Source organism: Staurois parvus, unplaced genomic scaffold, assembly GCF_062004578.1.
Source record: "Staurois parvus isolate SC_StPar_1 unplaced genomic scaffold, SC_StPar_1.0 ptg000418l, whole genome shotgun sequence".
Taxonomy (NCBI): Eukaryota; Metazoa; Chordata; class Amphibia; order Anura; family Ranidae; genus Staurois; species Staurois parvus.
In genome coordinates this window covers 648,484-936,841 of record NW_028318214.1, presented here as the reverse complement: position 1 = coordinate 936,841, position 288,358 = coordinate 648,484, and the positions used below count along the sequence as shown (strand labels likewise).

The 288,358-nt window shown below is 43.5% G+C and overlaps 3 protein-coding genes across 5 annotated transcripts; 1 reads left to right on the top strand and 2 right to left on the bottom strand.

Moving 5' to 3' along the window:
* The first annotated feature begins 36,655 nt into the window (after positions 1 to 36,655).
* On the top strand, positions 36,656 to 58,096 carry BET1 (Bet1 golgi vesicular membrane trafficking protein). Its single transcript, XM_089687133.1, has 3 exons — positions 36,656 to 36,876; positions 49,607 to 49,663; positions 57,895 to 58,096. The coding sequence occupies exons 1-3, from the start codon at positions 36,754 to 36,756 to the stop codon at positions 58,048 to 58,050; spliced, it is 336 nt and encodes a 111-aa protein (XP_089543259.1). The 5' UTR covers positions 36,656 to 36,753; the 3' UTR covers positions 58,051 to 58,096.
* A 32,234-nt stretch (positions 58,097 to 90,330) lies between these two features.
* Positions 90,331 to 237,450, bottom strand: LOC149454738 (putative acyl-CoA dehydrogenase 6). 2 transcript variants are annotated; one of them, XM_089687131.1, is made up of 10 exons: positions 237,370 to 237,450; positions 237,030 to 237,225; positions 216,037 to 216,157; positions 157,735 to 157,864; positions 144,846 to 144,952; positions 126,840 to 127,007; positions 118,193 to 118,366; positions 102,966 to 103,127; positions 99,081 to 99,231; positions 90,331 to 90,489 (listed from the first exon to the last, which is right to left on the bottom strand). In XM_089687131.1, exons 2-10 carry the CDS (start codon positions 237,192 to 237,194, stop codon positions 90,396 to 90,398), a joined length of 1,272 nt encoding a protein of 423 aa, XP_089543257.1. In that variant the 5' UTR covers positions 237,195 to 237,225; positions 237,370 to 237,450; the 3' UTR covers positions 90,331 to 90,395. The 2 variants fall into 2 exon arrangements, with proteins under 2 accessions (XP_089543257.1, XP_089543258.1); XM_089687132.1 differs by having other exon boundaries at positions 237,374 to 237,447.
* Positions 237,451 to 263,842: 26,392 nt separating this feature from the next.
* GNGT1 (G protein subunit gamma transducin 1) lies at positions 263,843 to 283,775 on the bottom strand. Of its 2 annotated transcripts, XM_089687129.1 has the most exons (3): positions 283,433 to 283,775; positions 283,229 to 283,327; positions 263,843 to 264,261 (listed from the first exon to the last, which is right to left on the bottom strand). In XM_089687129.1, the coding sequence occupies exons 2-3, from the start codon at positions 283,322 to 283,324 to the stop codon at positions 264,136 to 264,138; spliced, it is 222 nt and encodes a 73-aa protein (XP_089543255.1). In that variant the 5' UTR covers positions 283,325 to 283,327; positions 283,433 to 283,775; the 3' UTR covers positions 263,843 to 264,135. The 2 variants fall into 2 exon arrangements, with proteins under 2 accessions (XP_089543255.1, XP_089543254.1); XM_089687128.1 differs by lacking the exon at positions 283,433 to 283,775 and having other exon boundaries at positions 283,229 to 283,384.
* Positions 283,776 to 288,358: the final 4,583 nt, after the last annotated feature.

Below are 288,358 nucleotides of genomic sequence, written 5' to 3'. Positions count from 1 at the left end.
CATCATTTATATTCAGGATAAAATACAGTATACCGGGCATCAGGAAATTAAATAAATTTATCCCCCCCCCCCCTCCGCAAGCCACGAATTAATTAGAGCAGACTGGTGTTTTTATTAAACAAGTCCAATTTCTAGGGATGTTTTACCTTGTGGTTGTATGAATATTTCATGACTGCGTTTTTCCTAATTAAAAAGAGGTTATAAATTGGTCCTAAAAGATCCATGATGTGGAGATGTTTAATGTCTCGTTTTAGTACAGTGTACTATTTTTTATTAAAGAACAAAAAAGCACTTGAAACTGCCCATCTATTCTAATGGCATTACATTACTTGAGGGTTACCCAGAGTGACCCTGTCAGGTCTCTGAAGAATTCACGTCAGTAACTGAAATAGGAATGGGAATATACCTGTACTTCTCAGGAGGCCCACGTCTCCTACCCAGGGCTGCTGTTAGAAACCATGGGGCCCCATACCGCCAACCTGAGAGGGCTCCACCCCTCAAAAAAAAGTCCTTTAATAGAAAGAAAGCCAAAAAAAATAGTTCCATTTATGTAACCCATCGTCAGTCACGGCATCCAGTGCTGTCCTGGCGACACCAACTCGCCAAAAAAAAAAAAAAAACCTGACACCCGCCGAGCACTCACCGCAATATAACAGGTCTGACGGTTGGTCAGATGTTATCAATTGGGTAGAGCTAGCGGTGACATCGGTGGTGACTAGCTTTGCCAAGTTATGCTGTGATTGGCCAAAGCACTGCACCTAACCTGTGGTCAGGTGCATTGCTTTAGCCAATCATGGCTCTCACAATGCACTCTGAGAGCGCAGTGTATTGTGGGGTGCTTGGCGGGCAAATAGCCCCCCCAAACGCCCTTACCTTTCCTGTGTTCGGCAAACACACGAACGGGTGATGTTCGAGTTGAACTTACATTCGACTCAACCATCAAGCCCATCCCTACTGGTGACCCATCTGCTGATATAAAGATCTATATAGACGAATCAGGACCTTCTTCCTTCTGCTGGTGTCCCCTCTAGTGATATAAAGATCTATATAGAGGAATCGGGACCTCCTTCCTCCTGCTGGTGACCCCTCTAGTGATATAAAGATCTATGCAGAGGAATCGTGACCTCCTTCCTCCTGCTGGTGATCCCTCTAGTGATATAAAGATCTATACAGAGGAATCAGGACCTCCTTCCTCCTGCTGGTGACCCGTCTAGTGATATAAAGATCTATATAGAGGAATCCGGACCTCCTGCCTCCTGCTGGTGACCCCTCTGGTGATACAAAGATCTATACAGAGAAATCAGGACCTCCTTCCTCCTGCTGGTGACCCCTCTGGTGATACAAAGATCTATACAGAGAAATCAGGACCTCCTTCCTCCTGCTGGTGACCCCTCTAGTGATATAAAGATCTATATAGAGGAATCAGGACCTCCTTCCTCCTGCTGGTGATCCCTCTCGTGATATAAAGATCTATACAGAGGAATCAGTACCTTCTTCCTCCTGCTGGTGACCCCTTTAGTGGTATAAAGATCTATACAGAGGAATCAGGATCTCCTTCCTCCTGCTGGTGACCCCTCTAGTGATATAAAGATCTATATAGGAGAATAAGGACCACCTTTCTCCTGCTGGTGTCCCCTCTAGTGATATAAAGATCTATATAGAGGAATCAGGACCTCCTTCCTCCTTCTGGTGATCCCTCTAGTGATATAAAGATCTATATTGAGCAATCTGACCTCCTTTCTCCTTCTGGTGATCCCTACTGTACTGTCACTGGACAGCTTTTAGACACATAAATCTAAGGGCTACATCTCTATTTCCTTTTCTTGCAGATAGATGCCTCCCTGCATAATTGTTTTTAGGCCCGATTGAGCTGCCATCATACTGTGATGTCCTTGGCCAATTTTCACCTATCTCTATCTGAGGTCTGTAACTAATTGTTTCTTAGAAGATGGCTACCCGTTCTTCATGTCTTCTTGTTTATGACTGCTGTTGCTGCTGCAAAACTATGGCGTCAATGGCCGATTTTTACCCACCCAAACCCAGGGCCTGGACTTATGATTTGTTTTTTATTTTTCTTTAACAACAATTTGAAATTATGAGTTGTGGGACATGTGGGGTGATTGTGGGAGATGTTTTTGGAGCAAATATTTTTTAAGTTTTTAATGAAAATTTTAGTTTCTTTACAAACTGTGATAAAATGCAGCTCATAAATGAAAGGTCCAGAAACAATGACTGCTGAACTGTAGCCCCAATTAAAAATAGGACCCTGTTATTATACAATAAAACCCCTCATAATAGACAATCACCAACCTGCCAGCTCACCAAAGAAAAATTCACTAAGTGACTGCTGCCCTTCAATTCCCTTTAAACTGACATAAGTTACAAAAAAGGTAAAGACCCAATTTCACAGGCAAAAAAATTAGTGTGTAACTGCTTGAGACGTTAGCAATCAATAAACTGTTGTTGACAGATAGTAGTTGTAAAGGACCGTTGGGTTCAAAGAACATGGGAGTGGGGGCACAAAGAGGAGCATGCAGTGTCACTGATCATAAATGTCATAAATGTTGGACAGCACAGTGGCTAAATGGTTAGCACTTCCGCCTGGCAGTACTAGGGTCGTTGGTTCAAATCCCAACCATGGCACCACCTGCCTGGAGTTTGCATGCTCTCCCTGTTCCTGTGAGGGTTTCCTCCAGATACTCTGGTTTCCTCCCACACTCCAAAGACAAGCTGGTAGGTTAATTGGCTCCTGTCTAAATTGGCCCTAGTATGTGTATGTATGAATGTGAGTTAGGGACCTTAGATTGTATGCCCCTTGAGGGTTAGGGACTGATGTGAATGTACAATATATATGTAAAGTGCTGTGTAAATTGACAGAGCTATATAAGTACCTGAAATAAATAAATGTCCCAGTTCATTAAAATGCAATTCCACTTTTGTTGTGGAAAAAACAACATCCTCCTTACCAATTGCAAGGATTTTAACAAACTCATCCATTTTCTACTATTTGTTCCACCAGACTGATTGCAGACTGATTCTGAATGGGGGGGTCGGGTTCATTACAAACACCTGGTGCACTCTCAGTGTTCTGAGAAGAAAAGCAGCAGGGTCTGCATCTGTTTAAAAGTATTGAAACCCAACTGAGGTGGTCACATCAAAGCCGATTTTGAAATCGTGCAACTTACAGTGAAGTCGCACGATTTCAAAATCAAGTGACCTGACGATTTCAGTTGGGATTTGCAAGACATCTGACACATGTTTATGCAAATCGCACCAAAAGCAGTGCATGTGCTACTTTAGAATTCGGTGCGGCTTGATCAAGTTGGAGCCGCACCGAAATGACCGCTGTAATTGTGGACAATAGGGTTCAACTTGACATGTGATTTGCAAGTCGCCTGGCATGCAAATCGCACCCAATGTGACCGGGGGCTTAGGGAGTCTCCCACCAAAACCAAACTTCTTACTGCAGGGAGTGCCACTATAGGAAGATAAGATACAAAGATACAAATTTGACTAGTATCTTAAGAGGAACTCCACTGCCCCTAAGCAACACATACCAAAAACACTAAATGTAATTCATTTTTTTTTTGTTTTTAAACGATCGACGTTTATTCAAAGAGGCATATCATAGAACATCAATGAACTACGAAACAGCTTTGCATGGTAAGAAGTCATGTAGTACATGGTGACAAAAAATGGGTTCTGGAAAATTCCGATTAAATTAATGGTCTACATGAGATATTCACATATTGGGATGGTTACATGTTGCAAATATAAACATCAAATCTGACAAGAGAAGAATCTGACAAGTGCATGAACAGAAGGATGAAACTGAATAGAGAAAGAGAGAAAACAGCAATCGTAAGAACAGATCCATTGCCACAAGCAGTGCCAAATTTCCACCAGCATGATACGCACCTAATTAATTTTTAATATTCCAAGCAAACTCCCCCATCCATCCATGTCTCCATGCTTTATTTTGCTGAGAAATCACTTTGACAAACACCTCCTAGCATTTCTGGTCATGGCCATCTTAAGTAAGGGCAGATTAATTTACTTCCTGGAATCTGCAATCCATCAGCCTTAGCTGATAAAGTCCTCCTTCACTCCTGAAGACTCCTGGGATGTATGACATCTTTTGCCTAGGCATGGAAACCAGGAAGTAACTGAAAAAAAATGTAAGAAAAAAAAAAAGTATAATATACTTTCCTATCTATTTACTAATGGTAGCAGCATAAGGATTTAAAATAGTCAGTGTTGACTTAGGGAGTGAAGTTCTGCTTTAATGTAGACTTTTGGAACAATCAGTGAGCCAATCACACAAGCAGTAAATTACATTCCTTGGGGTGTTCCATATATCAATGAAGTATAGAACACCTCCAGGCTGCCATATTGCATTTAATTTTACAGAAAAATACAGTGGCTGCGGATTGAAAAGGAAAGGCAAATGTTATTAACATTACATTACAATGTCTTGTCTATCAATTCTATATGCTACAATATTTAATTTTTTTATTTGCTATTGTAGCCAAGTGCTTGGCTAGTTAGAGCGATTTAGGACACTTTGCGCTTTATTTGTCCCCACCAGACTTCAAATGATTGTAAAGTCTATTTTTAAAAAAAATAACAAACATGTTATACTTACCTGCTTTGTGCAAACAAATTGCACAGAGGTGTCCGGATCCTCTTCTGGGGTCCCCTGATGGTGCTCTTGGCTCCTCCTGTTTGCCGCCATAGCATGATGATTTCTATGGTGGCACACTTGCAGGCTAGATCCCAAGCCACGCTGCCTGCATCCATAGACACAGACAGCGTGGCTTGGCCCTGCCCAGCACTCCCCCATCACAGGATTTGACTGACAGCAGCCAGAGCCAATGGTTTCCACTGCAAAGCCTGTGAGAGCAGGGAGAGCTGCTATAGACATGCTCAGTGCTGGATCCAGTGTTAAGGAGTAAAAGGAGGGTGAGGGGTCAAAACAGGTACTAGAACATTTTTTACATTAATTCTGGAAATACGTTAAAGTAAAAAATGTTCAGGCTTTAGGACCACTTTCAGGCTGAATGGATCGGCCCTGCCTCGCCTCCGTCCAAGAGGGGGAGCTGACAAGCAGCAAGAGCTCAAGAGACTTGAATGCTGGCCGCATTGGACTGTGGAAGTTGGAGTTCAGAAGAAGAATCATACTGTGGAAGTATATGGACCATTGGACTACAGTTACCAGGGATAGACAGTTATAATTTTGTATTTTCTCAGGTTGCTGACGGGGTGACTTCTTCTTGCTGCGAGAAGGACCAGGGTGAGCACATCTCGGTGTGTGCCCATCTCACAATGCGACTCATCTGACAGGCTTCAATCTGAGCTAGAGAGTGGAAGGGGGACCCTACAGTGTGCTGAGAATTGAAGTCACACTGGGTGAATATAGAAGCAGACCAATCTCTGGACACTGAAACTAAAGCAGTTTTATTACTGGGGCTGGTGAGAGGACATTACTGCCATTGAGTTGCTGCTGCTAGAGACTGAGCACATAGGGCCTGGACATCTGACTAGCAGCCTTTACCACTGCATGAAGACTTTACTGGGATTTATGTGCACCACCTTAAGGACTGGGCCCCAATACTAGCTGGCTGAAGAACAAAGGACTGTCTTCTTAGATACAGCAGCTGCTCTACAAGGGTATCGCTTTCTACCCATAGAAAGGGGTATCTCTGCAGGAAGGTCTGTGTCTTAGCATAGTCATTCATATAGAGTGTAGTCTAAACAGTGTAGCATATGGATCACAGAAAAATTATTACAGCACTGATTACTATTGCTGTTAAAGCTTCCTGTGCTATTGTTTAATGCTGACTTGCAGATTCATAGGTATAGAATAATCTGACCATATAAATCCTTATCCTAATTTGCTACAATATTTTGCTGCAAATTAAAGTTCAACCTAAATAAAAATTTCATGGTGCTATGCAGTTAGAGCTGACCAATCAGAGGTTGCGGAAGAGTTTTCCAAATAGTGATTCACTATACAAGGGGACAGGAGTCTATGAGACACTACAGAAGTATTGTACCTCTTCTTATCTGCAGGTACAATGACTCAATAAGCCCGGGTTCACATACAGTATATGCGGTGCAGTATATTGCATGTGATTTGCACAGACACTGCACCACATTCCTGTGCGAATCACATGTGATTTGTGCGCAGTGCGATTGGAGCCATACATTTTGTATGGCTCTAATTGTGCCGCACCCGCACCAAAAACATGCAGAACCCTTTTTTTGGTCCGCACTATAATCGGATCGCATGGGTATTCACACCTATGTGATCCGATTCTGCACATCACACCGCATTTTGCGGAACGCTTTTGTGGTGTTGTTAACTTAACATACACACCCGCAGCGGTTCACATGAATGGGGTGCGATTCTGATGCGGTGTGGAATTCGCACTGAAAACGCTGCGAATTCCGCACCGCATCAGTGTGAACCTTGGCTCAGTGTATGAAGAAACTCTCTACTCCCTTCATCTTTTCCTAAAATATCTATCTTGGGATTACTGGACTAGTATTCTCACATTAATGGAACTCCAGCAAAGAGCCTACAGGAGGTTCAAACCCTTATCCACCAAAATAATTTTGCCTAGATTGATTTCCACTTTAATATGGTTGCAGAAAGGACATTCGTAGAGTACCGGCATGAATACTTGCCCTGCTTAAACTATATTCTAGTCACACAGACATGGTCATTCATTAAATCCAAACGTAACAGACTAATGATTGCCACCCAGCTGTGCGCCAACCAAATACTCCTCTGTGGATGCTTCATTGGTATAATCAGACCCGGTAAATTGCGGCGTGAGATACACGAGCATGATAAATAGGCCCACTTAAGTGCTGAGAAATAATGAATATTTCTTCTTGGATGATACCGTAAGAGGCCGTTTAATATTTCAAATACCTTCTAAACATGTCATCAAGGATAATACCATAACATTAAAGGGAAGAACATATCATTGCCTTATACATTCTCAGCTAAGCCTTCTCTTTTTACACTCGTTTTCATTTTATGACTTTTAATTCTACTCTTAAAAACATGCTACTTTTTTAATGGTTTACATTTTTTTAAACGTAATCAGCTTTAAGGCCCCATGTACACGGGATACTTCTGAACGATGGAAACTGACTGCTGGAAAACGTAGGTTAAAAGAAAATGTCTGTTTAGCCAAGTTTGCATAATGCCTTTATACGCGTTTAGAAACTTTTTTTAAAGATAAGCACAGGAGAACCTCCCGCGTGCCCAGAATGCACTGAAAAGTGCTAAATTATTAACTATTTTAGACTGTTTCAGAGAGTAGAAGCAGAGACAACAGTATGTGTTGAGATTAGCTTAGGTGTGAGTTGCTCATTAACATTTATTTTATTTCCAAGGGTGGGAAAGGTGTCTGGTGGAGTGAGTCATTCAGGTCACCTGGCAGGGGGTCTTCCTGAGTAATTTGAGGGTTGAATGGTCATTAACATATCTTTTGTTTCCAAGGGTGGGAGAGGTCTGAGGTGTGAATTGGTTATTACAATGTGTGACAAGCTTGGTAGGAACATCCTGTGTTCAGTGTTTTGTCCATCTGAGTACCTGGAAAACACTTTGCATGCATTTTTCATGATGAAAAAAGGCTCTGGACAGCATTGGGAACTGGAAGTTAAAAAAAAAAATTCAAACGCAAACACCTATAAACACGTTTAGCCGCGTTTACAAACGTTTTGCGTTTGAAACGCTGAAAATCAACTGCTGAACGCAAGTTTTCTGGATTAAAAAAACAACTGTAAACTCAAATGCCTGTAAACAACATAGTGTACATGGACACATAGGAAAACATTAGGGAGAGTTCAGGGGCTGCTGAAAAAAAATGCTGAACAGCTCCTAAACCTGCGTTTATCAGATGCAGTGTACATGAGTCCATATGATAACATTTTCTTAGCTGCCTCACGGCGAACAGTATCTTGATCATCTTTTTCAATTTCAAGATACTTCTTATTAAAAGAAAACTTTTTTTTTAACTGAGAAACAAATTTACTTTTCAACAGCATAACATATTTACTCCTCCTGTAGTGGGCAGAGGTTGGATCGTCTATTTTTTGAAGTCTACAATGCAGTCACGTACACGAAGATGGGCTGTTTGTATTGTACGACTTGTGTGGGCCAATGCCTAAGGCAGCAGGGTGAGATGGAATAGTAAGAAGCCTCAAAGTCTTACAAATCCTGATGTTTTCCTCTTGAGCTTCTTCTTGGATTTGGCAGTTACCCAAGACAGTCCATGCATGTGCAGACACACCACAGGTCTCTGCCAGTGTGACTGGGCATGCGCAAGATCTCGCAAATTGCCTCCTGGCATGTGTGACACAGCCATGGCCAGATACTGTATGTCATCCTCACTTATGTGAGGATGTAAAGTAAAGCTGGAATGTTTTTTTTTTTAAAGGTATTTGCTTTTTTTTTTAAATCTAGAATTTTGTAAGGAGGAGGCAGGAGGATTTTATTTCAACGGTTGAAGATCTGCTTTCAGTACACCCGTGACCACTCGAAATAAAATCAGTTTTGGGTGGTCTGCTCCTTTAAACATTTTTGTTTTAAGCAGCAATCCACCACTGATTTTTTTATCTCCTTGCAGCTGGCGCCAAGCTGGCATCAGAACCTAGGAGGGGTGGTGATGTTACACCTTCCATTGATAGTGCCCCGGCCTAAAAATTGATTACTAGACCCAAACAAACTGAATTGGAGGTCACATACTTCCCCATATCTTGAAGCACCATGTATTTATACCCCCTGAAGTAGAGGTAGAAATGACTTAGAGATGCTTTGGAGCAAGAACCTCCTTCCAAACTATGGCCTGCAAGCCACATTCGGCCCACTAAGAGATTTTATCTAGCCCCCAGCTACTGTTAGTGGTGTATCCTCTAAGAATTCAGATCAGTTCTCTGCTTTTAACTCCCAAGTCCCACTGATTATCCTGATGTAAAGGGGGCTCTGATGGCGACCTTGATGAATGGGGGGGAAACTCTAATGGGGACCCAGATGTAAGGGGAGAGTTTGATGGGGACCCGGATGTAATGGGAGGAAACTCTAACAGGGACCCTGATGTAATGGGGGAGACCCAGATGTAAGGGGAGAGTCTGATGGGGACCCTGATGTAATGGGAGGAAACTCTAATAGGGACCCTGATGTAACAGGGGGGATCCTAATGTAAGGGGAGACTCCAAACACCCTTTGTTTACATTATCTTTTCTATGAGACAGGGAACAGGGAGGGACCCTGATGTAAGGGGAAACTAGAACACCCTTTCTTTACGTATTCTGGTCTATAAGACTCTGATGGGGACCCTGATGTAAGGGGGGTGGATCTACTGGGGACCCTAATGCAATGGGGAGAACTCTAATAGGGACCCCGATGTAACAGAGGGGATCCTAATGTAAGGGGAGACTCCGAACACCCTTTGTTTACGTAATCTTTTCTATGAGACAGGGAGGACCCTGATGTAAGGGGAGACTAGAACACCCTTTCTTTACGTATTGTTGTCTATAAGACTCTGATGGGGACCCTGATGTAAGGGGGGGATCTACTGGGGACCCTAATGCAATGGGGAGAAATCTGACGGGGACTCTTATGTAATGGGGGAACTCTGATGGGGACCCTGATGTAAGGGGGGCTCTGATGGGGACCCTGATGTAAGGGGTGAAACTATAATGGGAACCCTGATGTAACGGGGGGGACCCTAATGTAAGGGGAGAGTCTGATGGGGCCCCTGATGTAATGGGAGGAAACTCTAATAGGGACCCTGATATAACGGGGGATCCTAATGTAAGGGGAGACTCCAAACACCCTTTGTTTACATAATCTTTTCTATGAGACAGGAAGGGACCCTGATGTAAAGGGAGACTAGAACACCCTTTCTTTACGTATTTTTTTCTATAAGACTCTGATGGGGACCCTGATGTAAGGGGGGGGCACTGGGGACCCTAATGCAATGGGGAGGGGGGACTCTGATGGGGACTCTGATGTAATGGGGGAACTCTGATGGGGACCCTGATGTAACAAGGGGAACTCTGATGGGGATCCAGATGTAACAGGGGGAACTCTGATGGGGACTCTGATGTAAGGGGAGACTCTGCTGGGGACCTTGATTTAAGGGGACACCCTTATGAAAGAAGGGAACTTTGCAGGGGACCCTGATGTAAGGAGGGACTCTGATGTGATGTTATTTATTTGAATTTATGTATTAATTTATAAAACAGATATTTTTTTTCAGCCCTGAATATTTGTAAGATATATACGATGTGGTCCTTGTACTGGAAAGTTTAGAGACCCCTGCTTCAGATGTAAGGGGAGACTGATGGGGACCCTAATGTAAGGGGGGAAGCTCAGATGGGGATCCCGATGTAAGGGGAGATTCTGATGGGGACCCTCATGTAAGGAGTGAACTATGATGGGGGCCCTGATTTAGAGGGAAAATTCGAAGGGAACCCTGATATAAGGAGGGAACTTTTATGAGGATGCTGATTTAAGGGGAAACGCTGATGGGGACCCTGATGTAAGGGGGGAAGCTCTGATGGGGATCCCGATGTAAGGGGAGATTCTGATGGGGACACTCATATAAGGGGTGAACTATGATGGGGGCCCTGATTTACAGGGAAAATTTGAAGGGAACCCTGATATAAGGAGGGAACTTTTATGAGGATGCTGATTTAAGGGGAAACGCTGATGGGGACCCTGATGTAAGGGGGAACTCTACTGGGGATCCTGTGGTGGGGCGGGGGGAACTCTAGTTGGGACCCTGATGCAAGGGAGGACTCTGATGGGGACATTGATGTAAGAAGGGAACTCTGATGAAGATCCTGATTTAAGGGGAGATTCTAATATGGACCCTAATGTAAGGAAGGGGGAACTCTGATGGGGACCTGGATGTAAGGGGGGCTTTGATGTGAAGTTTATTTTTTTATGTGTTTATTTATTCATTTATAAAATGGGTATTTTTCTTCAGCCCCGAATGTTTGTAAGCTATATGATGTGGCCCTCATACTGAAAAATTTGGAGACTCCTGCTTTAGAAACATAACATAGTCTGCAAAGCTAGAGAGAACATTGAATATTCATTCTTTATTTTACATTTTATGTTAAAAAAAAATAAGGGCTCCTCTGTAAACTTTGTAGAAGAATCTGTGCAAATAAACTGTTTTCCTCTGCGCACAAAAATCAGCCATCTGCATAATAATATTTAGGGTACACGCAAACCAACAGCAGCTGTGCTCCACTGTCATCACGATTACTATATTTTATATGTGAATTTATTAGCATACTTTATTTGTTTTTCCTGTAAAGTTCTCCCGCAGTTGAAGTGAAGAGTGTCTGAAGAAGCTTGTATTAAAATTCTCAAGCTGAATAATAATGATGATATATGACAAGAAAATAAAGCACAATTACCGCCTGCTAAAGGAGTTCAGAGTAACAGGGAAATTTGTATTCATGAGCAGAGAAGCAAATTCATTGACTTTGCTAAAAAGGACATTAGAGCACACTATGCTGATAAAGTCAAAGCGCCACTCTAGAAAAAGATTTTTTAAAAATGTGTCTCCCATTAGGTATTTTAAAAAAAGTATTCCTGAATAATGCCCAATTGTTGAGGTTGAGCAGAGCATCCTTTAACTTAATAGAATGAGGACATCCTGTGAGTGCAGAGCATCATGGACCCACCCCCGAGGGATCATTGCTACTGCATCCTGTACTCACATTTATTGATGCGGTTAACAGCACTGTCTGAATGTGCTCAGTCGTTCAGGTTGAGCAGAACATCCTTTAACTTAATAGAATAAGATCATCGTGTGAGTGCAGAGCATCATGGACCCACCCCCGAGGGATCATTGCCATTGCATCCTGTACTCACATTTATTGATGCAGGTAGCAGCACTGTCTGAATGTGCTCAGTCGTTCAGGTTGAGCAGAGCATCATTTAACTTAATAGAATGAGGACATCCTGTGAGTGCAGAGCATCGCGGACCCACCCCCGAGGGATCATTGCCACTACATCCTGTACTCACATTTATTGAAAAAAATCACAAACTTTCTTTGAAGTTCTGGACAGAATGGTGAGGAGTTGGAACTCCTGTTATACTTTTATTGCTGTCTGTGGCCCCACCGTGGAGATTCACCCACGCTATTTGCCCCGTGACCATTGCCGCCTGGACAGGAGGTGAAGGTAAATCCAAAATTGTACATTTCTCATCAGAATATAAGAGGAGGGGACATTCCCAATTGTAACACCTGGTCTTGTGACAACTAAAGCAGGCCATAGATTTGGAGAAAACCGGCCGTTTTTATTTTATAAAATCATAAAATCAATCGTTCAGTCGGCCGACGTTACTACCATTGTAAAAAAAAAGTCGGCTGGTTTTCGTCCTGTCTACGGCCAGCAATTAATATAATAGCGGTGTCCCTGCATAGAGCCCCGCTATTATATTTGACAGAAGAAATAGATTATACATAAGAAGAAGAAGCAGAAACAACATTGTATCTATTTGTACTTGAATAGAAACATCTGTATCCAAAATGGATACAAATAGATACAATGTTGCAACTTTTTCTTCTACTTCTTCTTCTTCTGCAAAATCTATTTCTTCTTCTCCTGCAAAATCTATTTCTTCTTCTGCAAAATCTATTTCTTCTTCTTCTTGATATTCTATTTCTTCATATTAAATTTATTTGAAAATCTGTAAAAAGAACGGCCGATTTGACCATAATTACTGTGAAAATCGGCCGAACGACCAAATCGTCCGACGGTTTTCCAGCAGGGTGAATGCAGGGTCTGGGGGACCAGATATAGTGAATGCAGGGTCCGGGGAGACCAGATATAGTGAATGCAGGGTCCGGGGAGACCAGATATAGTGAATGCTGGGTCCGGGGAGACCAGATATAGTGAATGCAGGGTCCGGGGAGACCAGATATAGTGAATGCGGGGTCCAGGGAGACCAGATATAGTGAATGCGGGGTCCGGGGAGACCAGATATAGTGAATGCAGGGTCCGGGGAGACCAGATATAGTGAATGCGGGGTCCGGGGAGACCGGATATAGTGAATGCAGGGTCCAGGGAGACCAGATATAGTGAATTCAGAGTCCAGGGAGACCGGATATAGTGAATGCATGGTCTGTGGAGACCAGATATAGTGAATGCAGGGTACGGGGAGACCAGATATAGTGAATGCAGGGTCCGGGGAGACCAGATATAGTGAATGCAGGGTCCGGGGAGACCATATATAGTGAATGCAGGGTCCGGGGAGACCATATATAGTGAATGCAGGGTCCGGGGAGACCAGATATAGTGAATGCATGGTCTGTGGAGACCAGATATAGTGAATGCAGGGTACGGGGAGACCAGATATAGTGAATGCAGGGTCCGGGGAGACCAGATATAGTGAATGCAGGGTCCGGGGAGACCATATATAGTGAATGTAGGGTCCGGGGAGACCATATATAGTGAATGCAGGGTCCGGGGAGACCGGATATAGTCAATGCAGGGTCCGGGGAGACCGGATATAGTGAATGCAGGGTCCGGGGAGACCGGATATAGTGAATGCAGGGTCCGGGGAGACCAGATAAAGTGAATGCACGGTCCGGGGAGACCAGATATAGTGAATGCAGGGTCTGGGGAGACCAGATATAGTGAATGCAGGATCCGAGGAGACCGGATATAGTGAATGCACGGTCCGGGGAGACTGGATATAGTGAATGTAGGGTCCGGGGAGACCAGATATAGTGAATTCAGAGTCTGGGGAGAGAAGATATAGTGAATGCAGGGTCCAGGGAGACCGGATATAGTGAATGTAGGGTCCAGGGAGACCAGATATAGTGAATGCAGGGTCCAGGGAGAGCGAATATAGTGAATGCAGGGTCTGGGGGACCAGATATAGTGAATGCAGGGTCCGGGTAGACCACATATAGTAAATGCAGGGTCCGGGGAGACCAGATATAGTGAATGCAGGGTCTGAAGAGATTGGATATAGTGAATGCAGGGTTCGGGGAGACCAGATATAGTGAATGCAGGGTCTGGGGAGACCAGATATAGTGAATGCAGGGTCTGGGGAGACCAGATGTAGTGAATGCAGGGTCCGGGGAGAGCAGATATAGTGAATGCAGGGTCCGGGGAGAGCAGATATAGTGAATGCTGGGTCCGGGGAGACCAGATATAGTGAATGCAGGGTCCGGGGAGACCAGATATAGTGAATGCAGGGTCCTGGGTTTATTAACACTAGCGTGCATGGAGCCTAAGAGGGAAGAGGATTTCTTTCACTTCTTGTACACAGAAAATAAAGGTTAATATTTTTTTTATTTAAATCACCCTCTTTTTTTTACCAAAACAAAATAATACGTCGTGTGTTACCTTTTAGATACACCTAATTCATAAGTTCCAAAAAATACAATATCATTTTAGGGTGAAGTTCAGATTTACGTTTATTGACGCTGGCTTCAAACACACCACAATATAAGAGAAAATCAATCTGAGGAAAAGTCAACATGCTTAGCCTTTGCAGGGTTTAATTTGCTCTTTGATGAGATGGATTATTAGAGATAAGATGGGACACTTGCATAAATATCCCCGATGATCCAGGCAGATTAGATACACCAGCTGTGATTCCCCTCCACACTCCTTGGGCTTACACCGATGTTCATGAAGACCTTCCTCCACCACAAAGCAATTCTGCAAGCTTCCACTTATTTAGCTATCCACCCCAAGGAGAAAACGATTGCCTTTTGTTTTATCACAAAATCCTATCAAAGGCATCTTCTGTATATCATGTAGTAAGTATTTAATTGGAAAACAAAGGTTGTAAATCTAAAAACAAATTTAAAGTGGTTGTAAACCGTTCCTGAAGTCACTGACCTCAGGTAATACACAGAGAAACAAATTCTCCTACATAAGTTGTTTAACTGCAGTCTTCTCCAAATTTTATAATTCTTGTCTGAAAGTTCTGAAAAAAGGGGGCGGAGAGTTGAAGTTACACACTGCAGAGCTCAGTGAGGAGAGCTGTGAGAGCTGATTGGAGGGAAGGGACACACACCCCCTTCACACAGCTCACAGGAACAGAGCTTAGGCTGGCAATCTGAAGGAGGTCCCGCCCCTATCACCATTTTTCTCTTGGTGTCAGAAAAACTTGTCTAAAGTGACTCATGCTGATAGCAGAAGAAGGAAGCAGCAGACAGAAATGACACTTAGTGCTTTTAATTGAGATAAGTACACACTATAGAGGGCTATGCTTTGTTCCTATTTCATGCTTGAGGTTTACAACCACTTTAAGATACATTAAAAGTACAGTTACCATTTAAAGCTTCATTTAGGTGTGTGGTTGGGGGACAGCAAAAATATGCAATTGGGCCATGTTTTTGTTGCCCGCCAACTACCGTCGCTTAAGCTGCAACAGGCAGTGGGCAGGGGTGTTTATGTGCATGCCCCGGTTGTGATGCTTTACATGTTTACCCAACATGTAGTGATCGACAAGAGTGCTGAATGCTGGACACCCAAGCAAATGAGGAAACACAGCAAATGCCCCTCAACCATGGGGAATGCGGTGTGTCTGTTGGCAGTGAGGTGGCATCACATTGCTTCCTCGTGGCCTGGCTGAAGCATGATACAAATGCACATTAGACATCAGAGGTAAGGGAGATTTAGAAACACATCAAAAATGTACCCTTAAAGGAACTTCAGCCCATTATTGTGGTCCTGAACCCCTCTCCTGTGCCGCTGTCTTTGGATATCTCACACGTGCACAGATGTGCTGTGGGTCTCTACTTTTTTTAAAATATATTCTTCAGATTTTTTTTAACATATAAAAAAGTAATTTTAATAAATATTTTTACATATATTTGTAAATGCATTACAAAAATATAGATTTGTATTTTTAAAGATATACAGTATATTTTAATTGTATTTTTAAAAATATCTTTCATATATTTTGTAATAAAAATGCATTTCAACATACAGTGTATATATATATATATATATATATATTTATTGAAATATATTGAATATGGCCTAAATTGTAGCATTTCAAATATATGTCAATATATTTGGGAAAAATATTTTTAAAATACATTTCAAATTTATTTTTCTTGCATGTGGGTACCGCACTTGCAGCAGAGCTGCGCACACACTGAATTCCCCAGCACATATCAGTGACAATGTCTCTGCGGAGAAATTATGTGGAGATCCCAGGAGACAGCATACGTGGGTGGGGTGGGGGGGGCCTTATATCATTCTCAACTACTGTAGGTGAGAAAGCAGAAAGTTCCCAGCTGCAGCACCAAAAACGTAAGAAGACTTTCCAAGAAGGAGGAAGGAACCACTTCCCCTACCGCGCTATAGCTGAAGGACAGCTACAGCGCAGTCGTCCAGTTCTGTGAGGGTGTCATATGATGTCCTCCCAGAATGCACCCCCTGGCGCTGTCTATGACCGCTGTGTCCTTTGGATCTTTGGACACAGCTGATCATATGGTAAAAGGTCAATCACAGGGGCCTTTTACCCTGTGATCAGCTGTGTCCAATCACAGCTGACCACCATGTAAATACACTTGCAGGTTATCGGCAATACTTCCCTCACGCTGTCACAGAGTACTGCCGATAATTGGCAACTGTCAAAGGAGACATCTGCACAGATAATCAGTGCCCTGATTATCAGTGCAGCCCCAAAAGTGCCCAATGGTGCTGCCAAACAGTGCTGCCCAGCAGTTCCCAACAGTGCTGCCCAGCAGTGCTGCTAATCTGTGCCCATCAGTGCCGTCAGTCAGTGCCACCTATCAGTGCCACAAATCAGTGCTGCCAGTCAGTGCCCTTCAGTGATACCTTGTAGTGCCCATCAGTGCCCATCATTTCCCCATATCCGTGCCCATCAGTGCCGCATATCAGTGCAGCATCATCAGTGCCTCCTCATCAATGCCCACCAATGCTGCCTCATCAGTGCAGCCTATCAGTGCCCATCAGTGCAGCCTCATAAATGCACATCAGTGAAGGAGAAAAATTACCTGTTTGCAAAATGTTATAATAGAAACAAAGAAAACTTTTTTTTTCAAAATGTGTGTTTGTTTTTCATTTTTAGTGCAAAAAAATTAAAACCCCTAGTAGTGATTAAATACCACCAAAAGAAAGCTCTATTTATGTGAAAAAGATGATAAAAATGTCATATGGGTACAGTGTTGCATGACCGCGCAATTGTCATTCAAAGTGCGACAGCGTTGAAAGCTGAAAATTGGTCTGGGCAGGAAGGGGGTAAAAGTGCCCAGTGGGCAATCGGTTAAAGAAGGTGGTGGAGCTAGGAGCAAAATCTGTCCACTTTAAAAAAAAAATAAAAAATTAATAATAAAATGGCCGCAGCAAATATTTATAATTTGTCAAAAAAAAAAACACTGGAAAGTTGACGGCATAAAAAAGAAAGTTTTACAAAATAAAGACCCACCGCCGAGCGGTCCCATTATGTTGGTAATTCTGGGGATGTGCCTCTGAAAACCTCGAAAATTACATCATGTCAAGCTCGACGTAAAAGGCAGATGAAAGCGAGGAATAACAAAAGCCTCTTACTCAGCCGGCTCCTTCCACAAATCCCGAGATCTGAAAGCACGCCGCTCTTCATCGCCATAAACACATTACATGGACATTTTAACTTCCCGCGTTTTAGAACACAAATCTCGCCACAAGCTGGGAAAGATGAAAGGCGGATAAAATTTTCAGACTCTTAATTTCTGCTTTTAGCCGCTGCTAAATTCATTTCATTTTCATGATTTATGAGAGGCGCTGATACATGGTATAAATATTTATGAATGACAGGTAATGCAGGGAAGCACAGAACGCTGGAAACAGATGGAGACAGAATACAGAGGAACAGCAGGCACAATTTAAAGAGGAATTTCAGGTATGGATATTTTATACATAGTTACATTGGTCCACTTGGATCAATGTAACTATGTATGTACCATAGCTGACTAACCCCCCTGGAAGCTGGAAATTACTGCTTGTAAGGGGATTTGTGATTGGCTGACGGTTGGCGCCAATTAACCCAATAGCCTGCCCTTCTTCTTCTTGAATAGGACAGGGACCCACCTGCTGGTAGTTGTTAGTCACTGCCATATTGTGCCCAGCTCCTTGCCAGAATCTTTCCCTTGACATTCCCGGCCATTATCCTTTATATTCACAAGAAGGGAACGTCCACACAAATGTTCTAGTTTCCATATTTTACTGATGTTCTTCAAAGATGGCAGTGACAAATCATATCACACAGACAATACTATCCAGGGTCACTTGGCATGACTCACCAATCACATATAGTGGATGTACCGTAGCAGTTGATATGTGAAAGCAGCACATCATTCTTATGCCATCTTCCCTTTACCAGGTCTCAGAGGGCTCTGACTTGTCATTAGGCTCTTTGCATCCAGCTCACAGCTTTTGTTGTTCCAGAGACAGGACTGCTGTGACTGCTGCTCTAGTTTCTGTACACTTCTCCTAAGTCCTCAAGGGGGACAGCACTCACTGCAGAGAACACTTGGCCTGGCTTAAAAGGACTTTTGCAAACATCTTTAAACCTTCACCAACCACCAACCATCAATAGCACCACTATCAACCCATCTCCACATGCCAGGGTGCTAGGGGTAACCCTGGATTCTGAACTATCCTTTCAGGCCCACATCCAATCCGTGGCCAAATCATGCCGCCTCAACCTACGCAACATCTCCAGAATACGCCCCTTTTTAACCAATGACACCAAAAAGCTCCTAATTCACTCCCTGGTTATCTCTCACCTCGACTACTGCAACTCCCTCCTCATTGGATGACCTTTACATAGGCTACCCCCCCCTCCAGTCCATCATGAATACTGCTGCCAGGCTCATCCACCTTACCAACTGTTCAGTGTCTGCTACCCCTCTCTGCCAATCCCTCCACTGGCTTCCACTCGCCCAACGAATAAAATTCAGAAAACTAACAACTTACAAAGCCTTCCACAACTCTCCCCCCAACTACATCACCAACCTGGTCTCGAAGTATCAACCAAACCGCTCTATTTGATCCTCCCAAGACCTTCTGCTCTCTAGTTCCCATGTCATCTCCTCCTATGCTCACCTCCAGGACTTCTCCTGAGCGTCTCCTATCCTATGGAACTCCCCACCCCCAATCTGTCCGGCTATCTCCTAATCTATCCACCTTCAGACGATCCCTGAAAACCCTTCTCTTTAAAGAAGTCTATCCTGCTTCTACCTAGTAAACCGCCATTTATTTTTTCCATCAGCTCATCCCCCCACAGATATTACCTTTTGTATCACTCAACCCTTCCTCCTAGATTGTAAGCTCTGTTTCCTTTTATACCAAATTGTATTGTAACTGTAATGTCTACCTAAATTTTGTAAAGCGCTGTGCAAACTGTTGGCACCATATAAATCCTGTATAATAATAATAAAGAGACAGTAGACTACAGCCGACTCTTCTAGGTGTAGGACTATCTCACGCTGTCCTGCCCTATGCAGGGTCTTAGCTGTGCTGACCACATCCGCACAGGTGTAAGGTGGTTGGCTCCCCTGCCCCATCTGCACAAGAGCTCCTCTCATCCTGCCTTTTATATGGGCAATGACTATACCCGTGACATCACTACAGGAAGGCTTTGTCATAGGGACCTAACCCCCAATTACACAATTCCCTGTTATCACATACTATTTTGGAACAGAGCCACCTAGTGGGTGACTAGCTAACTGCACCTGCTTACACGCTATCTCCAGTGCTTGCACTTGCTTCCCAGTCCAGTCCTATAAACCAAGGGTCTCCAAACTTTCTAAACAAAGGGCCAGTTTACTGTCCTTCAGACTTTAGGGGGCCGGACTGTGGCCAGTGGAAGTAGAAATTGTCCTGGTATCAGTGGGAGTAAACAATAATTCTTTGGTATTAGGAGGAGGAAAAGCACCCTGTCGTTGGTGTCATTGGGAGGAATAGTGTCCTATGCTTGGTAATAGTGGAAGCAATAGCAGCTCCATCGTTGTTGTCAGTGGGAACAATAGTGCCCCATCATTGGTGTCAGTGGGAGGAATAGTGCCCTATCATTGGTATCAGTGGGAGGAATAGTGCCTCATCATTGGTGTCAGTGGGAGGATTAGGTCCCCATCATTGGTATCAGGGGGAGGAATTGTGTCCTATCATTGTTGTCAGTGGGAGCAATACTGTCCCATCATTGGTGTCAGTGGGAGGAATTGTGCCCCATCATTGGTGTCAGTGGGAGGATTAGGCCCCATCATTGGTATCAGGGGGAGGAATTGTGTGCTATCATTGGTGTCCGTGGGAGGAATACTGTCCCATCATTGTGTCAGTGGAAGGAAAAGTGCCCCATCTAGCAATACACACCAAAATGAGCATGTGCAAAATGCTTCAGTCTGTCTTATCAGGAGATAACGGGGCACTGGAAAAAGGGGAGGAACAGAGAAGACAGGATCAAATGGCAATGCAGAGGATTAACCCCTTAGGTTCCACAGCGAGTGTAACAAGCATGCTTTACTGCATATGCAGACTGATGTTACTGTTGTGGGTTTAGTAACACTTTAAGGTCAAGACCTAAGCAGCAAGCTTAATCAGGCTATCAGGCAAGCAAAAGCAAAAACACTGAGGTGTATCATAATAGCAAAGGAGGACCTATATATCCTCCCAGCAGCCAGCATCAGGTAGAGACTTATTACTGAGATCTGCTGGCTGCTGGGAGACACCCACTGTAATTTTCCTGAAAATTTCCATTAAACTGCTGTGTAAATATCGTGCGACGTAAAAAATGGCAACACCCACCATTTTATTCTCCAGGACCTCTGCTAAAATATATAGGAGGAAACCCAGTCTTTGTTAATATCCATGGGTTCCAGACGTCAGGTAGTCATTGTCAGTAAAGGATTCTCAACAAAATATTAAAAATGAATATTTTATTTATGATTATATTCATTTGTCCAATTACTTTTGGTCCCTTGAAAAGGGGGGGGGTTAGCTACTCTTAAGAGCTGTAATTCCTAAATCCTTCCTCCAATTTAGATGTACATACCCTCAAAGTAAACCTGAGTATGCACTTTCAGCCCATATCCATTATATAACTAGAGCTTGAATAGAATATGTTTTGGTAAATACCTGAAAAAAATTAAAATTGTGCCTGTGCCCAAATATATTTGGACCTAACAGTGTGTATGTGTGTGTATATATATATATATATATATATATATATATGTATATATATCTGGTCTCCCAGGACCCTGCATTCACTATATCTGGTCTCCCCAGACCCTGCATTCACTATATCCGCTCTCCCCGGACCCTGCATTCACTATATCTGGTCTCCCCGGACCCTGCATTCACTATATCCGGTCTCCCTGCACCCTGCATTCACTATATCCGGTCTCCCCGGACCCTGCATTCACTATATCCGGTCTCCCCGGACCCTGCATTCACTATATCCGGTCTCCCCAGACCCTGCATTCACTATATCCGGTCTCCCCGGACCCTTCATTCACTATATCCGCTCTCCCCGGACCCTGCATTCACTATATCTGGTCTCCCCGGACCCTGCATTCACTATATCTGGTCTCCCCGGACCTTGCATTCACTATATCTGGTCCCCCCGCACCCTGCATTCACTATATCCGGTCTTCCCGGACCCTGCATTCACTATATCTGGTCTCCCCGGACCTTGCATGCACTATATCCGGTCTCCCTGCACCCTGCATTCACTATATCCGGTCTCCCCGGACCCTGCATTCACTATATCCGGTTTCCCCGGACCCTGCATTCACTATATCTGGTCTCCCCAGACCTTGCATGCACTATATCTGGTCTCCCCGGACCCTTCATTCACTATATCCGCTCTCCCCGGACCCTGCATTCACTATATCTGGTCTCCCCGAACCTTGCATTCACTATATCCGGTCCCCCCGCACCCTGCATTCACTATATCCGGTCTCCCCGGACCCTGCATTCACTATATCTGGTCTCCCCAGACCTTGCATGCACTATATCTGGTCTCCCCGGACCCTGCATTCACTATATCTGGTCTCCCCGGACCCTGCATTCACTATATCTGGTCTCCCCAGACCCTGCATTCACTATATCTGGTCTCCCAGATCCTGCATTCACTATATCTGGTCTCCCAGATCCTGCATTCACTATATCTGGTCTCCCAGATCCTGCATTCACTTTATATGGTCTAATACATACAATGTTTGGAGGTTCTGAGTGATATTCTAGCAAACGATGTGGATTTTTACACGTCATGGCATCATTTACATTAGTTTGCCACTTTATTATTTGACTATTACGGCGGAGTCCTTCCAAGCTGTTCTACAGATCACGCCGCACTTCCACGCCGCAACACAGACACAATAAAATACAACTTTCCTGAGGATGTCTCCATACTTTTACATAGAAAAAAAATAACCACCTCCTTTTTGTCTGATCCATCACGGAGCTGTCGGAGATTGAGGTCACCAAGGTGATCCGTATAAAAAAGTAATAATGTCTGAGAAGAGGCCAGCGGGAGAGCCGCTATAATTAATAAAACAGACGTTGGACAAGTGAGATTGAATCCTAATGCAAACCAAGACCCCATGGCACAAAATCATCGTCTTCAACCCGCTTTCCATAATCTTCATGCAAATACCAAAATCACTTATTTTAGAGTTTGCCTCCACGCTTGTGTTTCAAAGCCACGGGTCAAAGGTCCTCTGGAAAGGTCTGAAATCCTGTGGCGTTTGGGCCTCATTCTCACGGGGAATGTCATATCTGCCATTATAGGAAATTTCTAAATTCATATATGAATTTTTTTTAAAGCCCAACTACCCTTGCAATGGGACCCCCACACTAGAAGGCTCATTATGTCTAGGGGTCCCGGAATAAGGAGTAATACTAAGGCTGGCCATACATTAAACAATTTTCTTGAGATTTTTGCTTTAGATTTACCAAAAACCATATAATATGAAGTCAAACCTAAACAACACTTTCAGTTGTATCCAATTAGGCAGGCCCTTGCACTACATAGTTGAAGGTAAATCTAAAGGAAATTGGGCAGAGATTGGACAGAAAATTGTATAGTGTATGACCAGCCTTACCTTTTTCCGCCCTCCAGTGGTGCGATCCATCCCACGCAGTTTACTTTCTAAGCCAGGGGTCTCAAATTGGCAGCCCTCCATCTGTTGCAAAACTTCAAATCCCATGAGGCATTGCAAGGCTGATAGTTACAAGCATGACTCTCAAAGGCAGAGGCATGATGGGACTTGTAGTTTTCGAAACAGCTGGAGGGCCGCCGGTTTGACACCCCTGATCTAAGCCACTCGTGGCCGTGGTCGCACTCCTGCCTCCTCAACATACAATAGATAGTTAATAGTCCTGCATTGCATGTGATAGCACAGCGAGACCACCACAGACCACCACTTTGGGGGGATATTGCTGGGGCTGACCATAGCGGTATTAAACCTCCAGCCAAAAATGTAATATATTGCTGCTTATCAACCATTAGATGTGGTGGCTGCATTGGTTTTAGCTTTTTTTCCCTCTGTTTTCACCTTTGATCTGGCCAATAACACACCTCCTTTATTAGAGTGCCCCCACTCTGGATGAAGGAGCACAGGGGGCACCTTTGGACAGCAGCATTGTCAGTCTGGGGGTAGAGGAGTGTTATATGTACTAGCAGATTTAAATACATTAACAAATTGAAGCTGAACTCCAACTAATACTTTATAAGCAGTTACAAAAAACTGTTTTGCTTCCTTTTGAGAAAAATGTTTGACATAAATAAAAGCTGTCCATTGTATGTACCTCCCCACATGGAAGAAAAATATATTTGAAATATATTTTTAAAATTTTCTTCCCAAATATATTGACATATATTTGAAATGCTTTAAGAATACAAACCTATATTTTTGGAATGCATTTACAAATATATGTCAAAATATATGTTAAAATGACTTTTTTATATTATAAAAAAAAATCAGAAGAATTTATTTAAAAAATAAATAAATAAATAAAACCATTAAATACCACCAAAGGAAAGCTCCATTTGTGTGAAAGAAATGATAAAAATGTCATATGGGTACAGTGTTGTATAACCGCGCAATTGTCATTCAAAGTGCGTCAGCACTGAAAGCTGAAAATTGGACTGGCAGGAAGGGGGTATACAGTGAGGAACAGAAGTATTTGAACACCCTGCGATTTTGCAAGTTCTCCCACTTAGAAATCATGGAGGGGTCTGAAATTCACATTGTAGGTGCATTCCCACTCTGAGAGACAGAATTAAAAAAAAAATTCAGGAAATCACATTGTATGATTTGTAAAGAATGTATTTGTCTTGCACTGCTGAACATAAGTATTTGAAAACCTGAGAAAATCAGTGTTAATATTTGGTACAGAAGCCTTTGATTGCAATTACAGAGGTCAGACGTTTCCTGTAGTTCTTGACCAGGTTTGCACACACTGCAACAGGGATTTTGGCCCACTCCTCCACACAGATCTCCTCTAGATCCGTCAGGTTTCGGGGCTGTTGCTGAGCAACACGGAGTTTCAGCTCCCTCCAAAGATGTTCTATTGGATTTAGGTCTGGAGACTGGCTAGGCCACTCCAGAACCTTGATATGCTTCTTACGGAGCCACTCCTTGGTTCTCCTGGCTGTGTGCTTTGGGTCGTTGTCATGTTGGAAGACCCAGCCACGACCCATCTTCAATGCTCTGACTGAGGGAAGGAGGTTGTTGCTCAAAATCGCACAATAAATAGCCCCATTCATCCTCTCCTTAATACAGTGCAGTCGTCCTGTCCCCTTCGCAGAAAAGCACCCCCAAAGCATGATGTTACTACCTCCATGCTTCACAGTAGGAATGGTGCTCTTGGGATGCAACTCATCTTTCTTTTTCCTCCAAACACGACGAGTGGTTTAGACCAAAAAGTTCTACTTTGGTCTCATGTGACCACATGACTTTCTCCCATGCCTCCTCTGGATCATCCAGATGGTCATTGGCAAACTTCAGACGGGCCTGGACATGTGATGACTTGAGCAGGGGAACCTTCCGTGCAATGCATGATTTGAAACCATGACGGCGTAGTGTTCTACCGACAGTGACCTTTGAAACTGTGGTCCCAGCTCTCTTCATGTCATTGACCAGCTCCTCCCTTGTAGTTCTGGGCTGATTCCTCACCTTTCTTATCATCAGTGATACCCCACGAGGTGAGATCTTACATGGAGCCCCAGTCCGAGGGAGACTGACAGTCGTCTTTCGCCTCTTCCATTTTCTAACAATTGCTCCAACAGTTGATCTATTTTCACCAAGCTGCTTGGCAATTGCCCCGTAGCCCTTTCCAGCCTTGTGGAGGTCCACAATTTTGTCTCTGGTGTCTTTGGTCTTGCCCATGGTAGTAGTTGGCATCTGACTCACTGTGGGGTGGACAGGTGTCTTTAATCTCCTCGGCGGTATGGAAATATGTAAATTTTTATTGTAGGCTGTAATTTTTAGGAATAACTCACTGAAATCTGTACGAACAAGAGTCTAGTAAACATCCCGGGTATGATAAAACTTGAAACACGAAATCATAAATTATAATTTAATAAATAATCATAAAAAATAATAATATAATAATAATAAATTTAATTCAATAATATAATCAAACCAAAAACACTGAAATTTGAAATACAGAGGCAAATTCGCACATCGCTGAGCAAAGTCGCAAAATCGTTTTCAGTGTCTGATGACGAATTTCCCCCACGAATCATTATCACTCAATTCTGCAAGTGGTTCTGATTTACTATCGCTGTTCTAAAACCGCTTTTGACGTAAAGGGACGCTTTTTGGACGCCATGGACTTTTCTAAGTTTCCAGGCAGAAAGAACAGTCAAAATGCAGGCAGGGCGCAGGACAAAGCAGTAGGGACAAAATATATGTGAAATGCATTAAAACAGCAATGACAGCAAAAATGACATTTTTTAAAAATTTCATATTTGCCAACGTCACAGGGACCGGAACACAGAAGCCGGATGCCGGCATCGGCTGGAGGAGATGGCCGGGGACGCTGAAGGGGACACATAGCGGGAGCGAAGGACAAGGTAAGTGCTGCAGGGAATCCCTGAGCAACGCCGCATGGTAAGCCCGAGTGTAGCTCGGGGTTACCGCTCTTGGTACTCAAATTTTACCCCGAGCTACAGCTCAGGAGGTTAAAGAGGAGGTTAAAGAGCTCAGACAGGTGCTACTAAGTTAGATGAATAGATGAATGAGTGGAGTAGAGGTGGACTTTTTAAAGGCACAGTAACAGGTCTTTGAGAGCCAGAATTCTTGCTGTTTCTTAGGTGTTCAAATACTTATGTTCAGCAGTGCAAGACAAATACATTCTTTAAAAATCATACAATGTGATTTCCTGATTTTTTTTTTTAATTCTGTCTCTCAGAGTGGGAATGCACCTACAATGTGAATTTCAGACCCCTCCATGATTTCTAAGTGGGAGAACTTGCAAAATCGCAGGGTGTTGAAATACTTCTGTTCCTCATTGTAAGTGCCCGGTATTGAAGTGGTTAATACCGCTTTAAGATCTTTCTGATGTGAATTTGCTATGGTGGAGTATAAAGTGACCCAGAGACATATGATAATAGCTACCAAATTTGTCCTTTTTCGGCTGCTGTCACATATCTCTGTGATCATTAGAGAAGAAAAAAATGAATCCTGTCACTTATATACCTATGGGGCCTATAGGATCATTAGGGCTGTCAGGGATTTTTCACAAGTCTGACCCCTGGTTCACATATCTGCTACCATGCGGTCTGCATTTTGCATGGGCAAGAGAGCCCATTCATTTGAATGGACTCCCTTCCCCGGGACTCGCAGGGAAGAAGTCCCTGCACTTCTTCGGAAAACACAACTTTGGTTCTCAGTGCGGTTGCGATTTCCAGTGTGGGCGGTGTGCCATTAGAATTAACAGCACCCAGTATTGCAATGATTAATTTCTGTACATTAATATCCCTGCAGATTCTCTTTGCTGTCAGCATTTTCTTTTGGGGGCTTTTTTGTTAAAAGATATAAAATATTCATGCAAAGCAGTTCAGTCAGGTACATTCTGGGATTGCCCATGGCTATAGAGCTCATCACTAATGGAAATCCTTCACCCCAAGATTTTCACTCCTGAATAGCAAATTCAATTGCTTACTGACTTCACTGCACACTGTGAGCTTCTCACAATGTGCATTAGAATCTGCAGTAAATCAGAGCTCAACTCATTTCTTGGCTGGAGAACATCCAGCATCATCTAGATTCTTTCCTCCCTGTATCCGTAGTGAAAAAACAAGTTTTTCCTTTAGAGATACTTTAAAGTGGTTGTAAACCTCAAATATGTAATATGAACAAAGCATATCCCTCTATAGTGTGTACTTGTCTTAATCCAGAGTACTAAGGCCCCTGTCGCACTGGGTGCAACTTGGCATGCAATCTGCATGCCATGCAACTTGCAAATCGCATGCCAAGTCACACCCAATTGTCCGCAATTACAACGGTCATATCGGTGCGGTTTTGACTTGGTCAAGGCGCACCGATTTCTATAGTAGTACATGCACTACTTTTGGTGCGATTTGCATAGATATCTATGTCAGATGTCTTGCAAATCGCACCTCAGTTTGGCATGACATTTGACACTGTATGTCGCACAATTTCAAAGTCAGGATCAGTGTGACCTCGGTTTAGGTGCGATTTCTGTCTGCTGCTTCATTCCTCTGCTATCAGCATGAGTCATTTCTGACAGGTTTCCTGACACCAAAAGAAAAATGGTGACAGGGGAGGGACCGCCAGCAGATTGACATTCTCAGCTCTGTTCTTGTGTGCTCTGTGAGGGTGTGTCTATTCCCTCCAATCATCTGTCAGAGCTCTCCTCACTGAGCTCTGCTGAGTGTACCTTCAGCTCTCCGCCCCTTTTTTCTGAACTCTCAGACAAACTGTCAGGAATGGATTCACCACTGGTGGTGGGACTCAACTGCCGTGTGGGCTGCAGTACCAGGGCTGGCCAGTGGGTGCTCTCAGCAGCCAGAAGCTCACTCCTGCAATCAAGCCATCACCTGAGGCTGATTGCAGGAGGTGTATTTAAGGAATGGCCAGGCCTGCAGTCAGTGCCTTGGTGTATTGTTCCCATGAGCCCCTGTACCTGCATCCTGTCTGCTTCCTGCCTTATCCTGACTCTGCTTGAACTCTGCCTGTACCGACCTCAGCTACTCCTGACCAATCTTCTGCCTACTCCTTGTACCCTGTCTGCCCATTAGCTACCGACCCGGCCCGCCTGACTACGATATATATATATATCAGTTTAGGTTTGGGTTTGTTTCACCTTGTTGTATGTATTTGTGTTAGCTTTGGGTTTGGTTTGTTGCACTGCGTTTATGTTTGTGTTGTCCTTAATAAATTATCTTGTTTACATGCTATACCTGAAGTCTGTGTTTCCCTGTGTCGGTCCACACACCTCTGGTCATTCCCGGAGCCCTGACACAAACCTTAAAAATTCTGCACTTAGAATGGATGTAGAGAAGAGAAGACTGCAGATAAACAGGTACACCGTATGTAGGAGGATTTGTTTCATCTCTGTGTATCACCTGAGACCAGTTACTTCACTGGGTACATGTAAGGGTTTACAACCACTTTAAAGAAATGTAGGTTAGATAAAAACTAGAGAGATCTGCACACTTAAAAGCGATTCATTTTCTGGTTGGACGAGGTGGAGCCTTTTAATCATTGAGAAAAAACCAAACAGATCTCTGACTGGATGAGGTGGAGAGGTGGGGCGGTGATGTCATGATCTCCGTCTCTTCCAATCAGAGAATGCCTTGTATTCATTGAGAAAAATTCTCTGAATGGCGCCCATGCCAAGGAAGCTACCCCCTGTTATTACTATATAGCAGGGCAGCCACTAAGCACAGTATCCAGAAGACAGTGAGGATCACTGTAGTAGCATTGCCTACTACGGTGCTTCTGCTCTGCGACTGGGAATCGGCCAGGTATGAAATATGTACACTTACATTGAGCCAAGCTGGACCAATGTAACTAGGCAAAAAAATCCACAACTGGAGTTCAGCTTTAATTCCTTATAGGCAGCTGCGTGGGCCGGGATTCACGTGAAGCTGCTGCTTTTGTCATGCATGGGAGAAGCACAAGTCAATTTTAAGCACGTATAATTATATATGTATTAGTGTTGGAGGTGCCCTATTAACAACCAACGATTACAGACAAGAAAAAAGAAACTGTGAGGAAAAAAAAAAGAGGTAAATAATAATAACATTCTTTATGTCTTATAATGTGTTAAAGTGTAACTCCAGGAATTATCTTTACTGCCAAGTGCATTGGGCCAGCTTGGCATGATGTACACTTGTGCTCAAAGGTTTGCATCCCCCTGGCAGAAATGGTGAAATTTTGGCATTGATATTGAAAAGATGACTGATCATGCCAAAAAAGTCTCATAATTTAAGGATCGTGATCATATGAAGCCATTTATTATCACATAGTAGTTTGGCTCCTCTCTCAATCACAATAACAGAAATCACCCAAATGTCCTGGATCAAAGGTTTCCATCCCCTGGAATGTTTGGCCTTGGTACAGACACACAAGGTGACACACACGGGTTACAATGGTAATTAAAGGATAATTTCCCACATCTGTGATTTTTTTAAATTGCAATTAGTGTCTGTGTATAAATAGTCAATGCGTTTGTTAGCTCTCACACGGATGCACTGAGCAGGCTGGACACTGAGCCATGGGGAGCAGAAAAGAACTGACAAAAGACCTGCATAATAAGGTAATGGAACTTTTTAAAGATGGACAAGAATAGAAAAATATATTGAAAGCATTACATATGCCAGTCAGTACTGTTCAATGACTTATTAAGAAGTGGAAAATTTGGGGATCCCTTGATATCAAGCCAAGGTCAGGTAGACCAAGAAAAATTGCAGCAGTGAGAAGAACTGTTCGGGACACGAAGAAGAACTCACAGGCAACCTCAGGAGAAATACAGGCTGCTCTGGAAAAAGATGGTGTCGTTGTTTCAAGGAGCACAATACAACAATACTTGAACAAAAATGAGCTGCACGGTCGAGTTGCCAGAAAGAAACCTTTACTGCGCCGATGCCAAGGTCAGGTAGACCAAGAAAAATTGCAGCAACAACAGTCAAAAGAACTGTTCGGGACACGAAGAAGAACTCACAGGCAACCTCAGGAGAATACAGGCTGCTCTGGAAAAAGATGGTGTCGTTGTTTCAAGGAGCACAATACAACATTACTTGAACAAAAATGAGCTGCACGGTCGAGTTGCCAGAAAGAAACCTTTACTGCGCCGATGCCACAAAAAAAGCCCGGTTACATAATGCCTGACAACACCTTGACACACCTCACTGGGCTTTTCTGTGGCATTGGCAAATGCAAGGGAGCCAAGCAACTATGTGATAATAAATGCCTTCATATGATCACTATGTTTTTGAAATGATCAGTCATATTTTCAATATCAATGCCAAAATGTCACCGTTTCTGCCAGGGGATGTGAACTTTTGAGCATAGCTGTAATTAGCCACATCTTATATTTGGAGGGCCGCTGGGAATCTGGAAATCGCTGTAGTAATCAGCCACGATCCTCTAGGTTCTGTGTGAGTGGCTTCCCCAGTGCATACCGACCACACAGGTGGTGCTTGCCCAGTACTGCCACCGTTCATAGAAAGCCTTGTACTTTTTTCAATGAATACAAGATGTTCTCTGATTGGACAAAGGAAGATCCTAATGTCATCCACCCCTCCTCTCCATCTCATTCAATCAGAGAATGCCCTGTAATAAAACAAATACAAGGTGTGCTCTGATTGGATGAGGGTAGATTGTGACATCATCTGCCCCTCTTCTCCACCTCATTCAATCAGAGAATGCTGTGTATTGAAAAAAATACAAAGCCTTATCTGAATGGTGGACACACTGACCATGCGATTAAAAGGCTACTGCAACTATTCCCTACTGGTTATGATGTTCGACATGGATGAAATATATTGGCAGCACACTGAGCAGCTTATGTCAAAGTGCAAAGTTCTTTATTCTTTTATAAACACTTAGAGTAGAAATGTTTCAGGATCATGCAGGGACCTTTCCTCAGGCATTTGGCCCCAAAATGTTGCTTTCCTATGTGACCATACAAGATTAACCTCCCTGGCGATATGATTCTTTCCGATTTTTTGTGCTGAAAGCGGTACATTATTTTGCATGGAAATATGTAGTTTTTTATTGTAGGCTGTAATTTTTAGGAATAACTCACTGAAATCTGTCCGAACAAGAGTCTATTAAACATTCCTGATATGATAAAATTTGAAACACGAAATCATAAATTATAATTTAATAAATAATCATAAAAAATAATAATATAATAATAATAAATTTAATTCAATAATATAATCAAACCAAAAACACTGAAATTTGAAATACAGAGGCAAATTCACACATCGCTGAGCAAAGTCGCAGAATTGTTTTCAGTGTCTGATGACGAATTTCCCCCACGAATCATTATCACTCAATTCTGCAAGTGGTTCTGATTTACTATCGCTGTTCTCTAGCCGGTCTAAAACCGCTTTTGACGTAAAGCGACGCTTTTTGGACGCCATGGACTTTTCTCAGTTTCCAGGCAGAAAGAACATTCAAAATGCAGGCAGGGCGCCGGACAAAGCACTCGGGACAAAATATATGTGAAATGCATTGAAACAGCAATGACAGCAAAAATGAAATTTTTTTAAAATTTCAAATTTCCCGCCGTACGTTCCGACGTCACAGGGACCGGAACACAGAAGCCGGATGCCGGCATCGGCCGGAGGAGCTGGCCGGGGACGCTGCAGGGGACACATCGCGGGAGCGAAGGACGAGGTAAGTGCTGCAGGGACCCCCAGAGCAGCGCCGCATGGTAAGCCCGAGTGTAGCTCGGGGTTACCGCTTTTGGTATAGAAATTTTACCCCGAGCTACACTCGGGAATACCGCTAAGGAGGTTAAAGAGCTTTGCACTTTGAAACATGCTTGTTGTGCTTGTGCTCGTGACATATTTAATCTCTAAAAGACGCTGAGCGAGTGACTCCCCGTGTTCTATGTGTAGAGTGGAAGCCAATCACAAAGAATCTGGAAGATGACAACTATCACTGTATGTAGCACTAACTGCTAAAGGGATCGTCAGCTTCTGCAGCAACCCTCTGGATGTCAGATATTATTACATCGTGCCAAGCTGGACCAACACACATTGGCAATAAAGACAATTCTTGGACATCTGCGATAATTATGTTCATTATTTGTACTTTAAATTTGCACCAGTTGTTGATTTTTATTTGTTCTGTAATTTTTTCTCAGGTATATCTATTCTACCTAGCTTATGAATTAACATATGAGGTAGACATACTGACTATAGAAGGAGAGGTTTTATGGTGTTCATATGGCAAGGGATTAATCCCCCATAGTGTTACCTGTTTAACCACTTTCCCACCACCCTATAGCAGAAATACTGCTATAGGGTGGCATGGCTGCACAAAATCACGTATATATACGTGATTTTGCATTTCCGGGTACAGGGCGTGTGAGCACCCTGCCCTCACCGCCATTGGCGGCTTCAGCTGTCAATCACCGGGTCCAAGCCGGTGATTCCCCACCGGCACCCTGCGATCGCCAAGTGTCACTGATGGGGGAGAGGTCGGTATGTAAACAAAACAGATCTCTCCCTTGTCAGCTTCTGCAAACTGTTTTGTATGGCTCTGCTATGCAGAGCCACACAAAGCAGCGTGCTTACACAGTGAAACACAGCACACAGTTAACCCTTTGATCACCCCACATGTTAACCCCTTCCTGCTCAGTGTCATTAGTACAGTGTCAGTGCTTTTTATTAGCACTGATCACTGTATTGGTGTCACTGGGGATATCAGTTAAACCAAGACTTCAGGCTGTAATTGACTGCAAAGGATTTGTAACCAAGTATTAAAAAGTGAAAGTTTGATTTATGATTATTATTCTGTCCCATTACTTTTGGTCCCTTAACAAGTGTGAGGCACATATTCAAACTGTTGCAATTCCTACACTGTTCACCTGATTTGGATGTAAATACCCTCAAATTAAAGCTGACAGTCTGCAGATAAAGCACATCTTGTTCGTTTCATTTCAAATCCACTGTGGTGGTGTATAGAGCCAAAAATGTTAGAATTGTGTTGATGTCCCAATATTTATGGACCTGACTGTATATTATTATTATTATTATACAGTATTTATAAAGCGCCAATAGTTCGTTCAGCGCTGTACATTACAAAGGGGGACAGAACATGTGACAGAACAATACCAATACAATGCAAAACATGAGGGGATCGAGGGCCCTGCTCTTTCAAGCTTACAATCTAGGAGATATATATATATATAAAAAGCCCGGTATCTATACCGCCATTTGTAAACGCTATACCTTTCCCGAAAACCAATTAATTTATACGTATTGGGATTTTTTTTAGCAAACACATGAAGCAGAATATATTTTGGCCTAAATTTATGACGAAATTTGATTCTTTATATTTTTTTACTGGACATGTTTAATAGCAAAACATCAAAAATATTGTTTTTTTCTCAAAATTGTCGGTCTTTTTTTGTTTATAGCGCAAAAAATAAAAAATGCACAGGCGATCAAATACCACCGAAAGAAAGCTCTATTTGTGGGAAAAAAAGGACGTAAATTTAATTTGGGTGCAGCGTTGCATGACCGCGCAGTTGTCAGTTAAAGTAACGCAGTGCACTACCCCTAAAAATGGCCTGGTCAGGAAGGGGGGGAAATCCTCTGGAGGGCAAGTGGTTAAAGAACTACCGGCTTTATTATTTCATATAGTGATTGGTCTCAGTCTTGGGAGTGAAATGCATCAGCGGGTTCGGGGGGGGGGGATCCTTTATCCGAATCAATAAAGTAGAATTACAGAATTGTGTAACTGGTTGGCAATTTTTTTAAGTTAGTTGTGGAATTTTGGATTTTCTCTTGTTAGCGCCATGAACTGAATAAGAGAAATCAATCCATTCCCTCGTCCACGTTAAACATGGTGGATGGAGGAATCTCCTTTGCTGGGATTGGGTAATGTATTCTTCAGCTGGTGACCCGCAGCTGCTGATAGGTCAGTAATACAGACAAGCAGGATACTGAATCCACCATTGAATGGATATAAATCTCTGTAGACGGGTGGACCGCCAATGAGGAAACCATCTGAGGCAGTACTAGACGAGGGGCAGCACTGATGAGACAGTGTCCATAATGAATACTCTGTCCCCACTGCAGCTCAGTACCATCACCCTCTATACACAGGGTCGCATTACTGAGCTTGTTGCTAAGACTTGGTGCCGACTGCACCATAACAACCAATGATGCTGTGTGGCACAACTGTCTGTATGTTAACACCCAGCAATGCTGTGCAGCCCAGCTGTCTGCATTCTAGCTACCTACAATGCTGTGTGACCCAGCTGCCTGCATCCTAGCAACCTGCAATGCTGTGTGACCTAGCTGCTTGCATCCTAGCAACCAACAATGATGTGTGGCCTAGCCACCTGCATCCTAGCAACCAATAATGCTGTGCATCCCAGTCACCCGCATCCTTAGCAGCCATGGATGCTGTGCGGTCTACCACCTGGCATCCTAGCAACCAATGATGCCGTGAGTCCCAACTACCTTCATCTTAGCAACCAACGATGTTGTGGGGCCCAGCCACCTGCATCCCAGCAACCAGTGGTGCTGTGCAGTCCACCTGCCTACATCCTAGCAACCAGCAATGCTGTACAGCCCAATTCCCTGTATCCTAGCAACCAATGGTGATGTGCTCCCCACCTGCCTGCATCCTAGCAACCAATGATGCTGTGCAGCCCACCCACTTTCATCTTAGCAACAATGATTCAGTGTAACTTAGCAGCCTGCGTCCTAGGAACCAATGATGCTGTACAGCTCAACCACCTTTATCTTGTGAACCAAAAATGCTGTGCTGTCCAGCTGCCTGCATGCTAATTTGTTATGAACAGAACTGTCTCAAAGCCTAGAAAGCCTCCAGAAAATGAACAATGCCGAGGACAATGTGGTGTATAATTCATAAGAAACAGTCCAAACAAGAACCTACTTTGTGGAATCAAAGACCCAATATACTTTAATATACCAAAACTATATTGTCAGACCATTACCATTGATTATAACAAAATAAACAAAATTAGGTTCTTGTTTGGGCTGTTTTTCTGCTTGCATACTAGCAACCAGTGATGCTGTGCACCCCAGCTGCCTAGCAACCAATGATGCTGTCTGGTCCACCTGTCCAGGTGCCTGCATCCTAGCAACCAACAATGGTGTACAATCCAGCTGCCTGCATCCTAGCAACCAATGATGCTGTGCACCCCAACTGCCTTGAACCTGCTTCCTAGCAACCAATGGTGCTGTGTGACCCAACTGCATGCATTCTAGCAGCCAATAGCAACCAACAATACTATACAACCCAGTTGCCTGCATCCTAGCCACCAAGGATGCTGTGTGGCCCGGCTGCCTGCATCCTAGTAACCAGCGATGCTGTGTCGGCCCAAGGTGACTGCATCCTAGCAACCAATGATGCTGTACAATTAGCTGCTTGCATCCTAGCAACCAAGGATGTAGTGCACCCCAGCTGCATTGATCCTAGCAACCAATGATGCCGTCTGGTCCTTCTACCTGCATCCTAGCATCCAATGGTGCTGTGTGGCTCAGATGCCTGCATTCTAGCAACCAAGGATGCTGCGTGGCCTGGCTGCCTGCTTCCTAGCAACCAACAATGCTGTACAACCTAGCTGCCTTTATCCTAGACCCCAGCTATGCTGTACAATCCAGCTGCCTGCGTTCTAGCAGCCAATGATGCTGTGCACCTAAGCTGCCTAGATTCTAACAACCAATGATGCTGTTTGGCCCAGCTGCCTACAATCTAGTAACCAAAGATGCTGTACACCCAGCTGCCTGCATCCAAGCAACTAATGATGTTGTGTGGCCCAGCTGTCTGCATCTTAGCAACCAGCATTGTTGTGTGGCCCAGCTGCCTGCATCTTAGCAACCAGCATTGTTGTGTGGCCCAGCTGCCAGCATCTTAGCAACACATGATGCGCTGCTGTCCAACTGACAGCAACTGGGCCAACAGAGCCATTAGTTGCTGTGCCATTGTCCCAGCAACCAAATAGGGTCTGGCAGCAATATGGCCACAAGGGGTGGCTATAATCAGATGGAATCCAGCAGATATAGCAGGATCCCCAGAAACATGAAAGAAACCAGTATGACCTCCGGCGGGCGTCTGTTACTGTGGCAACCCAGCCACATTCCAACAAACAAGTTTCTTCTCTGGAGATACATGGGTGGACCGCCCGCTGGAGGTCATACTGGAGGGGAAACGAGTTCTGACCACAACCAAGAATTTCTCTCACTTTGGCGGGATTTCCTCTCACTTCCTGTTGTGACTGTGGGACAGGAAATGAGGGGAAATTTCCCCCAGTGGGACACAAATGTAAATGTCAGCTGATGAGCCCGGTGTGAACAGTGTGTGATTGGTGGACTGCTGTGGCCGCCCCTCACCCGTAGTACAGCTCCCAGTCAGTGACATGAGGAGAACGCGGAGTGCAGAGTCTGGTCTCCTCCCGCTCTCCGTACTCTGTCCCGCCCCCTCCTCCGCCGGCCGCACAGTACACGTCGTCAGTGTGTGTTGGATGTGTGAGCTGTCAGCATGGACCGAGGAGGGATGAAGCACCGGGAGGGTCGCCCGGAGATGAGCGGCTACAGCGTTTATGAGGAGGAGAACGACAGACTGACCGAGAGCCTCCGCCTCAAAGCGAACGCCCTGAAGTCAGTAAGTGTGACTCCCACGGGCCGCCGTACACCTGAGTGGGCGACAGAGGGGGTCTGGACTACATCTCCCGGCATGCACTGCACACTGCCACAGGCCTGGAGAGGCGGCCAGGCATGCTGGGAAATGGAGTCCTCCCATAGAGACAGTGATTGTGTTCCAGCTGTGTTCTGCTACATAGTGTGCCTGGGGCTGGGCACCTTCTCATAGACTGGCCATGGAAGTGTCTCTGGGTTCACAGCAGAACTGAAGGCAAAAACGTTTTTTTTTTAATTTTGGACAATGTTATAAAGGTTTATTACCTGTCAGGTTTTGCCATCTGTGTCCCTTTGGCGGAGATTTCCCTTCACTTCCTGTCCCATAGCCACAACAGGAAGTGAGAGGAAATCCCTGAAAAGCGAGAGAATCCCAGAACGAGTGTCCCCAATGTAAGATTGTCCTTCTCTTCCTGTTCTGATGACACCCCAGACCTTTTACACAGTAAAATAGGCGGTTGAGTTGTGGATTTACCAGATGCCCAGTCACAAGCTAAAGTAGAATGACAGGCAAAACTTTGGGGGAGATTCCCCTTCATATATATGATAGACCAACAAAAAGCGGCACATAATTGTGAAGTGAAAGGAAATAACGGGAAATTGAATGATAGATACTTAAGTAGGCCATACATGGGTCGAATTCTGAATGATTTTTCAATCAAAAACCTAGTTTGTTCTATAATCCGATGGTGCCACCAATGATTTTCAAAAATCGGTCGTTTTTCATGAATTTTCCTGCATGCCCAATAAACGAGATGGAGAGGAACCGCGAAAATGGTCCGACGCTATTACCCCACTAACAGAGCGAAAATTGGCTGATTTATTCTTAGGTCTAATTTTTGAACGAAAAATCGTTTGAAAATCGAACCATGTATGGCCGGCCTTACCGTAATTTTCCTTTCCTGACGGGCTCCATGTCAGCACAGCTGGGTTAGGCCCCCCCGTGCTTCCAGGACCTAACTCATAAATTGGAGCCCACCTGCAGCCTCAGTGTTCTGTAACTAGTCCTACCAAGCTGGCTGGGAATTGTGCTGACATGGAGCAGTCAGGAAAGGAAAATGACGGTATCTGTCATTCAATTTTCCATTTTCCTGACAGCTCCATGTCAGCACAGCTGGGAACTAACTAGCCATACAGGGGAGGCATCCTGCTACACACCAGGGGCGGACTGACCATTTGGAAACTCAGGCACTGCCTGAGGGCCCGGGGTCAGTAGGGGGCCCCATGAGATGCCCCTGGTACCTTTTTCATAGGCTTTTTTGAGTTTGGGCAAGGACACAGGGGCCCCATGATCCCCTTTTGCCCGGGGGCCCCATGAGTTGTCAGTCCGCCCCTGCTATACACTCCTCATTTCTGGCTAAAAAGCAGAAGCCAGGATGCCTCTGCCAAACTCAGCTGTCATTAAGACTTCAATACAGTAATGAGCCATGAATGTATGTATTGACCCCCACGTAGCGGCCTTGCTGGCTGCCATCTTTCCTTCACTCATCTCTATGCCCAGCGCTGGGATTGATGGTTTCTCCATTAACCTCCCTGGCGGTATTCCCGAGTGTAGCTCGGGGTAAAATGTCAGTGCCGAAAGCGGTAACCCCGAGCTACACTCGGGCTTACCATGCGGCGCTGCATAGGGATTCCCTGCAGCACTTACCTTGTCCTTCGCTCCCGCGATGTGTCCTCTGCAGCGTCCCCGGCCATCTCCTCCAGCCAATGTTGACATCCGGCTTCTGTGTTCCGGTCCCTGTGACGTCGGGACGTACGGGCGCCGCCGGCGGATGGAAATCTGAAAATTTAAAAAAAGTAATTTTTTTTTCCAAACAAATTTTACATAGTAAAACATTGCTGTTTCAAACCATTTCACATACATTTTGTCCCGAGTGCTTTGTCCGGCGCCCTGCCTGCATTTTTACTGTTCTTTCTGCCTGGAAACTGAGAAACGTCCATGGCGTCCAAAAAAGCGCCCCTTTAGGTCAAAAGTGATTTTAGACCGGCTAGAGAACAGCGATAGTAAATCAGAACCACTTGCAGAATTGAGTGATAATGATTGGTGGGGGAAATTCCTCATCAGACACTGAAAACGATTCTGCGACTGAGCTCAGCGATGTGCGAACTTGGCGCTATATTTCACATTTCAGTGTTTTCGGTTTGATTATATTATTGAATTAAATGTATTATTATTATATTATTATTTTTTATGATTACTTATTAAATTATAATTTATGATTTCGTGTTTTCAAATTTTATCCTACCCGGGATGTTTACTAGACTCTTGTTCTGACAGATTTCAGTGAGTTATTCCTAAAAATTACAGCCTACAATAAAAAAACTACGTATTTCCATGCAAAATAATGGTACCGCTTTCAGCACCAAAAATCTGAAATAATCATACCGCCAGGGAGGTTAAGGCTGAGAACTACCGAGTGGTGGCCGGTGGCAGCTGCGTTTTTTCAACACCTGTGCTTTTTTTCATTTCGGCCAACCGTTTACACTAGCTTTGTTAGCAGGCATTAGACAGGCATTTGGGAAGTGTTTTTAATGCTCCTCAATACCTATGAAAATTCTACACTTGGCAGCACACAGTGCTGTTCACACTGAAGCGTTAGTGTCATGTCCTGGCAAAATTGACACCTCGTGTCCAGTCAGGAGGAGTTGAAGCTTCCCTTGCCTGCCAGGCGGGTGGCTGTGGAGCATTAATACCATTAAACTTCATTATAGGCATTTGTGGTGCGGATTTAACGCTTGGCAAATGCCTCAAAAAATGCTTCCCAAACACCTGTCTAATGCCTGTCAAACGCTATAGGGGAGTTAGAAATTTAGTCAAGTGTGAATGAGCCCTAATATTCTGCAATGTACACAAACCATCCAAGGGAGTTGTTGATGTCATGAAGACCTTCTCTCTCTTTTTTTTTTTTTTTTCTTTTTGAGAAACTGAAGAGCACAAAGAAATATTAAAGGGATGTCCTATATTCCAACAGGCGATGCTGGCTACTGTAGTCATCCACAGGTGACTCCTCCACAGGTGACTCCTCCACAGGTGACTCCTCCACAGGTGACTCCTCCACAGGCGACTCCTCTTCCTTCTCTGGAAATGCTGGTCCTTTGAGGGGGTTGGCATAATGGCACAATAGTGAGGCAAACATGAGAACCCACCAATGGGTTAATGCCATGTGTGAACAGACAAAGTATTACTATGTACACCTGATATGCAGAGTACTAACTCTGGAGGAGCTCAGGGTATGCACAGTGGCTGCAGGGAGCAAAGCACAACAATACCCAGCAATGCAGCATTCATTTGGATACAAAGAATTTTTAAATTTAGCTCACCCAACCTCCACCATCCGACTGTAAACACTGGCACTGCCGAGGTGAGCGCTGCCCACTTCACATGGAGCCAGTGGACCCCAGACAAGGCTGTTAGCCATGATAAAAGCCGCCATTTGTATTCAGTCCCCCGGAGTCAATACTTTGTAGGACTCCGTTTCACTGCAATTCCAGCTGCAAGTCTTTTTGGGGATGTCTCTTTGCACATCTAGAGAGGGACATTTGTGCCCATTCTTCTTTGCAGAAGCGCTCAAGCTCTGTCAGAGTGGATGGAGAGCGTCTGTGAACAGCAATTTTCAAGTCTTGCCACAGATTCTCAATTGGATTTCGGTCTGGACTGTGACTGGGCCATTCTAACACATGAATATGCTTTGATCTAAACCATTCCATTGTAGCTCTGGCTGTATGTTTAGGGTCATTGTCGTGCTGGAAGGTGAACCTCCGCCTCAGTGAAGTCTTTTGCAGACTCTCAACAGATTTTCTTCTAAGATTGCCCTGTATTTGGCTCCATCCATCTTCCCGTCAACTCTGACCAGCTTCCCTGTCCCTGCTGAAGAAAAGCATCCACACAACATGATGCTGCCACCACCATGTTTCACGGTGGGGATGGTGTGTTCAGGGTGATGCGCAGTGTTAATTTTCTGCCACACATAGCATTTTGTTTTTACGCCAAAAAGTTTAATTTTGGTCTCATCTGACCAGAGCACCTTCTTCCACATGTTTTCTGTGTCCCCCACATGGCTTCTCGCAAACTGCAAATGGGACTTCTTATGGCTTTCTTTCAACAATGTCTTTCTTCTTGCCACTCTTCCATAAAGGCCAGATTTGTGGAGCGCACGACTAATAGTTGTCCTGAGGACAGATTCTCCTACCTGAGTTGTGGATCTCTGCGGCTCCTCTAGAGTTATCATGGGCCTCTTGGCTGCTTCTCTGATGAATGCTCTCCTTGTCCGGCCTGTCAGTTTAGGTGGACGGCCATGTCTTGGTAGGTTTTCTGTTGTGCCATACTCTTTCCATTTTTGGATGATTGAACAGTGCTCCGTGAAATGTTCAAAGCTTGGGATATTTATAACCTACCCCTGTTTTAAACTTCTCCACAACTTTATCCATGACCTGTCTGGTGTGTTCCTTTGCCTTCATGATGCTATTTGTCCATAATGTTCTCTAACAAGCCTCTGAGGACTTCACAGAACAGCTGTATTTATCCTGACATTAAATTACACACAGGTGGACTCTATTTACTAATTAGGTGACTTCTGAAGGCAGTTGGTTCCACTAGATTTTAGTTAGGGGTATCAGAGTAAAGGGGGCTGAATACAAATGCATGCCACACTTTTCAGATATTTATTTGTAAAAGTTTGAAATCCATTTATTCTTTTCCTTCCACTTCACAATTATGCGCCACTTTGTGTTGGTCTATTACATAAAATCCCAATAAAATACATTTATGATTTTGGTAGTAACATGACAAAGTGTGGAACATTACAAGGGGTATGAATACTTTTTCAAGGCACTGTGTACTCTAATACTGACCCCAGTACACCATAAAACAAATACTGACCACATGAATTCCCTCCTTGTAAGCACTCCACAGGGTAAAACTCATCCAATCAATGGCGGATGTATCAAATTTAGGCTGAATGGCACATAAATGAATTAAGGTAAAGTAGAACTTTCCCCAGAGCTAAAGGAAACTTTGTTTCATTTAGCTGGGGGAAAGTGACAGCTAATTCTGTGAGCTATAGTGAAGAAAAAAGCCGGTAATTATATTTAAAAACTTGCACTGGCATATAGTGAGGGAGGGAGCCTCTCTGTATACACTGCTCCTCTCCTGCCTTTCTCCACCGCCCCCCCACCTCTGCAGTACACACAGTCCTTTGTATAGGCTAAATTTTTCCTATCGGCATATTTTCGGCTGATATGTTTCGGTGGCTGAAATTTCGGTGCATCCCTTTTTGTTTTCTTATTCCGGGTCACGATCCTGCGCAATGTCATTTTTGTCTCTTTCGGTCAGCTGACCATGTTGACCGTTCTTATGAGACGACTTTTTCCCAGAAACTGTATATGCCGTCATAACCTTTATTACTGTACCTCATGACACGGCAAAAAAATTGGCCACTTCAGGCACCAGCTAACTGGCACCAACAATTTGCTCGCTCATTAATCTCTGACATGACTTCGTATTACTAGCAGCGCACACAGTGAATGAGGAAAGCGATGCTTCCCACCTGTTAGCTAGGTGTCTCATCACACAGCGGAAGCAAAAGAATGTTACGTCACATCTGCTTTTAACGTGAAACATGTCATCACTTTTACACCTGCAAATCATGTAGTGTTTCCATATTTCTGTCCAACACCTGTCCATAACTCTCAAAATTGCATCTCACCATCCTGCCTTGTTGCTAGGAGGCTGCTAAGAGACTCCTAGCTGTTACTGCTCACATCCTCCATCACAGGAGAGAGCTTCCAGACACCTGAGCTCAGAGCTATTGTATTAGGGGAGAGGGAGAACATGTGAGGAGGTCTGACTCACAAACGGAGCTCACTCCTGTGATGGTGGAGGTGAATAGCAACAGCTGGGTGTGTCTTAGCAACTTCCTAGCAACAAGGCAGGATGGTGAGATTCAACCTCTGGGAGTATTCCAGTCAGGCTTCAGGGGGGTACGCAAACAGCCTACACCTATGGCAAGGGCATTATTCACCTGTGGTCAATGCTGTTTGAATTTATCTACCCACATAAGCAGTTTTTATCAAAGGTGAACTAACTCTTTAAAGTAGAACTGAAGGCATTTTTTTGCTCAGCTTGAATAGAGTAAAGGAGGGTTATAACCTCTGACAGTTTTTTTTTTTTTTTTTTTTTTTTTTTGCCATTTGGGAGATTTCCCTTCACGTCCTGTCCCACAGCTACAACAGGAAGTGAGAGAAAACTCCTCTAAAGTGAGGAAATCCCAGGTTGTCGCCAGAACCAGTGTCTGCATTGGAATATTTTCCACTTATTACTGTTCTGGTGACAACCCAAAGTTTGGGATTTTCTTTCACTTTCACGCTCAGTAATGGTAAACAGCACAAATAGAGAGGGTGAATCCCAAAGAAAATCCCACATTTTTGGTTGTCACCAGAACAGGAATAGAGGAGAAATCTTCTGACGGGGACACTAGTTCTGGTGATATGTTTTTAGGGTAAAAAAAAAAGCAGAAGAAAAATGTATGCGTTTAAATCCAATGGACCTCTTCACACCAGTACGCTGTGCGTTTTTAAAAGTCCTGCATGCTGCATTTTTGGTGCATGTTTACAAAATGTACCAAAAATGCACCTCCTCCATGATGAGAATGGAAAATGCATCAAAAGCACACCTGCGGTGCATTTGTGGTGCATGTTTTGGGCCATGTGTCCAATTTTCACAGATGCAAGATTGGAGTCATGAGTCCAGAAAATGAACATGCATTTTTACCGCGTTTTTTCAACTGAGCAGTGTCCAAGGGCCCTCATTTTGGAGGGATCTCTTCGCGCTTCCTGTTTTTGGCTATTGGACAAGAAGTGAAGGGAAATCTCACCAATGGGACACAAATGGCAAAAAAAAATAAAATACTGATGGGGTATAACCTTCCTTTATAGGAACAAAAAAGTTTTGTCTATACTTCTGCTTTAAGGTGGTATTCTTTACAATCGGCTTCCAGTCCCTATGTCATAAAACACCTTTCCAATTATAAATTCTTTTGGATATTATATGATCTTTCACACACACAGATTACTGTGCAAATGCATTGAAATAGATTGTACAGTGATATAGTATCATCTGCAGGCAGTATAAACTGAGGTTAGACATGCTGAGGGGGTCAGTGCCCAAGGTGCGGGTTATCCCCAGCGATGGATGGAAGTAAGCGGCCATACATGGTTAGTGTGTCTCAATCACTCACAACAATGCCTGTGATTGTGTGCAGCGGATATCACTGGCACAGCTTTGGTCATGTTTGTGAACTTCGGTCTCTGAATCAATATTGACAACTCACCTTTACTTTTCCTACACAGATCAGCTGAGCTTAGTATAAAGAGTGAGTATAGCCAGGAGTGGATATGAGTGCGTGTCACACTTTGTATTACTCCAGTAATATATATGGCATTAAAAAGAATTCCAGGCATGGACATTTTATACATAGTTATATTGGTTCAGCTTGGTCCTGTATAACTACTGTATGTATATACAGTGCCTTGAAAAAGAATTCATATCCCTTGAAATCACAAAAAACAAACAAAAGAAAGCGCCAATCAATAATATCAATCCTATAAAGCAGCAAACCTCTAACCCAAGTATTGGTGTAAAATAAAAAATCAAAAAATAGGAATGCGCTAAATTATATCAAGAATTCATATATCGTGCAAAAAAGTCCAAACACCATAAAATCAATGTATAAAAAAATCCCCAGTGAACCAATCCATAAATTATTATTAGTGTAAAAACACCCCAACGAAATTTCTTCTTAAAACATATAAATACACCGTGCTCAATCCACCACCAGATGAATGGAATAAACTCACCAGAGCTCAATGATGATCAAATTATAAATCAGCACAAGCGTATTTGCTCTGGGAGCGATGAGAGAATCCAAAGAAGCAACACTCTGTAGTTTGAAATCGTCCAGATACCAGGAGCAATACTCTGCAGCCACTCTGAAGTATGGCCAGGACCCTATATATATTGATCATCCTCCAAATATATGGCAATATCACTCAGAAATAAAGGAAAGGCATGATGGTGCAGTAAATAAAAATAAATATCTGAAAAGTGTGACATGCATTTGTATTCAGCCCTCTACTCTGATACCTCCTAACTAAAATCTAGTGGAACCAATTGCCTTCAAAAGTCACCTAATTGGTAAATAGAGTCAACCTGTGTGTAATTTAATCTCAGTATAAATACAGCTGTTCTGTGAAGCCCTCAGAGGTTTGTTAGAGAACATTAGTAAACAAACAGCGTAACAAAGGCCAAGGAAAACACTAGACAGGTCAGGGATAAAGGTGTGGAGACGTTTTAAAGCAGGGTTAGGTTCTACAAAATATCCTAAGCTTTTAACATCTCACAGAGCACTGTTCAATCCATCATCCAAAAATGAAAAGAGTATGGCACAACTGCAAACCTACAAAGGCATGGCTGTCCATCTAAACTGACAGGCCGGGCAAGGAGAGCATTAATCATAGAAGAGGCCCATGGGAACTCTGGAGGAGCTGCAGAGATCCACAGCTCAGGTAGGAGAATCTGTCCACAGGACAACTATTAGTCGTGCGCTCCACAAATCTGGCCATTATGGAAGAGTGGCCAGAAGAAAGACATTGTTGAAAGAAAGCCATAAGAAGTCCCATTTGCAGTTTGCGAGAAGCCATGTGGGGGACACAGCAAACGTGTGGAAGAAGGTGCTCTGGTCAGATGAGACCAAAATTGAACTTTTTGGCCTAAAAGCAAAACGCTGTGTGGCGGAAAACTAACACTGCACATCACCCTGAACACACCATCCCCACCGTGAAACATGGTGGTGGCGGCATCATGTTGTGGAGATGCTTTTCTTCAGCAGGGACAGGGAAGCTGGTCAGAGTTGATGGGGCGAGGGATTGAATCAAATACAGGGAAATCTTATTGGAAAACCTGTTAGAGTCTGCAAAAGCCTTGAGACTGGAATGGAGGTTCACCTTCCAGCAGGACAACGACCCGAAACATCCAGCCAGAGCTACAATGGAATGGTTTAGATCAAAGCATATTCATGTGTTTGAATGGCCCAGTCAAAGTCCAGACCTAAATCCAATGGAGAATCTGTGGCAAGACTTGAAAATTGCTGTTCACAGACGTTCTCCATCCAATATGACAGAGTTTGAGATATTCTGCAAAGAAGAATGGGCAGAAATGTCCCTCCCTAGATGTGCAAAGCTGGGAGAGACATTCCCAAAAAGACTTGCAGCTGGAATTGCAGTGAAAGGGGGTCCTACAAAGTATTGACTCCGGGGGGGACTGAATACAAATGCTGCCACACTTTTCACAGATTTATCTGTAAAAAATTTTGAAAACCATTTTATCTTTTTCCTTCCAGTTTACAATTATGTGCCTCATAGTGTTGGTCTATCACATCCAATCCCAATAAAATACATTTACGGTTTTGGTTGACAAAATGTGGGATGAATACTTTTTCAAGGCATTGTACTATACCTGGCTGATGCCCCAGGAAGCTGGAAATCGCTGTATAGCCCAGGGTTTCATGGAACCTTGGGGTCCTCCAGAGGTTGCTAGGGGTTCCTTGAGCAACGAGCGTTTTCTGCCTCTCAGATAAGTTACCAACGACTCCAATGATCTTTTTACCTATCTGTAAGGGGGTAATTCTTGCAAATAACCACAAGTGTCAGGAGCATTCTTCCCACTGACCATCACACTAATTTATCATGAGTTGTAGATATACCGGTAGTAATTTTTAGCAAGGGTTCCCTTACAGAAGGGTTCCTCTGTGAAGAAAAGACTGAGAGAGGCTGGTATAGACACCGCTAGCTTCCGGTTCCTACGACAGATAGCTGCCCTACTGTATTCTGAACACAGGAGTTCGGCTCTCAGCACTGGCACTATTTAGAGAATGCTTTGCATTTTCTGAATGAATGCAAGCATTCTGATTGGGTGAGGTGGAGAGTGTGATGTCACCACCCCACCTCTCCACCTCATCCAGTCAGAGAACACTGTGCATTCATTGAGTTAATGCAAAGCATTTTCTAACTGGCACCCCTTCCGAGGAGCCAACCCCCATGTGTTCAGTATACAGTAGGGCAGCCACTCAGCATGGGACCCGAAATCTACTGGAGATGACTGGAGTAGCGGTGTATGTGAAATGTGTAGCACAATCAACAATGTGTTTATGTTGTTATGTGGGGGCAGGCTCAGTTTTGTTGAGGGGAGGGTTTAAGTGCTTGGGTGTAACTTTATTATTTAAAGTGATAAACCTTCCATTATTTATTATTAAAATAATAAACATAATAAACTTGCCTGCTCTGTGCAGTGCTTTTGCACAGAGTAGCCTCTTCTCTGGTCCCCGGCAGGCGCTCCTGGCCCAGCTCCTCCCACCACTATGGAAAGCCGCTTTTTCCATGGGGGCACTCATGCAGAATCTGCAGCATCACTCCGGAGCCTCCCTATCTGTGTCTATTGACACAGACAGCAGGGCTTGGCCCCGCCCCCCGCTCTCCCTCATCACTGGATTTGATTGGCAGGATCTGCTATCAATCTGCCCAGTGAGGAGGGGGAGAGCTGCTGCACAGCACGGGATCAACATCGGGCTCAGGTAGGTATAAGCTTGGGAGGGGGGAGTCTGTGACACAAAAGGTCTTTTATCTTAATGCATTAAGGTAAAAAAAAAACCTTGAAGCTTTAGAACTACTTTAATATCTTTATTGAGACCTGATATCTCACCTAGGGGAGAATGTCACCAGGACACCGAGGATCACCAATATGGGTCCAAACGTTTTAATGAACGAGCACATAGTTACAGCAAGACAACGTTTTGGAGTCTCTAGGGACCCCATAGGTTCATGTCACATGACTGATGAAGGGGTCCTATGAGACTCCGAAATGTTGTGATCATTCATTAAAACTTTTGGACCCATATTGGTGATCCTCAGTGTGCTGGTGACATTCTCCCTTGCTGATTCTGTTCGGTTCCAGCCGACGGTCGCTTCAGCACCCACTTATACACACAGCCATTTTTAACGCAGGAACGTGTGCGTTTGGATTGTACACTTGCATTCTGATATTCTAAATGGAAGAACTTCCTGCGCTAAGAATGGGGCCCTATTCACCAAGCTGCTGACACAAACCTCCTTACCAAAATGAGTGAATACACATAAATTTAAAGTGCAGCGCTATCCCTAAACTTACTAAATAAATATAAAGTGCAACCTAACTGTTCAAAGTGTAACAGTGCTCTAAATAATACCACAAGGTACTAAACCTATGTGCAAAATGTGCAATTACAAAAATGTGCAACCCGTGTTCTCCCAAATGGGAATAAAGTGCAATTAGTGACAATCGCTAACAGAAAATCACTGCAAACATCTGTTGTAAGAAAATAAGTCCATAAGGAAAATTAAAGTGTCCAAATACAACATAAGGAACTTTCAATCTTCATGCATGTGATCACGTGTCCACACTGTGTGAATCCAAACAATAGCTGTAGTGGCCCCTCACCTCTTTGCCAAGACCCCACAGGGTCAGCTTGCTTTAAACCAGGACACCATTGTGGTGACTCACCAGGTCCTCCCCCGCCTCTTACACTCTATCAGCAGTCTCCTCCTCGGTTCATATATAGACAAAAAACTCACATAGTATAATCCTGTTTATTCTTCAGAAATAAATATATAATAAAATTGCCCACTCACATTTCAATTCTTCTCATCACAAGCCTTCAATACCCAATGCTATGAATCTCCTGCATGGGTATTTAGATACAGGGATTTCAAGTATGGCCGGAAATGACGTCACCGTGCTCCCAGAATCCTCCTCGCATTCCGACGCGTTGCGTCCCGGTAACACGTGACTTCCTCAGGGTTTATTTAGTAAATTTAGGGATAGCGCTGCACTTTATATTTATTTGCATTCTGATATCTCATCTGTCCCCCCCATTGAAACGAATGCTCCCTAGATACCATAGTCAGAAAAAATGACCGATAAACCCAGAAATGCTGTAATACATGTCAGTTCCAGGTTCTAACCTTCCCTCTACCCAGCAGCATTTGCCATGCTAGTCCTGGGACAACTGTACAGCTGCTGGATCGATGCCACCTGACAGTCGGCTTGTCAGATTTACATACATACATTTTTCACTTTCAAAATTTTTGTTATTGAAAAAGGGTTAATAGTATTGTATAGAGAGTACATATTGATTTACTTACACAGTGTTTGTAAACTCCCCGCCCCTCACCGCTTCTGCCAACATATGCCATACATCAGTGGCAGCAAAAGAGTTAAACATGCTGCAAGTACAGATAATGATTGTTGATTTGTCAGAAGTATAGTGTGCTCCTGATTTCTCTGTGACGTGACAACATAGCTTTTAATTCCTAAGCATGTGGTGTCAACCTTGCCTACTTATTTTCTGCTGGATTACAAAGATCTCCGACACTGCCTCATCTCCTCCCCTGTCTTCCCCTCCATATATCCTCCTTGTGTACAGGCAGAGAGCGCAGGAAGTGATCAGATCACAGGTTTTCTGGCAAAATTCCCAGTTATTTTTGCATCTATAAAATAGATATAACAAAATAACCTCAATGGTATAATTAGACCAAAATGGAGCAGACATAAAGAGTTCATTGTTGTAGGTTACTTACTCTTTAACTCGTTTTTCTTTTTTTTTCTTTAGCTTTCCATTGATATTGGTACAGAAGTGAAATACCACAATAAAGTACTGGGAGAGATGGTGAGTATTCGGTACCAGATCTATATTGAGGCCTGCACCACTCTCCCCACTCCATCCGTTGTATGATGAAAGCTTAGATATCATGGGTGGCTATATGGAATTATGTTCTTTTTTTAGTAGGCATACAATAACACATCAGGAGTTCTGACAGGAGTGTGAACACTACGATAATCGTAAAATGGAACTAAACTGCACTAATAAAAAAATTTGAGCAGGAAGTTTTTTATTTAACCCATTCACGACGAGCGTATGCAAATATTCAGCATCTCGGCGGTTGGGCCTTGACATCGAGTGGCAGCATATTTGCGTACTGCTTGCAAACAAACATGCTGAGAGCGCACGCCCTGCATTCTCCCAGCACATGTATCAGTGTTCCACTGTAAGGTCCAGACCTCTTGTTCCGATCGGGACCTTTTCTGATCATGTGACTGCCATGACAGCCAATCACGGTGGTCACATGACCCTAAACGCCTCCCAGCCTTAGAAACCCCTTAAAGGGCTGCGAGGTGCAGGCACAAAGGGGTTAAACATGCACAAACAATCACACCTACGTGTATACTAAAACAATGTATATCTTATAATGATGTAAATATTGTTCAAAAGTCATAAAGTGCTGTATAAAACCCTAAATTGCCTAAAACTGCTAATAAAAATTTGTAAAGTGCAACAAAGCATTCAGAAAGTGCCAATGCCTCATATAAAGTGCAGGTTAAAAGTTGTGCTCCCACAAAAGAATAGTGACATATATCGCATATAGAGCAACAAAGGAGTCCATGAAAAAAGGTTTCCAACCACAAAGGGGAAGAAAAAAGAAAAGAATGGTCTTTTATCAGGTGCTGGTCACAGGACCACCTTTCAACTCCCAAACTTTGAATGTGACACCCCCCCCACTCCTCAGGCATGGCAGGCTTACCAGACAAATTGCAACCCTCAGCAAAATAGTGGTTGTTGAGATCTGGTTTATCTCAGGTAGGTATGAACACTCTCTGGTATCTCCAATTCTTTAACCCCTCAAGAGAATTGGGGCAGGAAAGTGCAGCACTCCTCCACACCTCACTGGGACTGGCAACTCGCCCACGGATCGGGTCGGTGGAATCGATCATGCATCATGTGCCGGTACACCTCGGCTGATAGCTGGTCTGTCTGTTGAATCAGCCCGGTGAGGTAATGAATCTCTTTATTGCAGAAGAGACCTATGTGTCTCTTCTGCTATAACAAACATTCACCTGCCTGTTCACCGTCTTCTCCTGAATACACATTAAGCTGCCCATGAATAGCCGACTCCCATGAACATGTGGAAGATGATGTCATTTTCCAGCTGTTCAATCAAGAGGCTGAAAACCCGGCAACTGGACATAGCCGAAGGGGAGATAGCAGCTGGTGAGGGATTTAATCGCCACTTCATTGGAATGAGAAGGGTATTTCTGTGAGTTTACTTCCCTTTTAATGCAAAGCTATTTCAGGCTTTAAAAAGTTAAAAGACAACGTGAAGTGAAACAAAGTTTAATAGCTCCAGTTATTTTTTTTTATTTGCCAAAGTCAGAGTTGCATGAGTAGCTAATGCATTTCAGGGGTTCTTCAGTCCCCCTTCATCAGGGCTTGTAGTTGTAGAACAAGGCGAGGGAGTACTGTGAAATCGTTATAAAGAATCTGTTAGTGTGTAGGAAGGCTTATTTAGGGTGCAGGTCTGACTCCATGCTTGGCTCCCTCAATGAGCTTTTTTTTTTTAATCATTTCATGTGGATCCAGTGTACCACCTAGTCTTTTATACTGCTACTACAAGCCCTAATGAAGGGGGGCTGGGGACATCCTGAAACTGGTTGGCTGTTGTAGTGACTCCATCTTTGCGCAATAAACATTGATGTGTTACTAAACCCACAACAGTACAATCAGTTGGTATATGCAGTAAAGCATGCTTGTTATACTCACTGTGGAACCTAAGGGGTTAATCATCTTCATTGTGTAAAAACACAGTTTGATCCTGTCTTCTCTGATCCTCCCCTTTTTCCAGTGTCCCCCTCTTATCTCCTGATAAGACATATTATTATTATACAGGAGTTATATAGTGCCAACAGTTTGCTCAGCGCTTTACAATATAAAGGGAGACAATACAGTTCAATACAAGAGGGTTAGGAGGGCCCTGCTCCTTGGAGCTTACAACCTGAGACATATCATGTGGAGTCACTCTGCACATGCTCAGTTTGGTGTGTATTGCTAGAGAGGTGCACGTGATCATCACAGGGCCAATCAGCACTGTCCAGACAGAGGTCAGGGGTCCTGCATCATCCTAGAGCAGAATGAAAACTCCTCCTACAAGCTTTAACATGTTCTGTGCTGGACACTGATAGAAGTCACAAGACAGCTATATACTGCTGATGAGAAAAGGTATTTAGCAGTTTATATTTACTACAATAATTGCATTTCCATGTTCTGTGTACTGTGGGAGACCAGATACAGTGAATTCAGGATCCGAGGAGAGCAGATATAGTGAATGCAGGGTCCGAGGAGAGCAGATATAGTGACTGCAGGGTCCGGGGAGACCGGATGTAGTGACTGCAGGGTCCGGGGAGACCGGATGTAGTGACTGCAGGGTCCGGGGAGACCGGATGTAGTGACTGCAGGGTCCGGGGAGACCGGATATAGTGACTGCGGGGTCCGGGGAGACCGGATATAGTGACTGCGGGGTCCGGGGAGACCGGATATAGTGACTGCGGGGTCCGGGGAGACCGGATATAGTGACTGCGGGGTCCGGGGAGACCGGATATAGTGACTGCGGGGTCCGGGGAGACCAGATATAGTGACTGCGGGGTCCGGGGAGACCAGATATAGTGACTGCGGGGTCCGGGGAGAGCAGATATAGTGAATGCGGGGTCCGGGGAGAGCAGATATAGTGAATGCGGGGTCCGGGGAGACCAGATATAGTGAATGCAGGGTCCGAGGAGACCGGATATAGTGAATGCAGGATCCGGGGAGACCATATATAGTGAATGCAGGGTCCAGGGAGACCAGATATAGTGACTGCGGGGTCCGGGGAGAGCAGATATAGTGAATGCGGGGTCCGGGGAGAGCAGATATAGTGAATGCAGGGTCCGGGGAGAGCAGATATAGTGAATGCGGGGTCCGGGGAGACCAGATATAGTGAATGCAGGGTCCGAGGAGACCGGATATAGTGAATGCAGGGTCCGAGGAGACCGGATATAGTGAATGCAGGGTCCGAGGAGACCGGATATAGTGAATGCAGGGTCCGAGGAGACCGGATATAGTGAATGCAGGATCCGGGGAGACCGGATATAGTGAATGCAGGGTCTGGGGAGAGCGGATATAGTGAATGCAGGGTCCGGGGAGAGCGGATATAGTGACTGCAGGGTCTGGGGTTTAGTAACACTTTAATTGGACCTGTTAAATTCAGTTGGAATTCTCCAGAGCTTTTTTAGTCAGAATATAGGTGCAGGTATTCCCTGCCATCCAGGGCAGAGTAACAATGCAGCATGTGCACCAAATGGTGGATGTGGCTAAATTGCACCAACAGATGGAGGCTCCTAATGGGGGAATTGGTAAATACAACCTGAACCTACTCGCGGTATCCATGGCACACGTGTACAGTACCCCCCCATCCTAGTACAGAGCTCTCCTTCAACTCCCCCTCTTTCCTACACAGTGCGAGAGTGGGGCTGCTGCAGAAGAGCAGTTAGACCTCAGATCTGAGAGTGAAATCCTCAGTATCAGCGGGGAGCCATAGTTACATGAGGATCCGCTGCCACCAAACTGGGGCAACTTTTTATATAACTTGCATCCCCTCCTCTGATGTGATAGGGTAGAAGCAGGGAAAAGCTACCAGGTGAGAACGGGGCCAGTGTCTGAGGTGACAGTTTGGAGTACCACTGTGTTCTGACTGGCAAAAAAGCCCCTCACTGCTTTATCATCCTTTTTTTTTTTTTTTTTTTTTTGCATCACTATTAAAAGGGACCTCTGTTGGTTTCTTCTGTTTTCCAGAGAGCTGACCCCACTACATAGTTAGTCTGGCTGAAATAAGACAAAAGTCCAATCCAGTTCAACCACCAAAAAAAGTTATAATCCTATACCCACAGTTGATCCAGAGGAAGGCAAAAAACCCAGCAAAGCATCCAATTTGCTCCTGCTGTGATAACAATTCCTTCCTGATCCCCTGAGAGGCAATCAGATATTCCCTGGATCAACTTTACCTATAAATGTTATATCCAGTTATATTCTGTGTATCTAAGAAACAATCCAGGACTCTTGAGGGAGTCTATTCCACATTTTCACAGCTCTCACTGTGAAGAAACCTTTCCGTGTTTTGAAGATTACATTTCTTTTCCTCCAGACGTAAAGAGCGCCCCCTTGTCCTCTGTGATTACCTCAGGGGGGATAACTCTACACCGAGCTCATTATATGAACCACTGATGTATTTATACATGGAGATCATATCCCCCCTTATGTATTATACATGGTGATCATATCCCCCCTTATGTATTATACATGGAGATCATATCCCCCTTATGTATTATACATGGTGATCATATCCCCCTTATATATTATACATGGAGATCATATCCCCCTTATGTATTATACATGGAGATCATATCCCCCCTTATGTATTATACATGGAGATCATATCCCCCCTTATGTATTATACATGGTGATCATATCCCCCGTATGTATTATACATGGAGATCATATCCCCCTTATGTATTATACATGGAGATCATATCCCCCCTTATGTATTATACATGGAGATCATATCCCCCCTTATGTATTATACATGGAGATCATATCCCCCCTTATATATTATACATGGAGATCATATCCCCCCTTATGTATTATACATGGAGATCATATCCCCCCTTAATCTCCTCTTCTCAAGAGAGAATACATTCAGTTTCTCTAATCTTTCCTCATAGCTGAGCTCCTCCATGCCTCTTATCAGTTTGGTTGCCCTTCTCTGTACTTTCTCCAGTTCCCCAATGTTCTTTTTGTGAATTGGTGTTCAAAACTGAACTGCATATTCCAGATGAGGTCTTACTAATGATTTGTATCGGGGGAAATGATATCTCTCTCTCTGGAGTTTATACCTCTCCTAATACAAGAGAGGATTTTGCTCGCTTTAGAAGCCGCAGCTTGGCATTGCATGCTGTTATTAAGCTTGTGATCTACCAGAACCCCCAGATCCTTCTCCACCATTGATTCCCCCAGTTGTACCCCCCCTAGTATGTATGATGCATCCATATTCTTAGCCCCCAAGTGCAGAACCTTACATTTATCAACATTAAACCTCATTTGCCACATAGTTGCCCAATTAAACAATGCATTGAGGTCGGCTTGCAAGTTGGAGACATCCTGTAAGGACGTTATTCCACGGCACAGCTTGGTGTCATCTGCAAAGACTGAAATGGGATTTATAATCTCAGACCCTATATTGTTTATAAATATATTAAAAAGTAAGGGTCCCAACACTGAACCTTGGGGTACACCACTGACACCCCTAGACCATTCAGAGTATGAATCATTAACCACTACTCTCTGAATACCATCTTTTAGCCAGTTTTCTATCCATTTCACATACAGATTTTTTCAAACCTGTAGACTTTACCTTACACATTAGCCTTGTGTGGGGAACTGTGTCAAACGCTTTTGCAAAATCAAAGTATACCACGTCCATCGCCACTCCCTCTGTCCACGTGTACCACGTCCATCGCCACTTCCTCTGTCCACGTGTACCACGTCCACCGCCACTTCCTCTGTCCACGTGTACCACGTCCACCGCCACCCCCTCTCTCCACGTGTACCACGTCCACCGCCACCCCTCTGCCCAAGTATACCACGTCCACCGCCACCCCTTTGTCCAAGGTTTTGCTCACCTCCTCATAAAAAGAAATCAGATTTGTTTGACAACTTCTGTCTTTCATGATTCCATGCTGTCTGTTGCTTAAAATATTTTTTTCCAGCAAGAACTCATCTTTGTGGTCTCTTATTAAACTCTCCAGTATCTTCCCAACTATAGAAGTTAAACTAACAGGTCTGTAATTACTTAAGATTTTGACCTCTCCAATCCAGTGGTACTATGCCAGTCATTAGAGAGTCCCTAAATATTTGAAACAATGGCTTTTAAATAACAGAACTCGGTTCTTTAAGGGCCCGTGGGTGTATGCCATCCAGTCAAGGTGCTTTATTCACCTTTATACTGTCTAAATATTTTTGGATCGTATCAATTATGAGCCAATGTGGATCATCTGGAGCTGTGTCAATACCATCTCCATTATGGACAAGAGCTCCCCCATGCTCCTTTGTATACACAGAGCTGAAGAAGGGATTTGATAAATTTGCCTTCTCTTTGTCCCCAGTCACCCACTCTAGATTATTTTGTAAAGGGCCTACATGCTCAGACCGGACCTTTTTGCTATTAATATATTTGTAGAATTTTTGGGGGTTGGTCCTGCTATCTTTTGCAATCTGTCCTTCATTTTCAATTTTTGCGGCCTTTATTTCCTTTTTACATATTCTGTTATATTCTTTGTAATGTTTAAGCGATGATAGCGTTCCTTCATTTTTATATTTAATAAAGGCTCTTTTCTTATTATCTATAGCTTTTTTAACTTTGGCCATAAGCCACATATGTTTGATTTTTAGCTTTTTAAACTTGGTGCCCATGGAACTATATATTTTGCAGTCTGTTCATATACAGTCTTTTTGAAGAACTTCCATTTCTGTGTTGTGTTCAATATTCCCTCCCAGTCTAAGTCTTGAAGAGCAGCTCTCAGCCTTGGAAAATTAGCTCTCTTAAAGTTGAGCGTTTTTATTTTCCCGTATGTGCTCGCTGTTTACAGCTAACAATAAATGAAATCATGTTATGGTTACTGCTACCCAGATGTTCTTTTATATGGACATTTGTAATAAGCTCTGCATGGTTTGAGATTACCAGGTCCAGCAGAGCATCATTCCTAGTAGGGGCTTCTATGAACTGTACCATAAAATTGTGCTGTAGTAGGTTTAAAATTTTTTGCCCTTTAACTGTTCCTGCAGTACCATTACTCCAGTCAATTTCCGGGTAGTTAATATCCCCCATTATTATTACTGTTTCAGCCCTTTCGATCTGTGCAAGGAGCTGAGTATCATTAACATTAACACTGGGAGGCCTATAACAAACTCCAATGATTACCTTTGTACTACACACCCCCATGAGCAGTTCCACCCATAATACTTCAGCCTCATCACACTCTCCATCAACTAGGTCCTCTTTCACACTTTCTCTGAGATCATTTCCTATTTACTCTGTCTCTACATGCCTGCAAATTATTCTTTACACTAGTGTCCAGTCCTCCATCAACACTTCACACTTGGGCTTTAAATAGTATATGTAGCAGAACAAAAGGGAGCAAATTAGAGTTGATTGTCAGGCTTTATATGAATAGCAACTTAAAACATTGAAGGCAAAGCACAGAAGAACAGGTACTTTCAGTGTTTACTTACAATATTTATTATTTTTCCATTTTTTTTTTTTTTTACTTGCAGTGTGCTTTTAATGTTGCTAGTGTTCCTGGAATAGCCAATTCCCTAGCACAGCCCTCTCCCTGCTTGCTTGACATATCTCTTTCTCCTTTTTGGGAGTGTTGAATTTCTGTCTGTGCTGGCCCAGCTCCTTCCCCACACGTTTTTATTTTTGGGGGGGGGAGCTGTAGAGAGAGGAGTGAAAGGAAAGACTATAGTGTACCCCTTAAGTCTCCTTGGGCTGTTGATAACACATCTAAGGGGACAGTGCTCAGCAGCAGTCACTGGGCTTTTGAGGCTTTTACAGGTAAATAGCATGCATAAAGTACATTCATTGCATATATAATTATATGGGGAGGTTGTTGTGGAAATGAATGGTCTGTCAGCATGGTCTCTTTTAAATAGACATATTTTAGATATGATGCTGCCTTATTTCACACAAGTGGGTCATAAAGTATGAAAACCATAGGTTCATTTTGATAGCCAGGCAACTGACATTTTTAGAAGGAGGTTGGCAATGGCAGTCGTTCTTAGTTAGGGGCACACATGTCCTCTGAGCCTTCCAGAAGCCTCCTGTGAACTGATCATTTCTGAGCATGCTTTAGATACATACCAGCCATTGAGGATGTTCTCTGGGGCACTGCAGGAAGCATCTGTGATTTTAGGGGTTCTATGTGGTCCAGTCTTTAGCAGGCTGACTGATTCCTCTTTTTAATGTTTATTTCCAGGATTCGGACTTTGACTCCACAGGCGGTATCCTGGGCTCCACGATGGGCCGACTGAAAACCCTCTCCAGAGGCAGCCAGACCAAACTTCTTTGCTACATGATGCTTTTTGCTTTTTTTGTCTTCTTTGTCATTTATTGGTTTGTGAAGCTTAGGTGATAATTTTGTATATATTTTTTAATTAAATATTGTGCCACTGTTGTAAGTCTTTGATTATTTTTTTTTCATAGCCTATATAATTTAATTTTCTGGCCCACCTTTGATAAGGCAGGGCTGTGATCTTGTTCCTTTAAGCCTGCACAGGCTCTTAAGTATATGCACTGAAGACTCTACAGTTCTTTTTGGGGTTTTTTTTGCGTTATGATGTTAAATACGTACAAATGGTGGAATTTGGCTTTAAAGATCCCCTTTGAATATGCAAGGTGACACGGTGGGATTTACTAAAATTGGAACACTCAGAATCTGGTGCGGCTGTGCATGGTAGCCAATCGGCTTCTACCTAAGTTTCAAGTGGCTACCTGTTTTATGCTGCTTTTTGTTTTTTTGTGCTGCTTTTTTTGTTTTTTTGCTGCCTCTCCAGTCAGCAACTGCTGAGATAAAATCTCATTCTATACATTGCTTTAAAGAAACTCTGGGGGAGATTTACTAAAACTGGTGCACTCAGAATCTGGTAGCAAATCCCCTTCTAACTTCAGGTTGTTCAATTAAGCTTTGACATTAAAACTTGGAAGCTGATTGGTGCACCAGATTTTGCACTCTCAGTTTTAGTAAATCAAACCCAAAGTAACTTCTAAAGACCACCCTGCGACCACATGGTACATACTTCTTTCTCTTTGTAGCCACCACTAAAATACCCAATTTGGAGCCTAGAGGGATTAGTGATGTCACCCCCTTCATCATGTGACAGTGCTCAATTGGCTGGTAGCCCCAAGCAGTGCATCTTAGTTGGGGGTCACATGTTCCACCATTACTGGAAATGTAAACTATTTTGCAGTGGTGGCCACCTAGAAAGGAATAGGGTCGGGGCAGTGCTAAGAGAGGAGTTTAAAGTGGACGGGTAAACGAAGGGGCACAGGCTAGGATCTGTTGATAGTCCACCACACTTGCTGCCTCCCCTTTGCAAGAGCCCACTTTACCCTGGTAGCTAAAGGGTCCCACACTAATAGGGCTTTGATGGAAGTCGCATGAAAGCATGGATGGTTGAGAATACCTTGCTGGGGGGAGCTATCAGGAGGCACTGTCGCTCTCCTAAAAACCTACAAAGGGCCATGCTCTGCTAGATCTGTATTTGCTAGACTGTCTGTTTTTTTTAACGGGAACTTGCCATGGTAAAAAAATAAGAAGCACTATTGCAGATCTCTTTTTAATGTCATCTTTATCCTTGCATAATTAACCAATAAATGACTAAATTGGAACAGGCTGTGTAGCTAACACAGAATCCTGTCTGAGTTTTAAATCCACTGCTTTACAGTAGATATATACTATATTGCCAAAAGTATTGGTCAGCCTGCCTTGACACACACATGAACTTCCCATTCTTGGTCCGTAGGGTTCAATATTGAGTTGGCCCCGCCCTTTTGCAGCTATAACAGCTTCATTTCTTCTGGGAAGGCTGTCCACAAGGTTTAGGAGGGTGTCTATGGGAAGGTTTGACCATTCTTCCAGAAGCACATTTGTGAGGTCAGGCACTGATGTCGGACGAGAAGGCCTGGATCGCAGTCTCTGTTCTAATTCATCCCAAAGGTGTTCTGTTGGGTTGAGGTCAGGACTCTGTGCAGGCCAGTCAAGTTCCTCCACCCCAAACTTGTTCATCCAGGTCTTTATGGACCTTGCTTTGTGCACTGGTGTGCAGTCATGTTGGAACAGGAAGGGGCCATCCCCAAACTGTTCCCATAAATCTGGGACCATGAAATTGGCCAACATGTCTTGGTATGCTGACACCTTAAGAGTTCCTTTCATTATAACTTAAGGGGCCAACCCCAACCCCACACCATAATTCCCCCTCCACCAAACTTTACACTTGGCACAATGCAGTCAGGCAAGTAGCGTTGTCCTAGCAACCACCAGACCCAGACACGTCCATCACATTGCCAGACAGAGAAGCGTGATTCATCATTTCAGAGAACATATCTCCACTGCTCTAGAGTCCAGTGGCAGCATGCTTTACACCACTGCATCCGACGCTTTGCATTGCACTTGGTGATGTAAGGCTTGGATGCAGCTTCTCGGCCATGGAAACCCATTCCATGAAGCTCTCTGCACTGTTGTTGTGATAATCTGAATGCCACATGAAGTTTGGAGGTCTTTAGTTATTGACTCTGCAGACAGTTGGCGACTTCTGCGCACTGTGTGCTTCATCATGTGCTGACCCCGCTGTAATTTTTCGTGGCTGAGTTGTTGTTCCCAGTTGCTTCCACTTTGTTATAATCCCACTAACAGTTGAGCGTGGAATATTTAGTAGCCAGGAAATGTCACGGATGGACTTATTGCACAGGTGGCAACCTATCACGGTACCACGCTTGGAGTCACTGAGCTCCTGACAGCGACCCATTCTTTCACCAATGTTTGTAGAAGCAGTCTGCATGCCTAGGGGATGATTTTATACACCTGTGGCCATGGAGGTGATTGGAGCACCTGAATCCAATGATTTGGAGAGGGGTGCCTCAGTACTTTTTTCAATATATTGTATCTCACTAATGGCTATTGCAGGCCATAGATGGGTCGAAAATCGGCCGATTTCTCGGCCGAAAATAAAATCGGCCGATTTTCGGATCGTTAGTGGGCTAATTGTTCGGCCGTTTTTCGGCAGATTTTTTTTATCGTAAAGTTGGAAAAAATCGGCCGATTTTGCCGATCGGACGATTTTCGCGGCAATAAAAAAAATCTGCGCATGAGCAGTGACCTGCAAGAGGAAGACAAAAAGAAGAATTCCAGTCTGGCAAAAAGTGTCCCTGCAGAGAGCTCCGCTATTTCTTTGACAGTTCTTTGACATTTATAGCGGTTGCAACAATGTATCTATTTGTTTCCGAATAAAAACATCTGTATCCGAAATGGATACAAATAGATACATTGTTGCAACCACTATAAATGTCAAAGAACTGTCAAAGAAATAGCGGAGCTCTCTGCAGGGACACTTTTTGCCGGCTGTAGACGGGCTGAAAATTTGGCCTTTTTTTTTTTTTTTTTACCGTTCCTGGTAACGTCGGCCGCTTGAACGACCGATTTTTCTTTTTTTTTAAAGAAAAATCGTCCGGTTTTCTCCCCATCTACTTAGCCACAAGTTATATTTATAGTTTAAAGCTGGCCATAGATGGGTAACATTTTGAATGAAAATACTTAGGAAAAGAATGTTCTAAGAAAGTTTTTTTTGTTTTTTTTAATCATTTGTTGGGTCAAATCGACATTCCATTTAGAGCACAGTGATGGGAAAATTTGAAGGAACAGGATAGAAATGTTTTCTCAAAGGAATGAATTTCTAACAGTGCATGCGGTTTTCATAAAGTAAAATATTTTTTTTTCCCAAATGAAACGTTAAAAGTAAATAGTCTTTAGAACAACAAATTTACGTTCTGAGAATATTCATACAAATTTTCATAAGACTTTTCCTAAGAATTTTCGTTTTGAAATTTTATCCATCTACGTCCAGCTTTAGAACATCCCCTGCTGTCAGGTGGAGTCATCAAGACTGCAGATCGCAGTAACATCATTCCCTGGTTTGTACTTTATCTCCTTAAAGCTTTATTTGGTTAAGAAGCATATTTATTGCAAAGCAGGAAACTGGGAAATGTTGCTTTGTGTGACAAAGGGGTATCAGCTGGAATTCAGCAGGACTTTGATGGCTCTTTGATGGAGAGGTCTGTAGGAGTGGTACAGTTATTGGAGCTGAACGGAAGAGATCCTCATTGGGTCTTCCTTACCATAAATCTATAGGAAGCGGATGATGATGATGGAAGTGGCACTTCTGCCTGAAGGTTAATGATCCAAGGAAAATATGGAGGAGTCGTCTGTAAATCATTTTCTAATTATAGGAGGATATGAAGGATCAGAAGTGTTGTGATGAAGAAGCTCTGTCTCCGGACTATATAAGATGTGATATTTTTTTTTTTTTTTCTCCAAGAAAATATATTTCAAAGATATAAAATATGTTTTGTTGTGGCAAAGCATTGCAGACATTAAACTTTTTATGGTTTTAGTCTGATTATATTTTATTGATTGTAGATTATACCCAGGAAGCTTTTGTTGGGAGTTCTCTCACCTGCTTCCTTCCTCTTATACAATCACAGAAAGTTTGTTTATGTTTCCGAAAGTAATGGCTTTTTTTTTCATTTTTAATTCGCATACAGCCTGCATTTAGTTTTGCATAGGTAGGGTTGAAGTGTTACTAAACCCACAACAGTACAATCAGTCTGTAGATGCAGTAAAGCATGCTTGTTATACTCACTGTGGAACCTAAGGGGTTAATCCTCTGCATTGTGCAAAAAGGCTGTTTGAGCTGAACTTCTCTGATTCTCTTCTTCCAGTGTCCCCCTCAACTCATGATAAGACATATGTGGAGACACTGCACATGCTCAGTTTAGTGTGTATTACTAGAGACATTTTTGTTTTCTTTGGAGAGTACATGTGATCAGCACAGGACCAATCAGCACTATCCACACAGAGGTGAGAGGTTCTGCATCCTAGTGCAGAAAGAAAACTCCTCTTACAAGCTATAACCAGTCACAAGACTGCTCTAACTGATGATCAGAAAAGGTATTTATCAGTTTATATTTACTAAAATATTTGCATTTCCATATTCTGCGTACTGTGGGAGACCGGATATAGTGAATGCAGGGTCCGGGGAGACCAGATATAGTGAATGCAGGGTCCGGGGAGACCAGATATAGTGAATGCAGGGTCCGGGGAGACCAGATATAGTGAATGCAGGGTCCGGGGAGACCAGATATAGTGAATGCAGGGTCCGGGGAGACCAGATATAGTGAATGCAGGGTTCGGGGAGACCGAATATAGTGAATGCAGGGTCGGGGAGACCAGATATAGTGAATGCAGGGTCTGGGGAGACCGAATATAGTGAATGCAGGGTCCGGGGAGACCAGATATAGTGAATGCAGGGTTCGGGGAGACCGAATATAGTGAATGCAGGGTCCCGGGGAGACCAGATATAGTGAATGCAGGGTCCCGGGGAGACCAGATATAGTGAATGCAGGGTCCGGGGTTTAGTAACACTTTAAGTTCCTCTTAAAAAAGTAAGTACAGATATGTATTGGTGGTGCCACTGCAGATCCGGACAAAAATCCACCCACACAGAAGAATGTGGACCCACAGGCAGGTGCCTTTAATTCTAATGGCAAGCCGCCCACACTGGAAATCACAATCGCACTGGGAACCGAGGTTCCCGTGCGGGCTGCAGTTTCCAAAGAAGTGCAGGGACTTCTTCCCTGCGTGTCCCGGGCAGAGTCCATTCAAATGAATGGGCTCTCGTGCCCGCGCAAAACGCGGCCCGCATGATCGCATATATGTGAACCAGGGGTCAGGGAGGGTTCTAATTAGTGTTTTTTTTTTTTTGTTTCCCATCTGTGTCCCATTGGAGAGATTTCCTTTCACTTCCTGTCCCATAACCGAAGTTAGAAGAAAAACATCCAAAGTGATGGAATCCTGGGTTGTTACAAGGACTGGTGTCTTCACTGGAAGATTTCCCCTCTATTACCGTTGTGGTGTCAAACCAAAATTTGGAATTTTCTTTTGCTTTCACTTTCGATGATAATGGTAAACAGGACACAGAGGGTGACAACTAACGGGGGCACAGCTAGCTATAATACATAAGTGTTCTAATCCCTGTCCTCTCTACGCAAAAGTAAAAAAATAAAAGCTTTTCTATTCATTTCGTGCTTTATAATTTGTTTGTGACTTTGTTGTAGTTTCTGTCCTGGAGATCCTGCCAGTAATAGCATTCTTGTTGCAGCCACTGCCTTGCAATTAGCAGCAGCGTTGTCAGCCCCCCCCCCCCCCCCCCCCCCCATGAACTTTCAGTTGGCCTTGGGCTGCAAGCTGACATTTCTGCTGCTAATCTTGGGGCAACGGCTTGGCGTAGAAATACAGTTTAATACAGGATGATGATTGTGTGGACTGGACACACCACGGGCAGTGTTTGTAGTAACCATGTTGTTCAAAATTGAGCCATTACATTTTATTTGTAATTTTCTTCTCTGTTTTAAAACCAGAGATCCAGCGGCTTTGATTCCCCTGCCAGAACACATCTATAGTTTAAGTCTGGGTTCACATTGATGTGGTGCGGAATTTGCATTGGTTGCTGTGGCAGTTCTGCACTGCATCACAATCGCACCCCGTTCATGTGAACCGCTGCGGGTGTGTATGTTAACAACACCCCGAAATCGGTTTGCAAAATGCGGTGCGATCAGCAGAATCGGATCCCATAGCTGTGAATACCCATGTGATCCTATTCTAGTGCGGACCAATTAAAGGGTCTTGCACCTTTTTAGTGCAGATGTGGTGCGATTTGAGCCATACAAAATGTATGGCTCAAATCATACCGCACAAGATTCACCTGTGATTTGCACAGGTATGCGGTGCGGTTCCTGTGCAAATCACATGCGATATGCTGCACCGCAGACATGTGAGCCCAGGCTCAGAGGTGCCTTGAGTCAACGAGGGTCTGGGTCTTCAAAGGACCGGTTATCTCCTGCTAGCAATCAACTCCTACAGTTTATCACTTTCCAGAGAGGATTGGAAGTGACCTATCGTAAAACTATGACAAAGTCCTTCAGTTCTGTCACTCATGGTTTGTAGGGCAATTGAAGTACTAGGATCACAGCGTGCCATAAAATGTCTACCCAGAAAGCAGTCAAGCCTGGAGCGACCTCTCCCAAATTGACAACTTAACAAAATCCACACACAATTCATAAACTCAAACAGGACCAAGACACATGAATAGTAAGTATATATGTGAATGGGGGATATCATACCAAACAAATCAAGGTCATACATGAATAAGCCAGTACATACAGAGGGTGTGATAGCAGTTTCCTACCTCCTGGGGGACAGAACCATCAGAAATACTCTTGTGTTTGACAACCCTGGACATGAAATATAATGCAGAACAATAATTACCAATTCCCAGAATGAAACCTGTACATAGTGGAAGGTATTAGTATAAAACTGTGTAAGGTAGGGCCACGATACAGTCATAAGCACAGTGACACCCCCATGGCCACTCCTCAATTGGTCAGATGGTCTCTGACAATACCCCCTTGATACCAGAGAAAGAGACTGCTCCAAAGTTGACAGCTCTTGTTTTAACATCATCCAAGGAACACCGAACCAGACTTGGGAGAGCTGCTGTGCGGTTTTTGCTTGAACAATTGGACTCTGCTAAAACCAAGGGATTTTCAAGTATTCTTCATTTTCAACTCCTTTTTAATTCTCTGGTGCTTTATTGTCTCTTTGTTTCCTTGTAACACCTGTTTTAATTGCTTAATTAACCCAGTGAAAATTGCTCTCAGACTGCTGCTACCTAGATTGTGGTCCCGCAAGCTGGAAAATCTTTAGGCAGGGTGCAGCTGAGAGTTGCATTGTTACATAAGTGACAGCATGGTGTGAGATTGACCAGTCCTTTGTCACGATTTGATGAGAAGGGCAGGGTTGGGCACTGTGTTCATCACACAGGATGCACCCATGGCACATGATTCACATAGTACTGGGAATAAACTAAAACAAAACCAACCTGCGCCACAAGAACTATGTGAAAACTTTGTAAGTGAATGCTGCTGTACCTTGATAAGAATCAAAAAGATTGATAAAAAATAAAAAAATCAGTGAAACAATAAAACAGCGCAAAACATAAAATAAATAAAAAATAATTATACACAAATCATAATAAATTCTGTGGTTATAAAATAAATGATTTCTATATCGTAAGCACTTGTTAATTGATTCAGGTGAGTTTAATTACAAATTACAGGAGCATCACAAACTTGGAATGCAATCATTTCTTACAGTTTTGAGAAGGTGCCAATAATTTTGTCCGGTCCATATTTTGGGTTTTGTGTGGAATGTGTCAGATTTGGCTTTTTGTTTTTCCACTTTTTTGTGTCATGAATACAAACAAAAGAAATAAACATGAAAATGCCAAAAAATTGTAATTGTATCAATTTTCTGTGCAAAGTGGTGCATTATCTGACAGAAATGCAGGGGTGCCATTATTTTTAGCCATAACTATATTCTATATGAGCAAAATATTTGGACACCCCACCAAATGATTGAGTTTAAGTGTTCCCAGTAAAGGGTACTGTTACAAAACATACAAATAGGCACTTCCAACTGTGTGACAGCAGTTTTGAGAAGACCAGCATGACTGTGACCCTGGACATAAAGCCAGCTCCATAAAGACATACTTTGGTGTGAAGGAACTTGTGTGGTCTGCACAGAGCTCTGATGCCAACCCTACTGAACTCATTTGAGCGAATAGGAACAGCTTTTTGTAGCCTTTTTAACAAGGAGGAATGCGTATAATAACTTTCAAGTCTCAAGGAACCCCTAACAATAGTTACTATGTACAGTTGCAAGAAAAAGTATGTGAACCCCTTGGGATTACGTGGAGTTTTGCATGAATTGGGCATAAAATATGCTCTGAACGTCATCTAAGTTACAACAATAGAAGAACACAGTCTGCTGAACATAATACTACACAACCATTAGATGTTGCCATGGTTTAATTGCACATAACATGTAAACATTCACAGTGCAGGGAGGAAAAAGTATGTGAACCTTTGGACTTAATAACTGGTTGACCCTCCTTTGGCAGCAATAACCTCAACCAAACGTTTCCTGTAGTTGCAGATCAGACCTGCACAACGATCTGGAGTCATTTTGGACCACTCCTCTTCACAAAACTGTTTCAGTGTAGCAATATTCTTGGGATGTCTGGTGTGAATCGCTCTCTTAAGGTCATGCCACAGCATTTCAATCGGGTTGAGGTCAGGACTCTGACTGGACCACTCCAGAAGGCGTATTCTGTGCTGTTGCAGCCATTGTTTCGTTGAATTACTTGTATGCTTTGGGTCATTGTCCTGTTGCATCACCCATCCTCTGCGGAGCTTCAGTTGGCGGACAGATGGTCGTACGTTTTCCTGCAAAATGTCTTGATAAACTCTGGAATTAATTTTCCCATCAATGACAACAATCCATCCAGGCCCTGAGGCAGCAAAGCAGCCCCAAACCATGATGCTCCCTCCGCCATGTTTTACAGTGGGGATGAGGTTTTGATGTTGGTGTGCTGCGCCTTTTTTTCTTCACACATAGTGTTGTGTGTTCTTCCCAAACAACTCAATCTTGGTTTCATCTGTCCACAGTATATTTTGCCAGTAGTGCTGTGGAACATCCAGGTGCTCTTTTGCAAACTTCAAACGTGCTGCAATATTCTTTTTGGACAGCAATGGCTTCCTCCGTGGTGTCCTCCCATGTACTCCATTCTTGTTTAATGTTTTCCTTATTGTAGATGTGTCAACAAAAATGTTAGCATGTGCCAGAGATTTCTGTAGGTCTTTAGCTGACACTCTGGGATTCTTCTATACCTCATGCAGCATTCTGCGCTGTGCTCTTGCAGTCATTTTTACAGGACGACCACGCCTAGGGAGAGTAGCAACAGTGCTAAACTTTCTCCATTTGTAGACAGTCTGTCTTACTGTGGACACATGAACATCAAGGCTTTTGGAGATACTTTTGTAACCCTTTCCAGCTTCATGCAAGTCAACAATTCTTGATGGTAGGTCTTCTGAGAGCTCTTTTCTGCGAGGCATGGTTCACATCAGACAGTGCTGATTGAAACCAGTAAACCCAAAACAGGTGTGTGTTTTTTAAGGGCAGGACAGCTGTCAGCGACACATCCAATATCATCACACTGATTGGAGTCAAGGTTGGCTCACTCCTGGCTCCAATTAGCTCTGGGAGAAGTCATTAAGCTAGGGCCTCACATACTTTTTCCTCCCTGCACTGTGAATGTTTACATGTTATGTGCAATTAAACCATGGCAACATCTAATGTTTGTGTAGTATTATGTTCAGCAGACTGTGTTCTTCTATTGTTGTGACTTAGATGACGTTCAGAGCACATTTTATGCCCAATTCATGCAAAACTCCACGTAATCCCAAGGGGTTCACATATGTTTTCTTGCAACTGTATATCAACAACTAATGGTACATACATTGAGAAGAATATCTCTTATGTTGGTGGTCAGTGGGAGGAATGTCCCCCATACTAATAGCTAAAAAGACCATTGGTGTTATTGGTTACATATCGGAGAGATAGAAATTGCTCATTAATCAATGAACCCCTAGAAACCTTTGGCAGAACCCTAGGGTTCCATGAAACCCTGATTGTGAAAGGCTGAATTAGAATGCTGAGCCAGGTCTCCTTGCTCAACATCAAAACCTCACAAATGCTCCTTTGGCTGAATGGACCCAAATTCCAACAGGCACACTCCAAAATCTGCTGCAAAGTCTTCCCAGAGAAATGCAGGCTGCTAAGGGCGGTGACAGCTCCATATTAATTCTAAAGATTTTGTAATTAGAATTTGAAAGCTCTATAAATATGATGGTGAAGTGTCCTCCAATTTCTAGTCAGGTGTTACACTGGAGAACATTTTCACTCACCCGTCTTCAACACATTTCATTTTGCACTTGCAACTAAACACTTACTGAAGGTTGTGCTGTATAGAATAAGGATTTTAGGGTTGCTGATGCTGAATTAAGCAGATGGGAGGATCTACAAAACTGATTTTTATTTGTTATTCTCATTTTTATTTTCTTTCCAAAGGAGCCTTTATGGAAAAAAGAGTTATTGCAAAAGAACACAAAAGTTAATTTAAAATTTTGAGATATGGTCCCCTCACCATTGTAATGTTTACGTATAGCAGGATCCCGTTGTCTAATGGTAGTTTTATGATGCCAGGCAGAATGCCCAGACCACAGCAGAACGTGATTTCAAGTTGCCTAAATCTATATGTGAGTAAATATTTTTCAGCATCAATTTTCAGTTGCAGGGAAGGAGCTCAGCAGGAGTTTCACTTTGGAAGCAATTATATTAGAAAGTTGTAATTAATAGAAACATTATGCTTTTCTTGTGTATAAACCCATTAAATGAAATAATAGGTTTGGTCGTATCAGTTCCGCAGGGCCTGAATGTATTATGCAGTCTGGGATACCCTGCTGGGAAAAGACGTAGAATGTGCCCAAAACCGCTACGCCAAATTAGAGATTTGAGGGTCTTTTTCTAAAGACTGTCACAATAATTGCTTTCCATTTAGCTGTGCTTTGCTCGTATGTTGCTGCTAAATTTAACTAATTTCTTTTTCTTCAAATACAAAAGTGGAAATGCGATGTCAAAAATTGTTGAAAAGTATGCATAATAACACAACATTTAAACAGTAATAATAATGAAACATGACAGATCCAAAAATGAACATTCCTTCAGCTTCTCTCTACTAAAAAATAATAGATGCTGACAAGTAGCCTGGTGTGAATTATCTGCTAAAATGTCAATGACAAAACAGTCAGGAAGTCTTTGTAAACTGGAAAGGTCAGTCTTAAAAAGAGTTTTAGCTTTTTTTTCCTTTACATTAGCGCTGTTTTCAAAATTTGGACAGTGGTGGTTGTAGTAGTTGGTCATGTTGACCATTATGGAATGAGTGCAGTTGAATGTGACTGATATCTGCTAGCTATACCATGACCTGGATAAATGAGAACCTTCACAGATATGCAGGGGCGGACTGACAACTCATGGGGCCCCCGGGAAATAGGGGATCATGGGGCCTCTGTGTCCTTGCCCAAACTCAAAAAAGCCTATGAAAAAGGTACCAGGGGCATCTCATGGGGCCCCCTACTGACCCCGGGCCCTCGGGCAGTGCCTGAGTTTCCAAATGGTCAGTCCGCCCCTGCAGACATGGTGATAGCTTTGGATTGCATTTCATAAATTTGGGAGTCCTGGGCTGAATCAGAATTCTACAGTTTTGGCAGCTGTTTCCCAAATGGCTCATGCTGACCTTGCCTTGTATCTGCTACAACTATTTCTGGGCACATTATCTTTACTGTTAGTGCCATCTAGGGACATCGTAGTAGCATCATGGGCCCCTGGGCAATGTAATACGCTGGGGCCTCTACCAGCCTGCCCCAATTTATGCATCTACTCTCAAGAATTATTTATTTATTACAGGGAGCTATATAGTGCCGTCAATTTAAGCAGCACTTTACACACACACAATATATATATATATATATATATATATATATATGTGTGTGTATATTTTCTAAAATTCAAATGAAATAAATAGTTGATAGAATTACACATTTATTAGTACTTTCAATAAAATCAATTTTAAACAATAAGAAATCATGCCATAAATCAGAGACTAATCAACACTAATATCCAGACAATCTAAAAAGTCAGTAGAGGACAGGGTGTCAGAAGGGCAGAGTACAAAGGTCAGCGGGGCAAAGTAGGAGGGCAAGAGGGCACAGTATGGGGGGAAGGCAGGAAGTACAGTACAGGCGGGCTTAGGAGGGTACAGTATAGGGTGCTTACTAGGGTGTATAATACAAAGATGGTATCCTCATACAGAGCAGCACAGGGAAGCTGCTTTCACAGATCTTAGCTGTTCTGTCACTCTATCAGTGGTCTAAATCTACAATCAGAATGACATCTCCTCCTCTACCTTCCCCCCACAGTTTACAGGGCTTTACAGGGGTTAATAGAGAACCCCTGAAGCGGAGCATCATACTACTACTGTTGCTTGTGTGCAGGATGTGTACTGCTTCAGTCACTGGAGATGAATAGGAAAGTAGGGCCACCCACGCAAGTAGGGGCAGTAATAAGATGCTCCACCTTGAGGGATTTTTTTCCATAACCCCTTCAAAACGCTGGAAGAGTGCTGAAAACTGCGGTGGAGGGGGGGGGGGGGTTTGGTGTCAGAACTGCCGGGACCTGGTATAGTTTTTTTAAAGAGCTTTCAGGGCTGTTGCTTGGACACCGCTTAGGACAGGGTGTTCTATGCAAATAGAGAAAGGGAACACTTCAATGTTTGGTGGGTGAAACCAGGGGGACACACAAGCATTGCAGTGGCACAGGGGTGGAACTACAGTATACAATGGAGATGCAGACAAGTGTTGGATGCTGAAGATGCTACAGTTCCATGTAACTCCACAAGAGAGTGATGACCAGAGTGATAGATGGTAGAACTGGTTAGTATTAATGTTCTTTTGGAGGTTGCTTTTTTTCATTCGTATTTTTTCAAAGTCACTTTTAAGGGATAGGTTCCTACATGTTAAACCCGAGTTTAGAGTATAACATGTAGCATGCTATGCAGCAGCCCCCATCACTCTCTGAGTTCCCCCCTGTGACAGCAGGCGGTGGTTCTTCTCCCCTTCAGTCGCTGCACATTTAAAATCATCAGAGATCTGTGAAGGAAGAAACTTCAAGTCCCGTCTGCAACAACAGCGTCTTGTAGTTCTCAAAGCTAATCATCCACGGAGGTAAATGTAGTCGTAGAGAGGATGTAGTGTGTTTGTTCACCTTTTCATTTTTTTGTGAAAAGGTGACTTTACAGTGCCTTGAAAATGTACCAGTGTCCACCTGTGTGTAATTTAATCTCCATATAAATACAGCTGTTCTGTGAAGCCCTCAGAGGTTTGTTAGAGAACGTTAGTGAACAAATAGCATCATGAAGGCCAAGGAACACACAAGACAGGTTAGGGATAAAGTTGTGGAGAAGTTTAAAGCAGGGTTAGGTTTTAAAAAAAATCCCACGCTTTGAACATCTCACGGAGCACTGTTCAATCCATCACCCGAAAATGGAAAGAGTATGGCACAACTGCAAACCTACCAAGACATGGCTGTCCACCTAAACTGAGAGGCCGGGCAAGGAGAGCATTAATTAGAGAAGCAGCCAAGAGGCCCATGGGAACTCTGGAGGAGTTGCAAAGATCCACAGCTCAGGTGGGAGAATCTGTCCATAGGAAAACTATTGGTCGTGCACTCCACAAATCTGGTCTTTATGGAAAAGTAGCAAGAAGAAAGCCATTGTTGAAAGAAAGCCATAAGAAGTCCCGTTTGCAGTTTGTGAGAAGCCATGTGGGGGACACAGTAAACATGTGGAAGAAGGGGCTCTGGTCAGAGGAGACCAAAATTGAACTTTTTGGCCTAAAAGCAAAACGCTATGTGTGGCGTAAGGGAAGTTGGTCAGAGATGATGGGAAGATCGATGGAACCAAATACAAATATTAGAAGAAAACCTGTTAGAGTCTGCAAAAGACTTGAGACTGGGACAGAGGTTCACCTTCCAGCAGGACAACGACCCGAAACATCCAGCCAGAGCTACAATGGAATGGTTTAGATCAAAGCATATTCATGTGTTAGAATGGCCCAGTCACAGTCCAGACCTAAATCCAATTGAGAATCTGTGGCAAGACTTGAAAATTGCTGTTCACAGACGCTCTCCATCCAATCTGACAGAGCTTGAGTTATTGTGCAAAGAAGAATGGGCAGAAATGTCCCTCTCTAGATGTGCAAAGCTGGTAGAGACATCCCCAAAAATGACTTGCAACTGAAATTGCAGTGAAAGATGGTCCTACAAAGTATCGACTCTGGGGGTTGAATACAAATGCACACCACACTTTTCACGTATGTATTAGTAAAAAAATTTGAAAACCATTTATCATTTTCCTTCCACTTCACAATTATGTGCCATTTTGTGTTGGTCTATCACATAAAATCCCAATAAATACATTTACATTTTTGGTTGTAACATGACAAAATGTGGAAAATTTCAAGGGGTATGAATACTTTTTCAAGGCACTGTACAGTTTAAATCTGAACTCCAGAAAAAATTTAGAGCTAGAGCTCTTCTCTCTCTAATACTCTGTGTTGTGGGTGGCCCCTGGGGATCCTCACTTTAACTGCAGGACTGCTGGTCCTGCATTGTATATAATGTCGTTGAAGAGCCTGTAACCGTTGAAAGAGAAACCAAAGAGAACCAATTTAGGGAACCAATCGTGTAACTGGGAGGAAGTCTGTGGGAGGCAGGAATAAGGGAATTATAGTTGCTTTTCATATCCCCCCCTAGACGACTCAAGCATTTAACCCTTGCAGTGTGGAGAAAGTGCCATGCAAGGATAATTTTTTTAGTTTTCTAAGCATTCAGAGTTTAGAGGGACTCTTTTACAGCCCTGAGGCTGGATGGGGTCAGAGCACCCAGGCGGGTGATGTTACTGCCCCATGTGACAGTGTTTGGGATTGGCAGTTAGTAAGTTGAGACCTAACACTATTACAAGAGGGAGGTCATATGCTTTCCTATTCCTGGAAGCCCCAGCAATGGACCAAGCTCATCAACAGAACAGGGAGGTACGAAGACGTGTGGGTCAGTATACCTTGTGGAGGGGGGGGGGGGAATTAGGAGATACTGCCATCTTGCCCCAAATGAGTAAAGAGACAGTGGGGGTTATTTACTAAAACTGGACCACGAATAATCTGGTGCAACTCTGCATAGAAACCATCAGCTCTCAGGTTTTATTAGCCAAGCTTGATTGAACAAGCTGAAGTCAGAAGCTGGTTCACTACTAGATTCTGAGTGCTCCAGTTTTAGTAAATCTCCCCCAGTGTCTCTTTAAAGCAATGCATAGGATGAGATTTTATCTCAGCAGTTGCTGACTGGAGAGGTAGTGACTGCAGCGAAAAACAGGTAGCCACTTGAAACTTAGGTCCCCGTTATTTTCACCCCTTCTTGTCCTAGTAGGCATTTGAATACTTTGTACCTCTTAGATTGTAAGCTCCAAGGAGCAGGGCCCTCCTTTCCCTCTTGTGTTGAACTGTATTGTTGCTGTATTGTCTCCCGTTATATTGTAAAGTGCTGAGCAAACTGTTGGCGCTATATAAATCCTGTATAATAATAATAACTAGAGAAGCTACAATTTCTGGGGAAGTTGTGTGAAGTGTTCTTGCCTCCACCAGTAGTCTACAACTGGAGTGGGGGGAGTAACTGGGTGGAGTGGCTTGAGTAACTGTGAAAAGGTTTTGTCAGCTCCCACTCTAGTTTTGAACATTCCGCCATTCATTCCTATGGGATCATTTTCACCACAAAACCGCCGATATTTCATGAACCATTCAGTGAAACATTCCACAAAGTAAAAGCACACCAATCGAGAACAATCTGCACGTTTCAGTATATTACTGTCTATGTAGTGTAAAAACTGTGGGAGGAGTTAGGGTTGTAAATTTGGCTATAATAATAGGAATATATACAAATGCTAGAGAGCGTTTGGATGATCCAGAAGAGGATTGGGAGAATGTCATATGGTCAGATGAAACCAAAATAGAACTGTTTGGTAGAAACACAACTTGTCGTGTTTGGAGGAGAGAGAATGCTGAGTTGCATCCAAAGAACACCATACCTACTGTGAAGCATGGGGGTGGCAACATCATGCTTTGGGGCTGTTTCTCCGCAAAGGGACCAGGACAACTGATCTATGTACAGGACAGAATGAATGGGGCCATGTATCGTGAGATTTTGAGTGCAAACCTCCTTCCATCAGCAAGGGCATTGAAGATGAAACGTGGCTGGGTCTTCCAACATGACAATGATCCCAAACATACCGCCTGGGCAACGAAGGAGTGGCTTCGTAAGAAGCATTTCAAGGTCTTGGAGTGGCCTAGCCAGTCTCCAGATCTCAACCCCATAGAAAACCTTTGGAGGGAGTTGAAAGTCCGTGTTGCTCAGCGACAGCCCCAAAACATCACTGCTCTAGAGGAGATCTGCATGGAGGAATGGGCCAACATACCAGCAACAGTGTGTGCCAACCTTGTGAAGACTTACAGGAAACGTTTGACCTCTGTCATTGCCAACAAAGGATATATAACAAAGTATTGAGATGAACTTTTGATATTGACCAAATACTTATTTTCCACCATAATTTGCAAATAAATTCTTTCCAAATCAGCCAATGTGATTGTCTGGATTTGTTTTCTCTGTTTGTCTCTCATAGTTGAGGTCTACCTATGATGCCAATTACAGGCCTCTCTCATCTTTTTAAGTGGGAGAACTTGCACAATTGGAGGCTGACTAAATACTTTTTTGCCCCACTGTATGTGAGATAACAGTAAGTGGTCTTGCCATGCAAGAACACTTAATAATACTTTCACAGATGTGCCAAAGGCATGCACACACAGTATGTATCTGTAGCTCAGGTAGTTGCAGCATCTGTGTACATGCACAAGGAACAGCCACCAGTATGCAGAGTTGCTGAAGGTCTAAGCCGGCTCCCGAAGGCCTGCGGCACATCTGTGTATGGTCGAAATCCTGCAATGAGCATGTGTCTGTCAGTAAAATTGCCTGCTAGGATGTGCGATGTCGACATCCAAGAGGCAGTGGGATGCTATGTAATTCTTGCCTAGTGAAGAAGGAAGGAAAGAGGTCAGAAATCTAAGTCCCCGGTCACACCAGTGTGACTTGTCATGTGATTTGAGTTTCAAATCGCATGACAAGTCGCACCCTATTGTCCGCAATGGAAGCAGTCAAATTGTCCGACTGTTGGAGTTGCACCGATATTGAAAGTAGCTCATGCACTACTATTTGAAACTTCAGGTGCTACTTGCATAGGCATCTGTGCATGAAGTCGCACAGATGCATGAGTTGCACCTGAAGTCACACTGACATCCGATTGGGCGAATTGAAGTGAAGTTGCACAATTTCAAAGTCAGACCCGGTGTGACTGAAGACTAATTGTGGGAGGAGGGGTAGAAGCCAGATGGAAATAGATTGTTTTATTGGGTGAAGGTCTACAAATCTGTCGTAATAAGACATGGAAAGCAGGTAAAAATATGAATGTTCCTTAAAAAAATAAACATAAAATAATAAAACGTTGTGTAAAGATGTCTCTGTATTTGTTACATGTTATCAACAGCTAAAATCCTACCATTGTAAACTAAAACAGAAACATTCTGAGACTTTGTTGTCCCAAGTTCTTGTAAGATGCAGGATGGCGAAGTATTTGTATTATTCCTGAAGCAAAGCCAGCAATATTTTGTAGACAGAAGAAATAAGTGCGGCTTCAGTGTCACCAGTAAGCACACCCCAGTGTATGCTAGAGCAAAGCTTTCCACCGCAATAACTCTGATATAATGGTAACTGGCGTCCGCCTGGACAGCCTAACACCATGAACCCTATTTATTGTTAAACATGCTCTTTCTCTCTTTTATGATGTGTAAATATAGCGAGAGATTTAGACGGAGGTGAAATCTCTGTTTCAATTTAATGGATTCTGGGGGAGATTGTTGTGCAGAGGTCCAAAGCTGCTGAACTGTGGGACTGAGAATATATCTTAGCAAAAATTGAATACCAACAGAAAAGGCAGCAAGAGTATGGCATATATATATATATATATATACACACACATACATACACATACATACATACACAGTCAGGTCCATAAATATTGGGACATCGACACAATTCTAACATTTTTGGCTCTATACACCACCACAATGGATTTGAAATGAAACAAACAAGATGTGCTTTAACTGCAGACTGTCAGCTTTAATTTGAGGGTATTTACATCCAAATCAGGTGAACGGTGTAGGAATTACAATAGTTTGCATATGTGCCTCCCACTTGTTAAGGGACCAAAAGTAATGGGACATTTGGCTTCTCAGCTGTCCCATGGCCAGGTGTGTGTTATTCCCTCATTATCCCAATTACAATGAGCAGATGAAATGTCCAGAGTTCATTTCAAGTGTGCTATTAGCATTTGGAATCTGTTGCTGTCAACTCTCAAGATGAGATCCAAAGAGCTGTCACTATCAGTGAAGCAAGCAATCATTAGGCTGAAAAAAACAAAACAAACTCATCAGAGAGATAGCAAAAACATTAGGCGTGGCCAAAACAACTGTTTGGAACATTCTTATAAAGAAGGAACGCATCGGTGAGCTCAGCAACACCAAAAGACCTGGAAGACCACGGAAAACAACTGTGGTGGATGACCGAAGAATTCTTTCCCTGGTGAAGAAAACACCCTTCACAACAGTTGGCCAGATCAAGAACACTCTCCAGGAGGTAGGTGTATGTGTGTCAAAGTCAACAATCAAGAGAAGACTCCACCAGAGTCAATACAGAGGGTTCACCACAAGATGTAAACCATTGGTGAGCCTCAAAAACAGGAAGGCCAGATTAGAGTTTGCCAAATGACATCTAAAAAAGCCTTCACAGTTCTGGAACAACATCCTATGGACAGATGAGACCGAGATCAACTTGTACCAGAGTGATGGGAAGAGAAGAGTATGGAGAAGGAAAGGAACTGCTCATGATCCTAAGCATACCACCTCATCAGTGAAGCATGGTGGTGGTAGTGTCATGGCGTGGGCATGTATGGCTGCCAATGGAATTGGTTCTCTTGTATTTATTGATGATGTGACTGCTGACAAAAGCAGCAGGATGAATTCTGAAGTGTTTCGGGCAATATTATCTGCTCATATTCAGCCAAATGCTTCAGAACTCATTGGACGCTTCACAGTGCAGATGGACAATGACCCAAAGCATACTGCAAAAGCAACCAAAGAGATTTTTAAAGGGAAAGAAGTGGAATGTTATGCAATGGCCAAGTCAATCACCTGACCTGAATCCGATTGAGCATGCATTTCACTTGCTGAAGACAAAACTGAAGGGAAAATGCCCCAAGAACAAGCAGGAACTGAAGACAGTTGCAGTAGAGGCCTGGCAGAGCATCACCAGGGATGAAATCCAGCATCTGGTGATGTCTATGCATTCCAGACTTCAGGCTGTAATTGACTGCAAAGGATTTGCAACCAAGTATTAAAAAGTGAAAGTCTGATTTATGATTATTATTCTGTCCCATTACTTTTGGTCCCTTAACAAGTGGGAGGCACATATGCAAACTGTTGTAATTCCTACACCATTCACCTGATTTGGATGTAAATACCCTCAAATTAAAGCTGACAGTCTGCAGTTAAAGCACATCTTGTTTGTTTCATTTCAAATCCATTGTGGTGTATAGAGGCAAAAATGTTAGAATTGTGTCGATGTCCCAATATTTATGGACCTGACTGTATGTATATATATATATATATATATATATGTTTTTTTTAATTTTATAATTGTGTTATTGCTGGCTACACACTGGCTTCTTACATTTGTCAAGGACTCCCATAGTGAGACATTGAGCTGAATTTACAGTAATCTTAAGACCATCACAAAGCCAAGTCATGGTGTTTAAGTGAGAGGTTTGGGTTTAAAAAAACAAATTTCCATACTCACCTAGGTGGATGCAGCATGGATATGTCCCTGCCGCCTCTAAGGTCACAGACCGCTGATCACTCAGTTCTCAGTATTCAGTCTGCAGAGAGCTGGCAGTCACCGTCTCTCTGCTCTGCCCCTCCAGCACCCACTGGAGCAAATGGCTGTGGAGGGGGTGGGAGCGGCTGGCTCAGGCTCACTCAGGGGCTGAGCCAGCGGCCTGTCCAGGCATCTGGGTGGATCTTGACTTTAAACTAACATTAAACTTTCCTTTTTTTATTATTAATATAATCAACATGGTATACGTACATAATCTATGCAATGGAATTGTACAGAGCAGCCCTGATCCTCCTCTTCTAGGGTCCCCCGCCGGTGCTCCAGGCCCCTCCTCTTTGGCAGGTGCCCCAATAGAATGTGGCTCCCGAGCCTTCCTGTCTGCGTCTATTAACACAGATCGGGTGGCTTGGCCCCACCACATTTGATTGGCAGTGGGAGCCAATGGCTCCCGCTGCTATCAGTCTGCCCAATGAGGAGGGAGACAGCGGTGAGAGACACTGCTCTCATGCACATCACTGGATCGGATCGGGCTCAGTTAGGCATAAGGGGGATTCTGCAGCACAGAAGGTTTTTTTTACTTTAATGCATAGAATGCATCAAGGCAAAAACCCTTAAGGCTTTAGGACCACTTTAAAGAGCTTTCCAGAGCTTGGATCAGCATCTGGTTGGATTCTGACTTTAAATAGCTTTCTAGAGCCTGGGCTGGCTGAAAAGGGATCAGAGGAGTACAGAATGAAGTGCACTCCTGTGATCCACAGGGGAAGTAGAGCCAAAATAGCTTTGGACAAACCTCTCCTTTAAATACAGTATGGCCTCCAGCCTTCCTTTCAGTCTTGTATGGTTGTACAGGTTCCTCTATTGTACTAATATTGCTTACTCTGATTTCACTGCACACTGTGAACTTCTCTCAGCTGAAAGTCAGTTACCAATGCTGTATATCCACTTCAAAGCCTGAAACTAGCCTAAAACCCTCAGCTTATCTCCTAATGCAACATTCCACCTATTCCACCACTAAACCTCAGTGAAGGTTCTGATTTATCCTGGTCATGGTATAGTTTCTAATAGGTAGCCACATTCAACTTGGCCTGTAATATTGAAGACATTTTGTAGTTTCTCCAAGCTACTTCTTCAGTAATGAAAAAGATACCCCGCTATGTCTATCCATTCAGAACCTAACTAAGCCTATCCCTGTACCCAGTCCCAAGCCTATTCTATTTACCCTTTGAAAGGAAAGAAACCTATACTTACTTAAAGGGCCGTGGAAAAGGGGGTACCGCAAGTCCTCCTGTACAGGGCCCAGGCAGCTGGGTGATATGGACGTGAGCTAGGAAGGTAATCAGCACAGTGGGGGGCAATTACTGGAATGGATACCCTGTGTGGCTCTTTCTGCAGCATCTGAAAGCTGGATTCTTTTCTCTCTCCGGCTGGTTTTCAGCTGCCGAAGAGAAAGGGATACAGGAGATTGGTTTAAGTAATTGCCCCCCCTGCCGACCACCCTCCCTGGGCACATATGATTCACCCAGCTGCCTGGACCCCCACAGTGCCGGCTTCCCTTCTCTCCTTCCCACTGGCAGCTGCAAGCACACAATAGGATCCTACAAGTTGGAGATTGGGGGAAGGGTCCGACAAATATGTCACATTAACCAGCCCCTTCTTTTCCTGAATGAACACAATGAGTGATCAGTACTGATGATTGATCAGTACTGATCACTCCTTGTGTCCATTCATAACTGAAGCATAGTAAACAGGTGTTTTTTTTTTTTTTGAGGACCCTGTCAGGTTGGCTGTGTGGGGCCCCGTGGTTTCAAACAGCAGCCCTGCTTACTTATTCAGACGTTGCTCTGTTCTGGTCACATAATCGGGTCCCATCACCAGTTTCAGTGTAGAGTAACAACCGACAATGGCAGCCCCATAGTAAGCCTATGTGTAACGTCTCTGCCCAGGCTCTGCTGTTGTTGGTGATCTCTCCTCTACTGGACATCATCTACTGACCAGACCGGAGCGACTTCAGAATAGGTAAGTATAGGCATATTTCCTTTTACAACGTAAACAGAATAGGCTTAGAATGGGATGTGAGTAGATTTAAGTTTAGTTTTGACTGGAATTACAGTCACCATGAAATGTGTGAAGGCAAATATTGATTGGCCAAGAACAGAAAAGCAGTTGTGAAAACCATGGTCACTCCTTGTTCTAGTTTCATAAACCCATCCTTGGTGTCAGAATTACAGTATGTAACTAAAACAGGGTGGATTTTTTTGAGGGCCGGCATGACCCAAAACCAGTGGTCTTCTGTGTGTGAAACAGCCCAAGAATTTGAGATTTCTCCTGTGAAGATTCGTCTACAGAAGTTTCTCGACCTTTGACTGCTTCCTTCTCTTCCTCATCATGTTCCTCTGATGACTCATCCTCCCACAAAAATGGAGGAAGTAAAGGAAAGTGCGCACATTTGCTTCCCGGGCATTCTAAGCCAGTAAGAACCCTCAGGAGCTGACCTTGCAAACCAGAAACAGCTGCAGAAAATGTCTTCTTTGGCACAAAGGAAGAAAATAATTGTGACCATGAGACAGTGAGAATACCAGATAAGGCCAGGGATTCAGAGCTAATCTGACCCTTTAGGGAGCCATTCCAGGGAGAACTGGGAATCAGGAGCGCACTCCATTGGAAGTCCTTCAGAGAGACACCTATAGGTGCATCAATGTCCATTCACCTGAAGGTGGCAGCATAACCCAAATAGTCATGAATATGAAGTCCCATGTCCTGTGATGTACAAATAACAAATTGCTATTTCTACCCCTAAATTTCATGCAGCAAAACTAATCTATGCTGTAATATTTAAAGAACAAATATGCATTGTGCTGGAAAAGTAGCTGCACTGCCTCTATGTGGAATGCTGCTAATCCTTCTGTAGTGCCCATGGGAAATATTTACATTTTGTTTATTGTCATAGAGATGTGTCTGAATCAAATACAGCTGAAAAAGGAATGTTTGCATAGACAAGCCGTGTCTGTACATTTGCATGGCAACAAGTAAACCATGAAATGTTTCCCATCAGACACAATGGAGACTTCACGGGAACACAACAGCTAGGAAATGCTATTGAAGTTTGAATTAATTCTCAGCTCTGTGTTAAAAATCACTTATGTCAGAAGAGGGAAATATAGAGGAATACTGTAGCCTTACAGCACTGGAGTCCAGAATTCAGTCCCCAGTGGGAACTCTTTCTGCATGGAGTTTGTTTTTCCTGTTCTGGCTCCTGATCCTCCTGCCACAGTCCAAAAATATGCTGTTTATTTGCTTCTGAATAAGTTGGAGCGAATGTGTGAGCATAGAGCCATCAGCAGGAGTGCAGGGAGGGCACAAAATAGGTTGCTTCAGCACAGAATGAGTGAATGGTTTAGGGTAATAAGGGGTCAATTCACTAAGAGTTACAGTGCCTTGAAAAGTATTCATACCCCTTGAAATTTTCCACATTTTGTCATGTTACAATCAAATATGTAAATGTATTTTATTGGGATTTTATGTGATAGACCAACACAGAGTGTCACATAATTGTGAAGTGGAAGGAAAATGATAAATGGTTTTCAAATTTTTTTTTTAGAAATAAATATGTGAAAAGTGTTGCGTGCATTTGTTTTCAGCCCCCATTACTCTGATACCCCTAACTAAAATCTAGTGGAACCAATTGCCTTCAGAATTCACCTAATTAGTAAATAAAGTCCACCTGTGTGTAATTTAATCTCAGTATAAATACAGCTGTTCTGTGAAGCCCTCAGAGGTTTGTTAGACAACATTAGTAAACAAACAGCATCATGAAGGCCACGGAACACACCAGACAGGTCAGGAATAAAGTTGTGGAGACATCTAAAGCAGGTTAGAAAAAATATCCCAAGCTTTGAACATCTCACAGAGCACTGTTCAATCCATCATCCAAAAATGGAAAGAGTATGGTAGAACTGCAAACCTACCAAGACATGGCCGTCCACCTAAACAGGCCGGGCAAGGAGAGCATTAATCAGAGAAGCAGCCAAGAGGCCCATGGTAACTCTGGAGGAGCTGCAGAGATCCACAGCTCAGGTGGGAAAATCTGTCCACAGGGCAACTGTTAGGAGTGAGAGGAGAGAGAGAGACCAAAACAAAGATGTTCCCTTCTCAAAATTTTCAAAAAGTTGACACTGCTGTAGTATAATGACGTCATGTACAGATCCAAGGAAACCAGTCACCACATTAGAGATCAACAGTTGGGCGTCACACACAACCTGAATGTTCATAGAATGACACCCATTTCTAAGCTGGTAGATGTGCTCCTTGTGACTGGGTGGAAATAGGGTAACATGCGTACAATTGATTGCACCCATTACCTTTGGGATTGATGCGATGTTGTAGAATCCTCCTTTAATTTGTTTCCACTCCTGCCATGATGAGGACCTGTAGATGTAGGTTGGTGCAATGTGATGGAAGCCCTGTAGCACTCTTCCAAGGATTCCTGAAAAGGATGCCTGCGACATTCCAACCACATCACTGGCAACCATCTGGTAGGATGCCGTTCTGAGAAAATGCAGCACAGCTAGCAATTTGGTCATGCCAGGTATTGCATGTTTCCACTGGGTGGTGGACTCTACAGTAGGAGAATGAGTTCCTTGCTCAGAAAGAACTTTCACAGTGCTTCAACCTTCATAAAGTCATCCATCAGTGTGCGCTCCAGAAAATGCCTTGCAGCCATGATGACCACTCTTTTCCAACTGTTAATACACCTTCTCAGCCGGAGCAACTGCAGGAGATTTCATTCAAACACCTCCATACCTGATTTATTTTCACTTTCTCCAAAACCCCTCAGAGAATCAGGAAATACTGCATGTGATACCGCCGCCAAAATCCTGATGATAAATATCACAAATTTTTTTACTTTGTGGTCTGTTCATAAATTGGACTTTTTTTTGCGGTATTTACCTACAAATTTTTCATTTTGCGCTAAATGTCGCAGATAATGCAATACTTTATGCAAATGAGTCACATGATCGTGTTATCGCATGCAGTAACCTTTAGTGAATTGACCCCTAAATCATTTGTTCATTAGGAGTGCTGCGTTAAGGCAACTTGTTCATTTTGAATGAGCTGTCAATGCACCCCAGTACACAAGTAACTGCACCTGCATGGCATGTGTAGGCCGGGTATGTTACCAGTTACTGTATGTGAACATAGAGATGCCATACTAAATGCAGATTATTACCGCAGGGGAGTGTAGGGCCAGCTTTAGATAAGACATGGAAGGGTTATATTTTGCATCTATGTCCCATTGGGTAGAGTTTGATTCAAGAGTATCGAAACTCCAAAACAAAAATGCAATATATTGCAGCTTAGCAGTCTACCAGCCAATCTTTTTTGTTCTTGGGTTCTGTTTTCCTTTTTATTTCTTGTCCTGTAGACGCAGCAGGGGATGAGAGGAAATCTCTCCAAAGTGAAGAGCTGTCACAGAAACAGGTGTCACCATTGAAGGATGTTCCCTCATCTCCTGCTCTGGTGACAACTAACCATTAATGGGGATGTTCCAAGTCCTCAACAACCTCAGAACTGGAGTCAACACAAAGACAACACAAAAAACTGTAAGCAGCAATTCTCTACTGTGACCATGAAGTATAGGGACACCGCACACCGCCAGCTCAGAGTGTAGTTCTATGTGGAAACAGCCTCAGTCCCTCCTAGTCCATGCCAAAAAAGCGTTTCACCATTGAACCTCTACGATTAAGCCTTGGGGCCAGAGCAAAACATGCCAGTGGGCTTGGCCTAGACGGAGCTAAGTCTTAGGCCATTTTCACATGGGTCAATATGCTAAGTTGGCAGTGTGCAATGGTCACATTGCTTTCTGGATTAAGCATCTAAGATGTCTGCACCGTTTTTAACAGTGGATCACCAGAGCGCTAATATTAGATAAGGCACTTAGAGCAGTGCTGCAAGTGGTCATAATGGGTTGCTGTGATCCTCTACTGTGAATTGCAGAAACCATTGGAGAGGATGGAAAATCAGGATGTGTAATAGGCATCCTTGACATCCACAGAGACCAGGAAGTTCCTCTGCAGTCAACAGCCAGGCCAACTCCAATCCACAATTTCTTTACTTTCATGAACTCGTTGAGCCCTTGAGATCCTCAGTAGGCCAGACATCTCCGTCTGGCTTGGGGACCAGCAGGACAAATATCTTTTCAGCTGGAATAAAGACAACTACAAAAACTGACAGATGTTCTCACCTCACCTCTCCATACAGTACTAAAAAAAACTTTTGTATACAGTTTAAAGCAGAAATCTGGGGAAAACGTTTTTTTGACCCATGCAGTGGAGCTGTGCCGGTACTGCACAGGTCAAATGCTTGTTTTGTTCTAATGGAGAGGAACCCGAAGATATATTCACCTGACCCGTTGATCTTTCCCGTATAAGATCGGTCCCATTGGCTCTTGACGCCCCCCGCCATGAGGTCCGGGGGTCTTGGATGTAGATAGAATGGATATAGATAAATAGGATCAGCAGTCAGGTGCGTATGAGCTTAATCCTCATCGGAGAAAAAACAAGCAGCCAATCCATGCAGTGGGGGCACAGCCCCGAATTGTTTTAACCTTTAAGTCCTGCTTTAATGTTCTTTAATGTATAACCTCCTGCAGACTTTGTAGAAACTGCAAAAATGAATGCTATAGATTAGTGAGAAGGTGAATTTATTCTTTACCACAAATAAAACACTTTCATCGAGTAACTGAAATTTAAGGCAAGATTTCCGTACATTTAAAATAGCAGCATTTTAGTTAGCACAAAATTCAAGCAGGACATAAGAACACAAACAATACAATTTAGTAGGTGCGCTCCTCTTCCATGTTCCCATCCGGCGGATTCTTCATTTTCTTACTTCTATAACAATTATGTGATTATTATCAAGGAGAGTAAAGCAGAATGCCAGGCTCTTAAAATGGAACTCCAGTCATTTTTATTTCAGTTTTGGAATGAGTATGGAAAAATTCTGACCTTTTATTGATGCTTCTGTTGCTGCTTGATGATTGATTTCCCCTTATATCCTGTTCTAGGGACAGTGATCACCAGGACAGGTGAATGGAAAGCTCTGCAGTAAGTCGGCAAGGCTGGACCAAGGGTAGGTGGAAAAGGCTGGTGCAAGGACAGGACCTGCAACCTATGCTACTGAAATAGTTCACAGCTCATGGGTGGGGGTGCACTTTGAAAGCCTTTTCTCCTTGGGTGCTAACAGGGGCCATATTTTGCAATATAAGCACTTAATTTCTAATAGGATGTCCTAAACACGAGATTGCAAAAAGTATTGGGACGCCTGCCTTTTCTTAATCAAACATGCAGCAGTTGCTGCGGTACAGAACCCATGTGTGACTCTACATGCGCCCGGGCGTTTGTTATTTTTTGTTTGTTCTGTCTTTTTTGTCTATTCATGTTTTTCAGTTGTTGTATTCATGCCTGTTGTTACTTGGAATTCACGTTGCTGGTAGTTTTAACCAATATTAACTAATAAAATTTTTTTAGTACATTTTGAGCTTAGTACTGTTTTTGTGGCATTCCAACCCATTAAATATTTGTCACCAATGATCTATGAACATTGCAAGGATTTATCAAACATTTTTTGCAGATTCCTACCTTTTGTTATTCTGAAGAAGTAGATGTTTGTTTGTCTGTGTCTGGGGAGGGGCAGTGACGTCACCACGTACCGGACTGACATTACGGCGAGTACTGACAGAGTGGGATCACACTCTTGAGAGGCTGAGCATCACCGCAGCTCGCGGTTTCATTTCTATATGCGTGTTGTTTATTAATACAATGTGAGTGCATAATGGGAGCACATTAAACAGTGTTTGGTATACCTTGGATAAGGCACCATATCTTTTTATCTTCTTTTTTCTATGGGTCATAAGAGGAGATATTGAGCATTGAAGTGAGAGAGGCTCTAGGAGGGAGAAAACCTCATATCTACATAGACTCAGAAGATAGTCCGTAGGTTCCCATCTACATCAATATAAGCAACTTGAAAAGGAGAGTATATCACCAATATCTTCTTCCTGCTGAATCCTAAAAACTTTTTTGCACATTTTTCTTTTTTTGCACATTTTTGCTGCTGAACTTTCTGAATTGATATATTTTTTAATTATCTTTATTATTTTTATTCATTTATATCTCACTAATATATATACAATTTATTGTTTGCTTTGTATCATTGGCACATTGGATTATATGAATGTTCACAATTTTTTTCATTATTTTTAATTATTTATATTTAGTATATTTTTACACTGGCACAGTGAATTTTATTAATTTATTTTCAATGAAATAATCACATTGTACAAATATCATAATTGGATTTAATTACATATTATTTTATTTTCATTTTTAAGCTTTATTAAGCACTAGGATAATATAATAAAATTAATTTAGGTAATCCAGGTAAACAGCTGATAAGATGATAGCATCACAGCATATATGAATTAATGGTATCGCTATGGTATCATATAATATATAGCATTGGCAAGGTAATATTAGAGTGCGGATAATTATTTATTGATTTTATAGAATTCACATCTTATGAGAGTGAGAAAAATTCCAGCGATCTAATATATAGATTTCTAACTCCAGTGGCTTACAAGTTCATCCTAACAATATTTGTCTGTGTCCATGTTCAGAGTGAATCTGTATGGGAGTGACTGATTAATTATCAATCAGCTGCTGCACCTGCAAGGCTCTAATGAGGAAAATTGCAGGGTCTGTGTACCTGTAGACGTGTGTTCCCATAGGGAGTATTTTACCAAAAAAAGGCATTTTTGTTGCAGGGGATGACAAAAATCTGACCTGTATCTTAGTGCAGACTTTGGGAAAAATCAGTGAGCCAATCACACAAGCAGGAAATGACATTTTCAGGGGGCGTTCTTTACACACTCTATGTACAGAACACCTCCAGGTAGCCATATTGGCCAAAGCATTGGCCAATGATAGAGCGCAGTGCATTGTAGGGTGCGAACAGCCTGAAAAACGCCCTTACAGTTCATGTGTTAGCCAAACACACTGATGGCCGATGTTCGAGTTGAACTTACGTTTGACTCGACATCAAGCCCAACACTAACATGCTGTACAGACATTTTGGATACATCCATGTGACTGAGAACCTAAAATCACAATCAAAAACATAGAACTTTAAAGAAACCAAAAATTCTAAGATATATTATTTGTATACAAATGAACAAACACAAGACAGTACTTTAAAAATATAAATTTTTTTAGAAACTAATATGATCATATTTTACAATATTGTGTGACATTAAAGTTCTCAGTTCAAAAAAATGTAAAGAACGCAGGTAGTGTGCGACAAGGGTGTTACGTCTGTGCCACTTTACGCAAGTATTGGCGCATAGCTGAACACAGCTGCCTTCACCCTGTAATGTACATGGGTGGTTGTATGCAGCACCAGGGGCTCCCGGGCCCTAAAATACACCCAATTGTTTATGCTGCATGGGTGAATGTGTCCATGTGCATGATCACTTATACTATATACACACACATGTATTCCAGCTTAAAACACTCCAAATGTCTTCAAATCAGCTGATAGGCTTCTATACTGTAGCATATCTACTTAAAGCAGTTCTTCACTCTGCACAAAAAAAAAGTTAATCAAAATTGAAGTGTCACTAAACCCACAGCATAAAACACTATAAGTAAATGCTGTATTACATGCTGTTCAAACCCCCTCAGTCACCATGGGATACACTTTCTGTATTCTGCAAAAAAAAAAACTGGTTGATCCTGATGCTCTTTATCTCCACCTTCTGGTCATGTCCCCAATTCAGCTAGGGATTTTGCAGCTCTAGTGGCAACTCTGCACATGCTCAATTAAAAATAAAAAGTGTAGTGCTAATAATACTAACAATTACGTGTTACAATGCACAAACTCTATATACATCCCCTACATATATATAACCAAGGTGATAAATCAATACATAAATAATAAAATAGTTGTGTCATACGTGAATTCCCTCACGGGGAATATTTAGTGAAAAAAGTGACAAACACACTCCTATTTGCACATTGTGAAACAATATGTATACTGGTGCACAAAATTAGTGAACAAATAATTCAAAAAGTCCAAAATGATATAATAATAGTAATACGATAATTTGTGATGATCCTCACACTTCACTCTTCATGCAAGAATATATAATGTGCCTTGCATGAAGAGTGAAGTGTGAGGATCACCACTACTACTATTATTATATCATTTTGAATTATTTGTTCACCAATTTTGTACACCAGTATACATATTGTTTCACAATGTGCAAATAGGAGTGTGTTTGTCACTTTTTTCACTAAATATTCCCCGTGAGGGAATTCACGTATGACACAACTATTTTATTATTTATGTATTGATTTATCACCTTGGTTATATATATGTAGGGGATGTATATAGAGTTTGTGCATTGTAACACGTAATTGTTAGTATTATTAGCGCTACACTATTTATTTTTAATTGATCATTCACTTACTTGGGTATAAGTTTGGTGTCGGCAGCTTTTGAAGGATAGGATTCCATTTAAGCGCAGGAGGTTGTTTTTGGAATTTTCTGCATATGCTCAGTTTTCAGTGAGTTTCTATGCTGAGCATTTCCTTCCTATTATATCTGAGCAGCCCATGTGACTATAGAGTAACACATGTGGATGTATACACAGTGGTAAATGACAGCTCACTCCTCCCTCCTCCTCCATGCTCACTAACCAGCTAAACACAATGGGGCGGGATATCACATCTTGACTGATGGAGAAATCACCTCTGTTATTCTAAGACACAGGCCGGAGGGGTGTAACACAGCCTGTGACAGGCAGAAATCTACCCACACCATGTTATTTCCACTAAATAATAAATGTTTGATTTCAAATATATATTTATATGATGATTTAAAACAGTTTATTGATATTATTTATTTATATTTACTCAGTATTTTTATTTTGAACATCAGCAGAGGACTAGAATCACCTTCTGCGTATGTTTTCCTGCAGACAGGCTGGGAGGGATCTGGGTCATGTGACAGCTGTATATTGATTAGGAAAAAGGTACTTCGATTTTTTTTTTTGTTATTACAATAGTTACAGTGCCATCATCCACATACAGAAATAGAAGGGATAATGTAAATTAAACAGTCTGTGTTTAGTATCACTTTACAAGTCAGCAGCTACAAATCCTGTAGCTGCTGACTTTTAATAAAAGGACACCCTGTCCTAATTGTGGGCAGCTGGCTATTCTGCCTGCGGCTTCACATACGGCTGCCCACTGCATATGCGTTGCGCTTTGCGAATTGCTCCACAGTCCTCTGGGACTTGACATGAAGACTTTGGGGGGGGGGGGGGGGGGTGGAGAGAGAACTTTAGTTTGGATCGCCTAGGTGATGATATTGCACAGAGCAACTCCAAATCTCCTCTTATGGGGTCCCCCACCAGCACTCCTCTTCGACAAGTTTCCCCACAGGAAGTCACTTCCTATGGGGCACTCGTGTGAGCTCACTCCTGAACCCCGCTGCCTGTGTCTATACACACAGACAGTGGGACTCAGCTCTTCCCCCTTGGAACCACCAAGCCTTTCCCCAACAGACAGATAGGGGGCAGTAAGAGACTCTTGTGTGTTAATATACATCTGAATTATTTGTACCTTTTAAGTACTGTATATAATTTTTGGATCTACAGTATATATAATTAAAAATACATATCTCAATGGCTACAGGAACAGAGTCAGGAGTAATGGCCGAGATATGTCATTGAGGGTCTGACTCAGCCCACTAAGTTCCCTCCTTAAATAAAATATCACTTTTGTGAACTGAATCTTTAAAATAAATGTCATGTAAAAGAGAACCTCCCATTGATATCCATAATATTTTTTTTCAGAAAAAACGCTGATGTCACTGGTTAAATTGTACTAGTAATAACCAATTACGAAGCATACAGACTACACTGAAGTGGTATTTCCTGCAGAGGACGTTGCCTAGTACAGTACACGGTAGGCACTAAAAAAATATAGTGTACAAGTAGGTTAAGGCTTTTGCAGCATCTACATTCAGAGTTTTGATTTTTTTTTTGTTATTCCTGGAATTCTGCTTTTGATCCCAAAGTGACCTTATTTTCTGCTGGGAAGGGTCCCCATAAATTTGCAGATAATTGACAGCATGACTTCATCCGCACCAGCGCCAATGGAGAGTAGACGGGAATCTCTGCAAAAAGGAAGGATGAGATTCAGCAATGAAGACATGGGGTTGTTGGAATATTATAACTCTGGACAAAATTGAAAAGTGCGGTCAGAAAAGACAGTTAGGATTATCTATACACAATAGTAAGCTCATAAATTAAAGAAAAACTATAAGGTCCATTTACATTTCCACTCTCCATTGTGGTAATGAATGTATCATGTGTTGCCATTCATTTTGAATTGCACCCAACACACTAAGACAACACACCTGCTTTGTAGTATGCACAGTAATGAAGGTCAATAGAGGAAAAGGGTCATGTGTAATTTTAAGCAGGTTAGGATGCAGAGAAATCCAAACCAAATCAATATTTGGTGTGACCTCCCTTTGCCTTCAAAACAGCATCAATTCTTCTAGGTAGACTTGTACACAGTTTTTGAAGGAACTCTACAGGTAGGTTGTTCCAAACATCTTGGAGAACTAAGCAAAGATGTTATGTAGATGTCTCAGGTCCTTCAGTCTCTTCATGTATTCCAAGACAGACTCCATGATGTTAAGATCAGGGTTCTGTGGGGGCCAAACCATCACTTCCAGGACTCCTTGTTCTTCTTTACACTGAAGACACTGTAGTTCCTAATTAACTTAATGGCTGTATGTTTGGGGTCATTGTCCTGCTGCAGATTAAATTTGGGGCTAATCACACGCCTCCCTGATGGTATGGATGGATAACCTCCAATATGCTTCACTGTTACCTACAGACACTCATTATTGTCATTATTGCATCGCTCTCCAGCCCTCTGGCCAACAAACAGCCTCCTGCTACAGCCAAATAATTCAGATTTTTACTCACCAGTCCAGAGCACCTGCTGCAATTATTCTGCACCCCTGTTCCTATGTTTCTGTGCTTTTGAGTCGCTAAGCCTTGTTTCCACGTCGGAGGTATGACTTTTGCACTAAGTCCTTGGCCGACCACTGCATCTACTGTTCTCAATGTTACCCATTTCTTTGTGCTTCTCCAAAAAAACTTGAACAGCACATCTTGAAATCACAATCTGCTTGAAAATCTTTGCCTGGGAGAGATCGTGCTGATTCAGTATAAGTACCTTGTGTCTTGTTGCTGTGCTCAGTCTTTGTCATGGTGTATGACCTGTGTTATGAAACTTCCACTATCTCACCTTAGTAGCAGAGTTTGTCTGTTCCTCACCTAGCTTTAAGCCACCTACACAGCTGTTTCTGTTTCAGTTAATGACTTTGTTTCAACCTACATATGAAATTGATGATCATTAGCACCTGCTTGTATAACTGGTTAATCGTACATGCATTTCAACTGTGTATTTAGTCATTTGCTTGGAGGTCCAATTCTACAAAATCCCTGACTTTGTGCAAGTGCAAGAATTGATGTTGGTTTGAAGCCAAAGGGTAGTCACACAGAATATTGTTTTGAGTTGGATTTTTCTTCTTTTGTTTGCTTACTTTGCAGTTTGAACATAAATGAGCGGGTACATTTGGACACAAGCGGGTACATTTGGACACATGAGCGGGTACATTTGGACACAGTCTGCTAGATAGAGTGATAACTACACTCACCGTGCATTTTATTAGGTACACCAGTTCAACTGCTTGGTAACACAAATTGCTAATCAGCCAATCACATGGCAGCAACTCAATGCATTTAGGAATGTAGACGTGATGAAGACAACTTGCTGAAGTTAAAACCGAGCATCAGAATGGAGAAGAAATGGGATTTAAGTGACTTTGAACAGGACATGGTTGTTGGTGCCAGATGGGCTGGTCTGAGTATTTAAAAAACTGCTGATCTACTGGAATTTTCACGCACAACCATCTCTAGGGTTTACAGAGAATGGTCCAAAAAATAGAAAATATTAAGTGAGCGGCAGTTGTGTGGACAAAAATCCCTTGTTGATGTCAGAGGAGAATGGGCAGACTGGCTGCTGCGACAGTTAAATGGCAGGGCCAAAATTTTGAAAGCATGGATCCATCCTGCCTTGTATCAATGGTTCAGGCTGGTGGTGGTGGTGTCATGGTGTGGTGGATCCATCCTGCCTTGTATCAATGGTTCAGGCTGGTGGTGGTGTGTAATGGTGTGGGGAAGATTTTCTTGGCACTAGCAAGGTGTACCTAATAAAGTGACCGGCAATTGTATACCAAAGTAATCAGGTTCTATACTACTAAACTGGGATCAATAGAAATGAACAAATTCATCCATTAACAGTGCAAATAAATGTTAACTGTAAAGTAGACAGAAATACTACAACTTGTTTAAAGTTCAGTTTAAGGAATTGTAAAAAAGACAAAACCTCAGCGCCCAGGACTCTCCTATTAAACACACAATTCCCCGTGAGATGCTGCTGTACACAGGTGCAAAAACCAAAAAAAACTTATATCAATAAAAACCAGCGCAAACCCACATAATCAATTGCATTACTCAACTTATTAAACAAACTTAAAGACTGTGACAAAAAAAAAACCACTTTTGTGTTAGTAGAAATTAAATTATAAAATATACAAAAATAAATATATAAATATAAAAAATTAAAATTCATAAGTCCAGTGACAAAAAAATCCCAAAAACTTAAGTAGACAGTCCCGTGACAAAATAAATCAAATAATAATTAAATTATAATTTTCATTGGATTCTTCCGTGCCTTTGATCCCTTCACCATCCACCAGTGCAAAAACCAACATTAACCGTACTCACCAGATATTAGTGAGTCACATGCCTTTCAGGAATATTAAGGGCTCCTGGACCCCCTTTACTATTTATGAGACCTCCAAATGCTGCACCCAGACATAAGAGGAAGCAGCATTTGGAGGTCTCATAAATAGTAAAGGGGGTCCAGGAGCCCTTAATATTCCTGAAAGGCGTGTGACTCACTAATATCTGGTGAGTGCGGTTAATGTTGGTTTTTGCACTGGTGGATGGTGAAGGGATCAAAGGCACGGAAGAATCCAATGAAAATTATAATTTAATTATTATTTGATTTATTTTGTCACGGGACTGTCTACTTAAGTTTTTGGGATTTTTTTGTCACTGGACTTATGAATTTTAATTTTTTATATTTATATATTTATTTTTATATATTTTATAATTTAATTTCTACTAACACAAAAGTGTTTTTTTTTTTGTCACAGTCTTTAAGTTTGTTTAATAAGTTGAGTAATGCAATTGATTATGTGGGTTAGCGCTGGTTTTTATTGATAACAGTTTAAGGAATTGGCTGCGGTATGGAGCAGCGTCTCCTAAAAGGTAACTCTTCAACTAAGTAAAAGGGGCTAAAGGTCTTTGCGCAGCAACTGTTAAGGGGCAGTCCTTAATCCTGATTCTTCAGCCGGTTAAATGTTGGGGCCCAATAACTGTTGGCCTGCTTAAAGACAGTCAGCAAGGCCAGCAGGCAGCAATAGAGTTATAAATACATATATAAAATATATTATATTACATTTGTGAACTCTGTAATGTATTAGTGGTATAAAGTTTTGTGAATGGTACTAATTAGCCACAAGTGTTTGGACTAACAGTATGTGCATGTGTATCCTCACACCTTGTGACTTCCATTCAGTAAACAAGCTCATTCTTGAGTGGAATGCATTGGCAGATGGAGGTTCGGGTAGACTGTGTTTGCGCTAGATGGATTATTAAATGTCTAATGATGGCTCCTATTTTGAAGTGCAGCGTCTTTCCCTTGATTGATTAGCTTGAAGCATGCGGAGGACTGTTGGAACAGCCAGCCCTTACAATTAGGAATGTGTGGGCAGGAGATCTGCAGTGCACTGGATTATTTCATATTACCCTGGCCATGTGATGTCATCTCCTCCTTCCAACCATTCCACTCTAGTATCATCTAGGAAGCCGAGGTATCACCTGCCTGTCTGTGCAGAGTAAATCACAAGACTTACAAACCATTGGCAGATAGGAACAAATTGCTAAATACGCACTTCAACTGTGTATTTAGTAATTTTCTTGGAGGTCAACTTCAAACCTTGGAAAATAGGGAATTCAAATGAACTTTTTGATTTCAGCTAAAACAAATCCTAGAAATTGCTCCATATTTTCAGTAAGATGTGACTAATTCAAAGTCACCATGAAGTGAACCCACTCTATTGCTGCAATGTTCGTTTTACTCTCAAGTTGTGAAAGAAATGAGAAATAAAATACTATGTACAGGAAAAAAGCTAATAAAACCATTCAATATCTGGAGTTTACTAAGCACTAAAAATAATATTTTCTTTGATGAAACTTTGTATCCCGTTATTGTTGGAAATGGTGAATATTATGTCACAGCAAGCTGCTGGAAGTTCCGTATCCTTTTCATAGAACAAAAATAAGTACAATTCCAGTCATTTCTAGTCTATTTCCCTGCTTTCTGCATGAGCGGAGGGGAGTATAAAATGAAAATAAATCTGTAAGACAACATTAGCAAGTACCACCAGGCACCGTCTATATGAAGAATGTGAAATGTATCAAGTCCAGAATATTTTGCATTGTATAGTATGTTAGTATGTGAAACCTCAGACCAGATAACCAGGAGAGCGCAAGAAGCGATTACACAATTGGCAACAAACGGTGAAAATATTTATTTAACCCCTTCATATCCCCTCCTGAAAGTCCTTTAACTGGGTGCTTACACTGGAAGGCGGAACAGACCTCCCAATCACATGATCACTGTGATTGGCTGTCACAAGTCACATGATTAGTAGCTTGTCCTGCCACCAGGAGCTGACAGCTTTCATTGCGGTCACGGTCATTGTGCTGGAAGCATGCAGTGAGCGCACTCTCAGCACAGAAACCTTGCCCACCATGGATGCCTGTGTGCTCCTTTCTGCTGCACATATGTGTTATGTGTTTGGCAAGAAGATAAAGGACAAACTGTATCAGTACTTTAAGGCCCCCTCCAACCCTCTAGGTGCAGTTTGATGCTTACAGTATCTCTGTCCCTGTTCCAGAGATCTTCACTGCACTACCCTGTTCAGTCTTTCTCATAGCGTCTCTAACTGAAAAATACCATGCAGTCAGGCCAGGCTGCACAACACGGTCATCCAGAGCAGTGTGATTACTGCACAGCACAGTCATCCAGAGCAGTGTGATTACTGCACAGCACAGTCATCCAGAGCAGTGTGATTACTGCACAGCACGGTCATCCAGAGCAATGTGATTACAGTGAAACACACAGACACCGCTCCCTAGTAAAACACTCCCTGCACACAGTTAACCCTTTGACCGCCCCTCATGTTAACCCCTTTCTGCTCAGTGCCATTAGTACAGTGTCACTGCTTTTTTTTTTTTAGCACTGATCACTGTATTGGTGTCACTGGGGATGTCAGTGACACCAAGTCAGTTCCCCCCAGTGTCGGAATGCCAGTCGCAGTCCCACTATAAGTCGCTGATCGCCGCCATTAACAGTAAAAATAAAAAGTATATCCCAGTATATATACTGCCATTTGTAAATGCTATACATTTCATGTAAACCAATTCATTTACACGTATTGGGATTTTTTTTTTAGCAAAGACATGGAGCAGAATACATTCTGGCCTAAATTTATGACGAAATTTGATTTTTTACATTTTTTAATGGACATGTTTAATAGCAAAAAGTCAAAAATATTGTTTTTTCTCAAAATTGTCGGTCTTTTTTTTTTGTTATAGTGCAAAAAATAAAAACCGCACAGGCGATCAAAAAGGACATAAATTTCATTTGGATGCAGTGTTGCATGACTGCACAATTGTCAGTTGAGAAACTCAATTGACAATTTTGAGAAAAAACAATATTTTTGACTTTTTGCTATTAAACATGTCCATTAAAAAATTTTAAAAAATCAAATTTCGGCATAAATTTAGGCCAGAATGTATTCTGCTCCATGTCTTTGCTAAAAAAAAATCCCAATACGTGTAAATTAATTAAAGTAACGCAGCACCGTAACGCAAAAAACGGCCTGGTCAGGAAGGGGGGGGGGGGGGGGGTTAAATCCTCTGGAAGGCAAGTGGTTAAGCTTGCTAACGAGCAGCTCTGTATTTAAATCTGGTCCATAGGAAGCGCAATCTTGGTTATTGTTATGACTCGGCTATCAATCTTACTACTTGAGCCTTTACTACAATGTGAGTGTTTTACATTGCTTCCAAATAAATACTGTACCACACTGCACTTAGAGGCGCTTTTTTCCTCCTTGTTTCACACAGAGCTTGCTACAGCTAGAAAAGCTTGCCCAGTGCTATATGGACTCATTTATGACATTGGACTTTTTATTGTTCATTTATTGTTCATCTTGTGCCCCTTGCTAATAGGATTTGGGGATCTGTATGCGCTGATTTCCTCTGCTTTTAGTGCTTTTGTGTTATTGTTAGTGGCTACATAACAGACTGCAAGAGATAGGCAGCAATGAGTTTCAACAAATGATAGAAGGTAAAAACAAGTATTTTATAAATGGCAACTGTTTCAATTATTCCTGAAAAATATAGTTTCTGGACTGAATTAGCATTGTGGATGCTGTGCATGCTTACAGTGATATTAAATGTTTTTGGGTTTTTTTTTTTTCAATAACAAACATGTTATACTTACCTGCTCTATGTAATGGTTTTGCACAGAGCGGCCCCAATCCTGCTCTTCTTGGGTCCCCACGTTGGTGCTCCTGGTCCCTCCCCCCTGCTGATTGCACCCCAGAACATAAAGCCAAAAAATAACCAAATATCAGGAGCGCCGACGGGGGACCCAAGAAGAGGAAAACCGGGGCTGCTCTGTGCAAAACCATTGCACAGAGCAGGTAAGGCTCGGTTCACAGTGCCGCGACTTGGGATCTGACTTGTGAGACCCCAAGTTGCATGACATGTGAAATCCCCTGTTAGTCAATGACAGCTGTCTTAACCACTTCCAGTCTGGACACTTTTACCCCCTTCCTGACCAGGGCAATTTTCAGCTTTTAGTGCTATCACACTTTGAATGACAATTGCGCGGTCATGCAACACTGTACCCAAATGAATTTTTTACCATTTTTTTGAGATAGATAAAGCTTTATTTTGGTGGTATTTATTCACCACTGGGATTTGTATTTTTTTTGCTATGTAAATGAAATGTCCAAAAATTTTGAAAAAAAGTGTTTTTTTTATAAAATTTTGCAAATAAATAATATTTCATCATAAATCTTAGCCAAAATTTATTCCGTTATCTTTTTAGTAAAAAAAAAAAATCCAAATTAGTTTATAAGCAAAAATTATAATTTTTAAACATTTTTTTTTACATTTTTATTTTATTTTTTTATATTATTTTTTATTTTTATTTATTTTTTTTACATACTGTCACCCTAGCAGTACAGTGTCACCATGGTGACACTGTACTACTTGTGAGGGGTGATGAAGATTTTTTTTTTTTTTTTTACACTGATTGCTTTTACACCCATATAGGATGTAAAAGCAATCATTTCTCTTTCTCTCTGTGTGCATTCTTGCACTCATTGAGAAGAACTGAGTGAGCTGTGATTGGTCACAGCTTGTCACATGGTACAAGGCTTTTGTGAATAGCCTTGTACCATGTGACCTCTGTGATCATTCACAGATTTCACACGTAGTAAGCAATGATGTCAGAAGTGACATCTTGCTTACTACTTTGCATGTGATCACTGATTGGCCAATCAGTGATCACATGATCGGGACCTCGTACAGAGGTCCCGTCTGACGATCGGTGTTTCACTGTGTCCGGAGGACACAGCGGGCACCGGATCGCGGTGCTGCGCGCTCCCAGGGAGCGCGCACAAGCAGGGTGCGGGGAGGCCGTTTATAGACGGCCACCCGACCCTGCAGTGCCACCGTCCGACCGTTTATATACAACGGCCGGTCGGGAAGTGGTTAATTAGCACTACTGAAGTCGCTCTGACTTTAGAAAATGTTCCTGTACTACTTCAAGGCGACTTCTCTCCGACTTGTGCCCATAGACTTTAATGGAAGTCGCCTCCAAGTCGGATCCTCATCTATATTGATGTGATTTGGATCCGACATTACAGAAAGATTACCCAGGCATTCCCTGTAAGTTGCTTCAAAGTCGCTGCAAAGTAGTACTCAAGTTGCCTGGCAAAGTAACACTGCAAGTCGCAGTAGTGTGAATCAAGAAAGTGACATGTTTGTTTTTTGTTTTTTTTAAATAAAATTTATACCGTTACAAACACTTTGTATCCGAGCACAAATCCTTTCATTTCAATATATTCTTCAATAGCCAAAAAGGGATCAGTTTTGTGTGCACTGAATAACTTTGTAAACTCAGATATGTTTGATAAAACTGTAAAGTGCTGTACACAGCTTGTGCAGCAAGCGGAGCTGTGAGAGGAGGCCAGGAGTCACCAGCCACTACAGAAAACTACAGGAAGGGGCGGAGACAAGACCAGTCACCCTGCAGAAGAGGAGAGAGCAGCAGTGACCGGTCTTTATTACAGGAAGTTCCTGGATGGTAAAGCCTCACACTGGATTACTGCACAGATCATGAAGAAATGCACAAAGCACGCCAAGATTCAAAAAAGGACACACATGACCAATGTATTTACACAATATCTGCTTATCCCGGAGTTCAGCTTTAAACACAAACAGGACAAAGATAGAGACTTAGTAACGTCTGACTTACCGATAAAACCTGCTTACAGACACCTCATTGGTGAAGCCCATTCCCCCCCAGAACTGTAGGCAGCTGTCACTTAGCTCTCTTGCTAGGCGTCCAGCCTTTAGCTTGGCCATAGATGCAAATTTGGTGACGTCATTCCCGTCGATATACAATGCTGAGGACAAACAAATAACAGGTCAGATGAGAAAAGTCATCACAAATCACACAACCCATTCACCTCATGCACGTTTTTTGAGCTACAGGAGTTTTCAGAATCAAAAACATGTGAAAAAGCCGTGTTTTTGCATGCACGTTAATGCACATTTCCCCATCTGTTATTAACCACTTGCCCTTTAGAGGATTTACCCCCCTTCCTGACCAGGCCATTTTTTTGTGATATGACGTTGCTGACAATTCGTAGTCATGCAACGCTTTACATAAATGAAATTTATGTCATTTTGTTTCCACAAATAGAGCTTTTTTTGGTGGTATTTGATCACCTCTGCATTTTATATTTTTTGTACTATAAACAAAAAAAACTGACAATTTTGAAAAAAAAACGATATTTTTGACTTTTTGCTATAAAAGATATACAGTAAAAAAATTTAAAAAATTTAATTTTGTCATAAATTTTGGCCAACATGTATTCTGCTACATGTCTTTGCTACAAAAAAAATCCCAATATGTGTAAATTAATTATTTGGAATTATAATAAGTGCTACAAAATCCAACAGTGTGCAGCTGACAGTCCAACCCCCCCCAGGTATAAAAGTCTTGTATACAAAACTGCGCACAACTATCCTTCACAGATCTTCATATATTCTCACCAGAATCTCCTTAGTAAAAAAGCTTTGTATATCATATGATCTCACTCTCTCCTTTGATCTTCTAATCGACTGCTTCCAATCTCCAAAACAAAAAATAAAGTGTAGTCAGAGGCGTCCCTAGGGTTGGTGTCACCCGGTATGGTAACACTTGGTGACACCCCCTCCGACGATCCCCGCAGAATGGATCGGATCTGCGGATTGAGCATAATGGATCAGACTCCGATCCATTATGCTCAATCCGCAGATCTGATGCATCCTGCGGGGATCGTCGGCTTTCTTTACAACTTACATTTTCTTGGAGCGGGTCCGGTGTCACCCCGTATAGGTTGTATGCCGACAATACCCGCAGGATCGACGGCATGCAATCTATACAGGGTGACACCGGACCCGCTCCAAGAAAAGGTAAGTTGTAAAGAAAGCCGACGATCCCCGCAGGATGGATCGGATCCATCCTGCGGGGATCGTCGGCTTGGTTTTCAACTTACCTTTTTGCTTTACAACTTACCTTTTTGTCACCCCGTGCAGTCGGTGTCACCCGGTGCAGACCGCACCCCCCGCACCTGCCTCGGGACGCCTCTGAGTGCAGTAATTCTTACATAAAGTGTACTACATAATGCACCCGTGCAAAGTTATACACACTATGAAAACAGTGGCCACCACTAGTCCCACTAAATGCTCTTACCCTCATAGGGTGAAAATGTGCATTCACTCTCCTTTGCTATAAGTAACATCCAGCTCTGAATGTGACCATACTTCATCCACCACCAGTGTGCAAAATAAATCCACGTGATTGATCCCTTCATCTGCAGGAATGCAGCTTACCCTGCATATCTTGTTGATTGCATTTCAATACTCAATGTGCTCTGAAATCTGTTTTCTCCTCCCCGACTCTTCATATACTCTCAGTGACCATAAGAAAGTAAAAATATACACCCATATTGCAGGCCAAAAATCGTTCGAAAATCGACCCATATATGGCCGGCCTTAGTAATAGTACATAGTAAGGCTATTTAAAGGTGAACTCTCGGGAAAATTAAAAATAACCCTTGCAATGGGGCTTCCATTGCATTGTTTCTGTGTAGAGTAAAAAAAAAGCAGCTTCACCTATCTTATCCCTCACACTCCAGGCACCCAGCATTCTCCTCTTCCCAACGTTGCGGGTTGTGGGCGGGCCCTTGGTATCCTCACTTACCAATATTATTATTTATTATTATTATACAGGATTTATAGAGCGCCAACAGCTTACATAGCGCTTTATAACATAAGGCAGACAGTACAATTACAATACAGATGAATACAGGAGGGATCAGGAGGCCTTGCTCGTCAGAGCTTACAATCTAAGAGGGAGGGTCTATCAATACAAAAGGTAATAACTGTGGGGGATGGGCTGATGAAGAAAATACATGTACAGTTGCTAAGTAGGGGCAGGATAGGCCTCTCTGAAGAGATGCGTTTTTAGGGATCGTTTAAAAGTGGATAGAGTAGGAGATAGTCGGACACATTGGGAAGGGAGTTCCAGAGGACGGGAGCAGCTCTGGAGAAGTCCTGGAAGTGAGCATGTGAGGAGGTGACAAGGGAGCTAAAGTGCAGGAGGTCTTGGGAGCAACAAAGAGAGCGATTTGGTTGATATTTTGAGACCAGGTTAGTGATGTAACTGGAAGCTGAGTTGTGGATGACTTTATAAGCTATTGTTAGTATCTTGAATTTAAATCATCTGCTGAGTGGAAACCAATGGAGGGATCGGCAGAGAGGGGCAGCAGAGACTGAATGGCTGGTAAGGTGGATGACTATGGCAGCAGCATTCATGATGGATTAGAGGGGGGATAACCTATGTAAAGGTAAGCCAGTGAGGAGGGAGTTGCAGTAGTCAAGGCAGATGACCAGCGAGTGAGTTAGAAGCTTTGTGATATCATTGGGTAGGAAGGGGTTTATCTCGGAGATGTTACGGAAGTTGAGGCGGCAAGCTCTGGACAGTGATTGGATATGGGGCCGAAAGGATAGTTCCGAATTCTGGATTACACCTAGCACCCTGGCATGCGGGGACGGGTTGATGGTTGAGCCATTGATTTTGACAGAGAAGTCAGGGAAAGGGGCACAGAGGGGAGGAAGTATTATGAGTTTGGTTTTGGATAGATTGATTTTCAGGAAGTGATGTGACATCCAGGCTGATATGTCAATGCATGTGGGTTGGTGCAGAATGGTGTGGCGGCAGTAAAGACACAGAGTTGAGTTGCAGATAAACTAGAACTTGTACTGCAGAAAATGCCAACTACAAACAACCCCAGCGAGAGAAAGCGTAAAACTCACAGTTCAGTTATTGGCAGAGATGCATCGACAGCATCTGTCTTCAGAGGGCGGAATGTGGCCTGGCCGGTCTGGTCCCAAACGGGAGGCTACAGTATAGAATTGTGAATCCATAACCTCACTTCCCCTGACAGGTGAATGCTCTTTTCCTATTCTAACCATTTTTCAAAATGTGCGCCAAAACCTAGGGGCAGGGACATATAAAGACACTGCTGACCTAAAGATGGCTGTCAGAGGTCACTTGGATGCAGCGTAGCCAACCGCAATGCTATCTCTAGGAACCCAGAAACCATAGAGAAACCGAGTATCTCCTGACTTCCTCTCCAGGCTGTGATACTGCTCTGGTAGGGCACCACCTACAGTGGAGAAAGCAGACTGCACTTGCCTACATTCAGGACTGCCAGACCTGCACTGTATGTGATGATCTCAGTTTCTGACCTATGGAACTCCTAAGAGAAGCGTCCTTAGGGGATGGGTTGCTCGGGGAGGAGGACGCCAGTAGTAGCGAGGTATAAAGCAAGTTAAACATCATTTTAAGGTACCCAAGACAAAAATGAACATTTAACACTTGTATGGGGAGCCCCACTGCAATGATAGTTTTGAGTTTCACTTTAAGGTTGGTTTAAAAAAGTTTTAGACCAATCAAGGTTCTAAAGCAGTCCCGGGTGCAACTGGGCAACCAACATAGTGCAGAAGATCCACAAGAACTGATCAGGTGGAGGTGCAAAGGGCTGGAGTTGTATAAAATCTGAAGGTAACTCTTTTGACACAAACTCACCAACTGTGCGGTGCAGCAGAGACCGGAGAAGCTCCACCTCGGTGCTCAGCTCAGCCAACTTGTAGTGGACAATCTGGTTGTTGAGCAGAGGCTGGTTGAAGATTTTCCTCTGCCTGGTGAAGTCAATCGTTTCTTGGATGATGCTTTCCATGGGTGTGAGAACTGATAATATACAGAAAACATGAATTGTTATAAATTAAATAAAAATTGACTTTCCACATGCAAAAAAAAAATAATAAAATGATGCTGCTTTATCATTACAGGGTCAGTCCACTAGAAATAGATTATTTAATTTCTAGAAAATGCTGTTCTGAGTTTCTGGGTCTGCACCCCTGCTGTGTCCATTATGAGGGGCACTCACCATCCCTATGCTGAGTTCCTGGGTCTGCACACCTTCTGCAACTAGTAGAAGGGGCTCCCATCAACCCTGCTGGATTTTTTAATGTATTGTCATGTAGTACTACCTCTGTAGGGGCTGCTGATATTAACTGGTTCTTCCTCAAAAGTACAGTGGCTGCTTGTCCCCACAAGCAACAGTCTATTTGCTCTGGCTCGAATAAACTGTCTAGGGCACATGTGTCAAACACAAGGCCTGCGGGCTGAATCCGGCCCGTCTGGCAATTTCATGTGCCCCTTGCACTTCTCTTACAGCTGCGGCACCCCTCTCATCTCTGCCCCCATCTTGTCTCAGTCAGGAGCAGAGAGGAGAACAGAACTCCTCCGCCAGATCCTGCACTTCTTCATGCAGCTGTGGAGAGGCTCTTCTCTGTCTAACCCCCCCACCCATCCATCTTAGCAGTAGAGAGGAAAACATAATTCCTCCTACAGATCCTGCGCCTCTCTGTGCAGCCACAGCACCACCTCATCTCTGTTTCCTCTGGTCTCTGCATTCAGCAGACTCTGGCAGCCCTCCTCTGGTCCCCCTCCAGAACCTGCATTTTCTGCTTCCTAGCTCTGCCCCCCCTTCTTCCTGGCAGCAGCACAAGGTAAGGGAGGGTAGGGGGCTCTTGACACCTGATGTAAGGGGGGGGGGGGGGTGCTCTGGACACTGGTTTATATTTATTATGAAAAGAATACAATACTATGCCAGTTGGAAAGGAGGGTCGCACAACGGTCTTATCATCCACAAGAAACTTTATTGGAGACTCCTCACACAGTACACCATGGCAGAACCATCTTCTGTCTCAGCAGTCTCCAGTAAAGCTTCTTATGGATGATACCAGCGGCGTGTGACCCTTTTCAGACTTGCATCATCTGCTACGGGAGTGTGAGTGGGCTCCTTGCTGGTCTGCAATTGCCCTTCACAGCTTAAGTCTTAAGTTATTACTAAAACCAGCAATAATTGAATGCAGAGCCAATCGTTTAATATGATAAAGAGAGCATACTTTTATATAGTCCTACAGATACAACCAGCACTTCGAGGACAACCATAATGATGATGTAGCCCGCGGAGAATTTGAGCTCGACACCCCTGGTCTAGGGGATGTCTTTTTAAGGTTTATTGCTTGAAGAACAGGGGAGGGGAACTTTGCCATGGGATACTCATTGGGATACTCCAAAACACTTTACACCTAGTAGTTGGAGGACAATCTTCTCAAATTAACTGAATGTTGGCCAGTCTAAGGCCTCACAGTTGAAGACCGTGCAGCATGTCTTTTTGGCATCTGATTACCTTGTGCCAATGCACACCCAGTGTAGCCGCAAATACACTACCTAGTCACAGGGATCAGTCTAAGGTCACTACTCACAAGTCCGCAGGACAGCTGCCACCTTCCAGCTTCTTTCAGACATGGTCCAGTGAGTGAGACAGCGCTTCTCAGGACATGATTCCTTGTAATTTCAGGCCCTCAGTTCTGGCACTGCTGATGCCTCTAGAGCAGATGTAGTCCATGGGCTTCCTAACAGCAGCAGCGCCTCTGTTTCTGGAACCCCCCTGGGGAGAAGGAACCCCAATCTCCAGTGTCTCAGACTATTTATCTCCATTCCAGCCCCCTACTGGACACTACTCTCCAGGGATTGGCTGGAACCTGATAAATATTCAGGCTGGCTGTTTTGAGTCTCCTGCTCTAAGCCTTCTTTCAGAGGTAGGGGAAAGCAATCAACTCTCAGCCTGTAAGACCCCGAACAAGCCAAAACAAACAATCTCTGCTCCCTTGATTACCAAGAACTAAATTTACCTAACATCCTATGAGATGAGGGTGCAACATACATCATGTAGACTGTAACAGGAGGAGCTAGGACACACAAATCTGGGTGAGGACACCTCCAACTCCTAGGTGTCCAGGAACAGGGATGGGAATTAAAGGATAAGTTTACCTTTTAACCAAAAATAATAAATGCACGTTTTTCTTTTGTAGGTAAAAAAATGTGCATTTATTATTTTTGGTTGCAGGAGTCTGCAAAGCATTGCACCAGCAGATCACTGGTGCAATGCAGATCTTCTGCAGATCTGTCAGTATATCTGCTTGCCCGTACAGGATGTACGGACAAGCAGATATACTGACAGGAAGATTCAATGAACTACCACTCCACAGCGCCATGGTAGTTCATTGAGAACTACAAGCTGACAGCTGCTAAGGCTGTTGGGACTTGTAGTTCATTCATTCACAGAACACTATGAATGAATGACGCGGCCGCGTGACAGCTAGTACAATCTACTCCCCATGCTTCTGTCACCCTTCTGTCTGGAGGGCAGACAGTGGGAAAGGGTTGCAGAATCTGGATTATGTAACATGTTCCCAATGGAGAACGTATCTTTTAAAGCAGAGAATATTGTATGTGCTAGTCTGGGGTCAGTTTAGGTAACTGTTAGTGGGCCATTTCAAATGTTTGTAATACTGCAAAATACATTATTTTCCGTTGTCTGGCGCAAAAGGAAAAGATTATGGAAGTCTGTAGTTTGTAAAAATAAAAATGACTTGTAGCACAGATTGTCCCGGAAGATAATGGTGGACTGACTTTCATCACTGTCTCTGCTTGTATCAATAAACATGTCAGGAAAATGAGCCATTCATTTATCTGAATGTGTGGATGTTTTTCTGACACACAACCAAAACATTTGCAGAGAGTCTTACAATACGATGGTAATATACTGCGTATCTGATGAGGGGGCACAATACTTGGTGCAAATATTATCGAATTTCTCCTGACTTCCTCTCCAGGCTGTAATACCACTCTGGTTAGGCGCCACCTACAGTGGAGAAAGCAGACTGCATCTGCCTACATGCAGGACTGCTGGACCCGCTTTTTATGTGATGATCTCTGTGTCTGACCTATGAAAAGGGGCCTGGCGTGGTGTTGGACAGTGCCATCATCCCTAACTTTACTGAAAATTGAAGCAAACCCTCTAAACTTTTAAAAGCACAAATTGTATACATATGTATATAAAGCCAATAGAAATCTTTATTATACAAAACCAATAAAATCACATGTTGAGTGGTCAGCAGTTGTAAATTATACAAATAGCACCATTTCTCATTCAAACTTTACAAAAGTAGCTTGCCCTTCCACTTTTGTAAAGTTTTAAAAGTCCCATTTTTAGAGGGTTTGCTGCAATTTTCAGCGTCGGTCCTATGGAGCACCGAAGAGAAGTGGCCTGAGGAGGATGGATTGCTCAGGGAGGAGTAAGCCAGTAGCAGCAAGGGATCAAGTAAGTAAAACAGCATTCTAAGGTACCCAAGACAAAAAAGGGCCATTAACCCTTGCAGTATGGGTAGCCCCACTGTAAGGGTAGTTTTGAATTCTCCCCAGAGTTTAGCTTAAAGGTTGGTTTTATTTATTTATTTCAGGTACTAATATAGTGCTGTCAATTTACATAGTGCTTTACATATATATTGTACATTCACATCAGTCCCTAACCCTCAAGGGCCGTACAATCTAAGGTCCCTAACTCACATTCATACATACACATACTAGGGCCAATTTAGACAGGATCCAAATCACCTACCAGCATGTCTTTGGAGTGTGAGAGGAAACCGGAGTGAGAAACCGGAGTGTGGGAGGAAACCCATGCAGGCCCAGGGAGAACATGCAAACTCCAGGCAGGTGGTGCTGTGGTTAGGATTCGAACCAACGACCCTAGTACTGCCAGGTGGAAGTGCTAACCATTTAGCCACTGTGCTGCCCACAGTTTTAAAAAGTTTTAGACCATTCAGGGTTCTAAAGCGGCCCTGGGTGCAATTGGGCGACTAACAGTGTAGAAGACTCACAAGAACTGATCAGAGGGAGGTGCTGTGGGATGGAATTGTATACATTCTAAAGGTAACTCACCAACTGTGTGGTGCAGCAGAGATTGGAGAAGCTCCACCTCGGTGCTCAGCTCAGCCATTTAATTAGGCACATCTATCTATAGTGGTGCATATAGCCAGCAAGAATACTCATTGTCACTAGACAATGCTGGATTTCTAATAAAGTGCTAAAGACTTGCTACTAGCTACCAAACGCTAAAAATACAAGTGCTGAATTACTCACCTATGACCAGGATCAAGTCCCTCTGGTAACAAACAACCTGCTTCTTCCTCACCATTACCATCTTCCAGCAATTGTTGAAGGTCCCCCATCCCTCTATCACAATTATACAGATATACAGTACATTTTAAAAAACGCACATTTTATTATTTCAGAGATTTTTGTGCAGCACTTAAGTATTTCTAGCCTAGGAGAGGATGAGGTTCATGTCAACCTGCCCCCACCACGGATTCTTTGTGTGTGCAGATGTGCCACAGGACTTCGGGTCCAGCTGAGTCCTGCTGCACACATGGGTTTCCCCAGTACATTTGCAAACATGGCTATTATGGAAGACTTGAAACTTTGCAGTCTTTGTGCATGTGTAAAAAGCCAAAGGGCTCTGTCAGGACCCGAAGGCCAAGTAAAACCCTTTGGCATATTTGTGCACTCGCCATAATGGTAGTGTGTGGGTGGAGCTACTAAAAAGGGGACTGAAATTGCTCTTTAAGTTGTACCAACAAATCCTTCCAAATGTCATTATACTACTGTAGCACCCTCCTAGTTTGGCTAGGGGGAGCTAGATCCCAATGATTGATGTTTAGGGGGTTGATTTACTAAAACTGGAGAGTGCAAAATCTGGTGCAGCTCTGCACAGAAATCAATCAGCTTCTAACTTCAGCTTGTTCAATTAAGCTTTGGCATTAAAACGTGGAAGCCGATTGGTTTCTATGAAGAGATGCACCAGATTTTGTGCTCTCGGGTTTTAGTAGATCAACTCCCTAATGTTACAGACATGGGTTCGATCAGACTGAAGGATGACACCCAGGCCTGACTGGTGGGATTGGGTGCTAGGGGGGGTTATTACCCAGGCTCTGGCCTCTGAATAAGTCTCGGGCTGGACTGGCATTCTCCTAGAGTGGTTGCTCAGACCAGAGCCCAACTACCCTTCTAGACCCCTACAACCACGTAACCATGTTGCCAAATCAGGGCCCAAGTTCACACAAAATGTCCATGAAAAAAACACCATTTAATCCACTTATGGATTCACCATCATAAATTTCAAGTATTTCATTTAAGCTCTACTTTCATCCTCCCATATGCTCTTTACACAGCAGCACTCAGACTAGGAGAGGGAGGGTTAGCACTGTCAACCAGTCTGTGTCTAGTGAATTGTACAGCGCTGACCACATACCACATTTAAAGCTTCCTGATACGAGGGGGGAGGAACAGTGTGATGGTCTCATCAGAATTCTGCTGCTTCATTGTCCAGTCCTAGACTGGCCTCTATTGCTCTACTGCAATGTAGTCAGCAGAGAGGTCTAAGGGGTGTGCTGTCAGGAAGAGGTATCTGGATCACAAGACTGTCAGCACACACTCAGACTTTACCTTTGGCAAGTTAAGCAAGCCATAGATGAATCGAAAATCCGCTGGTTCAGCAAAGACCAGCCAAGATTTGTACAATCAATGGGCAGGATGGTTGTACAGAAGTTGATCCATTGATTGACTTCAGTACAACCAGCCTGACGGATTTTTTTTACATGCGAGCACTGCTGGTGGCTATAGCCACTAGCAATAATCACTGTGTTTTGCCAGCAGGGAAGGCTCCCCACTGGGAGAATACAATAGCTCCGTGGAAGGGATTCCTCCACCAACACTGACTGTGTTGATGGTGGAATTGAGCAATTTTCCTTTGCTGCAGGAAAGAACCATCTATGGCTTACCGAAGACTGTTCATATCTATTTGGTTCCATTATGCACGATATTTATCTGTTTGCCTGAGGTTCAACTTTAACAATGTAAAGCTAAATTCCCAAGGCTAAAGTAGAAAAACAGCAAGGCACCAATATTGCTGCTAAAGGGGACTAAGCCTAATTTATTTAAAGCTTAACAGTTGCCTTACCAGGAATACAGAAGCAAAACCTTCTTTTCCCTCAGAAGCAAATCCCTGTTGTGCAGGATTACTTCTATGTCCTGCAAATCACTTTGTGGCTGCTCCAGATGTAAGTACTTTGGGTCTTCATAGACCCCAGTGCTTCTCCTACTCTACGAAAAAGCCCACGTTCTGGGTGAAACACGTCAGTAGAGACAGAGGAGGTCCCAGGTAGGGCTTCATGTTTGTTCAGAACAATAAAGCTACTTCACATTGGATGTTAATGAAGCGCCACCAGTGTTTCTTTGGATTCCTTCCCACAGGGGCCACGTTTTCTGTGAATGGTCAGCATTATTTGATAAACAGGCATCTGCAACTCAATATAAACATGTGCATTTCTGTTCTAAGATTAAAAAAGTGTATGATAAATAAAAAGCTGCTGACAAAGGTTAACAGATCCAAGGAACTCAAATAGTGCAGTCCTGATCAAATCAATAATTAATACAAATGAACAGAAAAGTGGTAATCAAAGTCCAACATCAACTGATACTGCTCAAATGTACTAAAAGTCCACAAAGCTGCAAAAAATGCTTTCAGAAATCAGAGGGAAAAACACCAACTAATCCAACAGAGCTGGAGGAAGAAACACCTCAGAAATCCGGTGATAACAGTGAGTTAGAGCTCATAAGAAGCTGTTAGGCTTTCAAACTAATGAAAAGCCAGCAGCGCTTTAGGGGTTAACCCCCAACAGGTCCATGGTAGATGAAATGACAGTGCTCAGACCCTTGGTTCAGCTCCAACTTCACTTTCAGGCAATAGGGGCATACATGTCGATAATGCATTCCTTCCAGCTGGTGGCCGCTAAGAGTGGTGATGGTACCTAACGTGACGTCACCACGCTTAGCTGCTGTCGGTCAGAAGGAATGCATTATCAACATTGTGATTGCTGCAGCTTTGAGACCGATGATGCCTGCCTACTTTTAACTGAATGTCAGTGCAATATTTTCATCTTAAATAATTATTTTGTATAAGGATATACTGCACTATGAGTTTTTATATTTTATACGTTCCTATAGCCTGAAAGTGAAGTTGGAGCAGAACGGAGGGTCAGAGCACTGCCATATCATATACCACAGACCTTTGTGAGGTTAACCCCTAAAGCGCTGCTGGCTTTCCATTAGAAAGCCTAACAGCTTATTACCAGATTTCTGAGGTGTTTCTCCCTCCGGCTCTGTTGGATTAGTGGCTGATTTCTGGAAGCACTTTTTGCACCTTTGTGGACTTTTAGTACATTTGAGCACGATTATCAATTTAAGCTGCAACTCAATACATGAAATATGCAGACCTGGTCAAGAAATTGAGTTGTTGCTTTAACAAGTATTACAATAGAAAACTTGTGTGATCTAAGTAACCTTTATTGTGAAATGATTGTTGTGGCAGAAACTGCTGACCTCTGGGGATTTTCACACATTAGCATCTCTAAAGTCTGCAGAGAATGTGCAAAACATCCAGTGAGAGGCAGTTCTGTGGGTGAAAATATCTGGTCAACAACAGAGCTAAAAATAGTCACATTCCTCTAAAGCTGAACTCCAGACTGTGTTCAATAATATACCATTAAATGTGTGTTTTGTCTTTTTTTTTAATGCAAGCAGTTTAACCATGTGCCGGCCAATGACATAGCTATATGACATTGGGTATGAGTGGTTATACCGAGGCAGCTGCAGCCATAAAGCCATTTTTTTTTTGAGCCAGGGATGCTGAAAAAATTAAAAGAGATCTGAGCAGCTAATTAGACGCTGTATCACTTTTACATGCAATAGAAGGGGGTAGTTCCCTCCCGCCACCTTCCCGAGCTCCCCTGTTCCACTGGGGAGCCCAGGACTGAAGCCCGCTGATCATAGAGATGACCGAGGACTGGAATATCCGGATCATCTCTATGGTCTGAAAAAACTGGAAGCGATGAGTATTTTCTCCCTTCCGGTCTCGGTCTAATGTAAACAGACCATTACTGGCCTGTGAAAGCAACAGATCAAATGGATCTCGGTTTCATCTGATGCTTTGAAGGGCAGAGGAGAGATATTGGGTCTAGTAGACCTCAGATCTCTCCAAAAGGAGGACCTTTCACTGCTCCAGCTATCACAGGGGATGTTGTTCATCCCTTGCGATAGCCATAACCGTGATTTAAAAATAACAGATTGTACGAATAAAAAAAACAACTGAATAAAATTTAAAAAAGTACCCCCTGTGCTGGCGTGCAAAAGTGAACACATATGTAGGTGTTCGCACCACACGTGGGATATCACCACAAATGTTATAGTGAGAGCAATAATTCTAGCACCACAACTCCTGTGTTACTCTAAATTGGTGACCTGTAAAGGCGTTTAAAGAATTGCCTAAGGAGATTTTTTAAGTACCATCATTTGTTGCCATTCCATGAGTGTGCACAATTTTAAAGCGTGACATGTTAGGTATCTATTTACTTAGCTTAATATCATCTTTTATATTTTACCAAAGATTTGAGCATTATATTGTGTGTTTGTGCATTAAAATATATTTTTTCTAAAAAAATTGGGTTTGAAAAACCAGGCCTCTGTTTAAAAAAAAAATAAATATATATATATGTATAATGTGTGAGGAATGTCAGAACTGTACTGGGGTTCAAGTGGTTAAGCACCTGGAGGATTTCAGTCTCTTACAGTCCCCTGTACAGCAGAACTCAAACTGGGGAAGGAGACACAGCAAAAGGAGCCAGTCAGCTATCCTGCAATGGTCATATACCAACAGAGAACATGCCGATAAAAGGAAAGAGAAAACAATCCTTCCCTGACATTCAAAAAGCTGCTCGTATGCCACCCCATCAGTGTTTTGTTTATCTACAGGTATGCCATTTTTTTGCCTCTAATACCGCTTCGCTGACTCTTGAGAAACCTACCCCTTTTGAGCATATCTGCATCCAAGGCACATACCAACGGGGCATAATATCTGCTACGTATAAATTGCTTTTAGAAGCCTGCTCTTTTTCTATTGATACTCGCCTTTATATGCGTAAATGGTCCAGTTTCCTTCAATGCGATATTGGCTAGGATCAGTGGAATAGGATTTAGGAGGCCGCCTCTAAATCTTCTTTTTGTGTAGTGTATAAAGAAAATACTTATAATATCCTGATGTTTTGGTAAAGGACTCCTGAGTTTCTCCATGCATGTAACCCAAATGTTTCTTCTGTTTGCTGGCATTGTGGAATAGAAACTGGCACTCTTTTCCAAATTTAATGGGATTGCCGGTCCTTTGCGCCCTTTTGGAGGGAGGCCCTTACCCTATTGCGGTTACTTTTGCAGGCTCCTGTTCCTTTTGAACCCATTTACTTTCTGCTGGGTCTACCTTTTTCGGGTCTCTCTAAATGTGCACAGAAACTTTCCACCCACATTTTAACGGCAGCCAGGAAAATCATTCCCATGCTTTGGCTCTCTTCTATATCCCCCACGTTACCAGAACTGATGAAGGTCATAGCAGAGATTAGGAAGAAGGAGTACTTAACTGCTTTACACTCTGCCACTGTCCCTGCGTTTGAGGCAGTTTGGATCCATGGGACACCAATAACACAGATTTGTCTGCTCAGATTGTTTGTGATTGATTGCCATTTCAGTGTTCTGTATCGACATTGTATGTACTTATGCACCTCTCATCGATGAGCTTGTTTTTCGGCTTTCCCTCTCTTCTTTTATTTTACGTTTGCGACTGCTTGTTGTAATATGTTTGAAAATCAATAAAAAGTTAATTACAAAAAAAAAGAAAGAAGAAGTTACAGGGAGATGAGCTCATCAGTCAGCTGCTTCTCCTTTTACTGTCCAGTCACAAGCTAGGGAGGAACAAGACCTGAATGTGTTACTTAATTGTTGCAGTGAAAAATCAGGTCACCTGTCATGCCAGACTACTGTGTGGCAGATCTAGGACTGGATGGACTGAAACACAAATTATTTGGCAGGAATAACTGCTCAATTTTGTTTTTCATCTGTGCATTTATTTCTATGTGCAGTTTTAAGCAGGCCATCACCTTTACTGATGTCATCGGGAGCTGGCCGTCCCTTCTAGTTTCTTTCATCCAGCCCTGTGATGGTGCTGCACACTGTGTTCTAAATTGCCTTGAAGCCTCTAGGGATGCATGACTGGGGGAAATTTCCCCAATGGTGCCCAGATAGCAAAAAAAAAAAAAATGCAGGGTTGTTAAAATGATACTAAACTCTGGATTAAACATTATTATATTCCAAAATGTATTCTGAACTCAAAAAAGTATATCCTCTTGCTTTCAGCATCTTCCAAATATCTTTTTTTTTGCTGCCGTAATCTGACTTCCTTTTTGAAGGTGTCTACATTCATTTCCCTTGGTCCCACTATATGTGTGAACATAGCCACCCTTTCTTGCTCGAGATGGACTATGGGATTTGTAGTGAGCATAGAGCAGTACACACGACCATAACCATAGCTTCCAACTGACCCTGATTTCGAGGGACTGTACCACAATTCAGAGCAAATTGCCTCTGTCCCTCTTTCTTCCTCATTTGTCCCTCATTTTGGTCTGATCTATGTAGTTGTATATAAAATAAACGATCTATCAAAAATTGTTTTACAGCGCTACGCCTTTCATCCAATTTCTAAATTGCTGCATTTGTAAACTCCAAAAGCCAGTATAACGGTCTAGAAATGGTAAAAAAAAAAAACACTTGTGGGTTTATTCAATTATTTTTTGTACAATTCTCCTCTAATGGGGGGGGGGGGGGGGGGGGAGGCAGGGTGTGTGTCTTATAACTAAATACTTTTGCTAATAGGTGTCCCTCATTCCCATCTTGAGAGGTATGCTATAACTAACATGCACTGCATGGCATGCAGATTATTTTTGAAGAACATTGTTTGGCATCACTTTAACCACTCCCTACTCTATCCAAAACAAAAAAAAATGGCTATAACACACACTTTAATTCCTGAAGAGTTAAAAGATACAAAGTTACAGGGTTCATCAAATGTGTGCCTGTTCATGATCCGGTAATGTCTAGCAATTCAACAAATAAGTAACAGTCATCCGTGGGCGAGTCTGTCTGTGTCCCTGTCCTAGGGAACACAAAATTCGGGAATGTGTGAACTGTGCCACCTCCAGTAAGAACTGAACTGTATGTCTGTATCATCATAAATGGGGGGGGGGGGGGATAAAACAAACATGAGACAAGGTTCTCACAGGACGTGGTGTAATAGCCGGCTCGGTCTCTGACGTTCTGTGGCCTTTACGCCTGCTATATTTTGAATTTTTCCTACTTAATCAGCCAGATATTCCCTGGCCGCTGACAGCTCAATCACCAACGTCATTCCTCGTAACACTAAAGCCCTATTTATAGTCCACCTGGGACTGGAAGTGGCTTACTGATTCCCTTTCGCTATTTAAAAATAAGATGTGATGATGTTAATAGGAAGATATAAAAATAATAATAAAGTGAACCTGTTCTTTTTAAACTTTTAAAAAGTCTTGTCTAAAAGCAGATACCACAAGATCCTTTCTAATACCCTCATTAGCAAGAATTGTGGTGCCCAGCTCCGATTTATGTTCATTTTTTCTTCCTTGAACCTGATTTTATGGTTAAGTATAAAGAATTATTATTATTATTTTAATACAGGATTTATATAGCACCAACAGTTTGCTCAGCGCTTTACAAAATGAAGGTAGACATGACAGTTACAATACAATCTGATACAAGAGGAAACAGAGGGCCCGGCTCGTAGGAGCTTACAATCTAGGAATAAATAAGCCAAAGTTAGATTAGATTTTTTTGGTCACAAAAACATAAAATATTACATATATTTTGTATTCATACTTTCACTAAGCAGACAGAGCTTTAGGTTCAGTTTAGTCTATCCTTATTAATGTTGTTGAAAAAATCTGTAGACAGATCTCAATAGCTCAAACCTAAATGTAAACACACAGCTGAAGTGACTCCTACCTTCTTGTTAAAGTTGTTGTAAACCTTTGACATGAAATATGAACAAAGCATATCCTTCTATAGTGTGTATTTGTCTCAATTATAAACACTAAGTGTCATTTCTGTCTGCTGCTTCATTCCTCTGTTATCAGCATGAGTCACTCCTGAAACCAAAAAAAAAAAATGGTGACAGGGAAGGGAGCTCCAGCAGATTGACAACCTCAGATCTGTTCCTATGAGCTGCGTGTGTTGGGGGGGGTCTTTTCCCTCCAATCAACTCTCAGAGCTTTCCTAACTAATCTCTGCGGAGTGTAACTTCAGCTTCCCAACCTTCTTTTTCCTGATCTCTCAGACAAGCTTAAAAAAAATTCAGCACTTTGAACGGATATAGAGAAGGGAATACTGCAGATAAACAGGTACAACTTATGTAGGAGGATTTGTTTTATCTATGTGTATCAAATGAGGCCAGTCACTTGGGTATATGGAAGGGTTTACGGCTAATTTAATACAAAGTTTAAAGTGTCACGAACACTGATGGCGACCTCTAGTGGCCCACTGGCCGGAGTCCCCCAGGGCACGGAGTCTAAGCCCAGGTCTGCTGGTTCACCAGAGCCCCTGATGGTGAGGATGGACTTGAAGCAGACCAGGACCAGGTCATGACCCCTGAGTGACACCAACTGTGGTAAAGGCAACAGCCAATGGCGTGTAACGGGTAGGAGCCAGATGTGAAGAGGTGTGACGTGGTCAGGCAAGCCGGGTAGGTAACAGCGAGGCAGACGGTACAGATCGGTAGACAAAGAGTAATCGGGTCACAAGCCGGGTTCGGTAACAGCAGGTCAGACAAAAGGAGCAGGCAGAGGATGGTCAGGGCGAGCCAAAGGTCAGGGCAGGAGAAGACAGCGGTATCAGGTCCAGGCAGGGTCAGCAACAAGGCAATCAGCATACAAGAAGAGCAGGAACACAGGAACAGGGAGAAGACCATCAGGCAACTTGTGTCTGTGCAGGGCTGGTTTAAGTAGCCCGCCCAGCGCTGACAGGTGCGCCTGGGTCCTAGTGCCTGCCCAGCGCCGTCATAGGTGACAGGCGCACCTGGGTCCTATTGCCCGCCTGCCTGCATGTCTTGTTGGACACCTACACATGTGCAGACTCATGCGTCGCGGTGGTCCCTGACAGTCAGTTCACCATTCAGAAAAAATAAAAAGGTGAACTAAAACCGTACACCCTCCCCACTCCCTGGTCCTTGCTGTACTTACCTCCGGTGATGCTGATCTGTCAGTGCTCACACAGCTAGTTAAGCAGTCCACACATTTGAATTTCCCATTCTTCTCTTTCTTCTCTGTGCAGCACTTCCAGGACAGAAAAAGTGCATGCGCTGACCAATCAGAATTGCTCTGGCCTGTCTCAGAAGTGCTGCACAGAGAAGAAGGAGAAGAGCGGGAATTTAAAATCCCTGGACTGCTGGACAGGCTGTGTGGGCACAGACCACTCAGCTTCCCCAGAGGTAAGTACAACAGGACCGGGGGGGGGGGGGGGGGTGAACCAACACTTTAAATCAGAGATAGAGAAATTAAATAGTTTATGCTCAACTTACTTTTCAGCAAACCTATTATGCTTTGTATAAGCAGTGGCTTCACTGCAGAGCACATACATGACCCCTATTAAGTCAGACACAGCTCTCCAATCAGTAGGGAGGAACACAATTCTTTGCTGATTGTAATTATAGGTCTGCAGAGAGACCATTATTTCTACAAAGAAATTAGGGTCCTTCTCTACAGCATGCTGGTAGGCGAAGGCTTTTCTACTCAGGCTGTGGCTGCTTTCTAAAGAAGACAAACTGTAAGCCTTTGCACGCCTTTTGCTTTAATGCATCTGGCATGTATTTAGCCATTTTAAACAAAAATTAATTTGTGCTTTACAACAAGTCCTCATTGACCTTGTAGCAGCAACCACTGTAGAGTAACCCTTCCTCAATGTTCGCAGTGAAAGATTTTTTTTTTGTTCACTTCCTCTACGTTGTACATAGCTCAGCTCTTCCCTCCCAGTAGTGAGTTGACAGCCTGCCAGCCTTTGAATCTCTATTGCAAATACAGAGCGAATGTACAGAAAGAGCAGAGAGCAGAGTGCTGAGACCAGATCTAATTGCCTTCAGTGCTACTATTGTAAATTTTAAGGATGAATGAGGGATAAATGAGGATTAATGAAAGCTTGTTTTAAAAATATGAAAATAAATGAATGTCTGTAGCCTGGTAACAGTCCTAATTTAAATATGTGTTTGTGAAAAAAAAAAGATTTTTACAGAAATAGTAAAAAGTAGATGAAAAACCTTCAAAACATTAAAGTGGTCGTAAACCCTATATATATACCCAGGTAAGCAACTGGCCTGAGGTGCTACACAGATGAAACAAATCCTCTTACATACGTTGTACCTGTATATCTGCGGTCTTCTCTTCTCTACATCTGTTCAAAGGGCTGAATTTATACAGTTTGTCTGAGATTTCAGAAAAAAAGGGGGCGAAGAGCAGAAATTACACACTACAGAGCTCAGTGAAGAGAGCTCTGACAGCTGATTGGAGGGAAGAGACACACTCCTCTCCAAACAGCTCACAGGAACAGAGCTGAGGCTGTCAATCTGCTGGAGCTCCCTCCCCTGTCACCATTTTCTCTTGGTGTCGGGAAAACTTGTTAGAAGTTATAGATACTGATAGCAGATTATCGAAGCAGGAGGCAGAAATGTCACTTAGTTCTCTTAATTGAGACAAGTACACACTATGGAGGGATATACTTTGTAAATTTTTCATGTCTGAGGTTTACAACCATTTTAAATAAAATGCATTGTAAACCAGATTAGTCTACCATAACAATAAATAAACTTTCATAAAATGCATATAAATGTACTTCCACAACAAAAAAGCACTAGAGACTCATTTGACAGAATAAAGGAGACTTACCGTTTGCAACTCCCCACATTCGTTCCTCTTGAAACTGCAACATCTGATAGATGAATCCCATTCCTTCCTCCCCTATTAAATTTTTACTGGGTACTCGGACATCTTCAAAGAATATTTGAGCCGTGTCTGATGACTTCATTCCCATTTTGTCAATTTTCTTGGTAACATGGACACCTAAGAAAAAAATACAAAGCAATATGGATTAAAGAGGATTTCCAGGAAGAAAATTAATTCAAACTATTATAATGAACAATTGACTTATATATGCACCTAGTCTTTGGCTCTAGCAATATGATTTATAAACTCTAAAAAGGGTAACTACATGTTCTCAGATTACACATTTTATAAAGACTCAAACATGCCTGAGATCTGCCTAACCTTTAGCTGAACCATGAGATTGCTAACTCCAAGTCAATAAAAATAGGATATTTAACATCAGTTGATGGCATCACTGCCCTCCCACCCCCTAAAAAAATCATATTTTTCAGTTGCAACCAACATAAATGCATAAATGATTTTTGTCTGTCACCCTTGCTTTCTTGCAGTGGTCAATATAATCCCGCTGCCAGCCTGTTTTGAAATAAATTACAGCTAGTGTGGTCAGGGTGATAACAGTTTAAAATAAAGAAGAATTACAAAGCAGTTATACCTAGCTTAACAAAGTGAAAAGTGGATGAGACCAGGAGGATGCAGCAAAATGAAAAGTGGATAAAGGAATGCAGACAACAAATATAAACTGGACAAAGCCAAGAGGATGCAACAAAGTGAAAAGTGAATGAGGACAAGAGGATGCAACAAAGTGAAAAGTGGATGAAGCCAAGAGGATGCAACAAAGTGAAAAGTGGATGAGGACAAGAAGATGCAACAAAGTGAAAAGTGGATGAAGCCAAGAGGATGCAACAAATGAAAAGTGGATGAAGCCAAGAGGATTCAACAAAGTGAAAAGTGGATGAAGCCAAGAGGATGCAACAAAGTGAAAAGTGGGTGAGGACAAGAGGATGTAACAAAGTGAAAAGCGGATGAAGCCAAGAGGATGCAACAAAGTGAAAAGTGGCTGAAGCCAAGAGGATGCAACAAAGTGAAAAGTGGATGAAGCCAAGAGGATGCAACAAAGTGAAAAGTGGATGAAGCCAAGAGGATGCAACAAATGAAAAGTGGATGAAGCCAAGAGGATGCAACAAATGAAAAGTGGATGAAGACAAGAGGATGCAACAAAGTGAAAAGTGGATGAAGCCAAGAGGATGCAACAAATGAAAAGTGGATGAAGCCAAGAGGATTCAACAAAGTGAAAAGTGGATGAAGCCAAGAGGATGCAACAAAGAGAAAATTGGGTGAGGACAAGAGGATGTAACAAAGTGAAAAGCGGATGAAGCCAAGAGGATGCAACAAAGTGAAAAGTGAATGAAGCCAAGAGGATGCAACAAAGTGAAAAGTGGATGAAGCCAATAGGATGCAACAAAGTGAAAAGTGGCTGAAGCCAAGAGGATGCAACAAAGTGAAAAGTGGATGAAGCCAAGAGGATGCAACAAAGTGAAAAGTGGATGAAGCCAAGAGGATGCAACAAATGAAAAGTGGATGAAGCCAAGAGGATGCAACAAATGAAAAGTGGATGAAGCCAAGAGGATGCAACAAATGAAAAGTGGATGAAGACAAGAGGATGCAACAAAGTGAAAAGTGGATGAAGCCAAGAGGATGCAACAAAGTGAAAAGTGGATGAAGCCAAGAGGATGCAACAAAGTGAAAAGTGGATGAAGCCAAGAGGATGCAACAAAGTGAAAAGTGGATGAAGCCAAGAGGATGCAACAAATGAAAAGTGGATGAAGCCAAGAGGATGCAACAAATGAAAAGTGGATGAAGCCAAGAGGATGCAACAAATGAAAAGTGGATGAAGACAAGAGGATGCAACAAAGTGAAAAGTGGATGAAGCCAAGAGGATGCAACAAAGTGAAAAGTGGATGAAGCCAAGAGGATGCAACAAAGTGAAAAGTGGATGAGGACAAGAGGATGCAACAAAGTGAAAAGTGGATGAAGCCAAGAGGATGCAACAAATGAAAAGTGGATGAAGCCAAGAGGATGCAACAAATGAAAAGTGGATGAAGCCAAGAGGATGCAACAAATGAAAAGTGGATGAAGACAAGAGGATGCAACAAAGTGAAAAGTGGATGAAGCCAAGAGGATGCAACAAAGTGAAAAGTGGATGAAGCCAAGAGGATGCAACAAAGTGAAAAGTGGATGAGGACAAGAGGATGCAACAAAGTGAAAAGTGGATGAAGCCAAGAGGATGCAACAAAGTGAAAAGTGGATGAAGCCAAGAGGATGCAACAAAGTGAAAAGTGGATGAGGACAAGAGGATGCAACAAAGTGAAAAGTGGATGAAGCCAAGAGGATGCAACAAAGTGAAAAGTGGATGAAGCCAAGAGGATGCAACAAAGTGAAAAGTGGATGAAGCCAAGAGGATGCAACAAAGTGAAAAGTGGATGAGGCCAAGAGGATGCCAAAAAGTGAATAGTGGATGAGACCAAAAGGAGGCAACAAAGTGAATAGTGGGTGATGCCAAGAAGATGCAACAAAGTGCAAAGTGGATGAACCCAAGAGGATACAACAAAGTGAAAAGCGGATGAGGCCAGGGGAATGCAAGAAAGTAAAAAGCTGATGAGGCCAGAAGGAAGCAACAAGATTAAAAGTTTATGAAGCTAAGAGGAGACAGCAAAATGAAAACAGGATAAGGATAGAAGGAGGAACTAAAGTGAAATGCAACAAAATAAAAAGTGGTTGAGCCCAGAAGCATGCAAAAAACTAAAAAGTATATGAAGAAAATGAAAAGTGGATGAGGCCAGAAGGACGCAACTTTGTGAAAAGTGGATGAAGTGAGAAAGTCGTAACAAAATGAAGATAGATGAAAGAGGATGAAAGAACAGCAAGAGGTTTGGTCAAAGCAAACACATTTCCTATAGTTTTCAAATGATCTGTTTAAGTTTCCAGAAGTAGAATTTCTTAAAAGTGTTATTTCAGTTTATGAATATCATATGGACACATATTCAAATTAGCTGATCACCTTGGAAGATTATACAGCAGTTTGCTTGAGCCCACAGTGTGTATGAACACTACCACTCATGTAGGCAGTGACACATTGAGGAGCAGTGGCCTCACACAGGTCCTGATTTTGTAAACTCTTCCATGTAATTATGGCTGTTAACGCCATTGTAAAACAAAAAAAGCAAGTATTTGTTCAGAGAAATAGTTGCTCTTTGTCTAAATGTACACATAATGATTGAATCAGAGCAATCACACTTTGTAATTCAAAGTGTTTGATTCACCTGAATATTTGCAAACAGATCCTTAGAGAATTGCGAAGTTCTGAAATTGAGGCAATCTATATTTATATATTGTCAGTTTGGACTAAACACTTGCCACCATTCAGATAATGGAAAAAATATGTGCATTATGCCCTGTTTATGAATTAATTAATCTATCACTACTAAGTAGTATTGTACAGTTAGGTCCATATACTGTATATTTGGACACAGGCACAATTTTACTTTTTTCAGGTATTTACCAAAACATATTCAAGCTATAGTTATATAATGGATATGGGCTGAAAGTGCACACTCAAGTTTAATTTGAAGGTATGTACATCCAGGTTTAGGAATTACAGCTCTTAAGAGTAGCCATCCCCCCGTTTTCAAGGGACTAAAAGTAATTGGACAAATGAATATAATCATAAATAAAATGTTGTTTTTTAATATTTATGGACCTAACTGTATATAATATGCATAGCACAGTTACAGCTAGAAGATGCGAGTACGGTGAAGTCACCTTAGACAATTAGTCATATATCTTGGGGCAGGTAAGACAATACATTTTCTGTCTAGCTACTAAAAGTGAATCACCAGCTTAGCATAATACACTTTCCTTGAATGTTGCTATGGCCAGACTCAGCGTACAGGAGAAGAATAAAATGAGACAATGAGAGCTTCCCCTCTGGCAGTAAACGTGTACTCCGGGCAAGGTCACCAACTCAAGAGATGTACCGCACACACAAAAGTGACTTCATTGATAGACAAGTCTGCATTGTAACAGTGTCTACTGCCCATCTAGCCGGGTTCCCACACTTGGCCTTAAGACAAAAATAGTCTGCAGGAAATATTTTATCGTCAGTATGATTTTATAGTAAGTACAAGTCTTCACAGCAAGAGTGACTACCGTATATACTCGAGTATAAGCCGACCCGAATATAAGCCGAGGTACCTAATTTTACCACAAAAAACTGGGAAAAACTATTGACTTGAGTATAAGCCGAGGGTATCAGTGGGAGGAATAGTGCCCCATCATTGGTGTCAGTGGGAGGAATAGTGCCCCATCATTGGTGTCAGTGGGAGGAATAGTGCCCCATCATTGGTGTCAGTGGGAGGAATAGTGCCCCATCATTGGTGTCAGTGGGAGGAATAGTGCCCCATCATTGGTGTCAGTGGGAGGAATAGTGCCCCATCATTGGTATCACTGGGAGGATTAGTGCCCCATCGTTAGTGTCAGTGGGAGGAATAGTGCCCCATCATTAGTATCAGTGGGAGGAATAGTGCCCCATCATTGGTGTCAGTGGGAGGAATAGTGTCCCATCATTGGTATCAGTGGGAGGAATAGTGCCCCATCATTGGTATCAGTGGGAGGAATAGTGCCCCATCATTAGTATCAGTGGGAGGAATAGTGCCCCATCATTGGTGTCAGTGGGAGGAATAGTGCCCCATCGTTGGTGTCAGTGGGAGGAATAATGCCCCATCATTAGTATCAGTGACACCAATGATGCGGCACTATTCCTCCCACTGACACCAATGACACTTGCTGACCCCTGTTGCAGTATGGTGCTGCTGTAGCCAGCATATGTGGTTGCAGCAGCACCTCTGCACTGCACACTTACCGGCTTTTCCCTCACTCGATTTTCGCGGGTCCGCTCGGCTCCGCCTCCTCGCCTGTGATTGGCCGCCTGTGTACCTTTCCTGAGCTACAGTTCTGGCGGCCAATCACCGGGGAGGAGGCAGAGCCGAGCGGCAGGAGTGAGGGAGTGGCCGGAGTGACGGAAGGAGCAGCTCTTCCTGGATGGATCATCGTGGGAGCCAGGTAAGAGACGGCAGCCCTCTGCCCACCCCTGTACGCGCCCCCCTTGACGGAGCCTCGCGCCCCCCCTGGGGGGCGCACCCCACTATTTGAGAAGCACTGGCTTTAGAAGCAGCGCCCCCTGCTAGACATCTGCAGACGTTGACTCGAGTATAAGCCGAGGGGGCCGTTTTTCAGCACAAAAAATGTGCTGAAAAATTCGGCTTATACTCGAGTATATACGGTAAGCTGTAGAACAATGACATTTCCCATGGCAAACTCCATAACTAGCTTTAAAAATGTTTTTTTTTTTTACAGGAAAGTGTATCAGAAGCTACAATTAGAGGAAAATGTAGAGGAACTGATTCATGCCACTTAAGAAGTTGAGTCTAATCAAAGCAGGATATTTAAAACAAGAAGCTATTGAAATTTCTAAATATAAGTAACACTTTCCCCTGTTGTACTTGTATGTGTAGGCTCTGTCTTGAATCCATCGTGACTTTCTGAGCCGGGGCCATCCCCCTCTGCTATACTATAAGGATTTATGCACAAATTAACAATAGAATCATGAGCTCTACCATTCTCCCTTACTTGCTGGTGTCAGCAGTCATGCAGTAGATAGAAATGTCACACATTAACCCAACTCCACACCATCACCCCCTGCCCATCCTACTAAAAAAAAACCCTTAACACAATACTTAGAAAGAATATGTACACCCAGCATTTAATATTCCTGCCTGCTGTACCATGTACTTGTATGAAAAAGTATCCTGTTCTCTTTGAATTGAATTGCTTCCTTTGTGTGAAATCCCTGGTGTTCCTGCCAGTCCCTCTGCTTTCAGATTAAAACAGACCACACTAAGCATGACAGCACAGCATGGTCAGTTCTCTTGCTGTGCTGCTCTTCTCCAATGATCAGACATTTGCTAACCCCCCCCCCCTTCGCACAGCCATTCACTGGAAAGACCAGTGTGCTGCTCTTCCTCCTCCCCCAGCTCTCTGTGCAGATAGGAAAAATGTGATCGCTTAAAAAAAAAAAAAAAAAAAAAAAGGAAAAGAAGGTATTTATAACGTTTTTATCCACACACAAATGTTTGACGTTTCATTTCTATTTTAAACTGAATGGGTTGTTTTACAAGGTGAGGATTACATACACTTTAACCACAGCACACTCTAGTGCTGCACTCTAGGTCCTTTTATTCCAGGATATTTGATGCCCAGCATCACTCCACCCACTTCCTGTTATCCTGAGGTGTCATGGACACACCTTTTAGGATGTGTCATCAATAAGCTCTGGGCCCATAGGGGAATGATGCAGAGAAGTAGCCATGTTAGGCAAAAAGCGTTCTACCTAACCTGGAAATGGGCTTTAGGGTGACATATGCCCGATTCTCATGCTAAAGGATCAAACTCAAAGTAAAGCTATATACAATTTGTTCATAAGTTTGATGACACAAACACATTTAAGACTTTTCATTTTTTAATTTTAAGAATATTCTTTTAAGAATATTTGAAAGAATTTTAACTTTAATTTAAAAAGGTAATTTAAACCTTTTAAAACATTTTACAAATTTGAAAAATAAGCATTTAAAAATGTAAATTTAAGATAAAAATTTAAGAATTTTAATTATAACTTTTAAGAATACTCATGTCTCTAATAAAGGTTTTGTTCACTACATATAAAGTGATACCGTTCCGTCCTAAGAAAGTAGATATAATCCATAACATGCGTCAAGAAGAAGTGGAGAGACGCTCCGCCATTGACCATGACCTTTACTTACTTTGTAGTAACATTTCTTGAACGAAAAACTGGTTATCTTCTCTTACATGCAAGTATTTGTTATAAAACTAAGTGGTATTTTAGAATCCAACTATCCATCAGCATTTATTTGTAGATCAATAAACTATTTGTACTTTCAAGCTATGGCATTCATAGATATCTGTAAAGTCTGCATTAGTATTTTTTTTTTTGGCTATCTATTCAGGTAATTAATAAGCCCAACCATGACAGGTCATTAGGCCAAGATACCCCTGGGAGATACAGACATAGTAGGAGGAAAGACTGATGGCAATTACCAACTAGCTATTCCTTTCCTTCTTTCCGAGTCCGAATTCTTAAGCCGAAAGAACAACTCGAATATTCTGGGCCAACAGCTCTGTCAGTCCTCTGCCTGCTGCAATTGATACACTAGAATATGAGAGTCTTCATGAATAAACGTCAGTGTGGAATTGCTCACTTCAGTTTCTCAGTTTTGCATTTCTCAACAGCCAGTGAATCTTATATGAAACTTCAGTTGAAGAGGGCAGAAATTACTTTATTGCTGGATCAATGGCCTATTCACACTCTGTGTTGTACTGCATGAAAATGTCTTTCATGTACAGTTCCCATTATTTACCATGGGCCTAATTCACAGTTATGTGCTGCAGATTGGTGGTTTCTTTAAAGGAAATAGGACATGTAGCATTTTGGTGCATTTGCATGCATTATACAGGCCTACTGAAATGAATGAACAAAAATATACAGTACGTATAATGTATTTGTGTGTCTTTTAAAGTGATTCTGTCACTATTTAAAACAGGAAAAGCAAGCACTCAAGAGAGAACTGAACTCTGGAAGCTGAACCCCAAAAATGTGCGGCAGAGGGTACAGGACTAGTCACCAGTATTGCCTGTGGTCTTCCTGCAGCTGATTTTTTCCCTGCTATTGACTTACCATACTTTGTTCTGCACTGTGTCTGTGTGTGGAGGCACAATCATGGTAGAGGCTGGGCTTTGCTTTCTCATGTCAAAACCTCCAGCAAGGAGAACAATGAGCAGAACAGCAGTGACATCTCCAAACCTCACTTCAAGTCTCCTGAGACTATCAGAGGCAGCAATGCCTTACATCTCACACTGAAGATATACAAGTATGAAGCTGTAGGTAACAAACTGCCTGGGTATTCTCGCATGCCAGGAAGTTCTATGCTATTTTTCAGTTCAAGACAAAATGGTGCATTTTAGGTGAACTAACACCCTGCACCCTTCCTCCCCCTGGTTCCCACTGCACTTACCTCCCTGGGTGATTCAGTTTCACCATCCATACAGCTCAGTGCAGCAGTCTTGGGGTTTGAAAACTGTGCTGTTCTTCCCTTTCTTTCCCTAGGGATGTCAGGACAGATCAAAGTGGTCCTGATTGGTTGGTGCCTACAGGTGACCACGCTGTCTAATCCAAACCAATCTTACCCACCCGGCAACCCTATGGAAAAAAGAGGAAGAACAGCACGGTTTTCAAACCCCAAAACTGCTGCTTCGGGTTTCATGGACAGTGAAACTGAATCTCCCATGAAAAATAAGTGACACAGGGACCAGGGATGGGGGCTAGGGGTGGATGCGGGAGGGGGCAGGGTGTTAGTTCATTTTTTCTTAAAGGTGAACCTAGACTTTAAAGTCATGGACAGCTCCTAGAAAAGAGCAATTTGCTCTCTGGACCTGAACTGAGTTGTGTGCAGCACTCCTAAGTCCTGCCTGCTGTGTCCTGGGAGTGCAGTGATAAGTAGATAGGTTCAAGTTAACTTACCAGGTGTCTTCATAGGCAGACAAATAAGTGACTTATTTTTGTGTGAAGGACCAGTGCTGGTGTTGGTGAGGAGGCACATCCAGTCGGCTTGGCATCCATTTGTTATCCACATTTTGCTGCCGTTAATAACGTAATCATCACCCTTTTTCACTGCCGTGGTCTTAATACCTGGAATAGGGAGAACAGAACAGTTAGCAAGGTTTCCTACCTCTTTATAGGCTTGTGTTTATATCGATCATCAAATTACATTTATTGGAAGCTGTTTATAGTTTCTTTTCAATAGATTTTTATTAATTCTTCCAAAAAGGAAATACAAATGTACAAATAACACTGTTCAACAAATTTTTATTTTTTGCCAGTTTTGGAAACAAAAGGATCCATTTCTTAATGAATTTCACATTCTGAGTTCAAATATAACAATGAAATTTGTCAATTGGCTCTAGTTTTTCTGTAAACGGAAAGTTTTCTACTATAGGCGTAATGACTACATAATGCACAATAATTATATAGATAGATGTCTTTCCACAAATATAAAGCAAGTGATATTGACTACATAACAAAGCCTAAATGGCATAATATATTGCATAGGATTACCAAGAAAAATTATAGCCATAAGCTAAGTTGAATCATTTTAATACTTAGGATTCTCACTAGTTTTGTCTTCAGTTTGTGTCGGTTTTGCTTCTCTTGGCTTTTCTCTTGTATTCGAGGAAAGGGCTATCTCTTACAACTGTCCAGCAATAGTCAGCAAGCATTGATGGGCTTCATTTACCTTGATATCTTCTTTCCATAGCTGCAATGTCTTGATGGAAGCGCTCTCCGTGTTCATCACTCACTGCTCCACAGTTTGGTGGGAAAAAATCCAGATGCGAATGTAGAAAATGAATTTTTAGAGACATGTTGCAACCCAGATTTCTGTAAGTCTGGATGAGTTTTTCTACCACTTTCTTGTAGTCTGGTGTTTTATTGTTTCCAAGAAAATTTGATGTCACTGATACAAATGCTGTCCAGGCAGCCTTTTCCTTTCCACGCAACAGAGAAAGAAACTCATCATCATGAATAAGTTTACGAATCTGTGGCCCAACAAAGACTCCTTCATTTATTTTTGCAGCACTAAGTGCTGGAAATTTGCTAATCAGGTACTTGAAACCTGCTTTATTCTTGTCCATTGCCTTAACAAAGTTTTTCATTAATCCCAACTTGATGTGTAATGGAGGTAATAAGATCTTATTGCTGTCTACAAGTGCTGGATAGTTAACATTTTTTTCTCCAGGCTGCAATGACTGGCGTAATGGCCAGTCTCTTTTGGCATAGTGCATTTCTCTCGCACGACTGTCCCACTCACAGAGGAAGCAGCAGTACTTAGTATATCCACCTTGAAGTCCAAGTAGGATAGCAATCACCTTCAGGTCACCACAAATCGACCATTGATGTTCATCATAGTTGATGCACCTTAAAAGCTCTTTCAAGTTTTCATACGTTTCTTTCATTGAAACTCCGTAAGCAACTGGAACTGACGGCAGCTGATTGCCATTATGGAGCAAAACAGGTTTAAGACTCGCCTTTGAAGCATCAATGAACAGCCTCCACTCATCGGGATCATAGCATACGCCGATGGCTGAGATTAAACCATGAACATTGTTACATACAGCAATATCACCTTCCTGGACGAAGAATGGGATCAGATCTTTCTGACGATGACGGTAGAAAGACGTACGAACATCACTTGCTAGGAGATTCCACTGTTGTAGTCTTGACCCCAAAAGCTCTGCCTTGTTCTTCGGAAGATCCAGGTCTCTGATAAGATCGCTCAATTCCACTTGTGTAATGAGGTGGGGTTCAGTGGGTGTGGATGGAAGAAAGTCTGGGTCATGTGAGGTTGACGGTTGATGACTACACGCTTCAGGTTCTTCCTCACTTGACTCAACCACAAAGGATTCTGGTGCTTTAGGAATTGGTAGCCCCTCTCCATGAGGAACTGGACGTATTGCCGATGGAATATTTGGATAGTGCACAGATAACTTTTTCTTCTTATTTAGCCCTTTTGTTGGAGGCACCATACAAAAGTAACAATTACTAACATGATCTGTTGGCTCTCTCCAAATCATTGGCACAGCGAAAGGCATAGATGCCTTTTTTCCATTCAACCATTGCTCCAGTGCCGTCCCACAAGAATTGCAGCATATATGTGGTGCCCAGCTCTTGTCCTGGTCTCCTATCTTGCAGCCAAAATACAAGTTGTAGGCTTTCTTAATCATTCCTGTTATCCTCCTTTTTTGTGAGATAAAAGTTATTTCACCGCAGATATAGCAGAAATTATCTGCTTTATTCACACAAGTTCGAGGCATTACTGAGTAGCCTATATAAGCATAAAACGAAATGTAAAGACGCTGTCGAACTACAATCAGCTACAGATACTGCAGCTTTTATGCAGTGAAGTGATGCAATTAAAGGCTAATATTGCATCATCTCATTTTCGTTTTCAGCACCCCAAAATTATGTAAGATTAGCTAATTTTATGCCCAAAACTTTTTACCTGTTGAACAGTGAACTAGTAAGTTCATTAGTAAGTTCATTAGTGAATTAGTAAGTGAACATACAGGGGTTAGACAAAAAAAATGGAAACACTACATAATATGCAGGTGTGGAAGTGGCAACATATATATATGACTGCAAAGTTTTGCTCCCATCTAAGACACACAAAACAATCATTTTATAGACTAGTCTCCTGCTATTTGCTGTTTTAATACAGAAACCGTCTTTGTTATCTTGACCTGTATTATAATTGTATTGTAATAGTCAGCACTGTTGTCATTTTATAGAAAACTTTTTCATTTTATAGTTATAATTTAGCATGATAGGATGAGCTCCAGAGGTTATGTTTGGCATGAGTGGAGAATAATTGGTTGGAGGTTGTAGAATGGTTGGCAGCCATTGTGTTGGCTGGATAGCTGAGAGTGTAATAAAACATCTTAATTACATCCTCTCCTGCCAAGCAAAGACCTCAAATATGTCAGCAAAAAGAGCAGAACTATAGTGTATGGAAAACTATAGTCAAAAAATTTCCTTTAACCACTTGCCCTCCAGAAGATTTACCCCCCTCCCTGACCAGGCCATTTTTTGCGATACGGCGCTGCATTACTTTAACTGACAATTGCGTGTTCATGTAACACTGTATATAAATTATATTTATGTTCTTTTTTCCCACAAAAAGTAACAATTTTGAAATAAAAAACAAAAACAATATTTTTGACTTTTTGCTATAAAACATGTCCAGTAAAATTTTTTTAAAAATCACATTTCTTCCTAAATTTAGGCCAAAATGTTGTCTGCTACATGTCTTCGCTAAAAACAAAATCCCAATATATGTAAATTAATTAGTTTACATGAAAGTTATAGCATCTACAAATGGTGGTATATATACTGGAATTTTAATTTTTTTTTATACTAGTAATGACGGTGATCAGCGACTTATAGTGGGATTGCCGTGGGCATTCTGACACTGGGGCGGAACTGACTGCCACTGATATCCCAATGACACTTATACAGTGATCAGTGCTAATAAAAAGCACTGACACTGTACTAATGACACTGGGCAGGAAGGGGTTAACATCTGGGGTGATCAAAGGGTTAACAGTGTGCTGTTTTATATGATGTGCTGTGTGTGTTTTACTAGGGGGACATGCTGCTGTGTATTTCTCTGCACAGCAAATCGCTGGTGCCATGCAGGTCTCTTGCAGACCTGTCAGTATATCTGCTTGCCCATACAAGATGTACAGGAAGCATGGGCAAGCAGATATACTGACAGGAAGAATCAATGAACTACCATGGTGCTCCATAGTGCCGTGGTACTTCATTGAGAACTACAAGCCAACAGCCGCAAAGGCTGTCAGGACTTGTAGCTCATTCATTCACAGAACACCATGAATGAATGTTATGGCCGGGTGGCCGAAGCCCCGCATGGCTGCCTTTTTAAAAAAATTGTGACAGCTAGTGGGGAGGAGAAGATCCCTTGCTAACTGTCACAATGGGGAGTACGGAGGAGCAGGGGGGTTGGTCCATTCGTAACATGTTACACCCTGAATATGGGTGTAACATGTTAAAAAAGGTGAACTATCCTTTAAGCCAGTGGTTCTCAACCTTCCTAATGCCGTGACCCTTTAATACAGTTCCTCATGTTGTGGTGACCCCCAACCAGTAATTATAATTCATGAGTGTCGTTTTACCTCCAATACTGCTGCTTTCAACACAGTAGCTGCTTTTAACAGAGTAGCTGCTTTCAACACAGCAGCTGCTTTCTACACAGTAGCTGCTCTTTACACATCGGAAATATGTGTTTTCTGATGGTCTTAGGGGACCCCTGTGAAAGGGTCGTTCGACCCCCAAAGGGGTCGCGATCCACAGGTTGAGAACCACTGCTTTAAGCTAAAAAACACTGAGGGTTTTAATATTACTTTGAATAGAATCCTCCCCTTTATAATATTGTCCATCTCCTTTCCCTCAATTTGGGTAGAACGTGCATACACAAGATATGAACTGCAGTACCTAGGTCCATCATAACACTTAATGTAAAAGTGTAAGAAAGCGACCGCTGACCCGTCAGCAGCTGTGGACTCAAGGTAACCAACAAAACCCTAATGAAATCAGTAAATAAAATAGTGCAGCGCTAAATTGATGATTCAAATTATAACCACAGGTGGAATAAATAAGCAATAAAATTTGAGCATACTTATGAGTATTAATACATATAGATATAGAAACATATGATGAGTGTCAATCCTGAACAATATAAAATAACATTGGGCAAAGCAACCCGTAATGGTGACTAAATAGTGCCCTTAAAGTCCCCAAAGCTTCAAACGGTGCTTGTGCTAGCAGAAGAAATGCGCACTCACCGGACGCGCAATAGTAATGTGCGTTTAAATATATTATCCTGATGTCATCAAGGTAATCATCTGGACCAGTAGGTAGAAACAACGGCTCCCACTCAGGGTGGATGGGTCCTGGGTGTTAGGAATGGACTGGCCAGCAATGGTGGGACTCACCTGCCTTTTGATCTGCAGTACCAGGGCTGGCCAGCGGGTGCTCCCAGCAATCAAAGACTCAACCTTTCAGCCAGCTAACACCTGGAACTGATGATACTGGGGTATTTAAGGGATGGCCAGACTTGCAGACTCTGCCTTGGTGTTGTGTTTCTCTTGGCCCTGTATCCTGTTCCTGCTCTCTGTTCCTGTCTGATTCTCTGCTACCTGTCCTGATCCCTGGCTTGTGACCCTGACCATCTCTCTGCTTGACCCTCTGTACTACGCTGCTTGCTACCTGCTGAACCTGGCCTGTGACCCCGACCATTCTCTGCTTGCTCCCCCTGTACCTACCTGCCCTATTGATATTGACCCGGCCTGCCTGACGACGCTTGCTTGTATATACTGTTATCTGTGGGTGGTTGGTTTGGTTTGGTTGCACTGTGTTATGTTTTAGTATTGCACTGCGTTTATGTTTGTATTGTTAGTGTTAATAAATTGTATTGTTTATCACATATCTGAAGTCTGCGTTTCCCTGCATCAGTCACACACCTCTGGTCATACCTGGGAGCCCTGACATTACACCAAGGCCAATCCTGACCAGAAGTGGCTGCACAGGGAAGCCATCTTGGCTTGTTGATGGGAAGGATGGATCTGGATGAGGTTGAATATTTATATCTGCTAGTGTTTGATGACAGGGAGTATGCTTATCAGACTCTGAAGGAGTATACCCGGGATGAACTGCTAGAATGTATACGGCTCGCTCATGTTCTAGTAGATCAGGGCATAGAGTTCTCTGAGGTGCAGCCTTTGATTGAAGTTTGTGCTGAATTGGTTTCATCTGGTTCCCCCGAATGCAGGGATGAATTTTTGCCACCATTTAGTGCAGACCAGGTAGAGTCCCTGGTGTGGTTATTTGAGGATGATGTGGGTTACTTTCTGGAGCGTTATTCCACATGTTCACCACAGGTACTAAGAGACTGTATAAACGCAGTGCAGTCATTGACCAGACAGGCTTTGTGTAAGCTCAGCTTTGTTCAACCCATACTGCAGACATGGACAGATTTGTTGCACCCAGCCTCAGTCAGCTTACAAAGACCCAGTCCTGCTTCTAATCTATTTCCTCAAAACTCTATTCCTGCATTCCCAACAGCTCCTCCTGCCCTGCTATCTACCGCATGTCAGTACCCTGTTCCCACTCGCTGCACCTATCCTGCCTTTAACCCTGTAAAAAAGCCCTCTGTAGCAACCGCTCCCTCTCCTGTTCCATCCTCCAGTTCTTCTCTGTCTCCAGCTGCTCCATTCGTTTGCAGACCTGCGTTTACTTGCAGTGCTCCAGTAGTTAAAACCAGAAAAAAGCGAAAATTCTTTCCAACCAATACCATCCTGCCAGTATCCAAACCGGTGAGCCTGCCTTCCGTGGTTCAGCCTGAAGCCTCTCTTCAGCCTGATGCCGGTACGCAGCCTGATGCCTCTCTTCAGCCTGATGCCTGTACGCAGCCTGATGCCTCTCTTCAGCCTGATGCCTCTACTCGGCCTGAAGCCTCTACTCGGCCTGATGCCTCTACTCGGCCTGAAGCCTCTACTCGGCCTGATGCCTCTACTCGGCCTGATGCCTCTACTCGGCCTGAAGCCTCTACTCGGCCTGATGCCTCTACTCGGCCTGAAGCCTCTACTCGGCCTGAAGCCTCTACTCGGCCTGAAGCCTCTACTCGGCCTGAAGCCTCTACTTGGCCTGATGCCTCTACCCAGCATGATGAACTGATCCAGCCTGACGATCCTATTAGGCCAGTTGACTCGATGCCCGCTGTTGATCCAGATGATCCGGTACCTGATCCGGTGCCCGCTGTCGAGCCAAATGACCTGATGCCTGGTGACCCAGTGCCCGCTGTCATACCTGGTGACCCGATGCCCGCTGTCGAGCCAGACAATCCGGTACCTGATGACCCGGTGCTCACGGTCGTGCCTGTTGACTCGGAGCCCACTGCCTTGCCAGATGACGCGGTGCCCGCTGTCAAGCCAAATGACCTGATGCCTGGTGACCCAGTGCCCGCTGTCCAGCCAGACGATCCAATGTCTGACCCAGTGCCCGCGGTCATACCAGTTGACTCGGAGCCCACTGCCTTGCCAGATGACGCGGTGCCCGCTGTCGAGCCAGACAATCCGGTACCTGATGACCCGGTGCTCACTGTCGTGCCTGTTGACTCGGAGCCCACTGCCTTGCCAGATGACGCGGTGCCCGCTGTCAAGCCAAATGACCTGATGCCTGGTGACCCAGTGCCCGCTGTCCAGCCAGACGATCCAATGTCTGACCCAGTGCCCGCGGTCATACCAGTTGACTCGGAGCCCACTGCCTTGCCAGATGACGCGGTGCCCGCTGTCGAGCCAAATGACCTGATGCCTGGTGACCCGATGACCGCTGTCCAGCCAGACGATCCAATGTCTGACCCAGTGCCAGCGGTCATCCCAGTTGACTCGGAGCCCACGGTTGTGCCTGGTGATCCGGCGCCCGCCGCTCCGCCTGAGGGCCCAAGACCTGTCGCTCCATCTGGGGGTCCGGCGCCCGCCGCTCCGCCTGAGGGTCCGAGACCTGTCGCTCCGCCTGGGGCTCCGGCGCCCGCCGCTCCGCCTGAGGGCCCGAGACCTGTCGCTCCATCTGGGGGTCCGAGACCTGTCGCTCCATCCGGGGGTCCGGCGCCCGCCGCTCCGCCTGAGGGTCCGAGACCTGTCGCTCCGCCTGGGGCTCCGGCGCCCGCCGCTCCGCTTGAGGGCCCGAGACCTGTCGCTCCTCCTGGGGGTCCGGCGCCCGCCGCTCCGCCTGAGGGCCCGAGACCTGTCGCTCCGCCTGGGGGTCCGGCGCCCGCCGCTCCGCCTGAGGGCCCGAGACCTGTCGCTCCACCTGGGGGTCCGGCGCCCGCCGCTCCGCCTGAGGGCCCGAGACCTGTCGCTCCATCTGGGGGTCCGGCGCCCGCCGCTCCGCCTGAGGGCCCGAGACCTGTCGCTCCGCCTGGGGGTCCGGCGCCCGCCGCTCCGCCTGAGGGCCCGAGACCTGTCGCTCCGCCTGGGGGTCCGGCGCCCGCCGCTCCGCCTGAGGGCCCGAGACCTGTCGCTCCGCCTGGGGGTCCGGCGCCCGCCGCCCCGCCTGGGGGCACGATGCCCGTCGCCCCGCCTGGGGGCACGATCCCTGTCGCCCCGCCTGGGGGCACGATCCCTGTCACCCCGCCTGGGGGCACGATGCCTGTCGCCCCGCCTGGGGGCACGATGCCTGTCGCCCCGATGCCTGTCGCCCCGCCTGGGGGCACGATGCCTGTCGCCCCGCCTGGGGGCACGATGCCTGTCGCCCCGCCTGGGGGCACGGTGCCTGTCGCCCCGCCTGGGGGCACGGTGCCTGTCGCCCCGCCTGGGGGCACGGTGCCTGTCGCCCCGCCCGGGGGCCCGGTGCCTGCTGCTCCGCCCGGGGGCCCGGTGCCTGCTGCTCCGCCCGGGGGCCCGGTGCCTGCTGCTCCGCCCGGGGGCCCGGTGCCTGCTGCTCCGCCCGGGGGCCCGGTGCCTGCTGCTCCGCCCGGGGGCCCGGTGCCTGCTGCTCCGCCCGGGGGCCCGATGCATGTCGCCCCGCCCGGGGGCCCGGTGCCTGCTGCTCCGCCCGGGGGCCCGGTGCCTGCTGCTCCGCCCGGGGGCCCGGTGCCTGCTGCTCCGCCCGGGGGCCCGGTGCCTGCTGCTCCGCCCGGGGGCCCGCTGCATGTCGCCCCGCCCGGGGGCCCGATGCATGTCGCCCCGCCCGGGGGCCCGGTGCCTGCTGCTCCGCCCGGGGGCCCGGTGCCTGCTGCTCCGCCCGGGGGCCCGGTGCCTGCTGCTCCGCCCGGGGGCCCGGTGCCTGCTGCTCCGCCTGGTGGCCCGCTGCCTGCTGCTTCGCCTGGTAAACCGATGTGCCTCTGCCCGGAGTCCTGCCCGATGTGCCTCTGCCCGGAGTCCTGCCCGATGTGCCTCTGCCCGGAGTCCTGCCCGATGTGCCTCTGCCCGGAGTCCTGCCCGATGTGCCTCTGCCCGGAGTCCTGCCCGATGTGCCTCTGCCTGATGTGCCTCTGCCTGGTGTGCCTCTGCCCGGTGTGCCTCTGCTCGATGTGCCTCTGCCCGGAGTCCTGCCCGATGTGCCTCTGCCCGGAGTCCTGCCCGATGTGCCTCTGCCCGGAGTCCTGCCCGATGTGCCTCTGCCCGGAGTCCTGCCCGATGTGCCTCTGCCTGATGTGCCTCTGCCTGGTGTGCCTCTGCCCGGTGTGCCTCTGCCCGGTGTGCCTCTGCTCGATGTGCCTCTGCCCGGAGTGCTGCCCGATGTGCCTCTGCCCGGAGTGCTGCCCGATGTGCCTCTGCCCGGAGTCCTGCCCGATGTGCCTCTGCCTGATGTGCCTCTGCCCGGTGTGCCTCTGCCCGGTGTGCCTCTGCCCGGTGTGCCTCTGCCCGATGTGCCTCTGCCCGATGTGCCTCTGCCCGATGTGCCTCTGCCCGGTGTGCCTCTGCTCGATGTGCCTCTGCCCGGAGTCCAGCCCGGTGTGCCTCTGCCCGGAGTCCAGCCCGGTGTGCCGCTGCCCGGAGTGCCAGTCTTTGATATCCCGCCAGTTACCAGACCCGGGCGGTGGAACATTTTGCCCAGCTAGGACTGTTTGGAGCGTCCTGAGGCCGCTCCTTGAGGGGGGGGTACTGTTAGGAATGGACTGGCCAGCAATGGTGGGACTCACCTGCCTTTTGATCTGCAGTACCAGGGCTGGCCAGCGGGTGCTCCCAGCAATCAAAGACTCAACCTTTCAGCCAGCTAACACCTGGAACTGATGATACTGGGGTATTTAAGGGATGGCCAGACTTGCAGACTCTGCCTTGGTGTTGTGTTTCTCTTGGCCCTGTATCCTGTTCCTGCTCTCTGTTCCTGTCTGATTCTCTGCTACCTGTCCTGATCCCTGGCTTGTGACCCTGACCATCTCTCTGCTTGACCCTCTGTACTACGCTGCTTGCTACCTGCTGAACCTGGCCTGTGACCCCGACCATTCTCTGCTTGCTCCCCCTGTACCTACCTGCCCTATTGATATTGACCCGGCCTGCCTGACGACGCTTGCTTGTATATACTGTTATCTGTGGGTGGTTGGTTTGGTTTGGTTGCACTGTGTTATGTTTTAGTATTGCACTGCGTTTATGTTTGTATTGTTAGTGTTAATAAATTGTATTGTTTATCACATATCTGAAGTCTGCGTTTCCCTGCATCAGTCACACACCTCTGGTCATACCTGGGAGCCCTGACACTGGGACTTTAGATGTCGATGATCCAGGGGTGTCCAGAGTTCCCCTTAAGGGATAGGTGGGTGCAGCTCACAAGGGTTAACAGGAGGCTCCCTCTCTGGAGGCAATGGGCTGGTGCTGGGCATCTAGAAGATTAAATGCTCCCCACAGGGGTCAAAACGGAAGAATGCCTATAGTGTAGTATGTTAAGTAAAACATTTATTGGTAGATAAACATGATGCATCCAAAAGCAAACATTAAAATTCGATTGGACTGACCGTCCCTGAATAGAGATGGCCGCCGGAGCTCCATGATGCGTAACGTCACGGGGTGAGTAGGCTCCTCCTTACGCGTTACGTGCGCATGCACGTCATCAGAGGAAGAAACCTTGGTTATTTTATATTTTTTGCCCAATGTTATTTTATATTGTTCCGGATTGATACTCATCATATGTTTCTATATCTATATGTTTTAATACTCATAAGTACGCTCATATTTTATTGCTTATTTATTCCATCATAACACTTGTACTTCTATCATGCAGTGGGGTAAACCTTTAGGAAACATCAACGCGTTTCACCTTGACGCCACACACTTTTTCAGGATATGCATTACACATGTTCTGAATGTCTATTTAAACTGATCAGATTAACCCTGTCTTATCCACAACTGGATATCCTCTTAAAGGGGCCAAAACATGGCACATCTTTCTTTGGGTTTCCTAGTGTCTTTACCATATGTTTTGGATACCTTGATGTTTGCAGTGTGGTCTTGAGATTCATTCATCACCCCATTCCGATAAAATGTCATCACTAATATGAAGTGTTCTATACAATCCATCTAACATGAACATCATTTATTTCAGTACTCACTTGGACATTTTTTTGGACAAGGTTGCTACACAACCAGATAAGGAAAAGATGATATGCTTTACATTACAGCACCATAATATACAAAAGCACCCCTAACTTAAGGTCCTGAATTAGACCTTGTGGTGCTAGGGTGGTACATGTCTATACTATAAAAAAAATGCAGTGCTATAAACAAAACGATAGTGAATATAAATCAAATATATACAAAGATAAACAATAAATGTGCAAATCTTGACAAATATACATATATAAGGTCCAAAGATAAAAAACAAAGTCCCCGAAAAAAGTCCACCACGGAAAAGTGCAAATATCAGTGATGTTCCCAGGATGGGAAGAATAAGTCCTTCCAAATGGACTTCACACCATCCAAAATGATAAATTCACCAATTCACCACAGTGTATGCAGATCCACCTTACCAGATAGTATGACCACCAATAAAGGGATGGTCGCACAAGCTTTAAATATCATCCACACCGGAATATCTCTGTCTTTCACAGCTGAACTCCCCCGCACATCTCATCACAAAAGGCGTCTGTTGGCAAAAGATGTGCTTGGAGACTTTATCTTCATAAAGTAGATGTTTATCGATCATGGATAATCCATTCAACACCAACAACACATTTCCCTATGCCAGGACGGTGACTTCTTCAGGAAGGTGTATGAAACATATTTAGAGATGTCCTCTCCGTCTCCTCATGGGTCCATTTGAAATATATGTATTGGTACATGTATATATCCAGGAACATCCTTTAATGGGGAGATATTGATAAAACTCATCTATTCTAGGTCTAGTATGTGTAGCAAATACTGTAAATGAATAAACTTCCCATTAATGCTATTACTAGGCTGCAGCTAGAGGGAGCTCTAATGATTTTTAGTGAGACTTCAGGAGACTGATACCAACAAGCACACATTTAACTGGGAATGCAAGTGAGCAGCATGCGTTTTCGGTTCTCCTCTTTAAATATATATATACCGCAGGCTGCATCTTTGTCATACCTTGCACTTAGATTACTGATTATCTGGTCACATATGCAGCTGAAAAACTGCTTCTTTATTTTTTTTATTGCATTTTGAGAAGCAACTCAAAGAAATGTGTTGCCACTTGACTACTTGACTTATGGATTCATTTGTAATAAAATCTCTTAAATGCTCAGCCATGTGGGTGCTAACCTCCCTTTTAGTCTTTCCTATATAAATTAACAAATCAGCTGACAAATGCCTTTACATGGCAGACAATTCAAGAACATATGGCTTTGTTGTTATTACATACATATTTGATGTACAGTCCCTAATCCTACATTCCTCAACTGAACAAAAATCATCCAGATCATCCTCTCGTCAATATTGTATGTAAATGACTTTCAAATGTACAAGCAGAGACTGGCACAGCGAATGACAGGGCTTAATTAAAATATGTTTCTACCTGGCACTACAAACCCACTCCTTATTAATGATGAATTGTGACACCTAATAAAAAAAAGCAACTTCACGGCAAATGTCTTTTTAAAGGCTCCTTCAAATGATACTTAAGGTTGGTCTGTGCTTTACAGATGACTAACCATTTTCAGACATTCAGCAAGTTAGCACAAACTGGTCACCAGGGAACCCAAATTACCGCAAATGTTTAATCTTTCAGAAACTGGTAGAGATATTGGGACCAAGCTGACAAAATTTAAAAAAAAGCTAAATTAACTTGTTCATTGAAAGAAGACTATTTACATCTGTAACATACTGTACTTGAGTTGGTAGATGGCACTGGATCCCTAAAAGTTTTCAAACTACCATCCATTAATTTGGAGATGGTGTACACTGTCTGGACATTGAGTTGGTGGCTTCTGCACACAAAAAAGATTTCACCTTGGGCTACGGTGGAAATGAGTAGATCTTGTAGTGAAGCAAATCAAAGTTCAGATACAAGTTATTTCAGATTTAAAAACTGTACATGAAACCAATGCTTTTCAAGGGTTAAGTCCTCCTTATCAGGGCTGGTAAGAAAATAAACAGTGCTTGTGGACCTATGAATGAATATGTTCTTAGGTATAGTGTTGTGTTGTGTTGACTCCCTAAAGGGCCCAAGGTTATTTTCTTAGTAGGTGCTATAGCAGGCAAGCACACAGTCTCAGTCACTTTTCCGGCATAATGATCACTTTAGAGGAATCTGGATGGGTTCAGGGTAACTGTGGGATACTCCAGCAATGTTAAGTAGTAACTGTAGGACACCTATCTCCCTCCTAAAGATTCTGAGCACAGTCTTTGCAGCAGCAAATAATGGGTTGAGCTACACAGGATGAAAGAAAGAGCGCACAAACCTTGCGCATTACCTCAATAAATAGTGACTAATTTTATTTAATTTAGGAAATATACTCATGAAGGTGATGGTATAACAGGCATAAGTAAACCGTATCCACACAGGGTTACAGGTAAATCCAAAGGGGGGGATAAAAACCAACGCGTTTCGAAGGGTGCTCCCTTCTTCATCAGAGCTTTTTTGAGCAGATAGGAACTTCAGTATGGCAGGCTGAACTGCTGTAATACTGACACTCAGTGGCTGAATGTCTCCTTGCCATGGGAACTCTGCCATACTGAAGTTTCTATCGGCTCAACCCAGCTCTGATGAAGAAGGGAGCACCCTTCGAAACGCGTTAGTTTTTATCCCCCCCTTTGGATTTACCTGTAACCCTGTGTGGATATGGTTTACTTATGCCTGTTTTACCATCACCTTTGTGAGTATATTTCCTAAATTAAACAAAATTAGTCACTATTTATTGAGGTAATGCGCAAGGTTTGTGCGCTCTTTCTTTCATCCTCTTCTACAGATTTATCAAGCTTCCCCAGCTTCATGATAGAGCTGCACAACCTCTGATCACCAGCGGATGAACACGCTGTTTGTTACTAATGCCCGTTTGATCCGAGTCTTTGAGAGCAGGAGATAATGGATCTTTTGAGCTACACAGGGACAGGGAAAAAAATGTCCACCTTTCAGTACAAGCTGACTCTATTGCAAAAGGGATAGCAGCGACACACAGCCATTGAGTCTCACACAACGGTCTGTATTCTTTAATATCCTTGGATAATTGGATACCTCCTTCCAATATCTTCCAGGCACTTCTCCAGTGAATTCTACAGACTAGATCCAAAAAAGAAGTCCCTCAGCCAGCTTCAGCAGAATTCTGCAGAACAAGCCCCCCCTCAATAGTAGTAGAAAAGCACAGCTGGCCTGCCCAGAAGGGCAGCAGGCCTTTGGTCTGGGATCTTCTCCTCCTGGGCAAGAATCCCCTTACTCCAGGTCTCAGACTATTTATGTTCACCCTCAGCCACCATCTGGGCATCCTCACCCTGGGATTGGCTGGGACCACATAAATACTCACACTGAAGATCCGACTCTCCCAACCCACTGCTTTCGAGGACCAATCCAGGAAATAGGGAGAAGCAAGCAAAGCTTAGAGCAGACCAAAGCAACCGCAGACAGCTCCACTGATTACAGGAGAACTAATAACTAACTTTACCCAGTCTAGCACCTATCTAGGAGGGTGCTACAGTTGGTTGACACAAGCTTTCCAGAAGAAAGCAAGACACTGACACTGTTGCAGTTTGCCAACTTCCTAAAATTCTGTTTTATTGAGGAACTAACAGCATCATTTATAGGGCTTATGATGCAGGCAAAGCATATACATTGATTGGGTAAAAAGTCCACTGGGTTTCTGCGTGTTCTTCCATCCGTGTTGATATCTTCCAATCATTGTCCCCAAAAAAACTCATTCCCTTTTATGGGGGTTGTTTACATTAAAAGATACTTTTCTTCTAATGAGTCACCTAGGGTGAGACTCCGGATGAAGGCGCCATCTTAATTATCATTGTTCTGTCAACTTATATCTGATTGTTTACTTAAAAGAGTAAGGAATTTAAAGAGAAAGAAGCAGAAAGTAGCAAGACCATAAAATTGTCATTTTACTGATCATCTAATAAAACGTGGACTGTCTATCACAATCCACTACACTGGTTGTGGCAGCCTACCACACACTACCCCAATCAACAATGCTCTCCCTACCGGAGCAAAGCTACTAAATGGAGCAGTGTTCAGGGGAGCATGTCGGACTGCTTCCAGTTCAGGGTATTTTAACCCTTTCTGTAGTATGTAGGAGCTAAAAAAAAAGCAAAGAAGAGCTTCATCACAACCCTTCATATATACTGAATTAAAGCAGAGTTCAGCACTGTGGTCAGCTGGCCTGTGTCATTCTTGGAATCAGCAGAAAACTACCTTGGGCCGACAGCATCTGAAAAACGTTTGTGTAATAAAAAAAAAAATAGAAAACTTAAGTACAACATACAGCTTGGGGCCTCTGGGGTGAAGTGGGGTGACTGGGGGCCGTGTTGGACTTTAATATACAATTTAGTTTGCTGTGTTGCTGTACAACACTTAGAAATGCACAGTAATCAGCACTTGCCTTTGTCAATTGTTCTTAGTCTAATGTAATTGTTGTGGAATATATAATTACTTCTATAATAATGCCCTTCTTGTGATTATGCCCCACTACTCTTAATTACAAATATTAAAAAATGTAAATTTTCAACAAGATGTGGGAAATCAAAAGATCAGCAGAATTTCCCCTGACATTGCCAGTGTATGTACTGTAAATGTTGGCAGTATATCACTCAATGGCACATTAAAGTGAAAGTTTATAACAGTCAGATATTGACAGCATTGTCTTCTGAAAGTCCTCTAGCACAACATGTATGCCACCTCATAGCAAAACATAGTGGATAAATGGGATCTCTGTGCTTTTGAGAATGTTAAGAACATAAAAAAAGAGTCACATTTCTGAGATTTGTGTCAATTATTTAACTATAGATCTGTACAGGGTCATCTTTAACACAGGGAAAAGGGGACAGCTGTCCGGGGACCTGTGGGGCCCAAAGCACCTGCCTTTTGAGCCTGCGCTGCCCGCAAATATTTTTCCAATGCAGCCAATCCCTCGCTTGCTTTCCGGGCTGGGTTAATAGATGTAGCCACACTGTGACAGTGGAGAGCCATAGCCGTGGGCTGTATGTACTGGAGTCCACTCATCCTGCCTCTAGCTCTGTCAGGAAAGTAGGACCTGAGTGGTTGTGACAGGCAGTGAGGCAGAGCGGCTCTCTGTGTTCCCCCTCTGTTCCCCCCCCCCCTTCTTCTACCAGCCAGTAGTGCAGAGATCAAAGGGCTGTGTGTATGTATTCTTTTTCCTCACTCTTCTGTAAGCATTAGGGGAGGAGATCAACAAAGCAGCGGCAGGACCGGAGAAGCTTGCAGAAGGAGACATGGTGAGTAGCAGGCAATCAGGGAGCAGTAATAATGTGCAGTAACCTCTGGCAATCAATGGACGAGCAGAAATAATGTACAGAAAGCTCTAGCAACCAATAGGTGAGCGGTAATATTGTGCCGTAACCTCTAGCAACTAATGGATGAATGTTAATACTGTGCAGGAACCTCTAGCAACCAGTGAGTGGTAATGATGTGCAGTAACCTCTGGCAAATAATCAGTGGGTGGTAATGATGTGCAGTAACCTTTAGCAACCAATGGATGAGTGGTAATGATGTGCAGTAATCTCTATCAACCAATCAGTGAGCGGTAAGGATGTGCAATCAGTAACCAGTTCTTTATGTTTAACATAATTAAAGTCTATGTGTGTGTTTGTTTGTTTGTTTTTTGGGATGCTGGGGTGGAGAGCAAAATTGCATGGGGGAGGGGGTTGCCAAGAAAATGTTGCCCAGGGTCCAATCAATATTAAAGATGACCCTGGATCTGTAATACAACTGTGAATGCAGCTGATGCATTTGCCCAAGGCATCGTTGAGAATGCAGCCTTTCCATTTACAAGGGACTAGTGAAATCACACAGACGCAGCCTATCTATCTATTAGAGACAAAATGCATAATTGAGAATGCAGCCTATCCGTTTACAGGAAACTGGTGACATTAGAATGAACACATGCAGTACATTCAATAAAGACTGGTGGACACGGAGTAAGCAGACTATCCATTTGCCTGAAAACAATGACATCACTGTGAACGCAGTCTATCCAATTACATGTGGCTGGTGACATCACTGATCATGCAGCCTATCCATTCACTAGAGGTCAGTGACATTGCTCAAGATGCAGCCTATTCATTCAATAAAGACCAATCACATTACTAAGAATGTAGTCTATCCATTCATTATAGCAGCCTTACCCCCAGAAGAACCCCTAAAATAACTTTCAGGTTTTGGAGAACCCTTACTGAATCCAATTCAGGGGGTCATGGCGAAAAATGTCCATTTATTTGGTGGTCAGTAAAAAAAAAAAAGAAAAAAGTGCAACCTTTACAGTGGTGGTCAGATTGCCACTCTTACAGACAGCTAAAAAGATAATTGCCAGAAAGATGACTTTGCCAAACTGGTGGTCTCTGAGAACACAACCAACACATTCAGTATAGGCCAGTGACATCACTGAGAATACAGTCAGTAGAGGTTTGAGACATCACTGAGAATGTATCCTTTCCAACCACTAGAGCAGGGGTGTCAAATTCGATTTCATTGTGAGCCGCACCAACATTATGGCTGCCCTCAAAGGGCCGGTTTTATCTTTAAGACTAGATGTCCAGTGCACCTAAGTCCTATGTCCTAAGAGCACTAAGAATGCAGCTTGTCCATTAACTAGGGACCAGTGACATCACTGAGAATGTATAGAAATTTAGCAAAAGCTAGGACTGAACTATGAAAGGTTTCCCACGATGATCCAACTAAATGGCTTCTTCTAGTGTATGTCTATAACAAGTACCCTTTTATGAATCACGCAATTCATAATTTCAGAACTTCAGTATCACTTACTTGCCACATCAGACCCAGCTCCAGCTTCACTGACCCCCAGGCATGCCACAACATCTCCGGCTATGGTTGGTGCCAGGAACTGATGTTTCAGCTCATCACTGCCAAATCTGTAACACAGGAAGGTAGATCAGCTTGGTAAGGCATGTGTACTTTTACTAGGACTCAGTACGGACCACCTAAAAATGTCCAAATTAGCAACATTTGGAACATAATGGAGGGAATTTATCAAAACTGGAGCAGTCAGAGCTGTGCATGGCAACCAAGCTTCTATCTTCAGCTTGTATACCAGATTGTATGCAATGCATAGCTGCTCCAGTATTGTGAATTTCCCATCAATGAAAGCAGATGTACACAAATGATAGTTACAGCAATGGGTAATGCCAGACAATCCTTGACTACTAAATAAGAACAAAAAATATGTGCAGCTTTATTTGTGTGTGAACTAAATACAATGGATCAGATATAAAAAATTCTAATGCCAAATTGCTGTGATCAAGATACATAACCACTCGTATGTTTTCACATAAATTGTAAATCAAAGTCAGAAGAACTATATAAGTGCTGACCCAATGTCTAGACAGGTGCCAAAAAAAATCTGTGTCGCTTGTCTAATCAAAAAATGTGCTGTAACACCAAACCGAAGCTGAAAGCTCCTCCACCAAGTTCCAGGCCAAACGCTCACCTCCTTTGCAGACCTCTATTGTCATAGGAGGTCTAGCAGTGCAGGCAATGTTCCTTCTTAATATGCAGGCATCATATTAAGCCAGCACATCAGGGGTTAACAGGAGAAATCCTCACATAGCTCCTAGCGTACATGCAATAGATACACAAATGCCAAAAAAAGTGCTCTGTTTTATTACAAAAAAATGGCCAACAGAGCTCTAAAACCACCTACAAAATAAAAGTCATAGGTGACTTTAAGAGAAAGAACCATCCATCCAACCAGTTATTCATCTGCCCAGCCACAAACAGCTGACCTAGTATATTTACAGAGATCGCCAGCCAGGAAGGTGCCGTTAACTGCACAGCTCCTCAAATGGCAGGTGCCAGCAACAACGGAGATCCACAGCCAGAAGGGTGCTAGTAAACTTGAGACGCTCCACCCCTTATGTGTTACGTCCAACAAGGGCTTCCTCAGATGAGAATGTCTGTTCCTTTATATATCTAATCCGTTCTATTGTTTTTACAAAAATTTCAAGTATGAATATCAGGTCATTACAATTTCTTTGCACAGATAATGTATAGATCTCTAGGACGATAACTACCAAGTGATACAGTTAAGAATCAAATATACAGTATTTATTCCTTGTTACTTGCTATTCACCCATAAAAGTCCATTTCAGTGAGTATATTCATGGTGGTTAGAAATTGTGATTATACTACAATGATTAGAAAATATCAAACAAAGATTGTAAAATGGGAAATATTCAATTAGGGGGTCATAGGGGAGGAGGTCGACCTGGTATAGATGAAAGAAAAGAAAGAGAAAACATTTTGGTACTTGTTGAGAATTAAAAATGTTATGTCTGCACCTTAGTACCTTTAGGGGGTATAGCAATGGATGGTACATAGATCTTTTCCAGTGAATTCTCCGTGATGCTCACTTCGAGGCATACACCAATATACAACGTCAAGGAGACTCTGTGTCTTTATTGCGGATAGAATATATCTTTAGGTCTGGCATCCACATGTCATTAACAGATCGAAGAGTAGTATCTATGATGCCCTACCAATATCAGAGGAGTCGTAGATCCAGCAGGACCAAATATCTCAAAATGTATCATGTTTGTTCTGAGGCATAATCACCCTTCTTTCAGCTTCCATTATCTTATTTACTTCTGTTTTCCAGTCTAGAATGGTTGGGCATGTTTGCGGTTTCCAGAATTTAGGGCTTAGATCAGTTTTTCACAACCAGTGTTTGGTGGAACCCTTGGGTTCCTCCAGAGCAGGGTTTCTCAACCAGGGTTCCATGGAAACTTAGAGTCTCTCCAGAGGTTACCAGGGGTTCCTTGAGCAATGAGCAATTCCTTCATCTCAGATAAGTTCCCACTGACACCAATGATCGTTTCAGCTATCTGTAAGGAGATAATTCTTCCCAACGACCACAAGTGTAAGGAGCATTCTTCTCATTGACCATCACACTAATGTATCAGGAGTTATAGATATATTTTATTTTTAGCAAGGGTTCCCTGAGACCAAAAAGTTATTTCAAGGGTTCCTCTGATTCTCCATAGGATGTCAGGGGTTCCTTGAGCAATGGGCAATGCCTGCCTCTCAGATCAGTAACCACTGACAGCAATGATCTTTTTAGCTATTTGTGAATGGCATAGTTCTTCCCAGTGACAATCACGCTAATAAACTGTGAGCTGTATATATACTGTACAGTAATTATTAGTAGAGGTTCCCTGAGCCTGGAAAGTTATTCCTCCATATTAAAAAGAATGAGAAAGGCTGGATTAGACCTTTGACTACATTTAAGAGGTGGGAAATTACACTATTATGTTAAGATTTGATAAAAGAGGAAGTAACAAAAAATAGGTATTGGAGAGGTCCACGCCTGATAGGTTTGAGGGTAGTTTTCTCCATCCACAGTGAGACAGACTCCCAACATAGTTTAAATTTAGGGCACGTCCACCATATATGGAGGAAAATTCCATTCTGTGTGCATCCTCTACAACACGTAGAAGAAGTGCCTTAGAACATAATAGATAGTTGGGAGAGAGTCCCATCTAGACAGGAATTTATAGCATGATTCCTGTATTCTGGTACTGATGGATGAAATGTGATTGTTCACCTAAGGATTTTTTTGCGTTTGGATCACTGTGAACTCAAGCTCTAGTTCCTTCTTCCATGCTCTCACAAAATATGGAACTAGTCTGGATTGTTTTCTGTTTCCAAAGATAATACAGCATATAATGACCATTCTTGTCCAAGGAATTAACATGAATGCATACTGTGTCCATATTGCATTTATATTTTCTCTGTTGTACACAATGACCCATTTAAAACAGGCCCGACTCTAAACATAGATCTCTTTTACTCAATTCAACTGGCATTATTGAGTTAGATAGGAGCATAAACGTATGATTTATTCCCAGCCACATGACCAGAAATTGGCATGTTAGGTCATGTGACTGTCAGCAGCTCACTTTTACTTTGTTGTCTCCACCTTTAAAGTGGAACTAAACCCTCTTATCCTTTACAGCCTAGGAAGCTGGCATCTTAGCCTCTGTTTTATCTGCAGTTGCAATGATGATGCGCATATGATCAGTTATGACACCAGCCATTTGATAACTTGACAGTTCATTTGAGAGCACAAGCAACTATGACAGTTATCATTCATGGCATGCTTTGGATATAACGGTTTTGGGAAACAATTAAAGTGGTTGTAAACCCATATATATATACAGTGAAGTGATTGGCCTCAGGTTATACACAGAGATGAGACAAATCCTCCTACATAACCTGTACCTGTCTGTCTGCAGTCTTCTCTCCTATACATCCTCTCAAATTCCAGAATTTATAAAGCTTGTCTAAGAGTTCAGAAAAAAGGGGGCGGGGAGCTGAAGTCACACTCTGCAGAGCTCAGTGAGGAGAGCTCTGAGAGCTGATTGGAGAGAAGAGACACACCCCCCTCCACACAGCTCACCGGAACAGAGTTGAGGCTGTCAATCTGCTGGTGGTCCCTTCCCTGTCACCAGTTTTCTCTTGGTGTCAGAAAAAATTGTCAGAAGTGATTCATACAGACAGCAGAGGAATGAAGCAGCAGACAGAAATTACACTTAGTGCTCTATAGAGGGATATACTTTGTTCATATTTCATGTCTGAGGTTTACAACCACTTTAAATCAATGGGTTTAGTTCCACTTTAATGAATGCCTCTGCAAAGTGGACCCAACTTTATAGACTTCCTTGAAAAATACAACCCGACAAAAGTGCTTTTTTAAACTCAAAACCACAAATTTAATGTATTGCAGCTTACCAATCATTAGATGTGGTGGCTGCATTAATTTTCTCTTTTTAGGCTTTTCCCCCTCTGTTTTCACCTGGTGATCTGACTAGTAACATATCTCCTGTATTAGAGTGCCCCCACTCTGGATGTAGGAGCACAGGGGGCACCTTTGGACAGCAGCATTGTCAGTCTGGGGAGGAAGCGAGTCATAAATGTAGTAGCAGATTTAGATACACCAACAAATTGAAGTCAAACTCCAGCTCACATTTTAAATTCAGTTACAGCAATCATTTTTTTTCCTTTTGGGATAAAGGGTTTACATAAAAAGCTGATTTTAAGCACCTCTGTCAGTGTTGAATGGTTAGATCAGTATTTCTCAACCTTTTTTTCAGTCAAGGCACCCTTTAAAATTATGGACAGTCCAGAGGCACCCTTTAAAATTATGGACAGTCCCGAGGCACCCTTTAAAATTGTTGACCGTCTTGAGGCATCCTTTAAAATTATGGACCGTCCTGAGGCACCCTTTAAAATTATGGACCGTCCTGAGGCACCCTTTAAAATTATGGACAGTCCCGAGGCACCCCATTCTAAAATGTGAAAAAATATTCTAATAGTTTTATATAAAGCAGCAACATCCACACACGTAGGACACCCAACATTAGAGGTGATTTATTCTTCCAAAGCAAATCCACTTTTGAAAATTGGTACTGACTAGTATTCCAGTGTTTCTCCTCTCCCTCAGTTTTTCTCCATCACTGAGCCTATGTGACCCCAGCACTGATGGAGAGGGGCAGGGGAGGGTCAAACTTGGATGCTGTGCAGGCAACTGACATCCTCCTTATCAACTGATGATGTCATTAGTTGTCAGGACGCTAGTGGTTAGAAGGTCGTAATGGTGCACAATGAAAACCTGTGGCTTTGTATAACTAAAAGGCAGGCTTGCTCCACCTGCTGTATACAAGTTTTAGGCAATGTGTAGACATTTTGCCAAGGCACCCCTGAAGGAACCTCAAGGCACCCTGGTTGAGAAAGGCTGGGTTAGATGATGGCTTCCACACTTTTCAATCAGCAAACCAGGACTTGTACAAAGATAACAAATTTAGACACTTTTCTGACCTGTGATGTAAAACGTATCGCCGCCAGACAGTCTTATGACAGGTGCACTTTAAAGAAACATATGGCCTGTCAGTTTGGATTGGTACCACTCATACCTCATGCCAGCCACCAGTGTAAGCTCCTGTCCTGTTGAATGGATTTAAATTTCAAGACAGTGTATAGAGCAGGGGTGGCGAACAAGTTAGACACAAAGAGCCAAAATTTTAAACTGTGAAAGTCAGAGAGCCACACCACGCAGTGACCTGCCAAAACAGACAAACACTCACACAAAAACACATAATTAAAACCATATTATTCACCATAACACTTTCTTCCCCTTACAAAACACAGGGATGACCAGAGACTGCGGACAGCACAGGGATGACCAGAGACTGCGGACAGCACAGGGATGACCAGAGACTGCTGACAGCACAGGGATGACCAGAGACTGCGGACACAGCACAGGGATGACCAGAGACTGCGGACAGCACAGGGATGACCAGAGACTGCGGACAGCACAGGAGATGACCAGAGACTGCGGACAGCACAGGGATGACCAGAGACTGCGGACACAGCACAGGGATGACCAGAGACTGCGGACAGCACAGGGATGACCAGAGACTGCGGACACAGTACAGGGATGGCCAGAGACTGCAGACACAGTACAGGGATGACCAGAGACTGCGGACAGCACAGGGATGACCAGAGACTGCGGACACAGCACAGGGATGACCAGAGACTGCGGACAGCACAGGGGTGACCAGAGACTGCGGACACAGCACAGGGATGACCAGAGACTGCGGACAGCACAGGGATGACCAGAGACTGCGGACAGTACAGGAGATGACCAGAGACTGCGGACAGCACAGGGATGACCAGAGACTGCGGACAGCACAGGGATGACCAGAGACTGCGGACAGTACAGATGACTGCTGACCTTTGGGGAGGTGGGGAGCGGGTACCTGAATTTGACAGGTACCCGCTCTTACTTCCGCAGAGTTTTTGTTTGATCTTACCTGTTCCTCGATCCAGCCGCGCGCTGTCTTCCCGGCTTCTGTAATGGCGCTCGGCATGACAGCTGGGTGCCCAGTGCGCATGAGCGAGAAGCACTTGAGCTTTGTGATTGGTCCGACAGCTTCTGGGATCTGTCATGTGTCCCAGGTACCGCCTTACCATTCCCAAAAAGCACCGCTTCTTGCGCATGCGCACTTGGCACCCGGCTGTCATGCCCAGTGCCCACACTACAGAAGCCGGAAGACAGCGCGCCGCTGGATAGAGGAACAGGTAAGATCAAAGAAGTAAGAGCAAAGAGCCGCATTCATTTTGGCCGGGAGCCGCATGCGGCTCGAGAGCCGCGTGTTCGCCACCCCTGGTATAGAGGATGAGAGCAATTTAATATAAAGAAGGAATAATGGCAGATGCACAAAATGCAGCTTCAAAATGATTTTACTATTTTTTTTAATATATACAGACAAATTGAGATTTTTTTTTTTGTCTGCCTTCAACAGTTCAGCAAGAACTATTTTAAATTATATATCAGACATGCCTCCACATTGCTTTGCATAAGTAATTTTCACTTACTCTGCAGTGTCAACGGCATTATGCAAATCGCTCTGCAGATTTGACCTTTAAAATAGGAGAAGGCATGGATAACGTCTAAATTACAGGATGAGAACGGTCCGCTCTTTTTTTTTTAAGCAAGCTGCTACGGCACACTTCCATGGCGGAATGGCAAATATCATTTTGCGGCGTATCTCCTTCAAACATCTTCAATTTATTTTCACATTTCTAGTTCCTTTAAGGTGTGTGAATTAACGGGATGCTCAGACGGACAGGGCCATTATTTAGCTTTTCCATTTTTCAAGCAAATTACCGAATCACAAAACTCTATTATGCCATTTTGTAGCAACAAAGTTCACTTGTCGTGCTGGAACTTGTTATATAACGTGTCTCATTAAAAGAAAATTTTTAAAAAATGAAGCTTTTTTTTTTTTTTTAGAAGAGAGCAGTCACTGTGACTTAGCAGACAGGCTAGGTGCACAAGCAAAATTTTGCATTAATATTTTCAATAGTCTTGTTTTTATCACGATATCTTCTTTTAAGGGTTTCATGTACATGGTTGCTGTTTGCCAATTCAATCCAACCAAATGCCAAGTCTATGATCAAAGCCCACTCAATATGGATCATGTCAAACCAGTAAGACCTCCTACAGCTCGCTGACTTCCTAGTGCAGAGGTGTCAAACACAAGGCCCGCGGGCCGAATCCAGCCTTCCAGGCCATTTCATGTGGCCCTTGCACCTCTCCTGCAGGTAACCCCTTGTCTCCGCCCCCACCTTGTCTCCTCTGCCAAATCCTGCACCAGTCAGTGCAGCTGAAGCACCCCCTCATCTCTACTTCCTGTCAGCGACCGACTGGCGGTAGCCTCTAGCAGCCCACTGGCCGGAATCCCCCAGGGCGCGGAGTCTAAGCCTCAGTCTGCTGGTTCACCAGAGCCCCTGATGGTGGGGATGGACTTGAAGCAGCCTGAGACCAGGTCGCAACCCCCGAGGAACACCAGCTGTGGTAGAGGCGGAAGCCAATGGCGTAGAGCAGGTGAGAACCAGATGTGAAGAGGTATGCGTGATCAGACGGGCCAGGTCAGTAACAGCGGAGCAGACAGTGCAGAGTGGCAGGCAGAAGAATAACAGGTCACAAGCCAGGTTCAGTAACAGGAGGTCAGGCAATCAGGAACAGGTACAGAATAGTCAGGACGTAGCCAGGGGTCAGAGCAGAAGAAGGCAGCAGTATCAGGACAGACTTGGGTCGGCAACAAGGTATCAGGAACACATGAATAATCAGGAACACAGGAACAGGACAAGACCAGAAGGCGATTTGGAGATGCACAGGGCAGGTTTAAATAGGCCGCCCTGTGCTCTCATTGGTGCGGCCGCGATCGCTAGTGCACATGCGCGGCCGCCGCCGCGATTGCCTAGGATTCAGTGCTCGCTGGATCGGACGAGTCAGCGCTCTGCGCATGCGCACACCCCCGAGGCGCTGGGATCCCTGACACTTCCCCTAGTCTCAGCATTCAGCAGACTCTGGTAACTGACTCTACTCCTCCTCTGGTCCTCCTCCAGACACTGCACTTTCTGATTTCCAGCTCTGTCTCCAATGGGGTGCATGGTGATGTTAGGGAGGGTATGGGATTCTTGACATCTGATGTAATGGGAGGGCGGGGTGCTCTGGACATCCAGTCTTACAGATACAACCGGCCCTTTAAGAGCAACCATAAAACTGATACGGCCCACGATGGAATGGTGTTTGACACCCCTGTCCTTGTGTGTTGAGGATTTTGTCTATTCTGGTTTCATTTTGTTTACAAGCTGCTACCAGCTTGTATAGAAGCCAATGAAACCAGTCTCAGGTTGATCGGCTGCTTTGGAGGGCAGAGGAGAGATAAGACCTCAGATCTCTCCATAAAGAGACCCATGCTGTCCCATGGGATGTTGTTCATCCCTTGTGATAAGATTACGTTCATAAAAAAAAATTAAAGGTACAGTGTAAAAAATAGATTTAAATAAAATAGAAAAAAATTTGAAGTGCCCCCATCCACCTGTACTCATGCGAAAATGCGAGTCCCGCCCGCATATGTAGATGGTGATCGTGCCACATATGTGAGGTATTGCTGCGGATGTCAGATTGACAGCAATAATGCTAGCACCAGACCTTCTGTGTAACTCTAAACTGGTAACTGTAAAGGCTTTTAAAACATAATCTATGAAAACATTAAGGTACTGTAATTTATCGCCAATCCACAGGATAAGTTCACTTTCGTAAAAAAAAGGAAAAAATATTGCATTTATTTTTTATACTAGGAGCCTGCAAAGCACTGCACCTGCAAAGCACATTGCGGGTGCAATCTCAGGCTCCTGCAGAATGCCAGTGCTTCTGTCTGCTTGTACCTCATGCTGTTACTGAATGACAGGAGGCATCAATTAACTACCTAGAGCGCTCAACAGCACCCTGGTAGGTCATTCAAAACTACAAGTCATCGGCAGCAAAGGCTGTCAGTACTTGAACTCTCCCATTCACAGGAATCTGTGAATGAATGAAGCGGCTGGGTAGGTAGAGCCCTGCACTCTGCTTTTTTAAAATATTGTGACAGTGGGTGTGGGGAGAGGATCCCCGGTCCACTGTCACATAGGGGGGTAGAAAGGGGGGGGGGACAGGGGCTGCTGCAACAGTAACATATTAAATGCTACACCCTGAATATGGGTGTAACATGTTAAAAAAGGTGAACTTATCCTTTAAAGCCTGACATGTTTGCTATCCATGTACTTGGTGTAACATCATTGTTTTATAGTCTACCAAAAGAATTCTATTATATTGTGTTTGTGTTCACTAAAATTCAATAAAGTGCAATTTTTCCTGAAAATTTGTGTTTGATAACCTGCTGCGCAAATATCGTGTGAAATAAAAAAAAATTGCAATACCCAGCATTTTATTCTCCAGGGACTTTGCTTTTAGAACATACTGTATATATTTTTTGGGGGTTCTAAGTAATTGTTTAGCAAAAGATACAGATCTTCGCTCTCTTGTAAAGCAGTTGTTTTCTTTATCTGATCCTATGTCACTACAGAACATGTCAACATGAAAATGTCGAATTTTAAGAGTCTTCCAATGGCTGTAGCTCATCTTTTGCAGGTTATACTTTTTGACATTTTTAAAACTCAGCAACAGAGTTACTTTAGTCAAAAAAAAAAAGTTTCTAGGTAAGTTGTTCTAACAACTATGGCAGAGTCAAACAAGCAGTGACTTGGCACTCCGCGGAAACCCATCCGTATTAGCTGGATTGTGAAACCGCTAAACAGCCTCGACAACAGGGAAGGCGAGCAATCCCTTTAATGAAACAAAGTAATCACTTTGGCTGAAACATTAGTCAATTGGCCGTTTAAGCTGTCTCCTGTGGGCACGCTTTATGGCAATTATTGCTAGAAAGATGGGCACTCTCAGAGGCCAAGAGCCTGGCACTGTTCCCGAGTCATAGGCTTGATTTGTTATACTGAAAGCCCAACAGCAAGCTGACGGATGGCCAGCCAAACCAACGGCTTCAATTATTTAAAGAACCAATAATGTAAATGTGGAGGTTTAGTTTGTATGGAAAAGACCTGCTTCAAAGAACTGAAAACTCAACTCTAGATAAAACTTTTTTGGATAGAGTAAGAAGGCATTAAAACCTCAGTCAGGTTTTTAGTCCTCCAAGTCCCTCTTTCCCCTCTGGTCCTTCTGAGGGTCCTCCATTAGAGGCACTGGTGTACTTGTGCTTTTTTATTTATGTATTTATTACAGGTACTTACAGTATATAATGCCATCAATTTACGCAGTGCTCTACATACAGTACTGTGCAAAAGTTATAGGTAGGTGTGAAGGAATGCTTTCAAAAATATATATTCTGGGTTTTTTTTTAATTTACAAAATGCAAAGTGAGCAAACAGAAGAAAAATCGAAATCAATATTTGGTGTGACTACCCTTTGGCTTCAAACCAGCATCAATTTAATTCAACAAGCTCTTTTGAAGAAGCACAAAGAAACAGGCAACACTGAGGACCGGAGATGCAGTGATTAGCCAAGGAAACTTAATGCAGCAGATGAAAGTGTATTCATACAACTCACATTGTATGAATGTGAGTTAGGGACCTTAGATTGTACGCCCCTTGAGGGTTAGGGACTGATGTGAATGTACAATATATATGTGTGTAAAGCGCTGTGTAAATTGACGGCACTATATAAGTACCAGTAATAATAATAATACATAATAATAATAATGAAAGACACATCATGCTTACTTCCCTTCTATATCGGAAGATGTCCAGCAGTGCCATCAGCAGAGAACTTGCAGAAACCAGTAGGACCCAAGCAAACCCAACTACTGTTTGGAGAAGTCTAGCCAGAAGTGGTCTTCAAGGAAAAATTGCACCAAAAAGGTATAACTCCGATGTGAAAACAAGGTTAAGCGACTCAGCTATGCCCAAAAACATAGGAACTGGGGTACAGAAAAATGACAGCAGGTGCTCTGAACTGATGACTGATATTTGGCTGTAGCAGGAGGCAGTTTATTCACCGAAGAGCTGGAGAGCGGTACAATAATGAGTGTCTGCAGGCAATAGTGAATCATTGTGGAGATTCCTTGCAAGTCTGGGGCTACATTTCTACAAATGGAGTTGGAGATTTGGTCAGGATCAAAGCTGAGAAATACAGGCAGATACTTATCCATCATGCCATACCATCAGGGAGGAGTGTGACTGGCCCTAAATTTATTCTGTAGAAGGACGACCCCAAAAATACAACCAATGTCATTAAGGACTATCTTTAGTGTAAAGAAGAACAAGGAGTCCTGAAAGTGATGGTATGGACACCACAGAGCCCTGAACTCAACATCATGGGGGTTGATTTAATAAAACTGAAGAGTGCATAATCTAGTGCAGCTGTGCACAGTAGCCAATCAGCTTGTTCAATTAAACTTTGACAAAAAAAAAACCTGGAAGCTGACTGGTTTCTATGAAGAAATGCACCAGATTTTGCAATTTCCACTTTTAGTAAATCAACCCCATGGAGTCTGCCTGGGATTAGATGAAAAGACAGAAGGATTTGAGACAGCCTACATCCGCAGAAGATCTGTGGTTAGTTCTCCAAGATGTTTGGAAAAACCTACCTCCGAGTTCCTTCAAAAAGTGCGTGCAAGTGTACTTAGAAGAATTGATGCTGTTTTGAAGGCAAAGGGTGGTCACGCAAAATATTGATTTAATTTGGATTTTCCTTCTGTTCATTTATTTTCCATTTTGTTAGCTGATAAAAATAAACTATTAACACTTCTATTTCTGAAAGCATTCTCCATTTACACCATTTTTCACACCTGACTAAAACTTTTGCACAACACTGTATATTGTACATTCACATCAGTCACTGCCCCCAAAGAGCTTACAATCTAAGGTCCCTAACTCACATTTATACATACACATTCTAGGGCCAATTTAGGCAGGAGCTAATTAACCTACCAGCATGTCTTTGGAATGTAGGAGGAAACCAGAGTATCTGGAGGAAACCCATGCAGGCACAGGGAGAACATGCAAACTCTGTGTAGGTAATGCCATGGTTGGTATGGTATTGTGGTCATTTTGCTATAAATCATCAACTGATATGGTTCTTATATGTTTTTGAGCACCTCCGCTGAACTGGAAGGTTTGTCTAATAGATAAATATTATATAGAAACATAAGAGTGATGACAGAAAAAAAGATCAAGTAGTCCGTGAAGTCTGCCTCATTTTTATTTATGAACTTTTTTTGAATAAATTATGTTGTATACATGAAAAGTCATTAAGGATGTAACTGTTGTGCAAGTTGCAAAGTAAATGTTTGTGGCAATCAAGTATGCTGGACTGGTCTCCCATTCTTTCTAAGAAGACATTGGTGTAGTCAATGCCTGGTTAAGGAAGATGGTAGGGATCTCTGTGGTGAGGTGTTGGTAGGTGGTAGTTGACCCCAGCTAAGCACTGTGATGCCACTTAGATAAAGCAGGCAGACCACTCAAGGTTGCAGCATCACCCTGGCATGGGTGTAGCTTAGGCCCTTCAGTGCCTGGAGCTGCCTGGAATAGAGAGGCTTCCCAGGACAAGGAGTTCCCCTGACAGTATTGAACAACGTAGTAGTGAGCCGTGAGGATTGGATTCTGAGGCTTAGACAAACCTGCTAGAAGTGGCATTACCAGTTCAGCTTTAAACTACTCATATAAATGGTAATATTGTTAAACCAGCTGCAATGTCATGTGACTTTGAGAGTACAATTAATCATTAATTTGTCATTACCTTGCCAGTGCTGGAGTAGCCATGTCAGACTGGACTCCTATGGCCATGGGTATCCCGCCACAATTGATATTTCCAAGTTCTTCTGCAATGGCCATGCTGTATGAAAAGTCCAAACCCATTCCACCATATTCTACAAACACAAAAAAGAAAATATTCATTAATTTATGAATAGGTTTATTAGTTCACTTAATATTCATTTATTCATCAATTCTTTCAAATTCCAGTGGCCATTTTTGCTACTAACAGAGAATGTTTTAAAAAAAAATTACAAAAACGTGGTTATCAGTAACAATTCTAGTTTAGCTGAAGTGAATCTGTGCCCAGACTCTAAATATTAAACATTTACAGAATATTAACAAGCAGTAAAAGCGCTTTCATCCTCAAACTTCACTAAAGAGATTCTGAAATAACAGCTCTCATTTTCTCTGGAAAGAGAGCAGACTCTCTGTACCAGGTACTGTTAGGGATGCTTATTGGTTGGTATCAGCCAGTTCAACAGAAACTAGCCAACATTCAGCCAGTGTGTACAGCAGCCTGTCTGGCCTCTTCAATAGGCATGTTGGAAAACCAGTAGCTAGTGGCTGCTAGCACTGACTGGAGTGTTCTGGTGGGGGGTTGTCACTGTAATAATATTGCATAGTTAGTAGAGCGAGCTCCTTTGCGGGCTGAACGAAAAATACTTACAGTGTGTACAAGGCATTAGTGAAATCAAATAAAAAGGTAAAAAGGTACATTCCATACCTGGACAGAGGTCCCAGGGGACCACCCTCCCCCAAGCTCCAGCCAATGTTCAACATGAAACGTCAATGTGCTATCAAGGAGTATCTGGCAGCAACACTGTAGAGTTGTTATGAAGTCATTTTGATCATATTTCTTGGGTACCCCTGTTAGGTAGGTATCTTTTTATAATGGCAGAGCAGTATTTACCAGCTGTTTCAGGAATGCTGCTGTGAGTGTATGGCTTTTCTAGCGTAAAATAGGAGGAGGACTAGTAGTGTCTGCTTTGAAAAGGGGGGGGGGCAATATTCGACAAGACCCGATAAGCAAATACCTGGACAATGGCAGGACATGCCCAGAAGATGTGGATAGAATCACCCAGTGGGCGGGAGCATCTCCAGCAGTTTTGGGAAGTGCTCGGATCCATTTTATGTACTCTGTATGTGGTGAAATAGGCTCTGTGAGCTATTTTGAATTGAATAAGCCTGTCCCTGAGGGAAATCAATTGTTTGAAGGGAAAGTTCCATATGTTGGACTGTCATCACCATCGAGATCTGGTATAACCTTTAGCCATTTCTGCCAAAGAGAAGTCAAGTCCATAAGGGTGACCATGCTCAGATAGTTGTAGAGTACGGACATGGGTTTCACAGAGCATTCAGTCCTGATGACGTGTTCAAGGTCCGATGAGAAAAAAACTATATGTGACTGAGAAAATTGGCTACCAAAAGAGTGGGATAGTTGCCTTGATCTACCAGTTGGGAAATCATTTTAATTTTGTACTGGTCTAAGCTTGAGGGCCTGGACGGGAGTACAGCTGGGGTAAAGCGGGCTTGAGTCAAAGAGCAGTATTCAGAGAAACCATCTGCGGAGTGTGGGTTTCGAAACCTAATCCCACTCTTCGGGCCCTAAGGGTGGTAAGCATGGATGGAGTCAGAGAGTAAAGAGCTTTAGGACCCTGGAAGAGAAGGGACTGGGAAGATTCTAGGGATGATAGGACCTCATCCTCCAGGACTGTGACATTGCTTTTGATTTTTACTTATTCTAATAAACTTTAGACATTGCATTAAACTGATCAGATTGATGTAGGCAAATTTACCAACTGATCATTTTAGACATTCAATGAGATCAACCCATTGATCATAGCATGAACCTCGAATATGTGCATAGCTAGATCACCTAGAGCAAATAGAACACAGGGATGTGAAGAATTGTGAAAAAAGGAGGACAGAATGGTAAATATAAATGAGACAATAATGAACATGTCACCGAACTGTTATAAAGGTGAACTTGCCCATTAATTCTCTGTATTACCATGGGCAATCATGATGTTCATAAATCCCATTTCTTACTCCTCTTGGAATAACATATGTCAAGTTTATTTTCTCCTCAGCAAACTTTAGCGTGATTTGTTATGTCCCTTCCGTTCACAGTATGTTAATAGCTGCGTGATACAAATACAGTAATTGCCTTCTGGGTAAAGGGGAAGAAGAACAGGTCGTGACATTTCTGGAAAAATACGGTGTAAGGGAGAAGAGAGAGCAAGAAGACCAGACTGTTTCATACATCTAATCATCCCTTCTCAGATTAAGGTCAGTCAGCCCTGAGACTAACGTCTCGATTTTTTCTCCTCCGCGGGTCTTAGCGTGGCACCTGCCACCCCGGGAATTGGACATGAACGAAGATGACAGCTTTCTGAAGTGCCAGTGTATTTAATTAGTGCTATTTAATACAGCTCGTAAATGATAAGATTATCATCTAAATGGCCAAGTGACACCAAGTTAGAAATCATTAGATGTTAGGGAAAGTTCTAGCAAAAATAAGATACTGAGAAACTCGTGCAATTAACTCCTTTGGAATGCAACATAGACCACACTTTTTTATAAAGGTCACATAGAGGGGAAGAGATAAAAAGAAAGGTGTTTCCAGTGAGTGGTACTGTTGGTGTTGCTATACCATACAAATATATTTTAGACAATTTTATGCTTCCACCCTTTCAGTAACAGTACAGGGAGGCCCTTTTCTGTTCCATCATGACTGTGCCCCTGTATACAAACCCAGTTACATCAAGACATGGTTTGATGAGTATGGTGTAGAACAATGGTCTCCAAACTGTGACCCATGGGCCGAATGCAGCTCTTTGCTTGCCTATATGTGGCCCTTGGGGCACTGTTTCTCACACTGATGTGAGGCACTATTCCTCCCAAAAACACCAATGATGGGGCTCATTCCTTCCACTGACACTAAAGATGAGGCACTATTTCTTCCACCAACACCAGCACTGAATATTCCACTGACACCAATGATGGGGTACCATTCCTCCCACTGACGCCAATGATGGGGCACTATTCCTCTTCCTACTGACCACAGCAGTTGTATAATTTTTTTTTTACTCTCACAGACTACCAAGCCTGAGAAATTGTCTACTCCCACTGACACTGGGGCATTTTCTACCCCCAAACTGGCCACAGTTTTGCCCTCCTAAAATCTGGTTTAGTAAGCTGACCCTTTGTTTACAAAGTTTGGAGACCCCTGCTGTAGAAGAACTTGCATGTGATGCACAGAACCCTGACCTCAACCCTACTGAACACCACTGGGATGACTAGGAATGCCAATTGCAAGCCAGGTCTCCTTATCAAACTTTAGTACCTAACCTCAAAAATGTTATTTTGGCTGAATGGGCACAAATGCTCACAGATACACTCCAAAATCTTGTGGAAAGGCTTGCCTGAAGAGTGGAGGCCATTATAGCCATAAAGAGAGGTCAACTCCACATTAATGCCCATGGACACCATCTGTGCACTGGTCACCTCCAGGTTGCCATTTTGCATTGCATTGTACAGAAAATTACAGTGCTGTAGATTGAAAAGGAAAGGTAATTTCACAAAAATTTTATTACAATATGGTTTTTGTCGCAACTGTATATGCTATATTATTTTTTTTTCCTTTGCTATTTTTCCCACAAATGTGGAGTTAGTTTGCAGTACACAGATCTGGCCATCAGTGCTGCTGCTGAATACCCACACATGGTATCCTAACAGCTGTTAAGACAAGGTCACTACCCCTACCCCTGTGTCCGAGTACAAACAGGTTAAGCAATTCACATGTTCCCTCCTACATTACATCACCACCAACTCAGCCAAATCCAGCCAGATTGGGCAACTGTCATCTGAGATCTACGGCTACCTTTAGATTAGGGACGGTTCCTGCGGCTTCCAAAGTTTTTTCTGACTACTGTGCATAAAGAAAGTCATTTTCTGCTGTTAACAAACAAGCCATTTTATAGCATCATAATGTGAAGCCATTATTAAGCACATCAGAGTAGAAGTTCATCTTTTTGGAAAAAAAAGAGATAAAAAAAAAAAAAGGTCTGCAAGTTAATAAAAAAATCACACTAAATAACAGCGAATATTTCCCTTTTCTCGAAGACTCAGCTAATGGCCGTATGATATGAAGCACTAACCATATATTAGTATTCCGTTCACAAGACAGAATAGCAAATTAGCCTGTTCTTGCTGAAGAGCGAGACAATAACCGACAAAGACTATTATATAAGCATTCTTGCAAAAAGAAGGTCTAGTCAGATAATAGTCACATTGCATGTTAAATAACATGAAAATCAAAAAGCTATCGAAAGGATCTTATACAGTTTTAAAACAGTCAAAGAAAGTTGCATTTACAAGTAACCACCCAAAACAGAGCTATTGCAGTGGTCCCAAACCTCAGCAGTCCAACCCACCCCCTTCAATGTGTTCCAGTTAACAGCACTGCTCAGGAACGTTAAAGCAAAATTCAAGTAGAAGGATCTGCTGACTTCCACTGTCTGAATCTGTAAATGCCCATCCTCTGGAACTCTCTACCCCAATTGACCAGACTATCGCCTACTCTGTTCCCTTTAGGCGATCTCTGAAAACCTATCTCTTCAGGGAAGCCTATCTTGCCCTCAGCTAATAATGGAATCTTCTACTCTTCCTACCAGTCCATCCCCCCACAGTTACTACCTTTTGTACCACTAGCCCCTCCCTCCTAGATTGTAAGCTCCAAAGAGCAGGGCCCGCCTATCCCTCTTGTATTGAACTGTATTGTTGCTGTATTGTCTCCTGTTATATTGTAAAGCGCTGAGCAAACTGTTGGCGCTGTATAAATCCTGTATAATAATAATAATGGCTGTAAATATATTATGTATGCACTTCCTGTCCCTGGTTGTTGGCTTTGAAACCCTGGAAGGAGGAAGTGGAGAGAGAAAAAGTCTCAGCCACATGTTCTGTCCATGCTGTTAAATCCTGAACCAGAAGAAACTATTATAAACTACTACGGAGGAATTGAAGCACTGAGTAGATAGTCGGACTCTGAGCTGCCAAACAACAGTTCCTGCTGGTGAGAAGTTCCATTCCAGGCCGTTCAGACAACATTTGGAGGATACCCCTGTGACTGCTGATCTTGTCTTCAGGTATCCTGTTTGGTGAAGGCCATTTCTCATAACTCCCCCCAAAACTACACAAGTCTAGCTTTAACTACTCTTAGAGTGGAGGTTCAGTCAAAAAATAAACGTACTCAGCTACAAAACTGTAGCTGCTGACTTTTTAAAAACAGACACTCACCTGTCCCATGATCCCATGGTGTGCTCACACCAGCCAGGTTCACTGTTCGTCCTGTGCCCCCGGCATCTACAGTGTGGACAGCCAGCCGTGACAGCTTGCGGCTTCACAGCCAGGTGCCTACTGCACATACACGAGCAATGCTGTGCTTTGTGAATGGAGACGTAGTCTTCTGGGACCTGTCACGTGTCCAAGAATACTACGGGGAGGGGAGAGGACAACTTCTGATCCCCTAGGCAATTGCAGCGGAAGCGGGTATCTGTTAAATTCGGTTACCCCCTCCCCCCCGCTCCCCAAAGGTGCCAATCCTTAATGGGGAGTGGGGGACAAAGCCCTAAAGTGGAACTTTCCATTTTGGGTGCAGTTCCATTTAATAAACGTTCCCTCCCCCTACGTATACTACATACCCTGTTTAAAAAAGATCTGTGTAGTGGCGTTCCTTTCAATTAAGACAGTTTGTTGCAATGCTCCCTAAACCCTTAAGGACAATGGTGGATTTGAACCCATTTGAACAATCATTTAGTACAGGTAGGGCATGGAAGCATGGTACATCTCGAATATATAAAATCCTTACTGCCATAACAGAAGTTGCTCCCCCTCCGTATATGGAAAAATGGGAAAGGGAACTTGAATATCATTTTATGAGCAACAAAGAAAGAAAATATTTAGATTAGCACATGGAGTGGAAGATATGAAGGTGGTGGAAATGAACTATAAATGTTTATCTAGGTGGTGTATTACACCAAGTGTGGCACATAAGCAACAAGCAGATAAATCACCTATGTGTTGGAGGGGTTGTGGGATTAAGGGCACAATGGCACATATGTGGTGGGAGTGTCCAAAATCCAGGAATATTGGGAAGAAATAATTCACCAAATACAGCAGGTAACTAGGGTCGATGTCCCGAAAGACCCAGGTGTACATTTCTATTTAATAAAACGGAGAGCACAGTAGAAAAATATAAGAATTCCACCTTATAAATGCAGCGAATGGACTTATACAGAGATTTTGGCAGGAACAAGAGGTACCGTAAATAAAGGACTGGATAAGTAGGGTCGATCACGTGCTTATCCATTTTAACTGGTTGTCGGTGTGATTTCAATATTGCTAGCACCTGTTAATTGATACAGGTGAGTTTAATTATAAATTACAGACACATCACAAACTTGGAATACAATTATTTCTTACAATTTTGAGAAGGTGCCAATAATTTTTTCTAGTCCACTTACTTGTCATACCAGTACAAACAAAAGAAATAAACATGAGAATGCCTAAACATTTGTAATTGCAACAATTTTCTGGGTGAAGTGGTGCATTATCTTACCCCCGGTTCACATACAGTGGGGCAAAAAAGTATTTAGTCAGCCACCAATTGTGCAAGTTCTCCCACTTAAAAAGATGAGAGAGGCCTGTAATTGGCATCATAGGTAGACCTCAACTATGACAGACAAAATGAGAAAAAAAATCCAGACAATCACATTGGCTGATTTGGAAAGAATTTATTTGCAAATTATGGTGGAAAATAAGTATTTGGTCAAAATCAAAAGTTCATATCTCAATACTTTGTTATATATCCTTTGTTGGCAATGACAGAGGTCAAACGTTTCCTGTAAGTCTTCACAAGGTTGGCACACATTGTTGCTGGTATGTTGGCCCATTCCTCCATGCAGATCTCCTCTAGAGCAGTGATGTTTTGGGGCTGTCGCTGGGCAACACGGACTTTCAACTCCCTCCAAAGGTTTTCTATGGGGTTGAGATCTGGAGACTGGCTAGGCCACTCCAGGACCTTGAAATGCTTCTTACGAAGCCACTCCTTCGTTGAACGGGCGGTATGTTTGGGATCATTGTCATGTTGGAAGACCCAGCCACATTTCATCTTCAATGCCCTTGCTGATGGAAGGAGGTTTGCACTCAAAATCTCACGATACATGGCCCCATTCATTCTGTCCTGTACATGGATCAGTTGTCCTGGTCCCTTTGCGGAGAAACAGCCCCAAAGCATGATGTTGCCACCCCCATGCTTCACAGTAGGTATGGTGTTCTTTTGATGCAACTCAGCATTCTCTCTCCTCCAAACATGACGAGTTGTGTTTCTACCAAACAGTTCTATTTTGGCTTCATCTGACCATATGACATTCTCCCAATCCTCTTCTGGATCATCCAAATGCTTTCTAGCAAACTTCAGACGGGCCCGGACATGTACTGGCTTAAGCAGGGGGAAACGTCTGGCACTGCAGAATCTGAGTCCCTGGCGGCGTAGTGTGTTACTGATGGTAGCCTTTGTTATGTTGGTCCCAGCTCTCTGCAGGTCATTCACTAGGTCCCCCCCGTGTGGTCCTGGGATTTTTGCTCACCGTTCTTGTGATCATTTTGACCCCACGGGGTGAGATCTTGCATGGAGCCCCAGATCGAGGGAGATTATCAGTGGTCTTGCATGTCTTCCATTTTCTAATTATTGCTCCCACAGTTGATTTGTTCACACTGAGCTGCTTGCCTATTGCAGATTCAGTCTTCCCAGCCTGGTGCAGGTCTACAATTTTGTTTCTGGTGTCCTTCAACAGCTCTTTGGTCTTCACCATAGTGGAGTTTGGAGTGTGACTGTTTGAGGTTGTGGACGGGTGTCTTTTATACTGATAACGAGTCCAAACAGGTACCATTGATACAGGTAATGAGTGCAGGAAAGAGAAGCCTCTTAAAGAAGAAGGTACAGGTCTGTGAGAGCCAGAAATCTTGCTTGTTTGTAGGTGACCAAATACTTATTTTCCACCATAATTTGCAAATAAATTCTTTCCAAATCAGCCAATGTGATTGTCTGGATTTGTTTTTCTCATTTTGTCTCTCATAGTTGAGGTCTACCTATGATGCCAATTACAGGCCTCTCTCATCTTTTTAAGTGGGAGAACTTGCACAATTGGTGACTGACTTAATACTTTTTTGCCCCACTGTATATGCGGCCCGCATTTTGCATGACCACGAGAGCCCATTCATTGAATGGACTCCCGTTCCCGTGACACACAGGGAAGAAGTCCCTGCACTTCTTTTGAAAACGCAGCCCGCACGGGAACCTCGGTTCCCAGTACGGTTGTGTTTTCCAGTGCAGGCGGCATGCCATTAGAATTAATGGCACCCGCCCGCGGTCCACATTTCTCTGTGCGGGTGCGACTGCATGGATTTTGGTTCAGATCCGCAGCGGCACCACCCGCACAGATGTGAACCTAGGGTTACAGAAATGCCAATATTTTTGGCCATGACTGTAGGTGGTTAATGAGGGTCAGGTGTGCACAGCAGACACACTGCAGTGCTGAGTGATGACCAGCAGATGGCAAAGGCTTATTGTTACATGTTCTAGTGGCTCTCTGATGAACATACAGAACGTAAAGATTTTTTTATTGACACAAATGCACTAAAGCAAACTCTGTGCAATGTATACAGGGAATCTGATATATTTGCATTCTTTGAAGAAGAGTGTTCCTTTAAAGGAAATATGTTATGCAATGTCAGGACAAACACTACACAGAGATGGAGTTTATTTCCCTATGGTAATATTTTTAAAGCAATATGATATTATTTATTTCCATCACCGCTTCTGTGTCTCCTGAGGACACATTTTGATATATTCTGTGATGACTTTTCGAAACAGGTGAATACCATACTGGAATACAAAGACCCCGGCTGTACCAGGCTATACTGGCAGACAAGGCAGCCGATCAGCTGCCTCTTTTGTCATCCTGCTGAAAAATGTTTTAGTGCCTAACAGCTGCACAATGGGCAATTCACAAACTTTAGATTAAAAAAAAAAAAACAAGATCATTTTTCAATCGGCTGCAAGAACACATTTCAGCAGCTCAGCAAAAGTGATTTGCAAATGTCACGGTGCGTGAACAGTGGGTACCCTTGACTCGAGAAACTAATAAAGTGAAAAGGAAGCAGAGGCCTGAGCTGTAACAAGTTTTCTAAGCTGGAAAGTAGAAAGTGGATGTTCTACAAGGTGATGGAAGTTTCACAGGAATGTGCAGACCCTTTTGGTGGACTCCGCTGAGATGAAGAATGCGGGTCTATCTGCATTGGTCATATATATTTATCAGTTGCTCCAAACTGGATGAAAGAGCCAGGAAGAAACTGGTCAGAGAGGCTACCAAGAGGCCTACAGCAACTCTGAAGCAGTTGTAGGAATTGATGACAAAGAGTGGTCATTGTGTGCATGTGACAATATCACAAATTCTCCACAAATGTGGCTTGTATGGGAGGGTTGCGAGAAAACAGCTACTCCGCAAAAAAGACAACATGCAGTCACGGCTGAGCTTTGCCAAAACGCACCTTGAAGATTCTGAGGCCACATGGAAAAAGGTGTTCTGGTCAGATGAGACAAAAAAAAAAAAAATTTGCCCCCAACACTAAATGGTATTTCTGGTGGAAATCCAATACAGCTCACCATCCAAATAACACCACTCCTACAGTAAATCATGGAGGTGGTAATATCTTGGTTTTTTTTTGGGGGGGGGGGAGGGGGTGGGTTCTCTAAAGCACTTGTCAGAATAGAAAGAAAAATGGATGGGGCACATTACTGTCAAATTCTTGAGAAAAATCTGCTGCCCTCTGTTAGAAAGTTGTCAATGGGTTTACTGTCCAACATGACAATGACCCAAAGCACACAGCAAAAATGACCACTCAGTGATTGAAGTAGAAAAAGGTGAATGTCCTTGCATGGCCTAGTCAGAGCCCAGACTTAAACCCCATTGAAAATTTGTAGAATGACTTGAAATTTGCAGTCCACAAATGGTCACCATCAAATTTAACTGAACTTGAGCAGTTCTGCAAAGAAGAGTGGCCAAATATTGCAAAGTCTAGATGTGCAAAGTTAGTAGAGACATATAGATTGTAAGCTCCAAGGGGCAGGGCCCTCGAACCCCTCGTGTATTGAATCGTATTGTTACTGTACTGTCTCGTGTACTGTCTCCCATTGTAATGTAAAGCGCTGAGCAAACTATTGGCGCTATGTAAATCCTGTATAATAATAATATTCCCAACAGACTAAAGGCTGGAACTAAACCCAGGATCCTGCATTCACTATATCTGGTCTCCCCTCCCTGGACCCTGCATTCACTATATCTGGTCTCCCTGGACCCTGCATTCACTATATCTGGTCTCCCCGGACCCCGCATTCACTATATCTGGTCTCCCCAGACCCTGCATTCACTATATCTGGTTTCCCTGGACACTGCATTCACTATATCTGGTCTCCCCTTCCTGGACCCTGCATTCACTATATCTGGTCTCCCTGGACCCTGCATTCACTATATCTGGTCTCCCTGGACCCTGCATTCACTATATCTGGTTTCCCCGGACCCTGCATTCACTATATCTGGTCTCCCCAGACCCTGCATTCACTATATCCAGTCTCCCCGGACCCTGCATTCACTATATCTGGTCTCCCTGGACCCTTCATTCACTATATCTGGTCTCCCCGGACCCTGCATTCACTATATCTGGTCTCCCCGGACCCTGCATTCACTATATCCAGTCTCCCCGGACCCTGCATTCACTATATCTGGTCTCCCTGGACCCTGCATTCACTATATCTGGTCTCCCTGGACCCTGCATTCACTATATCTGGTCTCCCTGGACCCTGCATTCACTATATCTGGTTTCCCCGGACCCTGCATTCACTATATCCAGTCTCCCCGGGCCCTGCATTCACTATATCTGGTCTCCCTGGACCCTGCATTCACTATATGTGGTCTCCCCGGACCCTGTATTCCCTATATCTGGTCTCCCCAGACCCTGCATTCACTATATCTGGTCTCCCACAGTACACAGAACATGGAAATTCAATTATTTTCGTAAATATAAACTGCTCAATACCTTTACTCATCAGCAGTATATAGTAGTCTTATGACTTCTATCAGTGTCCAGCAAAGCACTAGTTAAAGCTTGTAGGAGGAGTTCTCATTCTCCCCTGACTGTCCCATGAGGCTGCAGGACCCCTGACCCACTGGTTAAAGCTTGCAGGAAGAGTTTTATTTCTGTTCTAGGAGGATGCAGGACCCCTGACCTCTGTCTGGACAGCGCTGATTGGTCGTGTGCTGATCACATGCACTCTCTCAAGAAAAAAAAAACAACCTCTCTAGCAATACACACCAAACTGAGCATGTGCAGAGTGACTCCACATTATATGTCTTATCAGGACATAAGAGGGGGACAATGGAAGAAGGAGATGATCAGAGAAGACAGGATCAAACGCATTTTTACACAATGCAGAGAATTAACCCCTTAGGTTCCACAGTGAGTATAACAAGCATGATTTACTGCATATACAGACTGATTTTACGGTCATGGGTTTAGTAACACTTTAAGCTCTGAACAGCCAGGCAACACGCATTTCACAAATCTTCACAAACAGAGGCAGTAAAACAGTCCTTGAGCTGGTTTTTGTTGTTTTTATTGAGGGGTTAACAACTTGGATGTGGTCTAGGGGTATATGGAATGCCCAAGGAACTGCAAGGTTCAGGACAAACTTCTTATCAAACTATACACTGTACAAAAATGTGGATAAAAAAAACAGCACTATCTCTTTAAGGAGCACTGACGTCCCCTTGATGTACCTCCTCAGACCCCAGATGAACCCTTCCTCCTTCAGCTAGCTGCACTGGGGGTATTCCTAGGCAAGGGATTCCAAGATCTGCCAGTTAAGTAGTCTTGGATGAAAACTAGTTGGGTATTGCACCTGACTGACCTCTCCCTTTATCTTGCCCAGGGGGTATAATGTACTCACACTGTTCTGTCCTGACAGCTTGGTGGGTTGTAGCTGATTTCAGGCCTTACGCTGGGCTGGCTCCTTCCCTGCTGACAGGATGTCCACCCTACGAGACTTGGCACAGTGGAGATCCTTCTTTCCGGCAACCAGCCTCTAGGTAGGCTCCCCTCCCTGGGGTCCCCTCCCAGGCTCCACTCTCCAGCACCTTCCTTCAGTCCATCTTCCACTCGCCTACCCTGCGGCACAGGCTCTGTCATATTTAAGGGTTATCCTTGGCCTGGCCTTCTGCCTGGGGATTGGCCAAGTTCCCCTAAACATGCAAATCTGGGCATCCTCTCCTCCTCCACCCCTCTTCTAGCAATTGCAGAACATTTCTGGAAGGGTGAGAGGGCCCCAGAAGCCCTGACCTGTAGAGCCTCCCAGCCGGCCTGAGGTGAACTCACTATCTCACTCCCCGGCTGACTCATCCCAGGCTTCACACAATCCTCTGACTAAACAAAAAAAATCGTATCTACCTAGAGTGTGCTACAAGTATATATTATACCTGGTCTCACACCGAGCTGCTGGCCTGATGCATTCTGAAAGCACAAGGTCGGCCTTTCGGGAGCATGTTACCCGTTCCACCCTAAAAACGACTGGAACATGTAACATGTTCCTGAAAGTAAACTTAACTTTTAAATAAAAGCAAAGCATTCTCTGAATGGTGCGTGTGCCAAGCAGCAGATCCAGAGAATCACACTCTATTAATCACATACAATTTGTTGCCGAGCATAAACAGTTAAAAGAAAAAAAATAACAAAAAAACAAGCTAAATACCAATAAAAAGGTCAAATTGAATGTACAAGTGGAGAGTCAATTTAAATTAACTGAGCGGTACAAAACACTATAACAATTTGAAACACTGTCGCTTTACATCAATCACGTCCTCCCGCAATAAACTATTGACATGCAAATTACTGCTAATTAACATGAATTTGAAAAATGACATGTTGTTGTGCGCTCCACAAATCAACTGAATATATTTATACAAAGTACATAAATGCTGAAAATAAAAAAAAATGTGTTACACTGGAAACGAAAAGGAAGAAAGCTCTTTAGATATGAAAAGGGAAAGAATCGTGATCTAAGATTATTGATACCTAGATACCCAGGACTAATTTAGCAGCATCAGCATGCAGTGTTTAAAAGCCAACCTTTGGGCTAAAAACTTTGTTTTCTTTAAATGATGTTAAAAAGAAAAAAATCAATGAAGACCCAGGTCACACTGGGTGCGACTTGGTATGTGATTTGCCACGGCATGCGACTTGCAAATTGTATGGCAAGTCACACCCTATTTTCCGCAATTACAGCGGTCATATGGGTGCGATTCCGACTTGGTCAGAGCCGCACCGATTTCCAAAGTAGTGCCTGCACTACTTTAGGTGCGACTTGCATAGACATTTGTGTCTTGCAAGCCGCAGATGTCTTGCAAGTCGCACCTTAAGTCGGAATACCATCCGACTTTGAAATCGTACGACTTCACTGAAATGGAAGAGTGGCAAAAAGAAAGCCATTGTTGCGAGAACCTTAAGAAGTCCCGTTTGCAGTTTGCGAGAAGCCATGTGGGGGACACAACAAACATGTGGAAGAAGGGGCTCTGGTCAGATGAGAACAAAATTGAACTTTTTGGCCTAAAAGCAAAACGCTATGTGTGGCAGAAAACTAACAATGCACATCACCCTGAACACACCATCCCCACCGTGAAACATGGTGGTGGCAGCATCATGTTGTAGGGATGCTTTTCTTCAGTAGGGACAGGTAAGCTGGTCAGAGTTGATGGGAAGATGGAAAAAGCCAAATACAAGAATCTTAAAAGAAAACCTGTTAGAGTCTGCAAAGGACTTGAGACTGGGGCAGAGGTTCACCTTCCAGCAGGACAACGACCTGAAACATCCAGCCAGAGCTACAATGGAATGGTTTAGATCAGGCATCACTAAATGGCAGACCGGGGTCTGGATGTGGACCGAGTTACTGTCCCATCCAGGGACCCATGCAGTCCTGCCATTTAAGAGCCTTTTCTTCCCCCAGCTGTCTCACAATTATCCTCACAGAGCTGACAGTGGGAGACAGGACAGTTCTGGATGGAAGGTGGAAGCTGCCCAAGGTTAACAAGCAGGTGATTGGTTGCTAGGATGAAGGGCAGTCCTAGCAATCAATCACTGTCTGTGTAAGGTAGGACAGTGGGGGGGCGAAGTTAAAGGGGCTAAGGACATTAGTGTGAAGGGGCGGATGAGGACAGTAATGTGGGGGGATAAGGACTGTGCTGTGTGGGGGGTGAGTACTGTAATGTGGGGGCTGAGGACAGTAACGTGGGGGAGCTGAAGACAGTAATGTGAGGGCTGAGGACAGTAACGTGGGGGAGCTGAAGACAGTAATGTGAGGGCTGAGGACAGTAACGTGGGGGAGCTGAAGACAGTAATGTGAGGGCTGAGGACAGTAACGTGGGGGAGCTGAAGACAGTAATGTGAGGGCTGAGGACAGTAATGTGGGGGAGCTGAAGACAGTAATGTGAGGGCTGAGGACAGTAATGTGAGGGCTGAGGACAGTAACATGAAGGGGGGCTGAGGACAGTAACATGGGGAGGGCTGAGGACAGTAATGTGGGGGCTGACAACAGTAACACGGGGGGTGGTCTGGGGACAGTAATATGGGGGATTATGTAAAAAGGGGCAGAGTACTCTTCAGTGAAGGAAGCAGAGGACAGTATGGTTGGGGTAGGGGTGGGAGGGGGTTCATGTCAAGGAAGTGTGAGAACACAACTGTGAAAGGGGAGGAGGGGGGAGATGTTAAGGGGGAGCTCAGGACACTCATCAATAGGGATCTTACTGTGAATGAGGAGGGGATTGTGATGTGCAGAGGGGATTTAGGACACTGACGTGAGAACAGTAAAGTAACGCAGCGCCATATCGCAAAAAAAAGCTTTGTCAGGGGGAGGGGGAGGGGGAGGGGGGGGGTAAATCTTCTGGAGGGCAAATCGTTAATGGAACAAGTTGATGTTAGAAGCTGATTGGCTACCATACACAGATGCACCAAATTTTCTACTCTCTAGTTTTGGTAAATCAACCCCTATGTGTCTTAGGCTAGGTTCACACCTATGCAGGTTGCATTTGAGCACTGCATTTTTCACCTGCGTTTTTGATGCGTTTTGCTTTTTTTTAAATTTTTACAATTTTTTCTTGTTGCTAGGCAGATTTAAAATGCAAAACGCATCAAAAACGCTGCAAAAGCGCAGCAAATACGCACTACATGCTTTTCTGCAGTGTTTCCATTGAAGTCTATAGAGCCAAAAATGCAACCTTTTTGCGTGAGAAAAAAGTCTCTGACCCTTTTCAAAAAACGCACAGATGTGAACATGTCTCATAGGAAATCATGTTAAATGGACTGTACTGCGTTTCTGAAAAGTGTTGGAGAAAACGCTTAGGTGTGAACCGAGGGTAAGTCACATGACAAGTCGCACTGGTGTGAACAAAGGCTAGCCTTTAACGCAGCGATTTGTGGAAAGCATTAACTTTTGATATGACAGATTGTACTGGTTGGTTGGAGTTCCTCTTTAAAGCCCATTTCCAGGGAATAAAGAACCAATTAGCCGTTTATTATAAAGTTAAATGACATTAAACTGCTGAATGTAGAAAAGTTTTTGTCATTAAAAATCCCATTAATTGAGATTCATCTGGTGTGTGTATTAAATGTGACCTTTCCCTTGCATTGTTGTGCAGACAAGATAATTAGCTCCATCAGCATAATGCAGCTGATATCACAACCCAGCGCTGTGCTCTTTAAGCAACTGAGACGGCAATTAGTCAATTTCATAAGACAGCAGCAAGGTAATCACTGATCAGCGTAATAGGATTTAAAGGCTCGCTCCGTGCAGGGGGCGATCCTCGCCGCTTGTTGTGTTTGGCCTTCTTTCAGGTTTATTTACTTAAAAACTGCAGATCAGCAAATCTGAACTTGACCTGCTCCACCATTTGCTTTGCATGCAGAAATATAAGGAACAAAGAACCGCTTGCAGCGGATGTCTGCAGGAAATCTGGTCGGGGAAAGGGAGCTTTCAGTGAGCCACAAAATTCAGCCCGGGTTCACATATGTGTGGAGCGGAATATCGCATGTGATTCGCACAGGAACCCCACCGCATTCCTGTACAAATCACATGCGATTTGTGTGCGGCGTGATTGGAGCTGTACATTTTGTATGGCTCTAATTGCACTGCACCAAAAACGTGCAGGACCCTTTTTGGGTCGGCACTAGAATCGGATTGCATGGGTATTCACACTTTTGCGATCCGATTCTGCACATTGCAACGCGTTTTGCGGACCACTTTCGGGGTGTTGTTAACATACACACTCGCAGCGGTTCACATGAATGGGGTGCAATCCTGATGCGGTGCAGAACTCGCACTGAAAACTCTGCGAATTCCGCACCGCATCAGTGTGGACCAGGGCTATAGCTGACCTCCAGCCTTCCCTTCAAGAGGAGATAGCAGAGTGACTGAGACATGAGCTCATCACTGTCCTGCTTCTACTTTTACTATCTAGCCACAAACTGGGACAGGTCCAGGATGGCCTGGGCTCAGAGGAAGCGGGTTACATGATGTCAGACAACAGACTGAGGACATCTAGTGGCGGAAAAAAGTACTGCAGGGGAAAGCTCTCTATTGATGGTGAATATTGCAGCAAAAGCTGCTTTTTTATTTTATTTTTAATGGGTTAATCATTTTTACATTCGCATTAGAAAACCCCACATAGTTTTAAAACAAAGAAGATGTGATTGCCCCCTATAACAAGCGTTCATTTTTAAAGCAATTTTTTTTGTGTGAAAATGACAAAAGGCAACAAGCTGGCTCACAAAATGATAAGCTTTTAAAGAAACGAAAATAATTTCTATATAATAAATTAAATTGACTTGAAAGCAAGCTTCCCTTGAATTGGGTTGTCACGGATCCAACCCACACGCACACGCCCACAGCGACTAGCTAACCGAGGCACGCACGTGCGGCCGTGACTTGGGGTAAGAGGGAATATGGGGGACTTAATCTGAATATATATAAGTATATAAGACCGGCCGTGATAAACTTTCGCAGCCTGCACTACCTCTGGCCACCACTAGAGGGAGACTCCACTCCAATCCAGCTGTCTGACCACACACACAGGCAAACAAGAATCTTATATACAATCACACACCCTTCTAGGATTCCTCCAGCTATCCTAGAAGCTAGAACCCCAGTGTTAATCATTCTTCCACTGTCCACACACACCCCCACCAGACACACCACAAACGGTAGCTTGCCACCACCCAACAGTTTTACTGGCCTGCTGGGCCACCACACACACACAGATCTCCGTCTGGCAGACCTGTTACCTTTACAATCGGCATGCAAGCTGCCAACACGCAGTACAATTGCATACAGATTGGCAATGAACTTGACCAAGCATATAAAGACACTAAAATACAATACAATCTCTCCGGAGATATGAGCCCAAGCTTAAGTACCCAGAAATCACTTATTCATTTTATGATTTAATATCCCGAAAGTGGGCAGTGCATAAAATATGTACAAAAGTATAAAAAGTTACAGAAAATACAAGAAATACAAGAAGACACACAATTGGCTATTGACTATAAAATAAAAGGGAATACAAACAGAAATAAAACTTTTACCAAGAGTTATCCTGCGACTGGAGCAAGTCAGAGAAAGTCTGCAATCCGTCAGGGAATAGAACTGGCTCCATACGAATCGCAACGTCCATATCTCAGGGTCCTCAATTTATGGGAATATGGAGGTAGGCTGGACATTAGCCCTTGGCCAATCGACTCTGGGGGGTGTTCCTTTACCAGCCCACAGGACATTCTGGGTACTGAAACGCCCAAAGTCGATTGGACCAGGAACGGTTTGAATCACCAAGTCAGGGATTGATTTTCCGACACCAGCGCATCAGTCCGATCGCGACAGTACCAATCGCTGTTCAGCTGTTGCAATCAGGCGCCATATAACCATTTTCTGCATTTCTCTGGCATTCTACATAGGCTACAAATACAGTTTAACATACAGGTGTAGCCTACAGTGTGTCCAATCAGTAGGAAGTATTTTCATCTCTCTGCAACTAATATTTTAGCTTTTATGAGAGATGATGATGATGATGATACACTTCAAAGCTCCCAGACAAATCGGAACCACCTCTGGTCTCCCGCTGTGTCATGAAGCTGAACTGTCTCCAACCTTTTCCTTCCAGATTTCCCAGAAGGTGACAAATCTTAATGGCATCCAGGATGCCCTGTCCCTTTCAGATGTTAATTGGTGACCATATGTCTCTGACTGAATTCTGAACACATCTTATATTATTATAACATGGAATGCTAAATCTACATTGTCATATTTTCTACAGATCACATCTCAGCTACTCAAATCTTACATGTACGTTACATGGGTCTAAAGTGGTATTATTATTATTATTATACAGGATTTATATAGCGCCAACAGTTTGCTCAGCGCTTTTACGATATAACGGGAGACAATACAACGACAATACAGTTCAATACAAGAGGGATAGGAGAGCCCTGCTCCTTGGAGCTTACAATCTAAGAGGGAGGGGCTAGTGGAACAAAAGGTAGTAACTGTGGGGGATGGACTGGTAGGAAGAGTATTAGACCCAGTTCACGCTGATGCGAATTCTATGCGTATTTGATCCAATCTGAAAGGCACAGATCTATGTATTGCAATTCTAACCCGGTTAAAAAAAAGGGTCCTGTGCGAGTTTATTCGGGTGCGGTGTGAATTTCATCTCCATAGACTTCAACAGGGACCAGATTGAAATCTCAATCCTGTGTTCACATCAATGCGAATCCAGCTGTTTGGGAGGCAATTTTGCATTGAAATCAATGAGACACAATTTTGCACTGAAGTCAATAGGACGCTATTTTGCACTGAAGTCAACAGGAGGTGGTATTGCATTGAAGTTAATGGGAGGCGATTTTGCATTAAAGCAGAGCTCCACCCAGAGGAAGTACCGCTTTAAGGACTAGTCCCCCGCTCCCCATTAAGGATTGGCACCTTTGGGGAATGGGGGGCAATGGGTACCCAAAATTTACAGGTACCTGCTCCCACTTCCGCTGCAATCACCTAGGCGATCGGAAGTGGAAGTTGTTCTCTCCCCTCCCTCCCCGTAGTCTTCTGGGACACGTGACAGGATCCCAAAAGACTATGGGACCATTAGGAAAGTGCAGAGTTACTTGTGCATGCTCAGTGAGCACCCAGCTGTGAAGCCGCAAGCTGTCACAGCCGGGTGTCCACACTAAAGATGCCGGCGCCGGGAATGCAGGGCGGCCAAGGAAATGGGCTGCGGGCGGGACACCGCGGGATTGAGGGACAGGTAAGTGTCTGCTTTTTAAAAGTCAGCAGCTACAGTTTTTTTTTTTTTAATTTTCACTGGAACACCGCTTTAAGGTCAATTGGGCACAATTTGAAATTGAAGTCAATGGGAGGCAATTTTGCATTGAAGTCAATGGGATGCAATTGTGCATTGAAGTAAATGGGATGCAATTGTGCATTGAAGTCAATGGGATGCAATTTTGCATTGAAGTCAAAAGGAGTCAACATTTCATTGAAGTTAATGGGAGCCAATTTTGTATTACATTATTATTACATTACATTACATTGAGTTTATATAGCGCCAAAGGGTTTGCTCAGCGCTGTACAATAGAGGGGGGGACAATACATGAAACATTACAGCAGCTACGAACAGCACACGAGGGGTAAGAGGGCCCTACTCTTTCGAGCTTACAATCTGGGAGGGAGGGGGTAGTGGTACAGGAGGAAGTGGCTGTGGGGGATGGAGTGGTAGGAGGAATGAAGGAGAGCAGCAGTTAGGTGAGGGTGGGGTAGGCTTCCCTGAAGAGGTGGGTTTTCAGGGAGCGCCTGAAGGTGAGGAGGGAAGGTGACAGTCTGATGGATTGGGGTAGTGAGTTCCAGAGGATGGGGGAGGACCTGGAGAAGTCTTGCAGACGTGCGTGTGAGGAGGAGACCAGGGAGCAAGATAGAAGGAGGTCCTGTGAAGAGCGAAGGGTACGGGTAGGGTGGTACTTGGGAATCAGGTCGGTGAGGTAGTTAGGGGCAGTGTTGTGAATGGCTTTGTAGGTCAGAGTGAGTAGTTTGAATTTGATGCGTTGGGCGATAGGGAGCCAGTGGAGGGAGAGGCAGAGGGGGGTGGCAGAGGTGGAGCGGCTGGTGAGGTGGATGAGTCTGGCAGCTGAGTTCAGGATGGTCTGAAGCGGGGAGAGTTTGCACTGGGGTAGGCCGGTGAGGAGGGAGTTGCAGTAGTCAAGGCGTGAGATAATCAGGGAGTGCACAAGTAGTTTAGCGGTGTCTGGGGTAAGGAAGGTGCGTATTTTGGCGATATTGCGGAGGTGGAGCCTGCATGTGTTTGTCAGTGATTTGACATGAGGTTGGAAGGAGAGGTTAGAGTCCAGAATGACCCCAAGGACTTTGGCTTGCGGGGCGGGATTGATGGTGGTGATGTTAGTAGTGATGGATAGGATGGGGGGGGGGCGCGGGCAGGAGGGAAGACGAGAAGCTCGGTTTTGGAGAGGTTGAGTTTGAGGAAATGGAGCGACATCCAGTCAGAGATGTCGTTTAGGAGGTGAGTGATGCGGGCGGAGAAAGTGGAGGTGAGGTGAGGGGTGGAGAGGTAAATTTGAGTGTCATCAGCATAGAGATGGTAGTTGAAGCCGTGGGAGTGTATGAGTTTGCCAAGGGAGGAGGTGTAGATGGAGAAGAGAAGGGGTCCAAGGACAGAGCCCTGGGGGACCCCAACAGAGAGGGGGAGGGAAGGGGAGGTGGCACCATTGTAGGAAACGCTGAAGGAGCGTCGGGATAGGTAAGAGGAGAACCAGGAGAGAGCGGTGTCTCTGACGCCAAGGGAGAATAGTTTATTAAGGAGGAGGGGGTGGTCAACTGTGTCGAAGGCCGCGGAGAGGTCCAGGAGGAGGAGGACAGAGTAGTCGCCTTTGGCTTTGGCGGTAAGTAGGTCGTTGGTGATTTTGAGGAGGGCGGTTTCGGTGGAGTGTAGGGGACGGAAGCCGGACTGTAGTGGATCAAGGAGGTTGTTGTCAGTTAGGTGGGCGCTTAGGCGGTTGTAGACTAAGCGCTCCAGGAGTTTGGAAGTGAGTGGCAGCAGGGAGATGGGTCTGAGGTTGTTTGGGTCAGAGGGGTCCAGGGAGGGCTTTTTGAGTATGGGGGTGATGTGCGCATGCTTTAGGGGGGAGGGGAATACGCCGGTAGAGAGGGAGAGATTGAAGATGTGGGTGAGGGAGCAGATGAGGGAAGAGGGGGGTGACTGGAGGAGTCGAGAGGGGATAGGGTCTAGGGGGCAGGTAGTGAGGCGGGCTTCAGAGAAGACCCTGGTGACTTCCTCAGTGGTAGCGGGGCTGAAGGAGTGCAGAGCTGGTGGGGTTACGGTAAGCGGGGTCTTGGGTGTGGAGGGGGGCAGTGCGGTTGCGAGGTCAGAGGAGGGAAGAGATGAGGGGGAGATAGGGGGGGGGAGGCTAGGTGGGGAGGTAGATTGCGAGTTGACTATGTCCTGACGGATAGCATCAATTTTATTGTGGAAATGAGTGGCAATCTCGTGGGCGGTGAGTGAGGTACTGAGTGGAGGAGGGGGGGGAGAGAGCAGGGAGTTGAAGGTGGAGAAGAGTCGGCGAGGGCAGGAGGAGAGGGTGTTAATCAGGTTTACGAAGTAAGCCTGCTTGGCGGCGTGGAGGGAGGAGGTGTAAGTGAGGAAGGCAGATTTGTAGAGGGAGAATGAACGGGGGGACCTGGTTTTGCGCCATAGTCTCTCCAGCGCACGACTGCGACGTTTGAGGCATTTAGTGTGGTCGTTCTGCCATGGTTGGAGCGGTCTGGGTTTGATGTAGCGTGTGGTTAGGGGTGCCAGAGAGTCTAGGGTAGCTGATAGTGAGTCGTTGTACGTGTTATTGGCTAGGTCAGGACAAGACAGTGGAAGGATTCTGTCGTGTAGGCGGTCGGCAGCTGAGTGGAGGGGGGCCGGGTTCAGGTTGCGAAGGTTGCGGCTGGTGATGGTTTGGCGCTCTGGGGGGGGGGAGTTAGGGGAAGGGGAGATGGAGAACGTGAGGAGGTGGTGGTCGGAGAGAGGGAAGGGGGTGTTAGAGAACTGGTTGAGGGTACAGAGGTGGGAGAAGACGAGGTCCAGGGTGTTCCCAATGATGTGGGTGGAGGATTGAGTGTGCTGTGTGAGCGCGAAGGAGGAGGTTAGGTGGAGGAATTGGGAAGTAGCCGGGCTGTTGTCATTGATGGGGATATTGAAGTCCCCGAGGATGATGGTTGGTAGCTCAGAGGAGAGGAAGAAGGGAAGCCAGGCAGCGAAGTCATCCAGGAAGCGGGGTATGGATCCGGGAGGCCTGTAGATCACTGCGATCCTTAGGGGGGTGGGTGAGAAGAGCCGGATGCAGTGAGCCTCGAAGGAGGAGAAAGTTAGGGAGGGAGGATTAGGGAGGACCTGGAAGGTGCTCAGCGGTGATAGGAGCAGGCCGACCCCACCACCTTTGTGACCGCTCAGTCTTGGTGAATGGGACCAGACGAGACCTCCATAGGAGAGTGCCGCAGGGGAGGTGGAGTCAGTGGCCTGTACCCAGGTTTCGGTGATGGCTAGGAGGTTAAGGGAGCGGGAGATAAAGAGGTCATGGATGGCAGTAAGTTTGTTGCAGACCGAGCGGGCGTTCAGGAGTGCAACCGAGAGAGGGGGGATGGATACGGGGAGAAGGGGCACAGATATGAGGTTGAGGGGGTTACGGCAGCTGGCGGGAGCAGGGGGGTCCCTAGAGGAGGGGTGAGGTGGCGAGGGGCCAGGGTTCGGGGAGATGTCCCCAGCAGATAGGAGAAGGGTGAGGAAGGTGGCATGGGAATGGGAAGTGTAGGAGCGTGTGGGTCTGATAGTGGTGGCACGTGGGTCGACGGGGGAGTGGAGTAGCAGGAGGAGGTGGTGAGTGCCGTAGTGGGGAGAGGGGAGTAGTGAAGGGGCAATGTAGAGCTGTTTTGGGGGGGTAGGCGGGTAGAGGGAGGCGATTTTTGCGATTTTTGGTATTGAAGTCAATGGGAGGTTTATCAGAATCGCATCTGAATTGCACCTGAACTGTTGAACAATTCGCATCAGAATCCCACCTGACACACAAAAATTGCACCCTGAATTCGCACCAAACTTACAATCAAAAATGGATGGAATTCCCACCACATCAGAGTAAAACCCAAAACAAAACATGTAATATATTGCAGCTGATCAATCATTAGATGTGGTGGCTGCATTCGTTTCTTTCTTCAAGCTTTTTCTCCTTTGTTGTCACCTGGCTATCTGGCCAGTAACACACCTTCTGTATTAGAGTGCCCCTAGTCTGGATGAAGGAGCACAGGGGGCACCTTTGGATAGCAGCATTGTCAGTGGGGGGGGGAGGAGAGTTTTAGATGTACTGGCAGATGTAAATACAATAACAATACACTACAGAATGAGTGCTCCACCTTTTGAAGAGTGAGGGCCACTTAAGTGAATTGGTAACCAGTCGCAGGCCACTATGAAATGAAATGGTTCAGAATTTAAAAAATGTTTTATTTTGAATAATATAATGAACATTTTCCTCCTGCATCTGCTGAATGCCAGTGGAAGGGAGAGGAGGAGAAGCTGGCTTTCAGCGGTTCCAGGAGGAAAATGGAGAGGGTCTGTTCCTGTATATGCTGCTCTTCCTGTCCAAGTGTAAAACAAAATGTGACAGAGTGGCCACATGGGCCCCCTGGAGCATGGGGTGGGGTTACCATTGCGACCCTTGATGCTAAACCAGTGGTTGAGGGGGATGTGTTAAAAACACGTCTCAACTGTGGGGTTTTACCACCCCCTAAACTGTAAATGTAAACGAGTCCTTACTCGCCTAAGCCCCCTAAAAGACTGCTGTGGTCTATCTGTACCGTGGGTGCACTGCAGTGTATCTGCAGCTTTCCTACGGGTTAGCTGCGCTTTGCCATAGACTTTTGGTGCTCTTTCAGAAAACGCACCAAACCCATAGGGTATAATAGAAGTGCGCTTCCCTAGTTTGAGGTCGAGGGCCACATCAGAGGGCTCCGAGGGCCACATGGCCACAGGTTGAGCGCCCCCGCACTACACAAACAAATTGAAGCCAAACTCTAAATAATACTTTATAATCAGTTACTGCAACATTTTTTTTTCCTTTTGGGACAAAGATTTACAAAAACAAATAAGAACTGATCATTGTAAGCACCCCTGTTTTTGTTGAATGGTATGTCTCAACCCTGTAACTGCTACATCTGCAGGACAGCTTGAACTGTTGAAAAACAACAGATTTACTGGCCAGATCGCCAAGTGAAAATAAAGAAAAGAAATCCTAAAAAAAGAAAATGAATGTAGCCATGACATCTAAGAATTGGTGAGCTGCAATATAATAAATGTTTGCTTTTAGGTTTAATCCCGCTGTCCCTGTCAGGCTGTAGAAAAAAATAGAATCCCTTTAAATGTAATTATAATGTTTATGTTTTCTCTAATGCAGGCAGTGATGTGTGAACACAAAAACAGCCTCCTCTTCCCCTGCATACTGCATTAGTCCTCGCTGTCCCCAGCCACAGGTCATGGCGGAATGATATGCAGCGTGTCATAGATCTCCCGTTTCTCTGCCTCCAAGGGCCCACAAAGATGAAATGGCCATATTTTCGGGATCATGTTGATGACATCTGGCTGGTGATTTAGGATTTCATGACAACAGCTTCGCTCCTCATTGTGAAATACCCTTCAAGCTCTATAAAACTGCATCCTTTTCTCACTTATCTGCATTTTGTTTCTTTTACAGAACCAGAAAAATGAAAACTAGGCCATACATTTTCAAAACATCATGTATTTTTTTTTGTGTTAAAGCAGTATTAAACCCAAAAGGAAACATTTATTGTTTTGCTCTTATCAATTCTTAGATGTGATGGCTGCATGGTTTTTTTTTAGTCTATTTTCATCTGGTGATCCAGCTAGTAAGTCTTGTCAAAAACTCTCCTGTCATTTTTACACTGCGCTTTTTTTTTTTTTTATTAGTGAGTGGGTAGCGGTATCATGTACCCCATACTTGTTAACCATTTGCCGCCCGGCCAATGGCCGTTTGGCGGCGGCAAAAGTGCTTCGCTATTCTGGGCGCACGCCATTTGGCGTGCACCCGCACATGCGCAGTTCGCGCGGCTGCAGAGCTGCGCAGCGGCACAATCTGTCACCGGCCGTGTACCTCGGACACGGCCGATGGCAGATCTGAGTACCGGCCCCTGTTGCTGGTACCATGTGACCTGCTGTGACCAATCACAGCAGGTCACATGACAATTGTATACAATGGATTGCTTCATTCATGCCATCCATTGTATACTAGTGCCCAGCTGTGAATGGTCACAGCTAATCACATGCACATGTCATGTGATTAGCTGTGACCAAATCACAGCTAAGCACAAAAAAAAAAGAAAAACAAAAAAAAAAAACCTGAATGAATCGATTTCATTCAGGTAAATGCTTGCTTATAGCAAAGTAATTCTTTGCTATAAGCAAATTGTGTAAAAAAAAAAATACTGATCACTTCCCCAAAGTAGTACAATGTTACTATGGTAACACTGTACTACTTTGGCCACAGTAAAATATGAAAAAAAAATCTTAAAAAAAAATAAAAAAATGTATAAAAAATTAAAAATAATAAAAAATTAAAAAAAATTAAAAATATATATATATTTTTTTTTCATACTGTCACCAGTCAGTGTCTCTGTTCACCGCCATGCCAGTTATATGATGACACTGTACTGCACTGGTGACAGTATGTAAAAAAAAAAATAGTAAAAATAATTTTTTAACTTTTTTCATTTCAGATTTATTCAGATCTATACCATAGTTTGTGAACTCTATAACTTTCCTACAAACTAAATAATACATCCTAATTTGGGTAATTTTCACCAAAAACATGTAGCAGAATACATCGCTGCCTAAATTTATGAAGAACAATTATTTATTTGTAAACTTTTATAACAGAAACAAAGAAAAACGTGTTTTTTTTTCAAAATTTTTTTTGTTAATTTAGCAAAGAATAAAAACCCCAGCGATGATTAAATACCACCAAAAGAAAGCTCTAGTTGTGTGAAGAAAATGATAAAATTTTAGTTTGGGTACAATGTTGTATGACCTCGAATTGTCATTCAAAGTGTGAGAGCGCTGAAATGTGAAAAATGGCCTGGGCAGGAAGCTGTAAAATTGCACGATATTGAAATGGTTAAAGGGGGCTTCCAGATTCCTATAAGTCCCCCCCCCCGCCCACAGACCCCCACAACCACCAGTCACAGTTGTGGAGATGAGGCCCTTATCCCCATCAACATGGGGACAAGGTGCTTCGGGGAGGGCAAAGCCCATCCCCATGTTGAGGGCATGTGGCCTGGTGTGGTTCAGGAGGGCGGGTTCGCTCATCCCCCCCCCCTTCCTGACCTGCCGGGCTGCACGTGTGGAAAAGCAATGCAATGATGGGTTCCTAATTACAATATACTGGAGAAGAAATTACCGTATTTGCCGGCGTATAAGACGACTGGGCGTATAAGACGACCCCCCTACTTTTCCTGCTAAAATGTAGTGTTTGGGCTATACTCGCCGTATAAGACTACCCCTCTTCCAATGCACACCAGTGGGAGGAATAGTGCCCCATCATTGATGTCAGTGGGAGGAATAGTGCCCCATCATTGGTATCAGTGGGAGGAATAGTGCCCCATCATTGGTATCAGTGGGGGGAATGGTGCCCCATCATTGGCATCAGTGGGAGGAATAGTGCCCCATCATTGGTATCAGTGGGGGGAATAGGTGCCCCATCATTGGTATCAGTGGCAGGAATAGTGCCCCATCATTGGTATCAGTGGCAGGAATAGTGCCCCATCATTGGTGTCAGTGGGAGGAATGGTGTCCCATCATTGGTGTCAGTGAGGGGTGGAATAGTGCCCCATCATTGGTGTCAGTGGGGGGAGGAATAGTGCCCCATCGTTGGTGTCAGTGGGGGGGGGAATAGTGCCCCATCGTTGGTGTCAGTGGGGGGGAGGAATAGTGCCCCATCGTTGGTGTCAGTGGGAGGAATAGTGCCCCATCGTTGGTATCAGTGGGAGGAATAGTGCCCCATCATTGGTATCAGTGACACCAATGATCGGGCACTATTCCTCCCACTGAGACTTGCTGACCCTGTTCTCATATGGTGCTGCTGCAGCCAGCATATGTGGTTGCAGCAGCACCTCTACACAGAGCACTTACCTGCTGCTCCGGCACTCAATTTTCGCGGGGCCGCTCGGCTCCGCCCCCTCGCCGGTGATTGGCCGCCTGTGTGCCTTTCCTGAGCTACAGTTCTGGCGGCCAATCACCGGTGAGGAGGCGGAGCCGCGCAGCCGCACGAACATCCAGTGGCCGAACTGAAGGAGACGCCGCGCTTCCTGGACCGGATCGTCGTGGGACTGGATCCAGGTAAGAGACGTCAGCCCCTGCAAACCCCTGTACTTAATGCCGCAGCCCCCCTAACATGTGTACCGGCGTATAAGACGACCCCCGACTTTTGAGAAGATTTTCAAGGGTCAAAAAGTCGTCTTATACGCCGGCAAATACGGTAGGTTTACTGGTATGCGTTAAGGGGGATCGGACGCCGCTCAAGACCAGCCCCGGAGTCCAGTGTGTTGTATGTGTGGAGTGGCCTCAGTACTGTGCTAGCCAACCCTTCTGACGCGTTTCGTCCCACCTCTGTGACCAAGCCCCCTGATGGGTGGGGCAAAACACATCAGAGGGTGTGGCTAGTGCGGTGCTAAGGCCATTCCACACATACAACACACTGGAGCTGGTCTTGAGTGGCGTCCGCTCCCCCTTATCTCATCCCCGACACTTGAACTGACTAAGGATGCTGCTCCCTTCATTCCCATGCCGGTGGGGTGATCTTTTCTGCTTATCTGGCTTTGGAGCAGCACCACTAAACTTTACATGAGGTTTACACAGCAGTATGTTTCCCAAGTAAAACACACACAGTTAACTCTTTGAGCGCCCCAGATGTTAACCCCTTCCTGCCCAGTGCCATTAGTACAGTGTCAGTGCTCTTTATAAGCACTGATCACTGTATTAGTGTCATTGGGATGTCATTGTCAGTCAGTTCCCACCCAGTGTCAGAATGCCTGCTGCAGTCCCACAGTCCCGCTACAAGTCGCTGATCGCCGCCATTACTAGTATAAAAAAATAAACTTCAGTATATATACCGCCATTTGTAGACGCTATAACTTTCACTTAAACCAATTCATTTACACGTATTGGGATTGTTTTTTAGCAAAGACATGGCTTAAAATTTATGAAACATATTTTTTTCTAAATTTTCAATATTTTTTATATATAGAAAAAAAGTAAAAACCCTGTGGTGATTAAGAAATTTGATTTTATAAATTTTTTTTACTGGATATGTTTTATAGCAAAAAGTAAAAAATGTTGTTTTTTTTCAAAATTTTCGGTCTTTTTTTTGTTTATAGTGCAAAAAAGTAAAAAATGCACGAGTGATCAAATACCGCCGAAAGAAAGCTTTATTTGTGGGAAAAAAGGACATGCATTTCATTTATGTACAGTGTTGCATGACCGCGCAATTGTCAGTTAAAGTAACGCAGCGCCGTATTGCAAAAAATGACCTGGTCAGGAAGGTGTGTGTGTGTGTGGGGGGGGGTAAATCCTCTGAAGGGTAAGTGGTTAAAAGAAAGATAAAGTGGAACTTTACCAAAGGAAAAAAAATGGCAAACAGGCAGGATTTTTTTGCAAATGATTTACTAAAACTATAGAGTGCAAAATCTGGTGCAGCTTTGCATAGAAACCAATCAGCTTCCAGGTTTTATTGCCAAAGTTTAACTGGACAAACTGATTTGCTACTATGCACAGCTGTACCAGATTCTGAGTGATCCAGGTTTAGTACATAACCCCCACGCCTCTTCTGCATTAGAGATCCTTAACTGCCTGTACGCTCCTGTGCACATTTAGCAATTTTGGCAATGCCAAGATGAATGAACGCCTGTGCATGCGTGGGAGTGACATCAATGTGACAGGGGCTTTTGGAGGGGACTGCAGGCTAGCCTCTTGCCTGCTGACCATGGGCTCTGGCATCGGAGGGGCTTTATTCTCTGGGAGGTGTGTGCCTGGGTGGGACATTTGGAGTAGTTTTACTTTGGATTCAAGTCCATGTCTCCCCGAAACACAGAGATTCTGAGAACTGGAGGACCAGGATACAGATTTGAGGCCTCTGTGCCCAAACCAGCATTGACTGCTTCAACCCTTTCCTAGACTCAGAGACTCAGAGCAGATGTTAATATAATCAGCTCAAAACAACCTAATGCTGAGGTCTCTGATAAGGTGTTATGTGTTTGCCGTTGTGTATTTGTTCCATTGTCAATTGAGTTGAGTCACCTATTGTTTCTGTCTGTTGGCTAGTCCTCCTGGAGGTTCCTACATGATGGGATTAATATGGTGTCCACTTGACCTCATTATCTAATCAGTGTGGGGTGTTTGTCCCTATGTGTAATGTTTGTTTCTATTGTTCATGTGGGGACTGCCCCTATTTCTGAAGTGTATAGAAACCTGTATTTCTGTTGAATAAACAATTCCAGTTGCATCTAAGCTAGTGTCGTCCAGTTCTTGGGTGAAATACCTGGCTAGAATACTTTGGTTCTATGTCCCAGTGGCGAGGAAACAGCTCCCTGGTGGAGGCGGTCCATCACAATCATCTTGGCCTGGCCAATAAAAATGGGCAAAGATTGGTACCCAGAAGCTGACCAGCTAAAGATGTCAGCAGCCGGCAGGGAGCTCCAAGAAACCGCAGCGCTAGAGAGAAGGCAAGTATAGTCCTGCTTTAAACTGGCCAAACACTAGTAGAATTCTGTTAAAAATGATTCATTTCAAAAACATTCATTTGATTTTCAAATGGTTAGTGGGGGGTCCATTCAGCGTTCGTTTTTGACCACAGTGACATCAAAATTTGAAGGTAGAGGATGGAAAATTCTTCTTGAGGGATCAATTTTCTACCAGTGTATGTGGTTTCTGTTTGGGAAGGTCCATTTGTGCCAAAATCAAATGCTGAAAGTGAATGAAATTGTACATGTGATTCGCCAGGTCTTTCAATGTGCTCAGCATTTTCAAATGAATTTTCCCGATTATTCGTTTTAACATTTGCTAGTGTATGGCCATCGTTAGATTGAAGGTCTATGTAGAAGAGCAAACAGAGTAGCAATGTTTCCTGAACAGTGTTTGCAGTCTCTCTGCGCTCTCATTTATTTCGCGGACACATCGTAGAGGAAGGTCGATGTAGCGAGCGGTTCTATCAGCAGTTAACAGATGTTTCCCTTTATCGGGAGAAGTGACACGTAGTGCTATTGTGTGTAGGTATGTGTAGGACATAAAGGTTTGTGCTCCAAGCCGAACGCTGACACATGACAGCTCCATGAAAACAAGCTTAGGAAACAAAAGACGTGTTAGTCCGCCAGCCAAGAAAAATGAAATCTGACACAAGGAGGGCGGCCAGGACAACATATTTCTCTCATTACAGGACGGCTGTGAAATAGATCACAACAACAAGACCACAAGCAAGCCAACTCCGGGCTCAGAAAATGATCTGCCGCACTAACACAGGAAAGATAAAGAGTTCGCTCGATTTATTTGATTTGTGTGAATTGTATCAATAGAGTGAGAACGCTTTTTCCTCAGAACTATAAGGACACCATGGCTCTCTCTAGAACAGTGGTTCTCAACCTGGGGGTCGAATGACCCTTTCACAGGGGTCGCCTAGGACCATCGGAAAACACATATTTCCGAAGGTCTTAGGAACTGAGACACCACTCCTCTATCCGTCTCCAGGCGGGTCCACCCACATGCAGCTACGCCCACATACGAGTACCCGGCGTGATAACATCATTGCGCCAACCCCATCACATACACCCCATATAAATACAGGTGTATGTGACAGGGTTGGCGCCATAATGTAATTATGTGGACCAGTCACACGTGTAGAAATCAGCTACTGTGAAGAAAGCAGCTACTGTGTAGAAAGCAGCTGCTGTGTAGAAAGCACCTACTGTGTTGAAAGCAGCTACTGTGTAGAAAGCACCTACTGTGTTGAAAGCAGCTACTGTGTAGAAAGCAGCTACTGTGTAGAAAGCAGCTACTGTGTAGAAAGCTGCTACTGTGTTGAAAGCAGCAGTATTGGAGGTAAAACGACACTTCATGAATTCTAATTACTGGGTAAATGTAAATATGTTCAATTTATAACAATGAAAATACATCCTGCATATCAGATATTTACATTACGATTCATAGTAGTAGCAAAATTACAGTTATGAAGTAGCAACAAAAATAATTTATGGTTGGGGGTCACCACAACATGAGGAACTGTATTAAAGGGTCACTGCATTAGGAAGGTTGAGAACCACTGCTCTAGAAGGAGCTCGCTGTCCTATGTCTCTTGCACACAGACCGCAACTGTCCCGGATTTTCTGTGACAGTCCCCCATGTAAGGGAGTGGTACGCTGGCAGGCAGTGAACGGAACCAGCGCTCAAGCAGGTGGTAGAGAGGGAGGAGAGGCAGCGATCTGCAGGTCGCTCACTCACTGGACACATGCGATTAGTTTTATTACCAACTGAAAACTGGAGAAAATATTTGTTTGGAGATTTAGATGTATCGAATTTCTGAAACACAATAGTAACGAATTTCAATGATCCTGAAATAAATTATAATGAAATTTACTCTTCGAATTTGAAAAATTATTTTGAATTCGAAATGGAAACATATTGCAATAAATACGGTAAGGTATAAAAGTGAAATAAGATGGGGATTCCTACTTAGGCTGCTTTAATAAAATAGAACAGAATGAAACACAATAGAATAGAAACTAAAATAATAGTAAAGAACAGAATAGAAAAAAATAGATTAGAATATAATAGAAGAGAACAGACTAGAAAATAAAAGAATAGAGTAGAATAGAATAAAACAGAATAGAATAGAAAAAAGAATAGAAAATAATGGAATAGAATAATTCAGAATAGAATAGAAAAAAGAATAGAATAGATTAAAACAAAAAGAAACAGAATAAAATAGAACATAAAAGAATAGAATACAAATAAAGTAATAGAGTAGATAAGAAAAGAATAGACTAAAACAGTATATAATACAATAGAGTAGAAAAGACTAGAATAGAAAAGAAAAGAATAGAACAAAACATAATAGAATAGAAAATAAAGGATTGGATAAGAATATAATAGAGCAGAAAAAAAAGAGAATATAATACAGCAGTATAGAATAGAATAAAATAAAATAGAAAAGAATAGAAAATAAAGGAACAAACTAGAATAGAAAAGAACAGAAAAAAAACAATAGAATGGAGTAGAAAAGAATAGAAAATAATAGAAAAAAAATTAAAACAGAATAGAATAGAACAGAGTAGAAAAGAATATAATAAAACAGAATAGAAAATAAAAGAATAGAATAGAGTAGAAAAAATGAATAAAACAGAATAGAATAACATAAAATAGATGATCAAACAGGCGGTTGAGCTGCATTATTTACTAAGGCTGTCAATCACAAGCTGTGTGGTCCCTCCCCATCACCTTTTTTCGCTTGGTGTCTGGAAAACGTTTCAGAACGGATTCATGCCAATAGCAGAGGAATGAAGCCGTAGACAGAAATGACACACAGTTCTCTGAATTGAAACAAGTACACACTATAGAAGGATATGCTTTGTTCATATTTCATGTCTGAAATTTCATAATTTATGTCACTTTAGGCTATAATTCCACTTTAATAGTCCCTTAACCACCCTTAAAAAGCAGTTTTAATTCCCTCTGTAAAACTATCCACTGTGGATTGCTCTTCAGATGGCTACCGAAAGTGTAAAGGAGCTCACATTCTTACCTGAGACCACTAAACTAACGTTACAGTTTAGTATGCTTTAAAAGACACTCTTAGTTCTATGCCCTACATCAGTGGTCTCCAAACTGTGGCCAGGGAGCCGAATGCTGCCCTTTGCTTGACTATATCCGGCCCTTGGGGCACTATTCCTCCCACTGATACAAGACACTATTCTCTCAGCTGAAACCACCTATGGGGCACCATTTCTCCTGTTGACACCACCTATGGGGCACCATTTCTCCTGTTGGCACCACCTATGGGGCACCATTTCACCTGTTGGCACCACCTAGGGGGCACCATTTCTCCAGTTGGCACCCCCTAGGGGGCACCATTTCTCCTGTTGGCACCACCTAGGGGGCACCATTTCTCCAGTTGGGACCACCTATGGGGCACCATTTCTCCTGTTGGCACCACCTAGGGGGCATCATTTCTCCCTTTGGCACCACCAATGGGGCACCATTTCTCCCATTGACACCACCTATGGGGCACCATTTCTCCTGTTGGCACCACCAATGGGGCACCATTTCTCCCATTGGCACCACCTATGGGGCACCATTTCTCCTGTTGGCACCACCTATGGGGCACCATTTCTCTTGTTGGCACCACCAATGGGGCACCATTTCTCCTGTTGGCACCACCTATGGGGCACCATTTCTCCTGTTGGCACCATCTATGGGGCACCATTTCTCCTGATGACACCACCTATGGGGCACCATTTCTCCTGTTGGCACCACCAATGGGGCACCATTTCTCCTGTTGGCACCACCAATGGGGCACCATTTCTCCTGTTGGCACCACCAGTGGAGCACCATTTCTCCTGTTGACACCACCTATGGGGCACCATTTCTCCTGTTGTTACCACCTATGGGGCACCTTTTCTCCAACTGATACAAACGATGTTGCACTATTCCTCAACCTAATACCAAATGTGATGTTTACCTTCACTATTGCAAGGAAAATTTACACTCCCGAGGGCCAAAATCCGGCCCCCCTAAAGTCTGAAGGACAAAAAACTGGCCTTTTGTTTAGAAACTTTGGAGACCCCTGCCCTTCATAAAGGACATGAAGAAAAATCCTAAAAACTCTTAACAGTTGACAGATCTTCCTCAGACTGCTTTTTTTTCTGGAGATAATTATCTTGGCTGTTGTGGACAATTTGTCATCGCGGTCTCTGCATCTACGCCAATTTATAGAAATTCAGCCAACATTACAATCCCATACACTGCTGAGCCCTCCAATTGCCTCGAAGTACAAGACTGCCAATGTTTAACAGAAGCCACTTACCTGTCCAATGTTTTCCTAACAAAATAAATCAATCAGTCTTCTATAAAAGCATGTCATGTATTCCTGCAATAAGCTATTTCAAGCCCAATAAATATTTGACGAACACGAATCTGGGGAGTTTTTGCCATTTACAGTGTAATGTTTTGTGCCTAGGCGAGGGAAGCAACGGAGAGTGAGATGGTAGTGTGGACAAAGATAAATAAACATCAAATAAATAATTGATGCTGCGCTACTCCCTTACTATATATAAATTCAATCCAAGCACGGTGATATATAATTGATAAGTGAGGAACAAACAATAAATATACACTATATTGCCGAATCATTGGATTCAGGTGTTCCAATCACCTCCATGGACACAGGTGTATAAAATCATCCCCTAGGCAGGCAATCTGCTTCTACAAACATTTGTGAAAGAATGGGTCGCTTTTAGGAACTCAGTGAATTCAAGTGTGGTCCCGTGATAGGTTGTCTCCTGTGCAATAAGTCCATCCGTGACATTTCCTGGCTACTAAATATTCCACGGTCAACTGTTAGTGGTATTATAACAAAGTGGAAGCAACTGGGAACAACAACAACTCAGCCACCAAGTGGTAGGCCACATAAAATGACAGAGCGGAATCAGCGCATGCTTAATCGCACAGTGCGCAGAAGTCGCCAACTGTCTGCAGAGTCAATCGCTAAAGACCTCCAAACTTGGTGTGGCCTTCAGATTAGCACAACAACAGTGCGTAGAGAGCTTCATGGAATGGGTTTCCATGGCCGAGCAGCTGCATCCAAACCTTACATCACCAAGTGCAATTCAATGCGTCGGATGCAGTGGTGTAAAGCACGCCGCCACTGGACTCTAGAGCAGTGGAGACGTGTTCTCTGGAGTGAACAATCACGCTTCTCCGTCTGGCAATCCAATGGACATGTCTGGGTTTGCCAGGAGAACAGTACTTGCATGACTGCATTGTGCCAAATGTAAAGTTTGGTAGAGGGGGGATTATGGTGTGGGGTTGTTTTTCAGGGGTTCAGCTTGGCCCCTTAGTTCCAGTGAAGGGAACTTTTATGGCATCAGCATACCAAGACATTTTGGACAATTTCATGCTGCTAACTTTGTGGGAAGAGTTTGGGGATGGCCCCTTCCTGTTCCAACATGACTGCGCACCAGTGCACAAAGCAAGGTCCATAAAGACATGGAGGAGCGAGTTTGGGGTGGAGGAACTTGACTGACCTGCGCAGAGTCCTGACCTCAACCCGATAGAACACCTTTGGGATGAATTAGAGCGGAGACTGTGAGCCAGGCCTTCTCATCCGACATCAGTGCCTGACCTCACAAATGTGCTTCTGGAAGAATGGTCAAACCTTCCCATAGACACCCTCCTAAACCTTGTGGACGGCCTTCCCAGAAGAGTTGAAGCTGTTATAGCTGCAAAGGGCGGGGCCAACTCAATATTGAATCCTACAGACTAAGACTGGCATGCCGTTAAAGATCATGCACGTGTAAAGACAGGCGCCCCAATACTTTTGGCAATATAGTGTATTTGCATGCACCTTCTTGCTCCTCTTCACAGACAGAATTACGAGCGTTCATGTTAATCCAGCGGCTGGTAGACAATGATCAGATTGGCCAGCATTTCTGACCCGTCTCCTACGAACTAAGGCTGGGATGCCATTGAAGACCATGTGCCTGTAAAGGTAGGTGTCCCAATATTTTTTGCATTATAATGAATCAATAGATCAATAAATAATCAAGAAAAAAAAATGAAGTAAACGCACGGCTAAGCGCTCCTCACAAATGAGAATTGATAAATGGTGTACACAGAATATCTCATATACACACCCAGCTGGGTTATCCTAAAAATAGTGACAAATATATAAACACAAAATGCATAAATATAACAATAAACAGTTGGCAAACATGATTGGTAAACACCCGGCCGAGCACCTCAATATTATTATTATACAGGATTTATATAGCGCCAACAGTTTGCGCAGCGCTTTACAAAATGAAAGCGGATATTCCAGTTACAATACAATTTGGTACAGGAGGAAACAGAAGGCTCGTTAGAGCTTACAATCTAGGATATATTAACAATCGTATCTAGCAAATACTATATGTGCAAAAATTGTGAAAATAACACAAAAAATATACTGTAGTTCTAAATAGTCTGATTGTAAAAAGATTTCAGTCTTGACTGAATCCACCAATGACCTTTGACTTTAAAATAAACACCACTTGTGCTCCTCCACCTGTCAAACTATATAGGTCTCATGCGCTCTTAACCATTTGACGCCCGGCCAATAGCCGTATGGCGTTCTGAAAAATGCACTAGCTTTCCGGGAGGCCGCCATTTGGCGTACTCCGCACATGCGCAATTCACGCGCTTGCAGAGCCGCGCAGCGGCGCGATCTGTCACTGGCCGTGTACCACGGATACGGCCACTCACAGATCTGAGTATCGGCCCCATTGCCGGTACCATGTGACCTGCTGTGACCAATCACAGCAGGTCACATGACAGTTGTATACAATGGATGGCTTCATTCATGCCATCCACTGTATACTAGTGTCTAGCTGTGAATGGTCACAGCTAATCACATGCACATGTCATGTGATTAGCTGTGGCCAAATCACAGCTAAGCACAAAAAAAAACCAAAAAAACCCTGAATGAATCCATGTCATTCATGTAAATGCTTGCTTATAGCAAAGTAATTCTTTGCAATAAGCAAATTGTGTAAAAAAAAAAAAAATACTGATCACTTCCCCAAAGTTGTACAATGTCAGTATGGTAACATTGTACTACTTTGGACATAGTGAAATATAAAAAAAAAAATCTTAAAAAAAGAAATAAAATTTTATAAAAAATTTAAAATAAAAAATTTTTTTTCACACTGTCACCAGTCAGTGTCTCTGATCACCGTCATGCCAGTTACATGATGATGCTGTACTGCACTGGTGACAGTATGTAAAAAAAAATAGTGAAATTTTTTTTTATTTTTTCATTTTCTGAAAAATTATGACAAAAAAATACAACTTCAAAAAACTCGCCATGCCTCTTATGAAGTACGTTGGACTGTCTACTTTGCAAAAAGGGGTCATTTGGGGGATATCTGTACTATTCTGACATTCTTGGACCTCAAGAAATTAGATTGGCCTCAGTACTTCAGGATTGATCAATATTCAGATCTATACCATAGTTTGTGAACTCTATAACTTTCCTACAAACTAAAAAATACATCCTAATTTGGGTTATTTTCACCAAAGACATGTAGCAGAATACATCTCGGCCTAAATTTATGAAGAACAATTATTTATTTGCAAACGTTTATAACAGAAACAAAGAAAAAAGTGTTTTTTTTTTAATTTTCGGTCTTTTTTTGTTAATTTAGCAAAAAATAAAAACCCTGGCGATGATTAAATACCACCAAAAGAAAGCTCTAGTTGTGTGAAGAAAATTATAAAATTTTAGTGTGGGTACAATGTTGTATGACCGCGCAATTGTCATTCAAAGTGTGAGAGCGCTGAAACCTGAAAAATGGCCTGGGCAGGAAGGTGTAAAATTGCCCGGTATAGAATTGGTTAATAGATTATTCTCCAAACAGATCTCTCACATATATCCTCATCTGTGGTCTCCTTACAGTCTCCTTCCAATCGGGCAGTACTCAAAACACAAGCAAAACTCAAGATGGCAGCTCTGAGGAAAGGGATTCGTCCCCGAAACGCGCCAGCCACCTGACCACACTGACATTTGGAACACCCTGCCCATTGTTGAAGCCATCTCCAATATGCAAAGCTTTATATACATGCCATGTCTGAGTAAGTTTTTGTCTTTTATACTTTTGAATTAATCTTGGATAATGTACTAGGTGTTTGAGCCACCTTTCTGCTCTTTTTTCAAGATGGCAGCTGCCATTCGTAACCAGAAATGACAACACCACGCTTCCGTCCAACGCGTTGCGTCACGAATCACGTGACTTCTTCAGGGGTAAATAAATATTATCTTCATGCAGAAAGCAGAGAGGTTCTGTAATGTAATTCTCCATAGTCTGAAAACAGAAGCTGAACCACAAGTCAGAAAGGATCATGGGAAATCATTGTACCTGGAGAAGGTTGGGACTCCAGAGTTCTGTTGAAGTTCTACAGAGGTCAGGTGTCTGTTGGGAGCCCCAACAAGGTAAACAAGGGGTGGATTGTAACTGTTATAAAGGTTTAATTTACATATGCGGCTGGGGGGGGGGGGGTCAGTAAAATCGACCATTTTAATTGATGACATGCAACCGCACACGGATGTACACATGCTGCGGCCACGACAAAAATATTAAACAACGTCACTTTCAGCAGGTGTTTCCACCGCCAAATGCACCTAATGCAGGTCTATGGGGCCACCCTGCAATCATCCTGCAATGCGATTTCGGTGTGGTGTGCAAAATTAAATCAGGTAGTGATGAGGCAGCAGCATGCCTCACCACCTGTCAAATGCCTCTGAAATGTGATCTGGGTGTAGATCGCTTTTCAGAAGAGTGGACTTCTGAAAGAACCCTAAGGGAGAGTTCTATAGTAATTTATATATATAATTTATTATTAGACTCACTGGCTGCCCAATGGCTAGTTCTGCTGTGTTTTTTATAAATGGCGCTGAAGAAATAACTGTCCACCACTTTGCTATTCAAAGCTCAAAAGTGTCACTAAACCCACAACAGTAAAATCAGTCTGTAGATGCAGGAAAGCATACTTGTTATACTCACTGTGGAACCTAAGGGGTTAATCCTCTTCATTGTGTAAAAAGGCTGTTTGATCCCGTGCTCTCTGATCCTCCCCTTCTTTGCTGTCCCCAATCCATCTGCTGATAGAACAGAGCTTTGGGAGCAAGCTGCACATGCTCAGTTTGGTGTGTATTGCTAGAGTTTTTTTCTCTTCCCCTGGAAGAGTGCATGTGATCAGCACAGGGCCAATCAGCTCTGTCCAGACAGAGGGTCAGGGGTCATGCAGCCTCACAGGACAGTCAGAGCAGAACAAAAACTCTTCCTACAAGCTTTAAAATAGAAATTAAAGGCAAATTTGTGTATAGATATTTAAAAAAAAATAAAAAATTATTATATATATATATATATATATATATTCTTATTTCCCATTTTTCTATAATAGATCACATACCCACTGTTCTTAAATGCATAGAGAGCTGGGGGTGGAGAAACAGCAGCACATTGGTCTTCCCAGTGAATGGCTGTGCCCATAGCGGGGGGGGGGGGTGTCAGTACAAGTCTGATTAATGGATAAATGGAGAAGAGCAGGCTGAGTTTCCAGCACAGCCAGAAAACTGACAGAACGGGAAACTTTTGCATACAAAGTACAGTAGGCACATATCAAGAATAGGAAATGTTGGGTTTTCAGATTCTTTAATGCCTGATATAGGCTTCATTATAGATGTCATTCTTTTATTTGCCCCATAGTTCCCCTTTAGGATTGTCTCTACAATCCGAAAAGAGCTACAAGCAGCACTCTCAGAGATTTATGTGGACGTTTTACAAGCTTCTCACAACTGCAGATATTTGTAATCGCAGGCTGAATCACAGGGAAACATTTTGAGGCCACATCAGTCTTGCAGGCCGGAACTATATTAAAGAACGCTGCAGGGAGCCCTCTGTCTCAGAAGGAACTCTGTGGAGTTGTCCGCAAGCGACGAACAACAAAAAGATCCATTTGTTATGGCTGTTCCGAGGAGGGAAATTGGCTGGAAGAGAGGTTTATGTGTCGTTAAAAAGAAAAAAATATCCCTTTTCCAATTTTTCTTGACAGTCCGACAGCAATTTTCTTATTTTATTTTATTTTGACATCACAAAGATTTCTAAGCGGCTTTCACATGTGACATTTTCTACGGACTACAAATGACTGGCTATTAAGGGGGATTGTATGTAAAGTGCCTGCAGACTGTAGAGACGGGTCACACACGCTGGCCTAATCTGATCATTGTCTGCCAGTCGCCGGATTAATATGAACGCTCGTAATTCTGTCTGTGGAGAGGAGCAAGAAGGTGCATGCAAATACACTATATTGCCAAAAGTATTGGGCTGTCTTCCTTTACATGCATATGAACTTTAATGGCATCCCAGTTTTAGTCTGTAGGGTTCAATATTGAGTTGGCCCCGCCCTTTGCAGCTATAACAGCTTCAACTCTTCTGGGAAGACCGTCCACAAGGTTTAGGAGGGTGTCTATGGGAAGGTTTGACCATTCTTCCAGAAGTGCATTTGTGAGGTCAGGCATTGATGTCGGATGAGAAGGCCTGGCTCTCAGTCTCCGACTAATTCATCCCAAAGGTGTTCTATCGGGTTGAGGTCAGGACTCTGCGCAGGCCAGTCATGTTCCTCCACCCCAATCTCACTCATCTATGACTTGATGGACCTTGCTTTGTGCACTGGTGCGCAGTCATGTTGGAACGGGAAGGGGCCATCCCCAAACTCTTCCCACAAAGTTGGGAGCATGAAATTGTCAAAAATATCTTGGTATGCTGACACCTTAAGAGTTCCCTTCGCTGGAACTAAGGGGCCAAGCCCAACCCCTGAAAAACAACCCCACACCATAATTCCCCCTCCACCAAACTTTACATTTGGCACAATGCAGTCAGGCAAGTACCGTTCTTCTGGCAACCGCCAAACACAGACACATCCATTGGATTGCCAGAAGGAGGAGCGTGATTCGTCACTCCAGAGAACACGTCTCCACTACTCTAGAGTCCAGTTGCGGCGTGCTTTACACCACGGCATCCGACGCTTTGCATTGCACTTGGTGATGTAAGGCTTGGATGCAGCTGCTCGGCCATAGAAACCCATTCCATGAAGCTCTCTACGCATTGTTGTTGTGCTAATCTGAAGGCCACACCAAGTTTGAAGATCTTAAACTATTGACTCTGCAGACAGTTGGCGACTTCTGCGTACTGTGCGCTTCAGCATGCGCTGACCCCGCGCTGTCATTTTACATGGCCTACCACTTGGTGGCTGAGTTGCTGTTCCCAGTTGCTTCCACTTTGTTATAATACGACTAACAGTTGACCGTGGAATATTTAGTAACCAGGAAATGTCACGGATGGACTTATTGCACAGGTGACAACTATCACGGGACCACGCTTGAACTCACTGAGCGACCCATTCTTTCACAAATGTTTGTGCCTAGGTGCTTGATTTTATACATCTGTGGCCATGGAAATGATTGTAACACCCGAATCCTATGATTTGGAGGGGAGACCCTATATATATATATATATATATATATATATATATATATATATGTCTTTTTTCAGCGGGAATGCAGGGAAACGCAGTTCCAGTACTGAACATATGTAATGGAAAGATGTGCTAGAGGGTCTATTGATGCTGGCTGCTGTGGGATCTATTGTCACTGGAGGGGATCCACTGTTGCATGGAGGGTCTATTGTTGCTGGTGGGGAATCCATCGTTGCTGGGGGTGATTCTGTTGCTGGTGGGTAGATTGTTCCTGGAAGGGATCTACTGTTCAGGGAGAGGTCTACGGATGCTGGCTGCTGGGAGATCTGTCATTGCTGCTGGGTATCCAATAATGATGGGGTGGATCTATTGTTGCTGATGTGGTGTTTTGTTGCAGGGGGTCCATTGTTGCTGGGGGATCTATCGTTGGGGTGATTTATTGTTGCCGGGGTAGTGTATATTGTTCCTGGCTGCTGGGGATCTATTTTACTGCTTTTCTTGTTATTATTAACAAATTCCAATTGAATGAGACTAAGCTTTGTATTCTTCAAAAAGGGGTAGTACTGGAAGGTGGGTAGGGGGTGGACCGAAGGGAAAAAAAATCAAATTACTTCATAAATTTTGGCCAAAATTTTCTAGCACGTTTTTGATAAAAGAAAAGAATCCCAATAAGTGTATATTAATTGGTTTGCGTGAAAGTTATAGCGCCTACAAAATATGGGATATATAGTGGAATTTAAAAAATTTTTTTTATACTACTAATGGCAGCGATCATCGACTTATAACAGGACTGCAATTCTTGGGGGGGCAATCTGACACTAACTGGTGCTGGGGGGGACTGACTAACACTGACATCACCAATGACACTAAGACAGTGATCAGTGCTAATGCACTGTCACTGTGCTAATGACACTGGCTGGGAAGAGGTTAACATCTAAGGCAATCAAGGCAGTATAATGTGTGTACAGTGTGCTGCTCTTACTAGCCGATTCCTAAAAAACAGGCATGAGAAAACGACAGCTTGCTCCCTTTAGAGCTCTGTGTTGTTTACCAACACAAAGTTCTGGGCTGTGATTGGACACAGCCAATCAGCAAGTCCTGCCCATGAATCATTAGCTAGGATTTGCTGGAAGGTGTTGGGGGGCACGCCCTAAGCCAGGGAGTGGGCGGCGACTTACCAGTACATCGCTTTGCCTATGAGCCGCTGCTTGCCTGCAGTACAGTGTGTGTGGGCGGCAAGTGGTTAAGATCTATCATCCCCTATGAGACAAAGTACATGTAATACGTTGTCCTATGTTGCTGGGTGCTTTCAAACCTTAGTTATGAAGTCTGACCTGCTCCCCTCCTGCATGTAAATGTTCACTGCATTGAAATGCACCTTCATGCATCTCCATTGTGTCTTAAAATGCAAAGGTGTGCTTCCAAACCTAAAGTGCAAAATAAACATACTTGGTAGCTAAGCAGCAGTAATGCTGCAGTTGTTCCCCATCGGCTCGAAGACCGAGAACTGAGTGATCACATGACTACCGATTGCTCAATTCTCGGAGCAGAGAGCAGTGACTGTCAGTCACTGCTCTCTGGTTATCCCCTCCAGTGCTTACTGAAGAACCAGACTGCAGAGCTGGCGGAAGAAGATGGCTTCGGCACGGCTGTGCACTGAGAGCCGGAGTCAGCAATCAGTCAGGCAGCTAGGTGGATCCTGACAATATGGTTAGGATCCTTCCAAAGCCTAGAGCAGATCTGTGATGTCATCTGGCTTAGCCTGCTGTCAGCTGATTCTGGGTCACAGGAGAGCATTCCCATGACCCACAAGAGAAGTATGACCAAAATGATATGACCGTACTTTCCTTTTAAGGGTGGTTAAGGTACTATTAAGGTGGAATCAAAGTGGTCCTAAAGCCTCAAGGTTTAACTTAATGTTTTCTATTTGTCAATAAGGTCTGTGTCACAGACTTACCCCCCTTACACTTACCTGAGCCCCATCATGATCCAGTGCTGTGCACGAGAGCAGTGGCTCTCCTGGCTCTGTCCCTCCTTAGTGGCCAGATTGATAGTAGTAGGAACCATTGGCTCCCATGATGGATAGTGGGACTGAGTTCTGCTGTCTGTGTCAAATGACACAGCAGTGGGACTCGGGGGCAAGCACGCACAAGTGCCCCCATGGGAATCGGTCTCCTATAGGGGGCACCAGCAAGAGAAGAGGAGTCAAGAGCGCCTGCGGGGGACATGAGAAGAAGAACGGGTCAGTTCTGTGCCATTCTATTGCACAGAGCATGTAAGTATAGTAATATTTGTTGTTAAAAAAATCCATTACAACAACTTTAAAGCTTAAAGTGACATAAATGATGAAATTTCAGACATGAAATATGAACAAAGCATATCCCTCAATAGTGTGTACTTGTCTCAGTTAAGAGCACTAAGTGTTCTTCCTGTCTGCTGCTCGTTCCTCTGCTATCAGCATGAATCACTTCTGACAAGTTTTTCTCACACCAAAAGAAAAAAGATGACAAGGGAGGGAGCTCCAGCACACAGCCTGTAATAGACACCTTCAGCTCTGTTCCTGTGAGCTGTGTGAAGGGGGGTGTATCTCTTCCCTCCAATCAGCTCTCAGAGCTCTCCTCACTGAGCTCTGCAGTGAGTAATTTCAGTTCACTGCCCCCTTTTTTCTTGAAGCTCAGACAAGCTTTAAAAACTTTGGACTTTGAAAGGCTGTAAAGAAGAGAAGACTGCAGATAGGTACAACCTATGTAAGAGGATTTGTTTTGCCTCTGTGTATAGGCCAGTCACTGCACTGGGTATATGGAACAACCTACAACCACATTAACACTTTCTATTCTTACAAAGGTCCCTTTGCCTCTCCTCCTACCTGTGTAAAGGAGATCTGTATACTGTACTTACCTTTAATCAGACCGGTCTGGTCACATGATCCTGCAGTTCCAGCTCAGGGAGCGCATGGCTGGGAATTCTGGGAGCCATAACACAACTGATAGGCTCCCATGTCCCTGCCGTTGTCGGCATTCCCTCCTCTCCCCTGCAGCCACCACTCACTGACACAGGGGACACAGGGGAGCCAGAGCTACGGGAACGCATGACTGGAGTGGAGCTTACTAAAGGAAGGTAAGTCACAGATTCCTGGACATGTACATACCTGTAAGTGTTAAACTGACACATTACTAGGCATGCATTCATTTTTCTATTTTTTTAATCCAAAAATGATCTTTTCATTTTTAAATAATTGAGTCAATTGAGTACTGTCCGTGATACCTTTTTTATTTGCACTAACATACAATTTTGAGGACAAGCTTTCGGGGTATGTCCCCTTCTTCAAAGTCCAAGCAGTACTATTACAAATCACAAAGTTTAAGCAGAATGTTAAAAGGGATGAAAAAAAAAAAAGGCTACAGATAAGATACAGCAAAAGCGAGGGGGGGAGGGGATACTACACTCACACAGAGGGAGTCAAGCTTCAGCTAATAGTCATAAAACTGCCGGATAATGGTTGAATAAAATGCACAGTTTGTACAGGAGCTGACATTATAGATCCAGAGAGACAAAATACTATTAGTCCTCTAGTCATTCTACAGGGAAACATGTCCTTGGTGGGACTGAACGTGACATTTAGTGAACTTTTGCTGCTTGAAGAACTGACAGCCAAACAGATCCATCTGCTCCTGCTCTCTGGACAATCATTAGAGTCAGTTATCATAGAATGAACACGTACATATTGTTACTGTCATTTCTTGGCAACCCCTTTGCGCTCCTAATTTCTGCAGCTGTTTTATACTTTTATAGTATTTTATTAACCCCTTATCTTCAGATCATTTATTCAGGTCCTTTATGCCGGAGACCAGCACATGAGCTCCTGATCATGTGATCGCTGTAATTGACCGTGACAGTGGTCATGTGATTGGAAGCATGTCCTACTGGTTCTTAGTTCAGTCGGTGACAGTGCTGTACAACAGTGCTAGGGGCGCCAAGCGAGCATGCTGCCAGCACAGAACAGTAGTGTTGGCTACATGCATGTATTTGGCAGGACGCATTAAGGCTCCATTCACACTGAGCTGAGCGTCTTTTTTTTTCAGGTGTCATTGAGCGTTTTTTTAGCAAATTTGCAAATATGATGATTTTTGATGATAAGGTGATTTTTCGGGCGTTTTTGATTTAGGGGTTTTTGCTGTGGCCAATAGAAATAGAAATAGCTGCTGTTTTCATTATTATTATTATTATACAGTATTTTTTTGAGCGACAGGCGATTGTTAATGGTGGCAGAACGCTCAAGTGTGAACAGGGGCCATTGGAAATAATGGGATTTTACTTCTTGAACATTTTTGAGCGTTGAGCTTCGAGCTGAAAGCGCTCAAGTGTGAGCAGGGTCTTAAGCCCACCACCGTGATGCCACATACAGTATACAGTGGGGCAAAAAAGTATTTAGTTAGCCACCAATTGTGCAAGTTCTCCCACTTAAAAAGATGAGCGAGGCCTGTAATTGGCATCATAGGTAGACCTCAACTATGAGAGACAAAATGAGAAAAAAAATCCAGACAATCACATTGGCTGATTTGGAAAGAATTTATTTGCAAATTATGGTGGAAAATAAGTATTTGGTCACCTACAAACAAGCAAGATTTCTGGCTCTCACAGACCCGTACCTTCTTCTTTAAGAGGCTCCTCTGTCCTGCACTCATTACCTGTATCAATGGCACCTGTTTGAACTTGTTATCAGCATAAAAGACACCTGTCCACAACTTCAAACAGTCACACTCCAAACTCCACTATGGTGAAGACCAAAGATCTGTCGAAGGACACCAGAAACAAAATTGTAGACCTGCACCAGGCTGGGAAGACTGAATCTGCAATAGGCAAGCAGCTTGGTGTGAACAAATCAACTGTGGGAGCAATAATTAGAAAATGGAAGACATACAAGACCACTGATAATCTCCCTCGATCTGGGGCTCCACGCAAGATCTCACCCCGTGGGGTCAAAATGATCACAAGAACAGTGAGCAAAAATCCCAGGACCACACGGGGGGGGGGGACCTAGTGAATGACCTGCAGAGAGCTGGGACCAACGTAACAAAGGCTACCATCAGTAACACACTATGCCGCCAGGGACTCAGATCCTGCAGTGCCAGACGTGTCCCCCTGCTTAAGCCAGTACATGTCCGGGCCCGTCTGAAGTTTGCTAGAGAGCATTTGGATGATCCAGAAGAGGATTGGGAGAATGTCATATGGTCAGATGAAACCAAAATAGAACTGTTTGGTAGAAACACAACTCGTCGTGTTCGGAGGAGAGAAAATGCTGAGTTGCATCCAAAAAACACCATACCTACTGTGAAGCATGGGGGTGGCAACATCATGCTTTGGGGCTGTTTCTCCGCAAAGGGACCAGGACGACTGATCCATGTACAGGACAGAATGAATGGGGCCATGTATCGTGAGATTTTGAGTGCAAACCTCCTTCCATCAGCAAGGGCATTGAAGATGAAACGTGGCTGGGTCTTCCAACATGACAATGACCCCAAACATACCACCCGGGCAACGAAGGAGTGGCTTCGTAAGAAGCATTTCAAGGTCCTAGAGTGGCCTAGCCAGTCTCCAGATCTCAACCCCATAGAAAACCTTTGGAGGGAGTTGAAAGTCTGTGTTGCCCAGCGACAGCCCCAAAACATCACTGCTCTAGAGGAGATCTGCATGGAGGAATGGGCCAACATACCAGCAACAGTGTGTGCCAACCTTGTGAAGACTTACAGGAAACGTTTGACCTCTGTCATTGCCAACAAAGGATATATAACAAAGTATTGAGATGAACTTTTGATATTGACCAAATACTTATTTTCCACCATAATTTGCAAATAAATTCTTTCCAAATCAGCCAATGTGATTGTCTGGATTTGTTTTCTCATTTTGTCTCTCATAGTTGAGGTCTACCTATGATGCCAATTACAGGCCTCTCTCATCTTTTTAAGTGGGAGAACTTGCACAATTGGTGGCTGACGAAATACTTTTTTGCCCCACTGTATGTGATGACCAGTGGTGACAGGTAAAGGTTTCTTTTTAATAATTCACAACTTCTGGGTTTTCAGGTTGTCCTGTTCTTCATGATAGATACCTCTTGGTGCTTACATTATTGTCACCATGCTGGTAGGCAGGTAGTGGGGCTGAAAGCTGAACACCGGCATAAAACTGTACTGGGGCAGACCTGTATTGGTGGGAGGGGATTTTCACTAGTGAGAGAGGAATAGATCTGTACTTTGGGGGGGTTGGCTTAGGGAGGTTTTTTTGTGCTTGGTCTACTGACCTGTGTGCGACATACTCCCGACCCGTGCACTCTGTGCATTATGTACTCCTGACCCCTGTGCTCAGTGTGTTACACACACCTGACCCGTTTGACGTTTGCATGTAGCACATATTTTTTTGAGTACAAGGACTGTGCCATATGCTACTGTGTTAGCACACTTTTGCCAAACCCACATATTGCCATGGTGTACTTCAAGTGCCGTCTAAATATTTTCCTCTGGGTACTGAAGAGCTTACCACACTCCAAAACAATATGTATGGCCCTGGCTTCTGTGTGTACTGTCATATAGCATGTACTGTCATATGTCATTGTAGTCAAGTGGGGAGGTTATTGGGTGTTTCAGGGAGTAAAATATATGTGAAATCTATCCTTTTTGCCACCAGTGGTGACAAGACTTCAGTGGTGTATACTGCAGCATATAGTATATATAATACTTGATTTTACTCATAGTTCCACTTAGGGCCACAGGACAGTGTGGCCACAGAACTGCATGGCCACAGTGCTAACCCCAACTTGCCAACAATACATTTGCCTGATACTCTTCAACGGGGCAGCACAGTGGCTAAATGGTTAGCACTTCCACCTGGCAGTACTAGGGTCATTCGTTCAAATCCCAACCACACCACCACCTGCCTGGAATTTGCATGTTCTCCCTGTGCCTGTGTGGGTTTCCTCTAGATATTTCGGTTTCCTCCTACACCTCAAAGACAGGCTGGTAGGTTAACTGCATCCTGTCTAAAATTGGTCCTAGTATGTGTATGTATGAATGTGAGTTAGGGACCTTAGATTGTACGCTCCCTGAGGGTTAGGGACTGATGGGAATATACAATATATATGTAAAGCGCTGCGTAAATTGACGGCGCTATATAAGTACCTGAAATAAATAAGAAGTTGACCCATATGTGGGAATAACAACTGATAAATGACACGCTGATCTCTCTGTGCACATAACCAACCAGGTCCTAAAACATACATTTTACTCTGAATCAGTAAAAGAAAATAAAAAATTGGCAAAATAACTTTTTTTTTTTTATTCCTACAGGTGTATGCAAGGAGTAAAGAAATAGGGGAGAGCATTGCTCAGATTACATCTCCGAACAGAAGTGTTCATATCTATCTGTTTCAAATTAGCAAGACTGGCAGTACTTGTCCATCCCCCCTCAGAATGAATTCCAAGCTATTTCCTGCATACTCTGATCATATTCAGCACAAAAAATAGTAAGAACCCAACCCCACCAACTCAACATGTTTCGTCCACAAAAGGCTTCATCAGGAGCAGATAAGTGTCATAAAGGGTAACACAGTGGCTAAATGGTTAGCACTTCTGCCTGGCAGTACTAGAGTTGTTGGTTCTAATCCCAACCATGGCACCACCTGCCAATAGTTTGCATATTCTCCCTGTGCCCTAAAATATGTAATGTATGAATATAATTTGGGGGCTTTAGATTGTATGCCCAATGAGGGTTAGGGACTAATGTAAATGAGCAATATATACTGTATGTTCTTCTACATATACATATAATATACATTCTCTTCTCCCCGGCCTACCCAAGTGCAGGCTCTCCCTGCTCCAGACCATCCTGAACTCAGCGGCTAGACTCATCCACCTCACCACCCGCTCCACCTCTGCCACCCCCCTCTGCCTCTCCCTCCACTGGCTCCCGATTGCCCAACGCATCAAATTTAAACTTCTAACTCTGACCTACAAAGCCGTTCACAACACTGCCCCTGTCTACCTCACCAACCTGATCACCAAGTACCGACCTACCCGTACCCTTCGCTCCTCACAGGACCTCCTTCTATCCTGCTCCCTGGTCTCCTCCTCCCATGCACGACTGCAAGACTTCTCCAGGTCCTCCCCCATCCTCTGGAACTCACTGCCCCAATCCATCAAACTGTCGCCTTCCCTCCTCACATTCAGGCGCTCCCTCAAAATCCATCTCTTCAGGGAAGCCTACCCCACCCTCACCTAACGGCCATTCTCCCTCTTTCCTCCCACCCATCATTCCCCTCAGCCACTTCCTATTGTTCCACTACCCCCTCCCTCCTAGATTGTAAGCTTGAAAGAGTAGGGCCCTCTTACCCCTCGTACGTTGTTTGTTATTGTTGTACTGTGCCATGTATTGTCCCCCCCCCCCTATTGTACAGCGCTGAGCAAACCCTTTGGCGCTATATAAAATCGATGTAATAATAATAGTAATATATGTAATGTGCTGTGTAATATGACGGCTGTAGTAAATAAGTAAAAATAACAGTGCGCTGCCACCTGACCGATAAAAATAGCTGCTGGTGTTATTAATAGGCATTAAAAAAGGCCATTAATGTTCCTAGAAAAGATGGCCATCTAATCCACTTTACAAAACCCTTGCAAATTTGCAGACTGAAGCTGTGCAGCTAGCGTAACAAAAAAAAAAAAAGTCTTGGAGCTGTGATTGGTAGCTGGTTGAGTTGAGCTCATGACCCGGTCCTATGTAATCCTCTTTTCCCTATAATCCTATGCACTCCTAGCCCTGTCAGCATTTTCCCAGATGACAGCAGCTGTACTCTGGAAAATAACTGGATTTGTGAGGCTAATGGGCTTGGCAATGAGGTTACATCAGTCAAATAGAGCTCATCACACCATTCCTTATGAGTAGCAGCTGTTCTAAAAGAAATATGGATTTCCAGAAACTGCGGAGAATAGGAGACTCAGGGGGATGATTTATAAGAAGTGAAAGAAAGATAAGTGGGTTGGGTTCACAGCAGCTAAAGGAAGGGACAGCTATCACTAGCAAGGGTTAAAAATAAAGGGTTGCTATGTGAAACAGACATTTTTTTTTTGTACAGTCTTTAAACTCAAGTCGGCAATAAAGAGCTCAAACTTCTGCAGATTCCTGATGAAATTCGGGCCCTGGCTTTCTCTGCAAACACCACCCAGGTCAACATGAGTCAATTTAAAGTACATGTGAACCTTCACCTTGTAAAACAACCCTTTCAGTTTAACCGCCTGCCAACCGCCCTATAGCAGTTCTACTGCTTCAGGGTGGCCGCTCTGTGAACAATCACGTATATATACACTCACTGGCCACTTTATTAGGTACCAGGGTGGATAAAAATCAATGATTTTTTTTTAAAAATCAAAAAAATCGGATTTTTTTTATTTAAATCAGATTTTTTTTAATTTAAATCGGATTTTTTTTAATTTAAATCGGATTTTTTTTATTTAAATCAGATTTTTTTTTAAATAAAATGCTTTTTGAGGAAAATATATTACCATCCAAAGGTTATTCCATCATGAAATAAAGATTAGTTTTTTAATTATGTAGAATAAGGCTGTATATGTTTAATTTTTTTGGTAAATAAATTCCATGAATCCATTCACAATGTCATGCTCTTCCAGAGGTTTTTGTAAGATTATTGGGCAGTTTCTCTGCCTACAAGATATTATCACAGATGCTCGGTTTACTTTTGCAGTTCTCAAAGCTGAATTTGACTCAGCGGAGATCACATGCCTCTTCTTCACAGCAAAAATGTTATAACATGAACAGAGTTAAGAAAAAGACCTTCATCCTAACTTCTACAAACCTATGAATACAGAATCAACCCCTTCAGTGCTAAGTTTCAAGAAGTTCAGTGAATAGAATAGAAACAATATTTTTCTGATTGTTTGGAGTGGAATAGATCTACACAAGAAGAAAGTGACACTAAGTGTGAGGAGGAAGGGGCTGACAGTCTAAGTTTCTTAAAATATATATATTTTGTTTAGCCAAATTAGTTAACAAACATGGATGTTTAAGCAAATCACATATGCTGGAATGTTATTGTTTCAGTTGAATAAATCTATTTAAATTGTTATTATTAAGGTAATGATTATTTTTCTCCTTTCTAAGTACAACAGAAAAGTTGTCCAAATATGAATGATTAACCTATTAAACTGGGGATAAAAAAACTAATATGAAAAGTTGTTATTCTAAAAATCTTCATCTACTTGTATATTAAAGTTATACCAGCAAGAATTAGTCTTTATATAGAAAACTAGGATTTAAATCAAGCCTGACTGACTAGTGATTTAAATCGTGATTTCAATTGTGATTTAAATCAGTTTGATTTAAATCAAATCCATCCTGTTAGGTACACTTTGCTAGTACCGGGTTGGACCCCCTTTTGCCTTCAGAACTGCCTTCATTCTTCATGGCATAGATTCAACAAGGTGTTGGAAACATTCCTGAGAGATTTTGGTCCATAATAAATGATAGCATCACGCAGTTGCTGCAGATTTGTCGGCTGCACATCCATGATGCGAATCTCCCATTCTACAACATCCCAAAGGTGCTCTATTGGTTTGAGATCTGGTGACTGTGGAGACCATTGGAGTACAGAGAACTCATTGCCATGTTCAAGAAACCAGTTTGAGATGATCTGAGCTTTGTGACATGGGGCATTATCCTGCTGGAAGGAGCCATCCAGAAGATGGGGACACTGGAGTCATAAAGGGATGGACATATAGGGAGCAACAATATTCAGGTAGGCCGTGGCATTTAAATAACGCTTGATTGGTACTAAGGGGCCCAAAGTATGCCAAGAAAATATGCCCCAACACATCACACCATCACCACCAGCCTGAACTGCTGATAAGGCAGAATGGATCCATGCTTTCATGTTGTTTACGCCAAAATCTGGCCCTACAATCTATATATCGCAGCTGAAATTGTGATTTAACGTTTTTCCAGTCTTCTATTGTCCGAGCCTGTGCGAATTGTAGACTCTGTTTCCTGGTCTTAGCTTCAAGGAGTGACACCCGGTGTGGTCTTCTGCTGCTGTAGCCCATCTGCTTCAAGGTTCGACGTGTTGTGCAGTCAGAAATTATATTCTGCATACCTTGGTTGTAACAATTGTTTTTTTTGAGTTACTGTTGCCTTTCTATCATCTTGAATCAGTCTGCCCATTCTCCTCTGACATCAACAAGGCATTTTCGTCCACACAACTGCACTCACTGGATATTTTCTCTTTCTTTGACCATTCTCTGCAAACCCTAGATATGGTTATGCATTAAAATCCCAGTAGATCTGCAGTTTTTGAAATACTCAGACCAGCCCGTCTGGCACCAACAACATGCCACTTTCAAAGTCACTTAAATCCCCTTTCATCCCCATCCTGATGCTCGGTTTGAACTTAAGCAAGTCATCTTCACCACATCTAGTTGCTGCCATGTGATTGGCTGATTAGCAATTTGTGTTACCAAGCAATTGAACAGGTATACTTAATAAAGTGGCTGGATACTTTTTCATACTAGTACAAGGTACAGCAGTAGTATTAGGAAATGTTGGGTTTACATATTCTTTAAAGCGGAGTTCCACTCGACCTATAAAAAAAAAAGCCAGCAGCTACAAAAACTGTAGCTGCTGACTTTTAAAACACAACCACTTACCTGTCTCTCGGACCCATGGTGTGTCCCCCGCAGCTCGTTTCACCGGCCGTCCTGGATTCCAGGAGGCTGGCATCTTCAGTGTGGGCACCCGGCTGTGATAGCTTGCGGCTTCACAGTCGGGTACCCACTGCGCATGCAAGAGTAGCGCTGTGCTTCGTGAATGGTCCTGTAGTCTTCTGGGACCTGTCACATGTTCCAAAAGACTACAGGGAGGGAGGGAGGAGAGAGGACACCTTCTGTTTCCCATCTCCGCGGTGATCGTACCCGCTCCCTCCCACTCCCTAAAGGTGCCAATCCTTAATGGGGAACAGTCCTTAAAGCGGAACATCCCCTTTTGGGTGGAGCTCCGCTTTAAAATTCAACAGAGCGGAAAATCATCGGACTGACAGTGACGGTGTCATAGCCAATGTTAATTAGCCTAGATGGGGAATCAACTGATTTTTTGGAATCCAGCATGTAAGGCTAGCTTTATACCTCACAGCCATGAACATTAGCTGTAGTAGCCCACCCGGGTGCTATGGGGTCTGTGATAGGAAGGGGGCCCTGTTATGCATGCTGTTAAAGTAGAACTTCAGCATAAACTTATGAAGTCTTAAACATGTTCCCTCCCCTCTCCTAATACCTATGCCAACTAACCTGTGTAAAAAAAAAAAAAGATGTATATACAGTACTTACCTATTTTCAGATCAGTCCAATCCCCTGTGTCAGCCAGCAGCAGCTGAAGGGGAGAGTGCTGACAATGGCTGGGAAAGCTTGCAGCGGTGACATCTCCCATAAGTACCTGTTGTAGCAGTGGAGTTCTACTTTAAGGAAAATTAAATGTGAAGTTTCCAGTATAGAAGGGCTAAAGTGAGATCTCAGGATTGATGTTAGTCACAGATTCCCCACCTCCAGTAACAAACATTTGCTTATCTGTCTTTAGCTGCCATCAAAATGTGTCCGGTTCAACAGGAATCAACCGAATTTCGATCCATGTATGGGCAGCCTTGTTGTACAGGAGTCGATTTACCAATCCACTTCTGTACAACCAGCCTGTTGAGTTTTTCCCAATCGATCAGTGTTGCTGGCTATAGCCGGCAGCACTGATCATTGTATTCTGATGGCAGGGAAGGCTCCCCACCACCAGAACACAATAGAACAGCAGGAGGATTCCCCTATCTACATCGAATAGGATCGGATGAACGTATGGGATGCCGTAGCAGTTCTTATTTATTGTCCTTTGAACTTCTGCTAAAGATCAAAGCTGTCCATAGAATTTGGATCCATCAATGGCCACTAACAGTTGATTTCTGAAGAAGGGGAATGTTGAAACATTTTCATTTAATCGGCAGCAGCTAGTAGGCTGCAGGGCTGATCAGTGTATTCTGATTATGCAGTTCCCATTGTCAGAATACAATAGCACAGTGGTGAAGATTCTGTTCTTTTTTTTATCAATCAGCCCGCTACCTGATCAAAAAAAAAAAATTACCTGTCTATGGGCATCCTTAATTTGGAAGAAAAGCCTAACGTTAACTACTCTAAAAATGTGTGGAGAATATACTGTGCTAATCTAATCAAAACAAATATTCACAAAATTGAAAAAAGGAAGAAAAACCCAAAAAGTAAATGATGTGCAGCAGCTATCACTATCCTTCAATATGTTTAATGTGCAGCGATTAATTGTGAAACTGCCAGTCAGTGGAAAAATGAATACATACATGTGTGAATATATGATCTACTCACTATTTCAAATATACATACAAATAATAGAGATAGTGATATTTAAATCATAAAAATCAACATCAAATGAAATAAACACGTAAGTACCAACGAGGAGCCAAGGAAAATTGGTGATCTTCATAAGGTACAGCAGAAGACATATGTAAATCTCAAAAGCCTTCAAATCTCCGCACAGCAACCCTTCACACCGCCCCAGTGCAGTAAGAGGGGGGCTTACCAGAATAAAATGATCCCCAATCAAGAGTGGCCATACAGTGCTGTATATACTTCTGAAGGCAATCACCTCACTTCAAAAGCATGTCGGTCTTGCATATAACCACAACACTGTCACTTTAGAGTTCAGCTCACCAATGGACTCAAAATGCAGAGCCTCAACATCATAGCAGAAAAGAGAGACTATCCATAGTGATCAGCAGATACAAAATGTTTACTAAGATGTATGCACTTACAAGCAGTAGATGTTGAGCAAGCACTTCACAACACAGACAAACTTTATTATGCCAGGATCAAAGATAGGCATGGCGGTTCACGCAGTGGCATGTGTTCTGGCTCTGCCCTACATGTTTCGTCATAAGTAACATCATTAAGGGCCCCTGATGACGTCACTTCTGATGAAACATGTAGGGCGAATGCCACTGCGCATTCTTATGTATTCTGCATGTATACTCCTGACATAAGGAAGTTTGCCTGTGTTTTGAAGCACTTGTTCAACATCTACTGATTGTAATTGAGCAATTTTCTTTCCTTCCACCAGGTGTTGCCATGAACAGAGCTGCTAGATTATGTGACTAGAATGAAGCGGACCAGGGGTGGACTGACCATTTGGAAACTCGGGCACTGCCCGAGGGCCCGGGGTCAGTAGGGGGCCCCATGAGATGCCCCTGGTACCTTTTTCATAGGTTTTTTTGAGTTTGGGCAAGGACACAAGGGCCCCATGATCCCCTATTGCCCGGGGGCCCTATGAGTTGTCAGTCCGCCCCTGAAGCGGACTAAAAAAAAGATAAGTATACAAATTTTATTTATACAGGTTAGGCAAGATAAGTAGGAGAAGGGGAGAGGGAACCTTTTAAGAACAGTTATAGTTAGTATTTTTTTCCACTTTATGCTAGATTGTTACACAAACATTCGTATGAATCAATTTTCTTTGCTTTTAACCTTTGATTTTGGAATGAGTGTCATTTCCCAAATGAAAACCACACTCACTGTTAAAAATTTAAATTTTCTCGTCGTGGTCAAAAACGAATGTAGCCACTACACCACTAATGATTAGAAAACAATGATTGTTCTTAAATGGAAAATTTCTACTAATGTATGGCCAGCTTAAAGTTAACCCCGTGTGCCTAATGCAGTAAAAAATCTTAGTGTCTTCTAAGCTAAAACCTAAGAACAACTTTTTACAAAAAAAGTTTAAAGAATTTGTATTAGGGTTAGGCCTTGTTTACACGGGTGTACTACAGTGTACACCTGGGTGAGGGCCATGCTTACCTTCAAGGGGATGCACAGATGGTCCGTGCATCCCCATGCAGGCAGTCTGATTTATATCCATTGGGACACAGTGGCTACATGGACACAGATGCTGCTCCTAATATGACATCTGCAATGTTGGCTGCATTCGGAGTCGTGCACCCGCACCCACACAGATGTCATAATGGGAACGGCGGCTGTGTGAGTGCTTCCGCTGTGTCCCAATTGACATTAATGGGATTGCCTGAAGGGAACATTCTGTGAATGGTGCTGGTGCAGAGTGACTGACCTCCTGTGTTCAGAATACAGCAGGGCAGCCACTTGGCGCAAGACCTGGAAGAAAGTGGATGTCACTGGAGTAGCGGGGTCTATTTTAGTGATTTCCAGTTTTCAGGGAGATTGGCCAGGTATGGTATATACAAATTATACTGGACCAAGCTGGACCAATGTAACTATGTATGCCATATCCATACCTGGAATTCCTCTTTAAGCTCATATGATATCAAATTATTCAGCATAGTTGGCCAAAGGGGCATAAAGGAATGATTTGCATGATTCTGCTCACTATCCTATAATGAGGAATAAACCCATTAGTTTTAGGATCTGTGATGGAATAAGGCATATAATTACCCTCTGTTATAAGAAGGCTCTGCCATAACTACATCACCATTACCATTTTGGTTGTATTTTCTCCTTGGTACCCAAGATCTATTCCACAGAAACCATGGTTTCCATACAATGCACTGATGATGGCCAACAAGCCTGAAACAGCTGATACCTGCTCACTCTAACCCAAATATAGTGGACATTTCTTGAGCATTCTGGCAGCATATTGCTGTGGAGGGAAAGCATGGGGAAAGTAAGTACTGGCTTACAGTAAAGTAAACATATCATCCAAGTATGGTCTAATATGAGCAAAGTACAGGTTCTCTTCAACCAGTTCTCACCCGGCCTATAGACAAATGACATGCACCATTCCAGGTGGACATCATATGATGTCCTCCATGGAACTTGCCCCACAGGCCACCCTGTGGCGTGATCTGTGGACAAAGCGGATGACTGATCAGTGCACCAGGTGCTGCCAGCACCATGTGATCACTGTGACCAATCACAGCAGATCTCACGACAGTTGTGCACAATGGATGGCTTTCCTTCATGCCATCGATTGTGAACTATTGTGTTGATCTCTGTGATTGGTCACAGTGATCACATGGTACAGACAGGGCAAATCACAGCTAACCACATTACTAAACACTGAATGATTTGATTTCATTACAAAAAAAGGGTTGCTTATAACAGTGAAATTCACTGGTATAAGCAATCATAGTGTGTATAGTAAAAAATAAAATCCTGATCACTTCCCTAGAGTAGTACAATGTTACTATGGTAACACTATATTGCTCTGGTCTCAGTATGTTAAAAAAAAAAAAGTGTAACATAGAAAAAAAATATACATTTTTTTTTGTACTTACTGTCACCAGGCAGTGTCCCTGATCACTGTCACATGTTATATGATGGTGTTGTACTGCACTGGTGACAGTACATTAAAAAATAATGTAGCAGAATACAGTTTGGCATACATTTATGAAGAAATTTTATAACAAAAACAAAAAAAAAACGAATTTTATTTTAACATTTTGTCTTTTTTCGTTCAGCAAAAAATAAAAAAACCCAGTGATGATTAAATATTACCAAAAAAAAGCTCTATTTGTGTGAAAAAAAATTATAAAGATTCACTTTGTGTACAGTGTTGCATGACCGTGCAATTGTCATTCAAAGTGCGCTGAAAGCTGAAAATTGGCCTGGGCAGGAAGGGGGTAAAAGTATTGAAGTGGTTAAGAATAAAGGGTGAGTTGTACCTACCGGTTGGTTTGCTGACTCCCAACATCCCAGCACGTCCAAGAATTTTGAAAACATGATGGGCTGGAAACTGTTCTTCTTTCTCCCACTGGTCTACGTGTGGGTTGATTTCCGTGTCTATTATCTGCAGGTAAGAAAATTATAGAAAAAAAAAAAAAAGTAAATCACAACACAATGCAACAGAGGTCAACGCAGCATTGTAATGTGAACAAAACAGATAAAAAACGTTACGTGTTACATTTACATACAAAAAGCATAATATATACGTATACAGTATATAAAATATAAAAAGTACATACCGTAGGGTGATTGGTTCACTTTAAATACATTTTTATATAATTTGCACAATTTTGCACGTTTTTTTCTTCTATATTTTTGGATCTAATTGGCTCTTGCACTTGAATGACCATGGCAGGAATATTAGAGCGTAAGACTTTTTCAGAACTTGAGGTCAAAGCTAAAAAATCTAATCTAAACTTGGAGGCAGCTTGAAGTCAAGTCAGAGGCAGTAGTTGCATGAAAAGTGGCAACCCTGGCAATATTGTTAGGTAAGGCCACCAGTCACACCGCTGCAAATTAAAACTGCACGGTCTTTGTGCAATTGCTTTGCGATTTCCGAAGACGTTATTGCTACTTGTGAAGATTTTCAATGATTTCTTCCAATTTCCAGCATATTCTAGGCATGTGAAATCAAAGCAAAAGTGCAGAAAAAGTAATGCAAGAACTACTTTAGAAATCGTGTTGCAGTAAATCGCACCTGTTAAGGACACTGACATTCACATTCATTAGATTCGATATCAGGTGTGATTTCAATTCTCAAATTGCACCGGTGTGACCAGGCACTTACTGTAAAAGCAATTTCCTCTGTCAAACTATTTATGAAAAGTACTGCACATGTAACAAATGCCAGGAATGCCCATTTTGTTACTGTAACACTGACACTCATTATATTTAGTGCAGGCTGGCCCTCCAGTAAATTCTCACTTTCAGCACTGGCACAGGCAATCTCACTATCTACAGAGCAGAAGCGAGTAAGGATTTGGAATAAACTCTGGAACAGGCTTTGGCAACCCCTGGCACATGCTTGGCTGTAAATGGCAGCTAACTAGGCTGTCAATTACAAAGCCTGGCCGACCCAGCTGCCTGAGAAGACTGCAGAAATGGACATGCTGTGCTAAAGAAGCCACACACACACCTACAGAGGTACATACTTCCAGGGCTTTTTTTCATCAGGACTGCCGGGGAATGCAGTTCCAGCACCTGCAGTGCTGAATGTATGTCATGGCAAGGGGTGCAGGGATGTACTGGAGGGTCTACTGATGCTGGCTGCTTGGGTATCTATTGTTGCAGGGGGGATTTTATTGTTGCTGTTGGTGATCCATCGTTGCTGATTGGGTGTATAACACTGAGGAGTCAATTATTGTTGGAAGGGATCTACTGTTGAGGGAGGGGTCAATAGTTGCTGGGTTCTGGAGGGCCTATTGATACTGGCTGCCGTGAGATCTGTTGTTGCTGAGGGGGGATCTACTGTTTCTGGGGTTATTTTGTTGTGAGGCATGTATTGTTGCTGATCGGGGGGGTGTTGTTGTGGAGGGTCTGTTTTTGGCTGCAGGGGATCTATTTTACTGCTTTTCTTGTTATAATAAACAAATTCCATACAGATTTCTTAGCACTGCAAAATGCTAATTGATTCTGTATTCTCTAAAAGGGATGGCAATGGGAGGTGGATAGAGGGTGGAACCAAGGGACAGTGCTTGGAGGTAGGTAGGGGGTGGGGACAAAGGGTGACTCAGAAGAGGTTAGTACCTGCACCTATTCTCTGAGAAAAAAAACCCTGTCTAATACCTACTGTGTTTCTTAATGAACAAGCATTAGGACTGATCTGGGATCTAAAGTACATGTATTGGGGTAGTTCTGAGGTCTAAAGTGCTTGCACTGGGGCTGATCTGGGGTCTAAAGTGCATGCACTGGAGCTGATCTGGGGTCTAAAGTGCATGTACTGGGGCTGATCTGGGGTCTAAAGTGCATGCACTGGGGCTGATCTGGGGTCTAAAGTGCATGCACTGGAGCTGATCTGGGGTCTAAAGTGCATGTACTGGGGCTGATCTGGGGTCTAAAGTGCATGCACTGGAGCTGATCTGGGGTCTAAAGTGCATGCACTGGAGCTGATCTGGGGTCTAAAGTGCATGCACTGGGGGCTGTTCTGAGCAGTGTTGCACCAAAATGGACTGAAAACTAAACCAGAATGCACTGAGCCGAAAATCGAAACCGAAATGGACAGTTTAAAGAAAAATACAAAAATTATATATAATTGTATTGTATTCAACTTTATTAATTTAATTTAAATGAATATGAATTTAAAAAATACAATCCAGTATCATAAAAACAACTTTTATTGAAAGGAACACACAAAAATTGGACAGAAAATAAAATGAAATACATACAGGTATATACAATTAAAAAACCTACCGTATTTGCCGGCGTATAAGACGACCCCCCTACTTTTCCTGCTAAAATGTAGTGTTTGGGCTATACTCGCCGTATAAGACTACCCCTCTTCCAATGCACACCAGTGGGAGGAATAGTGCCCCATCATTGATGTCAGTGGGAGGAATAGTGCCCCATCATTGGTGTCAGTGGGAGGAATAGTGCCCCATCATTGGTATCAGTGGAAGGAATAGTGCCCCATCATTGGTATCAGTGGGAGGAATAGTGCCCCATCATTGGTATCAGTGGGAGGAATAGTGCCCCATCATTGGTATCAGTGGGAGGAATAGTGCCCCATCATTGATGTCAGTGGGAGGAATAGTGCCCCATCATTGGTGTCAGTGGGAGGAATAGTGCCCCATCATTGGTATCAGTGGGGGGAATAGGTGCCCCATCATTGGTATCAGTGGCAGGAATGGTGCCCCATCATTGGTATCAGTGGCAGGAATAGTGCCCCATCATTGGTGTCAGTGGGAGGAATAGTGCCCCATCATTGATGTCAGTGGGAGGAATGGTGTCCCATCATTGGTGTCAGTGAGGGGTGGAATAGTGCCCCATCATTGGTGTCAGTGGGGGGTGGAATAGTGCCCCATCGTTGGTGTCAGTGGGGGGGGGGAATAGTGCCCCATCGTTGGTGTCAGTGGGAGGGAGGAATAGTGCCCCATCGTTGGTATCAGTGGGAGGAATAGTGCCCCATCGTTGGTATCAGTGGGAGGAATAGTGCCCCATCATTGGTATCAGTGACACCAATGATGGGGCACTATTCCTCCCACTGAGACTTGCTGACCCTGTTCTAGTATGGTGCTGCTGCAGCCAGCATATGTGGTTGCAGCAGCACCTCTACACAGAACACTTACCTGCTGCTCCGGCACTCAATTTTCGCGGGGCCGCTCGGCTCCGCCCCCTCGCCGGTGATTGGCCACCTGTGTGCCTTTCCTGAGCTACAGTTCTGGCGGCCAATCACCGGTGAGGAGGCGGAGCCGAGCAGCCGCACGAACATCCAGTGGCCGAACTGAAGGAGACGCCGCGCTTCCTGGACCAGATCGTCGTGGGACTGGATCCAGGTAAGAGACATCAGCCCCTGCAAACCCCTGTACTTAATGCCGCAGCCCCCCTAACATGTGTACCGGCGTATAAGACGACCCCCGACTTTTGAGAAGATTTTCAAGGGTCAAAAAGTCGTCTTATACGCCGGCAAATATGGTAAATGTTTTTGCATTGAAGTCAATAAGACGCGTTTTTGCATTCAAGTCCATGGGATGCAATTTTTCATTGAAGTCCATTATCATTATTGCCACCTTTTTTTTCTATCGGCAATACGTCCATAACCCTATTTTCGGCAGATCATTTTCAGCAGTCAGTATATAGGTGAACCACTAGTCTTAAGTTTATGCATTGGTGCTGAAGTGAGGTCTGTAGTACATGTATTGCAGGGCTTGAAAAAGCTGCTCGCCCACTCGCCAAATGCGAGGAGAAATTCCTGTGTGGCGAGCACAGATGATGGATGGAGCGGCTGCACCTGCGCTCCTAGCCTCATTGTGAAGCCAAGTTCCGGTTTCCAACTTCCAGCTTCTTCGGCACCGCCATTACACTGGCAGCGCCGCTGAGGGGACAGGTGCAGGAGAGGTCCGCTCTCCTCCGCTGAGAGGAGACACCCTCTCCACCGCCGCGGGGGACTTGAGGAGAGGTCCGCTCTCCACCACCACGGGGGACACAAGGAGAGGCCTGCTCTCCACCGCCTTGGGGGACCTTGAAGTATTTTTGGGTATGGTCTGTGCAAATTATGTTCAGTTTATGTATGGTTATTTGTACATTCTTTGTGTACGGTTAGAGGTCCATGCTCTACTCCTACAGTTTTTATAAAGTTTAATCTTTTATTAAACACCCTATTGTACGTGTTGTATAGCTTTCAGTAGTACCTGAAAACTTGCATAGTGCTTTCTCTTGGTGTCTGTACTCAATACGGTAATAATAACATGCCACGTTAGCCATAGATAGTAGAAAGGATGTGAAAATGTAAGCAACACCTTTTTGCTAGCTAACCTAATATACTTTAGTGCAAGCTTTTTAGAATACCGAGTTGTCTTCACCAGACATGGTGTCATACCTTTACACATCAGTGACATGAACATACACACAGTATATGCAACAAATGGTCACTAGGGGATGCCTCTGGCAGTCTGCCAGGATTCGCTGACAATTGTCCTATGTCTATGGATAGACCTTACATCCAGTTATTAACACGTTGTGTCCTTTTTTAATACTTTATTGGCAGAAAATGTGTTATGTGACTTTCTAATATAATAACAGAGATGCTGTGAATACACATTACACATTTACATAGGTTTCATAAATTAGGTTCTAAGCTCAGTCTGGCCTCTTATCCACTATGAGACTTGATTATGTGAACCAGCTATTAGACTGTATTCTAAAGAAAAATATAATTTCATAAGGTTTAAGGGGGCGTAGTTTGGGGCAAGAGGCGGACGTGGGCAAGGTTGGGTGAGGCAACTCGTGGAGAGTAAGGTTTGTGTGTGGCTAGTAGGTCTAGACTCAAAATTTTAAGCCCTAATGTATTGGGGGCCAATTTGAGGTCTAAAGCGTATGCACTGGGGGCCGATCTGAGGTCTGAACACGAGTTGTTTCTCAACAATGCATAAGTCATTCTCCCAGAGAACACCGTATGGAGCCCCAATAGAGAGGAACACAAAAGAATGCCAGCTTGTCTATTACTCTTTACTGTGGCAAAATTCTGAATTAGTTAATTATTTGGGCAATATAAAAGAAACAAATGATGATGGATTTTTCAAGCCTTGATGCAGCTAAAGAAATCCCATACAGATGGCACAGGATTAATTTTGCATAAATTCCTCCATGTTTTCTCTAGGTGAATCTCACCTTGTCATTCCTCTGACAAGTCACCCTATACTTCGCAATCACAGACCCCGTTTTCATTGAACTATTTATGAGTGGAGCGTCCAACAGCTGGGACTAGAAACCAAGGTTGTCACAAGAAATTCATTCAACATACAACATGGTGCTCCAAAGCTGTTCCTGAGATACCGGGCAAAAGAGTTTAGAGTAGAGGGACACGAGTATCTCCAAAACCTCTTTGACATAAAGTAGAACTAAAGAAAAAACTTTTTTTGTATTTGGGATAGAATAAGGGAGGGTCATAGCCCTTGTAATTTTTTGGCATTGGGGAGATTTCCCTTTGCTTCCTGTCCCACAGCCAAAACCTGTTCTGTTATCTGAACAACACAAGTAGGAAGATGGTGTATCATGGTAGGTTAGCTATATAGGCTTTATTGTGTTTCTTTAGACAGAAGCTGGGTAGCAGCCTTGGATGAGTCAGCCTGGCATTGAGGTAGTGAGTTCACTTCAGAACAGGCTGGGAGGCTCTACAGGTCAGATCTTCTGGTGCCCACCCTCCCCAGGATCCCATTCTGTTAGGTAGCAGAGGAACACTGGCTGGTGGAGGTGGTGTAGCTCAACATGCCACTCGAAATGCAATCCGTAATAGTCACTTTATGTAGGGCTATGGGACAACACTTTATCTAAAACTCAGCTTCATTCTACATCCAGTGCTAGCTCATCAGTCGAGAGACTGCCTTAATGTTAGACTGTACAACTGACCGCAACTCCCACCTAGTTCCAGGCATTGATGAACGCGCCCTTGGGCAAAGGTACCACTAGTGCATGGGCGTGGTAAGCCCCTCCCACAACATGGCATAGCCAGTACAACTTAACAACTCGCCCACCATACAAGCCAGCCACGGGCTTTAGCTCACTGCTGGCTGAATACGGGTGCACAACTAAGTGCCTACAAGAGAAGTAGGGTCAAAAGAGCTTTGGCCCTACCTGTCAGGGCCTGGACTTGAACCTGGGCCTTCTGCGGTGGGAGGCAATGTTTCTGCTCACTGAGCCACCTGGAATGCTGGACAGCTCCCTTGACAATTCTTTGGATGATCCTGCCTTGGCCCTGCTTGTCTTGAACCTTGAACTCCTTGCTCCTCCCATGAACTTCCTATAAAGGCCATGTCCTTGCACTTCCTCCTTGCCAGATTATTGTGCCTTCCAGCCAATATCCTGCTTCTCTGTCCTGCTGCCGTCTACATCTTTGTTACCGACCTTTGGCTTTGTTACTGACTACGCTTTCGTCTCATCCTCATCTGCTACCACTTGTGACCGACCCTTGGCTTGTGACTGACTCCGCTACTGTCTGATCCCTAAACTGTTTGATCCGCTATCGGTTTCCAGCTGGTTCATTCCCTGGTGGGGTGAGTCTGAGATCTGCGACCTGGTATTAACATGCAGCCAATTCCATCTCCACCATTAGGAGCTCTGGGGAAAACCGGTTAATACTTAGACCCCACACCTCAGGTGAGCCTGTGTCATTCCCAGGGTGATCCACTGGTGTACCAACCCTGCTGGTTTCAGGTAAGCCTTACAACTGCTGTAGCAATTGGTCTCTGAACCTGACCTTACACCGGGACACTACCTTTCCTTTAACATTTTGTGTTTTTACTGAAACAGGATTAGCAGGAAAATCTTCCAATGGGGATACGTGTTCCGGTGACAACTAAGAGGGGAAATCCCATCTTGCATTGGAGAACTGCAGAGGTACTGCAAGAGTATGTACAATGTCTTACTAATCTGTCCCTATGTGCGTATCTCAGGTAAGCACTCAGCAATTTGATTAGAAATGTGGAATACAATTGATTTAGATATGACCAATTACAGACGTGTGTTCTATTGTATAGGGATAAATGTGATCCTTGCTATATCCTACATCTTAATAATACATTTTAATGAAATAATAGTAATAAAAGAATTCAATTAAGTTAATATATACATGAGTATCTTAGAGTAAGGTCCATTGCATTAGTAATGGCTATTATTATTAGGCGTATATATAGACATATTCAATTATAAAATATATATAATATAAATTGTATTTGGTTGTTTGTGTATTCAACTAAATGGCATTTGAGTAATGTGTATTGGTACGTTTGAATAATGTGTATTGGTCCACTATACTCATTAAGTGTTGTAGACTGGTCCACTATACATCACCAGTGTTGTAAATTGATTAGCAATGAAGGGTGTAGCCTGTGTTAAAGAAACCCTATAAAAATGTGAACTGTAATGAAATTAATGAGAGCATCTGATGGTCAGGGCATGGGTGCTCTCATACAGCTGTATTCTCACTAATAAACAGTGATTTGGAGCTCTCGTTTGCAAGGTTGCTTATTTCAGGTTTAAAGCCGTGAAATCTCCTAAACACTATCATCTATTAAACTATAGAATTAGGCAACACACTCTGTGTTTTTCTGCATTTTGTGATTGACTGAAAATATCGACCTATCAGTTAAAATGTAAAAAAATATATTAAAAATGATCATTTAAAGTATTACTAAACCCACAACAATAAATCAGTCTGTATTTGCAGTAAAGCATGCTTGGCATATTCACTGTGGAACCTACGGGGTTAATCCTCCACATTGTGTAAAAAAGGCTGCTTGATCCAGTCTTCTCTGATCCTCACCTTCTACTGTCCCCAATCCATCTGCTGATAGTACAGAGCCCTAGGAGTCACTGTGCACATTCTCAGTGTAGTGTGTATTGCTATAGAGTTTTTTTTTTTCTTGGGAGAGTGCATGCGATCAGCAAAAGGCTAATCAGGTCTGTCCAGACAGAGGGTCAGGGGTCCTGCAGCCTCAAAGGACAGTCAGAGGAGAATTAAAACTCCTCCTACAAGCTTAAACCAGTGCTCAGCTGGACACTGATAGAAGGCACAAGACTGCTATGTACTACTGATGACAAAAGGTATTTAGAAGTTTATATTTACTAAAAGAATTGCATTTTTCATGTTCTGTGCACTGTGAGAGACCAGATATAGTGAATGCAGGGTCCGGGGAGACCAGATATAGTGAATGCAGGGTCCGGGGAGACCAGATATAGTGAATGCAGGGTCCGGGGAGACCAGATATAGTGAATGCAGGGTCCGGGGAGACCAGATATAGTGAATGCAGGGTCCGGGGAGACCAGATATAGTGAATGCAGGGTCCGGGGAGACCGGATATAGTGAATGCAGGGTCCGGGGAGACCAGATATAGTGAATGCAGGGTCCGGGGAGACCGGATATAGTGAATGCAGGGTCCGGGGAGACCAGATATAGTGAATGCAGGGTCCGGGGTTTCGTAACTCTTTAAAGACCTTCATCTTAAAACTAATCTTCCCTTGCCCTGCCTCCTCTCTTGCCCTTTCTTTAAATTGTGATATATATATATATATATATATATATATACACATACACACTGTATATATATGTATACAGTATATATATATTTTTACATTTATTTATTTCTACATTGTTAGTGCTGCAAAACAGTGCTTTCACAATTCTAGCGTAGACATATACTCATATGCAGATTTCCCCATACATCTGCACACGCAGAAACATTCCCCTGTGCATGCGTAAAGACAGGTAGCGCGGAACTGTTTAAAAACTTCCCTGTCTGTGTACATATACAGAAAATGCCTTGTGCATGCGCAGCTGTGCTGAAGGACCCTGCTAGGACCCAACAGCCAGGCAGAGCCCTTCAGCATATCTGCACATGCACCATAATGGTGGCGCCGGTGTGGGTGGAGCCTTAAAGAACAGGTGCTGAAGTTCTGGTTTAATCGATCGGAATTACAACATGCAAATATGTGTTTATTCAATTTACAGCGACCAACAAATTTCTACCACAGCTGATTGTTGAAATTGGTCAGGAGCAGGGGCGGACTGACAACTCATGGGGCCCCCGGGCAATAGGGGATCATGGGGCCCCTGTGCCCTTACCCAAACTCAAAAAAGCCTATGAAAAAGGTACCAGGGGCATCTCATGGGGCCCCCTACTGACCCCGGGCCCTCGGACAGTGCCCGAGTTTCCCAATGGTCAGTCCGCCCCTGGTCAGGAGCTCCCTAAATGAGCAGAATGAGAATATTTGCTTTTGTTTGATCATTTTAATCACATTGAATGACTGATTGTACGATTATATCTATGGCCATCTTAAGAAGAAAAAGATAAAAATCTGTATATCTGTCCTTTCCAACAATATGAGTTTTCTCTAGGGAGCAATTAAAACTTTGTAACTTCTGTCATTTCACTCCACATTCCTGGCTCTATGTCTCCATTGTTATCTATTCTCTGGCAGATCCTATGAGACAGGAAATTCCTCCAGGAACACAGGCATGGCTCCTATAGCAGCACCATGAGTCACATCCTATTACCTGGAGCAGAGAAATCTCTTCATTGCTATCCACGGTTTGCTTAGTCCTTACACTACCCATCTCAACCAGAACGTCATGACTAATTCGGGAGCTACAAATATTACACGGCTCAACACAGCCAAATATTTCACATTTTGACTCATCAATCCCGAGCACCTGCTGCCATTTTTCTGCACTCCAGTTCCTATGTTTTTGTGCATAGTTGAGTCGCTTAGCCTTGTTTCCATGTCCTATGCAAAACATAGGAACTGGGGTGCAGGAAATTGGCAGCAGGTGCTCTGGACTGATGAGTCCAAAATATGAAATATTTGGCTGTAGAAGGAAGTGGTTTGTTTGTGAAGGGCTGGACAGCGGTACAATAATGAGTCTGCCGGCAACCGTGAAACATGGTGGAGGTTTGTGAAAATTTGGGGCTGCATTTCTGCAAATGGAGTTGGAAATTTGGTCAGAATCAATGGAGTCCTCGATGCTGAGAAATATAGATACTTATCCATCATGCCACACCATCAGGGAAGTGTGCGATTGGCCCCAAATGTATTCTGCAGCAGGACAACGACCCCAAACATACAACAAATGTCATTAAGAACTATCTACAGCGTAAAGAAGAACAAGGAGTCCTGGAAGTGATGGTTTGGCCTCCACAGAGCCCTGATCTAAAAATGATCGAGTCTGTCTGGGATTATATGAAGGGACAGGAGGGATATGAGACAGCCTACAGCCACAGAAGATCTGTGGTTCTTCAAGATGTTTGGAACAATCTACCTGCCCAGTTCCTTCAAATACTGCATGCAAGTCTACCTAGAAGAATTCTGGTTTGAAGGCAAAGGGTAGTCACACCAAATATTGATTTGATTTGGATTTCTGCTTTGTTCATTTATTTTCCATTTATGTTATTTGATAAAAATGAACTACTAACACTTTTATTTCTGAAAGCATTCTTCATTTACAGCATATTTTCACAGCTGCCTAAGACTTTTGCATAGTATTGTATGGACACCACCCAGCTCAACAAACTTCAACTGATAAATTGAAAAAGCTGGGTTGAAATTTTCAGCCAAAGGTATTCAAGCAGTCGTGGGTGCCGTGGCTGCTTCAATGCACTAGCCAGCAGCGGAGATCCCTCCTTCCATGCTATTTAGTGTGGATGGAGGAACCTATTAGATTTCTCTTGTTCAGTCAGCACCTTAAGAACAACCTAACCCTACACTAAACCTCATTCTAACTTCCAACTTGAGGCAAAATTGAAACCAACACACTGATAATACTATCACGTCAAAAACATTTCATGTGTGAGAACAAATTTATTCGGTTTGTTTTTAATCTTCAGTTGGTAGTAGTAGTTAAGTTGGCCATACATGGATCAAAATTCACTCGGTTCAGCAGGGACCAGTCGAATTTTAGTTCAAACAAATGGCAACCACTCCAACCTATAACTGGCTTCTGCAGCAAGGAGCACAAGGAAGGGCGACGCATGTCAAAAAACAAAAATTCCCAGCTTTGGAGACTCTCAACATTTATAGAGTTACAGTTGCAAGAAAAAGTATGTGAACCCCTTGGGATTACGTGGAGTTTTGCATGAATTGGGCATAAAATGTGCTCTGAACGTCATCTAAGTCACAACAATAGAAGAACACAGTCTGCTGAACATAATACTACACAAACATTAGATGTTGCCATGGTTTAATTGCACATAACATGTAAACATTCACAGTGCAGGGAGGAAAAAGTATGTGAACCTTTGGACTTAATAACTGGTTGACCCTCCTTTGGCAGCAATAACCTCAACCAAACGTTTCCTGTAGTTGCAGATCAGACCTGCACAACGATCTGGAGTAATTTTGGACCACTCCTCTTCACAAAACTGTTTCAGTGTTCACATACTTTTTCTTGCAACTGTAGAACTGCAGTACACTGGGGTGCCGGGATGTGGCCTCTGCAGCATGCGCATATACATTTGCAAATGTGTGCAAACTAAATCCCTTGTTTTAACGTGAATTGTTAAACAGGGTTAATATGGTTTCTTGCATGCTGACTAGTAAGTGAACTGGGAATATTTGTATGTTGTTGTTTTACATGTGTCGCCCTTCCATGTACTCCTTGCTGCAGAGGCCAGTTACAGATTGGGGTGGTTGCTATTTGTCTGTACTGTTGGTGAATTGGTGAAGGGACACACTGGATACCTTTGCTGCCATTGTATTACTGCTGGGTGTCCAGTGTGTTCCTATAGCTCCCTCCAGGCATACCTGCCCTCAATCTATCCATTGTTATATATGTGCTCCAGCTTTAGGAACTCTCATAATTGCTGTACATTGTGGTGCCATGACGTAGCCTCTGCAGTTTACGCATATACAGGCGTACCTCGGTTTATGACCGCCTCGGTTAACATAATTTTTGGCTTACGAATGAAAATCTATTGAAAACAATGCCTCGGTTTACTAATTTTTTTTGCAACACAAAGTAAGTTTCCCCAGGATGCATTGCGCCTGGGAGGTTTATAGCACCGGCCTGTGCCTTTAAAGTGCACTTTATAAAGAGTTTTGAACAGATAAGACTATTTTTGACTTTTTTCTGACCTCCGGAACAGATTAATTGGTTTTCAATACATTTACAATTTTTTTTTAATCATGTCCCTGTACAGTATTTATGCCTTTAAAGTGCACTTCATAAAGAGTTGAACAGATAAGACTCTTTTTTTACTTTTTTCTGACCTCCGGAACAGATTATTGGTTTTCAATGCATTCCTATGGGAAACCGCATTTCGGTTTACAAATTTTTCACACTATGAAACGTCTCGGAGAACGCATTAAATTAATAAACGGAGGTACGCCTGTATTTGCACATGTTTGCAAACTAAACCCTTTGTTTTAACAATAATTTGGTTTGTTGCAGGCTGACCAGCCAAATTTTAATCCTGATGTGGTAGACTTGGAACTTGTATTGAATAGAATGCCAACAGTACAAACCCCCTGGTGGGAGAGCGCCATGAGAGAAATAACTCATAGTTCATTGATGTAAAAGATGTGGCTGAGGAGATGTGCCGACAGCGTCTGTTTTAGAGGATAAAGTGTGGCCTGGCTAGTCTGGTCCCAAGAGAGGAAGCTCCTTTTCAGGATAGCAAATCCATAGCCCATCCCTTCTCATTTGCAGCCTTTCCTTACTGCTAGTTATTCTCCATAACAAATGGGGTCTCTCTCTCTCTCTACACTAGCCACTCACAAAAATGTGTGCCAAAACCCGGAGGCAGAGACTTAAATAGATCCTGCTGACCCAAGAAGGCCCTGCAAAAGTCACTTGACTGAAGCGTAGTCAACTGGAACGTAGCTCCTTTGACCCAGAAAGCCATAGAGAAATGGTATTTCCCTTGGTCGTCCTCTCCAGGCTATGGTAACACTCAGATTGAGCGCCACCTACAGTGGAGGAAATAGACTGCACCTGCCTACATGCGCATGTGCTATAACATTTTGCATGTTGGTCCCAAACTTTAACATATAGGGAGACTTGAGGAAAGACCTGGTGACCTACCTCATAAAAATTCACCAAGACAATTTTGTGGGAAAAATACTCTCAAGCTGATTGGAGGTTAATGAGTAAAGGATTGAAGACAGGCTAGAGTGTGGCCCCCCAAAGGGTCTGAACTTTACCGCCTTATCAGTAAATTCAGTGAGAAGATTGGTTCACCCAGTAAATCAGAAATCTTTTGATTCAATTAAATTGTTCTGCTCTTCACTAGTCACCAGCCCTGTCACTCCTTTTCCAGGAGGCACAAAGTGAATAAAGTACATGAAGATAGAACCTTTTTACTATGAAATCACAGTAAATATTACCTGTGTTCTGTTCTTATTAATTTTTCAAGCTTCCTTTATGCGCTGAGAGCTCAGAGGAAAGAGCTTGGCACTTGGAATGATGTAATTAAATTGACATTTTCAAGTTTTCTACCTTTGGCATTTCGTAGAAGTTCTGCACACCTCTACGGTTCATAGAAGAAGCCTTTTAAGCTTTATCGTTTAAAGCATACTTGTCACTCCAGGTTGAAACATTAACCACTTCCCTCCAGAGGATTTCTCTCCCTTCCTGACCAGGCCATTTATTGTGATACTTTAACTGACAATTGCGTGATCATGCAACGCTGCACCCAAATGAAATTGATGTCATTTTTTTCCCCACAAATAGAGCTTTCTTTCAGTGGTATTTGATTGCCTCTGCATTTTTTATTATTTGTTGCATTGTTCCACTTATTGTCTCCCTAATTTATTGACTCTTTTTGACTTTTTTCTTTTGGACACTTTCTCACAGTATTTTTTGTCATTTTCGTTTATGGTTTGATGTTAATTATTTTAAGATATTAGTATGTTTTGTTTTTTTAACTGTTTTCCACACATTTCAGTACTGGACACTTTCCCACACTTTTTTATTACAAGTTTTTTACATTTGTTTTTTAACACTTTTTACATTATCAGAGATATTTTTTGGGTGCTATAAATTTCCTTGGTTGTTTTCCCTGGTTGGGTTTAACATATTTCTTTCCATCGGTTTACCGACTGATTCACAAATTTATTTATTTTTTACTTTTTCTTTTGAACGCTTGCCCAGACCTTTGTAATTAATAATTATAAATACTTTTTTGTAATATTTTTTGTTAATTACTTTAAGATATATTGATTAATAATATGCTATGTTTTTGAATAGTTTTCCACACATTGTAGTTTTGGACACTTTCCCACACTTTCTTATTCCTAGTTTTGTATAGTTGTTTTTCATCATTTTTGTATTATAAGAGATATTTTTTGGGAAGAGCACTGTCTTGATATTTATTGCTTTGCTTGGTTGCTCTGTTTGGGTTGATAGCGGCTCTCCTTAAACATATTCCTTATTTATATATATTTTTTTATTCCAGAGGCGCTGTCCTTATCTGTTATTCATTAATTTAGCAGTTTATATTTACTAAAATAATTGCACTTCCATGTTGTGTACTGTAGGAGACCAGATATAGTGAATGCAAGGTCGGGGAGACCAGATATAGTGAATGCAGGGTCCTGGGAGACCAGATATAGTGAATGCAGGGTCCGGGGAGACCAGATATAGTGAATGCAGGGTCCGGGAAGACCAGATATAGTGAATGCAGGGACATGGGAGAGCAGATATAGTGAATGCAGGGTCTGGGGAGACCAGATATAGTGAATGCAGGGTCTGGGGAGACCAGATATAGTGAATGCAGGGTCCAGGGAGACCAGATATAGTGACTGCAGGGTCCGGGGAGACCAGATATAGTGAATGCAGGGTCTGGGAGACCAGATATAGTGAATGCAGGGTCCGGGGAGACCAGATATAGTGAATGCAGGGTCGGGGAGACCAGATATAGTGAATGCAGGGTCTGGGAGACCAGATATAGTGAATGCAGGGTCGGGGAGACCAGATATAGTGAATGCAGCGTACTGGGTTTAGTAACACTTTAATGTTCCTGATGTCCTGAAACCTCTTTAAAGCCTGTCCTCGTCCAGATGCACTACAGTGACAGCAGGCTCCACTGTGTTTTTTCACAAGGCATATTACCTACTTATTGATTATTTTTCTCGGCCCTAGAAGGAACAGAACTCTAACCGTGAATGTGGTTTTGTTCAGAAAAAAAATGGCATCTGTTGTATTACACATGTGCATCCTGAAATCAAATGTAATGTACAATTTGAAACACTGGCATTGCAATTTAACACATTTTTTCAGGGTTTTCATGCAAAATTTGCAAAGTCCATAATGATACTATCACATGCTCTGACAGAACGCTTTTTCTGAATTTCCATCCAAACATTTGAATAAAACTCTACTGGTATATGGTGATTGTAAACCCATAACTTCTTTTTTTATGACAAACATGGTAAACACCAGGTGTTTTGCACAGAACAGCCCCAATCCTCCTCTTTTTGGGTCCCCCATTGGTGCTCCTGCCTCCTCACCCCCGCCAAGTGCCCCCAGAGGAAGCCGCTTGCTATGGCAGCAGCCCTGCAGGCTTGCTCCAGAGCTGCGCTCATTGCCCTCGCCCCCCACTCCCTCCTCACTGGCTGTGACTGACAGCTTCAGGATCCAATGGGGAGAGAGAGAGTAGAAAGAGTCTCTGTGGTCATATCACTGGATCAAGATTGAGCTCAGATATGAGGAGGAGGTACTCTTAGAAGGTTTTTTACCTTAATGCAGAGAATGCACTAAAGTAAAAAAAACCTTAAAGCTTTACAACCACTTTAAATGATAACATTTGAAAATATAAAGAATTCAACTCTGTGCACCAGCTCAGCATTTCCTCCCATATATTCCTGAATAGCTATATACACATCTTGTGCCTACAGTGGTAGAGGAAAGAGGGAGAGTTATACAATTAGTGATGGAGATTTCCTGTGTAGGGGGGCTCAGGATGTGACAGTGAAAGTGCTTACAATGAACAAATGTTCTGACATTTCCAGAGACTTTAAAATTGCAGTTGTCCCTTTCTATATATCAGGGGTCTCCAAACTTTGTAAACAAAGGGCCAGTTTTATTGTCCTTCAGACTCTATGAGGGCCAAACTGTGGCCAATGGGAGAAGAAAATGCCCTAACACCAGTGGAAGTAAACAGTGCCCCTTCATTTGCATAGGTGGAAGGTATAGTGCCCCATTGTTGGTATCAGTGGGAGGTATAATACCCCTGCAATGGTGTCTGTGGGAGAAATAGTGCCCCATCATTGGTGTCAGTGGGAGGAGTAGTGTCCCATCACTGGGGTCAGTGGGAGGAGTAGTGCCCCATCATCGGTGCCACTTTGAGGAATGGTGCCCCATCATCGATGTTAGTGGGAGGAATGGTGCCCCTTCATCGGTGTCAGTGGGAGGAATGGCGCCCCATCATTGGTGCCAGTGGGAGGAATAGTGCCCCATCACTGGTGTTGGTTTGAGGAATGGTGCCCCATCATTGGTGTCAGTTTGAGCAATGGTGCCCCATCATTGGTGTCAGTTTGAGCAATGGTGCCCCATCATTGCTGTCAGTGGGAGGAATAGCAGCCCATCATTGGCATCAGTCGTGGATGAAATAGTGTCCCAAGGGCCTGATAGAGGTAGGCAAAGGGCCACATCTGGCCCCAGGGCCGCAGTTGGAGACCACTGCTATATATGAATACATTTACATCCCTGCATAGAACACAGCTGGAGCCTCACTGCAGCTATTAGCACATAGCAAAGCTAGATGTACCCCCAGACACAGGAGAGCAGTTGGCCATTCCAGCAAGATTTGACCATCTGATCGCTAATACGGTCATAAACATGAATGTTTGGTTCAGCCAAACATCTGTGTTTGTTCTTATGGAAAAGGAAGTGAGAGCACTGACTGGAAAAAAACAGTGATTGGACAAGGTTTTCTAAACCGCATTATTACCACCCTAGACCAGGAATTCATAACCAGGGTTCCTCCAGAGGTTGGTAGGGGTTTCTTGAACTGTGGTTGATTGACCTCCCATTGGATGGTGCCTGCAAAGTTCCAGACCTAATGCCACTTGACAGCGGCATGACACTAATGATCTTTTTAAATGTCTGTAATGGTGGCATTCTGATCACCACTGAAAGGGGGTCTTCCTACTGTCAACCAATGTAACAGGCATTTTGCTCACTGACTACTAATTATTTATTGATTACAGGTACATATATATCGATTTATGCAACACTTTACATATAAATTGTACATTCACATCAGTCCCTAACCCTCAATCAGTGTACAATCTACAGTCCATAACTCACATTCATACATATACAGTTTAGAAAGGATTCAATTAATCTACCAGCATGTGTTTGGAGTGTGGGTAGAAATTGGAGTACCTGGAGGAAATCCACACAGGCACAGGGAGAACATGCAAACTCCAGGCAGGTGCTGCCGTGGTTGGGATTCGAGCCAACGACCCTAGTACTGCAATAGCTCCAAGAAGGAGCTGTCATTCGCTCTGCCCGCTAAAGTAAACAAAGGGTCACTGGGTGACCCTGCCCCTTTGTTTACTTTAACGGTGAGGCGAATGATAGCTCCATCCTGGAGCTATTAAGTGAAGACAAAAAAAAAAGCCGGAAATTGCATTTAAAAACCGGCAATGACATTTAATGGCGGCAAGTGAGAGAGCTTGTCTGTATACACAGCTCCATCACTGTATACACTGCTTAACTCCTCTCCTACCGCCCCCCTTCCATGATCTGTAGTACACACAGACCCCTAAACCCCGCGCCAAATAGTCCCTCAGGCCACCATTATCGGCACCTGTGTCAGCTCACTTTTTCCTATTGGCAAAATGCCGATAGGGCTATTTTCAAATGATATGTTTTGGCCTCCGACATTTCAGGGCATCCCTAAAAGATTTCTATACTCACCTGTTCTGAAGCCACTCCAATCCTGTCCCAGGCTGAGCTGTCAGCCGCGGCTTCTGTGTGCAACAGATGCCCCATAGTACGTCTATGGTGTCATCTCCTAGACATTTCCCAGCTGTTGTCAGCTTCCTCTCTCTACACAGAAGCCGCCGCTGGAGACCGGACCGGAGCTGCTTTAGAAAAGGTAAGTATAGGGGTCCTTTCTTCACAGGGTTAGATAGATTCGCTTAGAATGGGGCCAAGAGTAGCTGTAGAGTTAGGTTTTGGGTGGTATTCCACTTTAATTCAAAAAATTTGATTCTATTGCTCTCAACCTCATCCCAAATCTCCACACTCCTTTTTTTTCCTGATGTCATCTGACTTCCTGTTAGAAGGTGGCTACATTTGTTTTCCATATTCCCACTGTATGTAGCAATGTAGCTATCTTCTCTTGCTCACTCCCAAAATTGACTATGAGATTTGTAGTGGGTATAAAAAAGTGCACGATTACAACTAACAAGCACTGCTCATTCCAAAGAAACAGAATTCAGAGGGAAAAGGAGATGTTTGGGAGTTCATAGAAGACATTGCAAGGAGGCAGTGAAACACAATAAGAAACAATTTAATGAAAAATAGATTTCAGGGCCGTTAAGTATTGGATGTGGGGAGGGAAGGGGTGGGTGGTCACATGTCCTCATACCTTTTTACAGATCAGAGCAGGGAAGTATAACATCCTTGTGGCGGCTGCTATCAAGTGAACCTTTCCCTTTACCAGATCCAAGCAAGGTAAAGGTTCATTTAAACTTTATGCACATGGGTACCTGGGGCTGTATGACAAAAAATGTGGGTGTATACCTCCCCCCTGCAGCAACAGGTGCTACGTACTGCCTCCTATAGAAATCAATGGTTGTATCCAGGTATACACGGGTAAACATGTGCATGCGTATGGAGATAAACATACTCAAAGAACCACAATACCTGCATTTACCTTGTGATTTCTGTGGGTGGTTTTTTTTTTGCAGCTCTGTGGGTGGTTGTATGTATCAGGGAACTACTCCTGAATTTTACATCATATGACCCCAATCACCAGTGTGCATGAGGCCTTAAAGGCTCCTTTTTCATAGCAGCGGCTCAGATGTGTTTGGATCTAGTCTGAACCGAAATGAGCAAACCTGTATTAAGCCAATCATCTGTGACGGGAGCATTCCGTGACCTGCAGCTGCACGTATACAAAAGAAATGGAAACATGCTGCTGTAGGGTGGGAAACTCCTCGAAGGCTAATGATTGGCCGAGTACATTGACAGCTTCCTGGCGGGATCGCCCAGGTGGGTTCAAACTAGGATCTGAGCATGCTTGAGCTCATCCCTACATAGCAAGATTCATTGCTCCAAATACCATAAGAAGATGGTTCAGCCCAACTACATTTACCCATAACTAGGACAGTTTTGGGTGGACTGACATGCACTGATCCTTAAAGCGATTTAAAGGCTTGCTTTTTATTTGTAAAAATAACAAACATTTTATACTTACCTGCTCTGTGTAATGTTTTTTCACAGATCAGCCCCGATACTCCTCTTCTTGGCTCCTCCTCCCTTTCCGAGTACCCCCCATAGCATTGCTATGGTGGCATACGTGTGTGCTCCCTCCTGAGCCGGCTCTGTGAGTCCATAGGGCACTAAGAGTGGGGCTCAGCCCTGCCCCCAGCTCCCTTCTCCCTGGCTGTGACTGACAGCAGCAGCAGTGTCTGAGCCACTGAGGAAGGAGAGAACAGAGAGAGACGCTACTCTTGTGCACATTGTAGGATTGAGATCAGGCTTAGGTAAGCATAAGGGACGAGGGGGGTGCATGCAGAAGTTCTTTTACCCTAAAGCAAAGTTCCAGCCATTTTTGTGTTCATTAAAAGTCAACAACTACAAAAACTGTAGATGCTGACTTTAAATAAACACACACCTCCCTGTCCCGGGGTCCAGCGATGTTCTCAACCGCGCCGTCCCTTCTCTCATTCTCTCCTCCACTGCGCCGGCATCACAACTGTGGGCACCAGGCTGTGACAGCTTGCGGCTTCACAACCGGGTGCCTACTGTGCTGCGCCTCCTGATTGGTCTGGTAGTCTTCTGGGACCTGTGAAAGTTTCCAGGAGACTGCGGAAGGAAAACCAGGTACCCGTCCCACCCCCAAAAGGTGCCAAATATGGCAGTGGAGGGGGTGGGGGGGGGAGGCAAATAAGCAGAGCTTCCGCTGTTGAGTGGAACTCTGCTTTAATGTAGAAAATGCATTAAGGTATAAAAAAAAAACTTGCCTTAAGAACCACTTTAAGAGCTCATTCAGATGCGCGCTGAGTCATACCCTCCAGCCTGAGCTGTATTTTGCTACAACCATCTTGTAGCTGCATGCAGGCAGCCCACAGAAGTGGATGTGGATGCGTACATCTGAATGCAGACACTGTGTGAACAGATCCCTGCACACACGTCAGAATTTTGTAGCTGCATGCAGGCAGCCCATAGAAGTGGATACAGTTGCAGACACTGCACGTACACAGCCACATGGCAACATTTTGTCATGCAACTAGCACGGATGTGGGGAACTGAACACATACAGTGTGTGAACAGATCCCTGCACCCACATGTCAAAATGTTGCTATGCGACTTTGTGTAGTGTCTGCGACTGCATCCACTTCTATGGGCGGGCTGCCTGCAGCTGCCATGTGGATGCACACGCAGCTGACAGCGGCTCAGCACACAGGTTGGGACTCAGTGCCTGTCTGAATGAGCCCCTTAAGGATCAGTGCTTGCCAGTCCACCCCAAACTGTCCTAGTTATGGGTGGATGCAGCTGGGCCATCTGAAGAAGTCCTAAAGCCTTCATACAGAACGTGAAGCAGAAGCCGTACCTTTCGCAGAGACTCCCTGATGGCGTGGTGCTCCGGGGTGTACAGGAAGCTGGCAGCCTGGGCAGCATATTGGCCAGCTGGGGCTGTGAGAGAAAAGAGCCTGTGCGGGGATCCAGGGAGTCGGCCCGTCCGCAGCAGACGCAGGGAAGAGAGACGGAAAGCCATGGCTGCAAAGATCTGTCCTCAGGACTCTGACCTGCAATTTGACAACAAGGACACCATGTCACCTTTGTACTGCAACATTGGACTGACATAAAGTTCTGTAGAGAAGGAGAAGCCAGCACAGAGCACACATGCAGGGACACATTATTATTACAAAACATATACTTTGTGCACACACTCACTGCAACAAGGACACCAGGCTGTGAACTTCTGGAGTGCCCCACTTCCTGGAGACCGGCCAATCACAGAGCCTCCCCAGGTCACATGCTGAGTGAGGTCATCACCAATGTAAACATAGCTGAGTGTTCTGAGTGCTGTGTGATTCCTGTTCAGTACTCGTATTACTGCTGATTAGCATGACTTCTGTTTGCATTTCTGTGACAAATAAAGTTTATTTTCTAAATAAATACCATATAGACTGAGCTTATGCCGTGCAAACAATAGAAACGTAGCGACAATAAATAAATACTTTGTGATATACAATAAACATTTGCTGTATTGGTATTAGTACTCAGTCCCAGTATGTGAAGATAAAGAGTGAAGGTACCATTAACAACGCCGCATAGCCCCTGCGAAGGAACACTGGTTACCATTAACAACGCTGCATAGCCCCTGCGAAGGAACACTGGTTACCATTAACAACGCTGCATAGCCCCTGCGAAGGAACACTGGTTACCATTAACAACGCTGCATAGCCCCTGCGAAGGAACACTGGTTACCATTAACAACGCTGCATAGCCTCTGCGAAGGAACACTGGTTACCATTAACAACGCTGCATAGCCTCTGCGAAGGAACACTGGTTACCATTAGCAACGCCGCATAGCCCCTGCAAAGGAACACCGGTTACCATTAACAATGCCGCATAGCCTCTGCGAAGGAACACCAGTTACCATTAGCAACGCCGCATAGCCCCTGCGGAGGAACACCGGTTACCATTAACAACGCTGCATAGCCTCTGCGAAGGAACAACGGTTACCATTAGCAACTCTGCATAGCCCATGCCAATGAACACCAGTTACCATTAGCAACGCCACATAGCCCCTGTGAAGGAACACTGGTTACCATTACAACGTTGCACACTGGGATAGTCCCAAAAGCGCAAACGACCATCCTAGAGATAGGTGGTCATGGGATGACGGTGAGTGCAGATCCATGTGGGGAACCAGTCTGAGCACAATGGAGCACCTGTCACTTACTGAGTTCACAATCAAGGATTTAGCATCCGGTGTTCCTTCGCAGAGGCTATGCGGCGTTGTTAATGGTAACCGGTGTTCCTTCGCAGGGGCTTTGCGGCGTTGCTAATGGTAATTGGTGTTCCTTCGCAGGGGCTATGCGGCGTTGTTAATGGTAACCGGTGTTTCTTTGCAGGGGCTATGCAGCATTGCTAATGGTAACCGGTGTTCCTTCACAGGGGCTATGCGGCGTTGTTAATGGTAACCGGTGTTCCTTCGCAGGGGCTATGCGGCGTTGCTAATGGTAACCGGTGTTCCTTCGAAGGGGCTATGCGGCGTTGCTAATGGTAACCGGTGTTCCTTTGCAGGGGCTATGCGGCGTTGCTAATGGTAGCCGGTGTTCCTTCGCAGGGGCTATGCGGCGTTGCTAATGGTAACCGGTGTTCCTTCGCAGAGCCTATGCGGTGTTGTTAATGGTAACTGGTGTTCCTTTGCAGGGGCTATGCGGCATTGCTAATGGTAACCAGTGTTCCTTCGAAGGGGCTATGCAGCGTTGCTAATGGTAACCGGTGTTCCTTCGCAGGGGCTTTGCAGCGTTGCTAATGGTAACCAGTGTTCCTTTGCAGGGGCTATACGGCATTGCTAATGGTAACCGGTGTTCCTTTGCAGGGGCTATACGGCATTGCTAATGGTAACCGGTGTTCCTTTGCAGGGGCTATACGGCATTGCTAATGGTAACCGGTGTTCCTTTGCAGGGGCTTTGCAGCGTTGCTAATGGTAACCAGTGTTCCTTTGCAGGGGCTATACGGCATTGCTAATGGTAACCGGTGTTCCTTTGCAGGGCCTATGTCAATACCAAAATTCCTCCTCTCCTGATTAGTTGATATGGTCACACAGTGATTTTTTTTCTTTACTTGATAGCAGTTAGGCTTTTTTTTACTGTGCACAGGATCCTGGACCATGGACCAGCAAGGGCCAAAGATGCTGAACCTCTCATTGCAGGCCTCCAGAAGCCATGGCAGGAACCTGAGCGCAGGCATGTTGTGCTGCAGTCCCACACATATGTACGCCACACACCGCACAGGCCGGTCTCCTTCCACATGGAGAGTACAAAATAAATCAGAGGGCCCTGCTCATTATAGTTTACAATCTAAGGGTGGGGGGGGTCGAGTGATACAAATGATAATAGTTGGGCAGCACAGTGGCTAATTGGTTAGCACTTCCGCCTGGCAGTACTAGGGTCGTTGGTTCATATCCCAACCATGGCACCACCTGCCTGGAGTTTGCATGGTCTCCCTGTGCCTGTGTGGGTTTCCTCTGGGTACTCCAGTTTCCTCCCACACTACAAAGATATGCTGGTAAGTTAATTGAATCCTTTCTAAATTGGCCCTAGTATGTGTATGTATGAATGTGAGTTAGGGACAGGGGCGGACTGACAACTCATGGGGCCCTCGGGTAATAAGGGATCATGGGGCTCCTGTGTCCTCACCCACACTCAAACCACACCCATAAAAAGCCTATGAATGGTGCCAGGGGCATCTCATGGGGCCCCCTACTGACCCTGGACCCTCAGGCAGTGCCAGCCCCTGGTTAGGGACTTTAGATTGTATGCCCCTTGAGGCTTAGGGACTGATATGAATGTCCTATATATATATATGTAAAGCACTACATAAATTGACAGCACAATACAAACAAGTACCTTAACACCCCATTTACATCAGTGCGACTTGGCACGTGATTTGCATGCCCTGCGATTTGCAAGTCACACCTAATTGGAGAGGTCATATCGGTGTGGTTCTGACTTGGTCGGAGCCGCACCGATCTCTAAAATAGTACATGCACTACTTTAGGTGTGATTTGCATAGAGATCTGTATCAGATATCTTGCAAATCGCATCTGAAATCGGCGGGTCCCCCGACTTTGAAATCGTGCGGCTTCACTGTAAGTTGCACAATTTCAAAGTCGGGCTTGATGTAAACGGGGGCTAAATAAATAGATAGTTGGGGGTGAGCTGATGGAGAAAGTAAAAACACAGCGCATTAGTTAGAAGCAAGATAAGTTTGCCTTCTAGACAAAAATAATAGGTAAAAAAATGTGCATTTGTTATTTTTCTCCAAAGGAGCCTGGAAAGCATTGCACCAGCAATCAGTAGATCACTCATGCCATGCAGGTCTCCTGCAGACCTGTCAGAATATACGGGATGTACGGCCAAGCACATATTTTGACAGGAAGCCTCAATGAACTAGCACCGTGGTAGTTCATTGAAAACTACAAAATGACAGCCGCTAAGGCTGTCAGGACTTGCAGTTCATTCATTCACAGAAGTCCATGAATGAATGTGTTCAAATCTGACAGATAGTACGGAGAAACTTCTCCCCTTACTATCTGTCAGAGGGAAGGGGAGCAGTGGGCGGGTGAAACATGTAACATGTTCCAACGGTGAACTTATCCTGTAAAGAGAAGAGTTTTAAGGTATCCTCTAAAGGTGGGTAGATTAGGAGATAGTCGGACAGATTGGGGTAGGGAGTTCCATAAGATGAGAGAAGCTCTGGAGAAGTCCTGGAATTTTATTTGTTGGGCGAGTGGAAGCCAGTGGAGGGATTGGCAGAGAGGGGTGGCAGACACGGAACAGTGTCAGTAAGGTGGATGAGCCTGGCAGCAGCATTCATGATGGAATGGAGGGGGGATAGCCTATGTAAAGGTAATCCAATGAGGAGGGAGTTGCAGTAGTCAAGGCGAGAGATAACCAGGGAGTGATTTATAAAGAGTGTTCACCCCAAAGCTCAAACACACATGCGTGTGTATATACAGGGGTTAGACAAAACTATGGAAAAGCCAGGTAAAAAGAACAAAATTGTTACCTAATATGGCTTTGAACTGCCTTTGGCATCCAAGGCGGCCTGAATTCTCCTCGGAATCGACAAATATAAGTCTCGGATGGTGGATAATGGAATCTGATACCACTCTTCATGCAAAAATTATTTTAGTTCTCGCAGAAGTTCCGGAGGCGGAAAATGAGCCTGAAGCCTGTTCTCCAAAAGACTTGATCTGCATGTTCATCAAACTACAATTTGACAACCCCAGCTGTGTAAATCGGAGCATTGTTGTCTTGGTAAATGGCGCTGTCCTCGGGAAACAATGTCTGCGCCACGGGGTGCACACGGTCAGCCAACATTTGTACATAGTCACTGGCAATGACTCTACCTTTCAAAATGAGGATGGGGCCTGCAGAACACCAAAATATGGCTGCCCAACCATGAGGCGCACTATGTTTTACCATTGGCACAAGACTGTCCTGGTTGTAAGCTTGGGATGGTGTTGGCCACACGCAAACATGTCTGATGGTTGGGAACAGTGTGAAGCTCGATTCATCAGACCATACAGTATTACAGTCTTCTATTGATCGTTAGTCCACGATTTATGGGTTTTGCACTACTCTCTCCTCTTCTGAGCATTAATATCGGTCTCTAGAGGTTTGCCAGTCGCAGCTCGTCTGTGAATGTTTTGCTTATGGAGTTCCCTCCGCACATTTTTTGTGGACATGGGCTTTGAAAGACTGAGATTGAGCTCTGCAGTCACTTTTGCAGCAGTTGTTTTCTTATTCTGGGTCACAATCCTGCGCAATGTCCTTTTGTCTCTTTAGGTCAGTTGACCATGTTGACCGTGCTTATGCTTATCAGATGACATCTTCCCGGAAGCTGTATATGCCGTCACAACCTTTGATACTGTAGCTCGTGACATGGAAAATAAATTGGCAACTTCAGTCACAGAGGGACCAGCTAAGCGGCACCAACACTTTGCCCTCTTTGAAGCTCAATAAGCTCTGAAATAATTCCGAATTACTAGCAGTACACACAGTGAATGTCAAAGGTGAGGCTTCCCACCTGTTAGCTAGGTGTCTCATCACACAGTGGAATCAAAAGAATGTTACATCACTTTCAACACCAAACATGTCATCACTTTCACGCCTGCAAATCATGTAGTGTTTCTGTGTTTCCATATTTTCTGTCCAACTCAATAAATATATATACATACACTATATTGCTAAAAGTATTGGGCCGCCTGCCTTAACATGCAAGTTAACTTTAATGGCCCCCCAGTCTTAGTCCATAGGGTTCAATATTGAGTTGGCCCCGCCCTTTGCGGCTATAACAGCTTCAACTCTTCTGGGAAGGCTATCCACAAGGTTTAGGAGGGTGTCTATGGGAAGATTTGACCATTCTTCCAGAAGCACATTTGTGAGGTCAGGCACTGATGTTGGACAAGAAGGTCTGGCTCGCAGTCTCCGCTATAATTCATCCCAAAGGTGTTCTATCGGGCTGAGGTCAGAACTCTGGGCAGACCAGTCAAGTTCCTCCACCTCAAGGTGAATGACTTTATGGACCTTGCTTTGTGCAGTGATGAGCAGTCATGTTGGAACAAGAAGGGGCCATCCCCAAACTGTTCCCACAAAGTTGGGAGCATGAAATTGTCTAAAATGTCTTGGTATCCTGATGCCTTAAGAGCTCCCTTCACTGGAACTAGGGGGCCAAGCCCAATCCCTGAAGAACAACCCCACACCATAATCTCCCCTCCACCAAACTTTACACTTAGCACAATGCAGTCAGGCAAGTACCGTTCTCCTGGCAACTGCCAAACCCAGACACGTCCATCAGATTGCCAGAGAAGAGTGAATCGTCACTCCAGAGAACACGTCTTCTCTGCTCTAGAGTCCAGTGGCGGCATGCTTTACACCACTGCATCCGACACTTTGCATGGCAACGGGTGATGTAAGACTTGGATGCAGCTGCTCGGCCATGGAAACCCATTCCGTGAAGCTCTCTACGCACTGTTGTTGTGCTAATCTGAAGGCCACATGAAGTTTGGAGGTCTTTAGCTATTGACTCTGCAGACAGATGGCGACTTCTGCACACTGTGTTTAGAACCTTGTACATTCAGTCCTTTAACACATGGGGTCCTACATATCACTACTACTCTGTACAGTGTTCAGCCCTGCCAATCACAGCCTGACATAGACTTTGACAGACTGCCTGCATTAGAGCTAAAAGCTATATCTGGGCAACAGTCCCAACAACCGCTGCTCAGGTTTTTAAAAAAATTCTGTACTGAGTAAAACAATACAGCAAGGGACTGCTAATAACGCAAAACCTTTCATGCAGGATCTAAAATATAGCAATTTTTATTTTATAAGCTAGACATGATAATGATAAAAACAATGACAATGATTAAAAAAGAATAAAAGCATTAGTGGGATCTTACAGAGCTCTAGGAGTCACTCTGCACATGCTCAGTTTGGTGTGTATTTTTTTTCTTTGTCAGGGTGAATGTGATCAGCACAGGGCCAATCAGCGCTGTCCAGACAGAGGTTTGGTGGTTATGTAGCTTCATAGGACAGTCATAGCAGAATGAAACCAGTGCTCAGCTGGACACTGATAGAAGTTACAAGACTGCTATATACTGCTGATGAGAAAAGGTATTTAGCAGTTTATGTTTACTAAAATAATTGCATTTCCATTGTCTGTGTACTGTGGAAGACCAGATATGAATGCACGGTCCGGGGTTTAGGAACACTTTAAGGCCCCTTTTATACTGGTGATCTTTTTGCCATACTTCACTTTAACCCCCCAGTTCACACTAGAATGTGTTGCAGGAAACCCATGATCTGTGCAGATTTCCCATACCACATTCAAATCGCACTGCCCTTGTGATCTGCAGCGGGCGTCAGTGCAAAGTTACCGACACCCCAAACACAGGTTGCAAATGCAGGGTGTTGTCTGCAGCGGATCTTATGTTATAAAGCTACCATGTGATCTGGTTGCTGTGTGTTTCCAAAACTGGTGCATGCGTGACATTGTTGCGATGCAGTTCAATTTGAGCCCATTGAAAATGAATGGGTTCAAATTGCACCACACTAAATTGCTTTTGAATTGCACAGGAATGCAGTGTGCATCCCTGTGTGATTAATATGCAATTCATAGTGTGAAACTGGGCTCAGCACTGATTGGACAGTGCTGATTGGCCCTGTGCTGATCATATGCACCCTCCCCCCTGAAAAAAAACTGTCTAGCAATACACACCAAACTGAGCATGTGCAGCTTGCCCCCAAGGCTCTGCTCTAAACACCTCCTATGGCCCAGAGCAAGGGTGGACAGATGGACACGGAACTTGAAGAAATTCACCACCAAAGCATCAAAGGTTGTGTGGCTCTAAACAAGGCTGGGGAAGCTGACCTATACTGTAAAGTGAAACAAAAAGAAAGTGCACCAATCTTGTGCATTACCTCAGTAAAATGTGATTTTATGGAATTTAAAATATACTCACAAACAGAGAAGCATATTAAGCGTGTAAAGTCCTTAGCGAGACTCAAGGGGGTTTATTTACTAAAGCTGGAGAGTCCAAAATCAGACTCCCTTCTGCATAGAAACCAATCAGCTTCTAACCTCAGCTTGTTCAATGAAGCTTTGGCAATGAAACCTGGAAGCTGATTGGTTTCTATGCAGAAGGGAGTCTGATTTTGGACTCTCCAGCTTTAGTAAATAAACCCCAAGGAGTCTGAGACCAGAGCGACTCTAATCATGAGGGAAGATTCCCAAAGTCAGGCTGAGGTGTTTCGAAGGGTCCCTGTCTTCTTCATCAGAGCTCTGTTTGTGAGTATATTTTCAATTCAATAAAATCACATTTTACTGAGGTAATGCGCAAGGTTTGTGCGCTTTCTTTTTGTTTCGCTATACATTTTTGGCCCCAATGATGCTTTGAAAAAAAAAAGTCTCCTTCTTTCCCATCACAGATGGGAGCCATGATTTAACTGGGGGTGATTTACTAAAACTCAGAATCTGGTGCAGCTGTGCATGGTAGCCAATCAGCTTCTAACTTCTGCTCGTTCAATTAAGCTTTGGCAATAAAAGCTGGAAGCTGATTGGTTTCTATGCAGAGCTGCACCAGATTTTGCACTCTCCAGTTTTAGTACATAACCTCCATTGCCTGATCCTCAGTAGAACTAGTAAGTCCTTGAATGCCCTTTTTTTTGCAGTATTGTGTTTTGATAACAAGTGCCTGGAATGCTTAGTCACTGGAATTAATCAATTTATATTTACAGCTATACAATAAACATGTTGTACTTTGATATAAGTGTAATTTGAGGTTAGAATTGAGCACATTTTTCAGAATTTGAATCCCCAGCAGTTTGTGTTCTCTGCACGCACACTACAGGTCTCTGGTTTAGATTTGCAGTGTTGATTATTTATTTGGATTTTTTTCTAACAATACAATGATGTCTTGGCATGCTGTGGGTTCATGAAAACCTTTTATTTCCAAAACCTGGTTAAAAAAAAAAAAAGATTTGTAATAAAACAAGACTATGTATTTCCATTTATTTAAAGCGTATTTCCACTTTGGCAGTCAAATTGGGATAATGCTTTTTTTATATTTGTTACTACTTCACATTTCCTATCATAATTGTAAAAATTACTGCTTACCTTTTTACTTGGTAAAAACACCTTAATTTAGCTTCCCCCTTCTATGAAATGTTAAAGCTGAAGTTTAGCAGAAAACTCGCCCCGCGCTGTAGATAAGGGGGTACCACCGCTACTCCTATACAGGGTCCAGGCCAGCAGAGGGGCCCAAGCAGCTAGGTGAGTCAGTTGTGGAAAGGGAGGGTAATTGGCATGGTGGGGGGGCAATTACTGCAACCAATCCTCTGTATGGCTCTCTCTGCAGCAGCTGAAAGCTGACTTCTTCTCATCTCTCTCCCACTGGATTTCAGCTGCTGCAGAGAGAGCCATACAGGGGATCAGTTCTAGTAATTTTCCCCCCTCGCCGCACCCATCACCCTCCCTGTGCACCAAATGTTTCCCCCTTATGCCCAGATTCCCCTGTGTGCCCCCACAGCGTTGCCAGCTTCCCTCCTCTCCTTCCCACTGGCAAACACAGGATCCTTCGGGACGGAGAGTGGGGAAAGGGTCCGCTAAATATTCTATTGTTGATTGAACACAATCTGTACCAATAACTCACTGTGTTCATACATAACTGAAGCATTGTAAAATGCTTTTTTTTGGGGGGGGGGGCTGTTAGGTTGGCTTTATGAGGCATCATGGTTTCTAACAGCAACCCTGAACTTGTCGGTTCTCTTCCTGGCTCTGAACATCTGTTGTTGGTTAAAGAATATGTAAACCCGACATTTTCTATTCCTGATATGTGCCTGCTGTACCATGTACTTGTATGAAAAAGTCTCCTGTTCTCTTTGTATTGCTTCCTTAGTGTGAAATCTCTGGTGTTCCTGTCAGTCCCTCTGCTTTCCTAGTAAAACTGACCACACTAAGCATGAGAGCACAGTATGGTCAGTTCTCTAGCTGTGCTGGGAACTCAGCCTGCTCTCCTCTAATGATCAGACTTGTTCTGTCACTTTCCCCAGCACAGCCATTCACTGGGAAGATCAGTGTACTACTGCTGCCCCCCCCCCCCCCCCCCAGATCTTATGCAGATAATCACTTATAAAAAAGGGGGAAAATTTAAACTGAATGAGCTGTTTTACAAGGTGCGGGTTTACTTTAACAGCTTTAGGTCTTCAATCAGAACAGCAGTACAGATTATCTCCTTCCTCCTCCTCCATTAAGAAAAGTTATTTCATTGAATACACTGCCTGTAACATGATCCATGAATGAGGAAGAATCTGATCAGTTACAGAATTCTCTCCCCCATTCACAGATTGACTACAGGCAATCTAATTGATGAAAAAAGTGTATCTAATGGAGGAGGAAAGATGGGGAGTGTTCTCATTGTACCCTTTGTACTGCTGTTCTTAGGGAAGACCTGAAGCCGTTAACCATTTCAGTGCCAGAAATTCAGAAGCAGGAAGAGGACAAGGCATCCCCACAGTCAGGATTTCTCCAGGATTCAGCTGCCTGCACGATATGGGACATATTTCATTACAAGTAAGTGATGTGACTAAAGTTGTAGGGAACTTCTTTTTTTTTTACCTAAACTTCAGCTTTAAAGAGGGGTTGGGAGTTTTAGTTACCATAATTAAAGTGTTACTAATCCGCAGACCCTGCATTCACTATATCTGGTCTCCCCGGACCCTGCATTCACTATATCTGGTCTCCCTGGACCCTGCATTCACTATATCCGGTCTCCCTGGACCCTGCATCCACTATATCTGGTCTCCCGGGACCCTGCATCCACTATATCTGGTCTCCCCGGACCCTGCATTCATTATATCCGGTCTCCTGGGACCCTGCATTCACTATATCTGGTCTCCCTGGACCCTGCATTCACTATATCTGGTCTCCCGGGACCCTGCATTCACTATATCTGGTCTCCCCGGACCCTGCATTCACTATATCCGGTCTCCCGGGACCCTGCATTCACTATATCTGGTCTTCCCGGACCCTGCATTCACTATATCCGGTCTCCCGGGACCCTGCATTCACTATATCTGGTCTCCTCGGACCCTGCATCCCCTATATCTGGTCTCCCTGGACCCTGCATTCACTATATCTGGTCTCCCACAGTACACAGAACATGGAAATGCAATTATTTTAGTAAATATAAACTGCTAAATACCTTTTCTCATCAGCAGTATATAGCAGTCTTGTGACTTCTATCAGTGTCCAGCAGAGCACTGGTTAAAGCTTGTAGGAGGAGTTCTCATTCTCCCCTGACTGTCTGATGAGACAGCAGGACCCCTGACCCTCTGTCTGGACAGTGTTGATTGGCCCTGTGCTGGTCACATGTACTCTCCCAAGAAAAAAAAAACCTCTCTAGCAATGTACACCAAACTGAGCATGTGCAGAGTGACTCCACACAATATGTCTTATCAGGAGATAAGAGGAGGGCACTGGAAGAAGGGGAGGATCAGAGAAGACAGGATCAAGCAGCCTTTTTACACAGTGCAGAGGATTAACCCCTTAGGTTCCACAGTGAGTATATCAAGTATGCTTTACTGCATATACAGACTGATTTTACTGTTGTAGATGTAGTAACACTTTAAGGTGCGACATGCGATTTGCAAATTTCACCTGAAGTCGCATCTAATGTATTTCTTTGGCACTGTCTTAGAGCCCATTTACACTTGTGCGACTTGTCATGTGACTTTGGTGTTCAGAGTCACATGACAAGTGACACCCCATGTTTCCCAATTAGTACCATTCATATCTGTACGACTTCAAGTCGCAGAAACTTAGTAGTTCCTGCACTGGGTGTTGTGCATCCCTCAATTTTGTTTGCATGATCGCAGTGCATTTGCCACGTGGATAAACGTGCCATGATCGTGGCAAAAACGCCCTGCGTTCAAATTGCACCTGGAAATGTGATCTTGCATTTTCACACTTTGACAGGGCGGTTTCCAATTGCGGACAGGATGGCGCCGATTCCGCCCACGATTTGAAAAAAAAACGAGTGCCAATGGAGCCTTTATAATTACAGAGCTGTATTTGTATCTTTTCTTGCTGACTGTCAGCTTTTTATTCTCTGACTTGCACTGCCAGAATGACAGCTGGAATCCAATTGGTTGGAGTAGATGCCTTTACTATTTTGAACTGTGTTTTGAACGTAAGTTGTGTGAGTGACATCGCTTCTCCACCTTCAGGAAACCGCAGAGGTCGCAGTTTATGGCGAGTGAGGTCATCAGGAAGTACAGAATGGGCTGTGCACGCCCTTCGCTCTGCGATCCAGATGTGGCTTCCGAAAGACAAGCGAGGATGAGGGGTGCAATCCACACTTCCTTCTAACGCTGGATTTTCCATCTCCTCATTCCCTCCGCACGTGCCTCCTTCTGCTCATCACATATCTGACATTAGAAAGGTTTCAGAGATGTGACAGTTCCTGGCATCCATGGGCAGCCCCAGCTTTGGAAGATTTGTCCCTGGAACCATCCCTTTATGGTTTTCAGCTCTTTGCAGCTGTTAAAAATGTCTCTGTTTCTGCATAATACATTAGAAGGGTTCCCTATTTACCAATCCTTAGATGTGGTGGCTGCATTAATTTTCTTTTTTAGGCATTTTTTTTTCACCTGGTGATCCTGCCAGTCACTCATCTCCTGTATTACAGCTCCGGATGAAGGAGCACAGAGGTTACCTTTGGACAGCAGCATTGCCAGTCTGGGAGGAGGGAAGTGTTTGCTGTACTAGCAGATTTAAATACACTAACAAAATTGAAGCCATACTCCACATTAAACTTAAAGTGTTACTAATCCCCGGACCCTGCATTCACTATATCTGGTCTCCCCGGACCCTGCATTCACTATATCTGGTCTCCCCGGACTCTGCATTCACTATATCTGGTCTCCCCGGACCCTGCATTCACTATATCCGGTCTCCCGGGACCCTGCATTCACTATATCTGGTCTTCCCGGACCCTGCATTCACTATATCCGGTCTCCCGGGACCCTGCATTCACTATATCTGGTCTCCTCGGACCCTGCATCCCCTATATCTGGTCTCCCTGGACCCTGCATTCACTATATCTGGTCTCCCACAGTACACAGAACATGGAAATGCAATTATTTTAGTAAATATAAACTGCTAAATACCTTTTCTCATCAGCAGTATATAGCAGTCTTGTGACTTCTATCAGTGTCCAGCAGAGCACTGGTTAAAGCTTGTAGGAGGAGTTCTCATTCTCCCCTGACTGTCTGATGAGACAGCAGGACCCCTGACCCTCTGTCTGGACAGTGTTGATTGGCCCTGTGCTGGTCACATGTACTCTCCCAAGAAAAAAAAAACCTCTCTAGCAATGTACACCAAACTGAGCATGTGCAGAGTGACTCCACACAATATGTCTTATCAGGAGATAAGAGGAGGGCACTGGAAGAAGGGGAGGATCAGAGAAGACAGGATCAAGCAGCCTTTTTACACAGTGCAGAGGATTAACCCCTTAGGTTCCACAGTGAGTATATCAAGTATGCTTTACTGCATATACAGACTGATTTTACTGTTGTAGATGTAGTAACACTTTAAGGTGCGACATGCGATTTGCAAATTTCACCTGAAGTCGCATCTAATGTATTTCTTTGGCACTGTCTTAGAGCCCATTTACACTTGTGCGACTTGTCATGTGACTTTGGTGTTCAGAGTCACATGACAAGTGACACCCCATGTTTCCCAATTAGTACCATTCATATCTGTACGACTTCAAGTCGCAGAAACTTAGTAGTTCCTGCACTGGGTGTTGTGCATCCCTCAATTTTGTTTGCATGATCGCAGTGCATTTGCCACGTGGATAAACGTGCCATGATCGTGGCAAAAACGCCCTGCGTTCAAATTGCACCTGGAAATGTGATCTTGCATTTTCACACTTTGACAGGGCGGTTTCCAATTGCGGACAGGATGGCGCCGATTCCGCCCACGATTTGAAAAAAAAACGAGTGCCAATGGAGCCTTTATAATTACAGAGCTGTATTTGTATCTTTTCTTGCTGACTGTCAGCTTTTTATTCTCTGACTTGCACTGCCAGAATGACAGCTGGAATCCAATTGGTTGGAGTAGATGCCTTTACTATTTTGAACTGTGTTTTGAACGTAAGTTGTGTGAGTGACATCGCTTCTCCACCTTCAGGAAACCGCAGAGGTCGCAGTTTATGGCGAGTGAGGTCATCAGGAAGTACAGAATGGGCTGTGCACGCCCTTCGCTCTGCGATCCAGATGTGGCTTCCGAAAGACAAGCGAGGATGAGGGGTGCAATCCACACTTCCTTCTAACGCTGGATTTTCCATCTCCTCATTCCCTCCGCACGTGCCTCCTTCTGCTCATCACATATCTGACATTAGAAAGGTTTCAGAGATGTGACAGTTCCTGGCATCCATGGGCAGCCCCAGCTTTGGAAGATTTGTCCCTGGAACCATCCCTTTATGGTTTTCAGCTCTTTGCAGCTGTTAAAAATGTCTCTGTTTCTGCATAATACATTAGAAGGGTTCCCTATTTACCAATCCTTAGATGTGGTGGCTGCATTAATTTTCTTTTTTAGGCATTTTTTTTTCACCTGGTGATCCTGCCAGTCACTCATCTCCTGTATTACAGCTCCGGATGAAGGAGCACAGAGGTTACCTTTGGACAGCAGCATTGCCAGTCTGGGAGGAGGGAAGTGTTTGCTGTACTAGCAGATTTAAATACACTAACAAAATTGAAGCCATACTCCACATTAAACTTAAAGTGTTACTAATCCCCGGACCCTGCATTCACTATATCTGGTCTCCCCGGACCCTGCATTCACTATATCTGGTCTCCCCGGACTCTGCATTCACTATATCTGGTCTCCCCGGACCCTGCATTCACTATATCCGGTCTCCCGGGACCCTGCATTCACTATATCTGGTCTCCCCGGACCCTGCATTCACTATATCTGGTCTCCCCGGACCCTGCATTCACTATATCTGGTCTCCCCCGGGCCCTGCATTCACTATATCTGGTCTCCCCGGACCCTGCATTCACTATATCTGGTCTCTCCGGACCCTGCATTCACTATATCTGGTCTCCCACAGTACACACAACATGGAAATGCAATTATTTTAGTAAATATAAACTGCTAAATACCTTTTCTCATCAGCACTTCTATCAGTGTCCAGCATTGCACTGATTTAAATTTGTAGGAGGAGTTTTCTTTCTGCTCTAAGAGGATGCAGAACCCCTGACCTCTGTGTGGACAGTGCAGATTGGTTCTGTGCTGATCAGGGGCGGACTGACAACTCATGGGGCTCCCGGGCAATAGGGGATCATGGGGCCCCTGTGTCCTTGCCCAAACTCAAAAAAGCCTATGAAAAAGGTACCAGGGGCATCTCATGGGGCCCCCTACTGACCCCGGGCCCTCGGGCAGTGCCCGAGTTTTCAAATGGTCAGTCTGCCCCTGGTGCTGATCACATGCACTCTCCCAAGAAAAAAAAATCTCTCTAGCAACACTTATTAAGGCTTCATTCACACGGGACGTTCTTACAGCTGATTTTATGGATGTCTGGCATTTTATTTTCCTACCTCTAATCTCCCCTGTATGTTAATCTATGGGGGTTATTTACTAAAACTGGAGAGTGCAAAATCTGGTGCAACTCGGCAGTGAAACCAATCAGCTTCCAGGTTTTATTACCAAATGCTTGCTGGCATTTTTTGCTTGCTGATCACTAAGCAGAGTGGGAAATTTGAAAGTTTTACTTTTGACTGCTGGTGATTGCTGGTGCTTGTAGTTGTTTTATTTTCTTCTTTGGGTCTTGCTAAAAGCTTTTACTTTACTTAAATCCCCTTATCTGTCACTTTTTAAATAGCATTTTTTTTCTTCCTTTCCTTGTCTAACTTCAGTCTGCTAATTAAGGGGGGGGAGTTAATTGGTCACAGGTGATACAGGTCCTATATAACTTGCTGTAGAGCTCACTCTGCACTTGCTCGTATTTTGCTTGGTGGATCTTTGGCCAAGTGGTCCTTTGATAAGTGGAGTTAAAAAACTGGAGTGGAAAACAGGAGAATATAGCAGGAGTCTATTAACCTGTAAGTGACAACTGATTTTTCCTGTTAATATTGTAACTGGGACAGGGGCGGACTGACCATTTGGAAACTTGGGCACTGCCCGAGGGCCTGGGGTCAGTAGGGGGCCCCATGAGATGCCCCTGGTACCTTTTTCAGAGGCTTTTTTTGAGTTTTGGCAAGGACACAGGGGCCCCACGATCCCCTATTGCCCAGAGACCCCATGAGTTGTCAGTCCGCCCCTGAACTGGGATAATGTGTGCTAGCAGGGTGGAAGTTTTTGTGCAGAGCACAGTGTGCCGCATGTATGCGGCACACTGGATACTGCTTGGTGGATACTGCTGCGACAGGTGTGAGCAGCTTGCCCTTCTGGAATCGCACGTTAGAGATGTGGAGGAGCAAGTTGCAAAACTGGGCAGAACTGACAACCTTGAAAGGGGTCTTCTGCTCTCTGAGCAGGTAGCTAATGGGATTGATGTGGAGGGTGGAGGGGCTAGTCAGGATTATCAGGTAGGCAGATGGGCTACTGTAATGAGGGAGTGGTAGGGGCTCACAGAAAAGGAAGGCTGGCCCTGGGTTTGAGCACCCAAACAGATTTGCCAAGTTGGGTGCAAGGCCTAGACAGATGGTGGTAGTAGGGGATTGTATGGTCAGAAGGACTGATAGAATAATTTGTCGCCAGGATCGCCTCAACCGAATGGTTTACTGTCTCTCTGGTGCCAGGGTTCGGCATGTGGTGGACCGGGTTAATAAATTACTGGGAGGGGCTGGGCATGACCCAGCTGTCTTGGTTCATGTTGGAACCAATGACAGAATACATGGAAGGTGGAGGCTCCTTAAGACTCAATTTAAAGAACTAGGCTGCAAGTTGAAGGGAAAGACCTCCAAGGTGATATTCTCTGAAATATTACCTGTGCCATGCACAACTCAGGAGAGACGGGGAGATTAGAGAACTCAATGCATGGCTGAAGATCTGGTGTAAGAGGGAAAGATTTGGGTTTCTAGAGCACTGGGCTGACTTTTCATTGGGGTGCAACCTATATGCTAGAGATGGTCTGCACCTAAATGGAAGGGGGATTGCTGTGCTGGGGGAGAGGTTTATGGGAAGGCTGGAGAATATTTAAACTAGGATCGAGGGGGGGAGGGATAATTAGATTATAACGGGGTAGACAGATCAGACAGGGGTCAGTACTTATTGGTGGGTGGAATGGGGAAAGATGGAGGGGAAGGCTATGGCAGGTGAGAAGGTTCCTATCTTGCAAACAACCAGTGGAATTGGTACCATTTGTATTAAAATAAAAAATATGCAAAATACGTGTGAACAAGGTGTCAATCAATTAAAGTGTTTGTTCACCAATGCCAGAAGTCTGCCAAGCAAAATAGGTGAGTTGGAAGCTTTGTTGCATGAAGAGAGCTATGATTTAATTGGTATATCTGAATCTTGGCTTCATTCTTCGCATGACTGGGCCATTAATATTCCTGGCTATGTTCTCTTTCGGAGAGACAGAGTAAATAGGAAAGGTGGTGGTGTCTGTCTCTATGTGAAAAGTGATCTCAGGGCGAGTGTAAAAGAGGACCTAGTTGATGGAGAGTGTGATGAGGCTGAAGTATTATGGGTGGAACTGCACATGGGGGTGCGTACTACAAAGGTAATCATTGGAGTTTGTTATAGGCCTCCCAGTGTTAATGAGCAGGTGGAAACACAGCTCCTTGCACAAATCAAAAGGGCTGGGACAGTGATAATAATGGGGAATTTTAGCTACCCGGAAATTGACTGGAGTAATGGTACTGCAGAAATAGTAAAAGGGCAAACATTTTTAAACCTACTAAAGGACAATTTTATGGTACAGTTCATACAGGCCCCTACTAGGAATGATGCTCTGCTGGACCTGGTAATCTCAAACCATGCAGAGCTTATTACGAATGTCCATATAAAAGAACATCTGGGTAGCAGTGACCGTAACATGATTTCATTTATTGTTCGCTGTAAACAGCAAGCACATACGGGAAAAATAAAAAAGGTCAACTTTAAGAGAGCTAATTTTCCAAGGCTGAGAGCTGCTCTCCAAGCCTTAGACTGGGAGGGAATATTGGCATCAATGAACACAACACAGAAATGGGAGTTCTTCAAAGACTGTATGTGAACACACTACAAAATATATTCCCATGGGCAACAAGTTTAAAAGGCTAAAAATCAAAGCTATGTGGCTTATGGCCAAAGTTAAAAAGGCTATAGATAATAAGAAAAGAGCTTTTATTAAATATAAAAATGAAGGAACGCTATCATCGTTTAATTATTACAAAGAATATAACAGAATATGCAAAAAGGAAATAAAGGCTGCAAAAACTGAAAATGAATGACAGATTGCAAACGATAGAACAAACCCCCAAAAATTCTTCAAATATATTAATAGTAAAAAGGTCCGGTCCCAGCATGTAGGCCCTTTACAAAATAATCTAGAGTGGGTGACTGGGGACAAAGAGAAGGCAAATTTATTAAATCCCTTCTTCAGCTCTGTGTATACAAAGGAGCATGGGGGAGCTCTTGTCCATAATGGGCATGGTATTGGCACAGCTCCAGATGATCCACATTGGCTCACAATTGATATGATCCAAAAATATTTAGACAGTATAAAGGTGAATAAAGCACCTGGACCGGATGGCATACACCCACAGGTCCTTAAAGAATTGAGCTCTGTCATTTCAAAGCCATTGTTTCTAATTTTTAGGGACTTTAATGACTGGCATAGTACCACTGGATTGGCGTAAGGCCAATGCGGTGGCAATATTTAAAAAAGGGTCAAAATCTTTACCAAGTAATTATAGACCTGTTAGTTTAACTTCTATAGTTGGGAAGTTATTGGAGAGTTTAATAAAAGACCACATAGATGAGTTCTTGCTGGAAAAAAATATTCTAAGCAACAGACAGCATGGATTCATGAAAGACAGAAGTTGTCAAACAAATCTGATTTTCTTTTTATGAGGAGGTGAGCAAAACCTTGGACAGAGGGGTGGCTGTGGACATGGTATACTTGGACAGAGGGGTGGCGGTGGACGTGGTATACTTGGACAGAGGGGTGGCGGTGGACGTGGTATACTTGGACAGAGGGGTGGCGGTGGATGTGGTATACTTGGACAGAGGGGTGGCTGTGGACGTAGTATACTTGGACAGAGGGGTGGCTGTGGACGTGGTATACTTGGACAGAGGGGTGGCTGTGGACGTGGTATACTTGGACAGAGGGGTGGCGGTGGACGTGGTATACTTGGACAGAGGGGTGGCGGTGGACGTGGTATACTTGGACAGAGGGGTGGCAGTGGATGTGGTATACTTGGACAGAGGGGTGGCGGTGGACGTGGTATACTTGGACAGAGGTGTGGCGGTGGACGTGGTATACTTGGACAGAGGGGTGGCGGTGGATGTGGTATACTTGGACAGAGGGGTGGACGTGGTATACTTGGACAGAGGGGTGGCGGTGGACGAGGTATACTTGGACAGAGGGGTGGCGGCGGTGGACGTGATATACTTGGACAGAGGGGTGGCGGTGGACGTAGTATACTTGGACAGAGGGGTGGCGGTGGACGTAGTATACTTGGACAGAGGGGTGGCTGTGGACGTGGTATACTTGGACAGAGAGGTGGCTGTGGACGTGGTATACTTGGACAGAGGGGTGGCGGTGGACGTGGTATACTTGGACAGAGGGGTGGCGGTGGACGTGGTATACTTGGACAGACGGGTGGCGGTGGACGTGGTATACTTGGACAGAGGGGTGGACGTGGTATACTTGGAGAGAGGGGTGGCGGTGAACGAGGTATACTTGGACAGAGGGGTGGCGGTGGACGAGGTATACTTGGACAGAGGGGTGGCGGTGGACATGGTATACTTGGACAGAGGGGTGGCGGTGGACGTGGTATACTTGGACAGAGGGGTGGCGGTGGACATGGTATACTTGGACAGAGGGGTGGCGGTGGACGTGGTATACTTGGATTTTGCAAAGTATTTGACACAGTTCCCCACACACGGCTAATGTGTAAGGTAAAGTCTACAGGCTTGGAAAAATCTGTATGTAAATGGATAAAAAACTGGCTAAAAGATGGTATTCAGAGAGTAGTGGTTAATGATTCATACTCTGAATGGTCTAGGGGTGTCAGTGGTGTACCCCAAGGTTCAGTGTTGGGACCCTTACTTTTTAATATATTTATAAACAATATAGGGTCTGGGATTATAAATCCCATTTCAGTCTTTGCAGATGACACCAAGCTGTGCCGTGGAATAACGTCCTTACAGGATGTCTCCAAATTACAAGCCGACCTCAATGCTCTGTGTAATTGGGCAACTATGTGGTGAATGAGGTTTAATGTTGATAAATGTAAGGTTCTGCACTTGGGGGCTAAGAATATGAATGCATCATACATACTGGGGGGGGGGGTACAACTGGGGGGGGTTAATGGAGAAGGATCTGGGAGTTCTGGTAGATCACAAGCTTAATAACGGCATGCAATGCCAAGCTGCAGTTTCTAAAGCGAGCAAAATCCTCTCTTGTATTAAAAGAGGTATAGACTCCAGAGAGAGATATCATTTCCCCCGGTACAAATCATTAGTAAGACCTCATCTGGAATATGCAGTTCAGTTTTGGGCACCAATTCACAAAAAATATTGGGGCACTGGAGAAAGTACAGAGAAGGGCAACCAAACTGATAAGAGGCATGGAGGAGCTCAGCTATGAGGAAAGATTAGAGGAACTGAATTTATTCTCTCTTGAGAAGAGATTAAGGGGGGATATGATCAACATGTATAATACATAAGGGGGGGATATGATCTCCATGTATAATACATAAGGGGGATATGATCACCATGTATAATACATAAGGGGGGATATGATCTCCATGTATAATACATAAGGGGGGATATGATCACCATGTATAATACATAAGGGGGGGTATGATCTCCATGTATAATACATAAGGGGGATATGATCTCCATGTATAATACATAAGGGGGGGATATGATCACCATGTATAATACATAAGGGGGGGGGATATGATCTCCATGTATAATACATAAGGGGGATATGATCACCATGTATAATACATAAGGGGGATATGATCACCATGTATAATACATAAGGGGGGATATGATCACCATGTATAATACATAAGGGGGGGGGATATGATCTCCATGTATAATACATAAGGGGGATATGATCACCATGTATAATACATAAGGGGGGATATGATCTCCATGTATAATACATAAGGGGGGATATGATCTCCATGTATAATACATAAGGGGGATATGATCTCCATGTATAATACATAAGGGGGGATATGATCACCATGTATAATACATAAGGGGGATATGATCACCATGTATAATACATAAGGGGGGATATGATCACCATGTATAATACATAAGGGGGGGGGGGGAATATGATCTCCATGTATAATATATAAGGGGGGATATGATCTCCATGTGTAATACATAAGGGGGGGTATGATCTCCATGTATAATACATAAAGGGGGATATGATCTCCATGTATAATACATAAGGGGGATATGATCTCCATGTATAATACATAAGGGGGATATGATCTCCATGTATAATACATAAGGGGGGATATGATCTCCATGTATAATACATAAGGGGGGATATGATCTCCATGTATAATACATAAGGGGGGATATGATCTCCATGTATAATACATAGGGGGGATATGATCTCCATGTATAATACATAAGGGGGGATATGATCACAATGTATAATAAGGGGGGATATGATCACCATGTATAATACATAAGGGGGGGATATGATCTCCATCTATTATACATAAGGGGGGATATGATCTCCATCTATTATACATAAGGGGGGGATATGATCACCATGTATAATACATAAGGGGGGATATGATCACCATGTATAATACATAAGGGGGGATATGATCTCCATGTATAATACATAAGGTGGGATATGATCTCCATGTATAATACATAAGGGGGATATAATCACCATGTATAATACATAAGGGGGGGATATGATCACCATGTATAATACATAAGGGGGGGATATGATCACCATGATCTTCAAAAAAGTCCTGGTTTGTTTCTTAGATACACAGAATATAACTGGATACTAACATTTATAGGTAAAGTTGATCCAGGGAATATCCGATTGCCTCTCAGGGGATCAGGAAGGAACTTTTTTCCCAGCAGGAGCAAACTGGATTGTGCTTTGCTGGGTTTTTTTGCCTTCCTCTGGATCAACTGTGGGTGTAGGATTATAACTTTTTTTTTATTTTTTTTTTCTATGTTTGAACTGTATGGACTTTTGTCTTTTTTCAGCCAGACTAACTATGTAACTATATTTTTCGCTCCATAAGACAAACATTCCCCCCCCACAATAATGGGGGGAAAATATCTGTCTTATGGAGCGAATATGTAGCGGCCGGCCTGGTATACCCGCCATAACTGTGTTAGAATACTGGGCTGGCCACTTGGCTCTACTGTGCAGAAGAACCTGCTCCTTGGTACTACCTGTTCCTTAGTCCAGCGGTGTCCTTACAGTCTTCTCTCCCTGATGCCGGCATCTTCATTGTGGGCAACCGGCAGTGACAGCTTGCGGCTTCACAGCCAGGTGCCCACTGCGCATATGCGAGAAGCGCTGTGCCTTGTGAATGGCCCTGTAGCCTTGTGGAACCTATTATGTGTCCCAGAAGACTACGGGGAGGGAGGACAATTCCATGGAAGTGGGAGAGGGTACCTGTCAAATTTGGGTGTGTCCGCAGTCTCTGGCCGTCTCCTGTACTGTGTTCGCAGTCTCTGGTCATCTTCTGTACTATGGTGTCTCTGATCAATAGTGGTTTAAGAAACAGATGATCAGTGGAACGTGTTCCCCGCTGATTATCTCAGCACACAGACGGCCAGTGTATGAAGCAGTGAAGTCAGCCCTTCACTGGCGATCTGTGTTCTCCCTCCAGATTCTCCAGCCCAGAGGTGGAGAATCGGGGGAACCGCAAAGGAAGCAGCGATAATTTATTGCTGCTTAGTAAACCGCGTTTGACTGATCTCGTACTGTTATCTCGCGAGATTACAGTAACAGCAGGCATTTTCCAGTGTTCAAAGCGTTTGTAGATCGCTTCTCTCTTCATTCAGAGAAGTGATCTACACCGCTTCAAAAAAAAGGCATCCAGAGGAGAACTCTCCCTCTGAGAATGCCAGAGAACTGAGCAGCGGTCATTTACCACTGCATGATAAAAGGACACAAGTCTGTTATTTTTTTTAACCTCCTCTAACAGACCAAGCTGTCCAGCAGAATTGGCAGTTAGAGGGTTGTGATAAACCATTTACCACTGACAAGGGTGCTTACAATGGTCAGCTTTTATTTATATAAAAACGTTATCCCAAAAGGAAAAATAGGTTTGCTGTAACTGCTTATAATGTGTCAGCTAGAGTTCAGATTTAACTTATTAGCCAAATCCATCCCTCCCCCCAATGTTGCTGTGCAAGGGTGTCTCTGTTCATCCCTCATAGATACAATGGAGCATAGCCACTCTAAGGTGTTCCATTTTTTTTCATCAGTTCAGTCACATTTTTTAACGGATCAGGTTACATTAGTTTTTCATCATTTTATATCCGTTTACATCTGCTTTTTTCATCCGTTTTTCATCCACTTACAACTTTTTCATTAGTTTACATCAGTTTTTTCATCCGTTTACATCCATTTACAACCGTTTTTCATCCACTTGCATCTTTCATCAGTTTACATCCATTTTCATCCATTTACATCAGTTTTAGATCTGTTTACATCTGTTTTTCATTCACTTACATCCATTTTTGTCTGTTTACATCCGTTGATGTCGGTTTACATCAGTTTGATCCATTTTTTTTTTTACAGATGTAAAACTGTTTTCTTCCATTCAAAACAATCCGTTTACATCTGCTAGTCCATAGAAATACAAGAGTGTCCGTTTTTCATCCCGGAACGCCTGTGTGAAAGAGGCCCTAGACAGGATGTGTGTTACTGGTCTGATCACCAGGTGAAAATTAATTTAAAAGAAGGCTAAAAAAGAAATGTAATGCAGCCACTACATCTAAGGACTGGTAAGCTGCAATATATAACATTTCTGTTCTTAGGTTTAGTTCTTCTTCCATTTCCTAGCTTGCGGTATATGGATTGAATTTTTTTTTTCTCCTTTTGGGATAAAGGTTTTTACATAGATGGGCAGCACAGTGGCTAAATGGTTAGCACTTCCACCTGGCAGTACTAGGGTCATTGGTTCAAATCCCAGCCATGACACCACCTGCCTGGAGTTTGCATGTTCTCCCTGTGCCTGTATTGGTTTTGTTCGATTACTCCAGTTTCCTCCCACACTCCAAAGACATGCTGGTAGGTTAATTGGCTCCTGTCTAAATTGCCCCTAGTATATGGATGTATGAATGTAAGTTAGGGACCTTAGATTGTACGCCCCTTGAGGGTTAGGGACCGATGTGAATGTACAATATATATGTAAAGCACTGAATAAATTGATGGTACCTGAAATAAATAAATAGATAAATAAAAACTGATCATTGTAAGCACCCCTGTCACTGTTAAATGGTTTCTCATCCCTGTAACTGATGCATCTGGAAGAGAGCTTGTTTTTTAAAAAAAAAAAAATGATGGACTTACTGGCCAGATCACCAGGTGAAAAGGAGAGCCTAAAAAAGAAATGTAATGCAGCCACCACAGGACTGGTAAGCTGCAATATGTTACATTTTTGTTCTTAGGTTTAGTTCCACTTTCATGTCCCTAGATTGCAACATATGGATTGGATTGGGCACTGACCACATGAAATTCGATGCAGGAAATGGTACAGACTGAAGTTGGAGCACACTGAGGTCTGTCCCATAGGAGGTCATGGGAGATGCTGCTAGAGGAAGTCATGGGAGATGCTGCTAGAGGAAGAAATGTAGTGACACCCTGGGGGGGGGGGGGGGCTTGTAAATATCAGGAGGGGTCTCTGGTCATGTAGTATCAACATATGAGTCAAAGTGTGAAAGATTCAGATGGTTTTCTTCCATGGATAGTATCGACCATTCCACCATGGGAAAGGGAAACCTGAATCAGCAGAGAGCAGGGTGAAGGCCATTAAACTGAAACCATTCGCTGACCAACTCTTCACTTTCAATCTCAGTCACACGGGAAGAGAGGGAATGCACTACAGCTTGCACAATGCAGTCCGTGGAATCTGTGTACATAGGTCACCATGTCTGCTGATCCATCAATTTAAAGCCAAAGCTTAACCCCTTGGTGCTGGCACCTCATTGCTACTTGCGATTGCGAGCTTTCCAATCATGCTGCAGTGACCGCCAATCACGGCGGTCACAGGACCTTAAACCCCCCCTGGCACCTCCTGGAACTTTAAGGGGTTTGTGATGCTAGGAGGCAGGGCGGGGTTTAGGGTCATGTGGCCATTGTGAGTGGCTGCCACAGCAGTCACATGATTGGAAACACATGTCGGAATGCACAGGACATGCACTCCCTACATGGAAAAAATATATATATTTGAAATATATTTAAAAAATATTCTTCCCAAATATATTGGCATATAATTGAACTGCTACAATTTTGGCCATATTCTATAGATAGATAGATAGATCGCATGTTGAAATGCATTTTTATTGCAAAATATATGAAAAATATTTTTAGTAATACATTTCAAATATACTGTATGTCTTTAAAAATACAAATCTACATTTTTGGAATGCATTTACAAATATGTTAAAATTACTATGTGAAAATTATGTTACTGTTTATTTGTTAAAATCTGAAGAATACATTTAAAAAGATTATATTTTTGAAAAAAAATTTTCATATTCAACTGTGGGAATAGGATTATAATTTTTTTTTTTTTCGATGGTTGAACTGGATGGACTTTTGTCATTTTTTTTTTCTTCAGCCAGACTATGTACTATTATATTTTTTGAAAAAAAAATGCATTTCAACGTGTGTGTGTGTGTATATATATATATTGTAAAGCGCTGGGCAAACTGTTGATGCTATGTAAATCCTGTATAATAATATATTGAATATGGCCAAAATTGTAGCATTTCAAATATGTCACTACAGTATATTTGGGAAGAATATATTTTAAAATATATTTTTATTCCATATGGGTCTTGGCATGTGTTTGTATTGGGTACGTAAATATGCAGCCTTGCGGCGTCAAGGCTCGGCTGCCGAGACGCCAGATATTTGAGTACCGTCGGCACCATTTAATCTGCCTATATTTTGACTTCTCTGGTTCGTCCTTTTTCCCCCCTCATCAGACTATTATTTATTTTTATTTTTTTTAAATAAAACTTTTCCATTTTCATGACATACCTTACTTTAGATGCAGTGATGTCATTACTGGGTTTTTGTGCTTCTCTATGCAATATAGGCAAATCATGGATGCTTAGAGGGGCTGGGCAGGGTGCTGTACATAGCTTCCTAATACCATTACAGCTCCCTGTCTCCACCTTAAGAACCCTCAGCCTTTATACAAGCAGTGGGCCCTCTGCTTATTTTCCACACTACAATGAGAGAATTTAGGACAGAACATTTGCATATCATGGAATTTGCCCCATGCCACTCCTCACATTGTAAGGCTAGTTTAACCCCCCCCCCCCACTCCAATCCCAATCAATTCCCTTAAAATGGTTGTAAACCTCAGACATGGAATATGAACAAAGCATATCCCTCAATAGTATGTACTTCAATCAGTCCAGAGGGCTAAGTGTCATTACCATCTGCTTCTTGCCTCTGCTATCTGTAAGAATCACTTCTGACATTTTCCTGACACCAAGAGAAATAAGATGACGGGGAGGGAGGTCCAGCACACAGCCTGTGGTTGACAGCCTCAGCTCTGTGCTATGTAAAGGGGTGTGTGTTCCTTTTTCTCTACAATGTGGCAGAAATATAAGTATTGTCATATGACCAAAATACTGGTTTAGCCGATTAATAAATTCATCAGCATTGGTGATATACATTTGTTTTTTTTTTAAACACTACATTAAAGATGATTACATTTAAAGACACATATTTTATTAAAACAAACTAGTACAACCCATAAAGCAACATGTTATCCCTAAGGTGGAGGTAAAATTAGTTACATTCTTGGTTCTGAGTTTGGCGCCCAGGCTGATGGCTGGGCCTCAGAGTATGGGTGAGCGGAGTGCAAACCCTCAGGATTCCCTTGAATTTCCACGAGGTACAGCATCGGGTTATATAAATGAGCCAGAATAGCCAGAGAGTTATCTACACCATTGCGTGACTGAGGAAAACAGTCCTAGAGGGGGGGGGGGGGGGGGGGAAATTAAGCAATGACACATCCTCCTTTCTCCTTGAATGGGTTCTTGTCTTCTGGAATGCCCTTTACGAGAGGGTCCTCGCCGGAGTTGCCTTCGATGTAAGTCTTGATCTCTTCACACATTTTGGAGACCTTCAAGCAGAAGAAAGGAAGATATTGATGATCAGGTTGGTTGGAAATGACTTGCTAACTTTTGAAATTTGAAAGAGAAGGTCCAGTTATGGCCCATTTCCATCTATGCGAGGTGGGATTGTGTGTATTACCACGCTTTTGAATGCCCCCCCTCCAATGAATTAAGGCAATGCACTATAGTACGTTGTGGCACCTCTTTAGTTACGTTTTGATGAGTTGGCAGCCTATTGACTTCAATGGGCTGCCGTAACACAACGTGCTTTGATGCTTGACATGATGCTCATTAACATACCACACAAATGGGTTATTAAGGCCTTCGGTTCCTTGCAATATGTCTTTATTATACTGAAACCATGAAAAGGATTTGATTAGATATAAGAATTGTCCCTAGTGGAGTGTAATACAAGAAAATATATAAAAGAAAAAATCCCTTGTTGTGTGTCCCTACTTTATTCTTAGGGTGGAACTACATACAGTGATCTAAACTGTGGCAGATCAAAGGCAGCCAATCTAATTGGCTGGTGGTGTCTTCAAGGAGGTGAGTTGGCTAGGTTGGCTGTCAAGCAGAGGGTCCTTTGACAATCTACTTGATATCTATGCAGTAGATGTACAGTTGGAGAGCTGGACTTCAAGGCGACCAGGATTCAATGATGCAAAGGATCGAACATTTTTAAGCTCCTCTTCATCAACATAGGATTTTTCAAGGTATCCCTAGAGAACCTTGGTATATTATACAGGATTTATATAGCGCCAACAGTTTGCTCAGCACTTTACAAAATGAAAGTAGACATTACAGTTACAATACAATTTGGTAGAAGAGGAAACAGAGGGCCCAGCTCGTTAGAGCTTACAATCTAGGAGGAAGGGTTGAGTGATACAAAAGGTAATAGCTGTGGGGGGATGAGCTGATGGAGGAAATAAATGGCGGTTTACTAGGTAGAAGCAGGATAGGCTTCTTTAAAGAGGTTTTCAGGGATCGTCTAAAGGTGGATAGATTAGGAGACAGCCAGACAGATGGGGGTAGGGAGTTCCATAGCATGGGAGAAGCTCAGGAGAAGTCCTAGAGGCAAGCATGGGAGGAGGTGACATGGGAAATCGAGAGCAGAAGGTCTTGAGAGGATAGAATAGAGCGGTTTGGTTGATACTTTGAGACCAGGTTGGTGATGTAGCTGGGGGCAGAGATGTGGATGGCTTTGTAAGTTGTTAGTATTTTGAATTTTATTCATTGGGCATGTAGAAGCCAGTGGAGGGATTGACAGAGAGGGGTAACAGACACTGAACAGTTGGTAAGGTGAAAGAGCCTGGCAGCAGTATTCATGGACAGGAGTGGGGATAGCCTATGTAAAGGTAAGCCAATGAGGATTATACAAAAGATAAGAGCACCATAAAAATTAAATACGTCCAGTAGAAGGTTTATTAAACCTGGTGCCCAATGTTTATGATCCCTGAGGAACACATTGGTGCCTACTTTTTTATTCCTTAAACCTACTAGATGTATTCAATCGTTGTGGCACTCTTGTCTTTTGCATACTCAGGTTCTCTAGGGACATCATGAAAAACCTCATGTTGATGCAGAGGAGCTTGAAAATGTCTGACCCTTCCTCATACAGATTGGGCACCAGGTTTAATAAACCTTCTACTGGACGTACTTATTTGCTGTGGCGCTTTCATCTTTCGTATACCTAGGTTCTCCAGGGACATCATGAAAAACTCCATGTTGATGAAGAGGAGCTTCAGAAAGTTGACCCTTTTGAGGTGGATCTACTAAAACTGGAGCACACAGAATTTGGTGCAGTTGTGCATGGTAGCCAATCAGCTTCTAACTTCAGCTTGTTCTTACATAGTCTGGCAGAAAAAAGACAAAAATCCAACCATTAAAAAAAAAAGTTAGAATCCTATACGCACAGTTGATCTAGAGGAAGGCAAAAAACCCCAGCAAAGCATGATCTAATTTGCTCCTGCAGGGAAAAGAAATCCTTCCTCATTCCCCGAGCAGCAATCGGATATTCCCTGGATCAACTTTACCTAAAAATGTTCGTATCGAGTTATATTCTGTGTATCTAAGAAACAACCAAGGCCGTTTTTTTAAAGCAATCCACTGAGCTGGCCAGAACCAACTCTTGAGGGAGTCTATTCCACATTTCACAGCTCTTACTGTGAAGAAACCTTTCCATCTTTGGAGATTAAATCTCTTTTCCTCCAGACGTGCCCCCTTGTCCTCTGTGATGACCTCAGGGTGAATAGCTCTACACCAAGTTCACTATATGAACCACTGATGTATTTATTTATGGAGATCATATCCCCCCCTTATGTATTATACATGGAGATCATATCCGCCCTTACATATTATACATGGAGATCATATCCCCCCCTTACGTATTATAAATGGAGATCATATCCCCCCCTTATGTATTATACATGGAGATCATATCCCCCCTTTATGTATTATACATGGAGATCATATCCCCCTTACGTATTATACATGGAGATCATATCCCCCCTTACGTATTATACATGGAGATCATATCCCCCTTGTGTATTATACATGGTGATCATATCCCCCCTTATTTATTATACATGGAGATCATATCCCCCCGTATGTATTCTACATGGAGATCATATCCCCCCTTATGTATTCTACATGGAGATCATATCCCCCCTTATGTATTATACATGGTGATCATATCCCCCCTTATGTATTATACATGGTGATCATATCCCCCCTTATGTATTATACATGGTGATCATATCCCCCCTTATGTATTATACATGGAGATCATATCCCCCCTTATGTATTATACATGGAGATCATATCCCCCCTTATGTATTATACATGGTGATCATATCCCCCCTTATGTATTATACATGGAGATCATATCCCCCCTTATGTATTATACATGGTGATCATATCCCCCCTTAATCTCCTCTTCTCAAAAGAGAATACATTCAGTTCCTCTAATCTTTCCTCATAGCTGAGCTCCTCCATGCCTCATGTTGTATTAAGCTTTGGCAGTAAACCCTGGAAGCTGACTGGCTTCTATGCAGAGTTGCACTGGATTTAGTAAGTAACCCCCATTGCGTCACTGAATCCTGGTCACCTTGAAGTCCAGCACTCATACAACACACTGAACATCTGCACATCTACAACATGCTGTACAGTACATTTTCTACATAAATATCAAGTAGATTGCCAACTGTTTTCTGTATGTTGTAGCCATGCTCATCATGGTGTTCCTAGAGAATACAAAAAATGAGAGCACCACAACAATTGAATACGTCCAATGGAAGGTTTATTAAACCTGCAGCCCAATCTGTATGATGTCTGAAGAAGGAGTATTTTTGAGCTCCCAAAATGCATTAGATGCCCACATTTTTATTGTGTTTAATAAACCTTCCATTGGACGCATTCAATTGTTGTGACACTCTTGTCTTTCATATACCCGGGTTCTATAAGGATATCATGAAAAAAAAACAAGTTCATGAAACGGAGCTTCAAAAAGTTTGACTCGTTGCATCATTGAATCTCGGTCACTTTGAAGTCCAGAGCTCCTACAACATCCATCTACTACATAGATATCAAGAAGGTTGTCAAAGAACCCTCTGCTTAACAGCCAACATAGCCAGCTCACCTCGAAGAAACCACCAGCCAATCAGACTGGCTTCCTTTGAATGCTTAAAGGTAGTCATTTTTGGAGAACTATTTTATATTTACAATTATATTTCCCCAGGAACCTTGTGCAATACCCCATGCTGTTGAAGAACAGCCTCAAAAGGTTTTACCCATGATTAATTCCTGGTCACCTTGGAATGCAGCGCTCCTGCAGCGCACATCTGGCTGTCAAATAACCCTCTGCTTGACGACCAACCTAGTCAACTTACCTCCTTGAAGACATTACCGGCCACTCAAATTGACTGCCTTTTGAATAGAGATAGGTAGAGATTTTTTTTTTTAAATTATATTTTAAAATGCTATTTTATTTTTAATATTTTATATTTTGTATTGTATTCAAGGAAACTTCTACTAGACGTATTTAATTTTTGTGATGTTCTTGTCTTTTGTATACTCTATAGACTCACCCTGGGAACTTTATGCGATACTCCATGTCAGTGAAGAGCAGACTCAAAAATGTTACCCTTTCCATCATTGATCACCTTGGAGTCCAGTGCTCCACTGACATGTAAACTACATAGCTATCATGCTGGCTGTCAAAGGACCTTCTGCTTGACAGCCAACTTGCCTCTTTGAAGACACCACTGGCCACTCAAATCAACTTCCTTTGAATGATAAAAGGTAGAGGTTTTTTTTTTTTTTAATTGTATTTTAGATTTTTTTGTGACAATTTAGTAATTTATTCACGCAGTGCTGTAAAGTTACTGAAAGATCCACTTCAAAAGCATTTTTGAAATTTTCCTATCTCCTTCCCCTCCAAGTCCCCACTGTGCTAACCTAAACTACCCTCACCCTTCCTAGCTGACTATTTCCTGAGTTCTGGCTTCAAGTTCCCTCGGGTTCCGCTGCAATGTTTACATACCGTCAGACGTCTTCTTCCACTGCAGATGTGCATTAGAAGTATATTCACTTCCATGGGGAAGGGAGCTTGGATCTGTCCAAAATGCAGTGATTACCTGCAGCTGATCAGCCCTAGATGCAGTCTGTGTCCAGGGTTGATCATCCATGGTTAATCACTTCATGTCCGATTTATATAGTACTGTGCAAAAAGTTAGACGGGTGTGAAAAAGTGCTGTAAATGAAGAATGCTTCCAAAAATAGTGTTAATAGTTTAACTTTCCATTTTGTTAATTGATAAAAAATAAAGAACAGAAGAGATCCAAATCAATCAATATTTGGTGTGACCAACCCAGCATAAGTTCTTCTAGGTAGACTTGCACAAAGTATTTGAAGGAACTCGGCAGGTAGGTTGTTCCAAACATCTTGGAGAAGGAACCACAGATCTTTGGTGGATGTAGGTTGCATCAGATTCTTCTTTCTCTACACTTAATCCCAGACAGACTCCATGATGGTGAGATCAGGGCTCTTTGAGGGCCAAAACCATCACTTCCAGGAATCCTTGGTCTTTTTTATGCTGAAGGTAGTTCCTAATAACACTGGCTGTATATTTGGGGTCATTGTCCTGCTGTAGAATAAATTCGAGGCCAATCGCAGGTCTCTCTGGTGGTGTGGCATAATGGAAAACTATCTGCCTGCATTTTTTCAAAATTGAGGACACCATTGATCCTCCAACTCCATTTGCAGAAATGCAGCCCCAAACTTGCAAGGAGCCTCCACCATGCTTCAATGTTGCCTGCGAACACTCATAGTACCGCTCTCCAACAAACTGCCACCTGCTACAGCCAAATATCTCACATTTTGGCTCATCCATCCAGAGCACCTGCTGCCATTTTTCTGCACTCCAATTCCTGTTTTCCTGCATAGCTGAGTCCCTTAGCCTTGTTCCCACATCAGAGGTATGGCTTTTTAGCTGCAATTCTTCCATGAAGACCACTTCTAGCCAGACATCTCCGGACAGTAGATGGGTGTACCTGGATCCTACTGGTTTCCGCCAGTTCTGTACTCATGGCACTGCTGGACATCTTCTGATGTTGAAGGGAAGTATATATGATGTGACTTCCATCTTCTGCATTGTTTCCTTGGCTGACCAGTGTCTACGATTCTCAACATTGCCCGTTTCTTTGCGTTTCTTCAAAAGAGCTTGGTGAGCTGAACTGATGCTAGTTTGAAGCCAAAGGGTAGTCACACCAAATATTGATTTACATTTTTCTTCTGTTCACTCACTTTGCATTTTGTAAATTGTTATAAGTAAACAATCAAAATAAGTATTTTTGAAAGCGTTCTTACTTTACAGAGTTTCTTCACGCCTGCCCATAACTTTTCCACAGTAAGTGAGCTCCACGAAAGGCTGCCGGCGCTGTCAGCCTCTCATTGCTTTCAATGGGGCTCCAAGTCTGCAGCTGTTCACGGAAAAACTTTACTGAGTCTCCAGCAGGATATCACTGTTGGCCCGAAATAAATGTGTGAAGGAGGTCTTACAATCATGGAAAATCTGTGATGGCCTCCCCAAGACATTTATTCTACTCAAATTTAAAGGGTGGTAAAACTTTTTTTTTTTTTTTTTTTTTAAAAAGAGAAGTAAAGGATTAAAACTTCTTTTGTTTCTTCTGTCCCAGAGATGGAACAGGACGTGAGAGCAAATCTTCACAAAGCTCGGGGAATTACCCTCTTACACCCACTATACACATTACAACTTGACTGTTCGAACCAGACTTGTGGTTGGCTGGCAGTAAAAACACGTGGTTGAGCTGCCCCCCCCCCCCCCCCCCATCCCAATCAATTCTCCTAAAGTGGTTGTAAAGCTCAGACATGAAATATGAACAAAGCATATCCCCCTATAATGTGTACCTGTCTCAATTCAGAGCACTAAGTGCCATTTCTGTCTGTTGCTTTGTTCCTTCGCTATCTGCATGAATCACTTCTGAAGTTTTCCCGACACCAAAAGAAATAAGGTAACACGGGAGGGAGCTCCAGCACACAACCTGTGATTGATAGCCTCAGCTCTGTTCCTGTGTAAAGAGGGGGTGCTTTTCTTCCCTACCCTGACTGCTCCTGGTTTGCCTCCTTTTTTCATTGGATTTCAGCTCTTTAACTCATGGAGGATCATTATCACGTGTGGGTGTTACCTAGAGGGATCTGCATGCAAATACAGCTTGGTTAGGAACACCCACTCCTCCAGACAGACATTCTCCCACCAAGGCATTTTTATATTTGCATAACTTCTCCCAAGAGCCAGCCCACTGCTTTTGATTCAGGGCTGAGCAGGGGTGGACTGACCATTCAAGCACTCGGACACTGCCCGAGGGCCCGGGGTCAGTAGGGGGCCCCATGAAATGCCCCTTGTACTTTTTTTTTTTTTTAATTGGCTTTTTTGAGTGTGGGCAAGGACACAGGGGTCCCATGATCCCCTATTGCCCGGGGGCCCCATGAGTTGTCAGTCCGCCCCTGGGGATGAGGTATCTTGGTAAGAATACAGAGGCAGGATGCTGCGATGTTTTCAGGAAGCTATGTACAGCGCCCTGCCTGTTCTTCCCACCAGCCATGATTGCATAGAAAAGCACAGAGACCCAGTGATGATATCATTGGATATAAAATAAGCTTTGTAATGAAAAAAGAAGGGTTTTATTTAAAAGTTTAATTAGCAGATGAATGAGGGGTTAGGAAAGGAACCAGGAAAGGCAAACTATGAGCATAAAGTGGTATTAAACCCCCAAAATACAATATATTGCAGCTTGCTAATCATTAGATGTGGTAGCTGCCTTACTTTTCCTTTTTTATGTTTATTCCCTCTGTTTTCACCTGGCGTTCTGGTCAGTAACACATTTCCTGTATAACCCCAGGTTCACACCTAAGTGTTTTCTGCAGCGTTTTGTGTTTTCCAGAAATGCACTACAGTCCATTTAACATGATCTCCTATGGGACGTGTTCACAGCTCCACGTTTTCACCCGGTGTGGTTTTTGGAAAAGGTCAGGGACTTTTTTAAACACGAAACGTTACGTTTTTGGTTCTATAGACTTCAATGTAAACGCTGCAGAAAAGCATGTAGTGTGTTTTTTGCCACATTTTTTAAGCATTTTGTGTTTTAAATTTGCCTAGCAACAAGAAAAAAGAAAACTGGAAACGCATAAAAAAAGCATCAATAACGTGGCAAAACCGCATGTGCACAAACCAAAACGCAATGCAGAAACGAATCAAACGCAAACTGCATAGGTGTGAAGTCTGTACTGTCAGTCTGGGGGGAAGGGTGTGTTAAATGTACTAGCAGATTTAAAAACACTAACAAATTGATGCCAAACTCCAACCAATACTTTATAATTGGTTAAAGAAAACAGTTTTTTGTTCCTTTTGGGATAAAAGTTTTACATAAATAAAAGCTGATCATGGTAAGCACCACTGCCAGTGTTGAATGGTTTGTCTCATCCCTGTAAATGATACGTCTGAAAGAGAGCTTGTTTTTTTGAAAACTACAGACTTATGCCGGCCATAGATGAATCGAATCTTGACCGGTTCAGTAGGGACTGGCCGAGATTCGACCCATCTATGGGCGGGGTGGTTGTACTGAAGTCGATCCATCAATTGACATCAGTACAACCAGCCTGTTTGATTTTTAGCATGTGATCACTTCTGGCAGCTATAGCCATCAGCAGAGAGCATTGTTCTGCAGACCAAGAAGGCTTCCCGCTAGCAGAACTCAATAGCATTGCGGGAGGGATTCCCCATCAACGTTGACTGTACTAAATTGGGGGAATCTAGCAATCTTTTCTTTTTTTTTTTTTTCCCCCTTTAACCTGTGGTTGGAAGAGAGAAAATTGTATCATCCATTGCCTGCTTTACTGGTCAGATTGCCAGGTAAACATCAAAGAAAGAAAGTCTAAAAAAGAAAACTAATGCAGCCATCACATCTAAAAGCTGATAAGCTGTACTATAATAAATGTTTGATTTTCGGTTTAATACCACTTGACAACCAGGCTATAGCCAAATGACTGCTACAGCGCCGTTGTCCAGTTCTGGGAGAGCGTCATATGACATCCTCCCAGTACGCGCCCACAGCGGCACGCTCCCGGTGATGTCAGTGATAGCTGTGTCTTACAAACACAGCTGATCACGTGACAAGGTAAAAGACCAATCACAGCGTCCTTTTACCACGTGATCAGCTGTGTCCAATGACAAAGCAGATCACTAAGTAAACACAGTTGCCGGTTATTTATTTTCTTTATTAATTTTTATTTATTTCAGGTACTTATATAGCGCCATCAATTTACACAGCACTTTACATATATATATTGTACATTCACATCAGTCCCTAACCCTCAAGGGGCGTACAATCTAAGGTCCCTAACTCACATTCATACATACACATACTAGGGACAATTTAGACAGGAGCCAATCAATCTACCAGCATGTCTTTGGAGTGTGAGAGGAAACCGGAGAACCCGGAGGAATCCCACGCAGGCACAGGGAGAACATGCAAACTCCATTGGCAGCACTTTCCTCATGCTGTCATAGCGTGATGAAAGTACTGCCCATAACCGGCAAGAGTCAGAGGACATCTGGACTGATAATCAGGGCACTGATTTTTAGTGCCCTGTTTATCAGTGCAGCCCCAAAAGTGCCCAGCAGTGCCACCCATCAGTGCCCATCAGTGCAGCGTATCAGTGCCCATCAGTGCAGCCTCATCAATGCACATCAGCGAAGGAGAATATTTACCAGTTTGCAAAATTTTATAAGGGAAACAAACTTTTTTTCCTCCCATTTTTTTTTCTTTTTTTTTTCATTTATAGTGCATAAAATAAAAAACCCAGTAATGATTAAATACCACCAAAAGAGCTATATTTGTGTGAAAAAAATGATAAAAATTTAATATGAGTACAATGTTGCATGACTGCGCAATTGTCATTCAAAGAGCAACAGCACTGAAAGCTGAAAACTGGGCACGAAGGGGGTAAAAGTGCCCGATAGTCAAGTGGTTAAACTTCTTTAAAGAGTAATTATAAATCAGCTGCTGCACCTGCAAAGCTCTAAGGAGGAAAGTGGCAGGGTCTGCATCCCATTAGGGCCAATTCAAACCATAGAAATGCAGTCTGGATGTGTTTCTGCATGCGTGTTTTCGACTTTTTTTTTTTTTTTTTACACGTTTTCAGTACATTTTTTTTTTTATGCATTCCAGATGCTTTTTTTTCCCCCTCCATTGTTTGGGTCATTTGGGGTCCAGTGCATTTTGATGCATTCTAGTGTGTTCAGGTGCATTTTTTTTATGTGTTTTACCGCATTCCAGTACAGTTCTGTGCAGAAAAAAATGCAGCCTGTTCTTTTTTTTTTTTTTTTCTGGGACCAGAACTCACTGGAACTGCAAGCACTGATATGAACTGACATTGACAGCTATGTAACCTAATTTCTGTGTGTTTTTAGATGCAGAAAAATATGCACTTGAATGCATGTAGTTTGAACCAACCCTTACAACCTGGTCACACCGATCCGGACTTTGAAGTCGCACGATTTCAAAGTCAGATGACATGCTGATTTGGGGTACTATTTGCAAGACATCTGACACAGATGTCTATGCAAATCACACCAAAAGCAGTGCATGTACTACTTTAGAAATCAGTGTGGCTCCAATCGACTCAGAAGCGCACCAATATAACCACTGTAATTGTGACTTGCCATGCAATTTTCAAGTCGTATGGCATGCAAATCACATGCCAATCCGCACCTGGTGTGACTGGGGTCTTAGACTTGATTTTCCTTTAAGAGTCTCAAACCAAAAATGACATTTTGTTGCAGGGGATGCCCAAAATCTGACTTAGTGCAAACTTCTGGGAAAATCAGCCAACCACATAAGCAGGAAATGACATTTTCAGGAGATGTTCTGTCCACCATCTGTGTGTGGAGAATGCTTCCAGGCAGCGGCGTCCCAAGGCAGGTGCAGGGGGGTGCGCACCGCTCCGGGTGACAACTATCACACGGGGTGACCCTGGACCTGCTCCACAAAAAGGTAAATTGTAAAAGCCAACAATCCCTGCAAGATGGATCTGATCGGCGAGTTGGGGAGCATAATGGCTCGGACTCCAATCCATTATGCTCAATCCGCAGATCCGAACCATCCTGCGGGGATCGTCGGCATGCAACCTATACAGGGTGACACCGGTCCTGCTCCACGAAAAGATAAGTTGTAAAGAAAGTCGACGATCCCCGTAGGATGGATCAGATCTGCGGAATGGGGAGCATAATGGATCGACTCTGATCCATTATGCTCAATCCGCAGATCTGATCCATTTTGCAAGGATCGTCGGAGGGGGTGTCACCAAGTGTTATCGAACTGGGTGACACCAACCCTAGGGACGCCCCTGCCTCCAGGCCACCATATTACATTTTACAGAAAATTACAGCAGCTGCAAAATAAAAAGGAAAAGGCAATTTTTAATAACATTCAATTACAATACGATTTGTGTCACAATTGTATAGCCTATATTATTGGTTTCTTTTTATTTGCAATGTTTTTCCCACGAAAGTGGAGTTACCCTTTAAATTCTATTTATATAAAACTGTATCATTGCATCCTATTTATAGAATGGGTGAGCAGGGTCATGAAGTAACAATGTAACCTCATATACATTTGTATCGCTCCTGCAATGTTTTCCTCCCCTGGGTGACCTGAGAAGACGTTTCATATAGGACAAGGCTGAAGGGTTTATGGTAATAGGATTGGAGGTATGGCTTTCCTAATCTCAGCTCTGCAATAACCATGAGCTGGGGGGGTCACTAATCCTAACCTATTCCCCCTGAGCAGCACAGAATTGAACTGAGCAGCATGTTATTTGTACCTGTTTCTCACTTGCTTCTGTCTGCTAAATTCATTCAACCACAGCATAACACCCCGGTCCAGGGGCGGACTGACCATTTGGAAACTTGCGCACTGCCCAAGGGCCCGGGGTCAGTAGGGGGCCCCATAAAATGCCCCTGGTACCTTTTTCATAGGCTTTTTTGAGTTTGGGCAAGGACATGGGCCCCATGATCCCCTATTGCTCGGGGGCCCCATGAGTTGTCAGTCCGCCCCTGCCCCGGTCACACTGGGTGCGACTTGCATATCACATGGCAAGTCGCACCCTATTGTCCTCCATTACAGCGGTTATATCGGTACGGTTCTGACTTGGTCGGAGCTGCACTGATTTCTAAAGTAGTACATGCGCTACTTTTGGTGCGATTTGCGTAGACATCTGTGTCAGATGTCTTGCAAATCACACCGCCAATTGCAATGGCATCCCGACTTGTGAAGTCGCAGGAATTCAAGGTCAGGATTAATGTGACCGGGGTGTAAGATTGGTGAACAAAATATCGCGGTGTTATTTTTTTTGTTTTGTTTCTATGTTTTTTTTATTTATTAGGGCAAAGTGAAAAAAAATGGCCAGTAATCAAATTATCCTTTTGGGCTTCTGCAAAGTCTGCCCGGATTGGTTACTATGGATTATTGCTTTCAGTGCTCAATCATTTTAGCTGCAGAAATAACTTTATTAAATAATATATTACCCCAACATTTCATATTCCTGATATGTGCCTGCTGTACCATGTATGAAAACGTCTAATGTTCTCTTTGTGTTGCTTCCTTTGTGTGAAATCGCTGGTGTTCCTGCCAGTTCCTCTGCTTTCCTAGTAAAAACTGACCACACTAGGCATGAGAGTACAGCGTGGTCAGTGTTCTGGCTGTGCTGGGAACTCAGCCTGCTCTCCTCCAATGATTAGACTTGTCTTGACACACCCCCTCCCCCCCACACACCACAGTCATTCACTGGGAAGATCAGTCTACTGCTGTTTCTCCTCCCCCAACGCTTCTTCAGCTGAGAACATAGGGTATGTTCTCACTTATAAAAAAGGGGAAAAAAGTGCTAATTTTTTTTATATAGATGTACACACAATTGTTTTACCTTTCAGTTTTATTTTAAATGGAATGGGTTGTTTTACATGGCGAGGCTTCACCTATATTTTAAAGTGGAGCGCCGGTCAAAGCTAAAAAAAAAATGAAAATCAGCAGCTACAAAAACTGTAGCTGCTGACTTTTAAAAAAAAAAAACAGCCACTTACCTGTCCCTCAATCCTGCAGTGTGTTCACCGCAGCCGGTTTCACCGGTCATCCTCACTCCCCAGCGCTGGCAAGTGTGGCTATGACAGCTTACGGATGCCCACTGCGCATGCGCTTTATGAATAGTCCCGTTAGTCTTCAGGGACCTGTCATGTGTCCCAGAAGACTACGGGCAGGGATGGGGGGGGGGGACAACGTCCGCTTCCAATCGCCTAGGCGCTCAATTGTACCTGTCAAATTAGGGTACCCACTACCACCTCCACCCCTGCCACTCCCCAAAAGTGGCAATTCCTCATAGGGTGCTGGAAACCAGTACTGAAAGCGGAACGTTCCCTTTTGGGTGGAGCTTCGCTTTCAATTCATGTTGCCGTCACCCAGAAAACAGTATCGACAGCCTGCAATTTTGGCCTCTTTGACTTAGTGCATCCAAAAGTTAGGAAGGGGTTATCCATCCCTGAGGTTTTATGTATTTGTTGTTGGTGTCTGGCCTCCTTCATGCGGGCAGCCAGGGGCCGTTAAAAAGATCTGATCCATATTTTCACTGCCTACCTAAACTGTGCAATGGAGACCAGAGAGGATAGTACATAACACCGCAGCTTCACACCATAGCAAAAATACGACATGACGTGTCTGGCAGGCAGTGTCCATTAGGCCTCATTTACATGGATGGACAGGGTGTGGTAAAAGAAGGCAGGCGATCCACATTTTTGCCGCCCACCTTTTTTCAGCCTGGGGGTTGTGCATATTGCTGCAGCCACAATGATTTGTTTAGATTTCATGTTTGGCAGGCAGCACAGCTGTCAATTGCAACCCATTCCAGTGAATGGGCCCGCACTGCAGCGAGGGGCCTGCAGTACAGTATTTCAATAGCAAATGCCTGTTCAGTTGGCATTCAAGAGCTGGCAGTATCAGAATGCCTAGCAGCTGCTGCTCTACCGTCCTCTGAAAAATGATCCGCTGTGGATCACTTTTCAGAGGGGCGGTTGAGTGCCTCAAGAGAAGGAAAATCTAAAATGTTGTGTTGTCACCATTCCAGGAATAGAGAAGATACTTGTTCTGGTGGCAACTGTCTAAGTCTAGATTCACACCTGTGCGTTTCCCTTTGTGTTTTGCAGAAACGCACTACAGTCCATTTAAAATGATATCCTATGGGACACGTCCACATCTCCGCGTTTTCACCCAGTGCATTTTTTGGAAAAGATCAGGGATTTTTTTTAAACACAAAACGTTGCGCTTTTGGTTCTATAGACTTCAATGGAGACGCTGCAGAAGTGCATGTAGTGTGTTTTGGATGCAACAAGTTGGGAAAAAAAAAATCCAAGGCGCATCAAAAACCTATGTGCAAACGTGCAAAACGCACTGCACAAACGCATCAAACACAAACTGCATTGGTGTGAACCTAGCCTAAGAGAGGATTCCCCTAGCTTTTGTCCCTATTGGACACAGATGGGGAAAAAAAAAAGACAAATGTTTCAACCTGTTTCTACCATATCCAAAATTAAAAACCTAGTTATATGTTGCACCATGTCTGTTCAGCTGTGCTAGTCAGCATTGATCATTGCAGGCTCAGGGCAAGGACACACTGAAAACAATTGCTTTCTATCACGTCCAACAATGCCACCATCAAACCCGCCCCTCAGGCCAGAGTACTTGGTGTCATTCTGGACTCCAACCTATCCTTCCAGTCCCAAGTCCAATCACTAACAAACTCGTGCAGACTCCACCTCCGCAACATCGCCAAAATCCGCACGTTCCTAACCCCAGAAACCACTAAACAGCTCATCCACTCCCTCATCATATCACGACTCGACTACTGCAACTCCCTCCTCACTGGCCTGCCTCGCCGCTGGCTATCCCCGCTTCAGTCGATCCTGAATACGGCAGCCAGACTCATTCACCTTTCCAACCGCTCCGTTTCCGCCACCCCCCTCTGCCAATCCCTCCACTGGCTTCCGATTGCGCAACGGATCAAATTCAAAATCCTAACACTGACGTACAAAGCTGTCCTCCATACTGCCCCGAACTACATCACTGACCTAATATCCAAGTACCACCCAAAACGCACACTCCGCTCCTCACAAGACCTCCTTCTCTCTAGTTCCCTGGTCTCCTCCTCCCATGCCCGCCTCCAGGACTTCTCCAGGGTGTCATCCATCCTCTGGAACTCCCTGCCCCAATCCATCAGATTATCACCTACTCTCCTCTCCTTTAGGCGCACCCTGAAAACCCATCTCTTCAGGGAAGCCTACCCCACCCCCTGCTAACTTGCCGACCTCCTCCACTCTTCCTACCACTCCATCCCCCACAGCTATCTCCTCCTGTACCACCATCCCCTCCCTCCTAGATTGTAAGCTCGAAAGAGCAGGGCCCTCGATCCCCTCATGTTTTGCATTGTATTGGTATTGTTCTGTCACATGTTCTCTCCCCCTTTGTAATGTACAGCGCTGAGCGAACTATTGGCGCTTTATAAATACTGTATAATAATAATGTGCTCTGTTCACACATTCAGGCGTCTTGCATATAAATGCTGCATGTGTGCTTTTATGCAACTCCTAACATGTTCCAACATGTGACAGCGCATCACAATGCAGTGTTGTGGGGAGAGTTGAATGGCGTGTTTGTTAATGTGCAATACAGTTAAAGAATGCCCCTGCAGCTAAGGATGAGCCCCAATTCTAGCCCAATGGGGAAACCTTCATGGGGCATCATGAAGTCAGAGGAGTTGGTACTGCCTTGTTCCCGGATGCTGCAGAAAATTATTTAACGTGGCACCAGACTTCTGCAGTTCTGCTTTCTTTAGTAAGAAACATCAGAGAAGGGTCAACAGTTCCAGTCCCTCTCTACTTCTCTTGCTCACCTGCGAACCCCCCCCCCCCCCCAGAAAAAATGCAGCTCAGATACACACAGGTACTGAATTGCAGCAAAGCAAAGTGGAAATGTTGCCCAGAGTCACCAATCGCATTTTATATGGTCACATGAAAAAATTTATACTCATTCATTATTTACTTTATTACCCCACCACCCATTAAATATCCTAATTGGTGAACTGGGAGTCCAGAACCCCTTGATGCTCTATTGTGCTAATTCCGACCATGCTGAGTAATTTGGAGAGTCAGTGCATCCATCCCTCCTCCCAGTGAGGCTCCCTGTCACAGAGTGCAGCCAAAAAAAGTAGGTGCTGGAATGTATCCATATATTTTGCCACCTTTACCTGCTGGCCAAGCTGTCCATCAAAAATGCTAGTTCTTAATACAAAGGAAAAGTGCTGTTGTAAGTGTATTTAAATGGTATTACCTGGAGTTGGGCTTTAATTTGTTTTTTTTACACAAGGTCCATCACAGACTACTTTGTTTAACCTGAGTTATTCACCCTGAGGTCATCACAGAGGACAAGGGGGCACGCTCTACTTCTGGAGGAAAAGAGATTTAATCTCCAAACACGGAAAGGTTTTTTCACAGTAAGAGCTGTGAAAATATGGAATAGACTCCCTCAAGAGTTGGTTCTGGCCAGCTCAGTAGATTGCTTTAGAAAAGTCCTGGATTCTTTCTTGGATACATAGAATATAACTGGATATTAACATTTATAGGTAAAGTTGATCCAGGGAATATCCGATTGCCTCTCGGGGGATCAGGAAGGATTTTTTTCCCTGCAGGAGCAAATTGGATCATGCTTTGCTGGGTTTTTTTTTTACCTTCCTCTGGATCAACTGTGGGTGTAGGATTATAATGTTTTTTTTTTTTCTATGTCAATAGGGTGACAACCCCATAGTGATTTCACTGCAGAAGGATTAGTGATGTCACCCTGTTACCAGAAGTGGAAATTCAACAAATCTTCTAGCAGGATCAACAGGTACCAAAATGTTATGGGGGGCGGGGGGTTACAGGAAATTTAGTCATCAGCATTAACAAAAAAACCTAGGCTCTAGTTCATACAATCTATGTAAATGTTTCCACATGCAAGGTCCTGGAAGACCCCAACTGAAAAGACTCATTATACCCAAAAGGTGAGGTATTATTGCTTGGGAGGGATGGAAGCAACACACTAAGCATTCCAGTGCTTATTGAAGGTGTCACTATGGGCAAAACCACAGATTTATTACATGTTGATCCTGCCAGTAGGTTTGTTGTTTTCTTATATCCTGTAATAGAGTGACAACACTGTTTGTTCTGAAGTAATTGCACAGCAGTGTTGTCACCCTGTGGATGGGGTAATCTTAAGTGAATGGGGCAACACCACAACCACCCTGAAACTGTGTAATGAGCGCAGCTGCAGAACAGCAGTGTGGGCTTTTCAAGGTTAAAACAGGTGGTTAAAACCCTTTGAGGACCAAAGGACGTATTTGTCCCATGTTTTTAATTGCATGTATCATCTGATTAAGAACTTAAAACTCTTCTTTTTTTTTTTTTTTGGTTTGAGTCAAAATATTAGTTCTTATCAACAAACAACAAATGGATCTAGCTTTTTGCCAATTATTTCATGAAATGGCTTAGTTACAGCAACTGAAGTGTACAAACTTTAAAAACAAAACAATTGATTCTTTTGGCATTCCAAAATCTTACGGTCCTCAAAGGGTTAAGTGCTGCTATCATATTTTCAACACCTTGGCCTGATATAAAGAAGTGAAAAAAAGTAAAAAAAAAATGTACACAGAAAACTTTCTGAGCAAAATGTTTGCAAGCGCCTTCAGAAAATAAAATTGAAAAACATCAACATCCACAAGCATACAAAAAAAATACCAAACTAAAATCAGTAATATTGCAAAAAAGAAAAAAAAATATGAATGCAAACTTTGCAGCAATCTCTGCAGGTAGTTGATGTGCAGAAAATAGATCTGCACGCACTTTTGGAGCCATATTTTCTGAAAGAAAAATATCAACCCAAAAGGATGGCGAACTAAAATTTATAGTTAAAATATGGTGATTTGCAAAATAAAGGAAAAGAAAAGAAAACCTCGCAACAGCACAGTGGCTGGTTAGCACATCCACCTGGCAGTAAAAGGGTCATTGGTTCAAATCCCAACCAAAGCACCACCTGCTTTAAGTTTGCATGTTCTCCCTGTGACTGCGTGAGTTTTGTCCAGGTACTCTGGTTTCCTCCCACACTCCAAAGACATGCTGGTAGGTTAATTGGATCCTGCCTAATTGGCCCTAGTGTATGAATGTGAGTTAGGGACCTTAGATTGTACGCTCCTTGAGGGTTAGGGACTGATGTGAATGTACAATATATGTAAAGCACTGTATAAAATTTGACAGTGCTATATAAGTACCTGGAAAGTGTTACCTCTGCAAAGGAAAAAAAAATGAAGACTTTCTTAACACTTTTGGATCAAAGGTTTGCACAAACTTTTCAAGTTAATCTTTGCAAAATTTGCAGAAGCACCTCCTAAAAAACAAATCAAAAAAACAACAACAAAAAGGATCACGGTGTATCGCAAGCTTTGCTGTGCATAGAGAAAAATACCTACATACAGGGGCGGACTGACAACTCATGGGGCCCCTGGGCAATAGGGGATCATGGGGCCCCTGTGTCCTTGCCCAAACTCAAAAAAGCCTATGAAAAAGGTACCAGGGACATCTCATGGGGGCCCCCTACTGACCCTGGTCCCTCGGGCAGTGCCCGAGTTTCCAAATGGTCAGTCCGCCCCTGCCTACATAGCAAAAACATTACAGCTAAAACAAAAAAAAAGTTTGCTAAAAAAAAAAATGCAGACAGTTCTGATGTTTTTAGATCAAAGGTTTGCACAAAAAAATTTGCAGAAGCACCTCCTAAAAAAAATAAAACACACCAAAAAGGATCAATGTGTATCACAAGTTTTGCTCTGCATAGAAAAAAATGTCTACATAGCAAAAACATTACAGCAAAAAAAAAAGAAAAAAAAAAGCTTCTTTCTGCTAAAGAAAACAAAATGCAGACAATCCTAATATTTTTGGATCAAAGGTTTGCAGAAACGCAGAAACTTTCCAAGTTAACCTTTGAAAAATTTGCACAGGCGCCTAAAGAAAACAAAAAAAGGATCAATGTCCATCACAAGCTTTGCTCTGTGTAGGCAAAAAAATGCCAATTTAGCAAAAAGTTTATAGATAAACAAAAAAAGCTTCCTTCTGCTAAGGAAAAAATGCAGACCGTCCTAATTTTTAAAAGTTTGCACAAACGTTTGGGTTAAAAAATTGCAACACTTTTTTGTATGAATGAAGTAACAAATATTGTTAACTAAAGTAACCATAAATAAAAAAGCAAACAAAAAAAAAGACAAATCAAAGCTTTCCTAAACTTTGCCCAAAAAGGAGAAGTGCTTGAAGAAGTTTGCAGCCCCGGCACTCACCAGCTGCCTCTCCAGCTTCACCTCCTTCTTCAGCTGCTCCACTTCCATCTTTAATTTATCTTTCTCCGTCAGATCTTCTATATTGATGACCGGCATTTTCTGGTGGGGAAAAAAGGGGACAATATACGTGCATGAAGCCTTTCTGTCGCTGGTCATAGCGCTGGGAGGGCGTTGAGGACACGTCTGCCGACACATACAACTTACTTGTGTTTCAGGGGTCCCTGATCCGAAGTCCCTGAAGTAGCCGCTTCCTCTGCCACAGGCTCTCCGTCCAAAGCCAGTCCGACAATAGACACTTAGCGCTTTTTTAAAGTCATCTGCATAATCTGGGCTAATCTGATCGCATCAAGGAGCGCTGCTCCCCTCCAACGCCACTGTCACTGCAGCCACACACACTAATTACCTGTCTAATGCTTCTGCAGGCTCTCCTGGGCTTGGACTGCCCTTGTCATCCTAAAGGATGGAACTACAGGTCTCAGCATGCCCTATGGTGCCTGCTAGAGGTGGTAGTCCCATCATTCTGACAAATGTTTCTCATTTAGAGGGACAGTCCCTTTCCTGGACTCATATGAAACTGTGATTAGCTGTAGGGAAGTTCCTGCCTTTGTTTTTGGAATTTGCTGTCCTTGAAATGTCCTGGGTTTTTGTTGCTGACCAAATACACCATGATATTCCCCTTACTCATGTGTGATGGATTCTATGATGATTCCCTCTGGTTCATGCCTGTAAGATTTCAGGATTTTCTTCTGGTTCATGTACATTTCATGATGGCCCTCTGATTCATGTAATTTACATGCTGTCCTTGTGGTCCATGTGTGTTATATGTGTTAGATTCCATGATGTCCCTATGGTTCATGTGTGCTAGATTCCATCGTGTGCTTCTGGCTCACCTACGTTAGATTCCATGACGTCCCTATGGTTCATGTGTGCTAAATTCCATGATCTCTCCCTGATTCATGTGTGCTGGATTCCATAATGTCCTTCTGGTTCAGGTGCATTAGATTCCATGATGTCCCTGTGGTCCATGTGTATTAGATTCTACAATGTCCTTCTGGTTCATGTCTGTTGGATTCCATGATGTCCTTCTGGTTCATGTACATTAGATTCTATAATATCCCTCTTGTCGATGTGTGTTGGATTCCATGATGCCCCTCTGGCTCATTTTGTATCAGATTCAATGATGTCCTTCTGGTTTATGCAGATTTCATGATGGCCCTCTAGTTCATGTAAATTCCATAATGTTATTGTGGTCCATGTTTGTTACATTCTGTTATGTCATTCTGGTTTATACTGTATGTGCTGGATTCCATCATGTCCTCTTGGTTCGTATACGTTAGATTTCATGATGTCCCTATGGTTCATGTGTTTTAGATTCCATGATCTCTCCCTGATTCATGTGTGCTGGATTCCATCATGTACTTCTGGCTCACGTACGTTAGTTTCCATGATGTCTCTATGGTTCATGTGTGCTAGATTCTATGATGTCCTTCTGGTTCATATCTGTTGGATTCCATGATGCCCCTCTGGCTCATTTGTATTAGATTCAATGATGTCCATCTGGTTCATGTAGATTCATTATGTCCTTGTGGTCCATGTGTGTTACATTCTGTCATGTCATTCTGGTTTATATATGCTGGATTCCATGATGTCCTTCTGGTTCACGTACGTTAGTTTCCATGGTGTCCCTATGGATCATGTGTTTTAGATTCCATGATCTCTCCCTGATTCATGTGTGTTGGATTCCAAACTATCCTTCTGGTTCAGGTGCATTCAATTCCATGATGTCTCTCTGATCCACGTGTGTCCTTCTGGTTCATGTCTGTTGGATTCCATGTTGTCCTTCTGGTTTTTGTACATTAGATTCCATGATATCCCTCTTGTTGATGTGTGTTGGATTCCATGATGTCCCTCTGGCTCATGTGTGTTATATTCAGTGATATCCTTCTGGTTCATATACATTTCATAATTTCCCTCTGGCTCATGTGTGTTAGATTCAGTGATTCCTCCTTGGTGGATCTGTGTTAGGTTGCATGATGTCCATATGGCTCATGTGTGGTAGATTTAATTTAGTCCCTATGGTTCATCTGTTTTTAGATTCCATGTTGCCACACTTGCTCATGTGTGTTAGTCTAGAATGTCCCTTTGGCTCATGTGTGTTAGATTCCGTGACGACCCTGTAATTCACGTGTGCTAGATTCCATGATGTCCCTTAGATTGTGTTTTAGCTTCCATGAAGTCCCTGTGGTTCATGTGTATTAGATTTCAGGATGTCCTTTTGATTCATGTGTGTTAGATTCCATGATGTTACTCTGGTTCATGTGTGTTAGATTCCATGGTGTCCCTCTAGTTCTTGTGTGTTAGATTCCATGATGTACCTCTGGTCCATATAGATTCCATAATGTTTCCCTGGTTCATATGTTTTAGATTCAGTGATGTCTCCTTGGTTGATGTGTGTTAGATTCCATGACATCCCCCTAGTTCATGTGTGTTAGATTCCATGGAGTCCCTTCAGTTCATATGCATTTGATTCCATGATGTCCCCTTGAACATGTATATTAGATTCCACGAAGTCCCCCTGATTCATGTGTTAGATTCTAAGAAGTCCCTCTGCTTTAAGTGTGTTAGTTTTTTTTAGGATGTGCCTCTGGTATGTGTGCATTAGATTCCAAGATGTTCCTCTTTTCTGTTTTAGATCCAGTTTTCTGATTCTATTAAAGTGTATGTAAGTCCTAACAATAGACTTCTCTTATTTGCTCTGTATGGGTCTATAAATGTATACAATTGAAAGGGTTTTGTTATGTCTGCTTGATAAGTGCAAAATATATACTGTACCCGTTGTACCTGACATAAATCTTGTGAGCTAGCAACTTCCTGTGCTTTTTACCTCTGCTGCACGATGCACTCATATCAATTATTGTTTCCAACTATCTCTCTGTATTACAGACCCCCCCCCTACAGTTTATCTACACTTTTAATTGTAATTTTTGTTAACAGTTTATTGATAAAAAGCATTCGGAGAGTCAGTCAACTCAAAGGAGATGTGTTATAGGTGAAGCATGGCTTGAGATGACATAATGAGCTTCATTGAAAGAGAATAATCCAAAGAGATGGCATAGCTGGAATTTGTCATGAACTGAAATATTGAGCTTTATTTAAAAGGGATGTCCACTCAAAAGTTATGTGTTATAGGTAGGAATTGGCTTGAGTTGATAGCTTGGGGACAATCTAGGCACAGCTGATTTATATGCATTCGCTTTATATGAGTTGGCTGCACGCAGGAGTATGCTGGAACCATGTTTATACAGTGAGGAACAGAAGTATTTGAACACCCTGCGATTTTGCAAGTTCTCCCACTTAGAAATCATGGAGGGGTCTGAAATTCACATTGTAGGTGCATTCCCACTCTGAGAGACAGAATTTAAAAAAAAAAATCAGAAAATCACATTGTATGATTTTTAAAGAATTTATTTGTCTTGCACTGCTGAACATAAGTATTTGAACACCTGAGAAAATCAGTGTTAATATTTGGTACAGAAGCCTTTGTTTGCAATTACAGAGGTCAAACGTTTTCTGTAGTTCTTGACCAGGTTTGCACACACTGCAACAGGGATTTTGGCCCACTCCTCCACACAGATCTCCTCTAGATCCGTCAGGTTTCAGGGCTGTCGCTGAGCAACACGGAGTTTCAGCTCCCTCCAAAGATGTTCCATTGGATTTAGGTCTGGATACTGGCTAGGCCACTCCAGAACCTTGATATGCTTCTTACGGAGCCACTCCTTGGTTATCCTGGCTGTGTGCTTCGGGTCCTTGTCATGTTGGAAGACCCAGCCACGACCCATCTTCAATGCTCTGACTGAGGGAAGGAGGTTGTTGCTTAAAATCTCACAATAAATGGCCCCATTCATCCTCTCTTTAATACAGTGCAGTCGTCCTGTCCCCTTCGCAGAAAAGCACCCCCAAAGCATGATGTTACCACCCCCATGCTTCACAGTAGGGATGGTGTTCTTGGGATGTAACTCATCCTTCTTTTTCCTCCAAACACGACGAGTGAAGTTTAGACCAAAAAGTTCTACTTTGGTCTCATCTGACCACATGACTTTCTCCCATGCCTCCTCTGGATCATCCAGACGGTCATTGGCAAACTTCAGACGGGCCTGGACATGTGATGACTTGAGCAGGGGAACCTTCCGTGCAATGCATGATTTGAAACCATGATGGCGTAGTGTTCTACCGACAGTGACCTTTGAAACTGTGATCCCAGCTCTCTTCATGTCATTGACCAGCTCCTCCCTTGTAGTTCTGGGCTGATTCCTCACCTTTCTTATCAGTGATACCCCACGAGGTGAGATCTTGCATGGAGCCCCAGTCCGAGGGAGACTGACAGTCGTCTTTAGCCTCTTCCATTTTCTAACAATTGCTCCAACAGTTGATCTATGTTCACCAAGCTGCTTGGCAATTGCCCCTAGCCCTTTCCAGCCTTGTGGAGGTCCACAATTTTGTCTCTGGTGTCTTTTGACAGCTCTTTGGTCTTGCCCATTGTAGTAGTTGGTGTCTGACTGACTGTGGGGTGGACAGGTGTCTTTAAAGAGCTCAGACAGAACAAATAATTCCCTCCAGAGCACACCTTTTCTTTCAGAGATCACAATACCCCAAAAAGGGAATCTCAATCTTCTACTCCATTATGAATAACACTCAGTTTAATATTCACACTACTTCCCTGATTAACTGGGAAAAAATATTTCGTCAACCAGTCTCTCCTTACACTTGGTCGAAAACCTTCAATACCACATACAAGGCATCTAAATGTAACTCCCATTGGGAAGCATACATGAAAATCTTACATCAGTGGTATCTAACGCCTGTTAAGCTCAATCTCTATTACACACAACATTCGCCCAAGTGCTGGAGACACTGTGGAGAAATAGGAACGCTCCTCCATATACTTTGGTCTTGTAAATCTCTCACATCGTATTGGAACAAAGTATTTCAGCTGATCTCCACCATATCTACAGTTTCAACGACTCCAAACCCAGTTATAGCTCTCCTTCATATAGGAATAGATAATTTTCCTGTGGACTCTCGTACTATCATAATTCATATACTAGCAATAGCAAAAAACAATATTACTAA

Bases quoted from the DNA above. Each gene is read 5' to 3' on its own strand.
- LOC149454738 (XM_089687131.1), bottom strand. From the start codon at position 237,194: ATGGCTTTCCGTCTCTCTTCCCTGCGTCTGCTGCGGACGGGCCGACTC. The intron at 216,158-237,029 runs GTACGGCTTCTG...TCTTACCTGCAG, and splicing joins TCAGGGAGTCTCTGCGAAAG to ATAATAGACACGGAAATCAA. The intron at 144,953-157,734 runs GTAATGACAAAT...CCTGTGTTACAG, and splicing joins GCTACTCCAGCACTGGCAAG to ATTTGGCAGTGATGAGCTGA.
- GNGT1 (XM_089687128.1), bottom strand. From the start codon at position 283,384: ATGACCAGCGACAGAAAGGCTTCATGCACGTATATTGTCCCCTTTTTT. The intron at 264,262-283,228 runs GTGAGTGCCGGG...TTCTGCTTGAAG, and splicing joins TGAAGCTGGAGAGGCAGCTG to GTCTCCAAAATGTGTGAAGA.
- BET1 (XM_089687133.1), top strand. From the start codon at position 36,754: ATGGACCGAGGAGGGATGAAGCACCGGGAGGGTCGCCCGGAGATGAGC. The intron at 36,877-49,606 runs GTAAGTGTGACT...TTTTTTCTTTAG, and splicing joins AAGCGAACGCCCTGAAGTCA to CTTTCCATTGATATTGGTAC. The intron at 49,664-57,894 runs GTGAGTATTCGG...GTTTATTTCCAG, and splicing joins ATAAAGTACTGGGAGAGATG to GATTCGGACTTTGACTCCAC.